The sequence below is a fragment of the Melitaea cinxia genome, chromosome 12 (genome assembly GCF_905220565.1).
Source record: "Melitaea cinxia chromosome 12, ilMelCinx1.1, whole genome shotgun sequence".
NCBI classification, from domain to species: Eukaryota; Metazoa; Arthropoda; class Insecta; order Lepidoptera; family Nymphalidae; genus Melitaea; species Melitaea cinxia.
The window spans coordinates 12355720-12640067 of NC_059405.1; the positions used below are offsets into that span (position 1 = coordinate 12355720).

The 284348-nt window shown below is 32.2% G+C and overlaps 5 protein-coding genes and 1 non-coding gene across 7 annotated transcripts; 4 read left to right on the forward strand and 2 right to left on the reverse strand.

Moving 5' to 3' along the window:
- Positions 1–58683: 58683 nt before the first annotated feature.
- On the forward strand, positions 58684–58756 carry Trnav-aac. The gene has a single exon. It is a non-coding gene; the product is annotated as a tRNA-Val (tRNA).
- Positions 58757–135726: 76970 nt separating this feature from the next.
- LOC123658384 (Kv channel-interacting protein 4-like) lies at positions 135727–243375 on the forward strand. The gene is made up of 5 exons (XM_045593814.1): positions 135727–136248; positions 227607–227801; positions 241170–241243; positions 241572–241784; positions 242774–243375. Exons 1-5 carry the CDS (start codon positions 135948–135950, stop codon positions 242882–242884), a joined length of 894 nt encoding a protein of 297 aa, XP_045449770.1. The 5' UTR covers positions 135727–135947; the 3' UTR covers positions 242885–243375.
- LOC123658382 (small ubiquitin-related modifier 3) lies at positions 237328–239573 on the forward strand. Its single transcript, XM_045593813.1, has 3 exons — positions 237328–237555; positions 237702–237818; positions 239021–239573. Exons 1-3 carry the CDS (start codon positions 237538–237540, stop codon positions 239156–239158), a joined length of 273 nt encoding a protein of 90 aa, XP_045449769.1. The 5' UTR covers positions 237328–237537; the 3' UTR covers positions 239159–239573.
- A 7727-nt stretch (positions 243376–251102) lies between the features above and the next one.
- Positions 251103–254491, reverse strand: LOC123658453 (delta(14)-sterol reductase TM7SF2). Its single transcript, XM_045593874.1, has 3 exons — positions 253199–254491; positions 252628–253048; positions 251103–251827 (listed from the first exon to the last, which is right to left on the reverse strand). Exons 1-3 carry the CDS (start codon positions 254489–254491, stop codon positions 251541–251543), a joined length of 2001 nt encoding a protein of 666 aa, XP_045449830.1. The 3' UTR covers positions 251103–251540.
- Positions 254492–258827: 4336 nt separating this feature from the next.
- LOC123658177 (probable phospholipid hydroperoxide glutathione peroxidase) lies at positions 258828–260297 on the reverse strand. 2 transcript variants are annotated; one of them, XM_045593617.1, is made up of 4 exons: positions 260109–260297; positions 259712–259914; positions 259413–259576; positions 258828–259129 (listed from the first exon to the last, which is right to left on the reverse strand). In XM_045593617.1, exons 1-4 carry the CDS (start codon positions 260195–260197, stop codon positions 258986–258988), a joined length of 600 nt encoding a protein of 199 aa, XP_045449573.1. In that variant the 5' UTR covers positions 260198–260297; the 3' UTR covers positions 258828–258985. The 2 variants fall into 2 exon arrangements, with proteins under 2 accessions (XP_045449573.1, XP_045449574.1); XM_045593618.1 differs by having other exon boundaries at positions 259712–259928; positions 260109–260173.
- A 3862-nt stretch (positions 260298–264159) lies between these two features.
- LOC123658558 (iron-sulfur cluster assembly scaffold protein IscU) lies at positions 264160–265251 on the forward strand. Its single transcript, XM_045593937.1, has 3 exons — positions 264160–264431; positions 264574–264877; positions 264960–265251. The coding sequence occupies exons 1-3, from the start codon at positions 264339–264341 to the stop codon at positions 265031–265033; spliced, it is 471 nt and encodes a 156-aa protein (XP_045449893.1). The 5' UTR covers positions 264160–264338; the 3' UTR covers positions 265034–265251.
- Positions 265252–284348: the final 19097 nt, after the last annotated feature.

The window sequence follows — 284348 nt, forward strand, 5'->3', positions numbered from 1 at the left end:
TGAAAATGAACAAGGCTTATTCTATTGATAACAATTTAAAAATATAACTTAAATTATATTTTCAAGGTCATGTCATTATTTTTCTTTTCAATTTTTATTTGTTTTAACTATTTTTTTGGTTATTTTCTATGTCTCCCAATTTTTTGTATACGTTAGAACACTTGATTAAACAGATATAAAAGGCCGCTATCGTATGCGCCAGAAATGTCTTGTTTAAATTTTTGTATAAATATATTTCTGTTTTACAATATTATTTTTGTTTTGCGGTTTTTCATTTTCAAATATTACTATTAAAAATATTACTAATGTTTCAAAATGAAAATTAATAATATTAAAACGAATAACCTAATTTTCTTTTGCGCATTTAATCTTTCTTCTACACGGAGAAAAGGCTTTTGCCCAGCTGTGGGATGTTACACGTTGAATTGTATCGTTTTGAATCGTTTTATTTAAATAGTTTTGATAATGAAACCACTTTTTCAGATTTTATCGCGGTTTATTAAGTTTTTAGGTTCTCGATATTTTCGATACTTTACAGCAATCATGGTCACGGGAGGAAGACTTTTTTCAATTGCTACTCTAGATATCTAACCTAAAACCTTTTGTGAGTTTCTATCCCTATACGGTTTCTATTGTGGTAATGAAATTTTAACGAAGTCGCTATGTACACAAATATAGTAAGCAATGTAGACTCAAGAGTTAGCTTGTTCATTTAATATCTAAAAATGACAGAATATAATTGATTCTACATTGTACATTTGAAAATGGCGAGGGCTAGTATCTTACCGTAATGAAATGTAATGTTTTATTCGTTTTTAACCATATGTTGTTTAATAAAGCTTGGGTTTATTAAAACTTTAGTCACGTATGTCGAAATCTCAGCATTAAGTTTGTACCCCATACATCTGTAGTCAAGTGAGCGTGTGAATAAAGAATCCCGTAGCGAATTCCGGCCGAAACGGCAAGGGACCGCTATAAATGCCTTCAAAGAACGCGGAAATGTCCGTAGAACTTACTGTAATGTATGAGTAAATATATATTCATGTAAATAAATGTAGGTTACGTACTGTTATACGGCTTTCTATTTGAGCCTTTTTAAAAAAAGAATAAAAGGAAATATGAACTTGATTTGGAAAAAGGGTCACTTTATTATTTTGAAACAGTGGAAATAGAAAAGGCAAGTGGTCTGACCCGATGTTGACTGGAGACTGAGCCCTGAAGACTCGAGATTAATAAGCTTGTAATTCAAAGTGCTTACGAGGCACCAGTGTAAGGGTTATTACATACATAACACGTATATAACAGCCCCCCGGTTAAGAGGGAAACTTACGGAAAATGTAAGTTTCCGGTAGTAATTATTCAGTACGTAAACGCGGAATAGTTGAAACTGGTCTAAGTTCAATATCAGGATTATCGTTATCTGTAATATTCTCTGTTATAGGATTAACCACGAGCTTTTTAGAACACTTGCCCCTTTTACAAAAATAGCTTAAAACTAAGGAGATACATAAAATTAAAGATAATATACTAATAATAGGAAAACTTACATGATTATTAAAGTTGCTAGGTTTTTCAACAATTTTCAAGTTATTGATTATTTCATCGGATACAATTTTAAAAGTTTTTAAATTATCTAGGCTAACACTTTTAATTTTAGGAGTTGGTATATCAATATTTATTTTCTTAAGCCGATTAAAACTACAACAACTATCATTAATTATATTAAAGTCTGAGGATATAGAGGGAACATTAATTTTTGGATATGTTTTTGCAACTAATTTTAGATTCTTAAAGAAGGCTGTACATTGAGAAGGAATATTAAGGATACCTGTACCGGATATTACAAATTCAAAGATATTGTGATCACATTCTATAGATAGTTTTGAGGGTTTTGTTTGGACAAATACCCATTTATTATTGTTTAATCTGTGCCAAATATCTACATCTCCAAAGATAAAATTATAAGGGCAATTTTCAGGAATTGATGACAAGGCTTGGGTGATAATTTCTACTTCACAGGAGGGATTATTAAGTACAGCGTAGACATCTGTGATTTCACAAAGGTAAGTTTCGGTAAGTATCTTTTTACAAGTATGTAGATTACTAAGGTAAGTATATGATAATCTATCTATACTAAGAGCCAGGAACTGTTCTGAAGGAAGAATCATAGCAAACGAGTTCAACTTGTCGCTGTCGTGTGGGGTTGGTAAAGGTATGTTTTTATATACATTAAATTGCTGTAGGTCTACTAAAGGAAGCTTAACTATAAACATTATTCTATTATTTAGGTAATAACATGTTAAATCGGCTATATTAATAAAAGTATGTATATTGCTTATATCTAAACTTACAGGAAAATCTCTATACTTAGGAATTAACTTAAGATTATTAACAATATCATTATACAATTGATTCGGTGTCAGAATTGATGGGTGTAGAATATTGCTTTTTACAAATAAAATGGAATTTAGTAAATCTTCGACTCTAAAGGACAACGTAAATAAACTTGATTGTAATGCATTTAGAATACCATTAAACATATTTTCTACAGTAACAGTATTAAATTTATGGGTTACATTAATGATTGACATTTTTAATTGGTCAACGACGTCATTTAACTTTGCTTGGTTCAGGTTAATTTCATGCAAAGAGTTATTAACATTACTGATCGCGGATTGAGAAACTGTAATTATCTTTGTTAATGAATCGGTAATCTTTTTGTCATTGCTATACAGAGCTTGAATAGCTTTATCGTAATTTTCAGCATCATCTTCATTTAATGTGCCAAATATGTGTTTAAAGACTACACCTATACCGGAAAACCATGCGGATCTTTTTGTTATACTATTAGAAATTATATGAGAAATTGACATAAAATCGCGTTGAATGTCGTTGTAAAGAGCTTCTAAAGGTTGTAACATATTATGACATCGTGGTATACTTATTTCGTCATTTTCCCTGCAGTAAAATCTAATTGTGTTAAACACTTCATGAATATTGTCAAGATGGTGTTGAATTGGGATTATTTCTGAAGGAATAACAATGTGGAATTGGTCATTAATGATTCTTAATGTGCCCACAGGATCAAATAAAATACCTGGGCTTCTGTCGATGTTTGTTATATACTTATTTTGAGCTTCTGCAAAGGCGATATTGTTACAAGTTGTAGAGATTCTGAAAAATAGTGAAACAGAAAATGATATTGTATGTTTTGTAAACTTATGACTAATAAGGATAAAAGAGAAAATATAAACTAATTACAATTTAACTACTAATTTTGATTTAATTAACTGCTAATTTTAATTTAATCTACGTCATGTGCAGGTTTTATTTCATCATAATGATGTTTGACATGACGTCGGTTAATTAGGAGGGAAAGAGTGTTGTTGCCGTGGATTTTGACAATTTTATAAGGACCTTTCCAAAGTGGTGAAAGGGCTTTACGTAGTCTCACGTGGTTTTTTAAATAAACGTAATCGCCTACTTTGTATTGGATTGGGCGAGAGTGTTTATCATAATAAGTTTTTGATCTTTCTTTGGAAGCGTTAATGTTCTGAAGCGCCTTTTCACGAGATACTTTTAAACGATGGTGTAGCATTTTTGTATATTCGGGGTATGTAACGTCGGGACGAGAATCGAATATTGAATCTGGAATAAATGGTTTATGACCGAAGAGAAGTTCGTAAGGAGTGAATTTAGTAGTTGTGTGGACACTGCTGTTATATGTCAACATTGCGGTATATACATATTTATGCCAATTAGTTTGGTTTTCATTTACGTAAGATTTAAGATATTCTTTTAGGGTCGAGTGACTCCTTTCTAGAGCACCTTGGGTCTGCGGGTGATAAGGTGAGGACCATATTTGCTTAATTTTTAGGAATTCGCAAGTGCGCTTAAACAGTTCGGCGGTGAAATTAGTTCCTTGATCGGTCAGAATAGTTTTTGGAATTCCAAATAGGGAAATGAAGTGAACTAAACATTCGCAGGTCTCTTCAGCCGTGGCGTTAGTGATAGGGTATGCTGTAGAAAATTTTGTCAAATCGTCCTGGAGGGTTAGTATAAATTTAAGTTTTGTTAGCCCAGCCTCAGGTAAAGGACCAACTAAGTCAAGGCTTATTCTTTCAAAAGGACGTGTAGAGGTTGTTGTTATCTGCATTGGAGCTTGATTTATCTTCCGCAAGGCTTTATTTGATTGACATAGCTTACAACTTTTCACATAATTCTCAATGTCTGCACGCATATTTTTCCAATAGTAACGTTCTTTAATTCTGTTGTACATTCTGTTGGAGCCTAAATGCCCAGCGATTGGGATATCGTGATTTTCTTTCAAGATTTTTACGATCTCGGTTGGAACTGGATATATAATGGTATTGTGATGTATATTTACTGTAATATTCGTATGATTGAATAGGTACATTAACATACCGTATATTTTTACAAAAGAATGTTGCTCAAATGAGTTTTTAAAATCAGATATAGCTATTTCATTAATATCACCGGTCAAAACAATATCATCTCTAGTGGACTTAAGTGCTTTAAATATGTCTGGATACGTGCAGTCATCGAAATAGTAGACTTTAGTAAAAAGAAGATAAAATATTTTTCCTTTAATTTCTATTTTCTTAAACGAATGAAGTTCTCTTTCGGAGTTAAGTATGTCAGAGGAGTCTTCCACTGTAGAAAGGATATCTTGTAGATAAGGGTTTGAGTCGTCAAAGTCTATTGATGTTGGGACTAGAATAACTTTGGAATTGCTTTTGAGAAGGCTTTCGTTATGTTCATTTATTATCGTGTTAAATGTTTCGTCTTTATTCGAAAATGCTTTTAGGAATGCGTTATAGTCATCGTTGAGAATAAGTGGGGATTTAGGATTCGCTTCGTCTGTAGATTGTGATTGGTTAGGTGACTTTTCTTGGATTGCTGGTTTAGATGAAGAAGGCATAGGATGTTGTAAATTTAATGAGGGTAAGTTATTTTCATTTTCTAAGTCGTGAATATTAGAAAATAGATCGTCATCGTCAAGGAGGTCTATGGGAGGTAAGTTGCTGTTCTCTCCATCAGAGTTAGTAGGGAGTTCAATATTTAAGTCTTCTAAAGTGAGGGGACTGAACGGGAGAGAGGGGTTAACATCCATTGAGGATCTTGGATCAGCATCGTTAGGAGTTGGAATTTCGTTTTGGCCTGATGTATTTTCGGGATTAGACTTTTCAATGAGAGGATGGACCGGGAATCGGGATAAAGCGTCGGCGTTGCTGTTAATTTTACCTTTTTTATATTCGATGTTGTAGTCAAATTCCTCCAGTTTTAACCGCCATCTGACTAATTTAGAGCTGGGGTCTTTGCAATTAAATAGCCACTTTAAGGGCCTGTGGTCGGTTAAGATGTTAAATTTATTGCCGTACAAATATGGCCTAAACGTTTTAGTGCCCCAGATGATTGCTAAGCACTCTTTCTCAGTGACACTATAATTGCATTCGGCTTTGTTGAGTGTTCTCGATGCATAAGCAATGGGACGGTCTTTTCCTATTGGGCCCTGTGATAAAATAGCTGAAATAGCGTGATTTGAGGCATCGCATGTAAGGTTGAATGGTTGAGTGAAGTCTGGATAAGCTAAAATGGGAGCGGTGGTAAGACAATTTTTTAATTTTTCAAAAGCTAATTGTTGTTCATTTTGCCAGATAAATTCGATGTCTTTTCGTAGTAAATTTGTAAGCGGTTTAGCAATTTTTGATAGGTTTGGGATGAAACGGCGATAATACGAAACTAATCCCATAAAAGATCGAATATCATTTCGGCATTTGGGTCTGGGAAAATTTTGGACTGCTTTGGTCTTTTCGGGATTTGGTTTTACACCCTCGTCAGTAATGATATGGCCTAGATAAGATACTTCCTTCCGGAAAAATTCGCATTTTTCCGGCTGGAGTTTAAGGTTAAAGTGACGGAGTCTATCGAAAACGTTAGTGAGGGCTTTAGTGTGAGTTTCAAGATCAAAAGAATAGATGACTATGTCGTCTAAATACACAAAGCATTGAATACCCGACAGTCCGGATAAAGCGGTGTTCATTAATCTTTGAAAAGTAGAGGGGGCGTTTTTAAGCCCGAACGGCATTCGAGTAAATTCGAAGTGTCCTTGAGGAACGGTGAAGGCAGTTTTTGGAGCGTCGGCTTCAGCTAGTTTTATTTGATGAAAGCCGGATGATAGATCTAAGGTACTAAAATATTTGCACTTACCCAACTGGTCTAGAATTTCGGAAATATTGGGAATCGGGTAAGAGTCACCAATTGTAATATCATTTAAACGACGGTAGTCGATAACTACACGCCATTTACGTTGACCAGAGGCATCCATTTTTTTTGGAACTATCCAAATTGGAGACGACCATGGTGATGTTGATGGTTTGATGATTCCGTCATTAAGCATTTTATTAATCTGGGATTCGACTTCTGGTTTGTGTACAGCAGGAAATCGGTATGATTTTGTGTTGATGGGTATCGAGGAAGTGGTAGGAATTTCGTGTGTTATAGCGTTAGTACATGTTAGTTTATCATCAGGAAGGTGAAAAATGTCAGAGAAATTGGCACAGAGATCGAACAGACAATCTCGTTCTTCATTATTAAGGTGTGATATTCTTAGGAGATCTAGTACTTTGTCAGTTCGATTAGTTGCGTTGATTTCGGTGTTATCCGAATGGGACGTGTGAAATATTTGGTGAGTGTTTTGTGTTTCCATAGGTGTGAGTTTTAATTTTAAATCTGAGTTAAGAGTAATGGGGGATTCAGAGATATTTACAACAGAAATATTGATTCTTGAATTAGGTTTAACTTTCACAATGGAATTAGCGATAAGGATAGATTCAACAGGGTTTTGGTCTAGTACAAGTCCTTCTTTTATTTCTGGATTGGACACAGAACATTCTATAATGGTTTCAGTACGGGGTATAATTACATAAATCGGTTCGGTAAATTTTAGATTAATCTCAACTGTTCCTATTGTAAGTATTTCGTTTTTGTAATCGATTTTGGATTTATTTTTAGATAAAAGGTCATTTCCCACGATACCATCGTAAGGAAAATCTATATCGGGAATAATATGGAAATCGTGACTCAGTGAGTTAAATTGTATTGGTATACGACCTAATGATTTCATAGGATTGTTTATCGAATTTATTCCAGTGAAAGTGACAATGTCCTTCTCTACTACAGGTGAATTTTCTACCGACGATTTTTTTATAAGGCTTATGGATGCGCCACTGTCGACGAGTAGCATTAATGGTTTAGTGGATATGGATGTTTGGACTTCGATATAAGGTAAAGATTTTCTTAGTACATTTGATGAAATATTATGAATTTTTATATCATTATTTGTCTTACAATTAGATTTTATAGAATTTCTAGGCTGGGTAGACGCAGAGGATGTATTAAGAGTTTTGAGAGAAGTATGATCTTTGGATATGGTAGATGCAAGTGATTTAGTATTTATAGGATTTCTTACAGGATTTGGCTTGGAATGGTGTATAGATACAGAGGATACAGTGGGACACAATCTGTCGGTTTGGGGCTGGTTACCCTGTCGGTTAGATTGGTCGGATACAGTGGAACACAATCTGTCAGTTTGGGGCTGGTTACCCTGTCGGTTAGATTGGTTGGATACAGTGGAATACAATCTGTCAGTTTGGGGCTGGTTACCCTGTCGGTTAGATTGGTCAGATACAGTGGATACAGCGGATACAGCGGATACAGTGGATACAGCGGATACAGTAGATACAGTGGATGCAGTGGATACAGCGGATACAGTAGATACAGTGGATGCAGTGGATACAGCGGATACAGTGGATACAGTGGTGTCGTTTGGATTTAGAAGCAATGGTCGGAACTTCGGGCTCGGGAGACACCGTCGAGAGCCCTTCAGTCGTTTAAAGATGCGTCTCCTTCATCAACGCCATAGTCTTCGGGTGAGGAGATCGCGTGAATCGGTTGGTTTCGAAAAGGAGCCGAAGGAACCGATGGTAAGTTGGGTTGATGATTATTGTTTTTGAATCTGGAATTATTATATTCACGTTTTCGGCACGATTCAATTGAGTGGCCCGGAGATTTGCAATATCGACATACTATTGGATTAACAGCCCTGGGTGGAAATGTTGTCATATTGTTATTATTATACGACCTACTTTGTGTAACATGCGTTTTAAATTGAGGTTGACGGAAGCGATGATGATTAGAGTTACTGCTGGGAAAATTCGTGTTCTTCCCTAAAGAAGCTAGATATATTTTCTCTTCGGATACGGCAAAGTTAATTGCGTCGTTTAGTGTATCGGGATCGCGACACCTGACCACCGTAGACAGTCGCGGATTAAGGCCAATGACAAAAGTATGTAGAGCTAGGTCCTGCATTGCAGCGACGCGGCCAGCCAGTTCGCCTTTTCTTCGTGTTGGTATTGATATGTTTATTTCGGTTAGTAATTTAGATAGACAGGTTTCAACTTTAAGAGCAAACTGGTTGACTGTTTCGCCATTTAGCTGACGACATCCTTGAAGATCGGAGAGCAGTGCAGCATAGTGCTTTTTATTGCCGAATTGTGCCTTTAAGAAGTCCTCTAACTGTTGCCAACTATCGAACTCTTTAATAGAGCATGCTATTTCCGCACGCCCTTCTAATTGACTTATAATGTATTTTAATAAAATGTCTTGCTGGTTTGGTGATGACAATTTAATTGCATTGCTGCAGTTATTTAAAAATGAGTTTAGTTTTTCGCGGTTACCATCAAATCTATTTATAAACTTGATTAAAATATTTATGTCGACTTCTTGCATTAAACTTTGTTCGTCTTTAGGCATTATGACTTATGAAATCGGATACGTGTTAGTCTAAACAAAGAGATAAGAATGTCTCGACGTTAATACGGAGATAGCAAGCTTGCACTGGTCTCTGATTACAATGTGGGAGTTAATTATAATATTATTAAAATTATTTATTTTAGCACGTCACTTTTAATATATTTTATATATTGTTCACTTTATGCACTGAAGTAAATTGTTCAAAGACTTACAGGATCACGGCGAATATGTTGTAGACCATCTTCAGATGTGGTATGTATGATAGTCTCGATCGGAAGTAGCAGGTAGTGATGTAGCAGGAACCAGGAGGTATATTTTCTTCTAGCAGGATACAGAGTTCTTATGGTGAGCTTACACAAAAGTTGGTTTTGTTATATAGAGCTCACGTAACAAGGTTGATTTGCGATATAGAATTCACGACACAGGGTTCTTTATGACTTTAAGTTCACGACACAGGGTTTAGTTCTTGATATACAGAGAGAAAGTTCACAATATTCACTTCACTATATAGATACTTTGAGACGTACCGGGGATCCTATATTTTCTGATCCCACCGCTGCCACCAATGTTATACGGCTTTCTATTTGAGCCTTTTTAAAAAAAGAATAAAAGGAAATATGAACTTGATTTGGAAAAAGGGTCACTTTATTATTTTGAAACAGTGGAAATAGAAAAGGCAAGTGGTCTGACCCGATGTTGACTGGAGACTGAGCCCTGAAGACTCGAGATTAATAAGCTTGTAATTCAAAGTGCTTACGAGGCACCAGTGTAAGGGTTATTACATACATAACACGTATATAACAGTACGTACATTGTATACAAATAAAATACAAAATTAATGCCCATGTCATATCAATCTAAGTCTTGTCACTTTGTCTGCGAGCGGATAAATTGGGACAAATCACCAATCGAACATATTTTATCGTAAGCAATCATGAATTCCCCTAACTTCCCTACTTTACCTTTTCGACGATATTAACGTAAGTAATATTGATATGATATTTATTTACAATATTACGCCCACTAAATTTCTTTCACTGCGTAGTTTTTCAACGACGAATTTTCATTATTATGTCACCAAGAAGTTTCAGTTCAGCCAGGGATGTTTATATTGTTAACCTTAATTTAATCTAAAACAAACAGAAACTTCTGAATCCGCAAGTTTCAAAGTGACACCATCTTCACTTTCTGTTAAATACTAGTCTTAATTAAAAGTTGAAAAAGTAAGGATACGTATACTTTTATTTTTATGGGACTTTCTACGATCGTTATTTTAAAACTACCGATGTTTCGCTGAGGTTGCCTAGCATATTGCAACGTCGTTAATGTCAAGTTTATATTAAGTATATTTATGATTAAATTAGACAAAACTGCAAAATCGAAACAATAACTTCTATCACCATCCCACCGTCCCATAATAAAGAAACACCGTGTTGATAAATTTCATTAAATTTATCAGTTTCAATATGTAAAGCGTATTTGATACGTAAAAAAATAATCTATACCGAAAACTTTGGATAATACACGTAACAGCATCAGCCCAAAAATATATTTTCAGTCTCTAAATAGTATTATTTTATTCGTAGTACTGAGAATGTATGTTTTTTATTATTTTTAATAATATAAAAAAGTAATAGTGTTTAAAAAAATTCGATACCTAGTTTTTTTCATACTGAAAAGTGACGTAAAATGCAGTTAGCGAAGATATAAAATATGGAATTTAATACGCGTCGATCGAGTAACCTCTCATATGATACGAACTAGGCAATAACTCAAGTTTACGTGGGCTAAGATGGGCGGGAGGCAGCGAGGGGGCCACCTGTTGCTATGGTTACGAATTTACAAACTTAAAATTTCAATTGAGTTAAACCTTAACCCCTTATAATAAGAACGTTTATTTAAAGTCCGAGTTATGTAAAAATCATATTTGCTTAAGCGATTAACATCTCAAATTATGACGCACATTGTCATGTACTCGCATACGTTCGTGGTAAATAAGTTTTATGTCGTTGTAACATTTTTTTCAACGTGTACTTGTAAATATGTTATGACCTTATTATATATACCGGCTACATTGCATACTTGTTTAGCAAGAATAACGTCGTCAAACAAAATTTTCATTATATATCGCACTTTTAATCATCACGAGTTGAGAATGTACCTGTTGATTTCTTGAGCTTTGATTTTGATATACACCGCTTATAGACAATATTACATACACAATATGATATTTAGCAAATTAAATTTAACAATGATTTTAAACACTGAATAAATAGTTTTATAACTGTTGTTTCATGGTACCACACCAGGGATATCTCCTTTCTAACAAAAAAAGAATTATCAAAATCAGTTCATAAACGACGAAGTCATCCCCGAACATACATAAATATATATATCTTGATAATTTTCATTACAACGTTGCTCCTACGAATCATATAACTTGATGACTTATAACCTATCTCTTTATTTTTAAAACTTAAAAATAGTAAATAATATAGTCCAGAAACTAAGCTTTATTATAATAAAAAATGTATGAAGGTCAAAACCGACTATTATTAAGAAAATGTCGCCTTTAATGAGGGCTTTAAGTAAAACTAAAGTAATATAATATAAATTTTACATTTTATCAATTTATAAAAAAGAGAATACATTAGTAAATGTATATAAACATCTTAATAGTGCGTATAAGGAACTGAACGCAATTAATATTTTATAAGAAGGGCTTTATTTTTAACCGACTTCAAAAAAGGAGGAGGTTACTAAATTCGACCGTATATATATATATATATTCTTACTTTTTTAATTGATTTCATCCTGCTCTAACTATTTTTTACTTTTTACCCTTTTCAAAGGCTTCGGCACTGGTATGTGATACTATTGTAGTTCGCATTTTCTATCGTCAAAATGTAACCTGTCACTCAGTATTAACGTAGCAGCTCCTGGTGAAAGAATTTTTTATATCAGCTTAGTACTTTATGAGTTTATCTATTGTGACAATTCATAAATACTATATAGTAGCCTTATTTTGCCTAGTATGATATAAAAGCCTATCCGTTTTTTGAATATTTGTTTTCTTACTCAACGTTAAAAAATTAAAGTTTTAGTAGTCCCCCTCAGCCCTTTGTTAAAATAGGAGATTAAAACTCCTGTCATATTAATTTGAAACATTAGCATTATGACCATCCGTTAACCCGCAGTGGATCAGCGTGGTGGATTGATTTCCAATCGTGCTCCTCCACGGAGAAAGAGGCCTATTCCCAGCAGTGGGATGTTACAGGCTAAATCGTCGAATCGTCGTAACATTATGCTGCCGAATAAATATGGCGCTAGTTACAGGAATATTGTAAGTTTTTAATTACACCTTTTAAAAATATTACACAGGTCTCGCAATCTTGACCTCATTCAAGCACGCTACCCGAATGAAATATAATACAAGATATTCCAAGGATTATTATATAATATAAAATAGTACCCTGAAATCCTTTTCCAAAAACGACGTTTGTGTTACGGTGAATATGTTTGTAATAACACTGCCTGAATAAGGTCAAATATGTTGTTATTTTTCTTTAAAACTTCTGGACATACTTGTACGCAATCTTTAATCCCAGTAAAATGCTAATATAAGTGATTTTTGATATGCGGCTCGATATTTTTATACATTGTTTATTTATATAGTTTATATTTATTAAGTTATTATCATTTGTGTAATCTGTAGGCCATATTTTTGGTTCACAAATACTCTGTTATATCATTGTATCGTAACGCTGTTGGAGTGGCTACTAAAATGAAAAATACGAGAAACTGATAAGTATCGATTATTATTACAGACGACTTAATGTTTTAAGTTTCCCCCACGAAGGATAGGTGTGAAAATGGAACATCGTCTTCAGCGAGTAAACTCAGATAACGGCTATACCACTTCGGCGACACTTCAGAAACTTCACGTTAATCTATCCGATCCTAATTACGATTCTCGAGCTTTAGACACATCGAGTTTTGAAAACAAACTTCGAAAATTGTTCCCTTGTTGTGTTGAAAAGCAATTTTATATTGTACCTTCTTGGCAAAACTTCAATATTATTGCTCAAGATCTTGGTCGGAATTTAAATGTTTAATTTTTTTTTTCATTCTTTCATAGGATTTCGCTTTCTTTTCACGTAGTCCTTAATGTGTTTAATACTAGATCGTTCAATAAGTCCCGAGACTAACCTGGAAATGGCGCATATATTAAAAACTCTTTTGATTTTTAAAAAGTACTGGCTATCAATACAAGAATATGTGTCAAATTTTTAAAAATGGAACAATAAAATTATTGATTTTGAAACATTTAAGTGACGCTACGGTTGTAATTTCGATACAATGGAAAAAAACGAGTTTCGCGTGTTGATAAAACATTGTTTTTTAATGGGAAAAAATACCGTTGAAGCACAGCAATGGCTTATAAAATGTTATGCAGGATCAGCTCCCTCTAAAGCAACCATTTGTCGGTGGTATGTCGACTTCAAACGCGGTCGCATGGACACCAATGATGGGGAACGCTCAGGTCGTCCAAATGAAGCAGTGACTCAACAAAATATTAACCAAGTCCTCAAAATCGTATTGGAAGATCGGAAGGTAAAAGCGCGAGAGATAGCCGAGATAGTGAAGATTTCAGCTGGTAGTGTTTTCACTATTTTACATAAAAATTTGGCCATGAAAAAGCTTTTTTCTTAGTGGGTGCCGCGTTTGCTTACAACTAATCAAAAGGAACAACGTATCAATGATTCAGAGCGATGTTTGGCGCTGATGAATCATAATAAAAAGGATTTTTTACGTCAGTATGTAGCAATAGATGAAACCTGGATATACCATTTCACTCCGGAATCCAATCGGCAGGCAGCGGAGTGGAGAGCGGCTGGTGAAAGCTGCCCGAAGCGTCCAAAGACTCAGAAATCGGCCGGTAAGGTTATGGCGTCTATATTTTGGGATGCGCATGGAATACTTTTCATCGACTACCTTGAAAAGGGGCAAAATATAAATAGTGACTATTACATGTGCTTATTGGAGCGATTGAAGTACGAAATTGCGGATAAACGGTCTCACATGAACAAAAAGAAAGTGGTGTTTCACCAGGACAACGCGCCTTGTCACAAGTCCGTGAGAACGATGGCCAAAATTAACGAATTGGGCTTCGAATTGCTTCCTCATCCCCCTTATTCGCCAGACTTGGCCCCCAGCGATTACTGGCTGTTTGCAGACCTCAAAAAAATGCTTCAGGGTAACAAATTTGATTCAAATAGTGAAGTTATCGCAGCAACGGAGGCTTATTTTGAAGCCAAAGACAAATCGTTCTACACACATGGGATAGAAAAGTTAGAAAAGCGTTGGAGGGACTGTATCGCTCTTGGAGGAGACTATGTTGATGAATAAAAATTAATTTTATAAAAAAGACCTTTTTTTAGTACTTAGTCTCGGGACTTATTGAACCACGTGTTATGTACAGTCGAATATGAATTAAGTAAAATATTCCTGTTTAGGTTGTTTTTTGTCTGACGTCCTTTTAAATTTCTTATAGCAAATAAAAGTAAAACGTGTTTTATGTTTTAAAGAAATAAATTATAAATTTCGATTTAAAAAATGCTATCAAAATATATTATTTCATTCAAAATAATACGATGAAAGTTTTAGACAAAATTTTCACAGTTCTTTTTGTTTCGCTTCAGCCTGTAATATCTACCTGCTAGGCATCTCTTACCCCATGTAGGAGAAGGATCAGCAGAGCTTAATCTAGCACGCTGGTCCAATGCGGGTTGGCGGATATATTCCCTACTATGAGTAACGATCGCTATCAGGTGTACATGATAACAACCGGGACCGATGGCTTAATGTGCTCTCCGAGGCACGGTGGGGAGACCCACAAGGACTGCAGAAGCACCCAGACCACGGCAAACACCTGTATGGCCAATACCAATGTTTGTCATGTGCGGGGATCGAACCAGTAACCGCCAGCGCAACAGATACAATCCATGGCTGTAACTGTTGCGCCAACGCGGCATGGTGTATAAATTGGAATTAGGTATATTATTTTTTACTTTATTTTAATAATAGCTTTCGAATTCTATTATATCTGAAAAATTTTCGGTCCGTTATTCAAACTAGAAAGAACTAAAGCGCGTTTGATTACAGCTTCTAATTCTGGTTACAATTTAGGCTAAAAAATATTACACAGTTATTCATGTAAAGGAAACTATTAAACGTTAACAACAACGTCCATGAACTAATACTGGTCTTACCCAACAAACATTTTTGTCATATAATCAAACAATTATATGACTTTGAGTCTTATTAAAGTTATATTACAGTATTTTTTTAACTCTACGTCATGTTATGGTGCATTATGTGTCCAAATAGACGTATAGATTTTTTGTCGTATAACATTGTCGTATAGACGTTATTTCGACATTTCTTTACAATCGTCATATAATAGCGTCTATGAAGACATCTATAAAACTTACATATACAACTTTTCGTCGTGTAAACGTTTTCGTAGTGTAAACGTCATAATACTATTAATTTTGTCATATTATCATAGTCATATTACCTTTTAAACATCTGCTAAACGAATAGTAATTGTTTACACGTAGTACTTGTAACCATTATATATAAGTCGAATAAGTGTACTAGTGTAACTTGTATACATCCTAAAGTATTACAAAAATGATAATGACCACGGCCATTTCAAATGTGCGCATATCATTTCGATGAAGTCCATCTTCGATAAAAACTTATCAACATCCACATAAATATGGATCATAATTGTGGGGTATATCTAAAAAAAAAGTATTATTCAGACTTAACTAAGTTATATGTCTCGTAAATTCTTCTGTTCTGAAAATATAAATTATTTGAAATAAGTTAGCTAGGCGTTTATTATTTTATTATTGATCCCTAAATCAACTGTCATGGCGTACACATTTACAATATGTACGCAGTATATACGTCGGGAAGTTATATAGTTGTCGTATAACGCAGTCACTTAATAAATTATTAATAAAAATATACGAAAACATTAAAATTTTAAAAGCGCATGAAAAATTTGTTACAAAGTTACCTCACATTAATCAGTAAATTTGATTGCACAATGGTTTGTAACTGATGAAATGGTTTTATCACCTCAACAAAGTAAAAAATACAATATTTTAACTCAGCTGTCAAAAAAACTGCCATATTCAATTAATGTGTGTTATGTTTATAATCTGTTACAATTTTTCATTCGTTCAATATAAAAGTATCATCTTTAAATGACAATAATACAACGAATACGTTAGATAAACGTCATATTGTGTGCCATTACTCGACACGAAGTCGAATACACGCCGCGACAGCTATCATTACATGACATGTAGTCAAATCGCCAACGTGTATATGACTCCTATGCGACTATATAGGTATTTATATGACTGTTACACGAAACTCTTAGCGCCTTAAGTTGAATAAAATGGGCCCTAATGCCGTCGAGTAAACGTTCTAATGTCGTTTATACGATTATACTAAATAACATTAAGTTGTCACCAAAACGTCTACTCAACGTCGTAAATGTTTGTTGGGTACTTTTTCATATTCTATAGTTCTACTATTTAACGTCTCTCCAAAAATTAGGCTTTAGCCTGTAGTATCGCACTGCTAGGCGTAGGCCTCTTTCCCCATGTCGGAGAAGGATCAGAGCTTAATACACCTCGCTGCTCCAATGCAGGTTGGTAGATATATTCCCTACTATGAGTAATGATCGCTAACAGGTGTACATATCAGGTGTACGTGCTCTCCGAGGCAAGTTGGAGACCCACAAGGACTGCACAAACACCCAGACCATGGCAAACATCATCAACAATTTCATATAATAGAATTCGAAAGCTATTATTAAAATAAAGTAAAAAATAATATACCTAATTCCAATTTATACACCATGCCGCGTTGGCGCAACAGTTACAGCCATGGATTGTATCTGTTGCGCTGGCGGTTACTGGTTCGATCCCCGCACATGACAAACATTGGTATTGGCCATACAGGTGTTTGCCGTGGTCTGGGTGCTTCTGCAGTCCTTGTGGGTCTCCCCACCGTGCCTCGGAGAGCACATTAAGCCGTCGGTCCCGGTTGTTATCATGTACACCTGATAGCGATCGTTACTCATAGTAGGGAATATATCCGCCAACCCGCATTGGAGCAGCGTTGTGGATTAAGCTCTGATCCTTCTCCTACATGGGGAAAGAGGCCTATGCCCAGTAGTGGGATATTACAGGTTGAAGAGTACCAATTTATTTGTGACAATGTCATTCAGGTAGGTAATTGATATATATATATATATATATATATATATATATATGTAAATACCACTGTCATATATAGGATCGTGGTAAGTACCAACTAGTGGAGGTATTACGTAATATTATTGTAATAAAATATTATGGATAATGAGGCTCCTATTTTGATGTTTCATAATATTTAAATATCTATCAGTAATCGTCACCAAATTTTTGAAAAGGATTGTTTACTGAAACAACTCTAGCAAACTTATAATTACAAATAATGATAACAATATTTAGTCGGGATTTTTAATTAAGTCATCCAATGAGATTTGTGCGCCGTTATTTACTTATCAAAGTAAATATCCAGCAACAGGAGACCCTTTGGTCGCTAAGAAATTTAATTAGACCAGGTAAAGGGTTCTGGTTTCACTTCGAATATACTTAAATTGTGTAAGCGATCATTTCGTAGATTAATATTGGAAAAGTTATCAAAAGTAGCAATTTTTATAATACGTAAAACTTCCATATAATAATATTTGTGTTGTATAAATGTTATGTTTTTCAAGATACATATATTATGTTAGGGATATGTATTTCAGACAGCCGCTCCCTAAAATACCGGCTGACCGTGCGTTAATACCAAATGTTTCCGTTATTATAAATAATGTTATGAGTTGGTGATATATTATTATTTATGTAAAATCCTTTTGCGTAATAAAAAAACAAATGGTCAAATAAAAATAAATGAGTTGTTTATTATATAAAAAATAGTATTTTCTTGACAAAACATTCTTTTATCAAGTTTAGTGCTCATCTGATGGTAAGTGATTACCGTAGCTTATAGACTTCTGCAGCACCAGAAGCATTGTAAGCGCATTGCCCTATCCCCAATTTTCCCCAAGAGCTCTGGTCACCTTACTCACCAAAAGGAACACAACACTGCTTGAAAGCAGTATTATTTATCTGTGATTTTATGTAAGGTCGATGTACTACCCCAGTTGGACTACTCCATACTTTGAGCAGGAAATTTCCTGCTGTGCCTAACATCTATGTCTTATAATCAGAATTTTACTATAAACGACATAGTGAACTTACCGCGTAGCATTGTAGCGCATCTACGACTCATTCACGATCGTGTCACATCGTTTACCATAGTTATGAAAATTCTAACGAGGCAAGCATCAAATGTGTGAACGTGTTTAGCATGAAAAAGTGTACTTTAATGCATAGTGAGGTGACAATTCTACGTTCTTTGTTTAGACAAGTAGTGGTATTATTGAAAAACTACGAAGTATTTTAGCAACATGATCTCTCACGTTATTATTATTATTATTTTTTAGTGCACTGTCAACTATGCTATATTATATGACTATTCTACTATTCATGACATCGCCGTCTATTTCATTCAAGAAATAAAAGAATAGTAAATTCAATACATTCCAAAAAGCGGTACTATGTCCTTGGTTCAAGTTCTAATATGCCACATTCTAACATTTCAATATAAAGGTTAAAAGTCAGGGGTCGAGCATCAGAAATGACATAATTATAAGCAGGACCGACTCTAAGGTTAGAGACAAAAGTGTTTTTTTTTTATATTTTTGTGTTAAATATCATCGAATAACATACTGAACTAAATAATTAGTGTTTAATATAAAACTATCTCTAGATTAGCAATTTTTTATACCGAAATATTCCTATCATCATATAACTATGGAAACATAGATAGTTGAGGATTGAATTCTACAGAAAGATCTTTTTTTTTATTTTTTTATTTAAAATACTAAGAATCTTAACTAAAAACATCATTTAATGGTGTGACAAAAATCATCGTTGATTTATCCGCATACCGGCATTCGACATCGTACGCTCACAATATCGAAAATAAGTCAATAGCATAATTATAACAACTTAATAGAAACAATATGATCAACCTTTTTACACAACTACCCTCCAAGCTTTACAAATCAATCAATCACAAAATAATACAGTCGCAGTAGCTTGTGGCTACACACGGGTGATTTACATTGAACGATATTATTTAATGTTTATTTTTATTAACGATAAGAAATATTTTTTAATTTATATTTTATGTTTGCTTTTGTAATTTGATTTTTTAGTGAAGCTAATAAGTCGTTTTTTTAATTTTGGTATTTGATATTGTAGTAGTTGTTTGCCATATCATCATTATCATCATTACAGCCTATACAGTCCACTGCTAGACATAGGCCTCCACAAATTCACGCCAAAAATAACGTGAACTCATGTGTTTTGCCCATAGTCACCACGCTGGGCTGGTGACCGCAGTACTGGCTTTGTCGCACTGAAGACACCATATAGATTATTGTAACTCGGTACTTTTAATTCAACTTGAGACACACTACGTGTTTGGTAGGTACGCCTGATGACATGTTGTAGTAATATGTATTTAACCTGATCATGTATTGGTATTATGTTACAATAATAAAAGAGCTCGTAATAATCATTTTCGTAATAGGTTTTTTTTTATAGGTATTATAGCTTTCATAATTCTTATTTGCTATTATATATTGTATCAAGGTTTGATTTACATGTTCTAACATAGCTACTTAGACGATTTATATAGGTTTAACAGAGTTGTATATGGGGTTTTTATTTTAATTTAAGTTATTTTAGCCAATATAGTACGCAGATTATCGCGCATTAATATATTCAGTCCATTTTAGTCAATCGTCAAGAGATATTTTTGTTTATGTAGTGTATTTTTAATTTACTCTATTAGGATGTCCTTAGACTAATATTGTCACTGATGAAGTGACTTTTTTGACAGACTCCAATCCCAGCTCTACGCAAATATCAGTCTTAAATCAAAACGCCCTTGGTGATCAATCAAAAACTCATCTCTAAGTCTCTTGTCATAATACTCGCCGACATTACGATGTCTTGAGAATTTAAATTTGAAACATTTAATACTAATTGTGTATAGTTATTACAGCCGAATATCTATGCTACTAGCTGTGCTAGGTTTTACCCACTTTAATTTGAGGACAAAACAGCCTACAACCTTCCTCGGTAAATGGGCTTTTGGTAATGGACAAAACAAACTTTTATGATTATAAAATTAGTATAAATATATAGATTTAGTTGCAAAAATTACAGTCGTATTTAATAGAAAAAAATCGTTATTTCATATCTATCAGAATGGTAGACACTCAGGCACGGTAAACATGATTTTCTTGCATAAATATTTTTTTAAGATTTTGCGGGAATTTCGGAACAAAAATATTGCTCCACAGCCTCTCCTATCTTCCAGTGAAAGTCCCTTAAGTATCAGTTCAGCTGTTCCGAAGATTAGCCCGGAAAAACTGAAAGCCAGACAAAAATTTTAAAATCGTTTGTTTGTGTTTTAGTACCATGCAATATTTAGGTATACACTTGAAAAAACACAGTTAAAACACTGACAAACACTTTAATCTCATTAATATATCTATGTATAGATTGGTTACTTGTGAGTCGTGACACAAAAGATTTAAAAAAAATAAAAATTGATTTTATAAGCGAATCCAAAAAAAAAAAAATTCAAACTCTGATTTCAGAAAAATATTTTCAAGTATCTAAGATATTTCGAAAAAGAAAGAATAACCAGTAAGAATGATTTATTACGCTTGCTGAAAGAATGAAAAAGCTATAAAGAAAAAGTTGTAACAAACTGCTGCTGACAAGAGTTTTGTTTCTTCAAGAGCACACGCTCATAAGTGAAGTTAAGTTGCCTTTAATGAAACGGAATACGAATTCCTGGAATTTTTATTCTGAAGAAATTTGACCTACTGACTTCAACCTTTCTGCAGACTTGTGTAATATGTTGAAAAGGTTAAAAGCAAGGTTAGTGTTGAAGACTATCAATATACTTCCAACAAAATACTTTTTTTTTTTCAAAAAATAAAGAAGTGTTTAGTGCATATACTTAATAGGATAGTATTTTTATAAGGCATATTATTTTAATTTAAAAACTTTTGTTTTCTTATCTTTAAGTTGACATCACAAAACTCGGTGACGTCTTTTACTTTCGAAAGTTAAATAAAATTTCAACAATATTTCAATATAACAATACTTGTAATTTTATTTGTAATGCTTTATATTCCTGCACTATGGTTACTAGTAACAGAAAAAACTCTATGAGTAGATTTAGATAAACTTAGTCTTTTCAAGTAAAACCTAAGTAAAACTACTTTTAGCCCTCCATTTTCCTCTCCGCATGATATTAATTACATTCAAAGGAACGAAGAGGATACGAAATTTAATATGACCTAATTTCAAATAGGTTAAATTATTTATAGATAGTATTATAATAGCGACCGAAGGACATAATATAGACAAGATAACCGTAACAATGGTGAATGACATCTATTGTTTCAAGTACTACGTAATATCCTTGAAACAAAGTAATAATGGATGATGTTCCAAAACTTATGGCTTTGAATACTAAAATGTAGAATAAACGTAAAATTATTGCTATAGTAATAATAGATAGTATCGGGATACAATAAATTTTAAAATGTTGAAAAATACTGCTAGTAGGTGACACCAAAATGAAAACATTTTTAATACAAGTTCGAAGTGGTGTGCGCGCAATGCCGCTGCGAGAGTAGTTATTTGCCAGTGAATGCCATTTACACGCAAACTCATTTTGAGGCGTGTTCGCTATTCAATGTTTGCATCAGAAGTGCTGCGTGCGGTTCGTTGCTCGTTTTCGAAAACACGGGAAGGATGTACTTAGCACAGAAAAAAAACTCGAGTAGTAAAAAAATACAAATGATGTATTTTAAGTTGACTCGTTAAAATTGCTCCTGTATTAAAATATGCAGCATGTAAATGGACACTGTGAATCCTATTTGTCAGAAAAAAAGAAATGTTTGAAAACCTAATATCTTCATACACATAACTGAGGTAGGGCACAGCAGGAATTTCCTGCTCAAAATGTGGAGCAGCCCGACTGGGGTAGTACCTCGATCTTACAGAAGGCCACTGCTAAATAATACTGTTTTCAAGCAGTATTGTGTTCCTGTTGGTGAGTAAGGTGACCAGAGCTCCTGGGGGGGATTGGATATAGGGTTGGCAACGCGCTTGCGATGCTTCTGGTGTTGCAGGCGTCTATAAGCTACGGTAATCTCTTACCATCAGGTGAGCCGTACGCTTGTTTGCCGTACTAGTGACATAAAAAAAATCTTCCTCCTACAGAATACCTTTGGAAAAGAACTAAGTTTTTCAAGATATTTATTTTTGACGCCGAGTAAGAGATGAATTTATAAATTACTACTTGAAAAGTCAATTACCGATTCTCGTCCTCTGAGTCACTAAGACATTGCCTAAAAGAACTACTGTAGTACATCATTTTAATGACAAAACGTTTGTCACGTAGTCAATAATTAAATTATATCAGTATATTCTTTTTACCTTAATATATTGATATACTATTGAAACAGGGAATTACAGGAAATATCTTGCTCATAATCTGGAGCATCAAAACCGGGAAAATACTTCAACTTTCTCTGAAATAGCATTATATTCCTGTGCTGAATAAGGTTACCAAAGCTCCTGGGGATGCGTTGTTTTGACAGCAGTAGGGTCAGCAAAAGAGCTTGAATTGCCACTGTTACAAATGTCTTTAGGCTACTATAAACGCTTACCTTTAGATGGACATTAAACTTGTTTACCATCCCAATAGTACAATAAAAGTTACTCTATAATACATAGACAAATACTAGAGGGCTACTCATTGACAATACATACGTCAATATTTTAAAATATTTACTAATTGCTTTTAATTAATAAATTAAATAATATAAAGAGCCTAAAATTAAATAAACTGAAAAGGAGTTACTTTTAGTTAGTAAAAGTTCTTTACATACATTTACTTCTAAGTTAATATTTACAGTTTTTATTTTATTTTATTGGAATGTATTTTATAATTTCTAGTAGATTGTAAGTCTACTAAAGTAGAAGCAAGGACCTCAGAGTATAATATAAATAATTGTGTTTGCTCGAAAATAAACCGACTTTAATTACATCGACAAGTAATACAGCGTAAGTAGACGAAAAAAATTAACAAACGCACTAGTCGTCACTAGGATTTTCGAGGGTTTCCCTCGATTTCTCTGGGATTCCATCATCAGATCTGGGTTTTCTTTATTGAGTAACCTCCTGCTTTTTTGAAGTCGGTTGAATAAATATAAAATTACAAATAATGTAAAAATTCTTTATTTTTATATGTAGTTAATATTTTTCATATAATAACAAAAATACAAAATTGTTTTAAATTATTTTCAAAAAACTATTACCATACTAGTAACAAACATAAAAAATAAGAAGAAAAATAATTACATTTTACGTTCACATTGTACGTTTCTGTAAGCTAAAACTGTGTCACACACCTCCACAATATAAGGAAATAACAAAGGTCCTATGGTAAACAGTATCTATAGGTAGGTTCTTGGCTGCGCTCGTCTAGGGCGGCGGCCCAATCTGCAGGGGTGGAAGACGGGTGTATCGTAGCAACGAACAGCATCCCTTTCAGTATAGTTCCGACTGCCAACCGCGACACACGTCACTCTCCCCCGTATCAACCTTTGTGATATACGAACTCGCTTCAACTTGTGTTCTGTGAGACTTAACATGTTCATCCTATTTATTTTAATAACTGTGTACTTAATCATGCTCTGCCATGGCTAATAGTGACATAATTAATTTGTTAGTACAGTGATAACCCGCATATGCAAAACCGTATTAATGGAGTCATATCACCGGTAAGTTTTCCTATGAGGTATTAACTACGATGTTGTTCGAAAACAATATTAAGTTAAACCAGTTTAATTATAATTTCAGGATATATTAATTCAAGTTATAAATACATTGTTTTGTTATTTTTTTTTTATATTTTACTTTAATTTTTAAAACGACGATTAGGTACAATAATTAAATGTACTTTGTTTCTCTTTAAGAAAGAAAGGTTTTATTTGTTAGAAATAAGGTACTCTACTCGATTTTTTTTTTATATTTCAAATATCCATTCAAATTATCACTAAAGTAAATTAACTAATCTTGTTATAGCAAATAGCAATTTACATTTTAAATTTTATCTAATCTATGAATGCCGATTTATTCTAACCATATGAAAACATTGTAATATATTATCTGTAGTACCTGCTATTTGTTTATGTATCAATATTTTATGACTTCATAATGACACGGCTCATAAAATCAATCTAGCGTTGTCCGATCCTATGAATAATTTATACGTATTGTGGAAGAATATCCTATTGATCTCTCGCATTCATGTTTATTGCGGAACTATACAATATTTTTCGATTTTTAGACAAAAACATTTGTCGACCCTCTGTATTTATAATATTGCAAAATTTGTTTATTTAGAAAAAAAATGTGTCGGCTACTAGCTCTTGTTGACGATATACATGAAATTATCGCGACTTCTGCAACGCATGGGGTATCGCCCACCAGAAAAGCGTTGAACATACAGGAGACACTCATCTCAGCAAGCCGTGGTGCTAAAAACAATTCAATTGAAAAAGAATTTTCAAATTTTTTGCTTGTATTGTGCCAGAATTACAACTTTTGAAACACTGCATCTTAACAACCGTATGGTTCAACCGATTTATCAATATTGAATATTTCTTGCTTAGTTTACTTTACGTTACGTATTTATCAAAGCAATTATTGTGTAAATAACCAATATTGCTCGAGTACTTTTTAACATACAAGAGCTATATCGTAAAAGCCATCAAGAAAATAAATATAGTATTTTACAAAAGCATTTTTTTTAAGAGTATATTGCACGTCTCTAAGAAGTCTGTGCTTTACTCTCACAGAATGAAAAATATGGGAAGCGCTTACAATGAACCCTCTATATTTTTATAATACTCAATTTAATATAAAAGACACACTTTTCTACAGAATACACATCAAACTATAAATTAAATATCATTTGAACTCTTTTTTTAATACTATTATAGTAAAAAGAATCGATTAAATAAATAGTATTTTGGACGTCAACATTTTAGACACGCGAGATAGCAAATTAACGGGAGAACCAATTGACGAAATAAACTGGGTAATTTTTATTATGTCAGGAAACTATTTACTAATATACATATTGAATATGAATGCTGAAAAATTGTTAAATCTTTACAATAAGTATTTCTAGTTTCTTCAATAATAAAATATCATGTGATGTCAATGAATCAGAGCCGTTTGTGATTATCTGCAAGAATCAAATCAACTTATTGAAATTATAATCGTGGTGTTGTCGAAAATTAGTACCTAAACAAGCTCCTAGAGGTCGCTGTTAGGTACAAGCTGCAAACAATACTTTTAAGACTGCGTGGAGATGTGTAAATTTGAATTTTCCTAATATTTATTAAAACTAAAGTCACATAAATTTGAGAAAAAAAAAATCAAATCATTAAAGCAAGAAAAGTAGTTCCACTCATTAAATCGATACCTGTCAAGTGAAGATCGTTCTACTAAAACTACTACGCATAACATTGTGTTAGGTTATCCAATAAGGATGATTATTTTTTATTGAATAGAGTCACCCCTAAAGAAAGCTAAATTTGAATAATAACAGCTGTCCTTAAGGCAACAAAAGGAGATGGTAGTTGGTTTTTCATTTAAGAATTTTAGATTACAAAAAATTTACTTAAGTTTTTACTAGATTATTCAACTTAGGCAATTCTCTTCATGTAAAATTAAATATTACACTTAGCTCCAATTAAATAAATACACCTAATCTTAATAATAAATTTAAAGGAGGACTGAATTTTCATTTTGTTTTCGGGTGTATGAAAGTTAACGTATAAGTAAATTGGAAAAAAGTTCTAGAAAAGTCTAGTATCAGATAATAGGACTTACTAATAACAACAAACAGATTCGACATTAGTAAAGAAATTGACCCATTGAATAGGTTATAAATTTAATTTATTTAAATAAACAAACGATACACATACGTTTAAAAAACATCCGTTCTGGTGTAGTGGTGCGAGTAGTCGCCTAAAACACCGATTTCTTTTTGGTTTGGATGTCTGTCCTTGTGGGTCTCCCCACCGTGCCTCGGAGAACATGTTAAGGTGTCTGTCCCGGTTCTTATCATAAATACTGGTTAGAGATCGTTACTCATAGTACGGAACATATCCGCCAACCCGCAGTGGAGTATCGTGGTGGATTAAGCTCCAATCCTTCTCCTACATGGAGAAAGAGGCCTATGCCTAGCAGTGAGTTGTTACAGGCTGAATGCTATACGTTTAAAAAACAAAAGGTTATTAGATAACAAAAAAAAAATGAAAAAAATAAATAGCATATGATCCATTATAAAGCTACTTATAGTAGAATAGAGTTCTTCAGTAAATAGTATATTTATTATACGCTTTTATAGTTACACTTAAATTTAAAATTTATGTGTTCTTGAATATGTACACATATATCCTATCTATAAAAAGAATAATGAAAATGGAAGGACGGTAAAATTTTTACGTCACCGTACATAAAAAGGCACTTTTAGGTAGGTATTTGATATTTATGTACAAGTTAGTCAAAAACGACAGCAATACATACGTATATACAAACTATAAGACACACACAAAAGTATACAGCACATAACAGCCTTTTTTCATCCTTTTTTATTCAAACCTTTTTTTTTAAATAATATAGAGTACAGATATTAAAATTATATCTAAATATTCTAACAACGAAACTAAGTCTAACATTTCAGTGTAATATGGTGTCGTTAAAAAACTGACGATAAAAGAAACATTAAAACAAATGAAGCAAGTATTGAAGAAACTTATTTAAATCTGGAATTTTTTAAGAAATCACTACGCTTTGAATCACATTGACAGGCAATAAGGGATCTTATTACGGCTTAAAACTTTTCACATTGAAATTACAAAGTTTTCTATTGTTGAGATTCCCGTCTTACGGACCATTTATTATTTAAGTTTTGACTTGAAATGTTAGGATTAGGTTGAGAGCTTTTATGTCCGCGTTGTCGTTCTGACGTTTTCTTCCTGATTCTGATTTTCATTGTCCATCGATATATAATTCAAAATATTATATAACTTATATTAGTAACTATTTTATTGGTAATATATTAATCAAGCTACACACTATAACAAACGTAGTTTTATGATGATACAAGTGTGTGAAATGAGCGAATTTATAGTTACTATAAGTATAATTGTATTCAAAATTAACATCATAGAGAATATTTTATGTTTAGTAAGTAACTTAAAAAAGAGGATAATAACATTACATAAACAAAAAATAAAACTATATAAAAAGAAAATACTGAGTAAAAATTGTCGATTGAGAAACTACATTTACTTTAATAGCTTTTATAATACTAAAAATATAAAAATTCTAATATATAAAATTCTCGTGTCATGGTGTTAAACATTGAACTCCTCCGAAACGCCTCGACCGATTTTAATAAAATTTTGTGGGCATATCGGGTAGGTCTGAGAATCGGCCAACATCTATTTTTCATACCCCTAAGTTAGGGGGGGGGGGAGGGATTAAGCGCGTTAATAATATATATGGCAAAGAAACGTTTGCGGGGTCAGCTAGTAAGCTTATAAAATAAATTAGATACGTGAATTTGATAACCTCATTTTTGTTATTTATTTGCGGTGTAGTGGTAATTGTGGAACATATTAGACAAGAAAATCCAAAAATTTTGATGAATTTTGTGAAATGCTGGAACAGATAATCATTTCTTTTTATTAAAAATAAATTGCGCTAAAAATCAAATGAATAGTTAATAATTTTTTGCTCTCTATATCATATCCCTTACAGTGCCTTCAAAATTCACAAGTGTTATTCAGCACCTTAACATTGTATAAAACGGTCTTATTTTTTCAAATTTCTTATTCCAGTGGTTTTGACCTGTAGCGATAAATCAATCTAAGAACATAATTATGCATAATTTATTAAAATACTTCTAATAAAAAATATGAATTATACAATACTCGTCTACTATTCAAATGAATAGTCATAAAAATATTACACACACTTTTTCAGTTAGATTCGTCCTAATTTCTCTTTATTTGTGTAAGGTTTATAGCGGTCATTTTATGTTTAATCCTGATGGTCCATACTCGACTGCTAATTGCAAAAAATAATATATAAATGGTTTTAATTTCATCGTCGGGTACGAAATCTAATTTGGAAGTTATTATTACCATTTATATAAATCAATTAAAGCTTTTGAATATGCCATAAATGTTTGAAACAGCAATTAAGTGATAGTAATGTAATTTTTATTCTAAAATATTAGACACAATATTAAAAATATATATTATAATATATAATAATATTATGATTTCTGGCATTTATGTCGAATTTGAACTTGATGCTCATACTATTAAGGTTAATAACCTTTTTTTATCTTTTTAAAATAAATAATTAAATAACACTCACTGGGGTAGACCTTATTGGAGTTACGACTGCACTCCTTAAGATCGCAGAGCTGTCCTCTATCCACTGGGGTACCATGCCGGAGGCGTGACCCATGAGTGGTGGTGCTGTTCTACAAGAGAGGCAATAAATCTCTGTTATAGAATTACAGACCAGTCTCAGTTCTGAGCCATATCTATAAGCAGCTTCAAGGGTCCTTACAAATCATCTTGTCACAAGACTCGACGAATTTCAACCACCATAGTTTTAAAATGGCTACAGCACCGTAGACCACATCCATATTATTCAACAGATTACACAAAAAACGAAAGATTATCAGCCGCTGTGTATGGAGTTTGTAAACTACGATAAAGCCTTTGACTCTTTCGAGGCCTGAGCTGTCATAGGTACTTTGCAGAGATGTCAATATCGACTGTTGATATATCGAGGTCTTAAGATGTATGTACGACGCGGCGACGATGACCGTCCATATGTAAGACCAGCGAACAAGACCCACTTTTATCTATATTGTCTTATCGAGGATGGCTTAAGACCTAGAATTGAGCAGACGAGACATCAACGTAAACGGCGAATACATCTCACACCTTCGTTTCGCCGAAGATATCGTCAACTTTTCGGAGACGTTGGAGATAGGCCAAATTCTGGGCGGCCTAAAACAGTTCTTCCGACGAGTTGGTCTTGGTATAAATTTAGACAAAAGGAAAGTTATATTTAACAACCGAGTAATACTGAGACTGGTATTGGTCGATAGTATCCTTCTCGAAATCATTAAGGATTATATCTACCTAGGCCATATCATCCAACTAGGCCACAACGACTCCGAAAAGGAAGCCGATAGGAGGGTTCGGTTGGACTGGGCGGCATTTGGCAGGCTTCGTCAAGTTTTCACTTTAAAGATTCCGCAATGCTTATCATGCGGTTCCGAGACGTGGACACTGACAAAAAGAGTAGACCACTAATTTAAAGTCACTTAATATGCTATGCACCGGGCTATGCTTGGGGTTTTCAAAGATATGATTAAAAATTACAATGAAATGATAGTCACCCACGAGAGAACGAAAGTAACGGCCAAGTACACAGAATTAGCAAGTTAAAGTAGCAGTGGGCTGGTCACCTGTGGTGCCTGGACTGATGGCCACTGGGGCAGATGTGTTCTAAAGTGGAAGCCGTGAGTGGGCAAACGCAGTGTGGCACATCTTCTGACCCGCTGGACCAACGATCTACGTAAGGCGGTGGAGGCTGGATGAGGATTGCGGAAAACCGGGATTTCCGGCGCGAACTTGAAAAGCCTATGTCCAGCAGTGGACTACCATAAGCTGAACTGACTGAGACAGATCTGCAAGTAGAAATCGTAAAAATAACTAGTTTTTTCTTATATCTACTTCAATTCAATTTAATAATAATCCATTATAAACAATGCACCATACAAAACAAATTCATTCGACACCAAAAGGTTATATGTACTCGTGCACACTCAGATAAGACTTTTTTGGAAGTAATCTATTGATTTCAGAAATATAAATTTTCATTAATTATTATACAGCTATAATTAATAAAAGGAAGTAAAAGTATACGTTACATCATTAAACCGAAAAGAAAATCTTACTAATTAATAAAAAAAATTTTTTCAAGAATTGAAATAAATGTTTTAAGAATTATTAAATAAAACGTATCCCGTTTAAACCTATTGAATATTCACTTATTATTAATTTTATCATAAAATCCACACACAATTTTCTTAGAGCGCTACCGGATCTAACGTAGGTACTTTACGCTAGGATGGACCCACGTAACCCTTACGAAGCTTTATAAGAATTACAAATATACCCACTTCACGGTTTATGCACGCAGCGTTGTTCCATTAGTGTTGACTACTGTATTATATGCATATTCATAATTATATATATGCATATATATATATATGTTACATTTGTATGAATAAAATAATCATAATAGTTTTTTTTTTTGCTTCCAATAAAATCTCATTTTAAAAGTTGGTTCCTCTTGCATCGTTTCTCATGCTTATCTGTTTCATTTTATATGCTTTAATAAGTTAGAAATAACGGCAAATAAAAAATAAATTATATGCTTTATGTATAGTATTCATCAGTGTAGGCGTTACGCAATTTGGGACTCGCCTGCGTTTATTTATTCTTATTATTCACTAAAAGCCCTAACTGTGGTTTGGTACGATTCTTTGTATTTTTACGGTTGTTCATATTGTTATTGCTTCTTAATAACGTGAGCTATCCTCAATAATGTGGACTTGTAGACAAGATTATATTAGTTTATAAGAATTATCATTACATACAAATCTTTAGTACCTTCAACGTTTAATCGAGTGAAGAACGATTTTTTTTTACATATATGAAATAAGTATTTATTAAAATCATCATAAAGATATATATATAAAATATTAAATAAAATATTTTTTTGGAGAAAAATAAATAATGGAAAATCATTAAATGCTCATATGACTGTGATATGATTATGTAGCAATATGTAATAATATACGTGGGTTGACTGGTAGAAATCTTTTTTAGAGATAAGTTTGCCCTAGCAAACTTCCTATGTAATGGCAATTTGTATGATTATTTAGTGCAATATAGAATTAAATACATGTTGTATCTTCGGCAAAATATCGTTTCTCTACTAGACGCTAGACTACTAATTTATTTATTCAATTTAGGCTCTCTATTCTATTCTCTCTACATATCGTCTCTCTCTATCAATTTCTGGCACTATCTGGACCCTACAATATTGCCTGATAAAAGCAATATCTTCAACATAGGCCCCGAAACCGCCATACGCAAAAGCGTTGACTTGCCTTCTTGCCACATTTTCTTGAATACTGTGAACGATCTTGTTCTAAATGTTAATTATAATTATGACTTTGGTATAACCACAAGACCTTGTTCCTAAAGACCTGACACAAATATATCTAGTCCCGTCAAAATTATAAAACTCACTTATTTGGTTGCCATGTGAGCTGATATTTTTTGTTGCAATTCAAACTACTTTCAAGTCTCCTATTGCTGCTATGGCAAAAATCCAAAAAAACACCAAGCAGCAAAAAATTAAAACATCAAAAGAAGTTTTCGCTACGACTATGTGATGGGCGGTAGAAATATTCCTTTGTAAGAATGACACAAACGAGCAGTTATTGATATTAAATATCCTTATGAGGAAAATAAATTATATGTGCTAGAAATTGGCGCTGTCCGCGTATAATTTGATCTGCTTTATTCTCATTAAGGTTATCGTGAGACTACATAACCTTCTTAAAGATCAAGGCGGAGGTTCTTTAAGCTAGAATACGAGCACATATAGGGGTGCCGTGATCTTTAACACGATTTAATTAAACTATTAATTCACATTAGGTCACTCCCCTCGATTTTATTACAATTTATTGTTATATCAATCAAATAAATGTAATATGATTATCCCTTCCGGCTATCTTTGTAAATTAAGCCTTTCGAATAATAAGTCTTTAAAGTAATGGAAACACGTCGAAGACCACTTATACTAACAGGCATTTTTTTTAGCACGCGTAAGATGTATACTACAATAATCATCGTTATAAATAAGAAATATTTAATTGTAATGCGAAGCTTGATTTATATCACACTTCAAAAGTAAATCGTCGTGTAAGTAAGTATCTACTATGGCTGCGTTTTGTAGGATAAGTGAAAGAACAGGAAGTCCATTCATCACCGTTCTCTTGTCTTTAGCGTCTCCTTTTATCCTTTTATTCATTTAGGCTGTTATAGCTTTACAATGGTATGTACATGTAGCATACAGCTTACATCTTTATCATTAATTCTCCTAAATTCTTACTTTCTGCCTATTAAAAAAGTATTTTGATGATATACTCAATTTAAAAAATCACTATTACTCGTATAGTACGTAAGAAAGATAGAGTAATCCATCGGTGGTATTCAAGGCGTTTGACAGCAATCTTTACTCATTATCTCTACCAAGGTAAAAAATTATCGGTTAAATCACGGACAGATTAAGTTTTAATTAAATTTCTATGAAATGCAGGTCTTGAAGACAGATAGACGGTTCTTATAGGAACAGGTCTTATTTATCAGTTGGACTTTCACTGCCAATCCCAGTTATATATTTATAAGCACAAGCTATTGCTCGTTCATAGCAAAACAAATAGTAGATGTAAAACTTATACCTCAAACAATCTTTTGAGGTGTCATAAACATCGTTCCAAAGTCCTCAATCGCTTTCACGAAATAAAGAGGGGTGCAGAAGGCGAAAGCAATCTGTGGACAGTTTGCAAGATACGCTTTTTCTAATCCATCACTAAGGGATAAATGAAATATTTCGTTAAAAAGTCTCCCAATCTTTCAGGATATTGTAAATTATTACAGCAACGTCAGCTTATGTCTGCGCAATATTTATTACTTTACGGATAAAATTTTGCCAACGTCGTTTTAAGTTAAATTTTGAAATTTATGAAGTCGTAACAAGAAGATCTGAAGCTTATAAGTAAACTATTCGAGTTTTAAAGTTATATTAAAAATGTCTAAATCGTCGTAAAGAAAATATATTATGATATTATACTTGAATGTAAGGAGGTAATAACTTACTAATTATAAGCAAACAAATAAGGCATTCTTATGTAAGATAATCTGTTCTCCTTCTTATATAATACTAGCTGACCTGGCGAACTTCGTATCACCTAATTTTTTCTGAAATATAATAATAACATAATATATCAAAATAAAATATAGCCTATCTTTTAAGTTGGATCAAACTGCACACGGTGTGCAAATTTGACTAAAATCGGTTAAGTAGTTTAGGAGTCCATTGAGGACAAACATTGTGACACGAGATTTATATATATTAAGATAGGCAGTCGACCTACGACTAAAATAATGTTATTGCTTCGGTTAATAGAAATATAAAAAAACTTGCTAACGAATCTTTCACAACATGGAGTCAATAAACTAATTATTTTCTAGTTCATTCCATCGATATTTTAAACACAAAAATAAAAGTTTAAATAGTGAGATATTATAATTATGATTTTATATCACAGAAAAAAATTGTAGTCAGAATATAAAAGCCACGATAACACGCAATCCACACCCTAAAGTCTAGAATATTAAATAAAATTTTTAAACTGAGAAACAAAGATTTAGTTTGTGTTAATTTTATAATTTAGTTTTTTATTCAAACATTTTAATCGTGTCCGTTTTGATAATTACGTATAATTATATTTTGTTCAAGTTGCAAAAACGTTTGTGACACCTCTAATCTATATAACTAATACGTGAAGCAAAAACTTTGTAGCTCTTTTTACGAAAATTTCGCGGACAATGGAGTATGAAATTTTCATAAATTTCATACACTTATAGTTTAAGAAGGAGTGGAGAATGCTAATATTTTTTTAAATTATGCATAAAAAATACATTAAAATCATTAAAAAAAAACATAACACACACTACCATGTATTTGACACACAAATATTTACATTTTTGTTTAATGTTCAAACTTATAATTGAAATTAATTATCGTCGAATTTATCTACTACTAATCTATACAATTATATAAAATCGTTAAGCCTTTGACTCATCACAAAATCTCAAAAACTGCTGGACGCAGATGTAAATTTGCCAGGGAGGTAGTTTATAGTTAGTAAACATCCGTAAAGAACGGATTTTTTGATAGGGCCAGGTTAAAGAGGTCATAGCTCTTACGGAAGTTCTATATGCTAAAATAGAGGACTAATTCGTAATTGCCTAAAAATGACTTGAGAAACCTAATGGAAGACCGATTTTAGCATTCGTGTAGCAACTATAAATGTGGTACAAAAAGGTCATGAATCGTTGTAATATAGTGATTGTACACTACTTTCTATATAAATATTATTAATTTCTACACGAGGGAAAAGCCATAGAAGTGTAAATAGAAGTGTAGTAGTTATTAGTCGTCGATATTCAGTCCAGTATTACTGTCGACGCACTTAATCGGTATTCCATTAATACTTGTATCCGTGACATGTATTTGTAAATTTCAAAGTGCAATTATATTGTGCACTATACATTTATAGCGTAATATACAAAACAATACCAAAACCTGTACTGACTTGTACTGAAAAAATCGTTAAAAATGTATTACGGAACTGCTCCTATATAATAGCGGAGTTAATAAAATTAATATTTCCTTACCTTGACTAAGGTTCATTTTCAAGCGTATATGGTACTAACAAGGATAACATAAACTCAGATATACATACATATTTGCACAAGTACAAATATTCGCTTCAAGAGAAACGAATCCATAATTCTCATATAACATAATATAATGTAAGGTCGCCACAGCTGCACGAGATTGGTTTATTATGGATGTTTTCTGCAAGTTATTTCTAAAACCAACATATATTAATGTTTATATATGTTTTGCAAAAAAATATACAAAGTACAATATATAAAAAATATATAAAAACTTAGCCGTAATAAACATAGTCAAAATATAGTAAAAACTTAGCTATACATAAATACAGCAGACTGTTCTCTATACCTATCTATATATGTTTTCATGCGAATGCTCATTGCGTTACGTTTCTGCGTCGTTTCCTGTCATATCTTGTCGCGTCTCATAGCTTACGTAGCGCTGCGACTGACATTGACTAAAAGCAGTAGTGTGACTGTGACATTTTCACAGGAATATAAATAAACCTAGTTTAGAAATAATGCTATACAGGAACATAATTAAACATCTCAGAAATTATAAATAATTCATAAACATTTCTCACTTAACGGATCTAACTGTTATTTTAATCCTGGGTTGGGGATCCAAAAAACACACAATACACAAGTATAAATTGTTTCAAAACATTGTATGACCTACACAAATATTTGTCGTGAGCTGGTTAGAGTCCACAAACGCTATCAGCATCATCGACGCTTTGGACAGTTGCTATGACCGCTTCGCCAACGTGTCGTCAAGTAAAAAAATATATTTAATAATCAGTTTAATTTTCATATTATAAAATAAAACGTTAAGAAAAATAATAAAACGTTCAGAAATTATGAATGAATGAATGATGAATAATCAAAGAGTACTTATAAGGGGAAAAAACAAAACCGTCAGGGTCGGAACACGTCCTAGTTTTACTATGCAGACACAGGACTGTCGATTTGTAGCTGTACTGAAAAATCGCCTGAGGCATGTAATGCATGTATGTTTAACAAAAGGTATGAGCATTTTGAGCCCGTCGATGTTAATTTATAAATAAAAAAATAATGAATAAATAAATAAAACATTAATTGACAAATTGTGAGAAAAATTGAATTATTGACTTAAATATATATATAAACAAAAGCAAGTGTTTAATCTATCTTTTGTTTTTACATTTTTTTTTAAAGATATAATTATAAAAATCTCAAAGGTAACCTTAATTGACAAATTGTCAGAAAAATTGAATTATTGACTTAAATATATATTTTGCAAAAAAATATACAAACGCAAGTGTTTAATCTGTCTTTTGTTTTTACAATTTTTTTTTAAAGATATAATTATAAAAATCTCAAAGGTATACATGTAATTGCCATCTATTGCTATATAAGTTGACTGTGCAGCTTATTCAGATGCATGGCACATATATCATTTCTGTGTCGTGTCGGTATAAATCGTGACACTAAATATGTTTTCGTGCCTTATTGATCGGGTCAATATCTGAAATTGTTATAGAAAAGCCACTAGAGTTTATGCGAGTTAAAGAAAGAAACGTTTGCCGATATTTTTAATATACTTAAATTTATTTTTACGTATTTTTTATGTAAGTCATAGTCACTAGTCACTACAATCATTAAAAAATGTATTGTAATAGGCATTGTTCTGACTCTGAGACTATCTTGCTGGCTGTTTTTATGTGAGAAATTATTTGCAGCAATAATTATTAATTAGATCCTCTCCCGATCCCTCCTCTATCAATAAATCAAGTGCATGACCATACCTGCTCTAGGTGATTTTAACATCATGCTGTAAACGTTGTTGCTATTTGAAAAATAAATTTAAATTTCACCATGAATTCTTATACTATTATTGATTAACCATGGTAATATTTATTTTCTCAATCAAAAAGAATTAGGACAGACAATTAGTTATGTTACTTTTAGTTATGAATTTGTTGCGATTTTTTTAATTCAATTTGTAATGTTCATCTTCCCATATCTCTTAAAATATGTGATTAAATTAAGTACCGTTGTGTAAGTAGTGTTGTGTACTGAAGGCAAAGTTTATTATCGCAGATTGTTCTTCGATTGGGAATATTTTATTTACAAATTATTTTATTAATTGCTCATAAATGACTATCCAACTACTATTAAATGTATGACACAAAATGCTATACTCGTATTATGACTTACTTACAAAAGTTAGATACACATATGATTGAAAGGGTTTTTTTTTGTTCTAACAAAGAATAACATTTTAGCAGAACATTGTATTAGCATATCACTTACCATTACGTTAATGTGAGCGGATAAAAAGCCATCATTTTCCCAACTATTTTACAAAAGTAAAATTTTTGGCTGAATACTATGTCATTAGTTCATCAGCCTATTGCAGTGCACTACTGGACATAGACCTCCCAAAGTTCGCGCTATACATCTCGGTTTTCCGCAATAATAATAATAAATACTATGTAGTACAAAAATAAAATATCTCATCTGCACTTAATAATATACAGCTACAGAAATCAGCACCTACAAACTATACAAACAAATCCTTTTCTTCGTTCGCTTAAACTGAATATAAAAATCATCATATCAAAAATTTCGATCTAGCCGGTACATCGTTCCATAGCTTAATTGGCTAGAACGCCGACACGGTCAATCGGAGACGCGGGTTCGATCCCCGCTGGAGCGGTCAATTTTTGATATGATATTCAAAAATGTTTAGAATACGTAATGTGTGGGTAACACAAAAATAAAATCGTACATATACAAACAAATTAACAAACTTTACCTATTTACAATATTAGTTTAGATGTAGATATGTCTAATATCATAAGTTACAAAACGTTAAAGTTAATCGATGGTAAATTATACGATGCTAGAGATAATGATTTCACCTATTCTAACGTGCTCTGCATTATATAAGCCTTATGGACAAGAAGCACCACTTAACTCAAACCCGAAGTACGTGACTGATTTTAATCACTTCTCTCGCTAACGTTATGAACATATCTACATAAATTATTGATACTTAACAAATGATATGCAGTTCAGCAGTTCAGTATTCTCATGATTTTAGTCTCTACTCATTTTATAGAACTAGAGATCTTTTTTTTTGTGTATCTAATAGATTGGTTTATTTAACATATTTTACTCGAGAGTTTGGTTAGTGACAAAAGTTTCAGACGCTATGCATCTACTTGTACAAGTTTTTTGTTTCAAGTGTCAAGTGTTTTTTTAAGTTGTACAAATTAATGGATAAAGAAAAAAATCGTCATCCTTATAAATAATTGTTTTATTAAAACCATAAAACATCACTACAGAATATTTCAATAACGTTTGAAACGATGTAATTTTCACTGAAATATTCAGCCTGTACTAAAAATCGGATTCAGCTTTTAACGTCCCACTGCTAGGCATCCACAAAGCTGTTCCACTGCGGGTTCGCGGATATATTGCCTACTGTAACGATCGCTATCAGGTATTCAGCTTAACGTACTCTCCGAAGCACGATGAAAAGACAAGGACAGATATCTAAATTGGAAAGAAATGTTTGTACAAATACAAATAGCCATCCCACGCTGGAATCGAACCTGCAGGCCGTTGTTGTTTTAGGCGATTATACGCACCACTACACCAGAGCAGTTGTTCCTATACTAAAAGCAACTAATTAATAACTCACTGAAACCCCAAGTCGTAGAATACAATGAACGCATGACATATGTGTATAATCAATCAATATTAACAAAATGAGCTGTCGTTAGATTTGCTGAAGTGCGAGTGTCATTGGCAGCTTGACGTCAATCTAGGCATGTAGTATATTAAAATTAAAAAAAGATAGTGCTGTACATTTTGACATTATCCACAATAGTCATATTATTTTGATTTAAAAGATACAAACTTAAGAGTTTGGTCTTAATATAAATAACACAGAATCTATTTTAGATATTATTTACAATAAAATATACCAAAAATCAATAAAATAGAAGTTTAAAACGCTTTTAATCTTCAAAAAATTACAATTATTGCTCTATCGATCTTAAACGAAAACTATTTTATCAAAGACACGGTAATAACAAGCTATCTGCTCTTTTTATGCCATATATAATCGAATAAATTATACGAAAGAAGTGCTATATCGAAATCGCCCTTTTGATACAGCATGTCACTGAAATTCATAATCGATTGATTGGATAGACGTCGTCCTTCACTTAACACCCCCACGAGACTGTCTCAGGGTTATGTTATATAGAAATACATGAACAAGATAACATATAGTTATTGATAATAACCAGTCTCGATTGATTGTATCAATCGAATCAGAACCAATAACGGTTTTGATTGTATTTTTTTTTATCTGTCTCGTTTGTCTATTGTAGAAAAAAGCTATACAGTATACTATTAGGTATTTTTTTAGCTTGCTAAATAAATGAATTATAAAACTCAAAGTTGTCGGGCTTGTCGATTTATATTATGATTAATTATATTTCAACATAGCACAATATTTGATACAATCGACCGAACGATAACAGTTCATAAAGTAATTATTTCCGTAAATGAAGTAATTAACGATGTTTCGTCAAGTACAACAATCAACGCGAGCGTGGGTGAATCCGACGATTTGCATATCATCCCCATTTCACCACCCCCATTTGAATAATTGTTTAATTCCATTTGTTGTGGTGATGCATTCACGCAGATATTTTCTGATTTATCGTTTTAGGTGTGAGTAATTGTGAGTGAGCATATTGCATTAAATTGTTGTGTGTAGTATATCACAACGTTACATAAGAAAAGATCATTACGTAAAATATAAGCGGTTGACTTGTGTTGAACGCATTACTTTGGAAAAAAATGATTTGTAGATTGATAATTCTAACGATATTTTTGACGAAATATTTTTATGTTGCAATTTTTATTTTGCAATTATTTAGATACTCCATATATATATTTATACTAGCTGTGCCCGCGGCTTCACCCGCGTTGAAATCAGTGTGTCACAAAGTTTTCCCGGCAAACCTCTTGTGAAACTCTCATCGAAATCGGCTTAGCCGCTCCGTAAACCTTCCTCTTGAAGCTCTCTCTCCATTGGTGAAACCGCATGAAAATCCGTCTAATAGATTTTGAGGGAATCGATCACATACATTTTTGGGGACTTTGTTTTATAATACACTAACTGTTGCCCGCGACTACGTCCGCGTGGTTATGAAGATATGTATTGCTATTAAGATGCTTAATGCAATTTTTTTTTCAGTCACTTGAAATACTTATATCACACTGAGTAACTTTTTTATAAAACCTCTCTATATACCACATTTTTAGATTTATTTTCAGGATGCAATATAAATAACCTTGCAGGCGAACTTACAGCTGCTGTGTATGTTTCATACAAACTATCAACCCCAATCAAAACCCCTTAGCGGTGGAATATCGCAAAATCCGTTCTTAGCGGACTTAGTCTACTAACTATAATCTAATTTCAAATTTAATCTTTGTCCATCCTGGATGGATTGACCATCCAGCGGTTTTTGAGTTCTTGTGATGAGTGAGTTAGTGACCTTACTTTTTTATATATATAGATTACGATGCATTATTTGGACCCCTCCTCACCATCTATAGAGCATACATTTTAAATTTCAAGTCTGTTACTTCAAAACATAGGACTTTGATACTAACTTCGAACCCCCGTTTTATCCCTTTAAGGGTCGAGTTTCGTAAAATCCGTTCTCAGCGGATGTTCAAGCCCTATAAGGAACCTACCTGCCAAATTTCTAGTTTATAGCTGTTATAATTTCGGAGATTTCCTGATGACTGAGTCAACCTACCATCCCCCGTTTTAACCCCAAAAGGGAGTTAATTTCTTAAGATGCATTATTTGGACACCTTCTCACCATCTATAGAGCATACATTTTAAATTTCAAGTCTCTTACTTCAAAAACATGGGACTTTCACACAAACTTCCAACCCCCGTTTTACCCCCCTTAGGGGTCGAATTTCGTAAAATCCGTTCTCAGAGGATGTCTGCGCCCTATAAGGAGCCCTCCTGCCAAATTTCAAGTTTGTAGGTGTTATAGTTTCGGAGATTTCGTGATGAGTGAGTCAACCTACCATCCCCCGTTTTAACCCCAAAAGGGAATTGATTTCTAAAGATACATTATTTGGACACCTTCTCACTATTTATTGAGCATACATTTCAAATTTCAAGTCTCTTACTTCAAAAACATAGGACTTTCATATAAACTTGCAACCCCCGTTTTACCCCCTTAGGGGTCGAGTTTCGAAAAATCCGTTCTTAGCGGATGTCTACGTCCTATAAAGAGTCTACCTGCCAAATTTGCCAAATTTCAAGTTTGTAGGTGTTATAGTTTCGGAGATTTCGTGATGAGTGACCTTTCGCTTTTATATATACTAGCTGACCCCGCAAACGTTGTTTTGCCGTATATTTTATTAACCCCCTTAATCCGCCCCCCCTTTAACTTAGTGGTATGGAAAATAGATGTTGTTCGATTCTCAGACCTACCAGTGTTGGCGTGTTGGCGTGTTGGTGTGTTGGCGTATTGGCGTGTTGGCGTGTTGGCGTTTTGACGCTTTGACGTGTTGGCGTGTTGGTGTATTGGCGTGTTGGCGTATTGGCGTGTTGGCATGTTGGCGTGTTGGACTGTTGGCGTGTTGTCATATTGGCACATTGTTGGCGCATTGGCGTATTGGCGTGTTGGCGTGTTGGCGTATTGGCACATTGGCGTTTTCGCATGTTGGGGTGTTGGGGTGTTGGCGTATTGGCGTATTGGCGTGTTGGCGTATTGGCGTGTTGGCGTATTGGCATGTTGACGTGTTGGCGTGTTGGCGTATTGGCGTGTTGGCGTATTGGCGTGTTGGCTTGTTGGCGTATTGGCATATTGGCGTGTTGGCGTGTTGGCGCATTGGCGTATTGGCGTGTTGGCGTATTGGCGCATTGGCGTGTTGGCGTATTGGCGTGTTGGCACATTGGCGTGTTGGCGTGTTGGCGTGTTGGCGTATTGGCACATTGGCGTGTTGGCGCATTGGCGTGTTGGCGTGTTGGCGTGTTGGACTGTTGGCGTGTTGGCGTATTGGCACATTGGCGTGTTGGACTGTTGGCGTATTGGCGTATTGGCGTATTGGCACATTGGCGTGTTGGCGTGATGGCGCATTGGCGTGTTGGCGTGTTGGCGTGTTGGCGTATTGGCACATTGACGTGTTGGCGTGTTGGCGCATTGGCGTGTTGGCGTGTTGGTGTATTGGCGTGTTAGCGTATTTGCGTGTTGGCGTGTTGGCGTATTGGCACATTGGCGTGTTGGCGTGTTGGCGCATTGGCGTTTCGGCGTGTTGGCGTATTGGCATATTGGCGTATTGGCGTGTTGGCGTGTTGGCGTATTGGCACATTGGCGTGTTGGCGTGTTGGCGCATTGGCGTTTTGGCTTGTTGGCGTATTGGCATGTTGGCGTATTGGCACATTGGCGTGTTGGCATGTTGGCGCATTGGCGTGTTGGAGTGTTGGCGTATTGGCGTGTTGGCACATTGACGTGTTGGCGTGTTGGCGCATTGGCGTGTTGGCATGTTGGCTTATTGGCATATTGGCTCGTTGGCGTGTTGGCGTGTTGGCGTATTGACGTGTTGGCGTATTGGCGTGTTGGCACATTGGCGTATTGGCGTGTTGGCGCATTGACGTATTGGCGTGTTGACGTGTTGGCATGTTGGAGTGTTGGCGTGTTGGCGTGTTTAAGTTAAGATGACAATAAAAAAAATGTCGATGTTTCCGATTTTAGTAATTTTCCAATATGCAATGAAACAAAACTAATGAATGAAAACTATTGCTAACGGGCGTCAGATGTAGCCCGGACGACGACCACTGACTACTGCGCTCAGTCAGGCGTTATACACATTATATAATTTATATGTAGAAAGCCGGTAGAGAAGTCTCTTCCAGCTAACCTGCGGTAGTTGTTTTATTTATTTTTTATTTTTTATTTTATTACTGGACTTTCATTTGGACAAAATCTCTGTGTTGTTACGGCAATAAAATATAGGTAGGGGGCGGCTATACCGCCCCCTATCTTCCCGTGGGTGTCGTAAGAGGCGACTAAGAGATAACACAGTTCCACTACCACCTTGGAACTTAATAATTGTGTTTGTTCGCAAACGAAAAAAAACCGACTTCATTCACATCGACGAGTAATACGTTATCAAAGATTACTCAAAAAGTAGTTATCAGATCTCAATAAAATTTATATGTGACCACATGACAAACATCAGCTTTCGATTAAATTAAAAATTATTAAAATCGGTACACCCAGTAAAAAGTTATTGCGGATTTTCAAGAAGTTCCCTCGATTTCTCTGGGATCCCATCATTAGATCCTGATTTCCTTATCATGGTACTAAACTTGGGATATCTCCTTTCCAATAAAAAAAGAATTATCAAAATCGATACATCCAGTAGAAAGTTATGCGGTATAATACAACGTAGGTTGACGAAAAAAGCGTCAAGTAAAAACGCATTATTAGATATAGCTCGAAAAGTAGTTGTTAGATCTCAAATAATTTTAAATGGGACCAATTGGCACACACCACCTTTCGATTAAAAGAAAATTTGTCGAAATCGCTCCACCCAGTCAAAAGTTCTGATGTAACATACATAAAAAAAATACAGTTGAATTGAGAACCTCCTCCTTTTTTGGAAGTCGGTTAAAAAACCGACTGGTGGCGGGATAACCATCCAACTGCTGGATTTGAAATACACAGGCTGAAGACAGTCAGCAGCGTCTTCGGTGCGACAAAGCCAGCCCTGCGGTCACCAATCCGCCTGCTCACCGTGGTGACTATGGCAAACACACATGAGGAGCTTGAACTTGCGGAGGCCTATGTCCAGCAGTAGACTGTATCAAGCTAAAGTGAAGATGATGATGATGATGAACACGGAATCGACTATCTGTTTAAGCGTTATATCAAGTTAGTCAGTCAGTCCACTGCTGGACAAAAGCCTCACTGATTTCGCGCAAGACATCCCGGTTTTCCGCAATATATTTATATATAATTACTAGCTGTGCCGTCAGTGAGTCACAAAGTTTTCCCGGCAAACTTCCAGTGAAACTCAAAATCTCATCAAAATCGGCTTAGTCGTTCCGTAAACCTTCCTCTTGAAGCCCTCTTTCCATTGGTAAAACCGCATGAAAAGTTTGCGTGGTTATGAAGATATGCATTACTATCAAGATGTTTAAGCAAATTATTTTTTTATTTCAGTCACTTGAAATGCTTATCACGCTGAGTAATTTTTTAAAAGGCACAATTTAGTATAATTTATTAGTTATTTTTATAAAACCTCTCTATATACACCACATTTTTAGTTTTATTTTCAGACTGCAATATAAATAACCTTGCAGGCGAACTTATAACTGCTGTATATGTTTCATACAAGCTATCAACCCCGATCAAACGCCCTTAGCAGTGGAATATCAAAAAATCCGTTCTTAGCGGACGTTTACTAACTATAATCTACCTCCCTGCTAGATTTCATCTTTGTCCATCCTGGATGGATGGACCATCCAGCGGTTTTTGAGTCAGTTCAGGTCAGTGACCTTTCTCTTTTATATATATAGATTACGATGCATTATTTAGACTCCTTTTCACCATCTATAGAGCATACATTTTAAATTTCGTCTCTTACTTTAAAAACATAGGCCTTTCATACAAACTTCCGACCCCCGTTTTATCCTCTTAGGTGTCGAGTTTCGTAAAATTCGTTCTTAGCGGATGTTTACGTCCTATACAAAACCTACTTGCCAAATTTCAAGTATGTAGGTGTTATAGTTTCGGAGATTTCGTGATGAGTGACCTTTCGCTTTTATATATATTATAGATTGATATATATAGTTCCCACTAAATATAAAATGGTATTCATAATCAGAATCGGCTCGTGATATTTTTTGATGGAATTTTAAAAAAGTAAACGAAAAACTAGAGCTTACTATTTATTTTATTTGTAATCCATTCCGTCCATGCAGATTCACCACCACTACCAGCGCCAGTTCCTAACACCAGACACGGAAAACAAAATAATTTATTGCTTTCATCACATCCCCATCCAAGGCATTTTGAAATATTCTTTAGATTTAAAAACACGCGTAAAAGATTCAGTTTTTGCTTGCCGCATAAATACTCCTATCTACTGCGTCTCAAAGCACTACTAAAATGCTGTAAAGGAGTACAAGTCGCACCGTGAAATTTTACAAATCGTTTGTAATACAGCCCCATCTCACACCCTTCTGGTGTATGACGAAATTTACGTTAACTACGATCGATTTGATTTTTGCTCGGAGCGAATATTTAATGTATTTGGGTAAAAATAAACATTTCCATATGATATGAGTATTTATACATCCAAGTCTGCGCATTTTAACACGGAAGACTAAATATGATAAATGTTGTAATTATACTCATAAATACTATGTTGTGTCATTAAGTATCGTACTCGTAGGTTAATTTAATTCTAAATTAAATTAAAAAAATTATGACTATGAGAGTGTTAGTAGTGAAAAAAATGATAACAAAATATACGTAAAAAACCGTGTACATCAACTGTTTGACTGCAGCTCTATTCAAAAATGATTGAAAAATGTATTAATAAAAATCTTCTACACATTACTAAAAGCGCCCAGTTATAGAACTACATATGCGTAACAATATCAAAAGCAGAAGATCAAATGAGAAAGTTTGACGTAACAAAATCAAAAGCAGACATAAACTTCGATAACTCAGAAACTTTGTTTTTAAGACAACTAATACTAATATATTAATTATAACTTGAAAATTACAGTGTCTGAATTGCAGCTAGGTTACTTAAGTTCTAGGTTGTTTACATTACAACTAGTATTAAAGTATTTAATACGACTGATGAGAATTACTTAAAATAATTTCTGTTGTCATAGCATGTTACGAGTATATAGTTCCATTCCTAAAATAATATCGATTATCATATACATATATATCATAATTTTAAAATAAGTAACATAAATAGTATCATAATCGTATTCAGTCTAGTTCACTGAGTAAAATTTTAATAATAATATCCAAGTAATTATATCTAGTACCTACTTTGCTTCAAATACTTTTGTAGATTTTTCAAACTTGTTAAATTATTTTAGTATAAAAATTATCTTAGTTTTTTTTTCGTATACTATTTTCAAATACTAATTAGTTAAACATTTTATTTTATCATTATTTTAATACGGTTACACACGTATTTCAAGTATGTATTTCGTAGCGTGCATTCCATATAGGCAGAAAGGCACTGCCTACCTTGTCATGTTACTAAAAATGATATATAAAACATGAAAATTACATATTTTTGAAAAAGACATAAGCCGTAATTCAATTTAAATCCGCTTCAACTAAAAAACCCACTGTCATAAATGCGATATCAGCGCTTCGGGCGAATCGACGACGGGCCTTTTAAACTTCTGCCTACAATCGCTAACAAAATGTTAGCAATGACAGTAGGACATTATATGTATAATCCTACAATTTTATAATTTCGCGCGTCATATGGAATACGAACAAAGTGTGTTTTTAACATTTTTTTTTTTTATTTAATTCATATATCCAGAGGCTTATTATGCCCGTACTTTTGTTATTCAATTTTTTTTTTTTGTTTAAGCATGTATCAGTATTTCGCTGCAACTTTAGAATCCCAGAAACCTTAATAACTAGTCTTAAAATTTCTAAAAGTCGACGCGTGTTTTTAACATTGGTCGGTTTAACAATGAGAGTAGGCACAGCCTAACAATAACCTGCCAAATCAAAATGTCTTGAATTAAATACCGTTTTTACTAATAATTATGATTTTTGACACGATTGATTTTCATGTACACCTGATAGCGATCGTTACTCATAGTAGGGAATATATCCGCCAACCCGCATTGAAGCAGCGTGGTGGATTAAGCTCTGATCCTTCTCCTACATCGGAAAGAGGCCTATGCCCAGTAGTGGGATATTACAGGCTGAAGCGTAAGCGTATGATTTTTGACAGATTTTCGACACGGTCGCATAATCGCAACATTCCACAGAGTAATTTCGTAATAGTAGTAATTCGCTTTGAATTTTTCGTTTGTGCGTTCTTGTTATTAGTGAAAATATTAATATGTTAGTGATGAATAAGTTTACTTGTGAAATATGTAACGGAGATGTGTGTTTGATGAAAGTAAATATTGCATCCAAATTCAACACGTTCGATTTTACAGATACCGGAGTAGTGGAATAATTTACTTGACTGTTCTTGAAATTATCTGTAAGCCTCTATTCCCAACAAAATTGAAATAAATTAGGAAAAAATTGCGAGAAAGTAGGTGCAATGTGGTTGTTCATATTTTTTTTGACTGCCTAGCCTGTCTTAAAACTTTATTCAAGCCACTGTATGTATTATCTAATACATAAAATTCTCGTGAAACGGCTTGACCGATCCTCATGAAATTTTGTATGCATATTGGGTAGGTCTAAGAATCGAACAACAACTATTTTTTTTTAATTTTTAGATGAATTATTTATTTTCTATTTTATTATGATTTGGCGTTGAAAAATACATACAACCCAAAATTTTCACCCTACTACCACCAACCCCTATTTTTAAATAGCGTTTAGCGGCAAGACAACGTTTGCCGAGTCAGCTAGTAGTTTTATAAAATTTGCAATGTGACACCAAGATATAAAAAATCCTTTCCTTAGACCCTAGATTTTCATTGGCAGTACTGTTAACGCTTAATAACGCTTACACGCCACGATCCCCAAGAGGAGACGCTGAGTCGGGGATCTAAAAACAAGGTTAACGAAACAACCCAATCAACTACGTACAATTGTAAAAACTATACAAATATTTATCACGTGAGAGAGTGGAGGCTTAGCTTTAGTTTAAACTTAAACTAGAACCGCTGAGAATTTTGTGCCAAGTTTGTCTTTAAAACTTCTGCAAAAATGAAATTAGTAGGAGACCAAATCGTGACTAAATAAAATTCGAAAGAAATTTAAATATCGGGTAGAATTGATATAAAGCCCTTTGCAATGGATCATCTATCACATCAGCCTACCGCAAACCTCAGTTGGACGTAGGCCTCCCCAAGTTTGCGCTAAGCATCCCGGTTTTCCGCAATCCTCATCCAACCCCCACCGATAATAGCCGCGAAAAGTAGCTGCTATAGCTATATAAAGTTTTATCCTCTTTGTTTTGTTAATTTTTTGTCAAATTGTGCCAAATTCCTAAAAAAGAGGTTTAAAATATTTTTCTATAATATATCACGACCTTTAATATAAATATTATAAATTGAAATATATAATTACTCTGTATAAAACAGAAATAATTAAGTTCATCTATAAATCCAATTAATGAAGACAAAGAAATATAAATATTAACTTCAAAGCTATAAAAGCATCTTGGCACTGCTGAGAAAAACGTTAAGTAGCAACAAAAGATAAAAGAATCTTCAATAGGACTCAGTACCTGCTGAGATCTCGGGATAAAATGAAACTAAATAAATTTTAATAATATACTATCATTATCTCAGATAGCTTATAACGTTGGTCTGTATAAGTGCTTTTAATTAGGACCGAGCCACTTAAACTGAATGTACCCAGTCACTTGATAATATACAGGGTTTGTTTAGTTAGAATTCTACAAGCTCAATTTATTATACTGTATAAACCTAGATATCCATACTCTTTGTCGTATCTCTCCGTCTTTTTTTTTAATAAATAAAAAAACATTTTAACAATGCAGGCACTTTTATAATGTTTTCCGTCGAGTAGGAGATGCTAGTTGTAATTATGCTTTCTATTGATACAGATGTGCATGTGCTCGATCCATTTTGCACGTTACTTCATCTAGATTACGTTAATGAATGAATTACTGAGTTATATAATCGATAATATGTAAATGTTAATCGTATTTATATATTTTTTACTTAATATCACGCTAGAAACTAAAACCGTACGCCAACACGTACATGATAAAATATCTATTATGAGAAGTGGAAAAATCTAATTTTTATTGCTTTGTTTGAAAAGATAAGTAATTGAATCCATAGTTTAATACTAATAATATAAAATAATATATAATAATATAAAATTAGTAATAATAGACTTGGGCAAACATTACTTATTAATTAAATGTGATACTTTTAATAACCCACCGTCGCTTGTTAACGTGTAACACTATAATTACCCATTTTCAAGCAATAACTACGCTCATATATAAGGCGCCTCTAATGTGACTTGTTTATTTTAATTAAGCCTTATTCCTTGCGCAAGAGCTCGGTCGTAATGAAATTACCGCATCCAATGCTATTTACTCGAAATATTTATTGGAATTGAATAGTAGAGGGAATACAAAACGGGTATTGTTCGCATAGTTTATAGATGTTATTAATATTGTCGAGCGGAACGCTTGAAAACAATATATTTACGGTCCTTTATCAAAACATAGGCTTTTCTATTAAAGATTTTATTTTACCTATATCTCCTTGCTACTTTATTTCTTTAGTCGCGTATGCAAATTGAAATAATAAAACCGACAAAACGTGAGTGAAACTTGTGATCTTACATTTTTAATGTAACTTACCCGACTTTCACTCCTAATCGATTTTATCAATCGTTATTGTTAGGTTTTAACCGACTTCAAAGAAGAAGATTACTCAATTCGACAGTATATATATATATATAAATGTGTGTGTGTGTGTGTGTGTGTGTGTGTGTGTGTGTGTGTGTGTGTGTGTGTGTGTGTGTGTGTGTGCATGTTCGGGGATAACTTCGTCGTTTATGAACCGATTTTGATAATTTTTTGTTATTGGAAAGCTGATATCCCAAGTGTGGTACCATGATAAGGAAACAAGGTAAAAAGAAAACTAAAATCTGATGATGGAATCCCAGAAAAATCGAGGGCACCCTCGAAAATCGTAGTGACGACTAGTGCGTTTGTTATTTTTCTTCGTCTACTTCCGCTGTATAACTTGTCGATGTAACTGAAGTCAGTTTTTTCATTTGCGAGCAAATACAATTATTAAGGTTGTATGTGTTAATTCCACGACGAAAACAAAATAAATAAAAACGTGATGTTAAAATTATTGTTTTCCCCATTTTGTTTTGATATTCGTGATATCACACATCCACAAGGTTGAACTAGTGAACTTAGTTCAAGCAGCTGAGTACGTGATGGCTTAGGTTTAAAAAAAGTTCCGTCGCCAATTTTTTTCTTTATCCATAACTAAAATCGTAAAAAAAATATTAATTTCATCAAAATCCACTGCGTTTCTAAAATGAAAACCAAACTAATAGCATATAGTCATATAACATAGATAAAAATAATGAGACTATATTACGTTTCAAACAAAGGAAGAAATAATTTTGTTTGCTCGCAAATGAATAAAAAAACCGACTTCAATGACATCGACAACGTAGGTAGACGAAAAAATAATCAAGTAAATATAATATTAAATAGTATAATATACATAAAGTATATATAACCAAAAAGTACTTTTCAGATCTCAATAAAATTAAGAAATTCCTCCAATTAAAGTATTCCTTTAAAAATTAAAAAAATAACAAATTTATAAAACTGAAAAGACTTATTTTATACAAACTTTTTTCGCGCAATTTTTGTTACAAATTATAAAGTCCGTTCACACCACTTTTATAAAACCAGTACACATCAAGAACTTGAACTATAAAAGGAAAAAATTCTCTAGGAAAAGTTTTGACGTACAGTAAAAAAATAATATCAATAAACTTTCACGCTAGCACTTCTTATGTAAATGATTTTTTTACTACTATTCCTACCTATCCATTGACCTATCACGGGCAAAACAGTATTTACCACAAATTTACTGGACATACCTAGCTATTATTTTGTAAATTAGGACGTAAACATTGTCCGTGTGTAACCTTCGTGTGTTTAAAACCGACAAGCCATTTTCTGCTGACAGTTACGAGTACATATTTTATGCTCAGTTCACTAACCAACGTGATTAAAAGAATATAGGTAACACATCTCTTTTGTTTGTAAGTAATTGCTTCAAGGAAATCATGACAGAGGTTCCATTCTCGTTCAGTTATACCAAAATTCAACTATCGGTAAAGCACCTAACTGCGTAGTTTTCACGATTTCGTGGAGTTTACTTGATTGATTAATAAGGAAATCTCAAGAGATTGACTATCTTAATATTATTTGATATTACATTATAGAATCATCGGTAATATTATTAAGTAACAAAGAGTATGATTAAATTAATTTTAGTACAATATTTTTATAAATTATTGTAATTTTTTTCGTGAAAAAGTCATATTTTTTGTTTAAATTTTTATATAATATTATTCTATGTAATGCTCTAGATTTGTTATTAACTAATTCATTTCAGTATATTTATCATGAAAGATAGTAGTCGTGGTGTATTAAGCTCCAACACATCTACACCGAAGAATAAGCCTATGCCCAGTAGAGGGGATAGGAGGGATGTTACAGCCTAAATAAATATCAAATTACAAAAAATATGTTCCTCAAACTAAACTATCATAAAAGATTACTTTAAGCTATACAGTTATAGTAATAAATAAATTTAACAACTCCGAAATTATAATAATCAGAAATTACGAATGATTTGAAGAGTTTAAATACCACTAAGATTTCCTATTTTTGTAGAAAATTAGCTATACAAAATAATCATCATATTATCGTGTATAATTTTATATAATTTAACATATAATTAAATCTATTATTGCAATTTTACTATTATTATTATTATCAAAGTTTTAGTGCTTGTATAAATGCTCATACCTCAATTGTGTTTTAATGAGTAAGGGGGATTTAAAACATAAGACAAATAAAGGAATTATTTAATTCTTAAGTCTAAAAAACACATTTTCATTTTACCTTTACTAAATTTACGAAACAGTTCACAGAAGAGACAGGCTTTTTTAATTATCTTAGTTATAAGAAAGATTATTTCGGTAAAAATATTTTTTAAGTAATTCATTTATTTCCGTTTGACATTTTGTGGTAATTTGTTACTGAAACTGTGCATGGGACGTCTGCCTGACCTTTTATAATTTAGTACCCTACGCAAGTAAGCATAATTGAAAGAAATTCCTTCTTATACTTTTTCCCTGTGGGCTATAAAATTCTTGAACACATTCGCAATTTCTGTACCTGACATTCGAAGCCAATGGTCTACTGAACTTCGTATTAAACAAATCGTGTGCATCTCATTGTTTCGAGACTTGTTCTCGACCGTAATGGAGGTTCAGTTTGAAAACGACTCTGATTACGAATGCATTCGACAATTGGGGTGCGGAATACGCAAACAGTTGACATCGATGCTCTGTGATAGTTTTGTTTTTTATTTATAAAAATATTTAATTTGTTTTATATAAGACAAATTTTGGTAAATATTTGTGATAGTACTTTAATCTAATTACAAATATTTTTTTATATTTATATGAGAAAGATCATTTGTTTAATATTTCATTTCATTTTTCTTGTTGCTGACTTCGTGTTGGTCGACTAACATAAAAACTATTCCGATCTTAACAAATAAGGTGTCTGTTGTTAAAAGTAAAGAATTGGCAAATAACTGTGCGTAGTAGTGTGATCAGTCTAAGGGTCCGACGTGTAATGTCCGCCATAATTCCTGCAATTTATACTATTTTTCACATATTCCAAAACAGTTAAACAAATATTTCAAATTAACATTGACATTTTTGCACTATTACAAAGAGTACATTATTATACGAGACCTCAAATACGAATCGCAAAATATCATATAATTTGAATGCATCAATCTAAATCTATTAAATTTCTGTACATCAGATTTAAGCATTTTAAAATATATTAATCAAACTAAATTAAAGAAAATTAAATTTTATTTTACAATTTACATTTGAAATATATATATACCATCAAAAGACACTAGTTTTCTTAAATAATTTTATTATAATGTGGCACCTATAAAAATAAAGAAAAAAAAATCACATCAAAATTATAACAAAATGCAGATATGAAGCGAATGTGTATAGTAATAAAGTCCAAGTAATGTATATTTTCTCTAATTAAAGAATGAATCAAAAATACTGGCACAATATGAACGTAAAGATCGAATACAATTAAAATTTTAAAGGCAAAATTTAACTCTCTTTATTGGAAAATATTCCAATTTTACTACACCTTAAAACGAAAATGTTACATTTATACTTCTTATACGGTGACATAAAGTGTGCCTCACAGTAATGTGTATATTATGTATATTAATACGTGAAGCAAAAACTTTTTATACCTTTTTACGATAATATATATAGAGAAGAAGTGCAGAATGCTATTTATTCTGAAATTATGCATTAAAAATACATTAAATAGATTTAAAAAAAAAAAAACATTACACACACTACCATGTATTTCAAACACACACGCGCATATATACTTTTTTTTTTAATAAAAAAATTCTACTTTTTAGGGTTTCGTACCCAAAGGGTAAAAACGGACCCCTATTACTGAGACTTCGCTGTTTGTCCGTCCGTCCATCCGTCCGTCACCAAGCTGTATCTCAAGAACGCTAGCGATAGCTAGACAGTTGAAATTTTCACAAATTATGTATTTCTGTTGCCACTATAACAACAAATACTAAAAACCAAATAAAAAAAATATTTAAGGAGGGCTCCTATACAACACTTTTTTAATTGATATCAATAATGGCAACAGGCAGGCACTTGAAATATTCACAAAATACTCAGTTGTATTTTAAATAAATATTAAAATTAAAGTAAAATGCATATTGAAGGGCGGCCTATTGCCTATTTCTGCTCGATATCCATAAATGGTACTGTTGTTTACCTAGTCAATGGAACGGAGCCCTTTCGATTGTTTGTTTATTATTATAGAAGTAGTCTTTGACAACAGAACCTTAAAATGTTCAAACTTATAATTTAAATTAATTTTGGTCGAATCTCGACCACTGGGCAACCACTAGTTTTAAAAGGTTTTCGTTATTAAAACGTATGTATGTATATCAAACTTCAAATTAGTTATAGCCGAAATTTCAAATATTGCAAAATAGCATTACAATGCAGTTACCATATCCAATTTACTAAAAGCATCAAAAAATGGTGTCTCTGCATGTCTGTAATATAAAAGAAAACCAACTGCATTGTACATTTTACATTAAAATTCAACATTGTTGAAGTTATATTACAAAAACAGGAACTTACTATTCTTTAGCAAATTCATTGCTAAATACATACATACATACATACAAACATACGCTGTTAAATAAGATTTTCATCTCAAACATAAGCTAGGTGTTTGTTTTAAGGTAAAATGTTGCACCATGTTGTATTTCCGCGCTAAATACGAGTAATGATTGCACGAGTAAACCTGCGCGCTAACATGAGGGATCGGCGCTAACGACAAAGACCAAAATCGGATATTATGTTTACGAAGCCCGGTTTCCTCTACGTTGCCTCTCGAATAGGGTCACCACAAGTTGCTTCGTATTAGTACTTCTAACGAAAATATTTAAATCGTCAAAAGTATATGAAACTAATAAAATATGACCTAAAATCTACAAATATCTAAAAACTATTTTTTTTTATGATTCAATCTTCAGTAAATTTCTATTAATGTTAACTAAGTATAATTAGCAATATGAGGCACACTTTTGTAAGCACTAGTGTGGAAGAAAGCTTCATCTTATACAAAGATATATTTTTTCCGAATTAGTTTTTTTTAAAAGTTAATATAACTTTATTTTTTATCTGAAAATATGTTATTATCGTTTGAATAGTTTGAATAAATCTATTCATAAAGAGCAATATCCAGGACACATTGTATGGTAAGCCTATCCTCAACAAGGCGATATTGGCTCGCTGCCATCATACCACGCGATTCAGTTTCGCACATATTTATCCTCAATTACCTGCCTATTGAGTTGATACTTTGCTTTTTTCCAAGTTCCGGTGACTAACTTCGCTTAAAATAATGTCGTGCCAAAATTTCCTTCAGTTATATAAAGTTCGATTGTATTTCTGTTACTCTTGAAACTTGAATTTACCTTTACAACTTACTTTTTAAGTATTTTCTGAGTTTTCTTTTTATTAAATTAATTTCTACGTGTAGCTTACTCCTTTTTATCGATATATATGTTTTTCTTGTTTTAACGTAGGTACGAGTACAGTCTCGAACATATAGTATTTCAAGCAACATACGACGAGATATTTACTCAAACGAGAGAGTTTGCTATAACTATTTTAAGCATAATATGCTTACATTTTTTATGGAACTATTCGCTTTTGCATAAAATATTAATGTTAAAAATACGATACATATATTTCCTTAAAAATATATTTTGTGTTATTGTTACGTTTGTTCTTTTACTCTTTACATGATTTCATTCTTTTCTTTACCTTATTAATTCGAGAGCGTTACGCAAAGTGTGATCCGGCGAGGCGGATGGAGTGAAGTGAGAAATGCGTGCACACATTTTCTTTCTCTCTTTCTTTCATAACGAGATATCTAAGACACAGTACAGGTCTATTGTTTAGAAGTTTTACTTCATTCTTGTGGTCTAAAACACACATGTTTTTTCTTAGTATTAATTGAATTTTGTTTATTCAACTTTCTCATTTACCCGACGTACTGTTTATAGGGAGGAAACCATATGGGGGGATTTTATGACTGATTTTTAAATGATTGACATAATATATTTTATACACCTATGGATATATTACATATTACACCAAAATTCGAGGGTCTAATGGTATGATTTTAAAAATTCTCTTTGTAAAGCTAGCCTTCACGGCGGAAAGCTATAAAGCGTTAAGCTACGGCTCACAGAAGCAGAGAAATAACTATAAACGCGGATGAAATCGTACAGGGTGCCAAGTAATGCTTACAAAATACCGTTTTATTGAATTTTAAGTACTGTAAACAGAAGTAAAAAATTTTATTTCCATTCCCAAACAACCTGAATTTACAGTTCATAAGTCTTTAGGTAAGCTCAAAGCACGAAGCAATTTAGTTTTCCATTCCCTTTGCGTCAGGTGAATGTAAGTATTAGCGGACGTTATCTGACTGCTCTTGACACAACCATTTGTCTCTTAGTGTTTTCTTGGAAGTTCCGCTTAACGATCCATATGTTCAAAGTTTTCAGTAAATTTATCAAAAATGTACGCATTTCAATTGTTTTCAAATGAACTAACTTTTTAAAATCAATAACTTACGTTATTATAAAAATTAATAACGCACTTAATTACAGTTTCCGATCAAAAATAACGCACATCGCTCTACGAAGTTAAAATTAGATATGAAAGAAAGGAATATAAATTAGTATGTGAATTATATTACTTTGATGTATTTAATTATATCTTAAATCACATTACTTTTACACTCTGAAATTATATTCAACATAAATTTACCCAAAGGTTGAAAATTTTTATTCTGAAGGTTATGAAAAATAATTCAACATTATAACGCTTAAGCTGACAAAAGTAATAATTCAGCAAAATAACTGTTATTAACGCTATCTGTAAACGCAGACGTATACTTCTCTAGGTTTTTAGCTTAAATGTGTTAAAATCATGACCTTGTTTGTAGCAACGAGTCGTCATTACATATTTGTGATTCATTTTATAATTACGAAGTAATGGTACATCTGACTATTAATATACCTTTATTCATTTTGTAATTACGAAGTAATTGTACATCTGACTATTATATAATTACAAATTATTGACTAAAATAGATTGGAATATCCATTTATTTGCTCAGAATAGTTTCTAGAAGTCAAAAAAAAAATAGTCGTCAATTTGAAATATATAATAAATCTGTTGTATATTTTACATTGTGATAAATAGAATGTTAAAGACTAATAGTGTCGCTGCTTTTAGTATGGGTACTGACACACCATTGCATTAAGACCATTCATAACTTTAGTGACTAAGGCTATATATATATTTTTTCTGAATAAATAAAATATTAAGAAAATCCTTTGTGTAACTAGAAATAATTTAAGTATCAAAATTATTCAATAAACTATTTAAAATTAAAATAAAAAAACAAGTGAGACTGCGTTTTTTTTTAATTTAGTACAGTGACAGTTTAAATGGTAAAGATATGTTGTCATAGCTTAAAACATGTCCTTGACATTTATTTTATTACAATCCAACCTTTTTTTTTGGATGGAGAAATGGATTTACGCACTAACCCCACCACGCGAGGGTGACGGGAGTGTGGAACTCCTGGCGTGAGATGTAATGCCAGACTATCCACTAAAATCCACATCTTTTTCCCGCCGGCACCTTAAGGGGAATGCCACGGGATCGCTTTCGCACACTACCACGACGCCTCCCGGTGATGGCCTTTCGGCCCCGTCGGAAGGGACGCTCAACCTTTCCAAGTCGATCCTGCCGCCGTCTGCAGGAGGGAGACGAGGTCTAGGAGCTGCCCCACCGCCTGAGTCCGGGCGACCGTGAAGTCCAGCCCTTCCTCGGCCACCGGGCCACACCTAGCAGCTCCGCAGAAACTGCAGGACGCCCAGCGCTACCCGGCGGCATGCGCTTAGAACGGGCGAGCGAACCCGCCCACCCTGTCCGCCGCGTGGGGGAAGGAAAACTCGACCGCGCTTCCGTGCCAACACACCTGCGCTCACAAGTCAACTCTGAGAACCAGAGCGCAGAGGTTTTGGTCCGCGAGGGTCCAAAGACCCCTACCACCCTTGGCGGTTAAATCGCGAGCGGCCTCCCCTATCCATCACCCGGGGGACGCGCCCAGTACAAGACCAGTAATTCCTCCCCTTGGGGCTTAGGCTCTAGACCTAAGTCTGGGCTTAGGCTCCAAGGGCCTAGGATTACGATTCAACCTGTAGCTTCTAGGCATATGCCACTTTTTCCATGTAGGAGAAGGATTGGAGCTTAATCCACCACGCTGTTCCATTGCGAGTTGGCGGATAAATTCCCTACTATGAGTATCGATCACTATTGGGTATTTATGATAACAACCGGAATCAAGAGCTTAACGTGCTCTCGGAGGCACGATGGTGAGACCCACAAGGACAGACGTCCAAACCGGAAAGAAATATTTGTATAGTGTTAAGACGCCTTTACGCCCCACTATACCAGAGCGTCATAATACGAATTTCAGCACAATATTAACATATTTAATTGTTCGCCTTTACAAAAGCTACGTCCGTCGACCAGACTGACATATGTCAGAAATTCCTTAGGTCGAAATATATATTTTTTAGCTGTCTGGTACACAACTGGTACCATCAGGCCAGCGTCTTATAAACTATTCATGTCAAATTATTCTTTACCATAAAATGTTATACTGTGTATTACACTTTATTCTTATGTGAAAAAATATAAAAAATACATATTTTGGTCTTTAGATGGACATTTCAAAATCTTATATATTTTTACTTTATTATATTTTAAATTAGCTATTATAAAAATCGCTATTGTAACATGAAAGAAAATAATGTGTTGCGAAAGTTGTTAAGAATAAAAATTACTCAGTAACTTTTATCTAAATTTTTATTGAAAAAAATATATTCATTTTTCTTTTTCAAAAATAGCACGACTATTTATTCAAAACCTTATCTCAAAAATATTAGTAAAAATATATTCTCTTGATACATTATGCTTGTGTTTACAAAAAAAATATATAGGTATATCAAAAATATATTTAATTTTTATCTTCCACGTCATGTTCGTGATTATGTTAACAGGTCATAAATATTTATAGCGTATGTGCGGACTTGATAAACCGGACACTTTAATCCGTTTTTCGTAATCTACGCAATGAAAGTGACCGACATACGCTCTTAATAAATACGCTACTAGTTTGTAATTATACGATCTCACAGTGTAGTTTCCGTGGTGTAGCGGTTATCACATCTGCCTAACACGCAGAAGGCCCCCGGTTCGATCCCGGGCGGAAACATACTTTTTTTTACTTGTAAAGTACTTTTTGATCGATATATTTTCTTGCAATTATGTGCTATGTTATAAAACGGTTCAATTTATAATTTTTTTTCTTGATTTGTGATTATGTTTGCAAAAACCTTTGGACCTTTGTAAAAAAATTTAGGAATTATTTGCGATTAAGATCTTAATTGGGTCCAAACATACATACAAATAAATGATTAATCGCAAGTTGTTTGCTTCTGCTGGATATCTTCGCAGGTTGCATAATTTATTTATTTATTTTATTTATTTATTTATTTATTACTTACTTAGTAAACTAAACTAAGTAGTTACTTACGTAGTAAAAAAAAGGAAAAAACCAGCAGTACAGAAATAAAATTAAACAGAAATTAGATACAATGACAGCATGCAAAGGCGCTCTTATTGCTTTAAGCAATCTCTTCCAGACAACCCAGATAAAAGGAGATTATTAGTAATTTACTTCCTATTATCCTTCCTATTCCACTAAAATTACTATAGCATATACTAATCTCTAACTAATTCTTGATTATGCTGGTTTTATTATGCCCTTTTAAAATTAAGTATACGTTTTAAATTTGGACAATATATAAAAGTCAATTCTTATCCATCTTTACTTAATTTTGAAATATTTTGATACCGCTCCCCTGCCTCCTATCTGAATGAACGATTTAGTTTCCTTGAGTCCTTAATGATTCCCTGTCTTCATCCTGACAGTAATTTAGTTCTTGAAATTTTTTCTCATCCCTCTTTCTTTTATAGCAGAACCTTTACATTCCAACCTTTGTAACTAATCTCAAAGGATCTTTTTCTCAGAATCATACTTTAAATAAACAATTTCGTTAATATACCTATAACCAACAAAAGACAATTTCCTCTGCCCAAAATTGTATGGAATAGATCGCTTTTCAGCGATAAAACCGCCCTTTGTACCTGATGACTTTGCTATGTTCTTGTTCTATGTGATGTTTTCAGTTTGACGTACAATAAAATAAATTATTGTTATTAGATTGTTTTTGTTACGTATTCTTACTATACTAAATTATATCCTTACTTTACCAAAAATATCACGAAGAAAGTCACAAAGTTCAACAATATATCTGGTACTGACGTCCCCTTATTTGAAAACAATGGTCGTTGATTTAAAAACAATGGTATAAATTCCAGCCATATTGCTTGGTAAAAAATTGTAAATTTAACCAAAAACTATTCCCACGACGCAACTTGCAAAAAAAATCTTCCAATAAGAATTGATAAAAGACTTTCTTATACTTTAGCTTATTCCGAGATACGAAACAACCGCTATGGCGTGTGTTGAGCGCGCCGTATCGCCGCCTAGAAACGGCGGTTTACGGGTTCGATTCTCGCTTGGGATTTATATTAGTATTTGCAAATATTCCGATCCGGTTTTAATGTTTATCCTTGTAGGTCTCCCCATGGTGCCTCGGAGAACACGTGAAGCTGTTTGTCCCGGTTGGTATCATAAATACCTGATAGCGATCGTTACTCATGCTGTGTGGTTACGGCATTAAAGAATATAGCCACACTCTTCCAAAGCTAGCCCTGCGGTCACCAAGCCGTCAGCCTAGCATGGTGACTATGGGCAAAACACATGAGTCCACTCCATTTTTGTGCGAACTTGTGGAGGCCTATGTCCAGCAGTGGACTGTATTAGACTGAATCAATCCACCAACAAAAAAAACCTAGTATATTCAATTCTTGTTTCAGGTATATTCTTTTTTTTTTTTGTTTAAGTGTAATTTTCACCAATAAAAACATATTTCTACAAATACATTTAACATAAATAACAAACAAAAATAACCTAATAGAGATATCCTACGAACATCCCATTTTTATCGCAGAAGTGAAGTAAAAAATACTTTATTCTATGTCTATAACGAAATATGTTTATTTATACTCGTATCATTGGTCAATCACATCACAGCAGCCTTTCGCAGTATCATTGGTACCTTTGATTATTATATTCAAAAATCCATAGTACCAGAAGTTTTTTTTTTATTACGTAATATAAAACAAATGATATTATCTACTGTGATATCTATAAATGTCACATCATTTGACATTTACCAACTCTAATAATAATAGCAATTTCCTCATAAAAACTAGATTTAATTTAAAACTTAAGAACTAACCGCGATCAAATTCATAATGTTATTTTTTTATAGGTATATTCATATCATATCTCTCACTACAACAGATGTAAGGAATTCGTGATCTGAATAGTACTTGTAAGTGAAACCTTTCTAATTGCCTCTATAAATGTAACGTTTGTGTACGCTATGGTCATTTGTCTTACATTTATATAAGTCAGATTCAAGAGTAGTAATTAATTAAAAAAAATATTCAATGCTGTAAATAAAAGTTACCTTTTATATTTACAACTCAGTAGAAATATAAGAGTTAACTGAGGAACGGAATAAAAGTGTTTTTTCATTGAGCGATAACGACAACAGTTTTCTTTTTCGCCTCTGATTTACTAGAGCGATATTGTGACATTAATGGGATCTAAAGGTATTTTTAATTCAACGCCACGACTGATTCTGGGGATGTGATAAGTGAAGTGATATATAATAGGGATTATTTTTACATTTATATATTTCATCATATTAATTAAGTTGGGTAAAATTAATTGTTTTTGGCCTATGTCCAGCAGTGGACTGCAATAGGCTGAACTGACTGACTGACTGACTGACTGAGTAAAATTAGACGTAGAAATGTAGTGTACAAAAATAATGAGGATATTTTTTGTTGTTCATAATAATCATTGCTGTTACAAATAAAAGAAATATGACTTTTGAATTTGGAAATATTACTAATAAAGTATCTAAGATAAAAAGTTAGTTTATTATATTTAAGTCATTTATATTATGTTAAAATAATAGTGCTTAGTTCTGAAAATTAAAAATGTAAATCTGTTACATTTAAAAACTATTTTACTTAAATGATTTTATCACAAGTGACAATTAATTCATACGAATATTGCTATAACTATCTTCACTATTACAGTCTACATCCAAGCCAACATAAAATGAAAATCGATATGAGATTCATTAGAGCGCCCGTTAACTTACCTGATTCGTATTAAAATATCTTCGTGACATTTTAAGCCTTTGATAACGTTCAAACAATGCCTAAATTTTCTACTTGTATTATCATGGTTTATATAAATATAAATTCCTTTATAAATCAGAACGGCAATATTGTTTTGATACTATAAGTCGAGAGAGACGATTATACAGACGGGTTTCTTGTCAAAATCAGTAAATTAAAATCTGTATATAACGGTGATTAAACAAAAGTATTAGGTAACTTGCTGTCGCAAAATAAGCATATAAAACGAAATTTGCTTAGTAATCTTTTTCATATATTAACATTTTATAAATTACCACAAACAAAAAATTGTGAATTTCAATTTATTTTTTCATTTTTAATTTTCAATTCATTTTAGAAATAATTAATATACTATTTCCCTATTACTCGTTTTTTGCTTCAAATAAACCTTTAGACTCATTATTTGTCAATTTATAAAAATCTATACAAAAAACATTTAAAAAATTACTATTAAGTTTACTACTTTTTATTAAAATTTATTATGGAGCGTGAAACTATGAACGCTTGAAACATTACACAGTAATAGCAAAAATCTTAAGATATTACGCGGAACAAAATATGTCATATAATATATAGGAGTAAGCGTCATATAATTTTCTCAGGTGGTATTAAGTAGATAGGAGCTGGTGTGCGTATATACAACATAAATACCATTATAATAGCGATTAGTCGGTATAAAGCGTCAGTGCCGCATCTTGTAACCTAGTAGTGTCGCTTACATCTAGCCACTGAATACTAATGTGTTACAGCTGTTGCTAATAACTGAGCATATAATAATGGTCTGACGCATTCGATTCGCTACGAATTAAATATTAAACTCAACAAAGTAAGAGAACCAACTAAATAATGAAAAAAATGAATTTTTAACTAAATACTTGCGGAAGTATGATTCAGCACGTACGCAACATTGTGTAATTAAAAGTCTACTTAATTTTTTTTCCACTGATACTACTTTTTTTAATTTTTAATAGAGTTTAGTCCTTAAGAAACGATTTTCAAATAAAGTATGAAAAAAATATGAGGAGGAAAATTTACTGAACGAATAACCTCGTTACGTTTCTCGTAACCCTGACATAAATAAATAATTATTTACTATTTGATATGGTTATGTTATTAATATTTTACTTAGACTAGTAAGCCTTTATGTGTTAGACAGTTGATTTGAAGGAGTAAACTCCAGTCGTGCGGCGGAGCTGACACTTTTTATCTTACTTATGTGCTTTAAGCTAGTGTATCACTAAAAGTATACTAATAATACTTACTTGCAATACGGCTACATCACCAAAAAGGCCCCGTTTTCAGTAAAGGTTCAGTAAAGCTTCGAGGTTCATACTCTAGGTATCTCCATTGCAAGCTGTCAGCTTAATTTTTCTGGCATATATGATCCTTATCACTACAAATACGTGTGAATAAATTCTTCATCATTTCAGCCTATCGCAGTCCACTGCTGGACATAGGTCTCCACAAGTTCGCGCCAAAAATGGCTGGCTTTGTCGCACCCAAGACGCTGCTGCCCGTCTTCGGCCTGTGTATTTCAAAGCCAGCAGTTGAATGGCTATCCCGCCATCGGTCGGCTTTTTAAGTTCCAAGGTAATAGTGGAACTGTGTTATCCCTTAGTCGCCTCTTACGACACCCACGGGAAGAGAGGGGGTGGCTATATTCTTTAATGCCGTAACCTATTACTATTAGCTAAATATTACACAGTTGAATAAATTCTTAGTAGATCCTTATTTCCTCTTCTTAATCCTAACGTTTACCGATCTATTATTTATATTATAGTCATAAATTTAAATTTTTCAACATGATCTATTATAGTCATAAATTTAAATTTTTTATTGGCATTTACTCGATTTATATTAGATTTCGCCTTTAAAGAAGGTAATAATAAAGTATTAACGTCACCTGGTACTTTCAGTCACATTATGAGAGTGTTTTATTTTATGAATGCGAAAGTGTGGAAGGTCCAACGTGGGAAAGGTATGGATAGTCTATCTGCCTTGGGGTTGCTATACTTTTTCGGTAACAAGTTACTGTATATTACAAGTGGTAAAATGACCGTGTTTTGCTACTGGCAAAAAGACTCAAAATATCACCACAAAACGTGATGACTTTAAAAATCTATTAGGAATCATTTTCAAGCATAAAGTGTCGTAACCATGATAACATAATATCCATTAATACTAGTAACATGATATCCAATCATTAAAGCATTCATTTAATCATTGTTTTTTTTAACCGACTTCCAAAAAAGGAGGAGGTTCTCAATTCGACTGTATTTTTTTTTTTTTTTTTATGTATGTTACATCAGAACTTTTGACCGGGTAGACCGATGTCGACAAATTTTGTTTTAATCGAAAGGTGGTATGTGCCAATTGGTCCCATTTAAATTTATTTGAGATCTAACAACTACTTTTCGAGTTATATCTAATAATGCGTTTTTACTTGACGCTCTTTTCGTCGACCTACGTTGTATTATACCGCATAACTTTCTACTGGATGTACCGATTTTGATAACTCTTGTTTTGTTAGAAAGGGAACATCCCTAGTTTGGTACCATGATAAGGAAACCAGGATCTGATGATGGGATCCTAGAGAAATCGAGGGAAACTCTCGATAATCCGCAATAACTTTTTACTGGGTGTACCGATTTTGATAATTTTTGATTTAATCGAAAGCTGATGTTTATCATGTAGTCACATATAAATTTTATCGAGATCTGATAACTAATTTTTGAGTAATCTTTGATAACGCGTAGTTGCTTGACTATTTTTTCGTCGATCTACGTTGTATTACTTGTCGATGTAATTGAAGTCGGTTTTTTTTTTCGTTTGCGAGCAAACACAATTATTTATAATTGTAAACTTAGATGTAAGTTTTCAAAGTTTGAAAATGAAACGAACATAAATAAATAAAATAAAATATATATAAAGTGTAGCCGTCGATGGTAAATTATCTTAAGTGAACCGATGTGTAAAAATAAAACCTCAGAAAATCATCCACTATTAGGAAGTCCTGATACGTAATAACTCACTAACTACACATGGCACAGTTCTTAATAAATTTTATTTCTTTCATTCGTTTCAATATTCTTTAAATATTTTATTCAACAAAAATCTCCACTTATGTAGAATAATTTACCGCAGCCTTAGAATTTTCAAGAATGCAGTTATCTCCACAGATTCTTCTCCAGTTTTAAAGCAAACGATAAAAATTTATTGCCTATATGAGACTAAAATTCTTCACAAGTGCACACTAGAGCTAACATATTTCGAAAGCACTGTAAACGCATACAGCAACCAATTTAGTACTTTATACCTCCTTTGGGAACGAAACGAGTCTTTCCTTTATCGTTTTCTTAGTACAAGGTTTCTCTGTCTTAAGTAGAAAAAGCTTATCTACGGCTAGGAAATATTCTGTGGGTATTATGACGTCGGATTTTTTGTGAATCGCGTTTATCACAAACGGTTTTACATTAAGTGCTGGGTTTGTTTTGCGGTAGTATAAAAATTAGTCGTATTCGTAATTTTTTTTTAAATTAATCAGTTTTAGGACTTTATTTACGGTACAGTAACAAGAAAAGCTACTTTTTCCTTTTTTAAACTCGTGTGTTTTGCCTATTATTTCTTTACAAAATAACATATATTTAATCAAATCTTCCTCTTTTAAAACATGTCATTAATTTATTTGATTACAATATAATATATTTACAGAAGTCTTACAATTCTAATTAAGGCACTACTAAGTTTTTTTTTTATTTACCTTTTCGAAAAAGCAGCGTTGTATTTTTAAAAGAGAAATGTAATGAAATCTTAGAAATCAAAATATATTTGTAGTACATCAAGGTTGTCGAAAATAAAATGAACGAAATTAACTATTACGTAAGTGACCTTAGTATGATAGAATGGTCTAACAAGCATCATATATTAATAACATGTGAGGTGTCCCAAGGTTTAGGAACGATGAAAACACCCATATACTCGTTATTCGCCTTCTTTTCCACTTAATACTTCTGCCCTATTAATTAATATGACGCATTAATTGGATTCCTAGAACTAGTATTATTTCGGAAAATGAAATATACACCTATTTTATGTTGACAATAAATTAATGACTAATAATTGTTTCTACCATATGATGAAACAAGTTGCAATAAAATTTTATTGAAATCCATCTGATTGCATTTGCTTATTATTCACGTATCCATAATGGTATAGTAAAATGAAATGGTTTTAATTTATTCACATGCATATAAATTGTAAATTCGGTAGTTATTGAAATAATTTTCATCTGTTCCGTTTAAAGCAGGTTATAGCGTAAGTTGTTGTACGTTTTTTTCATAAAGAATAATAAAGCTGAATAACATTAATTTATGCCTCGAATTATCCTAGCGAAAAATTTCGCATAGGTCCTTGTTTTTTTATGTTTACAATGTTAAGTTATGCTTATTTCAGAAAAAAATGGACGTTAGGCGTAAGAATTTGAAGAGAACCATAAAATTTGAAAACAATAGATTCCGCGTGATTTAATATATTACGTAAGTGGCAACAATATAAACGAAAGTCTGTAATAAGATACTAGCTGAGAATAGACACTAAGTTGCAAAGAGAATCATTAAAAGTTTCGAACTGAGCTGCAAGCCCCAAGCGCTACAATACAAAATTATTATGAAAATTGGATTGCGTGCTAAACATAAAATTATTTTTAACGGCAAAATAATTAATTTATAACGATATAATTTGATTGAACTAAACAAGATCATATAAAAGTGATAATCTATACATATAATAAATGGTAGGAAAGTCAAAACTGTACATAGAATATTTTTTTAAAAGAATACTTGGGGTGTGATCTACAATCGATACCGAAGCCAAAAATATAGTTTTTAGAATTTTTGTCTGTTTGTCTGTTTGTCTGTTTGTCTGTATGTATGTCCGGGATAAACTCAAAAGGTACCGCATGGATTACTTAAATTTGGCACGAATATTATTAAGAAGTCGGGCCAACATCATGCTATCACCTACCGAGAACGAGCAGTGAACCTTTATTTCCTCAACGCATTCTGTAACAACGTGTAATCTAACGACGCATATTTGAATGTTGTTGTTATTATGTTAATAACCATGCTATATAAGCTAGCTTCACACTATAAAAATCAAGCAATATAAGTAACTAAGACGATAAACATAATTAAATGAATATAAGTAGACAAGACAATTTTAAAGCAGCGCCATCTATGAGACTTTTCTGTTGATATGAAATGTAAAGAAGAAACGGGAAAATGAATGTTATTTTAAAAGGTATAATCGTAGGTATTTTTGGTGCTGTATGGCGTTCACGCAGACGACGTCGCGGGCAGCAGCTAGTTATCTATATTATTTAAGTTTTATTGTTCACCGTTATCGATCACAGTAATGTATAATCTGTAAATTTTTAAGAATTTATTGATTATGGTTGCAAAAACACAGTTTACAGAAACCCGTAACTATTCAAAGTTTCATATTACTAACAATATAATTAACATGATTACGTTTAAAAGAGATAGAACAATTTTTGACAACCAAGTTTTAGAATTCGTAGTTGCAAGGTCAAATTAATTTGTTGTTATTTAAGTGACTATGGGGCGTTTATATTAAAGACTAGCTGTGCCCGCGACTTCGTTCACGTGGAATTTAACACAAAAGGTGTTCATTTTGCAGAGTGATAAAATAAATAAATTTCTAAAATAAATGTAGCTTAAGTTACTCCTGACTACATCAGCTATCTGCCAGTGAAAGTCCTGTCAAAATTGGTCGAGCCGTTTCAAAGATTAGCCGGAACAAACAGACAGACAGACAAAAATTGTAAAAAATATTATTTTAATAATACAAACAGACACTACAATTTTATTTATTTGTATAAATTAGTTAACATATTGTTATTACTGACTGTCACAGTGACACTTTAATGTGTAATTGAATCAGTGTCTCAATCTACAATTATAACTAATTATCTTATAACATAAAAAGATAACACGAAAAATTGTTTTTTTAATCGGTGATTTTACAATTGAATTAAAAACAGAACAAAAATAAAACTTAGTTTTAATCTTTTTGCCATATGACGTAGATGACTAGCATTATAATATAGGCATATAATAATGACCGGTATATTTGATTATTTCTGAAGTTGATATCATATTGTCCTCTCATATTAGGCATTTTTCATACGCAAATTGTGTTAACCACTTGGTGCATGCATATATATAACTAGCTGTGCCCGCGGCTTCGCCCGCGTTGAAATCAGTTTGTCACAAAGTTTTCCCGGCAAACTCCCAGTGAAACTCTCATCAAAATCGGCTTAGCCGTTCCGTAAACCTTCCTCTTGAACCGCATGAAAATCCATTCAGTAGATTTTGAGAGAATTGATCACATACACTTTTAGAGACTTTGTTTTATAATACTCTAACTGTTGCCCGCGACTACGTCCGCGTGGTTATGAAGATATGCATTACTATTAAAATATTTAACGCAAATTATTGTTTTATTTCAGTCACTTGAAAGGCTTATCACAGTGAGCAACTTTTTAAATGGCACAATTTAGTATAATTTAATAGTTATTTTTACAAAACCTCTATACACCATATTCTTAGTTTTATTTTCAGGCTGCAATATAAATAACCTATCAGGCAAACTTATAGCTGCTGTATATATGTTTCATACAAACTATCAACCCCAATTAAACCCCCTTAGCAGTGGAATATCGCAAAATCCGTTCTTAGTCAGTGACCTTTCTCTTTTATATATATAGATTACGATGCATTATTTGGACACCTCCTCACCATCTACAGAGCATACATTTTAAATTTCAAGCCTCTTACTTCAAAAACATAGGACTTTCATACAAACTTCCTACCCCCGTTTTATCCCCTTAGGGGTAGTTTCATAAAATCCGTTCTTAGCGAATGTCTACGCCCTATAAGGAACCTACCTGCCAAATTTCAAGTTTTTAGCTGTTATAGTTTCGGAAATTTTGTGATGAGTGAGTCAACCTACGTTCCCCCGTTTTAACCCCAAAAGAAAATTGATTTCTAAAGATATATTATTTAGACACCTTCTTACCATCTGTAGAGCATACATTTTAAATTTCAAGTATCTTATTTCAAAAACATAGGACTTTCATACAAACTACCAAGCCCTGTTTTACCCCCTTAGGGGTCGAGTTTCGTGAAATCCATTCTTAACAAATGTTTACACCCTATAAGGAGCTTACCTGCTAAATTTCAAGTTTTTAGGTGTTATAGTTTCGGAGATTGCGTAATCAGTGTATCAACCTACCATCCCCCGTTTTAACCCCAAAAGGGAGTTGATTTCTAAAGATACATTATTCGTACACCTTCTCATCATCTATAGAGCATACATTTTAAATTTCAAGTCTCTTATTTCAAAAACATAGGACTCATACAAACTTGCAACCCCCGTTTTACCCCTTTAGGGGTCGAATTTCGTAAAATCCGTTCTTAGCGGATGCCTACGTCTTATAAGGAGCCTACCTGCCAAATTTCAAGTTTGTAGGTGTTATAGTTTCGGAGATTTCGTGATGAGTGAGTGACCTTTCGCTTTTATATATATTATAGATATATTATTGTACTTAAGTAACAGTCACTAATACTAGCTTTTAAATTTTTTTTCTATAATTCTTGCGTTTAATCTTTTTTACAATACTATACAACATAAGCAGTTTTCACGCGTTATCAATAGAAATCCTAAAATATTTGCACAAATTTTAAAAATTCTGTATTCGACCATTCACAGTTTTAAAATAGCCTTCACGTTAAAACCGTGAACATTGCACGGTAATACAAAAAAATTTAAAACACTTTCACGAATATAAATTTTCATTGAGGCTTGCGTGCACTCTGGTAAATTGCTTTTATTCTAAAAGGTATTTTTATGAAGCACCGTTTAGTGGCCTATTTACCCAATGGGAGCAAGCAACCAGACGTTGTTTCGTTCATTCCGAATTTCGGTATTCGTTAATCTTCATTATGCTTACTGATTAATGTACGTAATCTTATATTCAATATCCTACCTTTAATATAATTGTCTTCGATTTTAATAATGTGCTTTCGGAAATAATTTGAACAGAACAGAAATTAATTTGTTTCGTGTTCTACGTTATGCCGATTACCGTTGTTTTGCCGTGATAAATTGACTAACATTTCCTATCAATATATACGTCATGATAGAAGTGAAACATTATCTTCTTCGTAATTAGATTTAAATATAAGTCTAATTACGACGGGTTGGCGCAACGGTCACAGCACTGGTTTGTGGCTGTTACGCTGGTGGTTGTGGTTCGATCCCCGGAAATGACAAACATTTGTATTGGCCATACAGATGTTTGCCGTGGTCTGGGTGTTTGTGCAATCATTGTGGGTCTTCCCACCGTGCCTCGGAGAGCACGTTAAGCCAATTCTGGTTATTATCATGTACACCTAATAGCGATCGTTACTCATAATAAGGAATATATACGCCAACCCGCATTGGAGCAGCGTGGTGGATTAAGCTCTGATACTTCTCCTACATGGGGAAAAAGACTTATAGGGCAGCAGTGGGATATTACAGGCTGAAGCTAATTATACTAAAGATACCTTAGAGATACTTTAAAAATAGCCTTTTAAAAAAAAATTCGTCCTCATCAAAATATATCAAAACAAATTACTCACATAAAAGTTTTGTATACTGTTACCAAAACTATGATAATAGTTTCTATATAATTTCTATAGTTTCTATGATAAAAGTTATATTTATATATAATAGTTTCTGTCTCACTTTATACCATATAAGGTGTGACTCGTGTCGATGAAATGGCGTCCGGAACTATTTTAAGCGTTATAGGAGGATCTCATAAACAAAACAAACTTTGCCACTTTAAGCTGTTAAGTGCCCGCGGTCAGTACATGGGTACGTTAGAGCAGTCTCTAGTTACTTCTAGCCTGAATCCTATTGAGGTAAGCTCAGCATTCGTGATTGACTGTATATTTTGGGTTATATAGTTTCGGTATTAATATTAAAAAGCTTTTCTTGTCGCTATTTCTTTAGTGTGAGAACTTTGTTTTGAAGAGCTTAATCGGTTTATTTGAAAACTTTGAAAGTTACAATGTAATTCATCATTACAGCCTATACAGTCCACTGCTGGACATAGGCCTCCACAAGTTTACGCCAAAAATAACGTGAACTCATTGTTTTGCCCATAGTCACCACGCTGGGCAGGCGGGTTGGTGACCGCAGTACTGGCTTTGTCGCACCGAAGACGCTGCTGCCCGTCTTCGGCCTGTGTATTTTAAAGCCAGCAGTTGGATGGTTATCCCGCCATCGGTCGGCTTCTTAAGTTCCAAGGTGGTTGTGGAACCTTGTTATCCCTTAGTCGCCTCTTACGACACCCACGGGAAGAGAGGGGGCGGCTAAATTCTTTAGTGCCGTAGCCACACAGCACAGTTACAATGTAATTACTACCTAAATAATATATAAAAAAAAAAACTAAAACATCAGTAACTGAATACTCCTATTCATTAATTATTGTAGCCCCTTCGCCTTCCAAGCGAGAATTGAATTAATTTAAAAGACAACTTTGTACTTTGAAATTAATAAAACACAATTTTCAGATTACTTTAAGCTGTTATAATTTATTCGATTTTCGAGACCTACGTCATACTTAAAACGACCCGCCTTCCTTTTCGGGCGACACTGGGAGTGGCATTATTTAATACACCGTAAATGGACTCTCGCATTTCGTTCACAATAAATTACGAATATGCCTCTGGGGAATATTCAAATTCTCTGGAGAGCTTCCAAAATAATCAATAGCTTAAAGATGATATTTAAGGTATTAATTTTAATGCATATCAAGTTCAATCATATTTATATTGTAAGTATGTTACATGGTGACAAACTATTTGTAATATAATTTTTATTTTATTTTAATTTAAAACGTTTGAGAAACTACCTACATTACTACAATTTACTATTTTATTTTACGTTAAATTTAAACTATCTTTTGATGTGTATTCATATAAATTTCACTGTGACAATAACATATTTTTACCTATAAACAAATGTGTTCATAATATCATTTATTTAAATTTGTAGAAACTATAAGATTAATTGATTCCACTCGAGTATACAAATGCATTTAATTAATACAAATAGCGGTGAATACAAAGCAGTACTTTTCTGTGTTTTTCTCACAATAATTTATGCCTGTTTACTGTTCTTGGTGCCGCTCTGATTTACGAGGTAGATTTTCTTAACAAATGCACGCGAAAGCAAAAAGTATGATGTGTTATAAGTCTTATACTTTATTCTTGAGATTTACTAAATGCAAAACATTACTTCAAATAAAAAATAACAGCATTATTCATCTCACAATTATAATTGTGGTATCACGTCCACATTTCCCCGTTGAATCGCATTTTCGTTTCTGTAGCAAAAACGGACTTCCTGTCATCAGTGAGGGCTGTTAACAGACACGTATGCGTATATTAATTTACGTACGTACATTAATTTTCATGAATAGAATAAAGGAAGACAAATATACAGATTTCTAGAAGTATAATGGAAATGCCATTGTTGTCATTTCTGAGAAGAATATTTCAACCAACCATTTGAACGTGTAATTTTGTCGACAATACGTACCTGATATTTGAAATACTACTATCGTACATGTCACAGCTAAACGTTGCAATTAACATTAAATGAAGTAAACTGTGAAAATTAATAAATCTGCTCATTTGGTAATACTCCTTCATCAATTTTTATTTTTAGATATTAATAACAAAATTAGAATGCTTACAGAAAATACTTGCTGTGTGCAAGTAACAACGCTAGTTATAGGATACGTACATAAATACAATACCTCCTAAGTAAGCTAGAAAACTTAACACTTCTTCAATAGCCGGATTAAAAGATAAAAGAACGCATAAATTCAATTAATCATTCTGACGCGCATGTCATACGAAAAATTATTTATCATCTAAAATTGCTTTCACTAAATATATTTTGTACTATCATAAATAAGGTTATTTAGGGTAAGGGGTGAAGATGAAAAGGCATTGACAACTTTAAACTCTAAAAGGAAGAAATTAATTAGTACGAAAAAGATGCAAACAAATTTTTCATCTTATCCAAACACGGTGTGATTAATATCGAAGGTAATTTAAAATGTTTTCAGAAATACGTAACTTTAGACATAAAACTTTTGTATATTCTATCGGTAATTTTTTTTAAATATTTATACTAAAAGACACAAATACAATTTAATTACCTGTTTTCATCAGTTTCCGTAAAAAGTAATTATAAATAATTTTTTCGTCATAATCAATTAAAACATCAACAAAAAAAAAACAGATCGCATGTATATACGTACATGTTGATGTTACTTCTTGATATTAATAAATAATAATTTTAAATTTCAGTGAGGCATGTTTGAGAGGTTGCGATTACAATTTACGAAAATATATTTCTCTGCTGTGTGGTTGCGGCAGTAAATAATATAGCCCTATCTCATCCCGTGGGTGTCTTAAATGCGACTAAGGGATAACACTGTTCCACTACCACCTTGGAACTTAAAAAGCCGACCGATGGCGGGGTAATCATCCAACGGCTGACTTTGAAATACACAGGCCAAATACGGGCAGTCTTCGGTGTGACAAAGCCAGCTCTGCGGTCATCAACCCGCCTGCCAAGTGTGGTGACTATGGGCAACACATATGAATTCACGCCACTTTTGGCGCGAACTTGTGAAGGCCTATTTCCAGCAGTGGACTGCGATACGCTAAAGTGATGATGATGATGATGTGATGATACCATTAAGCATTATTCGAAATAAAATGAAATGTTAATACAGCAACTTAAAAGAAGTACGCCAATACGTAGAAGAGGATCATCCCTATAAAACTTTAACGATTGCTGGCCCACAAAGAAAACCGTAAATTTAAGACGCACATAAAACGTAACTATATAAAGAATAATTCAACATAATATAAACTTTTATTCAATAAAAACAAATCGTCGAGAAACTAATAAAAAGGAATAAGTGTTGCTAACGAACGTATTGGGGAAAGTAACGAGGAAATATTGAATGATTCATCTCACGTGCAAATAAAATTTACTTGGATATAAAACACTTTTTTGTTCAAAAGAGTGTTCAAAGTATATTTTTATATGTTGTAGTTTTTTTTTTTGTAAAATAACTTAATTATCATACGTGAATTACATTTGAATAGATTAATAGTGGCGGCTATTATCAACGACAGTACAAATATATTATTTTTATTATTATGCTTTTTAAGACGGTCCATTACGTGGAAACATCGCTACAAAGACACTGAAATAAATGTTACTAAATATATATATATATATATATATATATATATATATATATATATATATATATATATATATATATATATATATATATATATATATATATATATATATACATATATTAGCATGTGTGTGTGTTTGTGTGTGTGTGTATTTATAACATATCGATATATATATATATATATATATATATATATATATATATATATATTACACCCATATTAAACTATATAAATTGTAAACAGTTTAACCTTCGTTCTTTTTCGATATTTGAAATATATAAGTCTTGGCTAGATATAATTTTAGCATATACAGTTATATATTTCTATATTATTAATAAAAATAAAACGATGTATTACAACTAAAATTTATTCAAGGTCTCTAATTTTTATAATAGATTTAAAAAAATACTAAAAAGCATGTCAGTTCCCAACGGAAATTTATAAAGTATGCATGCAATTTTTAAGCATACAAATTTCATCTATGCACACGACAAATTCATGAAAGTATTTTTTCAAAGACAATATTTACACGGATATATTTAAAATAGTTTTTATAAAGAGCCTAAAAAGCTACACTAAAACGTGAAGAATGGAAAATGTGACACATTTGCTTTAAACCCGTATACGTACTTATTTCATACATTTCTAATTAGAAGTTTATATTTTTATATTATTTTGAATGCCGAAAGCATTTCTTTTAAGTCGTGCATACTAGTTAATTTTAGAGCTGGATTTATATTTAAAATTCACTTCAGGACTCTATCTAGGATTTCCTTTACTAAACAAAGCAAATTGAAATAAATAATAAGATGAAATCAAATTGAAATGAATAATAAGATGTGATTTAACATTACTGGACTCTCTACAGAGATGTCATATCGACTGGCGATATATCGAGATACTGAGATGTATGTACGACGCGGCGACGATGACCGTTCATGTCCAGGACCAGAGAACAAGACTCATTTCTTTCCAGCGTGGAGTAATATAAGGAGATGTAATATCACCGAAACTGTTTAGCACTGCGCTAGAGGATGACTTTGAGACCTTGGATTAGAGGAACGAGGCATCAACGTCTCTTCCCTTCATTTCGCTGACGATATCGTCATCTTTACGGAGACGTTGGATGAGTTAAGCCAAATGCTGGCCGGCCTCAACGAGTCCTACCGACGTGTCAGTCTCTGTATGAACTTGGACAAGACGAAAATTATGTTTAACAACCAAGTCATACCGAGACCGGTATCGGTCGATGGTACCCTTCTCGGAGTTGTTCATGATTATATTTACCTAGGCCATACTATCCAACTAGGCCGCAACAACTTCCGCAATGCTTGAAGACAAAAGTCTTCGAGCAATGCGTACTGCCTGTGTTAACAAATGGAGCCGCGACGTGGACACTGACGAAGGGACTGGTCCACAATTTTAAAATCGCTCAACGTGCAATGGAACGAGTAAGATTTATTTAAGATTAGAAATGAGACTATCAGCGAGAGAACGAAAGTAACCTACATAGCCCACAGAATTAGCAAGTTAAGTGCCAGTGGGCTTTGTCGCAGGACCGATGGCCGTTGGAGCAGACGGGTTATGGAGTGGAGACTGCGTCTTGGCAAACGCAGTGTGGGACGTCCTCCAGCCCGTTGGACCGACGATCTACGTAAGATTGCCGGTGAAGGCTGGATGAGGATTGCGGAAAACCGAAATGTCTGGCGCGAACTTGGGGAGGCCAATGTCCAGCAGTGGACTGCAACCGGCTGAACTGACTGTCTGACTGATTTAACATTGAATAAAATGAAAACTAATTTAGATATTTATACTTTATTGTAAATATGACGACATTAAAAATTACGTAGCATTCAGAATTAAACCTTAATAGAGGTCAAAAATTATTACAGTAGTTTGGTGAGTTAAACTTTCATCAAAATCCCTCCTTTTTAATGTTTAATCTACACCAAAATATACCGGGTGATTTTGAAAGCGTTTTGGAAACGAAAAATTTGAATTATTTATCAATAACAGAAGCTATATATAACGTTAATTTAATAATATATGTAATTTTTTTTTCATCAAAGTCGATATTCATATCGTTTACAGACAAAAAGTGAGAACCAGTAGTAGCGCTACACGGTAGGTACATTCTAAAAATAGAAATACTATACGTTTTAATATCGAGTCACAAAATCGTATTAGCCAATAAAAACAAAGCTACCGAATTGCGCCGGAGTCGACCAATGACGGCATGGCATTGAACATGCGAGTGGGCGGGGCTCACTTTTAATCGTCGGCGTCACGCGTCCTTGACTTTCAGTTTCAGTCGGTCAGTAATACCATAGCGGTACATGCGTAAACAAGGTCAAGGACATTTAAATTATTATTCGCCGGAGTTTGAAGATGTTCTTGAGTACTTCGAGCGCGATCCCCGGCGGAGGACAAAGATGGCAGCAAGAGAACTCGATGTTAGCCAAAACTTCGTATGGAAGATATTACGTACACAAGGATTACACCCGTATCATTTTCGTAAGGCTCACGTAATAAACAACGCACCGGCAAGAATCACCTTTTGCCAGTGGTTGTTAAATAATACAAACGACAACATACTCTGGATGGACGAGTCACTGTTTACTCAAGTGGGACTATACAATGTGCACAATGAGCATTACTGGGCTCTAATTAACCCCCACTTGATTCGAGAAAACTATCACCAGGTTCGTTTCAGTGTGAACGTGTAGGCCGGTATTATTAACGACCAATTAATAGGACCTATTTTTATTGAAGGTCATCTAACCGGCAACTCGTACTTAGAGATGTTAAGGAGAGTAATATCGGAGTTAGTAGACGACGTGCCGTTAGCTTACTCGAGAGGTATGTACTACCAAGACGACGCCGACGGCTGTCCCCCTCATTACGCGAGTGTAGTACGTACGTACCTGGACAATGAGTTTAGTGATCGGTGCATAGGTCGAGGAGGGCCTGTGTCTTGGCCACCTGGAAGTCCGGACTTAACGCCCCTGGATTTTTTCTTGTGGTCGGAAATAAAAAGTTATACACGTCAATATGAAAGCTGTGATGATTTACGCATTGCGATAGTGGACGCTTTTGATAAAGTGAAAAGTGATAAAGACACATTAAGAAAATTAAAAGAATTGTATTAAACGTGTACGTTTGTGTACTGAACGCAGCGGACTCCATTTTGAGCAGTTGCTTCGATACAGAGAAGTGTAAATAAACTGTTAATACGTATGTAAGTTAATTATTCTGTAGATAGCTCCGATTTTTTAAATACGCCAGAAATTTATACCTACAGTCCGTTTATAAATTGATTTGGTAAAGCTTTAGATTAGGTAAAATCGAATTTCGGGATCGTGGGGGGAAGGGGGGGGGGGGAGGGTGGGGAACACTACCCCTGGTACCACTATCACACCTCGGAACCCCATAGTTATGGAGATATCGATGGTTAAAGTTTTGAGGTTAGAAGAAGAATTTCGTACCTTTCACACGTTATTTTCACATTTCACACGCGTTTTTTCACAGTTCACACATTATTTTCACATTTCACACATTATTTTCACATTTTATAAGCTATTTTAAAAATAAAAACGATTTCGACTCCAAAATCAACAAACAATACAACTTCGATACTCATGCTCCATTCTATAGTTTTCACATCTTATTTTCACATTTCGCACTTAATTATAACATTCCACACGTTAATTTAACGTTTTCACACGGTTTCACACGGTTTTCACACTTCAAAACCCCATAGTTATAGAGATATCCATGGTTAAAGTTTTGAGGTTGATTGATCAACAAACGATACAACTTACGGTAACTATGCTTCGATCCGTAGCTTTAAGATGTTATATTCACATTTCGCACTTGATATTAGCATTTTAAACGTTAAGTTATTGTTTTTACACGATTTTTTTTAACAACTGAGAAATAGATGTTTTAATAAAAAATGACAGGCCACTTATCGTTTCGTTCTAAAACAATATACATTGTTTTTGTTTAAATAACTGTAAAGGCAAAAGTCTTACATCATACAGCCTTGTTTCATATTATATTTTTTAATTAAATAAATAAAATATAATGAAGTAAAAAACATGACATGAATAATTTTTTTTTTACAATAATCTGACTTCAGAAAAAGACCGAAAGAAACCCATACCTATCTAATTTAAAAATTACACCGTTTGTAGACATAGTTTTGTTACAAAAAAAAAAACCCTAACCTATCTAATTTAAAAATTATATCGTTTATAAACATAGTTTTGTTACAAAAAAAAAAAAAAAAATAACCCTAACCTATCTAATTTAAAAATTATATCGTTTATAAACATAGTTTTGTTACAAAAAAAAAAAAAAAAATAACCCTAACCTATCTAATTTAAAAGTTACACCGTTTATCGACAATTTTGTTACAAAAAAAAAAAAAAAATAACCCTAACCTATCTAATTTAAAAATTATATCGTTTATAAACATAGTTTTGTTACAAAAAAAAAAAAAATAACCCTAACCTATCTAATTTAAAAGTTACACCGTTTATCGACAATTTTGTTACTAAAAAAAAAAAAAAATAACCCTAACCTATCTAATTTAAAAATTATATCGTTTATAGACAGTTTTGTTACAAAAAAAAATAATCTACCACCTTTAAAGTTAGAGGAACGCTTGGCTCCGGCGCTGCGGGAAGTGCAGCCCTTCCGCCCTTGCGTGCGAAAGCACGCTCACTCATGCTCCGTTCCGCAGCGGAGGCTGGTCGCCTTCGGCGACCAGCCTCAGCCGCTCCTCTACGCATTCGTTCGCGCGCTTTCGCACGGCGGGCGAGGGCTGCCCTCCCTCCGCGCCTCCGCGACACAAAAAAAACACTCTAGGGGTAGGACAGACCAAGACCACGTGGACAGTGGGATGCTCCGATTCGGTTTTGGGTATTTTTCGAATTTCTAAACCTATATTCTAGCACGCAATGTTACTAAATATAAATTAATTTTGATACTATAATTTAAAATTATAGACCATAAATTTTGAAAATTAACTACATAGGTATTTATAAATTTATTTTAGTTCTATAGAATATTTTACACAATTGTTTGTTGAGATTGTATATTTCAAAAGAATGATAACTTAAAGAGTAAAAGTATGTATTTAAATAATAAAAAAAAATTTTACCACACACACACCACCACACACCTATATTCAACATATTTTTATATTTATTTATTGTCATATAAAATGAACTAAAATATTGAGTATTTTTCGTTTATAACAGTAAATAATTAAAAATAAAATATATTTAATTAAAAAATATAATATGAAACAAGGCTGTATGGTGTAAGACTTTTGCCTTTACAGTTATTTAAACAAAAACAATGTATATTGTTTTAGAACGAAACGATAAGTGGCCTGTCATTTTTTATTAAAACATCTATTTCTCAGTTGTTAAAAAAAATCGTGTAAAAACAATAACTTAACGTTTAAAATGCTAATATCAAGTGCGAAATGTGAATATAACATCTTAAAGCTACGGATCGAAGCATAGTTACCGCAAGTTGTATCGTTTGTTGATCTTGAAATCGAGATTATTTTTACGTACTTCTGTTCGAAAATAACTTATAAAGTTGCAAAACGGCGCATGAATTGCACTGCCCGCAGCGTTGGAGCTAAGGTGAAGTCAGACGCGGAGCTCAAAGGTATAATAATAGCTTTAAATTCTTCTTCTAACCTCAAAACTTTAACCATCGATATCTCCATAACCATGGGGTTCCGAGGTGGGATAGTGGTACCAGGGGTAGTGTTCCCCACCCACCCACCCCCCATCCCCCCACGGTCCCGAAATTCGATTTTACCTAATCTAAATCTTAGCCATTGATTTGTTGTGAAAAGAACAATCGTGGTTAATAATCGAAAAGAAGTTTAAATAAAATAGGTATTTCTGACGGTCCTAAGCCCGTGTAAAGTATGAAGGACAAACGAGTCTATCTACGTAAGTACTCGCTAGCTCGCGCCTATAGGTATACTTTTATCAACCGAAACGCGCACGGACGTGTTTCATTCATATAAAATAATGAATGAATGATCAGTGCCTTACTACTTTCCAAGTCGATCGAATAAAAATGAATATTAAAATTGAAACTTTTTTTTAGTCAACATTACAATTGATTTATCAATTTTTATAGGTACTATAGATGATTCCAAAGTAAAATATTTCGTTTCCAAAACGGTTATAAAATCACCGTGTATATGTTGTTTCATTTTTACATGCACGATACTACAGTTCAACGACTAAAAGGTCAAAATGTGTTTAAAACTAGCTGTACCCGTGACTTCGTTCACGTGGAATTTTAGAAAAAAGTTATTCTATAGTTTGCAGAGTTATTAAATAAATCCTAAAATAAAAGCAACCTAATTTACTCCTTATTACATCAGCTATCTGCTAATGAAATTCCCGTTAATATCGGCCCAGCCATTTCAGAGTTTAGCCGTAACAAATAGACAGGCAGACAGACAGACAGACAGACAAAAATTATAAGAAATGTTATTTCTGTATATGTACCATGTATACATTCATTTGCATTTAGTAAAAAGCGGCTATTTTAATATTACAAACAGACACTCCAATTTTATTTATTTGTATAGATTCTAAAAAATAAAATAAAATGAAAACACGCTCAGCTAGATGGACTAAAACGAATTTACCCTCATCAAAAAAAACTTTTGCATACATAGAATATATTAATCAATTTATCTAATCAAATGTAAAATTGCTGTTTAACAAGGTTGAAAGTACCTCAAAATTTATATTAAAACTAAGGATAACCAACCCTTTAAAGGAAATTATCAGATAAGATTAAATATAAATCTACGTAATATTTCACACGAGCCTAAAGAAAATGAAGGTCGAATAAGTAATTACTCGATCTTTGATAAGGGATAATAAATGGGTAGCATTTAAAGAATGTGCAAATTCGTCCGTCACTTCTTTTAGGACTGAAGATTCATTATCAAAGGTTCTTCATTATCTGAGGGCGCATTTAAATTTATTTCACTTGAGATTTATAATACCAACTAAATCTTTTTTCACAATCTGAATTTTACAATCTTTCATAATATTAGTACATTATTAAAGAATAAATTTATCTTTTGCTTAAAGATAACCATTAAAGAAGACTTTATTTAAATTTTTAGCCATTGAATTTTCTCCAGTATAATAGCAATAATAAGATAAAAAGTTCTTAAAATTATCCATATAAGAATGCATAATCGTAAACAATTCACAGTATTAATGATTGAAAAAAATTAAAAATTTTAAATAATAAAACGAGCGTGCTTTAGACCACACGACTGAAGTAAAACTTCCTTAGTTGCCCTGACAGTATTTTATTTATTTATTTATCGCTCTCGTCACGCATTCATCAGCTTACTCGCTAAGTCAAGCGTGCGTAAAAAAGTTTTACTTCAAAAACTGCATAATAATATTTCGTTTTAAATGAGCACGAATGCAGTGAATGATGTCGCATTAAAATTCTGTTTGTCGACTACACTTCATGGCAATGTGCCGTCCGCGGTCTGTTTATCAACAGAGCGTTCGCACAATTTATATAAATTACGTACGCTCGGTTTAACAGCATTGTCAAAAAGCTTAACTTACGAGTCACGGTTGAGCAAAAAATATTAAAGTTATGGTGAAATATTATAAAGAAATTTTATTTTGTTAACATTAACATTTTCATTTTTTTATGAGATATTATGACAAAACCTTCTCAGCGAACCGTAAACTTTTCGTTTATTACACAACAATAGTATTAATATTTGTAATAAACGTATTTAATAAAAATAATACACGATATTTTTATTTTATTTCTGAAGGAATCTTGTTTTCAACATTAATACAGCTATTACAACTGATGTAAGTTATAAATTCCATATTTGTATTTTGCTTCTATTTTCCATTGGTTCGCTAGACATAATAATAAAAATAATGTTGCTAAAATATTTCCATAGCGGTTTTTGATTAAGTATTTATACCTTACACGAAACCTTTTGTTTTTTTTTTGTTGCTTTTTATAGAACACACCCTTTTTATAAATTACACCTTTAGAGAGAGTCGTGTATTTTAACTGTCAATTGTAACCTTGTACCTTACAACTGTAAATAAAATTAGAAAATAAAAAATAATTTAACAGATATAATTGTGTTTGCTCGCAAACGAAAAAAAAACCGACTTCAAGTACATCGACAAGTACTACAACGTAGATCGACGAAAAAATAGTCAAGCAACTACGCGTTATCAAAGATTACTCAAAAAGTAGTTATCAGATCTCAATAAAATTTATATGTGACCACATGACAAACATCAGCTTTCGATTAAAAATTATCAAAATCGGTATACCCAGTAAAAAGTTATTACGGATTTTCGAGAGTTTCCCTCGATTTCTCTGAGATCTCATCATCAGATCCTAGTTTCCTTATCACGGTACGAAACTAGGGATATCCCCTTTCTAACAAAAAAAGAATTATCAAAATCGGTACATCCAGTAGAAAGTTATGCGGTATAATACAACGTAGGTCGACGAAAAAAGCGTCAAGTAAAAACGCATTATTAGATATATCTCGAAAAGTATTTGTTAAATCTCAAATAAATTTAAATGGGACCAATTGGCACACACCACCTTTCGATTAAAACAAAATTTGTCGAAATCGGTCTACCCGGTCAAAAGTTCTGATGTAACATACATAAAAAAAAAAAAAAATTACAGTCGAATTGAGAACCTCCTCCTTTTTTGGAAGTCGGTTAAAAACATAAAACTACAAACTACAGTAAACAGATACAAAGTTATGCATATTATAAGTCAAAAATTATTTTTAAAGTTGCTAAAGAACATTTATTACAGATCATTTCCTTAAAATGATAATATTATAAACCCTTTATACTCTTGCATCATAATATTACGAAAACTTTATGTGATCATTCGCCTTGAATGGATAATAGAAAAACTTTTAGTATAAGAGGTAGTCGTAAAAGCAGATTCATTCGTTCTTTTACATCAAGATTAATGAAGGGTTAGGCGTTGTGGCACACTACGTATATATTATACCTATATATTTGTTACATAGCTTTAACCTTTCAATCCAAACTATTAATTTACTAAATATTTTATAGACTTTTTTACTAACAATAATGTGCTACTTAAAAGATTATAATTAAGCGACAGCAAAGCTGCTTCCCAAGACTATTTAGAATTGTTGTTTCCACCAGTTTTAATATTCGCTAAATAGTAATAAAATATTTAGTTACAAAAAAAACTCGTGTACGTACGTAGAAGATGCACAATAGCTTTCAGAGAGAAATAAGAAAAATATACAGTTATTGATTAGAGATATTTGTCTCAGAATTGAGTCCTAAGACTATGTATACGTATTTCTAATACTTATAGATAAATAAATGAATATTAAGCCTATAGCAATTGATATATTTAAGTATGAACTTGTACGAGACATTATATATAAAAAACTAGAACTTAATTATAGGATATAATACAGATATTATATTTAATTATAGAATATTTATTTCACTCGAGATTTATAATACCGACTAAATCTTTTTTGTTTAATCTGAATTTTAAAATTTTTCATAATATTAGTACCATACTAAAGAATAATATTATATATATGTCGGCACTAGCACTGTCGTACGAATTAGCAAGGAATTTATAAACAACAGATGCACATCGTTCGATAGTCAACTACCCTCACTCATTATATTACTCGAGTTATTCTGACGTGTAAAAACGAACGGTGCAGCCGCGGCTAAGGCAGTCTTGGATCTAGCTTGGCACGGTGCACTTGTTGTATCCTGCTAGTAACTTAACCTAGACTCTTTTAATAATTAATTTGTGCAAACGAATTAATTGTTACATAGCGTTCTATAACTTGGCTGGGCGGACAACTCGAGCAGTGAAGGTGAGCGTTGATACGTATCTCAAAGGGGGCCTCCTTAAACCTACACCTAGGTCGCAAGTCCTAGGCACTGCTCTGAGTTACTCCCTCTGCCACACAATGGACTCGACACCCGCACGGTGAATTCATCGAATCCTAAGAAGTTCGGCCCCCTCTCCGTTAACTTATAAGTATCTTTTGTTACCTCATATTGAAATTAACCAGTCTGACCTCCTACTTCCGACATACATATATATATATATATATATATATATATATATCCTATTAATTTCTATCCTCAAAAAGAAACAGTTTTCAGCAATTTTTACAAATATGAATATCTATAATATAAAAATGAGTCGCTGAATGTGTTGCTAAGCGCAAAACTCGAAAACGGGGTTCTTACGGAGAGAAAAATTCTAAAAAAAAAAATTTAAATTTCCTGAAAAAGTCTAAAAACAACACTTTTCTATACTCCCATATAAAAGATTTGTGATAATACTTAAAAGTCAATTTGAACTTTAATACCATACGATAAAGTTTGTGTTAGGCGATACGAAGTTCGCCGGGCCAACTAGTTTACTATAAAATATTAAGTTTAAATTTCATTTGTCATTCATTTCTTTCAGTATATGAATTATTTGTATCAATTGAATATATTTTGTAATCCGCAATAAAAACACAACTCAAGGACAACAACATAAATCTTTTTCAATTGTAATCCGCTTTAGATTGAGGCACACATGCCCCATAATTTCTACTTAGAAGAAAAGATCTAGTTTATCTTTAAGATTTTATTTATATTCAAATGTGTTTTAAATTACAAAATCATATTAAATATATTATAAATTTACTATATGTTTGATATAAGAATAAAAAAGGACTTAGAACAGTTAGATACCAACATTGACATAAGAATTCTTCAGACACAAGTTCTCTTCCCGTGGGTGTCGTAAGAGGCGGCAATGGGATAACACAGTTAATACACCTTGGAACTTAAAAAGCCGACCGATGACGGGATAACCATCTAACTACTGGCTTTGAAATACACAAGTCGAAGACGGGCAGCCGCGTCTTCGGTGCGACAAAGCCAGCCCTGCGGTCACCAACTCACCTGCCCAGCGTGGTGACTATGGGCAACACAATAAAAAATATATATATTAATTTAATTTTATACTGTCGACAAAAATAAATAAAGACACATTTTTTTTTTTATTTCACTTAATAGTTTGAATTATTATTACAATTATAATTATTTTGTTTGATTTATTTTATTTTACGGTATTTGTTATGTTCTAAAACACTAAATTTCCTAAATATTTTTATGTATTTAATTAAAAACCAATCAACAATATTAAAAAAATAATAATCAAGAACTAGAAAATATATATAAAATTCAACATATTTTTTTACAAATTGTGTTGCTTTTATACTATCCGAAGGATCTTCGTTCCTACCTGGTGTCCCATGACACCACATAATTTTTATATATATTTAGATAGCTTTGTTTTTGTTATATTTTTTTTATGAGAATGCTCTTTAACCGACTTCCAAAAAAAGAAGAGGTTCTCAATTCGAATATAATTTTTAAATATGATTGTGTTTACCCGCAAATGAAAAAAAAAACGACTTCATTTACATTAACAAGTAATACAACGTAAGTAGACGCAACATACAAGCATCAACTTTTGATTAAAACTACTACTTTCTAATGGATAATATAGCTTACTACGCTATAGTAGATTTGGCCGCGTAACATCATTTGATCGATAGACGCGTGACCGTCACATATAACGATTAATATATATATTACATATAAATAATATAACGAAAAAATAGTCAAGCAAATACGCATTTAGCATATATATGCATTACATATAACTCGAAAAGTACTTGTTACTATCAACTAAATTCAAATGGAAACGCATGACACGCAATACCTTTCGATTAAAAAATTAAAAAATAATCATCGAAATCGGTCCGGTCCATCCAGTAAAAAGTTTTCAGGTAACCTACATAAAAAAAAAAACAAATAAAATACACACGTATTGAGAGACTCCTAATTTTTTGGAAGTCCGTTAAAAAGAACTGCTAGCTAGCTATGGTTACGAATTCCATGGGAATCGTGTACAATAAAACTTAGTTAACTTAAAAAATTAGTTGATTCTTACGGTATAAGTTTAAAATCCGCTCAAAATTTTAAACTTCCATCTTCAGTCTCATCATCATCATCTCTTACATTGATTTTTATATGTAGGTACAAATATCGGTAGATTTTTAATTCTAATGATAACTTTATACTCGTGGTAAAATGTATGTTCTAGTTTTAAATAAAACTTTGTAAATATAGTAATTTATAGTTTTATTAAATTCTAAATAAATTTACGTATGTTTTAATATACTTGGAAAAATGTTGATGCATAGAGTGGATGTTATAGTAGCATTTTATATTTTATTAGAGGACATGCGCAGTTGTATCAAGGCTATTGTTCCGCTCCTATGAATTGTAACGTGATATTTTACATATACCGCATAATCCCACTCAAGTAAAAATGATGATCAGGTTTGAATTAAGATCAGGTTCTTAGCCTATTGCATTAATTTATATAACTTACAAAACGAAATTTTGCAATCGATTTCAACACATTTTACTATAATGTAATAATATATTAAACATATTTTCCAGTACAAAAAACGAAAAGAAGAAAAACACACGAAAAACATCTAAAAATACAATTTTTCGATAGTTTGCTCAAGGTAAGAGTAACAACAGTTCGATATCAATCATGGAACTTAACTAAATCCTTTAATTCTTCCGAGTTTCGATAGCTTTTTCCGAGGACGTTTCATACCAATAAATTCGGATTAGACTATTATTTTCAGATTTACTGAATAAGTTTTCTATCTGTACAAATTTATTGATGTCACTGACATACTCTGACTTTAAAGTTTACGATTTATTGCGGTCAGGCTCTGGTACATAATTCCCATCTGATGTACACAACTGTTAACATTTATATTTGTACTTTTATTGATATTACTCTTATTGTTATTTGTTTAATACTGGAACAGTACAAATATGGCGACACCGTTTTACGAATAGTCAATATTAATTTCTAATTAGTCAGTCGCCATTTTTATTATCTGTTTTGCAGGATCGTTGCCCTATAAATATTGTTGTAATTTAAATTTATGCTTCTAGTAACTATTAAAATATTTAATTTTTTAAGATTGTATTGATATTACTGTTATTATAATTTGGTTTAAGTATCGGAAGAGCACAAAGATGGCGACACCATCTTCCGAATAGTTAATACTAATTTCTGATTGGTCAGTCGCCATCTTTGTACTCTAATGGCGGGATAGTTATCTCATAAACATGTATATTTGTAAGTGAAGAATTAGTTATTATTTTAATTAAGTTTGACTAACGTGGTTATTTGATAAATGGTGTATAAATGCTATAATTTAAAGTGAGAAATAACTGTTTTATTGAGTGTTTCAGTCGCATTTTACACAATGTTATAAATAAATGAAATATACGATAACATAGTCAATTATTATCGCAAAATCAATATTTTGGTGTCAACCATTGGATTAACATTTTGATATTTTGATCGTTAATTAAATATTATAATTATATTTCAGTACAATAAACTTTAGCATTGCGTTTAAAGTGTTTTCGTATCATCAACATTTTCAGAATTCGACTTTTTTCAGTAGAGTAGACATACTTTTGGCAGACACGTCGGGGCGTCTTATATATCTAACTATCCCTTGAGACTTAGAATGTAAGCCGCTTTCATTCTTCAAAATGCTTTCAGTGTATCATAATATTCAGAGTCAAAGCATTTTTTAAAAACTTGTACCTACGATTGCAATATTTTCGTTGGTAGGTTTCAACATTCACATATCACTTATAACATACAGATACTTATACAATAGATACTTATTTATATTATTTAATAGGATTGAAACTAAGCATTTTGCTAATTATATTTAGGGTAAATTAGGTTGGGATTGTAATTGAATGTTATTAGCAAATATTTCATGTCCGCCAGTGTATGTTAAACGTCAGTATTTATAATACCGTTTGTGCCAAAGGTAATAAACATTGGCTTGGAAGCGTTACGTCGAGATTTTTATTTCGATTCGTCCGGTAAGTTGGACATTCATCAGTACGGTACATATCGATCCGGGGATTGGATTGAATTCGGGTCAACGAATTTTGTATCACCGTAATATAATTGGAGTTCAACGACTTCCGTATTTGGACTATTTACATTTGCACCGGTACGTATAACGTTGGTATCTATTAAATTAAAGTTATGCAAGGAATTTAAAAAATTAAACCATGTAGAACTTCTTTTTAGTAATTATTTTAACTTAAAATAACATCCAAATTAAAGTAACAATCGTTTCAAATAGCTAACAATCTCACACTCATAGTGTAAATATTTTCTAAACCTTGCAGTAAGTCTAGCATACTGAATAATATGCAAAATATGCAATCACCTGCCTATAGCTCTGAGCAAAATTATATTATTTAAGAAAATATTAGACATCATTTGTTTATACATATATGTATAACAACATTCATCGTCCGCTCTTATGTCAAGATGATATCGTCAAGATATTTTAGTAACGTAATAATGTTCGTAAAATTTTATACGGAACATAGACAAAAACGATAAAAATCCTCTTTTAACTCATTATGGTTTACGTTATATTGTTTTTTTTTTTTTAATATTAGTTGTAACCTGTATCATATTTTCATTACATATCTGAAAGGACATGTATAGAATTACTATCAGCATTGCTAAACGCTGTCCTATTTGAAATAACATTATTCTCTAATTGTAGCGCCTTCAGTCCCAAAACCGGGATAAAACATTAAAAAATTAACTGAAACCGACGTAAAAATTTAGCTATGCGAAAGAATTGGTATTATATTTTTGTTTTTGATTGTTGTTTTTATACTAATTTTGATGAAAATAACTTTTTTATATTTTAGAAATTTCGATAAAAATTGTTGATTATGAACTCGTTTTTATGACTGTTATTTCGCTATTGCTTGATTTAGACAAGGAAGATGCAAAAAATATTCGTAATATACTTTCACGATCTTTTTTCCTGTTTTGTGAGACATGTTTCATCAATCAACCGTGGTCCCACTGACGACCTACATTACCTTCGTACAACTAAATAACGCTATTTTCGTGCCTTTAAAAAATCACTCGACCGTGATTAGGGAGACTGCGTACCACTGTCAGTTACGGTGCATTTTTAAAATAAACTTTTTAAAAAAAGATACGTATTATATTGTTATTGTCTTGGACGTTAGTATTCTCAGCAAAAATATATATTTTTTCCTTTTTTTCCCTATCACATTCCGTATAACTTTTTATTGGCTTTTAATAGACGACATCTGTCATTTTTTGTTTCTTTTTTTCTTAATGTACTCGTATTATGCGTTAATATTACGTTTCTACGCTCAAGAAAACTATGTTTATCTTTTAAAAATATATATTCATATACAGATTAAAACGACTATTACAGTAGCAATTTTAAATAATATTCGTAGCCCTAATATTACTTAGAATATAACATAACCTTCATTACAAAATATACTGAAAATCAATTATCTTTACATAACAGACTGCTAAATTGTGTGTATAAGAAATGTAAATAAAGGAAGACAAGGATTATAAACAAACCGGTGCTTCTTCATAACCGTGGGTGGAACGAGTCTGTTAAAGCTACGCTTTATTGAAATTTCAATCTCATCTCCATTACATAATCTTAAATACGTTAAAAATTAATATCACTATTGAACCATAATTTTATTTAATGGAATATGTATATCGGTAGGTGGGTCACCCTACCTTTTAGGGACATTTTCTGGGCGTATTGATAGAAATTTAATTATTCATTTCAATTAAAAGCTTCAATTTCAGTTGTCCCAGCGATTCAGCCTAGCAGCGTAGAGTAAAAACATTTCAATGAATAGACTATATATACATTTTTGAAAATATTTCTTAAAGGTTGTTCATATCGCAATATCCCCCTGAACATGATTTGTGCAGAGTTACCTTTTCAATTACACATAGTTGTTAAAGATGTCACTTTACTAAAAAAAGCAATTTGAATATCGTCTGCCATAAGTATCCTATTCGATCCATTCGTATTTTATTATCAGCAATATTGCATATTTATTGTAAGTACTAATATAAAAATGTTTCGTAAGAAATTCAGAAACATTTAATTACTATCTCTATTTCAATTTCAATTAAGATATAAAATAATAACAGTAATCTAATTAAACTATACATCAATAAATTTATATCATATAAAATAAGTACATTTTGCTCACCGACACAAAACGATATTTAGATTGATCCCTAGATCCGAAAAATTAACGTACAGGCTTAAAACTTAATTAGAATTCGGTAAAGGTATGGGTGAACCAATTTACGAGACCTGTCTAGCTAAGTCTGTCAGACCAATGTCACTGTCTAAATAACTATCCACGTTCCGAAAATACAAACGACTGGTATACGCCATTAATTAGTAAAGAATAACGCAAATATTTATATCAATATATCTTCTATCTTTACTTCTGATCTCTAGGTCAGCCATATACTTAACTGATGTTTAATAAGTGTTAGTTAGTTAGTTTTTATATGTTTAGTTAGTTTTTATATGTTTTTAGTATATATTAGTATATTAAATTCTATTACATTTTTATGAAATATAAATTACAGCTACTATCTTACTACAAAACGTATTGACCGTAATAGTTTTGTATTAACTTCCTTCGTTTTATTATTCACAAAGTAATGACTAAATATTTAATTAGTAATGATTTTTAATTTTTATGTCTTTGATTGTAAGTGCTATAAAATACTGTTGTTATATTATTTTATCAGTTTATTATATTATATTATTCTAATGTATATATGTATTGCTTGTAAGTATTAATGTGTAGATATTTGTATGTAAGTTTATTATAATATAACTGTACCACCTACCCGATTTTCAAATAAATAATACTCAATCCTATTTCGGGTTGTCTGGAAGAAATGGCTAACTAGCCATAAGACCGCCTCTTGTACTACACATTCTTAAGTTGTCTGTATTATTATTATTTTGTATTTGCATATTGTGGTGTACAATAAAGAGTAAATAAATAAATAATATTTGTATATAATATGAAGTATCATATTAATCTAAATGTGAATATATATATATGAACATAATATATATATGAACAGATAGTCCTATCTGTATCCCTCGGTAAAGTCATCTTTAAAAAAATCACAAACGTCTATTGTCATTCTCGCCAAATTCGTTCTTTTGAGGTGCACAATTCAACTAAATTGTTACTTGGGCGAGCGTGCTTCGCTCATCCATTAGATAACTTAGTTCGATTAGATAGCGACCCTCTTGTGCTTGACCGCTCGAGATGATACCACCTTTGCCCCCTTCTTGTCATTGTGTAGTGATTATAGGCCGTTACCACCACGCTAATATTTGGTTTAATCGTTGAGTATTATTATAAAAGAAGAGGATTAAATCATTGACATATCAGACGTAGTAGATATTTTATTATTATTATTATACTGTACGTAGTACTGTGCGTAGTACTACTATACGTAGTAGATAAATTTTATTATATTATACTGTAACCTAACCTTTATAACCATATTTATTTTTATTAAAAATATTTATAATGTTTTTATAGATTATTCTAGATGGTGCTTGTATCTTTGGCTACGTAGAAAAACTTGAGTGAATTTTGGTAGCTTTACTTGTTTCTTTCCCGGTTATCCGATTTTTTTTTTAAGTAAAAGTAGCCTATGTTTCTTATGATGTAGGTCATCGGAAGATAAATGAATTGAATTTTTATAAAATGATTCTTCTTTTTGCTATAAAAATTTTGTATAAATTTTATGAATTGATTAAAAAAGTGGAATATAAAAAAGTTACATTGGACTGAATTGTTTTTCTTGAGAGCTCGCGAGGAAATCTTCAGGGAAGGTTTCTTAAGTATAACGCAAACGCAAAACAGAAAATAAAAATAACAGAAATATAAAAAAAATGTATTTTATAGTATACAATCGATTCATATAAACACATTAAAATGTTTTGAAACTCTCAACGGATTGAGAAATCCTTTAGGGAAACACAAACAAGTGAATTTTAATTAGGTTTTAGAAATAAACGTTTAATTAATTATTTTAACTCTTTTTTATGTATGTTCTCTCTTAGACCCTTTCATGAGATACGTGTTATTCAGAACAAATTATTTCTTTGCCCCTAAAAATTACACAGCAAATCACGGGAAGTAAATTAGTATTAAAACAGAAAATGTTTATTTTATATCAACTTTAAGAAAACAAAAAAGAAAACATCAGCGTGGTGGATTAAGCCTTGACCCTTCTCCTACATGGGGAAAGAGGCCTATGCCCAGTAGTGGGATATTACAGGCTGAAGCATAAGAAAACATAAACGTCATTGTTAAACAGTAATAAAACATTTTTGATAATAAATCTAGAAACTAATTATACATCGTATATTATTTTATATTGTTATTCCATAACGTTACTGGCTAACCTTCCAAGATATTACATGTTACAGATTTGTTATAAATTTTAGAGCACAATTTACTATCACACAAACAATATAAGAGAAGAACAATCACTCTAAGCTAAATAAATTTAGATAGCTAGCGTAGCTCCATGCGCCAATAATTATTGCAACATTGTTTCATGCTGGTGCAATAAATGTTGATATTGTTTGCTATTTTTGGCCTTTACACTGCTTCGATTACAAATACTGTCTGTAACATATTTTTAGAATTACGTACATGAAGTGAATATACATTTGATTGAGCTCCCATTACTATAATATAACATAACAATACACTTTATTGTACACCAATACAGAAATAATACATATCAGATTTATTTTAACAGAGTATCATAAGGTACAAAGGGCGGTCTTATCGCTGAAAAGCGATCTCTTCCAGGCAACCTAGGAGCACAGGAGGTGGTATTGTGTCGGTGTAGGTGTACAAATTGAGACATAAATGTTTGAATATATTTACTTAAACACATATACATATAGGTACATACATACATACATACATACATACATACATACACACACATACATACATACATACATACATACATACACACATACATACATACTATTAAAATAAAATGGAGCAGTTTTATCATTTTCTTAATATTTGTTTACTTTCGCTTTTGACAGCCTATGTATAGGCGAAGGCTATAAAATATGGCTTTAGTACGTGAGTAGTACCTATTCTGTCAAGTACGTGGAAACTCTTTAGAAAGACGAATATAAACATCTTTCCAATAAGTAAAGTATCAATGCTTCTATGCTATAAAACAGTCTTTGACATGTAAATAATTGCTACGATTATTTGCACTGGTAATAAAAACTAACGGTATTCGAACACTAATATATATAATAATATATAATAATATATATAATCTACATACTAAAATTAATGTTTTTGGTGTGTGATAGTGAAACGCGTAGGTATTTCAATAAATAAAATGTCTTCTAAAAAAAATACAGTCGAATTGAGAACCTCCTCCTTTTTTGGAAGTCGGTTAAAAAGCCAGAGGGAGGTACAGTGCAGTTTCATCAATGAAAATGTTATAATATATCATAAGGCGGACTTCTTTTGAAAATATTATCACTTTGTGAAATTTTCGTTAAAAATAGATAAAAACAAGATAAAAAAATAAATTTTTTGAAATTTTTGTTTTGATGAAGTTATCAAAGACACAGTATATTATGCATATACAAATAAACTGTGATGTTTTTTTACGTATGGCGCTGTGCCAAGGATACCTGTCGTCAACACCGATGATCGAGGATCCTGAGGAACTTAATTCGATAATAATTATTTTACTTGTCATAACAAATTTCCTTTTAATTTTATAATAATTTAAAATGGTCAAAGATTTTATGAATAATTATTACAATCAAAATATCAAAAGGAGTTGTTTTCATTTATACGTATACCTATATTTTTTAACTAATACAATTATTTACAATTCGACTAATTGGTAATTTTTAATGGCCTTCAGTTGTGCCCGCGGATATTTACGATTTATTAAATTCAGTAAAATGCAATGAAAAATTGTGGGATATTTTTTTTATAACACTTATATTTCAGATGGTAAAAGTGAACTAAAAAGTACACAAGACACTTCCCATATTTACAATTTATGCGATACATTATTCAGTTGTACAGCGTTGTAGCAGTGGCGTGCACTTTGCTGTTCAAAAATGCTACCTGTCACGGATAGCCAGTGCAATCGCAAATCATGCTAAAAGACTTGGTTGAATGGAAGAATGAATGTAACGATAATGGAATGAACGTTAAACACAATGACCACCGATTTTCCTGACCGGGTTTTGGTCAGCAATTTATTGTTTGCCCGATAAAGTCCGCTTGACATCTCATTCATTCATCGGGTCATTAGATTATTTGGGTTGATTTATTCGATGTCGCCGATATTCAAACCGATAATGACTTTTGATTTAACTGAAAACTCAGTTTGAAGTAAAAGTTTCGGATGATAAGATTGTTTGAAATTTCTTGTTAAGATTTATGTACGAGATATTATCGACTTAAAAGTAAATATATTTAGAAATAACAGCATCCTTGCTGTTTATATTGACTTTATCGATATTTCATTGTTAGTTAAATATGTTATATTCCGCTGAATATTATATTAACAACCGCTCTTGTGCGATGAGTGTAGTCGCCTAAAACACGGGCGGTTTGCGGGTTCGATTCCCGCTCATAATGGATATTTGTATTTGAACAAATATTAGTTTCCGGTTTTAATGTCTGTCCTTGTGGATCTATGCCTCACGCTCTACTCTGCGCTCTCACGTGATAATGCTAAGCCGTCGGTCCCGATTGTTATCATAGATACCTGATAGCAACCGTTATTCCATAATAGGGAACATATCCGCCAACCCGCAGTGGAGCAGTGTGGCGGATTGAGCACCAAACTTTCTCCTACATGGAGAAAAAGGTCTATGCCAAACAGAGGGCTGTTACAGATACCGATCGATCAGCTAATATTAAATTTTCATTGAGCTTGGCTTCATAACAAAACTAATTGTCTTATACCGAATCTTGCGTCTACTATGGAAAACCGAAAAGCGGTAATTTATAGAAAAGAGCTTTCTTACTTATGATATTTGGCCAGCTTTGGAAAAGGGAATTTTCGCATTAAGAAAAAATATTGAGTTACTAAAGACACTGTCGACTAAACATGTTTGACAAGTTATTTCCTTCATTTATCATGAACTTTTAAGAGAGTAGAGAACATACACACAACACTTACACAACAAACAGAACCAAGATAGTTTCTACAGACCAAAGAATACCTAAATTTATAAACCTGACTGCTCAAGCTTTATTTTTTTTTCCTTGGCGGAATCAGAACGAAGATTTAAACTTGTAGATTCGAAAGACCTTGACAGTTCAACTGACTATGCTTCTACTGATTGTTTAAATATGGAACGTGACCGACTAAATACGAAAAACAATTAACACCGACAAAAGGCAGTGAGTGAAACCACATGTGATAGAAGAACATATAATATAACAATATAACATATATAGTATCTTGGAGGCACATGAGGCTTATTTCTCGTAACCTATAAAAAAATGGTCGTTAGAGACGGAAGTCTTAAATTATCAACCCATTCAGAAGTGTGGTCAAGTACCGAAATAATCATGGACTTAAGTTTCTCAATGATGTCGAGGACGGCTGCCAAAACCATGTCGTCCGCAAACATTTGGACGTGGATCTGAGACTGGAATTTCGAGTAGCGAGTCAACATATTGTTAATAGTGTATTTGTATTATGAGAAAATAAATTGTCTGAATTTCAATATTTGCGAATATTCGACTATTAAAATAATATATACCTTTCCCTAACTTCTAAAACGAAAGATTCGAATATTTTCTGCTAAAAAATATTTGTTGACGTGAGCAACATTTAAACCGATTTATAGTTCATTAATTCTGTTCATAGACTGTGAAAGTATGCCATCATTATAACAAAGAACTGTTACAATGTATCTGAAAAATGAAAAAAACGGTGAAAAATCTTTTTGTTAATATTGTCTGTGAAGTGTTGCGATTTTCAGTATTTATATGTCTAGTTAACAAGTAGTTAATATTGAAGGTGACTTATTATAATAACTACTTATTTATTATAGTTTTTGTATTACAAATGAACAAAGTATAGGTATAGTGGAAAAAAATGCAGAATTTCAATTCACTATTTCTTTTACTGTGTCATTTAAAATCACCACAAACATTCTTTTAAACAGAAGTTTTTTATTGTACACATAAATTAGGACCCATAAGATCAATTTTAGAAGTAAATATGTATTATACTCGTACAATCTATACATTAATGAAAGAATTGTATAAATTAAAAATATCTTGATATAACTATCGTGGTATGAACCGAGACCAAAAAATTCAAGCGCACTAAAGTAAATGTCGCGGTCGCGTAGTTAATGCAGGTCGCGTTGGATTTTTAATACTGTATCTACCATACATACATGTAAATAACTGATTATTGGATCCAAGTTGTATTCGCGTTTCACTGCCTAGATACGCTCCACTCTTTCTCCAAGTAATGCAAGGTTTTATCTTGCTGCTTATCTTAATTAAGGCCTTAGATTAATTTTTACGAGTAATAAACAAAAGCATTGGCAGTTCAACGTTCTTTGTCATGTTTACATGTTACATCTACTGTTTTCAAATGTCTTGCCAAGCTTAATAACCCTCAAAAATACAGTTGATATAATATAATTTATCTATCATGTTTATGCTAACTTAACAACTCGTTGACTTAATCGGGAACAAATTAAGTTAAAATATTCGAACACAGCTGATGACTGTCTAGGAGTTATTTCTTCGAAAAAAAAATTAAATTTCTCGCTAACAAAGTATTTCATGAGTTTCTATAAATTATAATGAAACCAGAATTCTTTAAGTGATTGAGTAGAAAATGTCCAGCTTAAAATCTAGACAGACCGACTGGGAAAGTACCTCGACCTTACAGAAGATTAGAGCTTAATAATAATGCTCTCAAACAGTATAGAGTTCCTATGGTGAGAAAGGAGACCAGAGCTCCTGGGGAGGATTCGAGATAGGGTAGCCAACGCACTTACGATGCTTCTGGTGCTACAGGCTATAAACTACGGTAATTCCTATTTGATGAGCCGTACGCTTGTTTGCCGACCCAGTTGTTTTTATTTATACAACTTATATTTATATAAGTTTATGTAGTAAAATAAGATTAAAAATTAACAGTAGTGAATAACGACTGCATAGAGTTAAAATAATGGTGTATAGATACTGTCTGAATTTGAATTTTATCATTTGTAACATCCGTATTCCTTCTTTTCTTCAGGTTTTTTGTTTGTGTTTTTCTCTTGAGGAATTGGATTGTTTAATTAATCCAACACAGCTCTGACGACCAAGCACTTATCTGGGAGATATATAGCTATAGCATCTTGAACTGAGTCGCCACGTTTGCTTATAGTTATTTAAGGTTAAAAATCTTCTAAATATCCCTTTTTCCCTTGTATGCTTACCTTCACCGCTGACTTTTTGATGAAATTTTAAACAAACTTAGCAGAAAATTCATCCAAGCCAGACTGTTTTAATGGATGGACTAAAAGTTTGAGGTTTATTTGTGTAGCAACCATTTAATCTCGCATATATATCTTTTTTAGTATATTAATAAAACTGCAAGACGACGTATTTGTAGTCTATGAATACGAATAACGACAAAAAAGTCATTTCCAAATTTAATAAATAATATTGGGTCTTTTCTAAATAAAAATACCTTGGCTTTTGATCCAAAGTTGAGATGAAAGAAAAGGATTTTCTCGAGTATTTTAAAAGTAAGAAAATAAAACAGAAACAGATTCAATACAGTATCTGAGACAAAACAATGAATAATACGACAAAGGAAACGTTTTAAGGCAGTTATCTTTGAAAGCTCGTCAAATACACTAAGTGTAAATACTGCTGAGAAACCTCTAATAGCTAATTTCAATTCTATGTTAATATAATAAAGAACACAATTGCGTGGTACATCAGTTTAATAAATTTACAGTTGAGTCAAAATTAAACTACGATTGGTAGTAAAATGTTATAATACAAAGCAAATACTTTGCCTTTTCACTTATATGTTATTGTTAACTAAAATTAAAAACGAACACGAGTACAATGCGTTAATCAAAAGTAAAATAATTGTATTTTTTTTAAATTTGTACCCATAAATATGAAACAAACTTTCATTATAGTAATTTAATAAAGTAAAAATTTTATTATTCCATTACCAGTTTAAATGTAATCGGTAACATTATTTTTTTACTTAGATTTTTATTTATTAGTTCACTGCGCTTAAACATCAGATATAATAATAATACTGGTATTGAAGTTAAGTATTTTATCAACTCTTTGTAAATATAGTTAGTAACAAAGTGTCACATAAGTGTGAGTGACAGTGACAGCGTTCTGTGAAATCGACGCTTGCCGATTTTATCTTTCTATTTCTGTATGTAATACGTGTACTATTCTCAGTTGTGAAAAACATTGTATTTATCAAAATAGACCATTTCAAGGAAACAAAAACACGTTTGTGTTTTTGTTATCTTGCTTGTGTATCTCGAGGAAGCCAAAAATTCAATTACATTAATTACGTTTTCTTTTCCTCTATAATAAAGTAATAAAATTATTGTTCGAGTTATATACGGTGCATTATAATGAAATAAACATTTGTAGATATAAACTATAATTATGTGTATTTTCAATTATTTTTCCTACAAATATATCTATGTTTCAATAATAATTAATTTACAGAATATTTATATGTTGTAATATGATGAATATCATAGTTCTTTATTTGTTGTGATATGACATAAATACCAACAACTTATTTACGTTATAACTTAACATTGTAATAAATGACTAAGCAGTATGAATATAATTACTCAAACAGGCTTCGCTAATTTTCAAGAGATACTTGGCGTCATTCATCAATGTTACTCTTTTATGTATTTTGTATATTACTACAAAGGATTGTAAGCTTCAGAAGGATTATTTAAAGTAGTAACTCTGATAGTCACAACACAGCACTCCGAATAATCTCTTCTCATGAATATGCATGTTTCCAATAATCCGTTTTATTCATCCATCTCCGGATTCAATACTTTCGAATACAAATAGCTTGAAATGGATTTGTATAAATATAACTTATTGTTGGCATTATTCGAGTAAGACTAACCACAATGTTCTTTAATTACAATTTACCTGTGTTTACGCGTTATATTAACTGGAATATTTATTGACATTTGAAAAAAAATACTGTAATAGAATACTACAATATTCAAATGCGTGTACACATTCAGTTGTATTTTTAAAATAAAAATTCGGGAGTCTTTTCGCATTTTTAACCGACTTCCAAAAAAGGGGGAGGTTCTCAATTCGATTGTATTTTTTTTTTTCTATATATGTATGTTACATCAGAACTTTTGACTGGGTGGACCGGTTTCAATGAATTTTGTTTTAATTGAAAGGTGTTGCGTGTCATATGCTCCCATTTAAATTTAATTAAGATCTGACAAATACTTTTGAGTTATATCTAATAATGCGTATTTACTTGACTGCTTTTTCGTCACCCGACGTTGTATTAAGCCGCATAACTTTTCACTGGGCTTATCGATTTTGATAATTCTTACTTAACGTTGATCGAGATCTGATGACTGCTTTTTGAGTAATCTTTGATAGCGCATATTTACTTGAATATTTTTTCGTCTACTTACGTAGTATTACTTGTCGATTTAATTGAAGTCGTTTTTTTTTTGTTTAATCTTTTTGGTTGTATTGTTTGTAACTGGCTAGTTTTAAAACCACGAAAATGTGAGATTTTAAAATAAAATTAAAAATTAAAAAACAATTTAACGCCACTTTTTATTTGTTTTTCTATCCGCCAAATTGGACGAATTCTTCAGAACTATAACTAAAAATTTAATATAAATATATAATGAATGAATTTTTTTTATAATATACTTGCTTATTTTTCTCTGGGATCAAATGATTTCACCCAATACTTTGATTCAAAGATTAAAGAGCCAACATATCTGCACTGGATGACTAGGGACTACTGTAGCATTATCCTCGTAAGTAATTAGGTACATACCGCAATTCCGAGAGATGTAACTTCAATAGCGTGAATTGATTATTGTTATTGAAGCATTAATTAAGTTCTCTTTTATATATATATTTTTTTTCATTTTACAAACAAAAGGTTTTTTGAGCATCAAAAAATCATAAAATATGGCGCTTTTATTAAATTACAAATTTATATATAAAAAATATTTGATTTAATTATCTTAAGAATAATTGTTCAGAATGTTTGCTATAATATAATGAAAAAATTGGACACTTAACGGCGACAGTTACCAAATATATCAAAAATGTAGTCACGCAATGATAAAACGGTGACATTATTTTCAGCTGAAAAAGTTTTTTTCGTTTATACAAATGTGGTAAACATTTTACATTTTTGTATATTTTGACGTGACAACGTCTAATAAATCAATGGATGCCGGCTGCATGCAAGAAAAAGGATGACTCATTGTCCCGTTACACTCATTTTACGCTTGCGCCGCATCTATCTCTCTTCCATTCGATTAGCCTATGCGTCCGAGGAGATGTTTTGTTATGACGTTGTCACGTTAAAATATCTTCCGTAAGCCAACTTTATTTATTTAACTTCATTTGAACCAGTGAAAGAAAGATTTTATACTAGAAATTTTTGATAAGTATGGTAAGAACCGCTGTGGTGTAGTGGTATGTGCGCCAAGTAGGTTCCTAAACACCGACAGCTTGCAGATTCGATTCCCGCTCGGGAATTATATTTTTGTCTCTTGGCAAAATATATAAGCGATTGAATCAAATGTAAAATATAATTTATAAAGAAGGTTATTGATATCTATCAAAAAAATATAAAAACATAAAATTAAGTTTGATTATTATTCTGTAGTGCGGATACACAACAAAAGAGAAGTTATTATCATTTATAAATTTTTATCTGTTCAATTAAAAATGAACAGATAAAAAATCATAAATAAAACAGGTGTAGAAATTCCAATTTAATTTCTGTTCTCATAAAAAGTAACTTAATTCCGTAGATTTTAAGTCTAAATGCAGTCTAACGTAAGTAATCCTACGAAGTATTTTAAATAAAAAAACAAATAGAATTTGATAACTTTGACTCGAAGAATTATTGTTTATTGCTGAAACAACAGAAACAGTTCAGTTGATATCGTGAAATCAACCGGTAAGTCTGAATCACGAAATAAAACGATTCGTTTATCACGAACAAAAACTGCTGTTACAAGACAAAAAGGTGCCAAGTGCACGCTAAGCTCTTACAAAAACTTGCAGTTAAAGAACTTTTGTATTTTTCAAAAAAAAAAATTTGAGGTTTAACTACCATGTTTATGTAATATCTTTGTTTGTTTTATTGAAGAAATTTTGTTTTACATACCTATTTATTACCTATATACAATTAATTTTGTACAATGTCACCTATTACTATCATAAAAACAAATATCGATTGCCCGCTAGTCGACATTAGCCTACTTACGCCACACAAAAGCTTAATTCACGTTCGATTCGTTTATCGTAATAGCCATCTATCGATAAATTCGATTCGTTAAGTCCCATTCATATTTCACTGCAGCGTTAACACGGTACAATCCGCAATTCTATTGAAACGACACTATTTGGCGTTATCTGCCCACTCCCGATGAAAAATACTTCACGCTTCCACACTCTTTTTTTGTTAGAATGAAATATTAGTGTATTCTCTTAGGTACCGCATCATTCATCTTGGTTATACTGCTATAGTGTGGTGACGTAATAATATATTCTGTGGATGTGGATGTGGATGTAGAATATGGATTATTATATTGTTACAAAAATAAGCTGGGACGAGCTTTATATAGTATACGTAGCAGATATTAGTTTATTAATTATGAATTATTTGTCGTGATAGGAAAGATATTGCGAATACTAACTAGCTTTGCCCGCGATTTCGTCCGCATGGAATTAAACAAAAAAAATATTGTTTACTTCGCAGAGTTATAAAATAAATAAATTTCTAAAATAAATATAGCCTAAGTTATTCCTTATTACATCAGCTATCTACCAGTGAAAGTCCCGTCAAAATTGGTCTAGCCGTTTAAGAGATTAGCCGGAACAAACAGACAGACAAACAGACAAACAGACAGATACAAAAATTGTAAAAAGTTATTTTGGTATATGAACCGCGTAGGTATACATCCACATGCATTTATTAAAAAGCGTTTATTTTAATATTACAAACAGACACTTCAATTTTATTTATTTGTATAGATAATTTATGCTCTATATATAAATTACTTTTGCGATATTTGTTCATTCTATAATTGATACCGGCTTTGATACCGGTATCAATTTCTTAATTGAATTCATATATTGCAATCTGCTCCAGAGTTTACGAGTTACGTGAATAATTTTTACGAGTTACTAACTAGATTTACCGCGCAAACAATTACACAAATTATATATATTAACCAGAAAGATGAGCTTATACATCTACAACAACGTTGACCAGGCAATTTATGAATTTGTAGAAAGAGAAAAAATATGATAATTAAAATATAAGTCGTGGATATAAAACTACTTTTTTCAGTGTGAGAATCGGCTTTAACAATTTCCTTTTCCCCATTTAAAAACAAAAATTCTTAACGACATTTATTTGCGAATACTCATAAAATTATGATCTCATGTACAAGTTAAAAAATAATAAATACTTAGGTACACAAAACAAGTCATATATAAATAATAAAATCAAAAGAGCAGTGAAAGACTCGTAGTTTATAATATTTTACAGCCAAACCTGTAAACCAAATTACAAACATCATTTACTACAAATATCAGTATATTTTTTTGTCCATATATACAGAAAAATAAAATAAATATAAAAGCTTCATCTTTTATTTTCTATTTTAAAATTAAAATCTTCGAGCAGATATCCTACATGTTCTTGAAAAGCTTTACCGAGACTTCGTTTTCTCGGAGATTTTCACGAAAACCAAAGCTCTAATTTTTCTATGTTTAAAAGATTCGTCGTGTGTGCAGTATTAACTGCATATTAACTTGTTTGTGATCTAAGAAAAGTATCGTACAAATCAAGGTCCTATTTATAAGAGATATATATATAAGGTTTAGTGCGAAAAATTTTTATTAATGAAACTTTACTGTGGCTTTGTAAATGTAAAAGCAACTGCAACACCAGAAGACCCTAGAGACCCTAAAACTATATCCCGAATCCCCTAGGAGCTCTAGTCACTGTTCTGGCTGTTCTATATTTTGAGCGGGAATGATCTTGCTGTGCCCTACCTCAGTTAAAATAATGTCAAATGACCATGACACTATTTTATAGATAAAATATTTGTATCATATAATTCTTTTTAACCGAACGCTTCGATAAAATGTTAAAAATTTGTGTTTTATTCGTACATTTATTATTTTCATGTAAAAGAGACGCGTCGCTGAGTTATTTCATCATATTATTTCCATGACAGCTTTGAGACGCAGCGGGGCGGAATTGCAGCCGACATATTCTTTGTAAACATGTTGCGTCGATTTTTCGAAAATTTCCCACAGATTTATGACGTCACGCATCGCAATCACTGTCACCACAGAATTTATTAAGCGAATATATCACTAGGAAACCAATTTTCATACTTTACGCAAAAATCGTAGGTACACTATATATGGTATATATATATATATATATATATATATATATATATATATATGTGTCTTATTCATTGTGTTTTTACTGCTATAAGCAAATTGGGTAATACCGTATTCTCAGAGAAAACCGATATAAAATGTAAATTACAACTACGTGTCTTAAGCCGGAAGCCATCATTCCTTCTTCCGCTCCATACTCGAAACCCTTCTATAACATTTTACTCCAGGCACCCATTTGTGACTCCATGGGGACTTCGAGTGCTTAGGTATGTTCAGTAGCGATCGGTAATCACTAAACAGCGAATAAATTACTCCTTTATTGACTATATCAGTTTTTTAATATAAATATAGCATTTTCGGAGTTTACTCTTTAAGAAACGATATAATGTTCGTGATATGAAAGAAATATAATATAAGAACTATAAGTTTTGTGAAACAAAATCTTGTCAAAACTAACCCTTAGTGACGCTGAGTCAATTTATGTTTTGATTTTCAATAGTTTCATTAAGAGTTTTATTCGTTTAATTAATTAAAATTTTATTTATTTAATAGAATTTTAATTTTTAAATGTCATCGTCTACAATCAACAATATAATACAATTTGTTGGTAGCTTCTGTTTTTCTTAGGCACATATACATATTATACTACCCCGCACTTAAACATACGCTATGTTTTAAAGTTGAAAATAAATTCTACGCGATTTTCATCCGTTTTGGAGATACGGATTTCAAATTTGTATTAGAACATAGCTGATAAAATAAATTGATTTAAAATTATTCTAAATATAAAGCGAACGAAAGCACCTAACGACATAATATAATAAATGGTTCCATTACTCTAAAAGTGTAATACACTCAACACAATGTTATTGCTTCTCGCAGATTTTATACCCGGGCCGCAACTCGGTATACACTCTCGCTCATATATTATGCGTGCTCATGAGAGGTAAGTGTATGATAATGCGATGACCTGCGCCTCATCAACTCTGATTTGTTCACGTGAATTTTTGATTAAAGTTGAGTTTTCCCCTGTTTGATTTCTGCTCGTTGCTTTACTTTAAGATAAAATCTTTCTTAGCTTTTGTTTTTCTTAGGTCTGTGGCTTCGCTATCTTTAAAAAATCTGTGTGGCTCACGAAAAATACGTAATAAATTACGTAATATTCATTAAGGATTTTTGGATTTCATTTTGTTTAAGCACCACTGCGAGACTTCTCATTTCTAGTTAAGGCGACGGGTTGGCGCGGTGCTTCCGGTATTTGGGTTTTAAAATATTTGAAAAACGAATTTTTGATACACAGATCATTTCTATTAATGTTTCTTTTATATTTTATTATTGACTTATGTTTTGTTCGCGTAGAATTAACTTCGATGGACCGATGGTCATTCTGATACAGTAGTAATCGAAGTTCTATTACCACAACAAGTCACGGATTCAATTCTATCTCGGAAGCAAGTAATAGTATGAATATGTATTTTTATCATTTTTATTTTATCTTTATCGATATTTTCTCTCTAAACAACTTCTCTCTATCTATCTAACAATAAAAGTCAAAGCAATTTTCTACCAACTTATTATGTATCGATGTGGAAGATCAAACTCCTTTGTATCATAAAAGAGAAGAGATGTTTGCCTCGCTGTGAGCAATTTCATGTTGTTCCAGTTTATTTCATACTTGAATTTATGTTCTAGTTACGTGTTTCAGAACAGTTACAGAGAATAAAGTCTTAACATCCTATCCTTTTATTACTTCAAACTATCTGTGAACCTTTCATAATAATTACTGTAGACGCCATTTCGCTCGATATAACATCGAAGTTCAAAATAACGTAATATTAAGCTCTTTATAAAAAGGATCAATTGTGTTGCTCAACGTGAACTATTCAATGCCTTCATTTTTATCTTACTAAGCTTTATTTATATATCTTCAAACTCAGTCTTATAAGGCTGTTTAACGTAAGCGGTACTCAAACATTCAAATTATACGTAACAAATATCGTTGATATTTTTGATTATTTTTAAAAACATGTTTCAAAGATATAATTAATGTACCTATTTCGTATTAATATTAAGATAGATAGAACAGTTAATGTTCTTGATAATATTGTTTTAATAGTATAGTTAAAGCCGTAGATATATGTATTTGTTAAGAAAATATCTTAGTAATAACTTTACATTAAAATCAAATATAATACTTAAATTAGTTATGTAACGTTTATCGAATTTATTTAAATAAAACTTATTTTAATTGTAGTTACAATTATTTTAAATTCTTTAGATGCTTATAATTTTTGAACCGCATTACATTTTTCAAACTTATTTTTAATAAAATTAAAACAGTATAAGACTTCATTTAGAGATTACAAGAGAATTCAATTTCGGTTATTTATATTCTATCTATTTATTTATAACACAGTTCTAGTAAGTGTGATAATAGCGATCGTTAATGTGGAACATGGACTTGAGGGTCCTATTGAGAGCCATATTGCTTTGCACTTTGATGTGCTCCCAAATGGCGGACGTAGCTAATTTCGAAGCAGAGTGCGGACTCACTTGGGTCCAGTTACTTACACTTATCGTGTACCTCTTTTCACCCCATACTTTCTACTCGATAATTTTATGTCAAATAGTGAGAATAAGACCTTAATGTATACTTTGCTTTTTTTTAATTTTCTCTAAAAAAGTCAGGTTTATAAAACAAAACTTACTCTTTTTGAAAAAATCCTTTATTTTTCTTTAAAACAAATTAAGTTGGTCGACAAATTGAGCCATAGCCGTAATATTTTCTTTTCATTATTAATAAAAACTAGCTGTGCCCAGCGGTTTTGCACGCGATAATTTGAGGAAAAGAATAGCCGATATAGCCTCCTTCCTTCCTCGGTAAATGCTATCTAGTAATTTCTGGGATTAGCGAGTTTAAAGAAACCAATAAAGCTTCATCGCTATTCCTTTAGCCTGTAATATCCCACTGCTGGGCATAGGCCTGTTTACCCATGTAGGGCAAGGATCAGAGCTTAATCCACCACGTTGCTCCAATGCGGGCTGGCAGATATATTCCCTACTATGAGTAACGATCGCTATCAGGTGTACATGATAGCAACTGGGACCGACGGCTTAACGTGCTCATCGATTCTCGGTGGGGAAACTCACAAGGACTTCACAAACACTCAGACCACGGCAAACATTTGTATGGCAATACAAAAGTTTGTCAAGTAGTGGAATCGAACCCGCAATCGCCTTCGCAACAACCACAAACCAATCTTGTGAGTGTTGCGCCAACGCGTCGTTTTATATTTACTTGTCAGCTTTATATCTTAAGTATAGACACTACGTTTCAAGTTGACATTTCCAACGCCATTTATGGCTAATGTTTTTTATTAAATAAAATAAAAACCAAATTATTACAATTACATGTGTCAATTAATATCTAGTATTTGTACTTCGACTTAATCTTAATAACTTCTTTGTCTTGCTAAGCTTTTCTAATAAAAACTGATATATATTTTCAAAACACCATCTATATTTGAAGATACGTAGAAAATACAGAAAAGGGCCAGAGAGGGTAAAAGAAAAACAAAACAGCAAACTTTTAGGGTTATCAGTTCTTAGAAGTTCATTCCCGTAGGATTGCGCTAAGAAACAATATTATAAATTTTATAAAAGAATTATACCATTTATATAAAAGAACTGCTATTTTTCATTTATTATGACCGTACTTTATCTGAGATAATATACAGTATTCCTACTTTAACTTATCAAGCAGACGTTCGAGTTTGCATGACTTATGTAAGCTCGAAAGTCGAAAGCTGTATTATTATAAAAAAGTGTGCTAATAAAACGCACTATAATCTAATATATAAAATTCTCGTGTTGCGGTGTTTGTAATTAAACTCCTCCGAAACGGCTTGACCGATTCTCATGAAATTTTGTGTGCATATTGGGTAGGCCTGAGAATCGAACAACATCTATTTTTTTTTTAAATAAATTATTTATTATTTATTTTTTATAATACAACATTTAAAAACCCTCTGCGATCAACCCCTATATTTTATTTGTTAATTATACACTTTGAATTTATTTTTGGCTAGATTGTTATTTTTATTTTGTCATTACTCAGAATAAAAAAAATTATATTACTCTTAATTTTTCACCTCTCTACGATCAAACCCTATTTTTCCATCGCAATTTTTATTTTTTATTATTTCTAATAATTTCCTTTAATTATGATTTTTTTCTCAATTCAATTTGATCTCCTGCCTTCGCCGGTCGATAACTGATCAAACTATCAATCGATCAGTTATCCCCGCTAGATGTCTACCGTTGTCACCTCTCATCCAGAAATGTTTAGATAGATATCGAGAATTGTAATTTAAGATATATTTGTTACTTTAATAAAGATTATTTATTAAACTAAAAAAAGCATACTTTCATTGTCTGCAATGCTTTCCATTATAAGTAAATCCCCGCACACTTATAGTAGATACTTTATTGGCAAAACAACGTTTGCCGGGTCAGCTAGTATTCAATATAAATAATTAAGATGACGCGCAATTAAATAATTTTATTTATTTTTTTATGACTGGGAAACAATGAAATCGTTACGGATACAACAAAGTCTTGCAGGTATCTCGTAATTTATACTTAAATACACTTTTATCAGTCTCCTGTCGGATTTCCTTGGGTAGGTTGTTCACTGTGTATGGAACTCGTTTCCTTAAAGTTCTAACACCTAAGGAGTTATTTATCTTGAGTATTTCGTATTAGATTTATGTATTTTGTTGCTGGTTATAAATACGAAAACCGTCAGGATCTAGGAACGTGACAGGTGAAATCACGGGTACTTGCATGCTTTTAAATGTTTAGTAATGGACCCAAAAATAATATTTCTGTTGTAAAGAAAATTTATGTCAGGTAATATTATAGTTAGATAGAAGGCGGTTAGGCGGAAGGCCGTCTTCACGGGTTGCAAAACCCACGATAGCACCTGGTTCGAAGATCTGGCTCAAAAGCGTGCCAAGAGACACAATCGCGAGGGGGCTCCTCCACCGATGAATCCCCAATATGCGTGTCCAAAGTGTGGACGAATGTGTCGTTCACGGATTGGCTTATTCAGCCACGAACGGCGTTGTCGCAAAAATAGCACAGACAATGTTTAAATCATCTGTCAAGCTATTACAGGCCTTATGATGACGTTACACAGTCGACTTGTTTACAATTACAGTTAATTAGATTGTTTATGGAGGCAACAATGTATAGGTACATAAAAGTGGGAGAAATAAATTGGTTAAAGTCCGGTGATTTTACAATATGAATTTAGTTTTTTCAGAATTTAAAACGATTATCATGAGACTACCAAAGTACCGCATATTTATGGCATTGTACAAATCGGCACGTTTCAGCAATATCAGATAAACATGAAGGCCGAACAGTTGCAGCGCACACTACATAAAGCAGAGTGTACGAGTCTCAGATTCTTTTCGAACACCGCATCTAGCCGCGGTTTCCTAGCTGAGCGTGTCGCCTACCCCCGCATGCGCAAAAGTGCGTTCCGTTTGGAAATCACGGAACCATTGTTAGTTTAATGTTTCTAAAGTATCAAACACTTTTTTAAAATTATAAGATACCGCTAAAAAATTAAAGAAATAAAAAAAAAGATACCGCTTACAATTTTTTATTTTCTAAATGTGAATTGACTTCTTTAGTAAATTTTGATAACAATGTACCTATTTACTTTTAGCATTCTGGAAGCCATGCTACTATTTGTTCGATATTTTATTATTTTGTGAGAGTATATTAATTTTACTTAGGTCAATAACTTTCATCAAAAAAATAAACCCGTGAAATTTTGTTTGGTTTGAACTCGATAATCTTAACAGTGGTCTATCCAATCATATAAACGTACATTGTGTAACAACTCATAGGAGTGAAACAGGAACCGTAGAAAACAAACAAGTCCAAAACAAACATCAACACAATGCGGTTGTAACAGTAAGGGACGTCTAGTCTATATTTTTATTAAAATGCGGAAAACTTTGCGTGTTTATTTTGAGTGTTTATTTTGAGCGCTCTAGTGTCCCGATGTATAAGCAATTATGATTTGTGACGCAAAAATTATTTTTGTTGAAATTAAGATTGACAGCTGATAGTATTTTCACCATCTTAATATATATAAATCTCGTGTCACAATGTTTGTCCTCAATGGACTCCTAAACCACTTAACCGATTATAATAAAATTCGCACACCATGTGCAGTTCGATCCAACTTGAAAGATAGGCTATATTTTATTTTGATATATTAATTATTATATTTAAGAAAAAAATTAAGAAGGCGGTACAAAGTTCGTCAGGTCAGCTAGTAAAATCATAAGAATATACGTCAATCTTTATTTTTAATGAATCAGGTATTATGCTTTATAGTGATCACATTAATCGATTAATGTAATATTAGACAGCATATTTTTAAATTAATATTTGCACAAATCACACCACATTGGAAAGCACTTCTCATTTGCATTCTGAAACCAATTACTCCTTAATAAATGGACTCTTAGTTGTAAATTAGCCCCGGCCGACGATCTAATTGTGTGCTGGGAGCTTCCTAATAACTATGCAGTATTAACATGTAGTATGACACGGGTGTGAGTTCTCTGTAGCTATAATATTACCTGACCTAAATTTCCTTTACTACAAAAATATTATATATATATATTCACAAAAGGTCAAGTCACGAAAGGTTAGACAAATAAAAAAAAGAAACATTAAAAACAGTAATTACTTTTTCTATACAATGGGAAAACTAGATTAAGTTTGTCCTTTTTGTATTCACCACAGACAAGAATTTTCCCGATTGAAGTCTAGTACACGTTGGGTTTTGTTTTGCACTTTCCTTACTTTGAAATTCAATTAGGCAAGACGTATATCATAGTTAATTTACTTACGTATTGGTTGTAAATAAAATTAAAAATTATTTAGCTACTTAGAACAGGTACTTTTCAAACGGTAGATTATTAAAAGCAAATAAGTATTGTAGATTGTACAAAACTTTCAAAGTAATTGACAATAATAATCTAATTATATAAAAGAATACAGATATTATCTACAAAATGGATTTCGTTCAAAAATCCAATTTCGGAAACAGTAGACAGAGTATATAACAACAATATACTTCTTGACCTTTTAAAAAATATTATCTAAAGCCTAAGAATGTCGTAAAAAAGGCAACAGTAAATATTTATTTCTCAACGAGGTAGAGCATCGAGATGTATAAAGTTTGTTCTTATTGAGAAGAGTACTTTGCCAAGCGATGTGGCATTAATTACTTGCTGAGCATAAATTTATATAAATACATTTAATTTTTGATTTGTACCATAGTAATTTTATTTATTTATAAATAAAGATTTAATTTCTGAACAAACGTTATTCATATTTTTGCTCGCCTGATGCAAATAAGATATAAGTTTAGTACATTACGCGATATATTAGTAAAATCTTATATCAATAGATAGGTGACATATATATTTTTTGCCTATGTTGATAGAGTGAGATAAAATTCTAATTTTGTAATTGGAGTTCAAAATCAAAGAGAGAAATTAAGGCTATAATGATTGAGGAATAAAATTTAGTTCGTAGATTTATGCCTTTGTTTTTTTGGATACGCGATGTCCATAATTTTATGATATTTTATAAAAATTATAACGTAAAACTAAATGTAATCTGTACATCTTTAATTTAATAAAAAATCTTCCATAGCTATAAATTATAAGAGATTAAAACATTCAAGCATGAGAAGCGAATAACTTGTGAGTGCGAGGAATAATTGGCGACTCGACGTTGCCTCGGCGCCTCGAGTACTTCTAAAGTCCCTTGACATACATCCTTGTGACGCCCGTGGTTCTCTGTATATTTTGAAGTATAAAAGTTTTAAAATATTCTGGTTAGAGAGAAGGATTTTTTATGATATAAATTTTCACGGTATAATCTTTATATTGTTGCAAAATATTTGTTTGCAATATGATGTAAACTCTCTATGTAAATTACAATTTCTAGTTACTGATGAGCCTCATAAAAAATTTAAACATAGTTTTAAAAAAATGTTTGCTAGGTTGAAAGAGGATATCAATAAAAGCAAAACTTGCATAAACATTTTGGTTAAAAAACTTGATATTATTTTTGCGCATTCATCATCATCATTATCATCATCATCATCATCATTTCAGCCTATTGCAGTCCACTGCTGGACATAGGCCTCCACAAGTTCACGCAAAAAATGGCGTGAGCTCATGTGTTTTACCCATAGTCACCACGCTGGACAGGCGGGTTGGTGACCGCAGGGCTGGCTTTGTCGCACCCAAGACGCTGCTGCCCGTCTTCGGCCTGTGTATTTAAAAGCAGTTGGGTGGTTATCCCGCCATCGGTCAGCATTTTAAGTTTCAAGGTGGTCGTGGAACTGTGTTATCCCTTAGTCGCCTCTTACGACACCCACGGGAAGAGAGGAGTTGGCTATATTCTTTAATGCCGTAACCATTATTAAAACAGTTATTAGACAGTTGATATAAATTAAAAAAAATACAGCGATATTTTTACCAAATAGTCTTACTAAAAAAAATCCACACACAAAGGTCTCTACAAGATTTAAGAGTTTTTTTTAATTGTAAAATTTTATCACTGATACGTTTACAATAGAATTTATTGTACTATATTTTTAATGTAGAATTAACTATCTATATAGAGTTATCAATTCCGTTAAAAATAAAATTGTTCTCTTGACGATGACGGGTGATGTTTGTTGTACCTGTAAATTTTTCTTTCGTGTTTAACATTCTAATAATAATGACTTTCTTTTTCTCTCAATCGCCTAGCGAAAATATCATTTTATGCATCTTTTAATAAGCCATAACACATATAAAAAATTAATCACTAAATATTTACATTTATTTTTAATTTTTCAGATAGAGATACCGGTTAAAATGAGTTACAAGTATTTGGAATGTGAGTGCATATTTTCTTTAGTTTATTCAGTAGCATGTTTAACCCGCTACAGATTTACGATCTAATATAAGTTAATACAGGGTGTATATTTATGTTGTTTCATTGACAGCTCAAATGCGTTAGCTCGAGGAGTGAATAATGATATCAATATAGTCTAAACGGGTTTAGGTAATGATTAATATATATCTACATGAAGTGTTTTCCTTCAAACCAGGTTCACTTAATGTGTTTTATAAATCTTCTTACAATAATATCGGAAATATATTTGCAGCTCATTAATCTACCGCTACTAAAATTGTGAAGTTAAATATTTTATCTTGCAAGCGAAACTGTTCGTACGCGAAAAAAAAATAACGTAACGCGTAAAAATGCTTACAAAATGTTAGCCTAGAATCGTATGCCTAAATGTCGTAGTGATGAATTTTTAAAGCAAATGGAACTAAGCGCCGTGCTGTAATCTTATAATGGTAATGTGTGATTTATCTAAATAGACAAATATATTATCTGAGCTGCATAAACTATGCCCTAATTAAAATACTAAAATAGAACTAAAAAGTGTGTAAAAATGACAGTGTAGTCAGGCAATTAGTCAAATTAAAAAATTTAACACGAAAATACCTCGCGGGTCGTCTGTCTTCTCTAAAAACGTTAACAAAAAAAAAACTAATTTGTATAAAGAACCTCGACAGTTGTTGGCGAATAAACTTTTTTGTTTCTGTAAAGTATCATTATGAAAAGTCCGAAATCAAAAATTACTGAATCCGCACGAACTACAGGTACTCGTTTTTATCATGACATCAAATCTAAAACTTTTTGTTTTTCTGCTTAATGTTGGACGACACGGCTCGGTTTGTCACAAGTTGCGAAACAAAACAAAAGTTTGTGACAAGTTGGTCATTGCTCTTTATTTCGCAACAAATGAGATTGTAGTCCAATGTTTTGACGTTGGTTATTAGTGTATAATTTAGGATTATTTAAGGTAATTGGTTTTCTTTATTTTCTTCTAGATTATCAATGATGTCATGTTTTATAATGAAATAACATTGTTTAGGATTTAATCGCGGCTTATTAGTTTTTCTACACGCCCGACGTTTTGGATACTTTACAGCAACCATGGTAACGGGAGATTTCAAATGTCAGGCGTCCTAACGTTACAAATTTATTCGAAAGTACCATATATACATAAAAATTTTAATTAGTCCTCTCTACGCAGAAAGTGCTAACTGAGTCCTACTGAAGTGAGTAAAACCTAACAAACCGCAATAAAATCCATAAAAGTTATTTCATTATAATGAGTGGAATTCGCGTAAACATTAGAAAACAATATTTTTTTATATTTTGAAGTAAAAAAATCAGTTTATACTAATTATTTGTAGGGACATTTAAGTTAAAGGAAACTATATTTTTACAGAGACATGTTTAAAAGTAGTTTAATTTTATTAATTTATAATCAAGAAAAAAATTAACACAATCTATAAAAAAATTCTTTATCAGCAAATTACTAGGTATAATGATCTAATTTAATAATAAGAAAATGTATTGATAATGCAAAATAAATGTATGAAAAAACAAGCTGCAGTGGAGCAGCGTGGTGAATTAAGTTCCTATCCTTCTCCTACATGGATAAAGAGGGCAGTGACTGCAGTGGAATGTTACAGGCTGAATCGAATTAAAAAAAAATAACATAACCTTGATTCGATAAAAACAAATGGGAATTTCTGTAATTAACCTCTCAAAAATAAAAAGGGAGTATAAAAATTCTATAAACATCAATACTCCTATTCTCTAAGAGAACATTACTATCTGGTTATTAAAATGTTAGGTGTACGAGTGTTGTGGCTTAGATTTAATTTAAGTAGTTCAATTTAGTATATCGTAAAACTATTATGCTAACTAACAATATTGTAATTTAAAACTTATAAAGTTCCTATTCATCACCAACAGTCTTTAATATTACCTAGAAAAACCAGATTCTATCTGAATTTGCGACACAATTTAAGAGAATATTTGTCAAGGCAAAACATATAAATAGGATTGAAAATTTTTGCCGAAATTTATATAGATATATGAATCGATTGCTGTTGGTTCTTCTCGCTAAAACTCGTGAATGGCCAATGTTGATCTTGAAATGTTTGTGGATGTTCAAGGAAGATTTAAACGGAGAGAAACTTAAATAATAAGGAAGGGAAAATACTAAAAACGACAAATTAATTTTCCAATACATAATATTCTTAGCTGTGAAATATTTAATTTCTTTTGGCTTTTTATTATAATAATAAAAAATTGCCACTTGGTTGTCAAATATTTATCGGTGCGTTCAAAAGTGTGTCTTTGTTGCATTTAATATAGATAAAAATTTGATATTAACTTTTCACCATATTTTTCACTAATATATGTAGGTAAATTTTCTCAAATTTATGTAATTAAGCGTTAACAAGACAGATTTTTATTGAATGATTGCGTATTTGGTTAGGATTCATCGAGCTGAAAATAAGAATACATTACGATAATATAGGAAATGAAGACCCATTTTCCCGTATTAATCAATATCATTAATTACGTATTAAATAATGATTACAAAAAGTCATGTAAAAAAGTAGTCCTATTTTTTTAATGTGTGTTCGTTTTATTTAGTTTTTGTTTTCATGTGGTTTTTTTTACTGTTAGTGTGTATTTTCTAGACTTTATGTTACCAAAAGGCGTGCAATACTTTCAGCGTATGCCTCGAAATCACGCTATGAATATTTCACCGTAAATTGTACTCTTTGTGAATTCCTGTGATATACATATAGCAGACTGAAGCTCGTTGATATAAAAATAGTTATACAAAAAAAGTGAATAAGTGAAATACGACGTTATATACATTTAGTGTTATGGATTAAAATAAAGAAGGAGAAAAAAATATTTCCAGCTTTAAATTTTTTGAGTGTTTGTTATTTTTTCTTGTATAAAAAATAAAAAAAAAATCTTAAATCCATTTACCTTTATGCACTACAACAAGGGGTAACCACTTTACCGTGTTATAAAAAAATCTGGTACTTAGTGGTATAAAAAAATCGAAGAAATTTGCTATTTTTAATATTGAAAATGTAGTTCTTTTAAAAATCTACGGTTACTATAGGATACCATAACATATGATATTTTTACATTTATATGACACATATGAACAAAGGACGTGACCACGGAAGTATTTCAGTGGTCTGTGGTCGTAACCTAGTTAAACTACTGAAAAAAAACGAATTCAAAAACTTAAAAAAAAACTAATTCAAGACCAAAATCAAATAAAATTAATACTTCTTTAAGTTTATTTTAATATCGATTCACATAAACGAAACGGAATCACTGAACAAAAGACATTATCTCAACACGGATCATTAACCATTACCTATATAACCCTGTAAAACTTAGACGTTGTGAAAATTCATTGAATATCTCTACGCGAACATCGGCTACGTAGTCGATGTACAAGGCATTATATACCCCGTTAAATAATTCAAATATAACTTTAAATTTATTATTATTTTATAAAAATTGTATATTTGGACAGTTTTCTATGAAATTCAACTGCTTAGATATTGTATTTTTAAATCAATATATTTCCAACCCAACCCCCACCACCCAATCCCCAATTCCCCTAGGAGCTCTGGTCACCTTACTCACCAACAGGAACACAATACTGCTTGAAAACAGTATAATTTTGCTGTGATCTTCTGTAAGGTCGAGGTACTACCCCAGTCGGGCTGCTCCATATTTTGAGCAGGAAATTCCTGCTGTGCCCTACCTCAGTTACGTTGACGTTAATAATACAAATATATCGATAACAAATAGAGAAATTTGTATGATATCTGTAAATTATCTATTAAAAAATATCCAGATTAGAAATGGCTGTAAAAATCAAATTTGTAAATCAGACTAGATCCAGAGATGAACACGTTCAAACCAACAAGGAAACGCCTTAATATAATATATAACTGTACAAATATTGTATTAAAATAGTATATGTAAGTATAAATTTAAACTGAAATTTAAAACCTTTTAATAAAGTTTTTTAAGTACAATTTTCAATATGTACTCGTATGTATGAAATTTAAAATCAGAGAGATTTTTCTGATGTTCCTTTTTATCTTAATATTGTGTTTAACACAAATTATCCATACAAATATATAAAATTGGAGTGTCTGTTTCTAATATTAAAATAACCGCTTTTACTAAATGAATATGGATGTAAACACGGTACATATACCAAAATAACATTTTTTTACGATTTTTGTTTGTATGTCTCCCTGTCTGTTTGTTCCGACTAATCTCTGAAAGAGCTGAACCATTTATAACGGGACTTTCACTGGCAGATAGTTGATGTAATAAGGAGTTACTAAGGCTACTTTTATTTTAGAAATGTATTTATTTTTTAACTCTGCGAACTGAAAAATAATTTCTTTTTTAAATTATTTCTGTGTGGTTACGGCAGTAAGAATTTAGCCACCCTCTCTCTTCCCGTGGGTGTCGTGAGGCGAATAAGGGATAACACAGTTCCATTACCACTTTGGAACTTAAAAAGCCGACCGATGGCGCGATATCCATCCGACTGCTGGCTTTGAAATACATAGGCCAAAGACGGGCAGCAGCGTCATCGAAGCTACAAAGCCAGCCCGATCAACCCGCCTGCCCAGCGTGGTGACTATGAGCAAAACACATGATTTCACGCCATTTTTGGCGTGAACTTGTGGAGACCTATGTCCAGCGGTGGACTGTATTAGGCTTAAGTGATGATGATGATGGCGAGGACAAATTCAATATATACTTATAATATCGATTACGATAATTTTATTAAATCGAAAGGTGGTAAGGTCGAAAGTCATGTGGTCCCATTTCAATTTAATTGAGAACTGACAAGTACTTTTCACGTTCTATCTTATAATGCGTATTTACTTGACAATTTTTCGTCGACCTCCGTTTTATACCGTATAAATGTTCTTTGGCTGTACTGATTTTAATGATTCTTATTTTAATCGAAAGCTTGTCTCGCAATGTCATGTAAATTTGATCGAGATCTGATAACAAATTTTTGAGTAATATTTGATAACGCATATTTACTTGACTATTTTTTCGTCTACCTACGTTGTATTACTAGTCTATGTAATAAATTGAAGTCGGTTATTTTTTATATATATGTTAATATGTTAATTTCTTTTATATTCGCAATTCAACTATTCAGGAATTCGAAGCGTTATTGGAATCCTTCTAACCCACTGTGAGACATTAACGAGGTATCCCCTTTGTTTTCTTTTATTTAAATCCTGGATTTTCAACTAATCCGTAAAGTGCTTCCCTGATTCTTTTCGTATCTTAATCACGTATTTAACTCATCGGCTATCTTATACGTGATAAGTGAATTGATATGCCATTTTGTAGCCATGTCTAGCCATTTCTTCCGGACAGCCCAAGTAAAGTGCGGTTAATAAACTTATATGAAAATGTGTACATACTTATATACATAAAATACATATACATATCAATGCATATATGTTGCAGTCAAAACTCTTAACCAGTCAAAAGCACTATTGACTAGCAAAATCAGTCAGAAGTACTTTTGACCGTTTGCTTTAGTCAATAATACTTTTGACTAAAATAACAGTTAAAAGTACTTTTGCCCAATGGAGCTGGTTAAAAGTACTTTTGACTAAATGATTCCGTCAAAAGTGGTTTTGACTGGTTGTATCAGTCAAAACTCTTAAAAAGTTAAGGTGGTCGATAAAAATAACGACAAACGCACTTATAAACTTTTATATTACTCATTATTAGTGGAGAACGTGCTGATTAGAATTAGAACAAAAATGAGTGACTACGAAAAGAAAGAAGGCTTTTTGCAAAGAATTTTAGCGATGGAAGATATGAAAAATAGTCATTTCAATGTGATGACAAAAGAAAAATTTAAAAAGTTTGCAATGGATGTGGAAGACGCGAAACTTAATGAAAAGGAAATACCATTACAGTACAGTAGACTACAACGCTTTAACACATTGAAGTTTGTGGTATGAAAAAAATTAGTTACAAACACAGAACCTGTCAAATATTTTTGCCGGCTGAGGAAATCTACGACATTATTGATGCTGCTCATATTTCTATAGGGCATGGTGGTCGCGATAGACTTAAGAATGAAACGACAATAATTGTGTTTGCTCGCAAACGAAAAAAAAACCGACTTCAATTACATCGACGAGTAATACAACGTAGATCGACGAAAAAATACTCAAGTAACTGCGCGTTATCAAAGATTACTCAAAAAGTAGTTATCAGATCTCGATGAAATTTATATGTGACCTCATGACAAACATCAGCTTTCGATTAAATTAAAAATTATTAAAATCGGTACACCCAGTAAAAAGTTATTGCGGATTTTCAAGAAGATCCCTCGATTTCTCTAGGATTCCATTGTCAGATCCTGGTTACCTTATCATGATACCAAACTAGGGATATCTCCTTTTCAACAAAAAAAGAATTATCAAAATCGGTTCATCCAGTAGAACGTTATGTGGTATAATACAACGTAGGTCGACGAAAAAAGCGTCAAGTAAAAACGCATTATTAGATATAGCTCGAAAAGTAGTTAAGTAAAGTAGTTGTTAGATCTCAAACAAATTTACATGGAACCAATTGGCACACACCACCTTTCGATTAAAAAAAAAATTGTCGAAATCGCTCCACCCAGTCAAAAGTTCTGATGTAACATACTGTTGTAATATGCAAATATTATAATCTTTTAAATAAGAATACTTGTGGCGCCATCTAGTAACTATTTTAGTAAAACAAGGTTTGTCAATTGTCTTTGTTCGATTGTCCTCCTCCTGTCTATTCTCTCTGTGTCCTAAAAATGTAATGGTTAAAATGGTGTGCATTAATATAGAAATATAAAAAGTTTACAAGTCTTTAATTATTTAACTTTTCCAACATGGTAGCAGAGCGTGGTTAACAAGTAAAACTCATTGTGATATGTGGATTATTCAGATACGATTAAAAAATAATAATACGATTGAGGTAAAAACGCAACGCAACGCAAGGCGCATACGCATCAAAGAAAAATTATCTTGAAAATAATTATCAACAAAATGGCTAAGCAGGCAAGAGTAGAAGATATAACAATACCTATTTTTGACGGTGCAAATTATTCAAATTGGAAGTTAAGGTTGCTAACCTTATTGGAATATAAAGAGTGTAACGAGCCCGCCATTACGATGACCTTCATTCCGGGCAAGGACGAAAAGGCTGAGGCGGAGTGGAAAAAAAGGGATTTAAAAGCAAGAACCATAATAATGAGTACAATTTCAGATAAACAACTAGAATATATTAGTGAATGTAAAACAGCTTATGAAATGATTAGAAAGTTTGACAAAATGTATTTAACACAGTCTACTGCTATGCAAATTATATGTAGGGGAAAAATTGAAGAAATTAAATTAAATAATTATAGTACATTGGAAGATTTTTTTGTTGATTTTGAGAAAACAATAAATGCCTTTAAAGTTGCTGGAGGAAAGATTGATGAATCTGAGAAGTTGAGATACCTTCTCAGAGCGCTTCCACCAAGTTATAGTTATATTGGAGATTTTCTTGATGTAATTCCAGAAGAACAAAGAACAGTAGATTATGTATGGTCTAAAATAAAAGAAAAAAACATTACTACAAGCGACTCTGATGAGAAAAACAATGTGAGTACATTTACAGCCAAAACTAAACCCCAATGCTTTGTCTGCGGGAAGACTGGCCATCTCAAGAAGGACTGCTGGCACAGACAGAGAAGTAATCAAGGACCGGAAAATTATCAAGGCAAATATCAACCCAGTCATGGTCATCGAGGACTACAGAGAGGATTCTACAGAGGTCGTAGCCGAGGCAGAGGTCAAGATCGTTCCAGAGGTGAAACGTCAAAGAATTTTCCAGTGGAGTCGTGGACAACTCAAGTATGTAATCCAGTAGTCAATCAGGTATTCGGGTGTACTGAAAATGAAGAATGTATTAATAACAATAAAATTAACTTACTTTTAGATAGTGGGTGTACACACCACATAATAAATAATGATACCCACTTTTATAATTATGTAGATTTAAAAATACCCGTAAATGTAAAATTACCCGACGACAAAATATTAAAAGCTACCAAAGTAGGCAATGTTAAAATTTGTTTCAAAAACTATTATAGTCATAAACATGTAGATTTAAAAAATGTTTATTTTGTGAAAGGTATCAAGCAAAATTTGTTGAGTTTTTCAAAGATAACTAAAAATTGCACAATAGTAGCTAAAGATGCGAATGCGAAAATATATAACCAGTCTAGAGAACTGATAGCTGTTGCAGATAAAATAAATGATTTGTATCATATGAAAGGTTTTGTATTGAATGACTATAAAAATGAAATGTATGCACACTCTGTAAAATTAACTCATAAAGAAAAATGGCATAGGGCACTCGGTCATGTAAATTTTCAATATCTAAATAAGTTAATTAACAATAAATTAGTAGATGGTTTGCCAGATAAGATTGAAAGCATAGAAATGAAATGTTCAAATTGTATTAAAAGTAAAATGGCTAATGTACCTTTTGAAAATAGTAGAACAAAGACAAAAGAAATTTTAGAATTAATTCATACCGATTTGAACGGTCCACATTATACAACTGGTTATGGTGGAGAAAAATATTTTCTGACATTTATTGATGATTATAGCAAGTGTACTAGGATTTTTTGTATTAAAAGTAAAGCTGAAACCGCTAGTTGTTTTATAGAATTTGTAAATCTAGTAGAAAATAAATTTAACAAAAGAATTAAGAAATTACAGTGTGATAATGGAAAAGAATATTTAAATAAGGATATTTATAATTTTATAAAGCAAAAAGGTATACAGTTATTAACATGTCCACCCTACGTCCACGAATTAAATGGAGTAGCGGAAAGATATAACAGATCTGCTATGGATATAGGTAGGTGTTTAATGAGAGAAGCTAAAATTCATAGAAAATATTGGCCAGAAGTAATAAAAACAGTAGCTTATTTAAAAAATCGAACAATTGCAAATACAGTAGAAAATAAAACTCCTTATGAAATATTTTTTGGGATAAAACCAAATGTAAAGCATTTAAAAATATATGGAAGTAGAGTCTTCGTCAGGGTTCCTGAAGTTTTAAGAAACAGTAAATGGGATGATAAAGCCCAACTAGGAATTTTAGTGGGGTATAATGAAAATAGTTACAGAGTTCTATTAAATAATAAGATAGTTAGTGCTAGGCATGTACAGATAGTCGAAGAAAATACTGATTTGATTTGTTTAGAAAGACTTGATGATCAAAGAGTAAAGGATAATGATTCGGAAACTGATTTCACTTTAAATATCCCTAATAAAGTATGTCAAACTGAATACAAAAGTCATGAAAATTATGTAAATGTAGGTGAGAATGAAAATTGTAATAATACTATGAAAGATCTTGTAAACAATGATAATCTAAATAATGATGATGAGAATGATATGCATGTAGGATTAGAAAAATCAAAAAGAAAGAGAACTCCAGTTTCTAGATATGGTAATCCAGTTTCTCATTTTATATATGTAAACTATGTTGATGCGAGTGTACCAAATACATTTGAGGAGGCGATGAACTCCCATGATCATGAACTATGGAAAAGAGCAATGGACTCTGAAATGAATAGCTTAAATAAAAATAATACTTGGCAAATTGTTGAAAGGCCAAAAGATAAAAAGACTATTGATGTTAAATGGGTTTTTAAAAAGAAAAGTAGTAATGTTTATAAAGCTAGATTAGTTGTAAGAGGTTTCCAGCAAACGGAATATATTGAAAATGTTTATTCACCAGTAGGAAAAATGCAAACATTGAAAATTTTATTGTCATATAGTTGTAAAAATAATTTATTTATTGAACAAATGGATGTCGAGACAGCATTTTTAAATGGTTATGTAAAGTCAGAAGTATATATAAATCAACCGAAAGGTTATGAAACTGGAGACAATAAAGTTTATAAATTGCAAAAGGCTCTCTACGGTCTCAAAGAAAGTCCTAGAGTATGGTATGATTGTTTCGATAAGTTTATCAAAAAGTTAAATTTTATTAGAAGTAACTATGATTACTGTTTATATGTAAACAGAGCAAGCAAAGATCCAATATATATATTGATATTTGTTGATGATCTCTTAATTTGTTGTAAAAATAAAGATAAAATTGAAGAGATAAAAACTAACTTGATGAAAAGATTTGCAATGAAAGACCTCGGGAAAATTAAAAGCTATATTGGCATAAATATTGATTATAGTAATGATAAAAATATATTAACTCTAAATCAAACAAAATATATTGAATCTTTGGCTGCAAAATATAATCTGGAAAATACTAAGTTATATGATACTCCAATGGAAACTAATTTAAGATTAGAACAAGCTAAGGAAATTGATGAAAGTATAAAGTACAGAAATATAATAGGTGAATTATTGTATATTAGTACAGGCACGAGGCCAGATGTAGCTTATAGTGTTAATTATTTGAGTAGGTATCAAAATTGTTACAGTCGAACACATTACAAATATGCAATGAGAGTCTTAAAATATCTGTATAAAACAAAGGATTTAAAGTTAACATACTATGCTAATGTAGATACTGAAATTTTAGATTGTATGGTAGATTCTGACTATGCAGGAGATAATGTAGATCGAAAATCCACGTCAGGTTTTGTAATTAGATTGTTTGGAAACTTAATTTTTTGGAAAACACATAAACAAAGTACGGTTACTAAATGTTCAACTTTTGCAGAGTATATTGCTATGTCAGAGGCAGTGACAGAGATACTTTTTATTAGAAACTTGTTGAGTGAGTCATTTAATTTAAGTTTTTCTGAACCGATTAAATTGTATGAAGATAATTCTGGTGCGATTGCAATAGCTAAATACGGTAACTTTACAAAAAATTCAAAACACATTGAAGTGCAGTATCATTATATAAACGAGAACTATGAAAAGGGAATAATTGATATTTTAAAAATTGATTCAAAATTTAACTTAGCAGACATGTTAACTAAAAGTTTAGATAAAACAAAATTTTTGAAAAACAGGTTAGAGTTAAGATTAATTTAGTATATCTAAGTTCAGATTAAAATATTGTGTAAGATTATAAATTTGAGGAGGCGTGTTGTAATATGCAAATATTATAATCTTTTAAATAAGAATACTTGTGGCGCCATCTAGTAACTATTTTAGTAAAACAAGGTTTGTCAATTGTCTTTGTTCGATTGTCCTCCTCCTGTCTATTCTCTCTGTGTCCTAAAAATGTAATGGTTAAAATGGTGTGCATTAATATAGAAATATAAAAAGTTTACAAGTCTTTAATTATTTAACTTTTCCAACACATACATTAAAAAAAAAATACAGTCGAATTGAGAACCTCCTCCTTTTTTGGAAGTCCGTTAAAAAAGTACGATAATGTTATAAAAGAAATGATTAATATATATTTATCAATGTGCGAAGTATGCCAAAGGAAGAAAAGCAAGAAAAGGATGGGTCAGGTTTAGAAACCGATCCTGCACACTGAAATGAACAGCCGCTGCCAAGTCGATCTGATTGACATGCAGTCGCAAGGTCGCGGGCATAAATTTATTATGGTTTATCAGGATCATTTGACTAAATTTATTCACATCTAACGAGTTAATAGTGCTTTTGACTGACGCTTTTTGCAGTTAAAAATACTTTTGACGGAGAGCGTCAGTCAAAAGTATTTTTAACCGTGAATTTGCAGTCAAAAGTACTAATAACCAATAATTTTCAGTCAAAACCACTTTTGACCAACTTGTCCAGTCAAAAGTACTTTTGACTGATTTCGCTAGTCAATAGTACTTTTGACTGGTTAAGAGTTCTGACTGTAACATATATAATACATAACCTTGTTATAAACTAAAAAATATATTATTATTGTGATAAATTGTGAGAGAAAAAGATATTACCACAAAAACTCCTTCATGTCATCTCCAGATTAAAAACATTTACATTCTTAAATGCCAGTATTGACTTAGCGCGATATCGGAGCCTTTAGAAGTTTAAATAAAATAACACACATTAACGTAGAAAAAGAATAAGCAGGTTCCGGCGAAAGGGTATAGAGAGCCACTAGAGTTTCAAGCTAAATTCGGAAACATGTTCGAATTTACGAAAGCAAAATATTACCGGATAGCAAGATTTTGTAGACGCTCAAGTATATTAAGTTGTTCCTTAGTCATATTAGGATAGTTTACATTTGCATAATCTAGAATAGATAGGAGAAGAGAGTTTGCCAACATAATTTTGATAGGGATTGGTAGAATAGAACTAAGACACCGTAATAAACTTAGTGCAGTAAAAGTTTTCCGGCTAACTTCCTTCATTTGTACCGACCAAGATAATGTCTCATCTACATGTACACCTAGGTCTTTAACTGTAACACAATATGCCAATTTAATATCGTTATACATGAAGGCAGGTATATTCAAACTGCTATTAGCTCTTGAATTTATTTACAATATTATAATATCCTAGGGCTGCCAATAACTATGACTATGAGATTTACCAGGGTGCACATTTAGTCCATACTGCTTGCTCCTTTTTAGAATGTTTGCTAGATCGAAGTTAATAACATCGATTGCACTCACAATATCTTTCGACGCAAAATGACGATATATCTGGACATAATCTGCATATACATATGAAAAAATTCAGGAGAGCAAAGGAAACAACACGCCGCTTTTATCCTACCTTGAACATGAAGCCACGAAGAGAAAGGCTCCTCGAGCTGTATACCTTATTGTTGTACTTTGAGGTAACTCAGAAACCAGTTCTTCACCGTGGCGTGTTGTGACCGACACAACTGAATGCCTTACTAAAATCTAAAAAAGTCGGACTAGTGAATTGTTTATTGTCCATAGCTAAACAAATGTCGTCAGTAACTTTTACAAGGTCAGACACCGTTCTATAACCACTACAGAAGCCAGATTGGAGTGGACTGAAATGTAATTTTTAGTTAAGTAAAAAGTTTAAATGATGGAACTTTTCGAAGGTTTAAGTGAAAGTGAGGTATGGTGAAGTTTTTTCCTTCGAAAGGGAGAATAGAAATGGGTTGGAAATCAGACAAGTTAGTAGTAGTACTCTTAAAGACTGAAGAGAAACTTAAACTGATGTGATTAATATTGAAATGTGACCTTTAATCTTTTTAATTTAGTGGTGAGAAATAAAATTTTCTTACCATACCTTTAATTTGGTTACAACCAACCAAGAACGACAATAATTTCATACGGTTCTTTTTTTATACGACTAGGTCAACAAACAAGCGTGCTCACCAGATGGTAAGCGATTACCGTAGCCTATGGACACCTGCCACACCAAAGACATTGCAAACGCATTGCCGAGCCTGTCCCTAATCCCCTTCCCACGAGCTCTGGTCACCTTACTCACGCAGGAACACAGCACTGCTTGAGAGCAGTATTATTTAGCTGTAATCTTCTGTAAGGTCGAGATACTTCCCCAGTCATCGAAGTTTAATCATTATCCAGGTTTTGAGAAGGATATATCCTGCTTGTGCCCCTTGTTTGCTGACCTACATGTATAAAAAGAAAAAAATTATCATTTAGTTTTCACTGTGAATAATGCTATAACTAGTTAAAACGGTGTATTAGTATGTATATATTATAAGTAATATAATATAAACAAACATACTTCCTTTCTTATATTAATGTGAATATGTAGATAATAATTTAAGTAATTTTCTCTGTAACGAAAGTGATATTTAATTATGTTGACCAGCCTATTGATGCTGTTTGTAATTCCCCCTGCTTTTAGCTCCAGGGATTTGTAAGGAAATGAAATGAAATGAAAACATTTATTTCGCCATACACACACTTAACGAAAGTAAAACATAATATTATTTAAAGTAGCAAAAATATGAAGCAATAAAATAAAAATTTACATCTTAACATTAGGTACATTACAAACTTAGGTAATGTACCCAACCTTAATTTAGTCAAAATCGTCAAAAATATTAAGTTACTCAAAATTTTTGTCTTAGTAGACATTACCTTCCTATTATATCCTCGGCTTTATTAAATATTACAACAAATATGATAAAGTAATGTCCCTAGTGTAGGCCGAGAGAAAAAGCCGGACGACCAAGCTCTCGGTTCTTTTTTAAAAACTTAAAGTCATATACAGGACAAAAACGCAACAGTATGACCACGAAACTATCAGGACAAACACGAGTCAGCCAATCGCGTGTGCCGAAACCACCACATGCGACCTGCTCATAATATTTGTAGCTGTATCTATATACAGAGCAGATCGTAGATATAGCCTGGTCGTGCTTTATTCAATCCGATGCCTTTTCATCATTAAGGCATTCATTGATGTTATAAAAGGCATACTACATAAAAGCTCAAAAAAGGGTAAGGTTAATACATTTATGCATGTTATTTCCATTTACATTAATTACAAAAATAAAATACGTAACTCTATCAACCGACAATTACCTTAAATACAGACGAAACCTTATAAATACGTGCGTATATATATATATATATATATATATATGCACACATAAAAAAGCGTTGCAACACGCGCAGGGTAGAGCTAGTCAAATATAAAAAATATATAAAAAAATTATTTCGGAGAAAAACATATTTTAATGTAGAAACCACTTTTAAGTTTTTGCTTTAAGAGCGATGTTTACAGATTGATTCAATTTATTTTATAAAATATGTTTTTTATTTATTTTGCAATAAGGCACAAATAAATAAATAAAAATTATGGCAAATTTCAAATTTCTACTTATGTTGGTTAAAAAGCCTTGTGGTAGACAGACGGTAGAATCAACAGCGGAATTCTTCAATATAGGATAATCCCTTTTGGGTTCGGAAAGATCGATTTGCGGAAGTCGCCTGCTTCAAACTTTTCTTACGCTTATCCGTTTGTTTTTCAACTTTTTAATAAGTAAAAGAAGTGAATACTGTCAACAACATTGGAATTTTAACTTTTTCATGTTCTTTTTTTTTTTTTTTTTTTTTTTTTTTTTTTTTTTTTTTTTTTTTTTTTTTTTTTTTTTTTTTATTCAAATTGACTGGTTTATTGGAGTTTACTTTAAAAAATCAAAATATTATTTCACAGAACCTGTTAAAGTATGTTATTATGTGTTGTAGTATGTTATTATCATTTGTCCATCTGAACCGTTTTTAAATTCGTTTGTAAATATTAGATCCTTTTTAAATATCCGTTAAAATTTATCAAACGATTTAAGTGTGGGTTAAATCAAAGAAATAATATATCGCAACTAGGACGCCCGCTATTTCTTTTATTAAATAGAAACAACAACATTGTTCAGACACATACACACACACACACACAAATCGAATACATATTAAATCGTTTTTGGCTCCATTGCAATTGGGGAAAAATAGATATTATCAAACTCAATGCTTTCAACTGATTGATTCGATGTATTAGATCTGAAACTTCGATTGGATATTGTTTACTAACTTAATAACGATGATTCAGTATACTAGACAAGGATTCTTTTTTTTCTGTTATATCAGCTGTTATACAAACATTCTGATTTTAATGTTAATTTTATTATTGTTTTACCACGTTGTCAATACGGCGCTACCATGTTCTGGTAAATTAAAATTGAGTTAAAATTTTCCTTAATTAAGTTGTTGAATTTTATGTCTTACATAACTTTCTGTTCTAATTTATTCTGGTATAATATTATTATTATATATTTTAATTATTAAATAAAATTAAACGCAACTTTGAAACCTTATTTTAAAAAATCTGTGGGACAAAAATGTTCCACTTCAATTACATTTACAGCTTTTAAAATCAATAAAATATCTGTAATAATAATAATTCCTTTTATTTCCGAGAGTCACAAAATAGTAACGAAGCATTTTTTTTATATAATGTCAATAATCTCGGTGTGCCTCTTAGCGGAGCCATATGCCTATTCCAGTGATTTCCATTGAGCTCTGTCCTGTGTTGCCTGAGAGCTATCATTCTGATATCATCCTTACATCAGTTGTTCGTGCTTCTTATTTCCACCTCTTGGATATCATCATTCTGTCACTGCCTTACTTCATTTTCCCTTTGTGTCACGCATCAAATGGCCTGTCTACCTTCATTTCTGCCTATTTTGCTTAGGTAATAATAATAATAATAACACTTTATCGTAAACCAAACAAGAAATGAAATAAATAAGCAACATTAACAATAATTAGTAGAAAAATGGACAAAATGCGGGCTTATTGCTAAAAAGCAATCTCTTCCAGGCAACTTTAGGGCAAAGGAGATGATATATTGAATGTGTAGCTGTACAGTTTTATCTTATAGAAAATAATGTGAAACAAATCAATAAATAGACATAATATACATACATATATAGATAGATTATTTACATATACATGCATACACACACACACACACACACACACATGGACATATATGCACACGCACGCTTTACTTAGTTTTTGAGCTTCATTTACTCCTCGTGTTCTTTATATATAACAATAGTTTCGAGCCTTTTAATTATTCTGTCCCTTCTCTTGCTTTCTTTTATAATATTTGTTTTTTTTTTCGTTCCATTCGATATGAGGTATCTCTTGTTGCTTATGAGTTGTAAGGTTTGGTCACTAAATTAGTATTTATAAACATTTCGATTGGAAGTGTACTGACTTTTTTATAAATGTTTTTCTATGGTTCGACATTTTTGTAAAACATCAGGCATTGGAGTCATTTATCAGTTTGTTGTCGAGTTCAAAAGTTTTGGTTTCGTTTTCTATATATAGTTTTCTTGATTGATTACGTGAGGCGCGTATTGTCTTGGTAGTTTGGTACGGATTTTTTTTTGAACGAGCTGCGTACCATGCGCTGATTTATATTTAAATTTAATTTCGTTATTACAGCTCTATTAGTTATAAAGTCCTTTGGTTTGATTTCTTAATATATAATCTTTTTCGTTCTTATATTAAAAATGCCTTTACTAAAGAAAACTAAATATAGTTAAATATTTAAATTTACTACCAAGGGTTTCTTTTACCTAAAAAAATCATAACGCAAACTACCAGTGTACGTAACGTAAATACTAAAAATACTCTACTCGTTTACTAAGACTAATAATATATTTTAGATAAACAAAAAATAAATGATAGCCTGAAGGTGTCACAAATACATAATTATATTAATAATTCCGTCACACCCACGAGCCAGCCAAACAAGATTTCCTGTGGGAGGTTTATTATGCGGTAAAATTTATATATTGTGACAGTGTCAATATAGTAAGTTAACATAACAGTCTTCATAAACATTTGCTATTTTATTTTATTTTATTTTATTTTATTTATTAGGTTAGCCAACAGTTGTTTACACTGATTCACAGACATTTAACATTTAAATATAATTAATACATAGCACAAGTGCAACAACCACTTATAGGCTAACACCACATGCAAAAATCACCGTTGCACTTAGTGAAAGATAGATTATTGATACAAAAAAGATAAATTTGCTTAATTTCATTCTAAAAAGTTGCTATAGCTATTACACAACAAAAAAATCGATGCAATTAATGAAAGAATGAACAACTTGTAACAATTTACAAAATAGAAAAAAAAATGTAATTTTGTTATAAACAAAAGAAAAATATTGTCAACGATATAATATGTCGATTTGTGATAATAAGCAATGTAGGATTTCACAAGAAAGAAAATTTTCACCAGCAATATTAATTAGGGAGCTCTCACTGCTTTAAAATTTTATAAACGACTCGTAAAATTAGGAAAACTTCGTTCAAGTTTCATCACAAAGTTTAATCACGCCAATCTACTCCAAACGCGTCATTATTCCCTGCCATTCAACTCGGCAACTTCTATATATTTTCCAAAGCAAGTGGTCGTCAAACGTTCATTTCACAGGTTATTACGAAGCATCCTTTCGTTTCTACCACGCCACGGTGACAGTGATGCATGGTCTAATTTATGGACCTACAAACCGATTTGTGCTTGCCGATGTACTGTTTCACATGCGACTTTAAGGATAAAAATCCCTTGAAGATACCGTAAATGTAGAATTGTACAAGTTTGTACGGCGCTCTCGACGGGACTATTGTCCCTTAGAAATAAAGCTAGGAGGCTCGGTTAGTCAAGTGTTTTCGTAATACATTCTAGTGATTTCATAAAGCTACGCTGAAAAATAAATTATTTTTTGCTCTAGTAAAGATTAATATACATAAAAACTTCTTTTAACTTACATATTTCACGGACAAGCAGCGCATCTTGCTCTTACATCAAAAGTTTATTTCATTTCATAAAACTAATAATTCCTTTTTATTTTCTGAAGTAAAAATTAATAAATAATCGTAGTCAAAACTTCAACTTTTCACTCGTTAAATACAAATTAAATTAAAAAAAAAGTTAATATACATTCGTCTGACATCTTGTTTACAAAAATACTTCTCGCTCAAAAGTATTTTAGGATGATACGCAAACATCTTTATTTGTTATTATTAGGTACACAGTGTCTTGATACAGAATATGAAACACGCATATTTTATTTGTTCAATTCCTCAGCAAACACGCCAATAATTACTATCGTCGAAACGGTCGCTTTCCATAAGTGAATTTCGTACGTGCTCTTTCATTTGCATTTACATACGCTACACTAAAATCCAATTCTAATGCAAATCTAAAACAAACAGGCAGTCTCAGCCCCGCAGGTTTATCCATAACTAAGGTAACAAGTATATTGAAAAGTTTGATTCAAATACCTCAACTCAAACTGCTTTAATATGTATGTTTCTTTTGTTTTTATTTACACCAGTTAGTTTGCGAGTACGTCAATATGATTGTGTAAATAATGTCTCTTGTTTGAATGTAAAAGATATAACTTTTTTGTTTTAATAATGTTATTTCAAAAATGAAAGGCTTAGAATTAACATTTATTATTTTATATACTTATATATGCCATAACTATTTCTAAGTTTTAAGTATATGTATTGTTTGTGTTATAAAAATCTCATATATGTTGCTTACAAAAAAAAAATATACTAACAAAAAATTTCTTTGTTCACAGATTTACGGCTGCATATTTTTCAGACGCTTGCTGCATGCTTAATTAAAAATTTTGTATTTTCTAGACTTTTAACTAACGAACTAACTTTTTACTAGCTTTGAATTACAACATTTTGATCAAGTGATCGATATTTGTGTGATAGTAGTAACTGTGTCCAAATCTTAACAAGTGCAAAATCCAAACATTTTTCAAACGAACGATTTATATAAAAGTGTATGAAAACAAATATAAATGGAAATAGTGGGAGTGTGAAACAATCAGCAAAAAAAAAACAAGTGTAACGCCAATGAATAGTTTCTACGCTCGAACGATGCGTCCGTGTGGGGTGCGGTTATAATGGTGCGGTCACATTAGTGAACGGATCACAAAGCTGGGTCCGCAACACGGCGTCGTCGGTGGACGGCCGAGCGGGTGCGGGCGAGACGGAGCCGCCGCCCGCACCCGATGCGGAGGCGCCCGCGCGCCGCCGGCGACACCGCCCGCTATATCGCCGCCTGTTCCACTATGTCCGCACTGCGTGGACCGGCGTCAAGTTTGCTCTAGGTAATTTTTCAACAATTTGTCTATCTTCATCGCTTTTTAGAGACTCCTAGACATTATCATGTTTATGAGATATATTTTTATATTATAAATTTCTTTTTTAAATGAAATGACAATATTTATTTCGCCATAGGGGTATCTATTTTACACATACTTAATGAACGTGAAAAAAACGACTTAAAAATTAAGGCAAGACATCAATCAATTTTAAAAAAATTACATCTAATCATTATCCAGCAACCTAAAATTACGTTAATCACAATATTTTATTGAACATTACATCCTAGTATCTACATAGACATTACTTTCGTATTATATCCTCGGCTTTATTAAATATTACAAAAATAAATTATAAAAATAACCCTAGAGTAAACCGAGAGAGAAAAAAAAACCGGAGGAAAAAAATTCTTGCTACTGTTTTAAAATTTAAAATCATATAAAAGACAAAAATCGCAACAGTATGGCCACGAAATAATCAGAACAAACACAATACAGCCAATCGTGTTCCCAAATCACCACATGCACCTCCTCACAATATTTGTAACTATATAATTTAACAGAGCGGTTCATAGACGTAGCCTGGTCGAACTTTGTACATGCCTTATCGTCATTAATGTTTTTAAATTAAAATACGTGACTCTCTGCAAACAAATAAATCCGCGTAATTTTATGATAGGTACTTAGATGATAAAACTACTATATATTTGTACTGTATTGGCCAATAAAGTAAAAAAATATGGGACTTATAAAACTTACTTTTTTCTTTATAGCAGCAAAGAAAAGAATAATTTACGTCCGAATATAAAGTAACATGGTAAGCTGATATTTTTTACTAATAATTTAGAATTGTGTCAACGTATCTGTCCTAAATTTTGGTTGGTTTACTTCGCACAAATGTGACTAAAATGTTTAATTTCGTTACGTATTCCTGGGATATGTACAATACTTGTACAATATTCACGCAATTATCTGTATTAGTATATGTCCTATACTCCTAAAAAAACATAAATATTTTTACATTTACATTTAATCAGTAAATTTCGGTAAACCGAAAAAAGCTTAAATTAAAACTGAGCCTGAATATTTAAGAACTATAATTTGTAATTACTTCTTAAATCGTAATATTTTATTGTCATATTACGTACCAAACGTAAATGAATTCTTATTTTTTTATGAAATAAATTTACTTTTAACACTTGAATGGAGTTTTATAGTAATGGTATGAAAATGTTGTAGACAGACTTTCTTTATCTAATACAGAATCTTTCCATTAAACAAATTTTATCAGTGTCAAAAGTTCATTGAATTTTATCACAACATTTGATGAAAGATATAAAATGTTTGTATATAAACTTCACCCGTTTGTTACGAGATGTTCTGTCTTCAGAGTCTATATATGTTAAAACCACCATGAACCTCAACGTGCGTAAAAATAATAAACGGGGTGTGTGCTGAAGTCCCGCCCATTATACGACCTCATAATTTTAAGCGTTATTGCTATTTTATTAAGGAACCAAAAGCGAGAAAATCTTTATTATTATTAAACAATATAAAGATAATTTATTTATGTAATAACTTATCCGTCTTTATTTTTCAGATCAGCTCGGCTTATTTTACTTAACAGGAGCTTGAAACTATACAGTTTCAAAGTATTTTGAAAGAAAACAAGATATTGAATGTAGTTTTTAATTATCTTTAGTAATTCAGTAATAAATTAGCATAAATTTATAGTTACTAAAGTAAGTTACGAAGCTATTTACACAGTAGTACCACTTTGTATATGAAAAGACTATTACTTTTCATATAAATGAAGAAGACTCTTTATATTAGATTAAATAAAATGATATTACAAAGATTCTTTGAAACTAAATTGCTGTTGCTTTTTGTCTCATTATAAAAATAATATACTATACGTACATTTTCATTTATATCACTAGATCGGCAAACAAGCGTACGGCTCACCTGATGGTAAGAGATTACCGTATCCTATAGACGCCTGCAACACCAGAAGCAGCTCAAGCGCGTTGCCGACCCAATCCCCAATCCCCCCAGAAGAAGCTCTGGTCACCTTACTCACCAACAGAAACACAATACTGCTTATAAGCAGTATTATTCAGCTGTGATCTCCTGTAAGGTCGAGGTACTACCCCAGTCGGGCTGCTCCATATTTTGAGCAGGAAATTCCTGCTGTGCCCTACCTCAGTTAAACATTATTCAGATCAATATTTATTGAAAATAAGTGAGTTAAAATAGAATTCGATAATAGTGGTAAACGAGATTTTAATTAAACCATGACATTACCGAGGTGAGTATTCAGATTGTTGTTTTATGCAAACATCTTCAAACAAGCCGCTCTTTGAAATAATAATAAACAAAGTATTACTGTAACATCCTGTTTACCAAAAAAATACCTAACAAAAATTTGCAACAAAAAAGCAACAAAAATATTAATTTATGAATACGTTGATAACCACAGATTTATTTACTTCATATTAAAAACAGTTTTGTATTTTTTCTTGAAGTAAGACTTCTTTACATATTTTTGAATTGAGGAGTAAGCTGGTGAATACGTTACGAGAGCTTTACGAAAAGTGTGATCGGACGAGGTGAACGGAGCAAGAGAGAGAAGGAGCGAACACACAATGTATTTCTCTCTTTCTCTCATAGCCAGTTACATTTCGTATATCTATGACACAGTGCAGGCCTATTGCTAAGGAAGTTTTATTCCAGTCGTGTGGTAAAGCACACTTGTTTTTTTTTACTATTTTGGATATATATATGAAATTCATTATAGATGCCGTGTTAAAAAATTAGCCCTCTTTATGGTATCTACCTTACGGTCCCTATGGTAAATATTACGTATACAATTTATTTTGTGATATCGGACTTATCATATTACGTACTTACTAATCAATTATGAATATCTTCATTTGGTTCATATGTAAGTGCGCCCTAGAAGTCAACAGTTGAAACAAAGCCAAAAACCGTCTAGACGCTTCGTCGTGTTGCAAATTATTGGCGTCATAGCAGAAAACCACTCAGTATCACATTGTGTTGTGTACACAAGAAGACATATTTACCGTTTTATGGTAGTTATAAATCCATCTTAACGCGTAACTAATATAAACACGGCGTTCGAAAAATATAAACGTAACCAAAGTGTTCAAGCGAGGCCGTTAAATGTCGAAGAAAAGCAAATGGTTGAAAATGTAACAAATACAAATCACAGGTTAATAGACAGTGTTACAAAGTTAAATGTACTGAATGATAATATTTATAAACCTTCTTTAGAAATATTAAACGAAGTGAAAATACAAAAATCTAGTTTAGTTAATACCAACAAGTTAAAAAAGCAGAACAAAGGAAAGTATGTAAAGAAGAAAGTGAGGTTTGAGGACTCTGAATCGGTTCCTAAAAGAATATCGATCAGAGAACGTGTAGTTCAGTTCTTTTATTACATTTGGACATGTACGAGAACGACGGTTGAAATTGTTTTGCGTAAGTGCTAACTATTTATGTATTTTTAAGAATAATTAGTTAATTTCATTTCACTTAATATTATTATTTAAATAAAGCGAATAATTTGTTTACCCTAAATCGCATTATTTAAGAATTTAAATAAAATCGTAATATCAAAGAGATGAAAAAAAACTTTAGCGTACAACTGCCAATCGAACAATAGTTTTCAATAACTACAGATTTATATTTAAATTGGCTCCGTGACACCTGTTGATGCATAATACGCTATTATAATTCATACGCAATATTCTATAGTTATATGTAATTACGATGCTCGTTGAGTATTAGTAAATACAGATAGAGAATCGTAATATAAACGTGGCCTCAATTAAATAATTAATTAATGTCATTGATTAATGAAATAACTAATATTTACAATTTATTATTTTAAAATAATCGAATAAACATGTGGGTGTATATTGCTTTATAATTTTATCAATGACAATGGACCCCAGAACCCCAACAGAGTATTTACCCCCACGATATTTTTTTAAGAGACGTATAAAAATTTGTTTATGTCTCTGAATTACGGTTAGAGTTAACCGTTATGGCTTTTTAATATTCATTATTTAATTCACTTAAAATTTGATACAGTAATTTGTGTTAAAAAAAACTGCTTCCACTCAAACTGTGGTAGTGATAACTAAAAATCAGGTTTAAAATATGTAGTGTGTATGCTGGATAGTTTATATGTGAGGGGAGGTCATGAGGTAAACCAAACCAGATGAAAGTCGATCTAATACTAAGTTTATTTAGATAATTGTAAGTCTATATAGGCAGAAGTATAAACGTCATACGAGCAGTAATGAAATCTTAGTTATATGCAAAACACCAATTTCATAAGAACCAAGCTAAATAAAGAAGGTTATTAGATCGCAAAGATAATCACATTGCTGAGTGTGCGATAAACGGTACGTAGTGAATATAGATAATAGATACTTGAAAATAAGAGAGATAATTTATAATTGTTTATAACGTCAAACAATACGAACTAAGTACATTAAAGGGAAGATACAAATGTCAAACACAAGTTACTTCTTGAATATTCGAATGAAGGGTTACCCAATTACTTAATTAGATCAATGGAACACAGGTAGAACAACATAGTACGATTTGATGCAATATTAGAAGACTAGCTGTGCACCGCGGTTTCACACGCGTTAATTTGAAAAAAAAGCCTATAGCCTTCCTCGATAAATAGGCTATCTAACACTGAAAGAATTTTTCAAATTAAACCAATATTTCCTTTGATTAGCGCGTTTAAAGAAACAAACAAACTCTTCAACTTTATAATATTAGTATAGATATACACGTTAATCTTGTGTTTTCTGGTTTACAGTCCATCACGATAACGGTCCTCTTAAGTAAACAAATGACATAAAAGCGGTTAAACAATAAAGGTCTAAGACGAAGTCAAATGTCCAATAAAAGCTGATGTCTTAGGTCACGTCGCCTGACGCACTCCTAAAACCATAAAGTTCCCACAAGAGACGAGATAGTTGAATGATATTGCGTGTAGATGCCATTATTTGCCTTTTCAATTATAATATTACTAGATGAATTGCGTGGTATTACCTACTTTGACATTTTAAGGTTCTTCGCTCCTTCATGTATAAGATTTAAAGCCCACCTCGATAAATGTTTTAATTATTAAAAAAAAAATCACACACCCATATCTGTCATTAACGCTTTTGAAGAAAGAAAACCAAGCGTTGTTTCACCCGTTTTTACTTTTGCCACTTTTCTTTTATACATTACAACGCAAGGTTGTAAAGACAGGCTTTCTTTCATTGTTGGTCAGATGAGTAACTAGATTGTTTGTGTTTGTGCCTTTTCAGTCAGACAAATCAAACGAAATTATAGTTTATCCTTACATTAACATAGACACAAACATATGTATCTACATTTATATACATTACCAACTAGAGTATAATCGTAGATTTATGTATAGAGATAGACTGCTAGTATAATGTGTCTGAATTATATATCCTATCTAAATTACATCCATGTTATGTATTCTCTTTAATGATTATATACGTAATAGTTACTTTAATTGTTGTTAATATAACAATTTCCATATTCATATATTCCCGTAATAAAAATGAACGACAAACAAAATATAAACTACACAAATATGTTTTATATAATAACAATGAATAAATTTAGTTATTACTATTTTCGACTCAATGTTCGATGAAAGTAACAATTATTAGTTGTTTTTAACCGCACCTGACGCAGTTCGAGAAACTTTATTGGAAAACTGTTTTAAAATAAACGAGTAAAAGCTGAAACAGCGCTTTTTCTATACAAGAATAATTAATAATGCCGCTTACTCCTGAGACAGTCACAGGTGGTTCAGTGACTTCCAACGATTTAATTACAGTTTATCACAAATTGTTTTCACAATGGCAATATAGTACAAAATGATATTCACTTCCAGAATTACATAAAATTTATTATGACATAACATAAATAATTATTACATAGTAAAATAATTTTAATATTCAAATAAAAATAACTATGTTGATGACAATATGTACTCGTTCCCGTAGAATTATAGTAGTAGTCCCATAGAATATTTATGAGGGTTTTGTTTTTATATTAAAATATAAACTAATCTCAACTTAAAATATACCTTGTTCATTGAGGTAGGGGCACAGCAGGATCCTGCTCAAAATCAAGATCACCTTACATAAGATCAAAGCTAAATAACACTGTTTGCAAGCAGTTGTGTTCCTTTTAGTGAGTAAGGTGATCAGAGCTCCTGGGGAAATTAAGGATATGGTTGGAAACGCGCATACAATGCTTCTGGTGTTGCAGACTGTAAGCCACGGTAATCGCTTTCCATCAGGTGAGCCAGTGACCAGAGCCCTTGGGATGGGGCGGGGTTGGATTTATCGACCTAGACATATAAAAAAAAGAATTGAGTGGTTTTATGAAACCACGACACAAGTAAAAATTTAGTAAATAAAAACATTTACATTAAGACAAAGATCAAAACACACAAATAACGCGGAACACTTGCACGAATAAGTGAGAATATAATTGATACACGGTCAGCTGATGCGAGCTATGGGCGCTGTCATATAGGCCTTGGCTGCTCTGCTTATTGTTTATATGTTTACATTAAATCAAAAATTATTAAGAACGTATAGAAATAAAATTAAAGAGTCGTTTCGTATTTTTTACTGAATTTCTTAATATGTTATAAATAATGCCTGCATAATGGAGCCTATTTAAATAAAGCTGTTTTTGATTTTGATTTTGATAAAAATATATACAAATACAAGTAACATACTCATATATACAGCTACATTCACAAATATCACTAGACACGCATGTTATTTTTTATTGTACTCGCATTATACTATTTTCACGTCTATCATCGATAAATATAGAAACGGTAGAAATTAACTTAATGGACTTGGACCGTAAGTGTTATTAATTTTAAAGTCATGTAGTGAATATGTATTAATTGTTATATATATATATATATATATATATATATATATATATATATACAGGGTGTCCCAAAAAGTAGTGATAAGCGGAATTCCAGAGATAGGGCACCCCTTGGGGTATCCGAATCACCCCTATGTATGTTGAGCGATTTTGCATAGTTTTCGAGTTATGAATTTTTTTATATGTTTTTGAGAATTTTCCACCTGAACAACTTTAAAAATTTCTAAAAAAAAAATTTAAAGACTTTTTAGAATTTTTGTTTTTGTATCTAAATAGTCATGAACTGTAGCTTCCCGCTTAAAAGATTCAGCTTCTTAACTTTAATGGAAATTGTGAAAATCTAAGTGTAAAGTGAAAATTTTACGTTTTGAGAACTATGACTTCAATTTTTAACTTAGAATTAAAAATCTAAACAGGCGATTTTATGGTTTCTAATTAGGCTTAAAAACTTTTCCAGAGTCTCAGCTTTCATAATCACAAATAAAAAGTTGTACTTAATGGGGCTACTTTTGCTAAAATTTGCCTTCAAAGACATCAAGGTGGAAAATTCTTAAAATTACCAATTTGAATAAAAAAATTTTTTTGTTCAATTTATTATTCCTTTAAGGTTAAATAGTTTTGTCGGCGCCCTAGCTGGGTCATACGTATAGGATTCGTGCGGAGGAAAATGATAAATCCGTAGACTGAGTGATATGGTTCCAAAACGATGGTGCTCCATGCCACTTTGCAAGAATAGTCCAGACAACATTTAACAGAAAGATTTAGAGACAGATGGATCGGCCGTGGAGGGCCCATTGCATGGCCGCGCGGTCCCCAGACTTGAATCCAATCGATTTCTTTGTCTGGGGATATTATAAAGAAATAGTTTACGCTAAAAACATTAGCAACGTAGCGGAGTTACGACGAAAATTGAGACAGGCAGAAGAAACAATTAAAAACAACAGAATAGCATTCGTAAGACTCAAAGAAAACTTTTTAAGACGATGTAGAACATGTATCGAGCACGAAGGTCGACATATTGGAAACTTTTTATAATAAATAATTTTAAGACGATTACTTTTCGTTTTATTAATTAAACCTAAATAACCTCCAAATGTTTATTAAATCTTCGATCTTAGTTTTCTTACAATCTTTTGGTTGGTTAACAGACCAATTAACTCTTACGAATGCTATTCTGTTGTTTTTGTTTCTTCTGCCTGTCTCAATTTTCGTCTTAACTCCGCTACGTTGCTAATGTTTTTAGCGTAAACTATTTCTTTATAATATCCCCAGACAAAGAAATCGATTGGATTCAAGTCTGGGGACCGCGCGGCCATGCAATGGGCCCTCCACGGCCGATCCATCTGTCTCTAAATCTTTCTGTTAAATGTTGTCTGGACTATTCTTGCAAAGTGGCATGGAGCACCATCGTTTTGGAACCATATCACTCAGTCTACGGATTTATCATTTTCCTCCGCACGAATCCTATACGTATGACCCAGCTAGGGCGCCGACAAAACTATTTAACCTTAAAGGAATAATAAATTGAACAAAAAATTTTTTTTATTCAAATTGGTAATTTTAAGAATTTTCCACCTTGATGTCTTTGAAGGCAAATTTTAGCAAAAGTAGCCCCATTAAGTACAACTTTTTATTTGTGATTATGAAAGCTGAGACTCTGGAAAAGTTTTTAAGCCTAATTAGAAACCATAAAATCGCCTGTTTAGATTTTTAATTCTAAGTTAAAAATTGAAGTCATAGTTCTCAAAACGTAAAATTTTCACTTTACACTTAGATTTTCACAATTTCCATTAAAGTTAAGAAGCTGAATCTTTTAAGCGGGAAGCTACAGTTCATGACTATTTAGATACAAAAACAAAAATTCTAAAAAGTCTTTAAATTTTTTTTTTAGAAATTTTTAAAGTTGTTCAGGTGGAAAATTCTCAAAAACATATAAAAAAATTCATAACTCGAAAACTATGCAAAATCGCTCAACATACATAGGGGTGATTCGGATACCCCAAGGGGTGCCCTATCTCTGGAATTCCGCTTATCACTACTTTTTGGGACACCCTGTATATATTACATACTATATACTTACATTGTTACATATACTAGTTGTACTTATATTTATCAAATAAATCTGTATTATGAGGAATGAATAAATTTTTGTAACAAAAACAATACAGGGTAACTTTGGGTACGCATATTTACTTCAAATATCCGATATTCTTTAGCTCTAAGGTTGAAAATAGCTGAAAAAGATATTTTAAGATTATGAAACGTATGTTAACGATATTATTCCAGAGAATGTACCAGTTATAATATGCTTATTAAAATAAACGACTATTTATATTGAACAAACGCATAATATACGTATTAAAATACACAATGCAAAGCAGAACTTTCAAAAGAAAATATAACATGCGATTAATATCATTGCTCGGAACGTTTTATACGGAACAGCGCTACACTTAAATAAGCAAAAGCCCTTATTGCTTAAATTAAGTACTGTCATAAGCATACTAATCAACCTAAGTAAATCAAGCTGAACCAGTAGATCTTCCGCTAACCCGCATTGGAGCAACGTGGTGAATTAAGCTCTGATCCTTCTCCTACATGGGGAAAGAGGCTTTTGGCCAGCAGTGGGATTTTACAGGCTGCAGCGTATAGTAGATCTTCTAGAAATAAATACTAGAAAAATAGAAATGTCTTTTTTATGCCTTACAAACTCTCATATCCCTTGAAGTGATTTTTTTTTTATATTAGAATTAAAACCTTTTTATTAAGAAATTTCTTGTAAAGATTAAGAAATTTGTGTTTAACACTTGACATTAATCATTATTTGTTATAGTTTAGTACCTACTTTCTACCTTCGTTTCCTCTTCAAATTATGAAATGTCTTCTTAAGAATCACTTTCTCATTCTAATTTGCAAGTCCTGTCTTTAAAGTATTTACATCTTTTTTTAAAGCTTCAACCAAACTTGAATTTATTAGCGTTTTGTGGATGATCAAATCTCTTATTACTTAGGAGGATTTTATCGCATTCGGCGCGAATTTGAACTTTATTTACATTCATTTGTACGATTATTAATCTAAGCCACAATATTCAAAGAAAAGAATTTTTCATTAGCGCGTGTCATGAAATCTTTTTATTTTCGTATATAAAGGCTCTTTTCGAATATGATGGAATCTCATTATTCATAGTGTATGTTTGGAGTCTTAATCTTGAAAACAATATTCGACTAGTAGAGTATTTTTAAGAATTCGAACTTTATTTTTACAATACGTTTTCTTTTTTCTTAAATGCAATTTCCGGTGCGATAATCGCCTCAGTGCAAAATATTTGCTTACTTTAACTGTTAATCAGCTCAAATCGATAATAAATATTTGACGTAATTCTGAAACGATGCCTTTTTGCTAAACAGTTTACTTGACTGATGAAAACTTTTTAGAAACAATATGTATGTGCGATTCAGTGTCATAATATTATTAGCTATATTCAGAAAGAATGTCCTTAAAAGTATTATTATATCAGAAAAGAAACATAAGACATAAATTAGTTAATTCACAGATTCAATATTTCATTTAAAAAAAAAAACGCCTTGAAAGTCAAGGTTTTTTTACAATTTCAGAGACAATAAGCTATATAACAAAATTAGAACCGGCATTGTTTTATTCTGAGGCTAGTTGAGTTCGCTCTCTGTTAATGAACCTGAATCTAATAGTTGTTTGAAAATAGCCCTGTGTTTACTGTACGCTCGCTAGTATATACAATGCGCATCATACTCGACCCGGTGTAAATAGGCCTTAAATTCATTACATGCTAATTTGTTATCAGAATTTAGTGGAAAAGATTCGACTTCATATTTTTACTAATACGCTTAAAAACCTTTTACTGACTTTTGTTTTGTTTTTTTTTGGTGGTGTTAATTGTAATTTTAACAAATAATATTTGTACTCGTAGACATATATAATTATATTGCATTAAAATTATTTATCATAATATATATTTTAATAAAATTAGGGAGGTATACCTGAAAATAAAATGCGTGTTTTATTTCTCACCTTGTTTAGCTGAATGATAAAATTACAAAATTAGAACTAAGCACTTCATCGTTATAAATGAAAATGGCTATTCGATATAAAATTAATTGTATCTTTAAAAACAAATATTTAAAAACACAGTAACACCACAAAATAAAACACTATTGAAATTAGACGACTAACTCTACACATTTCCCTGTGTGATGTGATTACTCCTAATTCTCGTATGTGGACGGGCTGATAATAATATGCATTCACCAGTATAACCGCGGCATCGCGTACAAAAGGTATTCAGGAACATAACAGAGACGTATATAACAAAATGTCGGCAAACATTGACATGGAAAACTTTTCGTTTAAGAAGAATCTCAGACGTCGTACTCTCAACACTATACGATCGGCTGTGACGGCGCTCAGGCAAATCGCGAGTAAGTGCTTTTAAATTGAGTTTAGCGAGGAACAAGTTGCGTTTGTTTATTTCGCTACATCGAAAACGCTTTCAAACTCACATGAAACACTATTAGGCTTTTGTTGTTACTGTAAAGAACTGCTGCCGAAAACGGTACCTACATACAATACATTTCAACAAAACGTAGGGTACGTTTACCCTACTGTTTTATTTATTTATGTAAAAAATGTTATTTGGTGTGTTTTAATGTGTTTTGTTTCTAAGAATTCAATTAACACCTGATCCAATACGTACCGTTTTTGTACGTACGCGTATCGCAATTTCTTCAAGGTTTCTGAGCTGATTTGCGTAGTTAATTTTGAAAATTATACTAGTTAGGTGGTATCTATAAAATAATGGTGACACGACCTAATCATGATTTATTGTGATATTCGATTCTTCGTATATAAAAAGTAATAATATTTTTAAGATTGTTTCTGATGCCAGTTGTTGTCAACAAAGATATCATTTAAGTAAAATTTAAGACCAAATCATATATTTTATACTGTCTATAAACTTGCAAGTACTATTTATAAAGTAGAACTGTGTATCTACAATATATATTCATCATAACGCACAATTAACTAATTTCAAGATTAAAAAACAATTCAAAGCCAAATCCAAAAAGTCCTTATTTTCCTTTTGCGTCAGCATTGCCGCTTCATCGAATATGCGACAGTAACGTGTTTTGTTCACGCCCTGCTTTTACAGTAATTATTACCAACCCATCCGCTACCACCCTACTCCTATCATTATTATTACTTTTTGAACTACATCTATATAAGTAGCATTAATCTTTCCCTATACTGGTTGTGAGCAAGTTTATATCGCAACAACGTGTTTTGCTATCACGTACGTAGTTTCACGAGCAATAACCGTCGGCTGTAAGTTGTAACGGGCGAACAGGAACACTCAGCAGCCAGTAAACAGACGCTCGTTCTGATATACGTCACTTATAAATTCTTATACGAGTATGATGCACTATACCCCACTTCATACACTTTAGAAAAATTCTAAACATGTTAATATTAATTCCAGTGTATGTGAATTCAAAAAGACCTAATAAAATCAATGAACTTAGTCATAAAAGACTAGACACACCTTGGTTTTGTGATGAGTCATGTTGATATTTTTATGGTTAACGTTCCGCTACTGTGAAACGTAGCGAGCCATTGTATAGTTCGTCGTTCTGCTGGACAATGTTGCTTTCTAATGGCGTTAGAATGATGAAAATCGATTAATTAGTAACAGTTGGTTGGCATTTTTGTGAAAATGTATTAAATACTTGCACTGTCATCAGTTAAACTTTATAAAGAATTTTAGGCTATTCAGGGCCTGAAATAAAACTTAGGTCGTCCGGGCTTAAATATCATTACATAGTATAAAACAAAGTCGCTTCGCGCTGTCTGTATGCTTAGATCTTTAAAAATACGCAACGGATTTTGATGCGATTTTCTTTGGTAAATAGAGTGATTACAGAGAAAGGTTTATATGTATAATATATGTAACATAATATAGTAAAGGAACATTGACAGTTTTTGCAACCGTGCGAAAACGGGGTGGGTCGCTAGTTTTTTTTTTTTATATTTTATTGAATATTCGCCAAAGCTGATCCTCAATATCTTATTTCATAATGAAAAATAAAATCGACACCACGTCTCAAAAGCAATTATAAAGACCGTCATTGGTTGTCCTTGTACACGCCTACACTTACAATGTAACATCAAACTTTGTTATTCTAAATGTAAAGAACATCCAACGCTGCTTGTGCCGTAATAGTTGATTACAATAGTAGCGATATCTCGCAGCTGAGCAAGTGTTTACACATCTGTTCAATAAAAGGACTGTTACGTTTTCAGCGGTCATTAATGTGCGAACATACAAGACGTATGTGAGCTTATTTTTTTTTTTTTAATTTTACTACACCAATTTTCTTACGTTTTAAATTTTAACCTTTATTTGAGTGATAAAGACTACCAGAAAACTTTGGTATCACGTTAATTATTATGCTTCTCGTAATAATATATTATTGTCAATTTTTATATTATCTATTTTATAGCGTAACTAATACCTTAACTGTATAAAGACCCTTATCCCTGTAACTTGAATACCGAAATTCACCGAGTATTTGTGAAATATCAGCGACGTAATGAAGGCATCATTCAGATATTTTGGAACAGCCTTTGTACTCGCCCTACCTTAAAAAGCCCTGTCATCGCCCCACGTCTTGATGGCGGATCTACCGGAAATATAATTACTTGCGCTACCATTAAAGTGACAATTGTATTACGCAAGCTTTAACAACGATAAGGATAATTTAATAAGAAAGGACTTAAGTGGAAAAAAGTAAGGAAGATTTATTAAAAAATAAGGTACAAATAACTTTTACTACATTTATTTTTCGACCGTTGTCTATACTTAATATTATAAAGAGGAAAGATTTGATTGTTTGTTTACATTTAATAGACTACAAAACTACTGAACTGATTTTAAAAAATTCTTTAATTGTTGGGAAACTACACTATCCGCGGGTGACATAAAAAAATATTTTGAAATATTTGATAAATACCCGTGCGAAGCTGGAGCGGGGTGCTAGTTAATTATATGTACGAGTATATAGGGAATTTTGAATATAGATACTAGTATGTATATTCGTATTAAAACATTCAATTGATCTTATATTCTCAGTTACGCATTGCGCTCTCTTGCATTTATAAAAGATACTACTTTAATTACGATCTAATAAATAAAATTAAAGAAACTGTTATAGTTTGACTGAATTAAATCTAGCGTCTGAATAAATATGCATAGCACATTCGCTATTATATACCATAATGAAGACTTTTTTACCTACGCCGACACTTGTACACAATACGTGAAAATTTTTTAATAAGACAAAATTATCGTAGCATATTTGACACAATTTCTAAAACTATACACTATATAATCTATTATCATTGTAATATATATTACTAGTAATCCCGTTAGTCGCAAATTATTTATTAGACTCGCAAAAACTAATTATTTATTCGACACACAATTGAATAGGTATTAATTTGTCCAAATTTCCGCGTGAACAACCTACACAAACTAGTAAACTTCCTAATATTAATTGAGCTTGAATTAAATTAAATTGTTAATTTAAAGTGGCGTTCATACTACCTGTTTAGAAATATGCCCGGGTAGTACCCGGAATTTTCACTTTTCTTACAAATTACATATTATACCATTTTTATTAGGCTTTCTTGGATAAAACGAAACCGAAGTTCCACCACAAACATTAAAAAAATTAATTGTAGACTAATAACAATTTACGTTAAATAGTTATTGAATTTTATTTAAGCCCTAAATATAAATGACCTTACAATTTGATCAACAATTTTGTCGATTTTGAGTTAGTTCTTACGTTCTTAATTTAAAGTAGGTAAAAAATTCAAACTATTTATTGATTTTTTTACGCAATAGTTTTACAATTCTTAAGGAAAGCGAGGCCCTGAGTCAACAAAACACCACATCTTTGTTTATAAAGTACAATTTAATAGGTTATAAAAAGATATATAAAAGATATTTAACGTCTTTAAAATGGTTTGAGAACTTTTCATCTTGCCTTAATTATCTTCGTCAGTTCCTTCCCTTAACTTAATTGAAAAACTAACCGAGAAACGTTTTAAACAAGAATTTCTTAAGTAGATATAACTCCCAAACTTACTAAGTAACACAGCGTAGAAGTTATAACTTTTTGTCTTTATTTAAAACTCTATTTAAACAAAAAACAATGTATAACCAAATAAAAAAAAGATGTGACTAATATTTACGAAGTAATTTTTCATAACTATATTCTTAAAGACGATTATCATATTGATTTTTACGAACAAGGAAAAAAAATCTTACAATTCATTTCATTCAATCGCAAATCGTAAAACACAAGAATTCGGATGTTTGTTTCGCTTCATGTCACAAAATTCAAGTCCCTCTTATCCATAGCATATTCACTCCACTACTCCAGAAACAAAGCAACTTATGGAATATTAGGAATAAATTCTTACCAATTGAAACAGTGAGCCAATTTACTTTGAGAAAAATCACTTTCTCAGACTGCGTACATCGTTTCTTCGAGAACTTTGTTTTTTTCGTTTTGTTAAAGGCGAAAGCGCGTTTTAAGACGATTTAAGTAACTTTTTTATATTAAGGGTAAAAAAGATTGAATTTTAGATATCTCTACAGCAACGAAGCTCATCATTGTTATAAAACTAATTAATTATCGAATTTATTAAATATTTTAATGTTTCGCTTCCAACTATTACTGTGGAAGTAATAATTAAAAATTTAAAATTAAACATCGTGGCCACTTAATTGTCATTCTTAAGTTAGGCATATAATATATGACTTCACAAATAAAAGATGCAATATTACGTGAAAAAATAATTTTTAAGGACATTGGTAACATATGCCCTAGATTATCACGTCAATATGAACTGTCATTCAGGTAATTAAAAATGTTTACCATATTTTAATTACTATAAATTCTTGATTTTATTGTGAAAAACGTGATAGGTAAACAAATGTGTCACCAGTTTAAACACACACATGTACAATTTGGCGCACTAATATATAATAATGAAATAAATATGCGCTTCAGCCTGTAATATCCCACTGCTGGGCGTAGGCCTCTTTCGCTATGTAGGACAAGGATCAGAGCTTAATCCACCACGTTGCTCCAATGCGGGTTGGCGGATATATACCCTACTATGACTAACGATCGCTATCAGGTGTACATTATAGCAACCGAGACTGACAGATTAACGTTCTCTCCAAGGTACGTTGGGTAGACCCAGAAGAACTAACAAGCATACCGGAAATAAATCTTAATATATATAAATCTCGTGTCACAATATTTGTCCTCAATGGACTCCTAAACTACTTAACCGATTTTAGTCAAATTTGCACACCGTGTGCAGTTTGATCCAACTTAAAAGATAGGCTATATTTTATTTTGATATATTATGTTATTATTATATTTCAGAAAAAAATAAGGTGATACGAAGTTCGCCAGGTCAGCTAGTATTTTTATAAACATAAATATCCACTCCGAGCGGGAATCGATTTAGCGACCGTCAGTGTTTAGGCGCCGCCGACAAGGCACACGCACTATTACACCAGAGCCATCTTCAAGAAAATAAATATTTATATTAAATAATAAAGAAATACTTCAAAACATCAATAATAATTATATTTTGTAGAAATATCATTTAGCATCTCTTACGTCACCATAATTTTTAACAAATTGTGTGAGAGATTTAAAAAGTTTCATCATCAGGAAAGAAAATTTAAAAACAGATATTTTGTTATACTTTCGTTAAAGTGTCCTTATACTGGCATCAGAAAGTTTCATATAGAAAAGAATAATAATGACAGTATTAAAAAATAAATTTATAGCGTATGTGATGCATTGTACATATACGTCTAAAATCTTCTAAAGCCAAGGCAATTAAAATCAGGGCGGTGCTCGTATTGGTCACTTGAGACCGATTTTCCAACTCTTATTACACATTTTATTTTTTCCTTTACAACCCTACTTCAATTACATTCGAACAAATTTGACTTCTGAATGGTTTTCAACGTATTTAAACACTGAACGTTCGGACAATCTTAACGGACCATTGCTTCTGATCGTTGAAATTGATGATGATTGGAACTACGAAAAAATGAAAATTTTGTAAAATACATTTGTTTATTAGAAATCTATCTTCAATATGTACGATTTTATTTTTGTGTACCCACACATTAGGAATTCTAAACATTATTGAATATCATATCAAAAATTGACCGCTCCAGCGGGATTCGAACCCGCGTCTCCGACTGACCGTGTCGGCACTCTAGCCAATTAAGCTATGGAACGATGTACCCGCCAGAGCGATATTCTTGATATGATGATTTCTATTTTCGGTTTAAGCGAACCGTGGCGCCGTCTATAGTGAGTTCTTTACAGAGACCCGTAACTATTCATAGTTTCATATTACAATGAAAATCTTTGACAGGAGACGACACCATGCTATTTTTAATATGTACGATTTTATTTTTGTGTACCCACACATTAGGAATTCTAAACATTATTGAATATCATATCAAAAATTGACCGCTCCAGCGGGATTCGAACCCGCGTCTCCGACTGACCGTATCGGCGCTCTAGCCAATTAAGCTATGGAACGATGTACCCGCCAGAGCGAAATTCTTGATATGATGATTTCTATTTTCGGTTTAAGCGAACCGTGGCGCCGTCTATAGTGAGTTCTTTACAGAGACCCGTAACTATTCAAAGTTGAATAGCTGGAGCGGTCAATTTTTGATATGATATTCAATAATGTTTAGAATTCCTAATGTGTGGGTACACAAAAATAAAATCGTACATATTAAAAATAGCATCGTGTCGTCTCCTGTCAAAGATTTTCATTGTAATATGAAACTTTGAATAGTTACGGGTCTCTGTAAAGAATTCACTATAGACGGCGCCACGGTTCGCTTAAACCGAAAATAGAAATCATCATATCAAGAATTTCGCTCTGGCGGGTACATCGTTCCATAGCTTAATTGGCTAGAGCGCCGACACGGTCAGTCGGAGACGCGGGTTCGAATCCCGCTGGAGCGGTCAATTTTTGATATGATATTCAATAATGTTTAGAATTCCTAATGTGTGGGTACACAAAAATAAAATCGTACATATTAAAAATAGCATGGTGTCGTCTCCTGTCAAAGATTTTCATTGTAATATGAAACTTTGAATAGTTACGGGTCTCTGCAAAGAACTCACTATAGACGGCGCCACGGTTCGCTTAAACCGAAAATAGAAATCATCATATCAAGAATTTCGCTCTGGCGGGTACATCGTTCCATAGCTTAATTGGCTAGAGCGCCGACACGGTCAGTCGGAGACGCGGGTTCGAATCCCGCTGGAGCGGTCAATTTTTGATATGATATTCAATAATGTTTAGAATCTATCTTCAATAAAATAATATCAAATTATTTTTACTTTCAGTATTACCTTTACGTTTTTGTGAAATCGCTACACAGCGAAAACGAGCGAAGATTTTCAACAAGCAATTTGAAACAACATCACGTATCTTAACAACTATAAGAGAGCGTTATATTAAAGGTGTGAGGTTGGTGAATAATAAATATCTTTAACCCACTTTCGACTGATAAATTATGCGAAACGGTGCTAAATGTAGCGATGCCTTTAAACCTGACCAAACTAATTTTGTATTGATTTTCAATTTATATGAGGTTATATTTATTATATTTAATAAAAAAAGGTGGTCTGTTTTTTTTTATTAATAAATGATTGGCATATTTGAAATTATACTTGTATAAAAAATTAAAAAGAAGTATCAAAAAGAACTCAAACTATGGAGTGTAGTCTATACTCTACGGGTTTAGCCATACTTTTACAATAAATGACTATAGAGTATCAAACAGTTCAGTATTTATATCAAGTCGTGTATTTTTTTTTTTTAATTTTTGCGAATTTAATATTTATGTTACAAAAGTAAAAATCGTTTGAGTATTTACATAATACAAATAATGAAAATATGCAAATTATAAAGACGAAGTGATGAAGTAGAACTAATTTAAATAATTAATAATTCACAAATATTCCAGTGATTCGGAGAATCGTAAACTTTATCAGCAAACAGAAGGCAGCACGAGCGAATGAATGATTTAATATAATGTGTGTACAAAAACTTTCTTCTACGCTGAGAAATGTTATACTTTACTGAATAAGTATAATATTATCATCGATTTTATATTTCTGATCTGATTTCTGATTGATTTTGATTTAATATTTCTGCATTGATTTGATCATCTGTTACTGCTAAAACACCTTATCTGAAAATGGTGAAACCACACAGAAAAAGAAATGACTATACATAATACAAAAAAAAATTATAACGAACATTAAATAAAATTTATAAAAAAAAATGCTAACGATTAATAATAACAATTACAAATAGTGTTTATATACAATTTGGTTTACGGTGGACATAGCAAAGCCCTGATGCTGTGACGATGATCGAGATAGATTTCATCATAGCGGATAAAAGGCATATGTTTAAAGATGTCTCAGTGGTTAATAGGTTTAAGACCGGCAGCGACCACCGACTATTGCGGGGCACTCTGAACATATGCCTTCAAAATGAGCAGGCCCGTTTGATGAAATCTACTCTCCGACCTACGTTGCCAAATACTATGTGGCTTCGAGCAGTTTCAACTGGAACTTCAAAACCTATTCGGTAGTGGACTAAGCTCTGATCTCCTACATGGTGAAAGAGGCCCAGCAGTGCATATTACAGGCAGTACGCCAAATTATACATGTGTGTATTTAAATTGATGACATCTTTGTTTACCTATCACATTATTCACAATAAAATGAAGACGATTTTAGACAAGATGTCCGACAACGTGGTAAAGACGGTCTCCAACGAAGTCAACGGACCAGTCTAATTTTTTTTCCCAAAGCCTTGGATCTGATGCGGTGGAGGCGACGATTGCGGTAGACTACGATGCTTGGCGTGACTTGGGGATGCCTATGTCAGGGGACTACGATAAGCTGAAGTGATGATGATGATTTAATCTATTCAAAATGTACGGTTATGAAAAAATTGGATTTTGTTTTCTTTATTTCATAAACAATATAGTAATAGAGTGTATAACAATAAGATATATTAATTGTCTTCCACTTAAACTACGATTACAACCGCAAATTCTAACGCGCCTAACAAACTAATTATACAGACAAAAGTGAACTGACATGTGGTTAACCACAATTTTAACGTAAATTACGGAGGTTTTGTCCTAAAACGCTACATCTATCTGCCTCACGCTACCGAACAAGGACAGACATTACATAAAATATAACTAATATCTAAATACACAATCCAATTCTACTTTTTATTAGAGATTCTTCAACAAAATGACATTCGAACATTCAATTTAATATAATCCTTATAAATCTCTTATAAATTCAAAATATAAATATGTCTTAAACATACATATTTATTACTGAACTAAGGAATTATAAAATATGTTTAGTACCTAGATAGTATAGTATATTTGTATTAAACATTTCAATTACAATATGCTTAATCGAGAGATTTTTTTTAATTTATACAAATTGATTATTATAAAGAAGAAACGTTGCCTTCAGCGACTATTTCAGTTTTGAACTTTCTTAGTAAAGCTTAAAGGATTCACTAAATACACACCGTCTCGTTAATTTAAGTGAATAAAGTCATAGACTAAAAATGCTTATAAATTTTGTTTTAACTTTACTTCAACTTTATGCTTGCTTGCAAAACTTTACCTAACTTCACGTAAATTCATCCACTGTACCGGAAAGTGAATTAAGAAATATTCTCTAGATGAGGGTAGGATACCAAGTAATTTATAAAAGCGCCTTATCATGTACCGTAATCATGTTTTATTCATTACATAAAAGTCATACTTTGTTTTAATTTCTTTTTACATAATTACTACAATAAGGTAACGTTCATCTAACCGAGATAATTCGCTTCGAAGTAACACCAAATTTTTTCTTAGAAGTAACAAAACTTATTCTAAATAAAGTTTCTTTTAATAATTTCTTCATCTCCACTCCATGATGTTATCTCATCAATATACTGGTATTATTTGAATATCCCTAAAATATTAATATGTTACAAATTTAATTAGAGTTTTCATTTATAAACTGAAGTATTTATTTAATCTGAAATTACTAACTGTAATTAAACTTTTACATTTACAACACGAAGGACACAAGGAACACAAGGAGTCTAAACGGTACTTTTCCGTTGTACACAATAATAAAACCAGATCTTAGTTCTCTTTTGCCTGGCTGCGCTAGAATTTAGGACGTACCGACAATGTTTCCACAATGAGGGGAAATTAGGATCCAGAGGGGAAGAAAAAAGGGAAAGACACGAAAAGGGGAAATCGATGGAAATCATAAGTAAATTTAGTGTTACTGTCTAAAAAAATAGTGGTGACACCTGCAGGTTTTATATATTTTTTGTCAGGCTATAAGTAAGAATACAAAATGTTGAATTATACTTTCATGCTTTATTCATACTTCAACAATCGTCAATTTTTTTTTAGATTCGCTTGCAGTTGCATTGGACTGTACAAACTTATAGTGTGGTATTTCAAACAGATTTTTCATTCGTTGTACAAGGATTGTTGCCGTTCTTTTCAAGCTAGATTTAACGCGTAGGATCGATCCAACTGTTTCATTATCGAGCTTAAAATGATTATCTGTTTTAATATTTTTTCTCTTCTCAACTGAGGCGGGGGGAAAGGAAATTATTAAAGTGGAAACATGATAAGGATTTAAACGAGTACTTCTTGAAAAACGGCGCGCTCTACCGACAAAAATTAGAATTAAGATTCTGTCTCCTATATTGAGACCATTCGCTCAATATTACGTTCGGACTAATTGTCTTACTTCGTGATTTACAAGCAAACTTTAAAAAATGTAGGTAGTAATGTTTTTATATTTTTAGCAACGACACATGAAAAGTAGAAATTTTCAATAAAAAAAAACTGTAGTCAATTTACACTCGGGCGATATAAATATTAGATATAAGTAAAGCAACGACAATCATTTATTTTGTTTTATATTAACGCACATTTTTTTAGGAATCTATATCAAAAAATGTTAAAAAAACACTTTAACTGTCTATCTAATAATCTTTTGATGAATGAAATTTACATTACTATTTAAAAATCTAGGTATATATAAACAAGTACATACATTCGTGTGTGTCTTATACGTCAGTTAAACATAAAGAACAATTCAACATGCGTGTTATTTTTCAACTAAATTTTAAAATAAAAGTTAATTAACTGTACTCTGAGATGTGACAGATAAAAGAACTAGTTATCACATATTATTGAAACAAATTTTAATGGAAAGAAGAAATTATATAAATCGCTTTCCTTCTCCATTATATTCGACACTATTATTTAATATAAATACAGGAAATCACTCTTAGCTAGCTTATAGAAAAATATATAAAAAGAAAATAGTTCTAAAATAACATGATAAATCCATTAGAGTTCAAACAACCACTTCCTCCTTGAACAAATAAAAGGTTATTGTTGTGTAAACACATTAAGCAAATATAACGTAGGTACGTAAATTACTACCAGAAATTAGATATAATATATTCGGTTTTTTACTAATAATTAGTCTCGATCGATTAAATTAGTACCTGTAGCACTAATCCTATTCAATTTTTCCTAAATTAAGTGATTATTGTTGAACCTTGATAAATTTTTATAACAAAATCTTAGACGGTAAAAATTAAAGGTACATGTAACGCGTGTACGTTATTACATGTGTTTTATTTTCATATAATTTTAACTTAAGTAGTCGATAGTTTAACTAACCAAAAGCTATAAAACGGGAATGCAACAATGATGCTGACTACAAACGGAAAATAACCCCTGTAACTTTGATATTTTAAAAGATAGTTTTTGTGGACTGTTACAAATGTAGTTCGTATTCCTTTAGTATTCTGAGCGATACTAAGACAAGATATACATTGTACTTCTACGTCTTCGAAGTTACAAGCGTTATATAAACGCTATATTTTGACAAAATGTATACATTTCAATTTCATGTATAGTAAAATGATAATGACATAAATTTGGTAGGTATATCAAACACCTATTGTTATTTTATTTATTTTTTTGATAATAAGCAAATTTCAGTGATAATCGAGTAAAAAGATTTAATTGAAACTTCTAGGCTTTATCTATACGTGGCATATATTCATTTGTTGTCATAAAATACACAAAACCACACGGAACGGTTAATACTAAAAAAAGTTTGAGAAATACGTATTTTAGTGATGTTTGCAAACTTAATTTATGTAAAAGACATCATAAAAGAGTTTTGTATTCATATAACTATCTGATTTTTTTGTCTGACATAAATTCGTCTTAGACAGTAAACATTTTTGTAGTAGAGTTCCTAGATGACTTACTGTCAATTACCGCCTGTAAAAAACTTTTTTTGTTCAATAACATAAAAAGCTGATATAGAATTTCAAATACATGCAGTATTGGATAACAGCAACAATAAAAGAAAACATCCTTCTATGCTCTTTTACGGCCCGAATTCAGATAAATATGTACATAATAATTAAGTGATTAAGTAACAAAAATAGAACGACAGCTTTAGGAGCAGTGACAACAAATCGATTTTATTAAGCCCTTACAAACAAGGCAAACGTGAAAATGTATTTATTATATGTCAGGACGAAATTAACAATTAGATGTACAAGACTGGTGATACGATTAAATAATAGATACAAGGACACAAAGGACGTTATCAATCTCATCTTTGAAATATAAATTATGAAAGATGAAATGCTGAAAATGTCCATTCTTTCGTTTTATTAAGAGAACTCCGAAATCGAACCCCTAATTGACGTCAATTTTGTAACGGAAATAACAAATTACAGAGAGGTTTTGAATTTGGAACAAAATATGTTGTCAAAGCGTAACATTATATAGGTACCTATGTATTTCGAAAGGGTGTTATTTCTATTCTGAATTTTTTTCTTGTAGATTTTTTTACGTAATTATTACTAAGTTAATAAGAATATGTTGGTTGAGAACATAAAGTGTTAGACTAGTCTCGTGCTTTCTTAACATCTCTGATAGATTACTGTTTATGCTCACTTCCTCTATGAGTCATTATGTGACGTCTTATAACCTCCTCACTAAGCAGACCCATTAAAACAAAATAGCATTTGGAATAAAACATGTAGACATTAAAGTATGGTCAAACAATCAAAGTTGAATAATTAGCTGGAAAGCTAGACAATAAAATAAATTAAAATTCGCTAACACATCGCTAACATGTTACGTCTGAATAATTTAATTTTAAAATGATAATGTAATATTTAAATTCGGCTTATAATTTACTAGCTGCCCGGACAAACTTCGTTCTGTCAAAATTTAATAGTAAAAATTATTTTATTTTTTATTTATTAATTTTTTGTATTAAAAACCTTCCTTGGGACTTAAGCAACATACAAAAAAATAGATTAGCCAAATTGGTCGATCCATTCTCAAGTTATGCGCTTAGCAACATTCATTTTTATTTATATAGATAAATTAAAGATGGTACACACAACAATAATGAAATATAATAATTAAGATAATTTTAAATATAATATCAAATTTTAATAAACAAATTTTTCAAGTGTTCGTAACACAAACATATCTTTTATCTGTACAACAGTATGTAAATTACGCAAACTGAGTTCCTCTAAATTGCGCTCAATGCATCACAGAACGTACGAGCATGTGGCAAATGTCATGTACTCATACATTTCAGAGGCACAAGTTTGTCTCGCATGTTAAACTCGCTACAGTAAGGCAACATTTAATTAAAATCGAATAATTGATCCTGAAGCTTAATTGAAAAATATTGTTTTACCAAATATTAGGGCTGAATTTCATGATGACGAAGTTGCACTTTTTACTCATTGTAAAGAGTACTTTCAGAACATAAAAAGTTTCAGTATAGTATTCTCAAAGAAAATTTGTGGAATAGTAAGATGAGGCAGCGTGTTGAACATCTTACATTTACATGGGCCATAGCAAGAAATCAGTTCAACACAGCTCGTGCCAACAATGTATATATTGATAAAACGGCTGCTTACATAGTCCCTCGATTAATAAATATACTACCATCACATTTGCTTGGATGTATCAAAAACAATAATAAACAAAAACTTAAAAAGTTATATCTTTCAACAAAACCTTATGAGAAATCATAATATTATTAAAATACTTTGTAAAAATAAATAAATGTAAACTGTAGAATAAATGTAATATAATGCATAAATAAATGTAAACTGTAGCTTTTTTTAACCTTAGTTGTTTTCTTTTGCTACCTATAATTGTAAATTTGTGCATATTATTTCTTTATTTGATAATGAGATGCATGAATGCTAATGAATGAATTGCTAAAATTATAAAGTAATTATTTCTTTTTCTGAGATGAAATTGTTATAAAGCTTATTTTATAATACCATAATGATGAAAACTGCGTTATTTAAAACTAAAAAGTTGTTGTTATTATAAACTACTTGATTTGTATGTTGATACGAATGAATCAAATGCTATGGCATTTATACATTTGTTTATAAATGTAATTCAATATAGACTATTCCTTAGAATTTTTAAAAAGTTACAACTGCAGACAAAGACAGTGATTTGTTTTTATATCATGAACAAAAAAATATATGATAAAAGAACATCGATTAATAAACCACAATTTATCAATCTATTTTACGACACAGCGGCGCAGGGGTCACAACAACTAACCGATACGCTAGAGGTCGAGCTGATTTTACGCACATTACAATTATTAGTACCCCCTACATTACATACATACCCGCACATTACCTATGAAAACATAAATATTTTTAGTGGTCTGGGCGTTTTGTTCATGACAGTTATATTTTTCTAGATCTTCAACACAAGACTCCGCTAAGCATAAATAAATCATTTATCATTAGTTTTGTAATCATATAATTACGAAACCTCAGGACGATTTAATATATATTATGATTAGATAAAATGATTGTATATATGATCATATTAAATAAAATCGTTATGGTAAAATCTCGATTTATATTTGCATCAATACCTAGAATACAGCAAAAGCTGTCTCAAAGGAATACAAACTACGTTTTACTGAATGGTAAATATTTATTACGGACTCATTCAACGACTACGCAAATAATAATATCGATGTTTGCTATAATTTCAACATATTATTATTAATTCGACCACTCTGATGTGATGCTGCTTGTGCCGTGTCGGCGGCGCCTAAACACAGACGGTCGCGGGTTCGATTCCCGCTAGGAGTGTAATTTGTGTTTATACAAATATTTATTTCCCGTCTGGTTATTAATCCTAGTAGGTCTCCCCACCGTGCCTGAGCACGTTAAGCCGTCGGTCCCGGTTGTTATCATGTACACCTGATAGCGATCGTTACTCATAGTAGGGAATACATCCGCTAACCCGCATTGGAGCAACGTGGTGAATTAAGCTCTGATCCTTCTCCTGCATGGAGAAAGAGGCCTATGTCCAGCAGTGGAATATTACAGGCTGAAGCGTTAATTCACTTGAAACGTTTAATATAAACTAATAATAAATGCTAAAAATACATCTATGCTAAAGAAAATATCATAATATATGTAAAAGGTTAAAACATCTGGTCAATAGAAAACAATTACTCAATCTCGTATTGCACATATTAAAAAAGTTACCCTAATAATTAAATTTAAACAGAAATGTCTGCATCTAATCGCCTACTACTAATTAAAATTTTATCCAGTAAACCCTATTATCCCTCGAATGTATAATGACTCGATAAGTGTTTACGAGATCAAGTGATAAGATTATTAATATCCCAACAGCCAATTTCCATGGCGCTTAAAAATATGTCAAAGCTAAGAGGGCGCTAGGAGAGCCCGCGACATGAAAATGAGGCCCGCTGATGGCCCTATCCGCTTACAGCGTCATCAGTTTTAGAGCGCTCTTCATTCCCTTTAAATGGAAATTTTAACATCGAGCACATTTCGCTTCTAGACATAGAATTCGTGCTGATATTGCGTTTGGCATTTATTATTTCATGCTGAATAGTTAATCGCTATCTTACAGGATTTCATCGTTTCAAAAATATATATTTTCTTTACATTTCTTCCTTTTTTAAAATCCCGTATGTTTACAAGTTTTACAAGTAATTTTTCTTGATATAAAATTCAAATCCTGTTTAAAATTAAATAAAACAATAGTAGTGTGTAAGCTGGGAAACAACTTGTATCCAACTTGATAATGAATCTTTACTTGTTTGAAAGCTATATTTCAAATAATCAAGTACAAGGGAAATGCTACAAATAGCATTAATCTTATATTTATTTGAAAGACTTAAAACACGAAGTGGAAGCAAACAAATAAAAATGCAGTGGTTCCATATACAAAATAAAGTATGGAGACATAGCGTCTCGATAATTATTTCATTTATTAATTTAAAATAAATATGAAATGTACAAAGCTAAAAGTGGGAACAGGTTTTTAGTATTTCGTTATACTCGTAGAAATGATTCGTCACAAACCTTTAATGTTAAAGCAGAAGTTTTCATGCTGTTTGCGAGCGAGTTCATATTTGCGTAGTAGAATTGAAGTTAAAGTAGCGTATAGGAAAATAGCTCACATTTTCATACATATTAAATTGCCGTATAAGCGATCGCCGCGTGCAAAGTAATGACTATGGGGGGGATTGAAGCTTTCACGCCTCTTGCATCATTTTGTACGAAAATAGTTTTGTTAAAAATAAAGCTTTTATAACCATTTTAAGCATTTTCTGAGAAATAGTAAATATTTTTCAGACTATTTAAGCGTTTGCTTATGTTTGTACAATGATTAAAATTCTGAGATTTAAACTGAAAAGCTTTTTAGCATTTCGTTATGTCATGATTCGCATACATAATTTCATTATAATGATGCACATATCTTATTATATAAATGTAGTAAAACTAAAATAAAAATTTATTGATTAATGTTACATATTTTTAATACGCACCATTCCTTGAACTTTTATGCTTATGAAATAAAATAAACAATCAAAAGACAGACGAGCCTTTAAAAGACAAGTTTTACTAACTTAACATTTCCCTATATTGCTAAGCTACAAAGGTTTCCATATTTTGAATGGTTGAACGTTACATTTTTATAATAAAATACTACATAAATTGCACATGCGGCACTTACACACGTAAAATCAGGTGTTTTGTATGTATTATACTTATATATATACTGTGTGGTCACAGCATCAAAGAATATAGGCACCCCCTTTCTTCCCGTGGGTGTCGTAAAAGGCGACTAAGGGATAACACAGTTCCACTACTATCTTGGAACTTAAAAAGCCGACCGATGGCGGGATAACCATCCAACTGCTGGCTTTGAAATACACAGGCCGAAGACGAAGTAGCGTCTTCGGTGCGACAATGCCAGCTGTGTGGTCACCAACCCGCCTTCCCAACGCGATGACTATGGGCAAAACACATGAGTTCACGTCATTTTTGGCGTGAACTTGTGGAGGCCTATATCCAGTAGTGGACTGCGAAAGGCTGCTGTGATGATGATACTTATATAACGAAAACAATTTACTTAATATTATTAAGTCTTTGAACAATTATTTGCTTTCTATTTCTTGACAAAACGCATTATTTTTTTTATTCGAAATTACGGTATAAAAAAAAGGTACGAAAAAAGCGACTATCAAAGGAATACAATTTCAAGAACGCTATTCCCACATCATAAATATTTTATAAGAACCTTTTATGTAACCTTAGAATTCACATAGGTCATATATAAAATAAGCAATTTATTTTATTTCACACACATAAATTGTACTGCGATGTAACTTTGAACTGACAGACTGTGAAAGTCTGAATATCCCACTATCGGGCTAAATCTCTTATCTTAAAATATAAAACAGTTGCATTAGTTCTTCACGGTTCACGCTATGAAAAAATTGTTAAATGTTATGCATTAGGAACTATTCAGTAAAAATCGGGCCAGACGTATATAATATTCATAACAACAAATTTATTTTTTTAAAATAAACATTCATAAATTCAACTTTATTGACAAGAAATGAATGTCAAAGTATATTAGGACATCAATTAATTATGATGTTTGTGAAAATTGTCGACAACACTTTACTAGGATTTTACGAAGATTAGACGTATGTTATGATTTTGTTGAATGATACTCACGTGAGCATATCAATTTTATTTATCAAAATTGAATTTTATAAAACAAGCTGAAATTTTTAGCAAATAATCTCACAATACTAATGACAATGAGACGTTTTCTTTTGTACAAAAATGTAATTTTCGTTGTTATGCCGCTGGTCATATTTGAAAAACGAAGTCACCAAATTTATAATATTTATTTTAAGATGTACTTTGTGATTAGTTTCCAATCAATTATTTGTCAAACCTATTGTATTACATAGTCTTGTCCATTTATCATTCTTATACATAGTAGAAGGTAGGGTGTAGTAGGAAATTTCCTGCTCAAAATATGGAGCAGCCCGACTGGGGTAGTACCTCGACCTTACAGAAGATCACAGCTAAATAACACTGTTTTAAATCAGTTTTGTGTTCCTGTTGGTGAGTAAGGTGACCAGAGCTCCTGGGAGGAATTGGGGATGGGGTCACGCTTGCAACGCTTTTGATGTTGCAGACGTCCATAAGCTACGGTAATTGCTTACTATTAGGTGACCCGTACGCTTGTTAGCCGATCTAGTTATATAAAAGATTCTTATGATACATCTCGTATATAAAATTTTTTCATTTATTTATTTTACTCGTTATAAACATTCTATAAGACCTTTCTTTGTAGAACAAGTAGCTGGTCGACAGCTGAAGACAATGTGTCTACAATTATACTCGATCGATTATATTAAAATATATTAATTATTAATTATATTTAAGACTTAACTAAAAATATTCGACGCATATCTATCCGACATCGAAAGTCAACTTTAAATTGTGGTGACGTGAAATTCATTACGTTCTAACTCTATCGAATTGAAAACTAACTACTACGCAAAACTTACACTGGTTGACGAAACTTTCAAGCTTTGATCATGTTTGAATAGAATCTATTTCGATTGTATACTCATTCTAATCAAGTGATTTATATGTGCATACATTTTTATTTCATTTTTACAAAAAATAAAATACCAGCCATTGTTTACAGTCACGCGTCGACAGATGCGTTTAATGGCTCTCCAAAGAGATCAGAGGCCCTCGTGTGGTCACCGCGCAATGATTAACGATGTAAAAGTACTTTCTATATTGATGAAACACGATATGGTCCTCAACAGTGATTGATTGCACTTGTAATCATCAATATTTCTTTCATTGTGTTAGGCAATATTTCATTTCGATTGTAACGGGAGGCTGACTGATGTGACTAATAAATTCATGTACGAATATACCGCCCGTTTTGAATATGCTGAGAAAAATACGGGAACGTGAAAATAAGTTGAATGTTTTACGCTGTTTGGCTACGGTACTAAAGAATTTAGCCACCCCCTCTCTTCCCGTGGGTGTCGTAAGAGGCGACTAAGGGATATCACAGTTTCACTACCACCTTGGAACTTAAAAAGCCGACCGGTGGCGGGATAACCATCCAACTGCTGGCTTTGAAATACACAGGCCGAAAACGGGCAGCAGCGTCTTCGGTGCGACAAAGCCAGTACTGCGGTCACCAACCCGCCTGCCCAGCGTGGTGACTATGGGCAAAACACATGAGTTCACGTTATTTTTGGCGTAAACTTGTGGAGGCCTGTGTCCAGCAGTGGACTGTATAGGCTGTAATGATGAAATACGTTCTATTAAACCGAATAACTTACTCTTCTAAGCATTTACACAAACTTAATTAAAAACAGTATACGGCAATTTATGAAAATATTTTTATTATAATCAAGCGATTCAAGAGAATTCATTTTTATGATCAAATAAAGTTTATAACGGTGAAATTAATTCTCTTGAGAATGTAGGTAGCACTCTCGTTATGAACTAATATTTGCGTAAGACGGATTTTATAGGCTATTACACAAGTTATCGTCTATCATAAATGAACGTCATTCGTTATTGAATACACAAAGTTTATTGTAGATTATTCTTAGTTATGAAAGAATAACACTTCGACTAACATTAACAACAGATATAATAAGAAAATGTAAAAGTTTTAATTGTCCTTCCAGTTTATGGACTGTCATAAAGTATACAAAATATGCAGTATTAATTCTTTTGTGTTTTAAAGTCGTTATAACAAATCAAAACAATAAACTTATTCCTTCATAAAATAAATGTCTGTTCGTAAACCCCTTTTAAATGAATTAATTTTATAAACGTTGTATAGTTATTATAATTATGTTGAGACGATAAGAAAAAAACAACTGAAGTTTTATCTTATTAATTTTATTATAATATAACGATATTCGTCTGTAATAATAGCATTTTCTAATAAAATTTCAAGTAATAGAATATGTAAATTTCTTTCAAAATTCTATACTACTTATAAAAATAACAACCAATTGCCTATCCTATAAAGAATGGCCGATTAAAAAATACCTAATAACATTGTGGTACCTCGCTTGATTGATGATGAATATTCCTGTTGAATTTTCAGTACAAACTTATATTTTATTCAACATCAATTTACTTGTCTTCAAAATTGAATAGAAAAACGGTCTTTCGAAAAATTGTAGCTCGTTTGATAAAATTCATTTCCATGTTTTACTATTACCAATTGATTGATTCGGTAAAATTGATACAGTTATTTAAATACATTTTAAATGATTGATTAATTACATAACTCGAATGAATATTTATTACACGAAATAGTTAGTTACACAATTGAGAACTCTAGACTGTGAGAAACATTGCGTAGAGTAATTACGTTGTGTAATTACGTTAAGATCTATTAAATCAAAATAATTTGAAGTAAAATGTATAAATATAATTAAAACTATTTAAAACAAATTACCAAATGGACTATACCAAGTGGGATATAATATAAAGTATAATAAGAAATAATAATTGGTTTTTATTAATACAAGCAATGTATTTATACATTACTACATATCAATTGTTAAATATTTTGCAGTTCATCACATCATAACTTAAGTACACTCCTGCTATCAGGTAAATTATGTTTTCCAAATAAAATAAAGACAATTTTTTCAATTTAGTAGTTATATTTTATAATATTTAAGTTCCATTTTTATTGTAAACTAGCTGTAACCAGCACGCGTTGCTACGCTTCTTTTGTTATTAATATTTATTTATTTTTTGGTTGTACCAACTCAAAAACCTTTGTGGGCTTATGGATAACACTTTGCTGAAGATCGCGACATGATCAAATGCATAGTTTACGATTCCATAAAAGACATACAGACAAACATTCATTTTTATATTATTGTAAATTATTCAATTTTTTAAACTAATTACTATTAGAATTAGAGAAAAATATGATGCATATAAAATTAATTAAATAAAAAAAATAGTTTTTATTTTGCTCAAATTATGTGGTTTACATTATCCAGAAGCCCTGCGACCCGTGCTAGCTTAAAAAAAGCTGTATTACAGGCCACAGAAGCCAGAGAATAGTATAGTATTAGTTTAAAATATTTTAATTAATCCTTTAAAATATCCTTGTAAAACTTTATTAATCTATAAGTCAATTCGTAAATTTTTCCTTGCATTTTCCGTTTCATTATATATTTCTGTAAAAAGACTTTATAAAAATGATGAACTTTAATAAAACCATTTACTAACGTCTCCTTTACTCACAGTATCCTATATACTAACAAGTTACTGTATTACAGGTCTCACAGCGCAGTCCGAAAGTAAGAGAATAACCACACAGCATGTTAGATTCACTCAGATCCATACATATTTCATACATCTCTGCATTCACTTAGTTCTGTTACGGGAAGTTTTAACACATCTCTATTCACCTGGTGTGATCTGTTTATATTCTCAGTTGCAAGTCTATTGACTAACTATTACTGAATAGATCTGCCTATTGGAGATAGTTACTGAATAAATGGTTTAAGTTTTAAAGTTACTATTTTAATTCTGATCGTACTTTTTCAAACATAAATCACTGATTAATTTTATTAAATGCTACAAATAAGTAAGTCATAGTTTAAGAAAACCTAATTGTTCTTCTTTAAGCAATGAATTATACTTAAAATATTTTCACGTATTTTTTTTTTTGAAAAAAACATTTTTTTACGAAACTTTACCTTGAATTTTTTTTACCATTTTAAAAGTATTTTATACTCGAGTGTATCTTTAATAAACTCAAAATAAAGTTTAGAACTTCACAGTGAGACACTCCCTGTTTGGAAGCTATATTAACTTTTTGAATTATTTCTTCTTTTCTCTCGAGCACTTTAAATAAAATATTATTTGCATATTTGATATTAAACATTATAATAAATAGAAAAAAACTTCGGTTTAATCAAAAACGCATGATATACTTTACCGTGCTAAGCTCTGTGGCGGTATCAAAATTGTTCATTAATTTTATATGAAAGTAATAATCGTTTCAAAGCTAAAAGGGTCTTTAAGCTCGCACTCGGAAATGAATAATTTATTATATTAATATTTGACAATTAGGTAATTGTACTAGATGCAAGTAAAATAGTAATGTATAGTAAATATTAGTTACATTACATTAAAAAAACTGTTGTTAAATTGTTAGCTTGCAACTAAGGATATACAAACATCAATTTCCTTAGAACTTAACATTTCATAGTAATGAGTATGAATAGCCTTACTACATACTGATAGAACTTTCGCATGATGTAGTATTATAAAAGTGATTCTTAGATTTTCCTTATACACCATATACCTAGAAACGAGTGATTTTCTATAACTTTAGATTTTTAATATTTAATTTCAGCTAAATATATTAGTAATGCGACAATCTGCGAGATTCTCAGGTAAGTTTACTCTAAATACACCTTCGTTTAACTATCCTGCTGTTGCTAAGTTGTATTCTCAAAAACAGGAATCAAACGAAAATAAATAATTTTAAGCAAATAAAAACTAGTATAAAATAATTAGAACTAAAATATCCACCTTATAATATATACTTAACATTGATCACTAAATAGTAATACTTCAGTTTTATTCACCATCTTATCTACCTTACCTTCTTTAAAACTTAACACTAATTGCATATGATCGAGAAAAAATATTGAACATTGACATTTCGTCAAAATATGTATGCGTAATTAGAGATTAATACTGTTATTTTAATCAAAGTAACTTGCGAATACATAACACGTACATGTATTACTACTGGAATTACGATTCTTATGTTTTTGTATGACATATTTTAAAATTACAATCTTAACAACAAAAGTCCCCGAACAGCTATTTCTAAAATTACGCGTGAACGCAAAATATATGAAGTTTGAATGATATTCACAAGACATCATATCCCATTGGCGTAGTAGACGACATTTTATGTTATTGTTACTACATATTTTGCTTTCTTTTATATATAAATATAATATAACTTAATTTATTACAAAAAGTGTGATAAGTTAGGGGAACAATTTTTAAACACATTATAAAAGTATAAACTTTAAATTCAACACAACGGGATTTTCTCAACACGTTCATAATAGAGCCATATTCCATCTTAAAAATATTTTATTTCGCAAACTTTGTTATTCGTGAAAATATAAGTTTTACTTTTTTAACGTTTCCCATTTGCCTTTGTTATGGAAAAACTCTCTGTACTATCTTTCTCTTCATTGAAATCTCCGAGCGAAGCGGTGACGGAAATTTTCATGGATAAGGTTTATTATTTTTTTTTTAATAACGCTGAAGATAGCTCAACCCCACAAAACTTGATAATTGCAGGAAAAATTTAGAATACGATTGGTAAAATGTGTATAAACAAAGTAATTACCTTTAAAATAGGCTAAGTGTGTCTTATAGTTTGGAGCAAATACAAATCCTGTAATATCTTTTACAGTATGTTTTTAAAAGAACCTGGAATAAGAATATGCCAAGTCAAACCTTAATGCTTTATTAACCAAGCTTAATGGAATTATTATAGTAAAAATTTAAGACTTTAAGTTAGATATACACTTTTGATCGCATCGTCCATCAAAGTCATAAGCGCATCCTCTGTAGATTTGTCAGCTCTAACGCCATATTGGTTACAAGCAAGCAAGCATCCTTGACCTTACTGAAGATCACAGCTAAATTATACATATTGCTTTCAAGTAGTGTTGTGTTCCTGTGGTGAGCAAGGTGACCAGACCTCATGGGTGGATTGGGGGTAAGGTTAGCAACGCGCTTGCGATGCTTCTGATGTTGCAGGTGTCTACAAGCTACGGTGATCGCCTACGATCAAGTGGGCCATACGCTTGTTTGCTAATCTAATTGCACATAAGAAAAAAAACTCATTTACTAAACTGTTATTAGAATAATATGATAATATTAGATATACTATAATTAGATATAATCTAAAAACAAATAAAATACTACAATTTATACACTTAAGATCTCTCGCGTATATTTTATATAACGTCAAAGAAGAAAATTCAGTGTTATTTCATTGGCTCTATAAGTTGCCAAGCCTAGTAATGTAATTCAAAACTATCTTCTTCTTAGTATAAGTTAATGCAACACAAAGCTCTCACAAACTGAATAGTTTGTGAAGCGAACTTGAAAATTCTTTGCTCTTTCATTTAAAAACTTTACTTGCCTGCCTTTGTTAATCCTTTGATAGTTCAAGCAAGAAGTGAAATGCGTCTTAAAGGTAAGATTCATTCATTTCAATTGTAATCTTAGGCTTTAAGGAACTTCTAATTTAGTTGAAGAGAGACAATTTATTTAAAAGTTAAATATTTTTCATTCATTATTATTACTCAAGGATAATGTGTACATTAAAATATTATCACAAAGTAATGAATTTATTATTTTTTCTAAACAATAACTTTTTTGTTTAATTTCACGCGTACGAAGTTACGGACACAGCTAGTTTATAAATAAAACATTAAAATGTATATTACAGTAAAATAAATACATTAATACACATTTATATGTCTGTTTACTAATTACATTACAAGGCTTGGCATCTTATAGAGCCAATTTATATATTCATAATGTATATATATTTCAATTTTTGAATTAAATAGAGCCTGGTCAGGATTTTCACATACTAAAAATTTTTTTTATTTTTTCTATTCAGCCCATGAGTGACGATCATGTCTAGTTCGTATCCTTAGACTATAACGGGTCGAATTTAACAGTTTTGCACACACTATACACACTATGTGTAATTAATTCACTGCAAATTTAAATCGTAAATTAATAGCTAAATACTTATTGTAATTTAATCGAATTTTTATATAAGAAACATAAAAACTATTAGCTAATTTTCTTATACGGTTAATAACTCTTTTAAACATTAGTCGGCGCGACGATTTTAAAACCCGTTAAAGTAGTGGATAGCTAAAGTTTTAATGAGACCTCTAACAAAATCCATAGAGAAAGCTATTTCATAATGCGGCGACTCACAACAAGATTTAAATACGAAATATTTTTTTGCCCTTAATGTTTTTTTTTTTATTAAATAATATCATACATATATTTGAGTTGAAATCTAGAAATGGACCGATTACGAGTTTCGGTGAGTAACTGAATGGGCAAACAGAAAATCGAATCTTATTCAATCTCATGTCCTTTACCTAATGGTTCTGGGAGATATCGCTCTTTCAGAGAAAGACCACCTTTTGTTTATTATTTTCTTCTTTCGCAATTTTTTATTAATCCATTATTTATAAGTGAAACACAAAAAAAATCAGGATATCCAAAGTCATGTAAAAATAAACAATCCCTACTAATATTATAAATGTAAATGTAAGTTTGTTTGTTACGCTTTCACGCGAAAACTACTTAACCGATCATCATGAAACTTTTTTTTATTTTTTTTTTATTTTAGTAATATATCCACAGGCTTATTATGCCCGTGCTTTTGTTATTTCATATATATAGGTATATCTTTTTTTTAACATGCATCGCTATAATCACCGCAACTCTAGAATCCTAGAAGCCTTAATAACTAGTCTTAAAATTTCTAAAAGTCAACATGAAACATTTCATCATGAAACTTTGTGCACATATACTTGGAGGTATTAGAAGTAACATAGGATACTTTTTATTACAAAAAAAAATCAGTGCGAGTGAAGCTACGGGTAAAAAGCTAGTAATAAATAAATGTGTTACTAATGATTTAAAATACTACATGAACAACTGAATTCAATAATGTATCAAAATAATTTAACGTATAACATTCTCTAATGATAATCTATCCTGACTACATTGCTTGTAAAGGCTATAAAACAGACCTTAAAGCCCATTACAGACCCAACGTTTAGAACAAATTTAATAAAACAAACAATGTTGTTGCTGCAAACATACATTTTGTAGCACAGTTTACAATAGGGAACAAAGTAATTCTAAAACTATATAAAGTTATTTTAACTTTGATACGAAAGTTTTTATTATTATTTTATATTGTACTTTACCAAAATCATTAAATCATTCAAGCGAACTCTAAAAACTGTCGTATATATAAAATTCTTATATCTGCAACGGTATAAAATTTTGTTTAAATGTATATCTGTCCACATTTGTCTGTAGCTAACCAGTTTGAGTTAAAAATCATCATGCAATCAATATGCATGTACCTATGCATATTGTTGTATCAGTAGATGTTTATCTTCAGTTTTGGTGGACTGGTATATATATAATATAAAATAATTATATCGCTTCAGCCTTGTAATATCCCACCACTGGGCATAGGTCTCTTTCCCCATATAGGAGAAGGATCAGAGCTCAATCCACCACGCTGCTCCACTGCGGGTTGGCGGATGTATCCTCTATTATGAGTAACGATCGCTATCAGGTGTACATGATAATCCATGTGCTTGGGCACGCTCTAAAGGTCTACACAATTTAAAACCTCAGTTATGATTTAACGATTTGCAATACTTGGCTTATTTATTTACTAAGGTTACCGACAGAAATTACAACAATAACACAAACAAAAACAAACATATAATTTTTTATTTCATAGATTAAAAATTTAATAATTGTAATAAAAAATTTAAAAAGCTGAATTACATAACTGGTTAAACTGACATAGATTTTTAAATAGTAATATAATTATTTGACATTATTATAAATAAATGAATTTACAAGTACATAACACTAACATTATGAAAATTAAAAATTCAAGTAAAACAATATCAATGGCTCAATAATTAATAAAAAATTAACAATAAAGAATGTCAATATAAAGACAAGTAAGCTATCGAAAAAAATGTCGAGGCCAGAAATCTTTGACGGCAAATCGTTATAAGTACCTACGTGCCAGTCGGGCCAAAGGGTAATGCTTGCCCGAGTTGGATCTGTATAAAGATACATTTAATAAGTCGTATTGTTTTCTAGAGAATCCGCATGGTACGTTATATTTTTTTTTTTTTTTTTTTTTTTAATTTCCCTACGCCTCCGAGTTTTATGTTTCGGAGTCCTTATTTACAATACGTATAATTTACCTCTAGGTCTCTTTTATCATACTTCTCGCTTTTAATCCATTGCACTGTCATTCCGCAGTTTCTTCTTTTATCCATCCGCATTCATTCATTGTGGGGTATTTCCCCTCATCAAATTAAATTATCATTTCTACTTAGTTTATTCTATTTCAGTTTTGTAAAAAAAGAAATATTAAACTTTAAATCTAGTCCTCTTTTACCATACATCACGCTTTTAGTCCGTTACACTATCATTCCAATTTCGTCTTTCATCCATTCACATTCATTCATTTTGGGTTATTACCCACAAGAACAAAAAGCAAGCCTATTTACAGTGTGTAGCGCTAAGCTAAGTGGAGCGGGGAGGGAGCTAATATTATTATATTTTATTTTATTATTTAATCTTTTACATTTTCTAATTACATTTCTAACTAGTCTACATTTCTAATTACAGTTAATTACCTCGCTTACACTTATGACTATAAAACTAAATCTAAATTTACAAAATTAACACTTTCACGCGAACAAGTCAATATTGTAGCTCTATGCGATATTGCACATCATTTTTTCATATAAATTCGAGCGGCGTCTAATGACGTTGTGCAAATAGCTGATGATATTAGTATTTAATTATATTGCGCTGACGTTCCTAGACGTCGACGTTAATATACGCCACGCTTCAAATAATTTATAAAAATCTACGCAGTAGCGCATGAGATGTCGATTTGCGATATGCACTTTTAAAATTTGGTAAAGTAGATGATGGCTGACCAAGAGGTCATTGGCCCTCTGTAGAAAGGTTCTGCAAGAGTAGCTGTGACTGATCTTCTAAGTCTCTAAAACCGCTAAGTAGAAACGTATCCTCCAAAAGGCTATCTCCTACATTTTTTCGCAATACTTCAGAGTCTATTTGACATATTTGCAGTGCTATCTGGACTGGGTCGTAACCAGCATCCGATCCAAATTCTAACATATCTAAAAGAAACAAAAAATACTAAAGATGTATTGTGAACATATTCAGAATAATTAAAATAAAGTAAAATAAATTATTATAATATATATAATGTAGTAAGATAGTAAAAATACTTACATTTTACGTCAATATTCTACGCGAACACAATCGGCGCACGCACTACCCCCGCGAGGCGCACAAGTCGAGTGAAGTAATAAAACTTCTTAGGCAAAACGACGTATATAGTGACGTTGTGCGCTTAAAAAGTAGGTAATGAGTATCAGGACAGAATGCCATCAAAGAAGGCAAAATTAAATCGGTGCGGCGTAGCACTACAATTTTTAGAATTCGATATGTTGTGGCACACCAACCAAACTTTTAAACATTAGTATGGCCAGGCACCGAACCATTACGTTGTGCTCAATAAATCGGGGTTTTGCTGAACGTTATAGTACGTTGTGCCATATCATATCTATCAATATGTGACGTACATATACGTTGTTCGCATGAAAGTGTTAACTTACGAACTATTCCTTATATAATGTATCCTTCGCTATTATGTTGTCTTAAATATTATATACAATATTTACACAACATAATTTTCTAATTTTTGTTCCTATTGTTTACTTTTATTGCAGCATTTTTACAAAACTGCAGGAACAGCTCTCTAGCATTTGTGTTTTCTAGCAGTTTTGGCAAGGTATTTTTAGTCAATTTTGCTCCCAACCGACTTTCAAGACGCAGTCTCTCGTATTCTATGGTTGGGCAGTCCAGGAGGACGTGGAGGACAGATTCCGAACACTCAGGGTCGCAGACGCACGACGGACTCTCCTTGCACTTGAAGCGGTACAAGTACTCGGAGAATCCGCCATGCCCCGTCAACACCTGAGTGACAAACCTGTCCACCTTTATTTTACCTATGATCCTGTGTGCGGCCGTCGCGTCAGGGAAGAAGACCCTGGTGACGCCAGCCGTTTCGCCGGCCCGATACCGCTGGTTCCATTCATCAAGTGATTGCATGCGAATGCTCCGCTTGATGAACGAAACCGGGCAGCTGTCGTAGTCAAACGTGCGTTTGGACTTCAGCGCAGCCTCCTTGGCCAGATGGTCGGCACGCTCGTTCCCCTCTAGCCCTGCGTGGGCTTTGATCCAGAACAATTCTATATGTTTGTCCCGGAGCAGAGCCCTTCGCAGGTGTTCCCTCGCCTCTACGGCCAGGGGATGGAGGGCTTTTAGATTCTTGAGTGTGAGCAGTGTCGACAGGGAGTCAGAGTATATCCCGACTGATCCGGCCAAGTTATCTGCGGCCATCCGCGCCGCCCGGCATATCGCCAAGAGTTCCGCCTGGTACACCGTGCAATAGGACGGCAAAGCAAGCTTGAGGGTTCTAGCTTCGGCGGCGCCAGTCCATACGGACAGGGCCGCCCCCACCTTGCCCTCAATCTTGCTGCCGTCCGTAAAGATGTTGACTTCGTGTTCGCTATGTGCGGTAAGCTGTTCTTGGTCGACCAGGCACTTGAACTCGAGGTCGACATGACTGGCGGGATGCGGAGACCGCGGAGCCGAGGACATCCGCTCCACCTCCCGATCCCCTATCACCCGCTGGGGCACCCCCCTCCGCGCCTCGTATAAAGTCGCCGCTTCGCGAACACGGAGGTCGAGGGGGAGTATCCCAGCGAGCAGCAATACCGAGTTCAGGGAGGTGGTTCGGTATGCCCTACACGGTACGTTATATTGGATATCGGTGACTAATCGATGTTGTTATTGAGCGTTTTGTTACGTACGTACGTTTTAACTACGATAATGTTTGTATTACATACAAACATTATCTAAAGGAAACAGTAGTACATCTAAAGGAAATTTAATTTTTTTGTAATATTTAAATATTCCTACTAATAATTGTGTTTGCTAGCAAACGAAAAAAAAAACCGACTTTAATTACATCTACAAGTAATACTACGTAAATAGACGAAAAAAAATCAACAAACGCACTAGTCGTCACTACGGTTTTCGAGGGTTTCCCTCGATTTCTCTGGGATTCCATCATCAGATCCTGGTTTTCTTATCATGGTACCACCCTTTCAATATTTCCTTTCCAACAAAAAAAGATAGCGAGGCATATATATATATATATATATATATATATATATGCCTCGAACTGAGAAACCTCCTCCATTTTGAAGTCGGTTAAAAAATAGCCTGATTAGAAGTGGCTGTAAAAATCAAATTTTTTAATCAGATCCAGAGATTAACACGTTCAAACAACAACAAGGAATCGCTTTAATATTAACCATCGAATTGAGTAAGCTCCTCCTTTTTTAAAGTCGGTTAAAAAGAGAATGAAGAAAGCTTCACTGTCATGCGATAGTCGTAAATAGCTAATACTAATGCTATACTTACAAACAATTTTATATAAATGAACCTTCGTACATTATTCACTAACAATGATTGCTATTCATCACTATTTTATTGCTGTTACTAATTGTATGTTGATGAGCACTACGATCGTTGTTTTTTTTACTTTTTTTACCTTTAAATTAAGCCTTTGTACTTTGTCTTAACCGTTTAACGTTTTTCTAAGGCTTTGTATCTTTTAATTAAAAGCTAATATAAGTGGAAATAAAACTTAAATACTCTGTTGATGATACCCGATATCAGTGAAATAATTGTGTATGTTTTCAAACAAAAAAACAGTTTCAATTCACACCCACAAGTAATAAAATAACATCAACTCATCAGAGAGTCATCAACCGTAGAAAAAATAGTCAATTAAATATGTATTATTATGTATAGCTCAAGATAAACACCAGCTTTAAAAACCAGTATTAAATTACACTCATAAAAAATAGAGTCGGTTGTCGAGCTTCCTCCTTTTTTTGAGTTCTGTTAAAAATGGAGTATCGTGCAATGGTACTCTGGGGTTACGGATAATGTACAAAGAATAATATCAATATTAAGTATTTATGACTGCGACAGACTGCTTTACGTTCTCATCTGCGATGGATATATCGTAATTTTAAAGCAACTCTCGACAACGGTTGTTACCACAACGAAACTGTTTCGTATTTATATATGTATAAACTATTTATTTTGCAAGAAAGAAAAATAAGGATATTTAAAGTAAATAAAGAACATAATTGGAAATATAAATTACTGTTCACTTTCCTGAATAAATTCACGATGCATTCAAAAGTTTTCTGCATACGTTTTTGTTGTAATTAAAAATCGCATCGCTTCATACGTCATATTGTAGTGGAGATTAATCAACTTTATTCAATTTGTGAAAATATTGTGTATATTTAATTACATAAGAAAATGAGTATAATTAGAGCTTTTTTAAATAAGTTTTATTTAAAACTTTCACGTTATATAATAGTAGTTAATGTACGACGTGAAAGTATCAAACTAGGTATTCAAATTAAAAGTAAATATGCAGAGTAATAAAGAACAGGAACCGACGAATACCCAAATTATTGTGGTACAATTTTTTCTCGACTACGGTCAGAGTGATTCAACGAATTCGTTGGCGGAAAACGCAATCCACTTTCCATTTAATATTATCATCCAATATCATTTTTAAAATGAAAATGAAACTCAGATTAGGTTGATTTAATTTCAGATGACCGTTCTATTTTAATGTAATATTCTAAGTTTAAACTAAATTCATACATTGATAATATACCCATATTACTTTAGCGTTAGCCAATATTCTCATTAAAAATTTATTAATAAACTAGATGATCCTTGCGATTTAGACTGTGTTTATGTTTATTACTTTGCGCTACCTATAATAGGCGGCAACTGTAAATCAGCGTTGTTTGGGGATAATATTATGTTTCTTGTTTTTCAACAGATGCCGTGTGATCTTCCTTTTTGTGTTGGTACACTGCTTTGCAGACACATTTTATTTAACGTTGTTATAATTAGTCAATACGTTTTTGAGTTTGAGTGTAATTTTTAATGTAATGATTACATAGTATAAAATAAAGTCGCTTGCCGCTATCTGTATGCTTAGATCTTTAAAACTACGCAACGGGTTTTGATGTGGTTTTTCTTTAGTAAATAGAGTGATTCCAGGGGAAGGTTTATAAGTATAAGACGTGCTTATGCACGTGTTATACTTATCCCCTTATTACTTTATTACTTATTAAATTACTTCTCCCATTATAGTAGAGGAACATTGATAGTTTTTGCAACCATGTAAAACCGGGGCTAGTATTATTATACTTTAGTTTTTTATCTTTTCTGCCCTGCAATATCTATAACAAAGACCATTTCATAACGTAACCTATCCTTATAATCACGTTTGCCACAAAGTATATTACTCACCCTAATCTCGAGATTGAAGCATTTAAACAAAGATAGTCTTTCTTTTTAATTATTGTATGTACTTACGAAGTTAATTGTAAACATGCAATGTAACTATCTGTTCGTGATTTGACCGTCAAATAACCTTTGTCTCGTATTCCGAACAAGTAGAACCATTACTCCGAAATCGTCAAGCTTCCGTCGATCCGCCATTTCTATCTGTAGCATTCTAGTTACAACTTCGGGAGACTATTGTTCATCTCTAATTATGAAACCAAAACTTTGATTAAGGAACTAAGTTACTATAATATATATAAAATAAATAATAAAATATATATAAGTTATGAATAAAACATAACATAACAATGTGTTTCTTCCTGAAGCAAACCAACAAATAAGTATATTAATGCTGCGGTTAGCAGATGTAGAAACTAATGCATCTAACGCTGAGTATACATACAGAGCACGAATGTTTTATTCATTAACCCAAGAACGTGTGACAGGAGCTTAAAATTCACCGCGCTGCATAACCGTCTGTGACATCGAATGGACCACACGAAAGATTATCTGTTTGATCTAGAATGCATTTTCGTGTTAGGTCTACACGATTCTATATTTTTTTATTTGCTTGACAATATTGTCGTACAAAAGAGTCTTTGGTCCTTGATGCTTTTTTTTAATTTTTTTAAGAAGGGATGCATTTTTCTTTCAATACCTCACGAATCAAATGACTCGGACAGTGGAATATTTCTTTTGTTCCTAGTTGATGTTCTACAAATTTAATTATAAAGTTGAAATTGTTCGATTTAATATTTACTCTACAAAAGTTTTTGTCTCGAAAGTATTGAACTATCTTCGAAGAAAAGATTTGTTTTAGTCGAACTAGTATAAGTTACCTTTGTAACTCTTTTATAAAATCTATCAGACAAAATCTATATTTTTATTTATTTTATACTTTTTGCACACCAATACATAATTGAGAAAACACTGAATTACATTTGTAAGTAACATAGTTGCATACAGTAACAAGCGGTATTACTATAGTAGTGATTGGCAGATGATTTTATACCTAGTGGAAAATAATTGCAATAAAATTGAAGTAAAACTTTTTTGCGCACGCTTGACTTGGGAAGTTAGCTAGTAATTGCGTAACTAGAGTATTACGAAAAGTAATCGGGTGACGCGAACGGAAGTTGAGAGGGAGATGTACGTTAGTGAAGATAGAAAGTTTTACTTTAGCCGAGTGGTCTAAAACACACTCGTTTTTTATTTGATGAGATTTTGACGATAAATATAAATCGCTTAGCAAAATCTCAAAAAAATGCCTGCCCAGCGTGGTGACTATGGGCAACACACATGAGTTCACGCATTTTTGGCGCGAACTTGTGGAGGCCTATGTCCAGCAGTGGACTGCAATAGGCTGGAATGATGATGATGATGATGATGACTACAAACGTTATGAAAATATACATACTTATGATTACCATTAATTTATATTTGCACAAAATTATAACAACAAAAGTGTAATTATTAATAAAATATTTTATTTATATTTAACATTTATCATTAATTAACCGAACTTATTTGATACAGCGAAATCATGTTTAAAAAATAATAATCACAGATATTTCCATACAAATTAAATCCAAAATTAGCTTTAAAATCTGCATAGACTGCAACATTCAAAAAGCCCATTAAACTGAAACACGCATTAACTGCAGCAGCGTAAGTGCATGCAAATGATCAACTGGAAAACAGTGTCCAGTTACCTCATTACGGCTGGACTAATGTTTTATTCACGAGTGACAAAGCCACTGGCTAACTGAAATCAGAGGCAAAAGGCGACTTCGGCTACAGAATTTCCCAACAGTACTACAACAGAGCTACAAATGAGAAGATCTAATCCTCAGTAAATAATTAATACAATATTATAGAAGATTAAATATGACGTTTTACTTTTATAAAATAGAGTATATTTAATTTCCTCGTTATTTAATTTATTTTTTATTATTAATGTTCTTTAAGGTTGACATTACAAAAATCAAATAAGTTTAAACATTATTGCCTTCATCATCAGTCAGTTCCGTCTGATCAGCCTATTAAAAAATAAAGAAACATAAGAAAGAAAAGAACGAAAAAACTAAGAAACATACTTATAAAATAATAAATTAATTTTAATATTTTTTTATTAAATAGTATTACACTATAATTGAGTGTACAGTAGGTCTTGTGAGAACGCAACTAAAAAAGTTGGCCAGTTTCATTTTTATTTCAATATAAAGTCTTGGTATATCTATTATAGTTTTGGCAACGTTCGCTACTAAAACTCACCAACCAACAATTCTCACATTAGCGACGTTGACATAATCGCTAAGGTGTATCTCATAAAATATACGATATTCGTTCGAACATAATAATGCTGCTTTACGTATGAGTAAGAGATTGTGTAAATGATGAAAAACAAACAGGAAATTTTCCTTTTAAAATGATTTAATATCACTCCATTTTTTCACATAAACTTGGTTACGACCAAAATTAATATCTTCGACAATATGAAAAATAATATAATCTGAACAATACCATACATGTTAGACTTCTAAATATCCATTTGAAAACTCTTATCTATTCTTAGGTTAGAAAAAACGAATAAGTTCTCAGAAGGTCGAAGTTCTAACATCTTCTACACAACTAGTTTAAAAGGATTAAGCCGACATAGAACTTAATTAAAAAATTTAAATAGTTAAATCCTGTGCCCTGCTATTCCGATTTATCCTACTACTATGAGGTTACTGTAATTGTCGGTACAGAAGAATGATATATCTATACATATAATAAAATGGTAGGAAAGTCAAAACTGTACATTGAATATTTTTTTTAAAAGAATACTTGGGGTGTAATCTACAGCCGAAACCGAAGCCAAAAATATAGTTTTTAGAATTTTTGTCTGTTTGTCTGTTTGCCTGTTTGCCTGTATGTATGTCCGGGATAAACTCAAAAAGTACTGCATGCTTACTTTACTTCAAATTTGGCACAAATATTATTAAGAAGTCGGGTCAACATATAGGCTACATATTATCACCCTATCACCTACCAGGAACGAGTAGTGAACCTTTATTTCCTTAATGCATTCTTCTACAACGTGTAATCTAACGACGCTTATTTGAATGTTGTTGTTATTATGTTAACCATGCTATATAAGCTAGCTTCACACTATAAATAAAGACATTCTGTAGTATATTTAGTATCAGCATTGCACCCGTGCGAAACCGGGGCGGGTGCAATGCTAGGCTAGTTTTTAATTATTTCCTAACATGACATAAATTAAACACGATTTAATACTAATTACTACGGTTTGATTTTTTTTCAATCATCATCAATCATTACAGCCTATACAGTCCACTGCTGGACATAGGCCTCCACAAGTTTACGCCAAAAATAACGTGAACTCATGTGTTTTGCCCATAGTCACCACGCTGGGCAGGCGGGTTGGTGACCGCAGTACTGGTTTTGTCGCACCGAAGACGCTGCTGCCCGTCTTCGGCCTATGTATTTCAAAGCCAGCAGTTGGATGGTTATCCCGCCATCGGTCGGCTTCTTAAGTTCCAAGGTGGTTGTGGAACCTTGTTATCCCTTAGTCGCCTCTTACGACACCCACGGGAAGAGAGGGGTGGCTAAATTCTTTAGTGCCGTAGCCACACAGCACACGGCTTCTTAATACGTATAAAATACGTATAAAATTGTATTTCCATGATATATTTATTCCTTTAGATGGTTTCTTCATTTAGTCGAAAATACAAACGTATTAAATTATTTGCAACTGGTGCCGAACAAAAAACGTAGTTTTTTAAGATAGTGATAGAAATCTTTTATTTTTTGTATTTAATTATATGTTTATATTATTTCAAAAAAATCATACCAATTCACGAAATATACATAATATTGACATTATAGCAATAAGGATTTTAAATGCAATGCATTAACAACAACCGGCATAACATAAAAACTGTAATCAAAGCAAAAGGCTCTGTGTTTTACCCTGTGTACCGAGGGTTTTTTTTTGGGCTTATTTACAAATTAGTGTACGTGACTCAATTCAGTTGGTTCGTGACCACGGGAGTTGAAACATCACGTAAAAAAGGTAATGCGACATCTGAACATTAAGACTATTCTAAATTGTTGAGTATGTACTATTTTATATAAATGGTATACTCTTATATACTGCTATCTATACGAATAAGACTTTAAAAATTCATACTAAATAATTTAACATGTATAGTTTTCTGAATTTGCCTGTTTACTGCCCAATAATGGACAAGTCTTCTGTATATATAGAAAAATAATTATTGAACTAGAGCTTCATTAGACACCCTATCAATAATTATGATCTTTGTCATGTATTATGAAAACGCGCAAACAAGATCGGTGTTAAGGGAAGTTTCAGCACTGTATTAGAGAATTGACAGTCAAAGCTGCTTTAGCTTTTTTTAGCTACGTGAATACTGTAGAAGAATGAAAAAGATTTTTTTCAACATATTTGTCGGAATTTCTAAATTTCGAGCGACTAAAGGCCTTGGGTTTAGTTCGAGCAATGGGTATAGGAAACGTTAGCTGCGGTCGAGTGAATTCGAGTGAATTTGTGTTAAAATACAATACCGCATCATATCGCCGTGTTTGATTTACTGCCAAAAATTGAAGCGTGACGATGTATTGGAGTACACGGATATATTTTGCACCCAGAGCTCCCGTAACGTCTTGTGTGTCCAATATTTTGTGACAAACTTTAAAATTACTAAAATTTTGTAAGTTGCAACATTTTTTTTTTTTCGTATAGTATAAATATTATAATTTAATAAAAAAAAAATCCCTATAATTCACATTATAAGTTTTTAAACAAAGCGCTACTTTTTGATCCAGTTCCATAAAAGTTGATATAAATTCTTTTAAGATTTCTTTTATAATTTTGAATAAACGTTCAAAACATTAATATTTTTATTAAATGTAATAATTTATTATAATTTATTTATGTTCAATTATTATTAATTTGTTTATATTTCAAAAATAAATACTATAATCATTTAATAGAAAAAAATTCTCTACAATTTACGCAAAACCAAAATATATGTACCAAAAATACGAACTGCGTACACAAAAACACGGCATAGAATGCGTCTATCAGTTAAATTGATTGTCTGTGCGGACCTATGTGCAGAGTCGATTACTCGCTACTATTTGTCGTGTTTCCTAAATTGCTTCACATGTGTAAATATGTACGACTGTACACAACGTGCAAATGTATGTATATGCAAATAACCCTCTGTGGTTTAGTCTTCCTGTCGCTGACATTTCATAGGACTTGATAGTGAAATTTTTGTGTCACATAAATACGTCAATGCAAATAAATGGGAATGGAATGGTGTTAGTTTTCAGTTACGAAATTTCAGTACAAAAATATTGAATCGATTGAATGATATATTACTACGACGCTTTTGTTTCGGTGATTTATTTTAGTTGTGTTTCAGTTTATTTTGCTTACGAACATTCTAGTACATAGTAATTATTTAGTTCAATTAGTCGTAGTTTATCTAGATGAGAGCTTTGTTTGTAAATGCATCAACAAATAGTTTAATTACTGCGGTCTGTCAAATAACAATATGCTTGTATGTGAGTGTTTATAAGCTGTGAATTGTGATACTCCAAATAATTTGAAATACCTAAAACAAATTAGGAATTATTATTAATTTAGGAAATTTATTGTAGAAAATGTAATTATATATCGTTTCACCAATTACCATTGGATCGTGAACTAGCATTTTCCCAATTTATATTTTTTGACATTGATGTGACTGCGGACAAAACTCATGAGTACTCGCCAAAAATTTCGCCCTTACTTCCCGGCAGCCCCACTATTCCCGGCTGTTTTAGGATCGGAATATTTGGCGCGATCTTCTGGAGGCCTACGTCCATCAGTAGACTTCAATAGGCTGATGTGTGTGTGTGTGTGTAACATAAAAACTACATCATCATGACGGTAATAAATTATAGAGCACATTGATATCGGATCAGTCATAAATTTTAATAATTAAAATAAATAGAAGTTATATCAATATAATATAAAAAAAAAAATATTTAAGCCAAAAACTATTTAAATAAGAATCAATGCTAAAAATACAATAATAAAATTATAACAACCAATGAGATAAATCATAGACTTGTTAAAAGTCGCTAATAAGAGCAACACTGCGTCTTAATGTTAAAATAATATGTAATTAAAGCGGGCGACGATAGTAACAAAGTCAGCTAACAGTAATTAACGGCAACAGGCGGCTACAGTCGAGGGATTTGACGCCGGTTGCACACAGAAATTAAATAAATTTTCACACAAACATAGTCGCAGTTCTGCCATTTCAATTGTATTCCAAAGATGTTTCAGTTAGTTACATTATTCGTTTTTTTGTAACTTTTTTTACTATTAACCGCTCGGAAAATGTCGAAATATAATCAAAAGTAAGCAAATAAAATCTATTGAAACTAATCATTATAAAGTTCTTAATCAACTACTACTTTACAGTTTGGTTTGGTGACACACCTCTTTTTCGTTTTTCTTCTCGTATTTCGTTTCGAAATCCCAAGCTCCAAGTTCTTAACATAAATATTAAATTATATAAAGTAGGAAAACGTAATCAAAGTTGAGTCAAGTCAAATAATATTCTACTTTACCTTTTCAAAAATAAAAAGTTAGTACTCTTTTGATTAAAAATACATTATAGTATTTTTGAAATGGCTCTTATTGAAAATAACTGAAAGGACATTTAATTGAGTCCTCATATTATTTAATTCCTAACATTTTGTTTTTCGTCATATACATTAGTTTATAAAATATCAATAAACAGAATTAATTAACATATAATAAAGAAGTACTTTTCTACTTTAGAGACAAAAATCTAAAAGAAATAAATAAAAATCTGAAACGTACACACACAGTCTGATCCTAAGGTAATTAGGTAAAGGCAATGAGAACTTGATGCTTGTGTATAGATAATAGCTGTTATAGCTACATTTTTTTTATTAATACAAACTCAAGCTGCTGGCTGGTACCAAACCGAAGACCCCCGGAGCAAAAAGCAGGACCACTACAAACCGTGCCAACAGGCTAATCAAATGTTATCTAGTGTTTAACAAAACTAAGTATTATCATACTGGTATTTTTTTATCGTTCATATACCCAGAAACTGCAAAACTGAATAACTATTTCGGAGTAAAAATTTAAACGAATGTTGCCTTTTAGTTCAGATAAATTGTGTTTTAACTAGGAAAGTTTCGGAGTAATTCTGATTTCTTTCATTCTAAATGTATTTTGGGGTTCTGAATCCGAATCTGAGATTTGCGGACAAAATTTCGTGAGGCTACATTAAAAAAAATCGCAAAAAAAACAAACAAAAAAACCTCTTTTTTCGGTTTTTTGCTAAAACTATTATATTTTAGTAAATGGTTTGTTTACAAAAATCAAATTACTTAAAATTCTCTCAAATATTACTATTTAGTTTTTTTTTTTCTCAGACCAACCGTTCGGTCTCAAATGCGAATTGAAAGTTGGCAATTTTCAGCAGTCTCCGCAAAACCCACTTTTTACATTCCAAAACTTTAAATCAGAACTACCCCAAAACTTTCCAACTAGCGGCCCTATAAAGTATAAATTGACTGTATTATTTATCTAGAAGCACAACAGGCCAGCAAACTTTGGAATACGTTCCCCAGTTACGGAACAGTATTTGTGAAATTATTTTGTTTATTTTTAGGTTTTAAATAACTAATCTTATTCGACAAAGAAAACCTTGCGCAATCTAGACGTGAATAAAGTGACCCTGACGGAATACCAGCCATAGTACTCAAAACTTGTGCACCTGGTGTAGCCTGTGCCCAAAAAGGACACTGCTGGACATAGGCCTGCCCAAGTTCGCGCCAGACATCCCTGTTTTCCGTAATCCTCATCCAGCCTACACCGGCAATCTTACGTAGATCGTCGGGCCAACGGGCCGAAGGTCATCCCACACTGCGTTTGCCAAAACGCGGTCTCTGCTCCAACACACAGATGACCAGCCCACTGCCATTTCAACTTGCTGATTCTAATAAATAAAAAATCTATCACGGTTATTTTATTCAAAGGTAACTAACTTATTCTAACATTGTGGGAAGTCTTATTTTATTTGGGGATAAAGCCTATGTAATAAAACGAACCTTTGGCTGTTTTTATTACAAATTGTGTTTTAGTAACGTAAGTTTTGGTTTATTTCAAGTGACATTAATTTCTATTCAAAAAAAATCTTAAACGTTTATTTTGTCCATTATATTCGATATCGCGTAGTAATAACATAACGTACATAGCTGTACGTTTTGTACTGGTTCCAAGAAAAAGGTTGAAAATTTCGAGTGTTTTGTAAAAAATATTATGACGCCTTATTTGATTGTAAATAAGATATGAAAATAATAAGAATTTCCATCTGGATACGTTAAGAAATAATTAATTACTATGCTACAATTGCTGTACATATATTAATAATTGTTAATCTGGAATGTTCCAACGTAGGCTACGTCTATCTAAATTAAGTCCTAACAACATTCCTGGCTACATACCCTGCGGTACTAATTACGTGGATATACTGAGCAGAATGATTATGAAAATATTCTCGAGCTTGAAGTATAACTATTTATACAAAAATTAATTCTACTATGAAAATATTTATTCTAGATTTTAAATCATTTTATGTAGAACATTTTACATAAAATTACAAGAAGAAACAAGTTGATAATTAGTGGCATACAATTTTATTCCAGACATTGAATAATTTTATGTAAAATCATTACATAATGGTATTTTAACCAAGTTCCAATAAAGGAGGAGGTTCTCAATTCGATTGTGTTTTTTTTTATGTATCCTTCCAGAACTTCTGACTGGTGGACCGATTTCGATGAAAAAAAAATTAATTAAAAGGTGGTGCGTATCATTTGGTCCCATTTAAATTTATTTGAGATCTAACAAGCACTTTTTAATTTATATCTAATAATGCGTTTTTACTTCACTATTTTTTGTCAATCTGCATTGTATTATACCACATAACTTTTTACTGGGTGTACCGATTTGATGATTTTTAAATTAATCGATAACAACTTTTGGAGTAATCTTTGATAACGCATATTTACTTGACTATTTTTCGTTCACCTACGTTGTATTACTTGTCGATGTAATTGAAGTCGGTTTTTTTTTTCGTTTGCGAGCAAACATAATTATATTAACTTGTACCTAAGAAAAACGAATTATTTTTATTTATTATAATTATTTTTTCTTGAAGTTTTCATCGGTCTGTTTATCTAAATCCTTAGTCCGGTAATATACAAAATTTGAAATTGTGGTCTTCACAATTTTCCTGTATTTCTTACCTTAAAACTGGTGTAGGTTTCATTTTGATGCAACGTCTAAGACAAAGTTATTACTTTGTGAAAAATTCTTTACATTATGTAAAAAATTGTGTAGTAAAATCGTGACTACGTTACTTGGTACAAATATCTACCGCAGGTGAATCCGCTGAGCACAACTAGTTGAATAATAATCGTATAATACACAGACTAGTAAAACACACAAACTAGAAAAATACTTCAAAATTGACAGAACAAATGAATTTAAAGTTTATAAAGTTAAAGAGACGACACTGAACTATTTGCTTAATTACTAAGTCAGTTAAGCAGAGCTCAATAGCTTTCTCCATTACACTAACATAACTATTTAAAAGTTTAGAAGGATAAATAGTTCTAGAAATTCTGCCAACTTTACAATATTTCCTTTTAAAAACAGGTTTATTCGCTAAAATAATAAGTAAGAGGGGACGATAGCGAAACTATTCGTTGCTTGGCACTTTTTTTTTACAAATATTAAAATACAATTTTGTATATCTGGCTCAATTTACCCGAAGCTAATAAAGCGTACTGTATTTTACCGTTATTACACCCTCTGTATATTAACGATAGTTTGATAGATAAATACGTCAAGTTTTTTCTGCTCACAGACGACTCGGTACTTTTTTCGTCCACCTCCTTTTCTGATACTTTCACTAGCCGCCTGCAAGCAATGATAGAATGATTAAAAATGAGAAATCGGTATCAATACTAAAACAAAAATTGCTATGAACTACATCAAAAATCCAATTATATTAAGATTCACAACTCACTCCATCTTAACTACTATCTCTTCTTTTTATTTTCTATAATGGTTTAAAAGTCCTTTGCACGTTCTACTAGACTCTAACAGTAGAATCACTGTAGCCAAAGTTTAACTGAGGTAGGACACAGCAGGAAATATCCTGCAAAAAATCTGGAGCAGCCCGATAGAGAAAGTACCTCGACCTTGCAGAAGATTACGCGGTATACCTTCGACAGTAATCTCAAAACATACTCATACAGTATTTTTTACGACGTGGTATTTTTATGTTAATAGCTTTTTTATATTATAAGAACAAAACAAGTTTTGTATTTTCGAAATAAATCGCTTGAAAAGCAAAGTCTATTTCTGAAAACTTTAGGTTTCAATCGTGATTAAGCATCCATCTGCCACCACTTGACCCATCTTTTCTAACGGAGTTGAGTGTTTCAGATACAAAATCAATAAAAGTAACAAGATAACAACATAATTCTGAAAATCATAACTGGAATATCTACAACCTTTTTAATTTGACTCGTTGCCGCAGCAGTCACAACACGGGCTTATTTCTGTTGCGCTGGTGGTTGTGGGTTCGATCCCCGCACATAGCATACTTTTATATTGGCCATGCAGATGTTTGCCGTGGTCTGGGCGATTGTGCGTGTGTATTGTGTGTGATTCCGGACTCCCAACAAAGACTTTAATCCTAATGGAGGCCGTAGCTGAGCCCGCAAACGTTGTTTTGCCATATGTGTTATTAACCCCCTTAATCCCTCCTCCTAAAACTTAGGGGAATAAAAAAAATGTTGGCCAATTTTCAGACCTACCTGATATGCACACAAGATTTCATAAAAATCGGTCCAGCCGTTTCGGAAGAGTATTTTAACTAACATTGTCACATGACAATTTTATATATAATACTAGCTGATCCCGCAAACGATGTTTTGCCATATAAGTAATGAACCCCCTTAATCCCCCCCCCCTTTTTAACTTAAGGGTATGAAAAATAAATGTTGGCTGATTCTCAGACCTACCCGATATGGACACAAAATTTCATAAAAATCTGTCCAGCCATTTCGGAGGAGTTTGTTAACTAACATTGTGACAAGACAATTTTATTATATAACATTTATTAACTTATCGAATTCAAAGCATTAATGTTTAGAAAATTTTTTTACTTTTTCATGAGTCAAATTGTAACTTTTCCGCAGTGTTTCATCTCAAATACATATTTCAATAAAAACCTTAGTAAATGGATCCAATTTAATATATTCTGGAAATAGGAATTCGATCAAAAAACGGATTCAATATTGTAATATAAATCAGACAAATTTATGTGTTTTTGTTATTTTTATTTTTATTTGCCCTTTTTGATAGACCTTGGTAAGAAAACAAACGAATATTATGAAAAATAATTTAGTCATAAGAGTGAGGTTGTTCAAATACTGAGTTCGATTCTCCTTTGAAAATATTTATCAAAAATGTAAATTTAATATGAATAATAAAGTAACAAAAAGTTTATGATGAGTATAGAGTTATAAAATTTATTTAAAAACATACCTTTAAAACAAAAAAGTTTTAAAAAAGAAAATGTATATCTATGATTCCTTCGTAAATATGCAGGTTCTGTAGTTTATAATATACAGTATATCCGTAAATTCCTGTTAAGCAGCTGGATGGATTAAGCTCAGTCCACTTTTTCTCAATTCGACTGTATTGTTTGTGTTACCTCATTAAATTTAATTTAAATTTAATTGAGATCTGACAAGTACTTTTTGAGCGATCGCTAATAATGCAAGTATTTACTTGACTACTTTTTCGTCGATTAACGTTAATTATAATATATTCTTTATTGTACACCAAAATATAAACAAACAGTAGTAATTAAAAAAAAAAAAGATGTGCGAAGGCGATCTTATCGCTGAAGAGCGATTTCTTCCAGATAACCTTTGGGCACAGAACACGATATAGTAGTGACGGATAGGAAGTGTACAATATTCTTAAGGATGAATAAAAATAGTGTATGATAGATTCATTAATTCATACACATACAAATATAAGTACAAATATCCATACATAAATAATCAAGATAGTATTAATAATTAAGTTGTATTATACCTCATACTTTTTACTGGGTGGATCGATAACGATAATTCTTTTTTTAATCGAAATTTGATGCGTGTCTTCATTTCGTCCCATTCGATCGAGATCTGCCGAGTACTTTTTGAGTTATATCTTATGATGCTTATTTACTTGACATTTCTTCGACTACCTACGTTGTATTACTGGTCGATATAATTGAAGTCGGTTTTTAGGGTTCCCTAGACAAATGGCAAAAATGGAACTCTTATAGATGCGTCTTGTCTGTATGTCTGTCTGTCCGTCCGTATATCACAGTCACTATTTTCCGAAACTATAAGAACTATACTGTTGAAACTTGGTAAATAGATGTATTCTGTGAACCGCATTAAGATTTTCACACAAAAATAGAAAAAAACAATAAATTTTGGGGGTTCACCATACTTAGAACTGAAAATTATTTTTTTTTCAAACTCATAAGGATCTATGGATAGGTATTTAAAACTAATCTTGAGGTTTCTAATATAATTTTTTTCTGATCTGAATAGTTTGCGCGAGAGGTTACTTCCAAAGTGGTAAAATGTGTGCCTCCCCCTGTGACTTCTAAAATAATATAATGATAAAACTAAAAAAAAATATATATGATGTACAATTACTATGCATACTTCTACCGAAAATTGGATTGCCGGAACCGTTCATGGGCGAATCCCGAGCAAGCAGCCGAGTTGACTATAACAATTTAGAGAGCCTTGTTCTATGTTTGTATTTCTTAATGGGTTTTTGCAAAATGTATTTAAATATCAGCATGACGCAAGGAAAAGTCAACCTTTTCGTTTACCTACATAAAACAGAGAATTGAAATTCATCACTTCAGCCTATCGCAGTCTACTGCTGGACATAGGCCTCCTTAAATCCGCCTCAAGGCTGGTGACCGCAGAGCTGGCATTGTCGCAACGAAGACGCTGCTACCAGTCTTTGACCTGTGTATTTCAAAGTCAGTAGTAGGATGATTATCCCACTATCGGTCGGGTTTTTAAGTTCCAAGGTGGTAGTGGAAGTGTATTATTCCTTAGTCGCCTCTTACGACACCTACGGGAAGAAAGGGGGTGGCTGAATTCTATACTACCGTAACTACAACTTATGGAAATTCATCAACCATTTAATACACCTGATCTTTTTTATAATTATACGGGAAAAGTAAAGAAAGACAATAGCACGTCTTCCTCATTAAACGGTTTAATGTTTTATTCACGCCACTGGTCGTAATCAAACCAGCTAATAGAAATCAAAGGAAATAGACGGCTGCGATTTAAGATTTGACGTCGACTTGGTCTTTATCAAACAAAGCACTTCGTTTTATGAAAGACTTTTCTTATTGCAAACTTTAATGACTTTTTTATGTATTTTTGTGGCGAAAGTTATCTCATTGATTGACAAAGGTTTCATTAATGAAGAGATTTATCGGTAATAGCACACTGTAAGGATAAAAATCAATGATTTCGCATTACTTTTAGGTATTTTTATTTATTAAATTTTGATTAATTTTCAGTGTTTCCGGTGAATATGATACATGATATTATTAATAATATTATATATATTTAGGTGAACTTGTAACTTATATCTATTACGATAAAATATTTGTTCAATATAGAAGAGACAATGTTGTTCTATAATTATAATATACTGATGCACCATTCACCATGCATTAACTGTGTGTCACGTCATAAATTGGCTGCACAAATATATTCAAATATACATGCAAATGTACATACGTACGTGTGTGGTTTAGATTTCCTGCTGTTGACGCAATTTAACGGAACTGTAGAGACGAATACGAATTTCAATAAAGTCAAACAAACATATCAGTATTGATGAACGATGCCACAAAATGGATTTCCCAGCTTGTCATTGACTTTTCAGCAAACGAGTGTACTTTAGTCCACACGACTGAAGTAAAACTTCTTTAGCAATAGGCCCGCACTGTCTTAGATATACGAAACTGGCTATGAGAGAAAGAGAGAAAGAAAATGTGTGCTTACACCTCTCTCTCTTGCTCCATTTGCCTCACCTGATCACACTTTTCGTAAAGTTTAAGTCAAGCGTGCGGTAAGAGGTTTTGCATCAATAAATTTCCATGTATTCATTTAATCCTGTTAGTCTGAAATACGAACTAGACGTGATCTTCACCCATCTGCGTAATGGATAAAAATTAAATAATTATCTTCTTTAGTATCTCAAAGCTAAATCGTGTAAAAGTTGTCTTGGAAATAAATTCCTGGCCAGGCTATATTATCAAATCAAATGTCACGGAATAATTTAAAAGTAAAATTAATGGTTTTGTATCATGTCATTATGAAAAAAAAAAAAATCTCGACACTATTTATTGTATATGGAAATTTATTTACAGTGTTTGTTACAGAACATTTTTTACTAAAATAGTAGGTATAATATAATGGTTACTATTTTTTGACACAAAAATATATATATTTTTAGTAAAATTCGCTTAATTAATTAAATAAAAATGTAATAAGGAAAACTGACACTCGATGAGAAATGAGCTAAATGCTAGAAACTAGCTAAAAGTAGAAAAATAATAAGTAATAATGAAAGCCTACACAGCTATTTAGCTACGTGCTAACATCGATATCTAAAATTACGTAAGAGACTATTTTTTAGAAATGCGTATAAAAATCCGGCTGTCAGAACCTCGATCGCATTTACAGATCTTTCTAGATTGTTCCTTTATAATGACAAAATTAATGTCACCATAAACATTGCCACAGAAAGAACAAATGACAAATCTACCGTATACTACGGGTAATACGTATGGTACTAGCTGAACCCCAAACGTTGTTTTGCCACTGCTACTTAGCTTATTATTTAACTTATTTAACCCTTAACCGCTCCCCCCACCTTATAACTTAGTGGTATGTAAAATAGATGTTGGCCGATTCTCAGACCTACCCGATAAGCACACAAAATTTCATTAAAAATAGTTCAGCCGTTTCGGAGGAGTATTGTAACTAAAATTGTGAAACGAGAATTTTATATATATAAGATTATAATATTTTATAAATTAAATATTAATAGTTAATATATATGTAATATCTGAGTGCTATATATAATATTATAATATACTTAAATAAATTAATTGTGAGTCGCATACAGTTAATTGAGACAATAAAGAAAAAATAATTCAAGTTATAAAGGTTCATTAAAGACTAAAGTTCATAATTAACATAACAAATAGGGGTACTTAGTTATATAATAAACTTAAAATCCAAGTACGCAATTAGTTTCAGAAACATTTGTCTAAAGAACAGAAATGATTAACAGCTTAACCTGGCAAGTTACCGGATTTGCTTAATAACACTCGGTTGAGTTAAACTTCCCATTAGTAACTTTCACACTAGCGAACTAACTTTTAGATTTCAACTGTTTCCTCTTTAGTCTCGGATGCGGATTAAATATAAGCCGAATAATTTTACTTAATGTTAGTCGAGTCGGCAACGCGTTTGCGATCCTTCTGGTGTTGCAGGCGTCTATAGACTATGGTAAACACTTACCATAGTTGTATTTTAAAAAAACGATAAAGAAAAAACGAAGAATTATTTCTATTAAAGACAAAGTAGTTATTTTTTAATTATCTTGAGAGCACAAGTATTTGTAATAACTTCAATCATAAGTTTAAAAATACTATTCATGTATATTAATTAATATGGCATATAATCTACAACATATATATATATATATTTATATATATATATATATATATATTGTAATAAATAGGGTCCATTGTCGAACATATTGAATTGACGTTATATTTATCTTATTCTGTCAAGCGTGTACCATCTGGCATATGTGAGAAATTGGAGAGAACCCTAATTAAATGGATGAAACACAAGAAGTCTACGTAAAGGTAAACGCATACAGGGGTTTACTTTTCTATGCTTATTTGTAACAAATATTTATCTTCAATATGAAATTGACGACGTTTTGGCGTAACGGTCACAGCACTGGTTTGTGGCTGTTGCGCTGGCGGTTGAGAATTCGATCCCCGCACATGACAAACATTTGTATTGGCCATGCAGATATTTGCCGTGGTCTGGTTGTTTATACAGTCCTGGTAGGTCTCCCTACCATGCCTCGGAGAGCACGTTAAACCATCGGCCCTGATTATTATCATGTACAACTGATAGTGATCGTGACTCATAGTAGTTACTAATATATATCCAATCCGAATCGGAGCAGCGTGGTGGATTAAGCTCTGATACTTCTCCTACATTAAAGTGAGCGAGCGATGAATATTAAATTTAGTATCTTAAATATATTAGCAGTCCTAAACATTCTGATTAATATCACTAACAATGTTTGACAATGTTTAAATAAAATGTTCAAAAAAGAACAATAAACTAATTAAATATAATTTAACTCTAATTATTTTCTTACATTTTCAACGCATAAATAAAATAATACTACTTGGAACAAAATAAATTTGCGTATTGTTAATTTCCTGTAGTTTCATAAAGACATTATAATATAACACATCTGTATCTCTCGTGTGTTATATATTATATATTTAATAAGTGTATCTACGAGTACGTTGAGGAAAAGATAAAACAATAATTTTCCTCGCAAACATCCTGAGGTGATCTGTGCGATTGCTGAGATCATTTTTATAAGAAAAGAGTGTTATCCTAACAAAATATTGAAGTAACAGTTTTTGTTTATATATAAAGGTGTGCGTAAATATCGGAACACCTGGAGGTATAAGTGCTGTTCATAACTTGAGTCTCTTATCCATTTTCATTTCTTAATTTAAAACCCATCACTGCTCTACGCATTTTCCAATATGTTATTAACGTATTAATTTACTTCTTGCTTAGTCGGTTGATTCAGCCTATAACATCTCACCTTATTCTGCTGGGCATAGGCCACTTTCTCAATACACGAGACGGGCCGAAGCTGAATGCACGTCGCCGCTTCTCTGCATGTTACTTACTATGAGACGATCGATATCGAATGTCTATGATAAGAGCCGGGCGGGACCGATAGCTTAACGTTATCCCCGAGGCATGGTGGAAAAACCCACAAGGATAGACAATTAATATTTTTTTTTTTTATGTTCATTTAGTAATTATTGGGTACTTTGTATTATTTATGGCGACAAAATAGTCACAAATTGATCTGATTCCAGTTTAAAATTTTTAAGATAAATTTCATATACTCTTCTTTATGGTATTTATGTCGATTTTAGAAAGTAAACAACTTTGATTTAATAGATATTTTTTCGACGTTAATGTTATTTTTTAATTAAATAATTTTAATATTTCTTCAATGTCTATTACATTCAGTACCGTCTGTAAAAAAGAACCCTTATAATACTTAATATTAACCAATATAGCGCTAAAAATATTAAACCAGCATTCTATGTAATAAATTTACTCGTCGGTAATATCCTGGATCACTAGGAGTGATTGAATGTTTAAGTGAGTGATGGATAAAACCGAGACCCTCGTCACGCTTGCTTCAGCAGAGGCCACGTATCGTCACGTCAGCGCATCTTGTAGAGGCAAATGCATAGCTAGTTTTTTTTTACCAAGCTTTTAACTAATTTGAAAAGTTCTAATCGAAATTTATGATCTTCAGTCACGTAAGTTTTAGGAATTTCTCTTCCTCATTGAAATAAATGATCGTGTAATTCTTAAGATTAATTAATAAAACCTGGTGTAAAGCCAAGCACAAAATTTGAGTAGTCTCAGTATCTTCATAGTCCAAAAAACTGACACACCCCAGATTTATTCGAATATTTAACGGGTGTAAGAATAAAATAAAGAACTAGTTAATTTTTTCATTATTTCCATATTCTATAGCTAAACAAAAAGTTAAATAAGAAACGCGAGTGAAGAGTAGGCCAATAATAATTATAACGTGGAACCGAAGTTTTTAGACACTACATCTTAGAAAGACAAAAGCTAGTTTAAGTGCCTTTTATAAAATGTCAATGTATGGTTTACTGAAATATTGGTTTTTTTTTTAAATATATATAATAGTCATCATAGATAGATCATGAGAAAATATTTATAAAAAATATTACTGTACCTTAAATACTTCTGTATATTATGTACCAACCTCAAAGAATATCGTAGAACATTTTTCATTTATTATTTCACTATCATATCAAAGAACAATAGTCCAATCAATAATGACAATAATAATAATTTAATAGAGTTGTTTTCATTTAAATAACTCATATTTAGACATGAAGTACCTCACTCGTGATTTGTTCTTTTCGATAGATTTCCAATATGCAGATTATTTTGGTAACTGCTCACTATATATATGCATTTTTACTTTGTTAATTGTTTTTCATTTAGTTCCACAAAACTTAGAAACTGTTCCTTTTTTACGCATGTACACTTAAAAATAAGAATTATAACACAATATTAAATGAAATGAAATCAAATTTAAAAATGTGTTTAAATGTAATCAAATCAAATTAAATTATTAAATTAAATAAAACCTAACATCAAAGTATTATGAAATTGAAATAATGTTAATACGATTCAAAAGGTTTCACAAAATTTAGTAAAAAAATAAGTAATATATAATAATTATTATTGATAAAATTCATCTTTCATTTGTAATATGACTCAAATATGATTAATACACAATGTATTAATTAACAATTAAATTTATGAACTAAAATAAAAACTAAAAAATAAAATTTACTAAATTTATAATTTAAAGAATTCCTTGTAATAATAATCTTTTAAAAATAAAAATTTCTATATTTACCCAATTTATATCTCAATAAACAGACTTGTTCAAATAAAATTGCTAACTCCTTTAGGATTTCAGGAACCCTATTATCAACACTCCACTGTCCGTCCTAATATCCAGCTGTTACAGGGATAAACATATATATTTTGAACCGTAAAGGATTTTCAGTTGAAATTATCACAGAATATAAATGTATATGTTTTGACTGCTATAATAAAACATAATTATTATAATCTATACTAATATTATAAAGAGGTAAAGTTTCTAACTTTATTTGTTTGTAGGGGTAATCTTCGCAAATACTCATCACGATCACGAAAATTATTTCACTAACAGAAAGCTACACTACTCAGGAATGATATCGGCTATATTTTATTGTGATTTAACAAAAAATTCAGTGAAAAATCTTATATATATAATTCTCGTGTCACAATGTTAGTTACAATACTCCTCCGAAACGGCTGGACTGATTTTTAACCGACTTCCAAAAAAGGAGGAGGTTCTCAATTCGACTGTATTTTTTTTAATGTATGTTACATCAGAACTTTTGACCGGGTGGACCGATTTCGACAATTTTTTTTTTTTGATCGAAACGTGGTGTGTGTCAATTGGTCCCATTTAAATTTATTTGAGATCTAACGACTACTTTTCGAGTTATATCTAATAATGCGTTTTTACTTGACACTTTTTTCGTCGACCTACGTTGTATTATACCGCATAACTTTCTACTGGATGTACCGATTTTGATATTTTTTTTATTGTTGGAAAGGGGATATCCCTAGTTTAGTACCATGATAAGGAAACCAGGATCTGGTGATGGGATCCCAGAGAAATCGAGGGAAACTCTCGAAAATCCACAATAACTTTTTACTGTGTGTACCGATTTTGATAATTCTTTTTTTGTTCGAAAGGGGATATCCCTAGTTTGGTACCATGATAAGGAAACTAGGATCTGATGATGGGATCCCAGAGAAATCGAGGGAAACTCTTGAAAATCCGCAATAACTTTTTACTGGGTATATCGATTTTGATAATTTTTAATTCAATCGAAAGCTGATGTTTATCATGTGGTCACATATAAATTTTATCGAGATTTGATTACTACTTTTTGAGTAATCTTTGATAACGCGTAGTTACTTGACTATTTTTTCGTCGATCTACGTTGTATTACTCGTTGATGTAATTCAATTACGATAAATAATCGTCGGTTTTTTTTTCGTTTGCGAGCAAACATAATTATTATGCAATCTTGTCTTGAATATCGGGTAGGTCTGAGAATCAGCCAACTGAGGGGATTAAAGGGGTTTAGTAACATATATGGCAAAACAACGTTTGAGGATTAAACTAGTAAAAATAAAGTACAAGCCAGTAATAACTACGCTTTTATAGCTCGATCTCAATGAATATATACTCATAATATAAATTAGTACGATATTGCATTTAAGATTAATTAAAATAACTTAAATTTTATTTTTGTTTACTTTCTGTCTTAAATTTAAAGTCGAATAAATATTAATTAATTTTAATTAATTCATTTCATTGAGTTTCCGTTGAAAATAAATTGATAATTACAAAGCAAATAGATTTAAAATCATCTAAATATTCTCAACTTAACTGTCCCATTTTTTATCGATGTCACAATTAATTACTTAACACAATATCCTATCATTTTAATCTTATTACTCTTGTTTATATACTTGAAGGGCGTGAAAATATTTTAGTCATAATAAAGGCTGTATAAAATACTATTAAGTTTATTAGATTTTAGTCCTTATATCCTTAGCAACAGAGACTTGTATTGCAATTTTGTTACGGTTACTTTTCGGAATGAATACATTGCCATGGCAATTTACTTAGCACCTTTTAATGACGTTGCTTAAACCGTCGTTAAGAGTCTTTGTTAATCATTTGTTCAGTACATTTTGTAGTTATGTAAAAGCTTAAATGCCAAGAGCGCTCGGTTCTTAACCTTAGTAAATAAAAAAAGGATTTGAATATCAATAAAATAAAAAACCACGTACAAGATGGATTTTGATAAAAACAATCTATGAATATAATAAACTTAATAATTCAGTATTATTAATTGTTTTGAAACGATTACTATGATTAATTGGATTAAGAGTCGTGGCTAAGCCGAGTTACAACGATGTTTTACTTTTTTTTAATGAAAGCAGACTATTATCATCTCAAGTAATAATAAAAATAGAATGTTATATTTAAAAAAAAAAAAAATTGTTTTAGTCAGAATGTACCAACATAATATACAGTTAATGTAATTATAAAATGTCTTTACGCTTAAGATAAGAGACATAGATGTATGTGTAATTTCAGATAAATGGGTGGCAATTACGAACGTTCCAGAAACAATTCAGATTAATTTATGTATAAGGCGGTGAAAGCCCTCTAGAGAGTTACCATTCGATGAACAAGTCCAATTGGAGAACATCTATTTCCAATATTTCAAAGTAAATACAAAAAGGGTTTCTCGCGTGAGACTTATTTCGAGGTTTTAATTTTTTTATTATTATTACTTTAACGTTGAGATATTCAGTATTAGAGACAATGTGTTTATATACTTTATTAAAAAACAAAACGTATATGATTAAAAAAATAGGAACTTAATTACTAGTCGTATTTATAACTAAAAATATATCAACCGATTCAAGAATTTTCAATTTATTTTAAAAAAAGAAACTCCTTGTAGTACTTGTCTAAATATTAATAAAATTTAAAAGTATACATATACGCGAATATTCCATTACTACCTTTGAAAATCTTAAGTTGAAATACAAAATACATAAGCAAAAAGTTTGTCTTTGTTCGGAAAATAGAGAATTTCCGTAAATAGATATCTATTTAAAGATACCTTTTCACGACAACACGTCTTAATTTAGTTGCTGAATCATTCATTCAATACATTCCGCATTTTCAGAACATCAATAGCTATTTACGTGTCCTTCGAAAAAATAAGTTTGCTGTTTAGAATTTTGGTTTCTACATTTCACAAGGTATTTCAAAATGAATGAAATACCCAACGTTTCACGAACTCAAAAGGAATGAGTAATTGAGTCGATTTCTGCGTTTTTAAAGTATTACTTATCTTTTTTTTCTCTCCAACATACACACACGGTCGTCTGTCCCTAAAGTAAGTAACTTAATGCTTGTGTAACAGTCGACTGTTATAACTACTTTTTTTCGATAAAAATACATATAAATAATACATGTATACATACATATTACACCCAGACTCCGTGTGGGAATCGAACTCCTGGAGCAGAAAGCAGGGTCACTACAAATTGCGTCAACGGGCTAGTATTTTTTATTTTCATAACCTATGGTGCTATAGTAAGACTATATCAAAACACATAGTAACACCATAAATCGTTTTAAAATAATCTGTTAGATTAAAGTTGTCTTAAAATAAATACAGGTATTAACAATATTGTTTATATAACAGGAATACTAATACTAATCAAATTACTAACTTCTAAATAAGAATACTCAATACTTTCACGAAAATTGAATACTGAATGCAGTCTGAGATCTATTGTGGATTTGAATGAAATATAGTCCATTCAAGAGAACAAATTGTTTTCTCAATCTTATTGTGTTGGACCAAATACTGTTCCTAACATAAATTCTAATACACTTTACTATCATGTAACTTAAAACAAATGCCTCAGAGCTGGGAAAGCGTTTTCTTTTTTTAAATTAACGGACAAACTTTTAGATATCACATTATTTATTAATGATCATAAGTATTTTTGACTATTTAAATAAAATTCCTTAACAAATAAAATAATAATATTTTGCCCTTTAAAATATACATTTATCGCAGGGTTATACATTTATAGCTTATACGTATAAAACGATTCGTTAACATAAATCAACCTGACTGACAAAACCAATAATGAGTTCTACCAAAACCCTAACGAGGAAATTCGTTTTTATTAATGTTCATCCAAGTGGTCTTCCGTAATTTACTTTGGAAAGGGCGTACATTACTTACGATGTATGTATAACAAGTTCCTTTTTTCCTTTCAACGATGTTTGATTTTTTTCTTTGGTTGTCAGAATACAGAGATTTGGTACATGTATTAAAAATTTGAAATTGAGATATACAAAAACTTTTATATTTTAAATAGCTTCAAAATATGTTAAGTGGTTTCAAATCTTTTGAAAAAGTGTTTACTAAAATAGGTTTCAATTTATCCATAGAATGTTAATAAAAGAATTGGAAAGACAACGTCGATATGACTCTGTAAATAAAATACATAAAGCACTAACAGTCTTGTTGTTATTTCAAATCCAAGTTAATGTCACATTTACAACATACAAGTTTTACACTTGTTCGATTAGTCTTTAGCCATTTTTCTCTAGTGATGGTGTCATTCTCTTTTCATTTCATTGCTAATTAACACTAAACTTTGCTATAAAGTCTGTGTGTATGTGTGTATGTGTGTGCTTTTTTTGTGTTTAAGCTTTTGACCTGCTGTGCAACCATTATAGTCTGTTTGAGTTCAGTAAAATAATACTTTCAAATACTCAATGTTCCATGTAACAATTAACTTTTTAATTAATAAAATTTTTAAAAAATTTGAGTTTTGATAAGTGACATTGCACATAAATTCGCTGACAGTAATAGAAATTGGAACCCTTCTTAGCTAGCTTCTGGCTTTCTCCAGCGGCTTCTCCTCGCCTTATGCCTAGCAATGGATTTTACAGGCTGAATCATTAATCATCCGTATGAAAGTTATCTGCGCAAAATTTTACAACTAGGAGTTGTTGCTATATTTTATGTGTTGGTGTATTTGCTTTTTTTTAAAGTTAAAACTACTAAACCATTTGCAATGAAACATACCTATAATTTAATGCACAGTTTACTTAAAGACTTCGTACTGAAATTCCTACAGGATTGAGACTTAAACAGGTAAAAACCGCAGAGCTCCGCTTGTGTGGTATGAGTAGGTATAAAAGAATAATAAAGAATACTTGTACCAATTCAAAAGGTAAATCGCGTTATTTCCAAAACGTTGAACAAAAATTGCCCACGATAATCAGCCACGATAAAGCATAAATAATTCAATGATGAACGCGACACACTTGTTGCTCAAAGCGCGTGTTATATCGGTAATATTATCGCTGATTTACATTTCACAATAGCTTTGAATTTGCATAATAGATTGCTAACGCTGATTGATAACTATAAGGCGTATAAAACTATTTAAATTGTACGAAAATAAAGCATTAATAATGAGAAATTTGCTACAAAACAAGGTCAATACTAATACTATTATAGTGAGGATTACTTTCTAGTCTATGACAAAATACTTTAACGTTCCATACAAATTATTATTTACATATGACCCCGTAAATTTAAAAATAACTTTTAAAGTACAAATTCAATTAACTTTTTAGATCACCTACTCCTACTAATAAAGTATTATTTAGTGTTTTAATCGCTAAAATAAGTTAAAATTTATAGCGCTATAAGCTTTTTAACACAACTTAAATCTTTCGATCTTTCTTTATAATTTGATTTTACCATATTCGCTGAATTATTCTAGCAAAGATAGTTCCAAAGTAATATAATATTACGGTAAAACTTGGTCAAGTCTTATAACCATTATGAAGATAATATACGAACCTTAACAAAGAATCTTTTTTACATTTCTGAGTTTTGCAATTTAACTCTGTCACATATTAAGGTAACATAAATGCATTTTCTATTGATTTTATAATCAAGGTACGGCCGGCAACAGACCAATTTGTTATCACTAATATCTTTTAACCCTTTGGCGACAAGTGGACCTGAGTTTTCATTGTAATTTATAAGTCTATAAATTGCACTTTAAAATAATACCTTATAAGTAAATGTAGCTACCATAAAACATTATATCGATTGGTTCCTAGTAACGTTATTATTCACCCATTATTAATTGCTTAATTTACATATTGAAACGTTGAAATTGCTTCGTTATAATATCGTCAATAATTCGTTCGCTAATCTGCTAAAGCTAATACGAAATTTTCGAATTTCCTTATATTGTAAATAATCAAACTCAACAACACACCAATTAAAATCTATTCTGTATGAACGTACTTAAGATATTAAGGTTAAAGCAAAAATAATGTACAATCTAAATTAACCAATAACATATTATCGTTAAAAAATTAAAATAGGGGCATGGAGTAAACGTTAAAGTAATATTAAACTTTACTACTGAGACTGACGTCCAAAATGGTATATATTGTTTTGTATTCTGTAACTTTTATTGAAGTAGGTTTTTTAAAAAATATATTTTTAATATACACTTTTTAAAGTAACTACTGTTTTCGCATTATAAATCTTGAATTAATTATCATTTACTAACAGCCATTGCAAAAATTCTTTCAAATATTTCCACAACTCATCATTAAATCAGTTTGTTAAATTATTACAAAATTATTGCTCAGCTAAACAGTAAAATAAAAACGAAGCAAAACATGGTCAAAGTTTTGATTTCATAAACTATTTATTCCACGTAAGTTAGGTAATATTAAAAATATAAGCTAATGGCGGTCTAAAATACCTCCGTATACTTTCCGTATACTTTTTATATCAGAGCTTAACAGTAACAATGAAATCCGCTCAGCCCATTAACTGCCGACGTGTCAACACGTCGCCAGCTGTCGCCACGCAGGTGCTACACTGAAGCTACGGGAAATTAAAGACTGTTAGTAGTATTGAATACAAAGCGTTTTTTTTTTAACATTAAATCGTATGTAGAGTAAGTACTTGTTATACATTACCAAAAACATACAAAAACCTTGTTACATAAAGTTTCTATTTTATTGATAAAATAACTTTGCATAAGAGTGAATTTGTCGTCAAAACGCCAGTGACTTGAGATTATAAAGTTGCTGAAATATTTGAACTATAATTACATGCTTTAGGTTTAAACAAAATCACTTGTTTTTATAGATTTTATAGTTTTATAAAATAATTTTTTGAAATAAGTTTGTATAATATTGTTTAACAGAGCAATTAAGCATTAATAAAACATTTCTAAATCACAATTTTTACCTTATTACGCAAATTTAGCATTAAAATTATTTATTTCTTCTTTTAAATATAAAAAAAAAATTACATGCCATTTTACAGATTATTATTTAATGAATAATAGCTTTGAACACAGCACTATTTCGATTACTTATAACAAACAGCATCGTATTATGTCTGTATATCAAAACTGCATAAAATATTAAAAATAATAATAATAATACTGAATAGTGGCACATGACAAACTTTGATTTTTAACCGACTTTAAAAAAAGGAGGAGGTTACTCAATTCGACCGTATATATATATATTTTTTAATGTATGTTCGGGGTTAACTCCGTCGTTTATGAACCGATTTTGATAATTTTTGTTTCGTTGGAAAGGAGATATCCCTAGTTTGGTACCATGATAAGGAAACTAGGATCTGATGATGAGATGCCAGAGAAATCGAGGGAAACTCTCGAAAATCCGCATAACATTTTACTAGGTGTACCGATTTTGATGATTTTTAATTTAATCGGAAGCCGATGCTTATCATGTGGTCACATTTAAATTTCATTGAGATCTGATTACAAATTTTGGAGTAATCCTTGATAATGCGTATTTACTTGACTATTTTTTCGTCTACCTACGTTGTATTACTTGTCAATATAACTGAAGTCGGTTTTTCTTCGTTTGCCTGCAAACACAATTATTTGATTTGATTTGTACAAATATTAGTGCTAGTTAAATCTACTGTCTACTTCCCCAATTTGTCGCTAAGCATTTAATTAAGTAAACACAAAACTTTAAACGAAAATACACAATTAAATGCTTTGTGCATTGAGACTAATTATATTATTTTATTAAAAACATCATAAAATTGTAGCCCATTCGTTATTAGCTTTTCTTCCTATTTTATAAAATGGATATAAACCGCAGCCATCAATTTCTGGCAATTGGCTGATATAGATAGATTTTGTACATAGAACGAATATTATTCTAAAATTGGCTCAACAATAATAGTATCACAACTTGCATACTTAACATTGTAAAATTTACAAAGAACAGCGTACTTTATAAGAAAACTTTTCCAATAAAATTTCAAGCAACATTTTAATAGTTTCCTCACACTTTTGTTCTACTTTGTAAATGATATACGGAAGGATAAAGTTAGCATATGAGACTATATTGATATCACGCCACATGCCACTTCCAGTGAATATCTGCATTAAAGTTGGCCCAGTTTCAATGTAATAAATTTATCGTTTACGATGAAAACGAAAGGTGAATTAGAATGTATGATGCGATAAAAAGTTCAAAGCAACAAATTCGAATACATAAATGTGAACAATTTTATGAGCATTTTTATTTCTTTTGGTAGTACTATTTCCCACATAAACAATATAATTATAAAACTGTAATTACGCATCCAAGTAGGTATAAGATATAACTGTATACTATATATTTTATAATTTTCAGTAAATAAATTAAAAGCAGGTATATTTAAAAAATATTTAATAACAACATTTTATTTTATTTCAGGTAAGACATTAACGTGTAATGATTGTCAGCTTTTTGCAAGAGTAACTATTGAGTTTTTCTAGATTTTTCTCAGCAGAAGCTACATTCTAAATCAAGGCTAGCCTTACATTAAATGTACTAATTAATTTACTACCCACTAAAATAATTATAATTTTTAAAGAAGGAGGAAATACTCGATTCGTTTTATAAATGTAACCTCATAATTTTTTAAGTCGGTAGACTTAGATGATATTTTTTTAGTCGAAAACTGATGCTTGTTATGTGATCCCGTGTAAATTTGGTTGAGACTTATTTTTGTTAGACTTACGCTTAAAAATGTATATTTAATAATTAATATTAAATCGTAAATTTTAATATATCCATGCTTGTAAATTAAAAATAAATAAATAAGAGTATCCCTTGCCAGAAGTGTTTCTGGTTTGTTCTATTGTATATTGCTTGTCTATTATCGTGTGGTCTTGTAGTTCTCCTATATTAATAAAAAATAATTTAATATATAAAAAATCTTTAAATTAATTATTATTATTTATTTATTTATTTGACTAACTACGTCGTATTACTTGTTGATGTACATTTAAGTCAGGTTTTTTTCGTTTTCGTGAAAAGTCGGTTTTTTTTATCCACTGCTGGACAACAAATTTATTTGAGTTTCTATTACAATATCTGTATAGAGTTTAGTCTTAAGATTGATATCAATAATTAATCAGTAAAATTATCTTACGCTATTAGGGTCTAAGGAAATCTATCAAGTTTCAACGCAAACGTTTCCGTAAATAGGTACATCGGAAAAGAATTTATTAGAAACGTCCATAAATCCATCCATTCGTCCACCTGTCCGTTCGTCCATTCATCCCTTATCCATACAATAGTCTAAAACTTTTCCGCTTAAAATATTTATGCGGTTTAGCTATTTATGCCGCCAAAACTAGATAATCCTTTTGGAAGATGGAAATATTTAACATTACATTATTATATATTTTATGCTCGTTTAACATTTTGTATAATATTTTATATACGAGTATATATTACATTTTATATAATATTTTATATATTATACAAAATGTTATATTACATGCTATTTTAACTTTTTTTCTTTTTATTGAAATAACAATCGCATTAAGTCTTGAAATAATAAAATACTCAATATACAAATTATTTTAAAACCCCCGAACTAGTAGTTAAATAGGTCATTAATAAAAACACTCCTTTGACTTAGATTGTACATCGCGTAATGCCAAAACACAGATTAAAAATTACAATTTAAAATTTTATCTTAAAAGCCTTCTTAAATAAATTATGTTTAGCAGATTTAATAAGCTTACATTAAATGTAGTACATTTGTAGAACTAAAACAACAGTTGTACTTAGGACGGGGGTGTAAAACATAAAGCTATTTTTATACTCTACACATAGAATACAAAAACTATCTGATTGTTTTCCTTGTTATTTCAAAGGTAGGATTCTATTAATTTGCATTTTATTATATTTGGGTACAATAGCGATAACCATTAACTCGACAGTGACTTAACTACTCTTAATTAAAAGCCGAAGGCCCTAGTAAGAACGTCGTAAAGAAACCTTTGTAGGCAACTCACTCGTGTAATGTAAGACGTAAACGTTTTCACATATAAACTCCCTTTTATATCTCTTCATGAACACGTTTTATTATTATAGAAACCTAAACATTAATCAAATATTTTCTACTATCTTAGTTGAAACATAGGAGCATATTGCGTGTCCACTTACTAGAATTACAGATAAGTATTTGAATGTTTTTAATGGATACTCTAACTAAAGCAATTTAGGTATTTAAGTAGATCAGTGGGACTACGCCGTGAAACTTGTATTCTTCACATTTTTCATTGTAATTATAACTTTTGTCCATAATATAACATATACAATTATACATACATTAGTAAATTCAATAAAAACTTTTAAAATAAGTATATTTTATACATAATTATATGTATGATTCCAAATCCGATCATTTTCACTTTTTCATGAATCTTACTGAATAGTTACTATCCACATCCACATTGACATATAAAACAATTTGCGAACTATAACATCAGCATTACATTTTAATTTGTAATACAGATTTATTGTGTGAAATGACAATTTAATGGATGTAAATTTTATATATTTTGATAGTGAAATAATACATTTACTTAATAGTTAGAGACCTTCGATCCAGTAGGTTAAGTTTAATTTTTACAAAGAAATAGTACCAAAAAAATTTGCTCATATTTTTGTAAAGGAGACATAATTAATACTTCACTTAATAAGTTTTCTAAGTTCCTTTATGTTAACATTTCATCTAGTAAAAACACCTTTATAAACAGTTTAAAGTTTATATTTTATTTTCTTTTAATTAAACCTGAGAAGCATCTTATTGCAGAGTTATTTTCGATCAAAAGTCGTGTTTATGTATTTTTTTTAGACGAGACATAAATTTCAGTCCTAATAACAACTTTATATCCCACTTTTTATATAGAATATAAATGTGATAAGCCTAGTATCTATGAACATTAGATATTATCGTACTTTATATGTAGTATTATGTGACGTAATTTTAGAGACTAGAACATAAACCTAAATAAACACTGATACCAACGTTTTACTCACACTTACTTCATTAATGCCAACAAAAAGGAAAGTTCTATATTATATCTAGCTTTCTATACTCATACGGTAGTATCTTGAGGACTAAAAAAGTCCTCAAAATTAATATTAAATATAAATGTCATGAGTAATTTCCTTAACAATTATAATTTTGTAGCTTAATACAATCAAATCAGCCTGTATACATGCCGATACTAACTACAAAAGCCTTTTATCCATACTGGAAAAGAGTCAGAGCTTAAACAACCGCGCTACACCGGCGGATTCCAAGAGTGACGAAATATCAGGGTTATGACATGACGCAGTAAGGAGACCAACAAGGACACATCCAGACCAGAAAAATATATTTGTGCAAATATAAATATCTACTCCGATAGATGGTAATACCAAAATCATTACACTAGAATGGTTGTAGTATTCTTAGATAAAAACACAATAAAATAACACAGTGAACTAAGCTTATAGCCGTATTTTCTGTGGCGCTTTGTTCTTCAGTTTCAGAATATATATATTATCCAAGCCCATATGTTTCGTACGAGTCAGCAATAAACTAGCTGAAGTATTTGCCTTTATTTAGTGGGTCATAACCTTTCAAGTTGTGTGGAGAGCTGACACAGACACGCGATTGCGTGAACCGTAGGGAAAACCTAATATACACAATATTACTTTAGATAAGACTACACTGTCACTTACCGTCTCCTATAAGACGTTATTTCACGAAAATAGCACGTTCAAGCGAACGAATATTTTAATCGAAATTTGGATAAAATGTCGGTTTAAATTTTTTTTTTTACCGTTGGTTAAACTCAATTTACTAAAACCTCTACCAAAACAGAAAAAAGCAAGTATATTACAAAGAAAACTTTATTTAAAGTTTATTTTAAGTTTTTAAAAACCATTTTGTTTAAACCAATATATTTTCCAAGAAATATTTTTGTCTTGATTATGATTCAGTGCATATTTAAATTATTATTTCAATAACACCTATAATTTTAAAACAAATTAAAGAAGTAGGATGCTTAGCAATAATAAGTGAGATAAGATTGTCATAAAGAAATTAACGACCCAAATATATGCGAGAAAAAAAGAAAAGTGTCGATAATTTACTTGATAAGCAAGCTTTGTTCTAAATGTCAAGCCCATACGAAAACGCGATTCATGACTAAATACGCAGGAAAATTCAGCGGTTTTCATTTATTTATTTATTAATACTTTATTGCACAATACATTAAAGAATTGTACAAAAGGCGGTTCATTATTAAATCCGTAAATAAATCATTTCAGACTGTCAATTTAAAATATATTGTGTATAACTAACGTCGTTTCAAAAGGTGAAATTCGCGTTAAATTTTAAAAAAATTACCAGTTCATCAAGATATTATTTTGTACGTTCATTGAAAGTGTATACTTAAAATAATCTACAAAATATTTATTATCATTAAATTAATTATATATCTACCACAGTAAAAATAGTATTCGATTTTCAACTGAGGAAAGTATTAAAATAACAAAATTTAACTAACTTTAAATTATTCATTGACATTTATCTACATATAGAACTTTTTCATTCCTTTTATCAAGAAAAATATTTGCCTGTATATTGAAAAAAACGAACCTAGTTTTAGTGGTTACCACTCGTAAAAAAGCAAACTAATATTGTTTTTAGAACAGCCATATACTGACAAACATCCGTGCACTCTTATTATATTTATTAAAATTAATTTGAGCCGACAATTTTATTAAACAATGCGCATTTTATAACGCTTTAAAGATTCTGAGAATATAACTGGTAAAATACAATTTAAATTTTTTAGTTTATTCTGCACATTCGCCAATTTTTAATAAGTCAGTTTTTTTTTTTTTTCGTTTTTATAATAATAAAAAAGGGATGCAATATAAAACGACGGTGGATCCACAGATCGTTTACAAGATATATGGAAGGATATCTCACGGAAATAATTTCCCTTTCACACCTCAAAAGGGCTCAATAACGTCATAACTCTTCACGGAATCTTCGGGATGGGGCGAAATGAATAGTTCGGGGATCACTGTAATATTTGAGTTCGCCTTTATCTGTACCTAAAAATAATGGGTTAACGTGAATTTAATTTAATAAGTATATTTTTGTAGAAATAACAAAATATCTTACACTTTATATATCTTATTTTTATATTATATATTCTTCAGCTACAGAAAAAAATAACTATATTATCTATATTAAGTGTACTGGTTGTTGCGCTGGGGTCGCGGGTTCGATTCCCGCTCACGACAGATATTTGTATTAGCCATATAGATGTTTGTCGTGGTCTAGGCATTTGTGCTTGTGTATTGTGTGTGTTTCCGGAACACCGACACAGGAGTAAATCCTAATGGAGGCCGTTGAGTGTAAAGCCTTTATTTATTTATTTTAAATATGAATTTACAATGTTTTCTTGTAATTTGAGGGTCATACAAAAATTGCTACATTAATTGTTTGAGTCATTTACTATAAACTGATGGATTCAATAAAGAAATACGTAATTTTTAAAAATTAATTACTATAACTGTTTAACCCAGAACTTGTCCATCTATATAAATAGATGTTTTTATTATTATATGTTAACCCAAAATGAAAGAGGTTTCTATGCTGTAAATGTATCTGTGTATGTGTAAAGTTAAGCGCGTTACTCCAATATCTTGCTTTTACCATTAGTACTTTCTACAAAAACCCTTTTTTTTCATTTTCGTTCCTTTTCTGTGCGAAGGAGGTACCTACCTCGCTATCATTATTATCATTAGTACACGTTGTGTACAATTCTAAAAAAATAACAGCTATGTTTTTATAGTAATAATGATAACGTGTTTGTTATAATCTATACATAGGTATAATAAGATGGTAGGAAAGTCAAAACTGAATATTGAATATTTTTTTTTAAGGAATACTTGGGGTGTGATCTACAATCGATACCGAAGCCAAAAATATAGTTTTTAGAATTTTTGTCTGTTTTTCTGTTTGTCTGTATGTATGTCCGGGATAAACTCAAAAAGTACTGCATGGATTTACTTCAAATTTGGCACGATTATTATTAAGGTATCGGGTCAACATATAGGCTACATATTATCACGTTATCACCTACAGGGAACGAGCAGTGAACCTTTATTTCTTCAATGCACTCTGTAACAACGTGTAATCTAACGACGCATATTTGAATGTTGTTGTTATTATTAATAATAACCATGCTATAAGCTAACTTCACACTATAAATAAAGACATTCTGTAGTATATTTAGTAAAAGCATTGCGTGCAAACCGAGGCGGGTCGCTAGTATTAATATATTATCGTAGGGCACGCTTAAATATATGTAATATATTAACTTTAAAAAGTTTTTAGTCACCATATTACATTATTATTACACGTTTCATAGAACTTCACATAATACTATTTTTTTTTTTTTTTTTTTATGTCACTAGGTCGGCAAACAAGCGTACGGCTCACCTGATGGTAAGCGATTACTGTAGCTTATAGACACCCGAAACACCAGAAGCATCGCAAGCGCGTTGCCGACCCAATCCCCAAGCCCCCCAGGAGCTCTGGTCACCTTACTCACCAACAGGAACACAATACTGCTTGAAAACAGTATTATTTTGCTGGGCTCCTCCATACTTTGAGCAGGAAATTCCTACTGTGCCCTACCTCAGTTAAACTAAAACTAAAGGTACATATAGTTATTTACAGTAAAAAGTTGCCTATATTAACTATTTACGCGTATCGCGTTGTGTGAAACCATTACGAGTATTACGATATGATTGCAATTTTTTGTGATCTCCATTTCGTTTGAATTTAAAATTTAGTATTCACTAAGAATTTATTTGCTGTCTACAGCCGATATTCGAATATGGTCCTGGAAATGTTTAAAATAGTTCATTCTTTCCAAGCTTCACTTGAATAAATAATGATAACATGGTACCATTTTTCCTTGCACCATTTTATACTTCCAGTTTAATAAACCACACAAAAGACTGAAAGAATAACTTTCTCCCAAAACTGCACTGAAGTGGACAATGAAGTTGAAAATTTTATAAGCCAATGCTATATTTTCTTTATTACATTCCAAAAAGAAGCTTAAAGTAGTAGCGTAATAAAATATCCTGTTATAAAATGAAATTTATAAAATTTTCTTATAACTCTACTAGTGGTCGCCCAGAGGTCAAAATTCGACATAATTAATTTAAATTATAAGTATGAACATTATTAAGGTTCTGTGGTTAAAAACTTATACTTCTACTAGCTGACTCGGCAAACGTTGTCTTGCCGCTAAACGCTATTTAAAAATAGGGGTTGGTGGTAGAAGGGTGAAAATTTAGGATTGTATGTATTTTTCAACGCCTACTCATAATAAAATAAAAATCTAAAAATTAAAAAAAAATTAGGAGTGGACTACCCTTAACATTTAGGGAAATGAAAAATAAATGTTGTTCGATTTTCAAACCTACCCAATATGCACACAAAATTTCATGAGAATCGGTCAAGCCGTTTCGGAGGAGTTTAACTACACACACCGCGACACGAGAATTTTATATATTAGATAATAATAAACGAAAGAGTATATACATGCGTGTATGTGTCAAAAACGAAAGAGTATATTTGGTAGTGTGTGTAATGTTTTTTTTAATAATTTAACGTATTTTTATGCATAATCATAAAAAAATATTAGCATTCTGTACTCCTTCCCTATATAAACTATAAATGTGCGAAATTTCATACTCCTCCGTTCGCGTAATTTTCGTAAAAAGGGCTACAAAGTTCTTGCTTCACGTCTTAATATACGAGTATAGAAGAAGATGATGATAATAATGAGCAAATATAACTTATGGCCAGTTTCAATCTGAATTTGCTTACTAGAGATAGAATTTTGGCGTAAGCAAATTGTGTCAAAAACCTTTCACTAGTAGGCAAAACCAGAGATAGATAGACTATTGATAACGACTGTTAATCATGGCAGTTTAAAAGACGAAAAACATATCAAATGCAGACTAAAAAAGCGGCTCTGAATATCTTTCGTAGGGAACCTTTAAAATTAGGATATGTGCAACCAAACGAAAAGTGTGCTGAAGCAGAGGGAAGATTAATCGCGAAACACTGCTTCCGAAATTCAATTTCGCCCCATATCGGATTATCGTCTCAATCGCACCGACATACAACCGTGTGTCCAAGGCCTAGGTTTTCCAATGTTTCCCAGACACCGAATAGAATTGAGTTTATATCTAAGAAAATCAAATTTAGAGTTCCTCGGATTGATATAAGATAATTTTATCAAGAAAAATCCTTTTATAAAGGTAAACCGTTCTATTCTATGTCCTTGTAATATTTTTAGGTAGAAACAAGTAAGTATTTTTTTATTTGGTTGTTTTGTTACAAAGTTAGTGTGAAACATAGATATTGGAATCTAGTGAAACGTTCAGAGTTTAATAGATATAGTTTTTATCTATTTGTTTTAAAATTTTGTTAAATTGATGTGCCGTGCCCTGTACGATGTACGTCAAACTTGTGTAAATGCATTGTCGAAACGACTTTTTAAATGATTTCAAAAAAGGAAAAGTTTTTACGTTATCTAAATGAATTTCATTTTCTAATTAATACTAATTTTAAAAACTAATTTTAAAAATTCTGGTTTTTTTTTTTGTTTTTGTTGAAAGGACAAGTAGCGCGTTATTAGGAAACTAATAATAGTGTTTGCTCGCAAACAAAAAAAAAACCGACTTCAATTACATCGATCAATAATTATTAGAAATAACTCAAATAGTACTCCTCAGTTCTCAACCAAATTTAAATGGGTCTACGTGACAAGAATCATCTTTCAATAAAAAAAAGAATCATCGAAATCGGTTCTCTAAGTAAAAAGTTCTCATGTAACATACATAAAAAATACAGTCGAATTGAGAACCTCCTCTTTTTTAAGTCGGTTAAAAAGCTGAAAGTCGATATCCAAGTTCCATTGTATTCACATCGCTCATTTCTCGCGCGCTGCGTAACTCGGGAGACACCGACTTCAAAAATGTTTTTCTTTTTTACTTACATACGGTACTATTAACAAAATATATTAAAATAATGTACATAAACTAACACTTTTCATTAATAATAAGCTTTGTTTATATTTCTATACAAATCAACAGAATATAATAAATAAGACAACTGGCGAATTTCCGAATCACTTATATGGTATATACCACATGCCGTATATATCCAATACTGCGCCACGCGGTCTGTATTTCCGTTCGTAGAGCAGCAGAACGTAATTTCCTGGATTTCAACGCCGTGCCCACTCACACCGCTTGGCTTACTATGTTGTTTCTCGGACTTCGGGTTAATATCGTTTGTTATTAATGTTTCCATATGTAATATGTACCGAAATAGTTTTATTAAAGTATCTTAAAAATGGTACCTATTGGACAAAACTATTTGCACGTCGAATTGCCCAAATATAGTTTTATTTTAATTCTTAAAAACTTTATGATAATCCTATAAAGATTTTTAGTTGTGTTTATATTAATTTTCTGTGCTTAAATCTTTAAATGGCTAATTACCAATATATGTCATTAGTTAGAATATAAAGCATCAGCTATCTTCCGTAATAGTGTAGATATAAATCGTCTGTCGAGGTTTTTGCATAAAAAGCTATCCGCCATTAAATTTAACCGCTTGAAAGAAATGACGATGATCTTTACAAATGACACTTATTTAATGAAAATCAAGGAAAGGAGGCCAATATTTAAAAAAAAAACTAAAATGAATGAAGATTGTTAGAATTTATTGATATGATAATCTTAAGTTAAAATTCCGTATCAGAAAGAACTTTTATTTCAAGTACTTACCACCTATTAAACTCTACTACTATACTATTATTGATCGATTGAAGTAAACTAAATACTAAAAAAGGTTCATTAAATTAAGTAGATCTATATCCCAAGTAGCTAACATTAACACCAATTGCCATTTTTTCTTTAGAAATGGAAACACTTGAGTTTGTAATTTTGATCAGCCTTTTAATATATAAGTCTAGCTTTGCAATTTATTTGCAAGCGAAAACCTACTTTTTGTTTTACGAAAATTTATGTTTCTAATATGTGTATTAGACTCTTTTCTTTGTTGATATTAAACCAACTCAATTTTTTCTTATTTTTGAACAACTGCGTTTTATTATTTTGATTGTGACGTCTATTGCAATAAGTTTGTAGTAGTTTTACCACGAAAAATTAAAAACCTTCATACAAACTTGTTCGCTTAGACCATCTTAATCAAGTCCTATCACAAAATCCGTCTTTAGCGCACGCTTACTATCAACTATCTCCCTGCCAAACTTCATTTTTATGCATCCAGCAGTTTTTAATCTTTGGTGATAAATCAATAAGCTATGAATTTAATTAAAGTAAATACATTGTATAAAATCTCGCCTTAAATTTCTATATAAAATACGAAGAAACTATTTCTCCGACCCAACCGACCGAATATATAGAAGAAATCGTTCTTCAACGATAATATCGCCTTTGTACATATTTGTTTTTTATTCAACAGTAGTATACTACTGTGTTTATTTTTATTTTGGTATACAATGAAGAATATATAAATAAATAAATTAAGTATTTGAAAGAAAGGCCAGTCGTAACGCAGAATTCTTGTTACTAAAGTCACTTATATTACAACAATTTAATTTCAAATTCTCACTAGCTAAAGTTGGCAGCGGATACGAGCATCTACTTGCGGATTTACATATCTGTTTTATTTGTTACAAATGAGATTATTTTTCGACTATTCAAACAACCTCGATCCAATAATGAGACGCAGTGCGGTAGACCTTAAGAATATTCGTCCTGAATATTATAATTTACTTCACCGGTTTTCGGTTTGTGAATCTTTAAATATGCTTCAGAGAAACAAAAATAAAAGAAATTTAATGATTTGATAAAAACGTTGTGTGTAAACTCAACACTTTCAGTAGGATCAGAATCGTGCATACGTGATCCAAAAGTGCTTTTGGATCACCGACACATGAAACAACGGCAAACGCATAGATGCCTGCCGGAAGGATCGAACCCGAGACTACTCGCGCATCAGTCAGTTGCTGCGACTGCATTTGTTTTCAAAACCTTAAATTATAACGTATTCAATTTTTTTATCTATAAAGAGTCAATGACGGTGTACATTACGGTAGTTTAAAAAAATCTTTTTTTTTTGTTTTTTTTTTTAGTAGCGAACATACACTAAAAAATCATAAACATATTAGTACATTTTCTGAATTTTTTGTATTTTTATTTTTTATTTTTTCGTTCTATTATTTAAGGAGCGCGTTTCTCATCGCTAAGATCACGAGAAACTAGAAAATTTCATCTTAGTTTATTCATTTATGCGTCTCCACAGTTAGCGCGTAATCCATCTTCGAGCCTGTAAATCAGTTAGGCTGACGTTCAGAGCATGAAGTATGTACCGGTTGATATTCATGAGCGCGCCGCACTCCACGCACGTGCCAAGCTTCAACTGGAAACTGTCTCGATATCTCCGGCCACATAAATAAACGATTCAGAATGTTTAATTTGACACCATTGCCTTGTAATGTAATGTCAAATATATTCTACGACAATCGAATAAATGGAAAGTAAGGATGTAGGGTTTCTTCGTTTCTTCATTACATTTTTATTTATTTTTATTTTTTTATTTTTTATTATACTTTAAATACATAGGTAATATGTGAGATTTTAAATTAACGTGGTTATTTTTATTACTAATATCATGTTCACGAGAATAACTCGTGAACGTGATATTCTTAGATAATGTAAAAATATATATTCCGTTTTAAATAATTATAGTAATATAATATGAACTTTAAAAATATATAATGTGTAATTAAAATTATATTAAATTTCGAAGAAAAACGACAACATATATTAATACCGAACTTAAGAGAAACTCTTTCCCTTCAACAGCATACTTTCCTGCTAATGTCCTACGGTCTAATAAAAAGATGAAGATATTATTTTTATACATAATTTTTTTCGTACGAAAATTGTGACGGAAATGTATGAACATGAATGTGAGATTTTGGTAACGAAACACTTTGTCGTAGCACATCATTACGCCTGCTTTTACTGGAACTCATTAAAAAACATGAATCATAATAATTTTAACATGTCGTTGGAGATAAGTAACTTTTTTTAGAATATATAACTTAATACTGTATGTTCATTCCTATATATGTGTATGCTATATACTTATTTACCAACGGAACTAATTATCATCTGTGTACGTATGTTATTAAAAAATCAGCTACATAATAATTTAATATTATAACTGTTTAAAATCTTTAATAGATAACTAACTACAGAAAAAGCTGTCCCGCATGAGATATGATTTGGTTTTATCTACTAGGTTTTCGCAATATCAAAACTTTTGATTCAAATAATATCTTTCTAACAAGTTGAAATCTGAAAGAATAGTCGAAAATAAAGATTAAATTAATTTCGATGTAGACTGTTAGATCAAAGGATAGCCAGCCAGATTGTTGCCATTCAGACTGGGATTAGTACCGATGAGTTATCAAGAGATTTTATTTTAAATATACGTCTCGTGTTCGGTGTTAAAACAAAACACCGTAAAGAAAATAGTATATCACGTTGGTTATACCTTAGTTTGGCACCGGTTTGACACCAGTCTCACACTCCAGTTTTTTTGGAGTTGGTTTGAGTTCCTAGGTGTAAAAACGGTCGGACTGCTATTGAATTCATAAAAATATGTTAATAAAATTTTTACTTCATTCCAAACTGAATATTTTTACTTCCTCTTTCCTTTCAGGCAAAATCTAATTCCAACATCTGCTTCTGCTTCTAGTTCTGATGTTCTATTAACACGTGCTTAATAAGATAATATTATAAATAAAAATACAATTGTTAATACATATTTATTATCATGAAGGTCCAAAAAATACAATTGTAATCACATATTTAACATCATAAAGGTCCAAAATAATGTGGCCCAAAATTTCCAGGAATTTGGTAATCAATACCAGTATCCCTTAATAACTAATGGAATAATTTTACGCAAATAACATAATCGCATTCATTAATCACAGCACCGGTTATTCGCGACTATTGTGCATATGTGTATCAAAAGAAATAAGCCTGACATTTGCACAATGATGGCGAGTCACGTTCCTCCCTTCTAATTAAAAGAGAACTCATGTGTCGCAAGAGCAGAAATAAGAGCTCTTGAATTTTTGCTTTCTAACTAGCTTCCCAGTCACCACAGTTAGCTTATAAAACGAATATGCATTATACGGAATTGGAAATATATTTTTTAAATAAGGATTCATATTTATTACAGATATAAAAAATCAGTTTCAGCTAGTTTCAAGTAAGAAATCTAGTTTTGCCTAAAGGTAAAAATTTCGTCCACGTTGAAACTCAGTTTTCATGAACTGTTGACTGTCATTGTCTAAATTTCAGACTAATCAGTCTAATTTTATAAACAATATTCCGTTAGATATTATTTGAATTTATAGCCTTTTTTTTAAATACAGAAACATATAATTATGTTTTATTATAGATAAATCTCGTTTCGGTTTCGGCTAAAACTGAAACCGAAATTGAAAGTTCGACTTTTGTCGAAGAAATTTTAGTTCGGATTAGCAAAATATTAATTTAAACGTACACAATAAATAAACTTGCGTCCCCACTTAATTGAAACAAAATATTTAAGAACTGATAAAATTATGCCTCACAAAGGCGTATGATATAATATGATTGAAAACCAAGCAAGTCTCTAAAAGTGGGTGTGACTACAAAGAATTAAGAGAATGTAATTAATATATCGTGCCACATAATTAATTACAGTTTATTATGAGGCTTTCGACATAATGCACACATTTCTAGAGTAAAGCCTCCTTTGTGTTTCATTATAATACGATCATTTCTCTTTCCCTTTGTTACATTCATGTTCAGTTATTGATTAATTTCAAATCAAATGTATCTGATCATTTGTTGATTCCAATATTACATCTACTTCATCATTATTAATATTCTTTAACTCAATTAATACAATATGTATACGTGGTAAGTTTCAAATGTAAAGTGTAATAATAATAATAATTCTTTATTTATTTGACCAAAAATTACTGTACAATTTTATAATCCGCCAAACTGCGTGACAGTTTATCGGCGTTTATGTGTTTTATTTATATCAAATTAAATTTGTAAGAAGTTATATGTCTTAAATACTTTAGTGATAACCTTTCAAGCAAAATGAATTTATAGGACCTTATACAAGTAACGACGTTGCGGATACGACAAATTATCCAATTTCAAATCAGTGTCCTGTGTACACTCATTTAATATTCTAATCAGGGTCATGAGCCCAAGCCTAGTTTAAATGTCTTGCTCTGGATAGTTCAATGCCTTACTACTAATTTATCTTTTGTTTAATAAAACATTTCTGGTTCAACAATTTACAATTACAAATAAACTTTAAATGTTATTACTGGCATTTGAATAAATTAAATTCTACCTTTTGTAGCATAACCAAGGAATCAAAATATTTTGCATTTTATCATTCTTATTTTACTGTACCTTTAAAGGAACTTTATAAATAAGTAATGATAATGTTACTAATATTTGTAATAGATTAAAAAATTCTTGAAAATTTAAATTCATTTTTTATTATGCTGCATAAAATTGTTTACCATTTAGTTCATATTTTCTGTTTCTGTTCTTGTTAACCATTTTTGATATGATAAAATCCTGCACGATTTAAATATCTAAACCACCAGACGCTGTTGTAAGAGTTTTTTTTTTATATTCATAACAGTACTATTATTAAAATTTTTTATAGAATTACGAAATTAAATATCTGAAAAAAAAATAGTTTTTGGAAAATCTAACTGCTGTAAGAAATTTAAAATATGTGTATTAAGAAAGAAGCCTAGAAACAAACGCTCATTGTTTTGGCTTTAAAAATTATCCAAAGAATCAGTCTCTAGTTTAATTTCTTAACTGACAAGAAGTTTAAGTCAAAAAATCCTTTCTTATTTAATGTTATCAAAAGTGATTTCAGACAATATTTAATGTAAAAAACTTCAGTAGTGAACAATAGTCTATAGTTAATCAGCTAGACATGTCTATGCTTTATTTGTGAAATTGTAACATACCTACAAAGACTACATGACATTTAAAAATTCGAAATCAAAAGAGAAATTTAATTGTTCTCAGTGTAATTTGGCAGGCAGCTCAAACGTTCTAAAAGCTCGCGAACAATTTTAATTTCGTACCTCTAGGTGCCATTAAACAGGTGGTTTCCCTGCCTCGAGAAAGCAGTAAATTTTCCCTTATCGACTTAATTATTTCGAAGAGAGAATGCCAGACTTATTCGGAAATAAACTATTAAAAACATTTGTTTAGAACAGCTGTTGCCGTTAAGTACTAAATTATTGTTTTCTAATTTCATGTCCCTGGAAAGCTAAAAGTTTTACAACTTAATTGTAACTGTATATCTACATATACAATGTGTATAATTTGGTTGTATTTAATTAAATTTGTTTTACTTTACACACATTTTTTTAAATATAGAACCTTATTAAATTGCAAATATAAATAGTAGTTACTGGTTTCATTCAAAAATAATATTAGTATACGTAAGACAACAAAAAATATACTACGAATTATGTACGTATTTGATAAAGAAACATTTTAATGTTACCGTAGACGTTTTATCATTCTCGCCAACAAAAGAATAAATTACTCGTTATCAACTTAACTGATGGGGATGTAGTATACAAGATTGTTAACAATTTGTCGAGATGAAGATATTTCACTGTAACGATTTCACGATACAGATATTGTTAACACAACACAATTTTTCTGAATGATATTTATGAAACATCTGCCACCTTTTTGTACTCTATCTTAAAAAAAATGTATCAAATCATAATGAACTGTTTATTAAACGTGGACAAAATCAGTGCTATTAAAAATCATTAAATTAAATTCTAGTTTTAAAGTTACCAAAAAAATATTAAATACAACCAAAGAAAACTTAGTGTATCAAAAACAAATATAAATATTCTTGATATTTTAAAATAAACACAAATAATGTTTTTTTTTTTTATATATGAACTAAAATACAAAGTCTAGTAAATTTTACTAAACGTTTCCCTTGGGATTATAGTCATAACAAGCGGTTGCCTGAATCGAAGATAAACCCTTCTTCGTTACGGCTCAAACCGTCTTCTGTGGCCTTGACTACAAGATGATCAATATAGATATTGTTTCGAAAGGAAATTCAATAATATCCAAATATATCTTCTTATGTACAGAGGAAGTAAAAATTAAAATACTTTTACAATAAAAGTTAAAATATTTTCTTGTTACGTTTCTCTTGATAATAATATAAAACCAAGTTGGAAGTCACAACTATTCAACGTCAAGAACAGAGTGTGCTAAGCAATCATCTGCTGCAAAAACGCTCCACTTGCGAGGTCGAAAATTAATCTTGCTAATCTAACTCAGTGCATCGGACTCTAAATGCGTTTTAATATTTAATTGTAGTTTTATAACTGTTACTTATACTTAATACAGTTTTAAATGAAAGCATTAAGCTAGACATATTCACTTCAGCCTACCGTAGTCCACTGCTGGACATAGGCCTTCATAAGTTCGCGCCAAAAAGGGCATGAACTCATTTGTGTTGCCCATAGTCACCACGCAGGGCAGGCGGGCTGGTGACCGCAGGGCTGACTTTATCGCACCGAAGACGCTGCTGCCCGTTTTCGGTCTGTGTATTTCAAAGCCAGCAGTTGGATGGTTATCCTGCCATTGGTTGGCTTTTTAAGTTCCAAGGTGGTAATGGAACTGTGCTATCTCTTAGCCTCTTGCGATACACTAGGAGAGGAGGGAGTGGCTATATTCTTACTGCCCTAAACACGCAGCAGACATATTATCTATTAATTTTAAATGAATAATGAGTGGCGCTTCAATATGTAACCATTACAACGAAAATCTTTGTCACGGTTTCTCAGAAATAGTAAAGTAATACGAAAAGTTCGAGTTCAAAGTTGATTTGTAAAGTCGTTTGTAATAACTTGCTTTCCAATGCCGCAGTTGTTTTCCATTATTCTCGCTGTCTTACATTTCTATCCATGTTTATAGTAACAAAAGTATGTTTTTATAACGTTTTAGGTATGAAATTGCTAGTGTGATTCAACTATATAGTTGAATATTGTAAGTGCATAAGTATTTTTTTACTGTCTAGATCATTTTTCTCCCACTTGGGAGGCAAACAACCGCATGGTGGATCCTAATGGTAGGCAGTTACAGTATACTATATACAACACAATACAATACAAATATACTTTATTGTACAACCAAAAACAATACAAGTAACATAAAAGAAAAAGAAACAAGCTAGAAAAAATAATAATAATAATAACCAAAAAAAAGGAATGTACAAAGGCGGTCTTATCGCTAAAGAGCGATCTCTTCCTGACAACCTTTAGAAAAAGGACATGAATAAGAATAAAGCGACATAGAGGTGTGCTTTAAAAATAATATATGTAAACACAACTACTATAACTAGTAGTATAGACTAGTATAATTATATAACTATAGATACGTTCCTAAACCTAAAAGCATCGCAACCGCATTACCGACCCGGCTGTCAACACAGCACATCACCAGAAACTCTGGTTACCTTACATAACATAACATAACATAACATAACAAAACACTTTATTGTACTCCAAAACAGAAATAATATATATCAGAAGGATTTTAACGAACTTACATATACATACATACTTACACACTACAGAATTACTATGTTTGAATATAATTTTCTTTGAGATTGGATATTTCCTACTGTGTCCTACGTAATAAAACTACGAATGACACCTGTTTGTAGAACATGCTAAATCAAAATCAAAATCAAAAAAAATCAAAAATAGTTTATTTAACTGTAAAGATGCACATTACACGAAAAGAACAGTGAATCCCACACTAGGCAATGCCTGTGTCGTAGGATTCAAAAACTCGAATAAATAATTACCAGGCGTAGTGCGGCTTAAGAAGATAATAGGTATATTTAGAACTAACTATTGATAACTGAATTACAATAGAATATATTTAATTTGCGCGTGAATTGGTAAAACATACGAGTATCTATAATGAGCCAGAACTAGAACTATATTGGTAGGAATGAGATTGACAGTTAAATTACAGAAATCTCAACCCAAAAGTTACAAGTAAAAATAATTTGCAATGTTACTAACTTGTCACTAACTTTAAACTGAATGTTGTCAGTCAGTATGTACGATATATCTTGAAGTGTGTACGTTACGTGTATCGTTAGTATGTGTGTATTTGAGTGTGTTTGTGTGTGTTTGTGTGTGTGTGTGTGCGTGCGCGCGCGCGTGTGTGTGTGCGTGTGTGCGCGTGTGTGTATGTATGTGTGTGTTTGTGTGTGTGTGTTTGTGTGTGTGTTAGTGTGTGCGTGTGTTTGTGTGTGTGTGTTTGTGTGTGTGTTTGGGTGTTTGTGTGTGTGTGTGTGTGTGTATGTGTGTATGTGTGTGTGAAAAGTGAGCTCGAGCAGAAGAGTCAGAGGGATCAGTAGTCCTACGAATAGTTAGTCTCTTGGGGTCGGACGGCAAGCAAAATTACAGTCCACTACAATTACCTAAACACGAAGTATTTCTTCCGACTTGTCGTAATCCCAGGATAACAAGAGCCTATGAACCTGAGATTTAGCTTCTTTAATAGAGCTGTGCCTCAAATCACAGAGTCCCGATAATCTATTATATATGTGCGGTAGAAGAAATCTGGCAAATCTCTTTGCAAACGCCGTGTTGACGCGAGGTTTAGACATTTTATAAATTCGCTTTTGAATCATATCATCGCGATCTAAAGATCTCAAATTCTGCATGTGGACATATGTGACAGCACGCATTAGAAAAAGCCTCCGGACACTCGGAACTTGAGCTTCCCGGAAGAGTTCAGAAGTAGGGTACCGTCGAGACCTTCGCAATGACACTTTCAAAACAGCTCTTTGCGCCCTTTCCAACAGTATTAAGTTAGACTTAGCAGAGCCACCCCACGCAAGTATACAATAGCTCAATACGGACTGACAAAGTGCTAAATACACCATTCTAAGTAGCTGAGTATCGGCGGACTCCCTCAGCAGCTTCATCGTGTATACAAGCTTACGAACTCGGCCTGCTGTCATTGAAATGTGATTTTTGAAGTTAAGCTTTTCGTCTAATATGACGCCTAGATATCTAAGTGAACATGCATTGGTTATGCATTCACATGCGCAGTCCGAGATTTCCGAGTTCCCTTGAGTCATGCACGATATTCTATGAACTTTAAGCTGCTTAAGGAATCCGGGGGGCTGGGATGCAGCCGTTTTATAAAAATTAATGAATTTTGTTTTGATAAATATATAATTAATTATTTCTTATTTATATTGTAAATAGTAAAAACATTATTAAATTATTTTATATTTTAATCACTACGCTTCAGCCTGTTATATCCCTCCACTGGGCATAGACCTCTTTCCCGCGAATATATTCCCTAATATGAGTAACGATTGCTACATTAGAACAACCGTGACCGACAGTTTAAAGTGCTTTCCGTGGCACAGTGGGGAGACCCACAAGAACTAACATAACAACTAGACCAGAAATAAATATTTGCATAAACACTAATAATATCGACTCCGAGCGGGAACCAAACCCGCGACCGTCGGTGTTTAAGCGCCGTCGACTTGGCACACGCACCATTACACCAGAGCGGTCGTAATAACTTTAGTAAAATTATTTGATATTTTAATCACTAAATATCTAACAATTCATAATTACAGTTTAACTGAGATTCTCTATAGAGTGAGATAAGCACGTCTAAGCCGCCTAAAGATCACGATCTTAGGTTATTGTTCAGCTTTCATTGTGAACAAAGCCTCAGCTCTTTGTCGATAAAGCACGAATCTCAAAAGGATACAAGAAAGGCTTTCTATCCACTTCTTAGTAGAGTAGACACTTCCTTAGCACGGCTACTAATGGTACAGACCATTAACCTCAAATCGCCTAATATGAAAGTAAGCGTATATGTTGAGGGGGAATTAAATTACATTTCTACTAATACGTCGTAAAGATAATGGAAAGATCATTCCCTCGATGATATTTGCTGTATAATCAATAGCAGTGTTTACTGCACTTCAATCAAACATTTATGATGATTGCTTTTAGTATATTATTGGTATTAACCAACTTTGGGATGATAAAGATATAACAAAATATACAAGATAGATACGTCTCTCTGGAGTGTAATATGTATAAATACGTAGAAAAGTAAAACAGCACTTCTTCCTTGATGGCCCCCAGTGGGAGGATGAAAACAATTTTTATTCTGAGGCTTTAAAACACACACAACACAACCCAAAAGCACTGATCTCGATAAAAAATTTGTGACCTGTACAACCATTTGATAAGATCGGAGGTTCAACGCTTTTCTGACGCCAAGATGGCGCTGCAGTCTCAGCACTGGCTGTTGCGTGGTTCGCGTAGTTGTGATCGCGGGTTCGATCTCGCGCTCATGACGTACGTGACATATAAGCAAAACAGATTTTTTCCTTCGTCTGGGCTTTTGTTCTTATGCTTGTTTCCAGAAACTAGATACAAGAGCTTTTTTACTGATGTATCCGTAGGTGCAAATATTTATCGTCTTATGTATAATGAACGCCTCGATGACTCTCGGTACTCTGCAATCTGGACTGATCATTATTTTAAATTATATTTGCCATACCATTCAGCCTGTAACATTACACTTCTGGGCATAGATCTCTTTCTCCATGTAAAAGAAGGATCAGAACTTAATCCACCACGCTATTTTACTGCAAGTTTGCGAATATTGGGATATTGGATATTAGAATGGCATTATGGCATATTAAATATATGCTTAAAAGCTATTTAAAGACATTAGAGGTACTTTTTAATACCCTATAATCAAATAATAACGAACAAGTCACGTAGTTTAAAAAAAGTTATGTTTTAAATTGACTTAAAATTTTCGATAATAAATTATTCTCTCACGGTCAATATTCTGGCTAATCAAAAATGAATACCTATTGTACTAATATTGACCTAACATGAATGAATTCGAAGATGTCTCGTTTACTTTTATAAATAGTACAATCTTACATACGCTTCAGCCTGTAATATCCTACTACTGGGCATAGGCCTCTTTCCCCATGTAGGGAAAGGATCTATACATAATATGTATATAATAAAATGGTAGGAAAGTCAAAACTGTACATTGAATTTTTTTTTTAAGAATACTTGGGGTGTGATCTACAATCGATACCGAAGCCAAAAATATAGTTTTTAGAATTTTTGTCTGTTTGTCTGTATCCGGGATAAACTCAAAAAATACTGCATGGATTTACTTCAAATTTGGCACGAATATTATTAAGAAGTCGGGTCAACATATAGGCTACATATTATCACGCTATCACCTACGGGGAACGAGCAGTGAACCTTTATTTCTTCAACGCATTCTGTAACAACGCGTAATCTAACGACGCATATTTGAATATTGTTATTATGTTAATAATAACCATGCTATAAGCTAGTTTCACAATATAAATAAAAACAATCTGTAGTATATTTAGTATTAGCATTGCACCCGTGCGAAGCCGGGGCGGGTCGCTAGTAATTGTATAAGACTAAGATTCTAGTTTCATTATTTGAAATTTCCGATATTTCAGTCTCGAGAGTTTTAAAATGACAATCGCGGTAAGTCCTGTAAAAAGCATAAGCGTTTGTAGTGACCGTTGTGACTAGATTCTAGTCATACTCATTGGAATCGAAATAAACATAGAACGACTTACCAGATTGCTGCGTTGAGTAATATATTTATTGAAAAATAATAATTAATCGTTTAATACAAAATATTTTTCTTTTCAGTCTACGTCTTTCTTCCTCGGTGCTATCTTTTCCAGTCCCTTAAGCGTTGGGATATGAAAAATTAATCGATATTTTTACTGAGTGATTATTTTTCCTTATAATGGACTTTAAATAATCGTTTATCGATGTATGAAAAATCGATTTCTAAATTATTTTTTGAACCTGTAAATAAATAACAACTGCTCTGTGTAGAGGTTGCGTGTCCCACGTATGTGTCCCGGTAGTTTGTAGGTTCGATTCCCGCTCGGGATGGAGAAAGAGGATTATGCCCAGTAGTAGGGTGATGTTATTATTTATTAAGAAATCTATCTCTCAGTAATCTATTTATTTTAAAAAGATCTAAAATTATCTATTAATTATTAATTATTTTTATTTTTAAATATCACTTTCCTGACCTAGTACGACACAAGTCTTATTGACAAGCTTAGACATAATTATCGTACCTAATAACACTATTGCTATAACCGTATCATCAAAGAATTGGGTGTAAATTTGTTGTTTTTGAGCCTCACCAGAGGTAAAGCTTTACAAAAATATGGGTAGACTCATTTGAGTGTTTCCTAAGGATGTGAAAAAATAATTAATTATTATAAGAAATGACTATCTTATAATCGATTTTGGATAATCGATTATCGAAATATGAATAACGATTTTTAATTAATCGAGCTTTTAGAATGAAAAAAAATGATGAGGTAAATAATAAATGGAAAAATGATGAGAGTAAATTTTTAAGACGCGCGCTCACACCGTCACAAAAAAAATCCGACATCCTGAAGCTGGCTGGTCAACGAAGAAAAAGTTAGCAACGTGAAGTTAGCTAGCCAATGAAGTATAACTTCTTCCGTGCATTCATAAGTACACACACACTATTTTTTGTTGTACATGACATATCCCACCTATTTACTAATCAATTGTTTTATTGGTAGGTGACCCAAAAAAAAGAAAAGAAAAAAATCCATCGATTTCCAGCGAGTGTGATATTGATGTATATCACACTACTTCTGCTAAATTAAAGCAATTACTAAATAAACGCTTTTTCTGTCAAAGCTTTGTTAGCTAAAAGTTTAAAATTAACCGAACAATACAACTTACAAACACAGAACTTTGTCTGCTCACATTTTTTTTCCTTTCTTTATGAACAATTTTATGAATACTGTTTAATATTTTAATTTCCTACTTGTCCAACACAACACTATTGTTAAGTTATTGCTACACATGGAAACTTGTCAATGGCCTTCTGTTGTTATAATTTATATTATTGTTAATGTTAGCTGTAAGTTTCCCAAATAAAATAAAATAAAATAAAATGATTCGATTATTTTATGTTTATTTCTTAGTAAAATCGATTTCTTAGTTATCGTTTATTTTAAAATGAAAATAATCAATTATTTATTAATCGATTGTTTTATGTCACATCCCTACCTAACCATCCTTTTTCCCTTTTCTTTTTCAATAAAAAAATGACGGTCGTATAAATAATTTTAAGCACACGTAAAATTATTTATTTTAGCAAAATAACGTTTTAACTATTTCTATATAATTGTAATGTAAATTGTAACTATTGGCGCAATAATAAGTACCTATCCTATAATAAGCTTTTTTTATAATTTGCTAACAACCGCAACATTTTTATACATATGTATCTCTCTCACAGCGTGAAAATTTTAAAACTTATATTAACAGTACCATTCTATTTCAGATTCCGAACTCGAGGAGTTGGGTGAACAACTACCACGGTACCGGCCTGACTCGATCGCGGCGCTGCGTCGAGCCACGCGTTTCACAGAACCTGAGTTGAAAAGGCTGTATCGAGGATTCAAGGCAGAATGTCCAACGGGCGTAGTACGGGAAGATACCTTCAAACTTATCTACTCACAGTTCTTTCCACAAGGAGGTAAGTACAAAAAATCGGGAAGCATCTTAGTGGTCATTAATTTCTTAACAGTGTATGCAATATGCGTTGACGTAAAAGTGCATTTAATTATTATCCTCCAAATCAATAAATAAAACTACTTATGAAAATTTTTAAGATGAAAAGTGCCGTATTAATGTTTAGAGAAAGCCGCACATTTTATTGATTAGTTAACTTAATTCGCCGTAAATTCGTTACGCAATAATACGCGAAACAAAAACAAAAATCATCTTTTCTATTTTTTAAAACACTTAAAATAAAATCAAATGTAGTACATTTATGTGGTACATTTATAGTACATTTTTAAAAATAAAATTAAGTGGCACACTTTTTGTATTACCACATTTTGTATACCACATGCCGAATACGTCGATTGTTAAAATTATCAAAACTCAACTTCATTTTTTATTCAGTAAAATAGATAAAGTAAGAGATCTGACATTCTGCATTTTTCATCCGTTAATGATAAAAATTATTTTATATTTATTTTAGTACATAAGAAAAGTAAACGCGAAAGGGTTGACTGAAAAATCCTGGCCAGGCTATATTGAATTCAAAATTGAAAGTTTATTTTTATATAAAAATGCACCTACGAGTTTTCAAAATATATTTAAAACCTACCGACAGTATAAAACCTGTAAAAAATGCAAACCTTAAGTTGTCTGTTATTTTCCTGGCATAACTACAAATAAATCTTAAATCAAAATGAGCGTTATTTCATTGCGAATAAGATGACAAAGGATGGCTAGGATGACGATTGCCGAATTTAATATAACGTAGCTAGAAATTTCCTAGCCAACTTTGTCGCGATTTATCTGTAACATACAGATCCTATCTAATGGATATCTAATCCATTAAACAGATCTGAGAAGATCACGTCTACTTCGTATTTAAACTGTAAAGAAATATAAAGCTTTACATCGTAGTAACGTTCCTAAATATTTATTATAGATTCAATATACTTTACGTGGTTGACGCTGAGCAAGAACAAAACTAAAGAATTATTTATAAAATTCACTTCGTTCATACATTACGGATTCTTTTTTTTCAATAAAATATGTATGTGCATTTATAGTTGTATTTTATTTTCCCTTAACGAGTGCAAAGATCAAAAACGAAGATAACCTCACTAGGGGTACGAATTTTCTATTCCTTGTTGATTGTGTTATAGTGGTTGATTTTGGTATCTCTAACTTCTAAACATTCCACGGGCTAAAAATTTTTGCACTGAATAGAAGTTAGCTGACTCCTTCACAATCCTCTCTGAATCCTCGTAAATATATTATAAGGGTAATAGTGCCTACGATTATAGTTTTCAGTTGATACCGACCATATACATACTTGCATTTGAATACACTAAATAGTGCCAAAACTAGCCATTATGACATAACACCATTGCAATAGTAGGCTCAAGCCCCAGATAACTTGGGTAAGTTAATTTTTTTTAATTTATTGTAAATATTTTATGACAAGGCTCCGTTCACACAGAACGTTGTTGTCACAAGCACCGGCGATTCCGGATTCGATTCCCACTCGGGTTGGATGTTTAGTTATATTTTTTATTGCACTTTGAAAAAACATAATTACAAATCACTTCTACAAAGGTGGTTGGCAAGGGCGAACTTATCTCTAATAAGTGACAACAATTATAAACGAATTGATCAATGAACCTAAGAAAAAACGTAACATTTTAGTTAATTGCAATACTCAATAAATTTAAGACAACCCACAAACGAGTTCATTAAAAATAATATATATGGTTAAGAAAAAGCGGTAAAAACAAAACAAACATTGCTGAAAATATAATTTTGACGTTAACGTATAATACTTTGAACACGAAAAACGCATCACATAATGTAGGTAATCCTATCAAGTTGAGTGTTTGGGTGTGGACGCTTTGCATCGGCCAATATGTATGCCACTTGTGTATTTAGGACGCGAATATTATGAAATAAAGTTCCATGATACTTTATAAATCCAATATTTACAAAATTCGATTAATTTATTTATTAACGTCAATACTAAACACAAGCAACATGTAAAAATTTCACTTAATGTAAAAAAAAAATAAGTGAGAACAATCTATTGTACTTGCACTATGATTATTTTGTAAGGTACATTTTTTCCTAAAAAACTATAGTTTCTGCTTGTGTGTCTTTCTTTCTGTCTATCTATGTCTATTGCGTGGCTTTGCTTGTATCACACAGTCTTTATTTGCTACAAAGTATTGTTTTTTTTAATTCAATTTAATTGTTAATGCTTTTAAGTAAATAAAATGACGACTATTATAAAAATTTAATAATTAAACATACAATATTTTCAAACTTACTCCTACTTTAATAGAAAGTTTTAATCAACGTAAAAATTATTTGCTTTATTTAAATTATACTCTCTAGAAAATACTTCTAGCAATTTAAGAAGTAAATATCTTAAAGGAGGTTTTATGAAAAAGAAAATACATTTTACGAAATAGGTGGACCAAGATCGGAGCGTGGTACTTAGGAGTTGTGCTCAAATGACTCAAGTATCTGTTACTCCAACCGCTTTAAAATGTAGCTTGACTGCGATATTGCCAAGCGTGTGCGTTTGGATAGAGGAATAATTCTGCAAAACATTGTAGTGTTCAAAGAATTTTATCGTCACTTTACTGAAGTAAAACTTCTTTATGCACGGCTTGACTTGGGGAGTAAGCTGGTGAATGCGTGACGAGAGCGTTACGAAAGATGTGAGCGGGTGAGGGAGATTTACGTTAGTGAAGATGGACGGTTTTACTTAAGTCATGTAGTCTAAAGCACACTTGTTTTTTTTTTAAGTGAATATATCGATTTTGTTACAATTTTTTAATGGACACTTGGCAATATTGAACAAAAATAAAAATATTTATGATCATTATTTTTACCACGAAAGTTGTTTTTTTTTTAATTATTAATAAACTATTATTTAGAAAAAAAAGATATGTGCAAACATACATTTCGGCACTTCTATTGATATCGATATAGAGTTACAGATTTCTTATCGTCTATAGTAAATTACTTAACACTTGCGTACCTACGTTCGCATAATGATATAGGTAATATTTGATTTTTTCTGATGGAAAGAACAGCTTAACTCAAAGGCAAAAAACCGTAATTATAAAAATTACTAATTTATAAAAATAGATTTTTTTTTACAAATAACAAGCTTTATAACTTGAAAATATTTTTATTTTGATTGAAAATAAGCCGCTTTACATACCTTAACCTTTAAACAAGATCCATTATGAGCCCCTTCGTCTACGTCAAAATCATCCCACATAAAACCTTGGAACTTCAGACTGTCTTATCAAAGTTTCAAGTTTTCCAACAAACGTGTTACACCTTCTTCTCTAGTATATTAAAATGTTATCTGATGACGTAGTTATTATTATAATAATCTTGCAATTTTTAATTGCAGACAGACAATGAGCCATATAAAACTAAATATGATTTTGTAATACATATTATTTATTAACTAGTTCTTAATAATTAATCTTTCTCTGAATTAGTTACTAGATATAGAATTTTGATATAATCCATACAAATCGTAAGAAAACTAACACCTCCAAGCAGATTCAGAGACAGATATAATTTAAATAAAATCGGTCATATCAAGTTAGCTTTTCTGCATGCATTGTAGCAACAATAGAACTCGCTCTTATTATTTACAAATCTGGTAATGCAGGTTCTTACTGACACGCGGCTGGTAAAAGCCTCTGAATGTAATGATCAAGGATCTTATTACATATTATTTCAAATAAAAAAAAAGTCACATAAAGAACCTTTCGAATACCAGGTACCAAGGTTCTAAAGGTTTGAATCCGAAAATCAAATCACGTAACCCGTTTCAATTCGAACAATAAATGTGGGACGGTTGTGATAATTCCTGGCATCGTTGTTATCGGTTACAGCTGGCCACAAATTCACGATTCACGACATACGGCCTCCGTTGCAAAATTCAGGGGATATAACAATCACATGCTATAAAGTACTCCAGAAAAAATACGTTTTTATGTTTCAACGTTTTATAAAAAACAGATAAATTTCAGATGTTTCTATTTACTCAGTTTGATATGTCGTTTATTGAAAAAAAATTTATTGAACTGAATGTATATTATGCTAAAAGAACGTTACACGACACATAATTTAGATCAATCACAACAAATAATTTAATTTAAATTGAATTTAAATCAAATAATAAAATTTTATAATAATATCTAACGTCTAGAATAATCCGGTATGTTACAAACCATAATTTAGTAGTCAAAACATAATTTAATAGTCTCATAATTCCATGATAATCACCACTGAACAAAGCACTAGCTTGTTCTTAACTAATGTATTTTGTATCTGCAATATAGTTTGTAAGTTTAAGTTTTTTTAATTTATTCTATACATGTAAAAATAAACACGGAATTTATGAAAAAAATGTTTTAAATCACTTCAGTTCTATTATGAGAAAATAACAAAACATAATAAAAAATAAAATCCCACGATGAATTTTATATTCTGATTATATGTATAGTCATCGACTCCTAAATGCGTTCCTCAAAATGCTAAAAAAAATTAAAAAGTAATTTTCTTTAAAATATTAGTTACACTAATAAATTATGAAATCTTTGATGGTTACTAAATTTTACTACTTATAATTAACTAGCGACCCAACCCAGGTTCGCACGGGGTCCTTTGAACAATTTGTTGGTGCTTCGTCAGTGATAGTACGTCGTTACAAAATGTTATTTAGGCTATCATTTAATTTTAATTATTTTCATACAAAAGTTTCATCTTAGCACTGAAAGCCACGTTCATATAATAATTAATTGGATAGCTCCGAAATACGTGCGATCACTTCTAAAGCTGGTTACAGACCAAGAGCTAAGTTAAGTTAGTTTAGTTTAGCTCGCATAGCTTACGCAGTTTTGCTTACTTGTGTGCAGAATGCAAACTATGCAAAGTAAGCTAAGTGAGCTAACTAAAATATGCGAAGCTAAGTTAGTTGTGTATGCCGATGCGCAGCTACACGAGCTAAGCTAAGCCCCTTCCGCCTACCCCGCACCCCTTCTTGTGTACTGAGGTTGACTGTGTTGACATATCCAAAGCTTAAAATGTTTTTTATTTAAGTAATAATATATCATTAATCTTCTTTTTCTATTATACGTATAAAGTATTCATTATCAGTCTTCATTTCTGCTGTGCGGCCTTAAGCACACACTCTATTATTTATTTATTTATTTTTTTGGTTTCGTGTAATTTTAGATCAGTGAATACTTCTAAAATATTCATTCAAATGAAATAAGGTATATGACCACAATTTTGATCTACATTAAATGGCCAAGGTAATTAATATACTTATCTAGATATTGATTAATACTGATACAAATTAGCTATACAAATAAAGAAATTTTTTGAATAAATTACTTCCCGATAAAAAAAAATTACTCTGAGATTCAACCTTAGGAAAGAGATATATACCATTGCAGACTTTTTGTAGGCCCTTTTTATGATATACAATTCCGTATATCATATAAGGGCAAAAAAATCTGTTTATTATTTACGAACTCACATTAGAAACCTCTAAAATTATCAGTGCTTCTATACTATATTATCATGTGCTATACATATAAATCTTCTTCTTGAATCATTTTACCTTTTTAAAAAAACGGTATTAAAATTCGTTGCGTAGTTTTAAAGATTTAAGCATACATAGGGACAGACAGACAGCGAGAAGCGACTTTGTTTTACGCTATGTCAATGAGCAACACGGAGTGGAGTAGCCATGTACAGGCGTTCCCCTCTGTCAAGGTATAAGGCCAAATGGCCATATGCATACAATAAAACTAGTTGCAGCCGCACTGATTACTAGACTAAATCTAGTTGCGCGATTGAATCAACGTCCTTCAAAAAATGCCAAATTGTTCTGTTTTTTTGCTGCAAAAAAAGATCTGCCACGTCAAATTTACTGAAACATGGCGTTACCTTTCATACGTAAGTATTTTTTAATCACATTATTACTTGTATACTTCTTTTAAACCTTTTTTAAACTTAAAAATTACAAATATTATCGGTCGTGTTGACTCGATTTGTTTACCAACACAGGTTGCTCGCCCTCATACAATATGCGGATCGGTCGAGCGACTGATCGGAGTCTATTTCCAAGAAGTCACTATCGCCGAGCGATAGTGTTGTTACCGGTTTGTTTGTAGATGGTTATCGATAAAAACGGCAAAGGCAAAAGAGGAGACAGACATTTTTGAGATTTTGATTTATTTAAAATATTATATTGCTAGCTTTTTTTAATAAACATAGTTATATAATAAAATTGCATTAAATTAAATATAATACACGTATTATGAGTATTAATACATTTTACTAGAATTACTTAATGTGAACTTCAACCATAATGTTTTATATAAAAATTTGGCAGGTTTTCTAAAAATCCAAATTTAAGCGATACATGGAAAAAATTTGTAATAACAGATTAACCATGACGCACACAAAAAATAATGTGATTTGTTCAGATCATATCAATACCACTAACTTTCAAGTGTTGGCGAACAATAGAAGGATTAGTTGAGGGCACCAAACCAACACTAACGCCACACTGTTTTTGTCCCGTAAGTTTTTTTTTTGTCTCATGTACAAGGTAATCAAGATATGGTTCACCTTGGTCATAGTAGTGAAATGAAGCTTAGATTTATCAACTTTGAAAATTAACAATGTCCATCCTTTCAGAGTCATCAACAAATCATTCAATCTAGCAGATGACTCAAAATGTATGTTAACTTTAAATTGTTTATTGTAGACTGGCATTGTTTGGCACAACAACGTTGCACCAAACGTATTGTAACATAATTATAGTAGTTAGACCAAAAAGGGAGGAGGTTCTCAATTCGACTGTGTTTTTTATGTATATTACTTCAGAACTTTTGACTGGGTGGACCGATTTTGATGATTTTTAATTTAATAGAAAGCTGGTGTTTATCATGTGGTCGTGTTTAAATTTCATCGAGATCTGATTACAACTTTTTGAGTAACCTTTGATAACGCGTATATATTACGTATATTGTATTACTTGTCGATGTAATTGAAGTCAGTTTTTTTTTCGTTTGTGACCAATACAATTATTGTAGATAATGATGTGTTCTACAAAGTCTTACTACATTATATATTTCTATTATCATTAGTTTTTGCAGCGCACGCAATGTAAGGAATTTTTTAGGTTATTTTTTTATCCCTTGGGTTACATTATTGGAGTTTTAGTAAGGATCCCTAATATTTTTGAAAATATAGTATAACCTATGTCACTCAAGGATAGTGTAGCTTCTCAACGGTGAAATAATTTTTTGAATCGGTCCAGTAGTTTCGGAGCCTATTCAATGCTAGCAAACAAACAATCAAATCTTTACTCTTTATAATCGTTTATTTTACATGAAGATGTTTGATTTGTAGTATATAATAAATTAAGTCTATTTTTATAATAACATCTTGCATTTGTATCACTTTAAAAACCTTATTTCCCTAACCGAGTACTTGAATTTATCGATAATGCATATCGACAGTTGTTACAACCATGGCTGTAAGCAACTTGTTAGTGTAGTTGCGGCGTGTCATTATACTGTAATGACACAGAGTAGTATGTGTGTTTCGTAGTGACAGACGATTATTTTTGTGTGGGAATTAGATAAAGTCAGCAATAATAATAGTAAGCAGTAATTTCCTACCGCAAAAAATGCCAGACAGTTTTGTATCGGTAAAAAACACCAGCCGGCCTAGCATGCATACAACGAGATATCTCTTGACGAGAGAGAAAGATAATGTCTACATCGAGTATTTTCTCGATTACCCTAACATGCGCACTACGAGAGACAAAATTCTCTTCCGAAGACTTCGCCTTGTCGAGTAGAGAAACATTATCAACCATAATCACAACTGAATATCATTCTTATTTCTTATGTCGTAAAGTTGAATTTACAAGGTTATTGACCAATTTCAAACGAGTGACACATGTTTTATTTAAAAATGTTCTCGGCCTTTTGGCTAAGATAAAAAGTGTATATCTAATTTAAAAAACTCTAATATGGAAAATAAAACGGCATAAGTAAATGAATTTAATTATATATGTAAAACAATATGCTCGTGTTGTGCTTTATATCTTGTCGCACATTAGATAATTGTAATTCTATCACGCATCGTTTGTTTGTTTTTTTTTTTTTTTTTTTTAAATTTTTTGAATTTTTGAATTTTTTTTTTTTTGATTATTGATTTTACTTTTATTCTATTTAATTTTATTTTTAGTTATTGATTTTTTAAATATAATTTTGTTTTGTTTTTTATTCTGAATGTTGTCTTGTCTTGTTGTACTAACCCAATATGGACTTATACTTTGGTCTAAAATAAAGTATTATTATTATTATTATTATTATTATTATTATTTAGAATAAGAAGCAACAGGGCGCAAATACGTTTTTTGTGTCATTATATGGCACACTTCACTCGACTTTTCGCATTTCCCGCTCTTCGTATACCGAAATTATATAATTAAAATAGGGAAACGCCATGGTATACAAAAAATAGGCACCCGGTTTTATTTATTTTTTATTTATCGTCTTTCTCGTCGATAATATTGAAGACGAGAAGTTTCTCTTCCTAAAACGACAAAATTCGACAAAATTACGATGTCATGTTAGCTTCCGTAGAGATAAATATCACAGATCACTAAAATTTAATGATTATCTCTTCTTGACGTAACGAGAAGAGTATCGCGTGCACGCATGTTAGCTACTGTAGACATAGAGAGATAATACGAGAAAAGGGGTCGACAAAATTTTGTCGTGGCGTGCATGCTAGGCCTGCAGGGCTACTCTCCTCCGTGTTGCTCTATGTCCGTCGTTAAAAAAAAACTTAATGAAAAACATCTATTTTGGTGAACTAGAAACAAGCTAGAAAAATTGTCTAAATGATAAAAATAAACATTATCCAATTATTATTTATAATTATTTGTCTATATAGGCCTCTTTGTATCAAAACTCAAAAACTTATAACAATATTTAAAATATATTACTTCAATCGCGTGAGATTTTTAAAATACGATAAACAATAAAAAACGGATTTCAGTAATGGAACAGCCCTACTCATTTCCGATAAAATTTAACAATATGTGACAACCCTATTCTTGTATTCAAATTTAATATTGGCAGTATCATTCCAAACGGAAGTCAAAAAACTATTAAAAAATCATTTTTAATTGATAAAGGTTCGGTTACATATCATTTTCATGTAATACAAAAACTAAAATGATGACTCTTTGATGAACATCATTCAAAGTTCAAAAGTATTCGATTAAACACTCCAAAAAATGTAATTGTTGTTACAAATATACGCAATAATAAATGCAACTCCCATAATTTATGTCAATTGTTTAAATAAATAATTTATTTTATGTAATGGAAGTGATTTGTGTGGAATCTGTGATATTTTATTGAGTCGAAGTCGAATGTCACTCATTGCGCAGAAGCGCGCCATTACTACCATACTGCGCATATGTTGGTAGCATTGACTGTTTCCTCCAAGCCACTCGAACGGACGCCATTACCACGCCACCGGACCACTAAACTGTCACTGTGTAATTTAAGTGATTTTCTGATAATTCATTTGAATTATATATTGTTTGTGTTAATAGAAAACAATAAATATAAAATTTCAAGATGTCTGATGAGAAAAAGGTACAATCTTTAACGTATTATCAGTTGTATATCATGATTGAGCTTACAGACATGGCGTTCCTGGTTCAATGTGGTTATTTGTTCTTTATTGAATGTTGAATATTATGGGTAGCGTCGTAAGTGATTTGTAATTATTTTATTTTCAGGGAGAAAGCGAACACATCAACTTAAAAGTACTAGGACAGGATAATGCTATTGTCCAATTCAAAATAAAGAAACACACACCTCTAAGAAAGTTGATGAATGCGTACTGTGATAGAGCGGTTAGTATCTTAGTGATATATTCTTTGTTCTATTTTATATATTTATACATAGAATGTGTAGTAATTTGTCTTGTTTCTAAAGTTATTACCGGCGTATTTAGCTTACAATTCCGCTTGTTACACTAATGTGAAGGAAGTTCTCATGATGTATTATAAAATTCAACCCTGAACATAATTAATTTCTATTTTGATCAACACTGGTTAGAAAATTATATTAAATATTGCCAATGCAAATAATAATGCTCTTCAGCCCTTATAATTTTATATCCAACTTATAGTCTTCCATTTTGTGAGTGCTATCATAGTACATTTTTTAGTAACCTTTTACACTTAATAATTGCAATGACTAAAGTCACTCAATTGTTTTTGTTGCATTGTTTATCACATTTTTTTTTCTGTAAATACATAAATCCAATTTTTTTATAACAGATTTACAATATCTAATTATTATAAAATGCTCTCACTCACTAAAATGTCTAATATGTTATTCTATGAAAGCTACATTCATTAATAATCTCGAAATAAGTAATTAAATGTCATGAAAAGTTATTTGGTAAAATATCACACCATCTGATGAATGAATGAAATAAACAAAAACCTATGCCTACATTTTTTTATAAATAATACGCATTATCGTTTTTGTTGTTTCATGATGATACGACGAGAGCAGCTAATCCTTATGTATAAAATGCTTGTGAAATTTATAACAAAATTTCAAAACAGCCTATTTTTTTATTTATTTAATAGGTGTATTCACTTCAGTAAATTAATGAATAGATAATATATATATAATATAATAGACTGTGTGTACTACTACTGTTATATGCAGCAATTCTACAAATAAAAGTATTTCTTTATAGACCCTTATTTTTTGGGTTCATGTGTAACTTACAATAAAAAGTTAACTTGACATTTATAAATTACAATTAACAAAGAGAAAAATCTTTGACCAGCTTTTTTTACTTACCTTCATTTCAAATGTCAACATAAACATAATAGAAATGAGCTAAAAATAACGAATTACCTGCTAAGTAAAATAAAGAAAATAAATTTACACGGTTTTGTAATATAATATATTGACATCAAAAGTTGACTTAATTAAAATTTAAAAATAAATCTTCAGTGTAAATAAAAATAAATGTTCTATGAAGAAAAAAAACTTCAATGTAATTATTAATTAATGAAATTTTACATTCTTCTAGGGTCTATCAATGCAAGTTGTCAGATTCCGATTTGACGGACAACCTATCAACGAAAATGACACGCCCACATCACTGGAAATGGAAGAGGGTGACACAATAGAAGTGTACCAACAGCAGACGGGAGGGGCTCTAGTGTAAATTATAACTTAAGAACTGTCCATGTGCGAAGATCGCCAGTGTGCCCATCTCAAACGTTTAACATTAAGTTAATTTTAATACCAACATACATTATTATCTTTATAAAAAATTTACAAATTTCTGAGACATAATTTTCTTTAATTCCTTTTTCCTTTGTATTATGTCTCGGAAATTTTAATGTAATTAAGATGGATATTTGAGGTAAACCAAATGATCTAGGTAACTTCAACAATTATTCCATTGTGATAATTTTTAGTTGACATTTCTACAATCAGCCAGTATTTTAAATGCTGAAGCACTAAGGCATTTCCATATTTCTATGTGGTTAACTGTAATTTATTGGACTTATGTCCATTCCAAATGTCAGGTTTATAACTGCTGATGTACCTATCTGAAATAAAGTAAATGTAATAAATGTGTATTTTTATTTACTATTTGTTTATTTTAGTTATGTTTATCCTATCTCATTAGTGATAAAATTAGTTATCGTTTTTGCGTCGTGATAGAAATATCTAATTACGTCATAACTATAAATAAGTATTTCACAACAATGAGAAATAAAAAGTTTATAAATTAAATATACACCATATTCTACCAATATTGTGTACATATAATTATTATACAAATTCAGGAATAAAAGTATGAATCTAAATATATAGTTTGTTTGACTCGTAATTGCATTAAAGTGGCATACAACTAAAGAACCGCATATAGAAACGAATTATTTTTCTCGTAGAAACTTTTTTATTGTTTACTAGCTGTGCTCGCGACGTCGTCGGCGTGGAATTAGAAAAAATATATTGTTCAGTTCGCAATTACATCAGCTATCTGCCAGTAACAGTCCCGTCGAAATCGGTCGTGCCGTTTCAGACATTAGCCGAAACAGACAGACAAAAATTGTGAAAAATCTTATTTTGGTACAAGTATCGTGTATACATCCATATGCATTTAGTAAAAAGCGGCTATTTTAATATTACAAAAAGATACTCTAATTTTATTTATTTGCATATATTATAGCCGTGCTTAAGCGCTCACGAAAGGTATCATGCGAAAAGAGTTTATCAAATTAGCTCGTCTATTTAAACAAAATCAAATTTAAAAATGGTCTTTCACGTGGAACGTGATCTATTACACATACACACACATTTGAAGGAAGGCAGTTAGGAGTCGAACATTCTGTTTAACCAAATTGAGAGCGACTTCAAAAAAGGTGGAGGTTCTCAATTCGACTAAGTTTACAAACCAAGTATAAAAGATGAACTTATAAGTTATAAATTAAAATCCCAGTCGTTTGTTTCTGATCCATTTCTATGAGTTATAACAAGGTCTATAAGTATTTTGTAATAATACCTACTAAATAATATATAAAAGCTTTCTAACACAAAAATATTTTTAAATCGATATTGTGGGAAGCGAACGAAATAAAAAAGAATATGGCGATATATTCTCTAAAAGTATAGGCATACCGCATAATTAATATACTGAAAACATTGGTTCTATGCGTCATAGTGTAATAATTCATCTTTCTTAACTACCAGGCTTTGAAAACGCCAGACCGAATTTTTCCAACCCAATAATGTTTTGGATGCTGTGTGGTTACGGCATTAAAGAATGTAGCCACCCCCTCTCTTCCCGTAGGTGTCATAAAAGGCGACTAAGGGATAACACAGTTCCACTGCCACCCTAGAACTAAAAAAGCCGACCGATGGCAGGATAACCATCCAACTACTGGCTTTGAAATATACAGACCGAAGACGGGCAGCAGCGTCTTCAGTGCGACAAAGCCAGCCCTGCGGTCACCAACCCGCCTTGCCCAGCGTGGTGACTATGGGCAAAACACATGAGTTCACGCCATTTTTGACTCGAACTTGTGGAGGCCTATGTCCAGTAGTGGACTGCGATAGGTTGATGTGATGTGATGATGATGAATAATGTTTTCAAACGAACACTCATTTATAGTAGAAACTGTAAGAATTATTTTTGTAATAAACGTGAAAATATTATTTTTCAGCCAATACAGCCCAGTACGCTCACTACGTTTTCAATACACTGGACCAAGATCGAAGTGGATTGCTGAGTTTTGAGGTACAAATAATGCTTTATCTAAAATTTACGAACTTATACCTACATAAAAAATATAAACATTTGAATATTTAATATGGTCTTTAGTTCGCGTGTTAAGCTTTGTATATTTTAACGACTTAAGATTTGTAAAAACGAAGCATTTTACAACTAAACAAATTATCCAAATATCATATGTAATTTTATAAATACAAATCGTTGAAAGTTAATATGTAAATGAGTTATAGAAGAGTTATAAGTAGAAGGACTAAATTAACAAAGGAATCGTACATCAAAAAATCATTACATAGTTCGAAGTAGTTTTTGCAATAATGTAAACAACTTTTTACAGGAGTTCGTCACTGGCCTGTCTGTATTATCAAGAGGAACTTTAGAAGAGAAATTAAGATGGACATTCTCACTGTACGATATTAACGGTGATGGATATATAACTAAAGAGGAAATGACTGAGATTGTAACGGCAATTTATGATCTAATGGGTAAAATTGTAGAACCAATGATTGACGACGAAGCTGTACGAGAAAAAGTCGAAAGATTATTTCAGGTACGTGTAAAAAAGTAATAAGTAATAAATAAATATACATAATTATAACTAATGTATTAATTTGCAAAAAAATATTTTTAACAGACTTCCAAAAAAGGAGGTTGTATTTTTTTATGTATATTCAGATTCAGAACTTTCGTCTTCAGAACTTTTGACTGGGTGGACCGATTTCGAGAATTTTGTTTAACCGAAAGGTTATGTATGTCATTTGGTCCCATTTCAATTTATTTGAGATCTAACAACTACTTTTTGAGTTATATCTAATAATTTTTACTTATTTTTATTTTTACTTGACTATTTACTGGTTGTACCGATTTTGATGATTTTTAATTTAATCGAAAGCTGATGTTTATCATGTGGTCACATTTAAATTTCATTGAGATCTGATAACAACTTTTTGAGTAATCTTTGATAAACCGTATGTACTTGACTATTTTTTCGTCTACCTACGTTGTATTACTGACTTGTCGATGTAATTGAAGTCGGTTTTTTTTTCGTTTGCGACCAATACAATTATATTATAACCTATTACAATGCGAACGGCAACACAATTAGGTACTAATAAAATGCAAATTATTTTTAAAAGGCGTTACCGGTAATGTGTCGGTGATGTCTGTCTTGTGCTGTACTGTAACTTGTCCAACTGCAGAGCATAAATCTCTTCTATTGGGGAGAAGGGTTATGGCTTAATCCGCAACGTTGGTCCATTTCAAGTTTGCGGATATATAGATCTTAGAATTTAATCTAATCTTAATATTTCGAAGGTGCAATTTAATCTCAATATTTTACATCACCAATGCCACAGTAAAAACGTGCGGCTCCTTGATTGTGCCACCTTGACTTTTTTTGCACCTATTCTATAGATTGAAGGATGAAAACTTAATGAAATTTTTAAAAAATAGAGACATTGAATTAAAACTTTTTAACTTTTTAGTATGTGTTATTGGTACCTAACCTAATACTAGTTCTTTTGTCATGTATTTTTTTAGAAAATGGATTTAAACCGCGACGGCGTGCTGACTCTGGACGAGTTCCTAGACTGCTGCCTGCGAGACGAGGAAATCACTCGCTCTATGGGAGTGTTCGACAGCAACTTCTGACGCCCCGCAGCAGCGCGCGCGCGACGCCGCGCTTCGTAGGGCGCCGCGATCAGGATACAGCGAGCAAGCTTAGGGGCCATCCATAAATTACGTCACACCTAGAGGTAGGGGGTCCACAAAGTGACATTATGTGACAAAGGGTGGGTATACAAAATTTTGTCACATCACATTTCAAAATATAATATACATATATATAATTGTTAGTATTAAAATAATTTTATATTTCATGAGTATGGTGGATTATGCATGACGTAACACTAGGGGGGGGGTCTCATAAATGTGACCATCTGTGACAAAGACGGGAAAGGTTAAAAAAGTCGTGGAATTCGTGTGACATTATTTATGGATGACCCCTTATATGTTACCGTTTTATTGTGAACATTAACATTATAATCTGTACAGTAAGAACGCCAAATTGTGATCTTAAATTTTACATCAGTGATTTTAAATTGTCTTTTGACTTAAAAAGTTTTACAAATAATCTAATACAATCTGTCTTTTCTTCGTCAATTTCTGATGGTATAAATTTTTAAGGATGTACACAACAATACAGTGACATTTATACTGCTCAACGTACGTGAGGTCAAAAGCAAACGAGTCATCAAACTTGAATTAATACTTGCTAATAACTGCTTCTATGACCACTACCCTCTTTTTCGCTTACACTCATATCATTTATCAAACTCTAATGAAATATAATATATATGATCGTAACCTTCGATTAAACGTGAAAAAATTATTTCTGATATAGATAGTACTTTTGAACTTTCGACGTCACCTACAATAAAAAATTATAAAATTCTATTGATGACACTGTAATATATATATATGACACGATTATCGAAGTAAAGGAAAGTATTCAACAAAAAAGTGAGCAAGACTTCGAAAATGTAAATGGGAAATAATCGATATTTTAAAAACTAAAATTTTTCTAAAATCGTAGTTTAATGTTATAAATGTTCTTCTTCTATAGAAATCTATTTTCACTAGAGCCCTATTACAATATAATAATTAAATAAATAATTTAAAATCAAAGAAGTGTTAAATATGAGCCTGTCTAGTGATTACGAGTACAGTCAATCGGGGTAACTTTAGCAGCCATTAGCAGATCATTACTATATTTTTTTAACTAACTTTGACAATGTTAAAATAAATAAGAGATACATGAGTTAATTTAATATGTGCTCTCAGGTTGGTTTTCATACTCTCAAGTTATTTAACGCCTATAAAAATCATAATATGTATCAAAAACTGGCAATTTTGTTGTTTGTCAAAGTTACCCAAAAAGGGGCTATAACTGATGAGATGAGATTTTAAGATAGACATAATAAAGGTTCTTCTTCTTCTTCTTAAGAGTTAATGGCTTTCATTAGTGCCAAATGAGCACGTATGATTTCGCTAATGTCACGTAGAAAATAAAAATTAAAATATCGTGTCATGTAATACCAGGTAGGAACGAAGTTCCTTCGGATAGTATAGAAGCAACACAATTTGAAAAAAAAAATGTTGAATTTTATATAAATTTTCTAGTTCCTAATATTTTTTTTACTTTGTTGATTGTTTTTTAATTAAATACATAAAAGTATTTAGGAAATTTAGTATTTTAGAAAATAACAAATACCGTAAAATAAAATAAATCAAACAAAATAATAATAATAATTCAAACTATTAAGTGAAATAAAAAAACATGTCTTTATTTATTTTTGTCGACAGTATAAAATTACATAAATAATTTAAAAAAGCTTACTAGTAAATAGTAATATTTTAGTTTTACAAACGTCATATTATACAGTCGTGTGACTGATATTACGTCACTTCCGTTATATATTTTTCTTACGGTTTTAGTATTGCATTTTTTTCAGTTCACTCGCCCAGCCAAATGTCAAGCCTGCCGTAAGGAACTTCGTTCCAATAAAGGTTGTATTATGTTTTTACATACCTTGATAGTAGCAAAATTTTCGAGTTATCTAAAAAGTTTACCACTAAAAAAAATACGACGAAAAGTTTTTGACATTAACTTTGTTTGAAAGCTTCTTTTTTTCAGAGAGTTGATTTACGAAGTATATAAAGTAAACAAATTTTATAAATTACCACGTAAAAAAAAAATTATTTTGCGATTTGACTGTCAAATTTACCCTTGTTAATTAAAGTTGCCCCGAGTGACCGTACGTTTCCTATATCTCATTTAAGTGGAGCAAATATAAGAACCGAGTGATACTTTTAATTCAGTTAAGTTGTATACATATAGGTGTCCATAACTAATGCGTAGAAATGCCATCAACCAAGACAATGGCTGTGTAAATCGTAGATATGTTTGTATTAAATTTTGTAGATAGATAACCGAGTGTACATCTCTTTTTATTAATTTAAATTACCTACTATTCTTAAAGAAACAATTACTAACTTGAAATGTTAATATTAATTTGTGCAAGTTGGTCCCATTCGTCGGCTTCTTACTCTTCTTTTTAATTATTCCGGCCATTTTTATTAGAATTTTAGAATAATAGTAATATTCTATTACAAGTAATAAGAATAAATCGATTGTTCAATTTCGTAAGTATGTATGTCTACTTAAAATATAACGATTTTATTTTTACTATCAAGTAACAAGATTTTTTCAGTATCAAAACCGTACAAAAACTTAATTCGCCACGTGTTTTTTTTTTTTTTTTTTTTAATCTTTATTTATAAAGCCATACACCTATATAAGGTTAAGTCGGCTATCGCCACGTGTGTTTAAATACAAAAAAATAGTATGAGTTTCTTCCATTTGAATATAATTATAAAACTTCATAATCCCAACCTATTAAAAAACATACTTGAAAACGAAAAATTTGCGTGTCAGTTGACAGTGCGTACCTAAAAAGTTAAAATAAAGTTGAAATCAGGAGGATAATTCCCTAAAATTCCCTTAAATTTGAACAACAAGAGAAATATTTATGATTAGTGTAACCGAAACAAATCTTGTATTCTCAATTCTTAATTTTAATTGTATGTTGAAAGGTACAATTAAAAATAAATCTTATCGTTACCAAATTTTAACCTTTTCGTTGAAAATACTGCCACTATATTTTAAAGGGAAAAAATTGTGTAATTACTAGGCCTGGACTAATTTGGCTCTCAACTGGATAGCCGAAAAAAATATGAAGAAATAATGTTAAAATAGGAATAATTAAAGTTACTTGCCTTCTAGGGTACCTATTTATATAACTAGGTACTTAATATTGTAATAGAAAAACCTAAAAACTTTTTTGAAACTTAAATTAAATATTTCAATTTATCTAATCGAACGACAATATTTTTCACATGTAATCCAGATATTATCAAATCCCTTAAAGACGTTATTATACTTGTTGTGCTAGGTAAGTATATAAAATAAAAAAACTAAATAGTAAAAAATATTAAAATGTTGTTAATTTTTCAGTCATTAAAACGCCATAGATATTTATTATTTATAACTATTTGTAATCTATTATTAACATCACTTTTAAAGCTGATGTCTCCCGTTTTAGTTTAAGTAATTTGAAGTAAAAAAATGGGTAAACGAGATTTCTCATCACCGTAGGTACATTTAATACTACATAATTATGTTTTAAGATCAAATCATTAGTATTCTATGAACACGATTTTCCAACAAGTAAAGAATCCGTAGGCGAAAAGTTGCACCGATAACCAGCTGATGGGCCGCCCACTAACCAGGTGGACTCAGAGGGCGCAGGACCGAACGGAGAGGCGAACATAAGGGGAGGCCTATGTCTAGCAGTAGACTACTAAAAGGCTGATAGATGAAGTAGAGCTTTCTCGCAAGTTTGGTTAAGTTAAGGACTGTGAAGTCTTAATGAAAGAAAAATCTTATAAAAATAAATTTATATTTATATTTTTCTTATAAATAAAACTCGTCTAAAACATTACTATTGTGAATATTCTTTTTAACACTTAATTTATTAAAAGATTTCACATTTATATTTACCTAAATGTTAACTGTCACTCAATTTATTATTAGATAAATTCGTAAATTAAAACTATAAGTAAGAACTATATATTCAACCCGTAAAAAATACTTTCTAAGAAACTGTCATCTGATTTGTAAATATTTAACTGTACATAAAGCGATTAAATAGAATTAAATGTATATTTTCATAGTGAATGTTAAATGGAACCAAATAACTAGTTGGCTTAAAATATGTTTATAAAAATAATAATATAAACGAATGTCATGTTAGTTGTTAAAATTATATTTTCAAACAAATAATCCTAAAATATTTACTATAAATGTCATTCAACGTTTCATTTGGTGATAACCATTTATATTATTCTATTGCAATTGTACTTACTTTTCTGTATACTTTGTCCTGATAACATTAAATTATGGATCGAGCTTACATAGATAAGATATTTGTCTTCCTGAAGTTTACTTTTTGTTAAAATAGAATTGAGCCCTTTAATCTAAACCTGTCGCTTTTAATTATCCGAATACAATAATTAGTACTTGATTATCTTCATCATAACCATTATTTATCATTATTCTTTTATTTAAACGTAATGACCAAACTTAGTACATAACTTAAAAAGTTTTGTCAAGTGTATACAACACGATTGTGGTGATTTCTTATCAAAGTAAACAAAATTTCAAAAAATAAGGCCTGATCCACATTAAAGGGCTGATTTCAGGTTCGTTCTCGGTCCGATCTCGATTTTGTAAAATATTGTTAAACGAGAAACAATGAGTGTGTTCACGCTATCAATAACAATCAAGTTCCGATCAAATCACACTTGAGCAACGATTCGTCTACTGTTTCTTGTTTATCGAATCGAGATCGGACCGAAAACGAACTGAGATCAACACTATCATGTGGATCGGGCCTAGTTTCCCATGGATTCTAACTTCTGAGAATAGTAACAAAACTTCATAAGAGATAAAACTTACCTGTTTGCTATAAGTTAATACCAACCATATTCTTGTTTGTGCCAAAATTTAAATTAAAAGTGTGTATGGATTTTAAATTGTAACATAAAGCCTAATAAATGACAGATAAATTAACAGTAATAATTATTATTATCCAAACACCTGATTATAAAAGAAATAATAAAGTTTAAGATTGTTTTGCAATCAATATAATATTATCATAGATACTTAATTTCTTGTTACGTTTACTTATCACATTGAATAGATGACATTGTGTGGGTGATTTCAATCTTTAACTGGCATTTTGGCCTACTAGACCTAAATATAATTATAAATTGATGTTAAATTGAAGAGTCCATGTACTAGAATAAAATGAGCAGGTACTTCGTGTTAGTTTATTTAGTAGTCGTAATTGCTGTTACCTTTGCATGGATCATTGTAGTTAGGCAGCGTAAACAAAGCACTAATCATGCTACACGATTTACATATCAATAAACTTTCAACTTTAAAAATTTTTGTGGTATTTTGCATTAAAAATTTTACGTATGTAATACTGCTTTGTCGTAAAATGTTATTAAAGAAATAGATAGTTTTGTATTTCAATGACTACACTCGTAATAATCCCATTTGAATTTATTAAACCAACGACGTGAATTAAATATGCTTAAAAAAATGATTTTCATACGGAAGCATTTTATCGCTGCCAGCGTTTATTCAGACATCGTAATCAGTATCCATGAGTATTAAGTACCGTCGTATTAAGTGGAAATGAATGAATACTTTGTTAGAAGATATTGTAATTAGATATGTATTTGAATAATAAATTGTTTATTTACAAATTGTATGTGTATTTTTTAGAAAAATAAATAAATTCAAATAAATTTGTCTTTATTTTCCTTCCTGGCTAAAATATAAATGTTTTTTATAATTAATTTTAATCTGCTCTTTGTGTTTTTAACCGACTTCCAAAAAAGGAGGAGGTTCTCAATTCGACTGTATTTTTTTTATGTATGTTACATCAGAACTTTTGACCGGGTGGACCGATTTCGACAATTTTTTTTTAAACGAAAGTTGGTGTGTGTCATTTGGTCCCATTTAAATTTATTTGAGATCTAACAACTAATTCTCGATTTATATCTAATAATGCGTTTTTACTTGACGCTTTTTTCGTCGCCCTACGTTGTATTATACCACATAACTTTTTTCTGGATGTACCTATTTAAATAATTCTTTTTTTGTTCGAAAGGAGATATCCCTTCCTTTACCATGATAAGGAAACCAGGATTCGATGATGGTATCCCAGAGAAATCGAGGGAAACTCGAAAATCCGCATAACTTTTTACTGGGTGTACCGATTTTGATAATTTTTAATTTAATCAAAAGCTGATGTTTATCATGTGGTCACATTTAAATTTTATCGAGATCTGATAACTACTTTTTAAGTAATCTTTGATAACGCGTAGTTACTTGACTATTTTTCGTCGATCTACGTTGTATTACTTGTCGATATAATTGAAGTCGGTTTTTTTTCGTTTGTCTGCAAACACAATTATATTTCTACTTTGTACATACCTAAAGCCTCTCTGATTGATCTTCATAGATTTATATTCAACTCCTAATTTTTTTAGACGGAAAGAAAAACTAAACAAGCCAACTAAGTTTCTATAAATAAAACTAGGTACCATGGTTTTGTACAAAATATTATTTTCAAACAAATATGAAAAATATTGACAATTCAAAAATTAGACACTATAACTATACGAATTTTACAAAAAAAAAGGATATGCTAAAATTTTGAGCTAGTGCCTTTCGTTTATTTAAAAATATTAATATATCCAATAATAGGCACATATTATTGTTTCTTTTTCATCCACGATATTATACCTACTAGTCTATACACTATAATTATGTAACACAACTAACTTAGAATTTCTTTCTCGTTCGCAAACGTATAGAAAATGATATAAAATTTACCAAAATTTGTTCGCTAAAGTCCGTTACACCTACGTACAATAAGTACGTTTAAGGGGTAAAATCCGAAAAAGTTGTTTCATTATAATAAGAAAATTCGCGTAAACAGAAAACAATACTTTTAAAGGCGTACACGACGTCCACAACGGTCACGGTCTTCCTCTTTTCATGCTCGGTGTGGGTGATGGCATCACGAATGACGTTCTCGAGGAACAGTTTGAGCATGCCGCGGATCTCTCCGTATATCAGACCGGTGATAAGTTTCACTACTCCTCCTCTGTGCGCCAGACAACGGCTGGCGAGCTTCGAGATACCTTCGCGCATCTTTTTCCCAGACTCTTTTCCACCTTTACCGCAACCGGTCATTTTCGATTACAACTACTAAAATTCAGCTCGAAACGTCCACTGAGTCTTGAAGACGATCACAGCGTTTTGTGAGCGCCCCGTTGCGGGATATTTATCGACATCGCTCTCTCAGCGTCGGAGGGCGATAGTTGCCGTAGCTCGGGGTGTGCAATTAGTACATACGTAGGTGCAACGGAATATCTATACTATGCTAATGTTTGTTATTAAAAACCCATGTACCTCCTAGTCAATCCTAGGTATTAGTTGTTATTCTTAAAATTAACTTTAAAGATTTTTACAATGTGACATTATTTTCCGCACTTACATTCGTTTCATAATTACTTATAATTGCAGTTTTGTTTTTTCTTATCCTTTGTCTCATTTTCGGTATAAAAACTTGTTTTTTTTTTCAATATATCATATATTTTTGTTTTTTCTTATCCTTTGTCTCATTTTCGGTATAAAAACTTATTTTTTTTTAATATATCATATAGGTAATGTTAATGGTTAGGTTAATGTTAATTTAAAATCGCAAACATCTTGAGTCGCCTGTTTCCTCTAGAGCTCTTTAGAGATGTATCAGATAAAATCGGAACTTATCAGTTGTACCAGGTTGTACACTTGTGTAAAATCTAAAATACCGATTCTTGTAAAATCGCGAAATGACAAAAACTATTTGGGGCTTTTCTAAAGTAAATTTAAAGTAATATTAGAAGTTTTAAAAGTAATACCTAGGACTTAACAATATATATATTGATATGGGTTTTTTACAACAGCATGAATACTTTCACAACTTCTTCTTCTGTTCTACTACTTCTGTTTTCCACACAAGTCATCGATAAAAATATATACGAACTCAGTTGCGCAGTATTTGCTTATTTGTAAAAAATAATTGATTAAATTGTCACATCATCGCAAGCATTTTTCGTCCCGTTTGTTTGGTATTTTAAAAATGTTTTAATACATAAGTAACTATTTGTAGCACAAAAGTTAATCTATAATAACTTATGATAATTTTACCATATTGAATTATAAGAAAAATTAAGACATATTTGATAATTATTAATTAATAAAATAGAGAGCTAATCAAACTTTATATTTGTACGGTGGTAATAATTATGGCAAAGATTTAATGTCTAATCTATTCAAAATAATGGCTAAAATACATAATAGATATTCCAATTGATTAAGAATTTCATTAGTTTGAAATATATCAATACTTTATAAATACATCGTAAGACTAATAAAAGTAAATTTAATACATAATGTAAAGTATAAAAAAAAATCTCTTCAACACAAATTAGTATATAATGAAAACTATTACTATAAAAGTAAATATCTATCTTAAAATATAAGAGATTTTTGTGAATATTGCTGATTCATTTCATCTTTTATATAAATCATGCATTCTCAAGCCTCAACAGACCAGAGACATTATAATATTTTTGGTATGATAACTGATGGCACTCTCTTGCAATACCTTTGCCACGCGGACCCGTAACGCCGCCGACATCTATTATGGTCCCGCCATGCGCGATGTATGAACATAAATATTGTTATTAGAGCCGGAGCTGCGGCTACAATATTGCGAGTGAAGACACCTGGCAGAGCTAGTGCGACGTGAATCATAATATCTCCAGTGTAGTTCGGATGGCGCAATATACCCCACAAGTTGGACACCAGAAGTTTCTTTCCCAGAAAAGTTGGCATTGAATCTATGTCTGAAAAAAGAAAGTGGTTTTTACAATAAAAAATCCCAAAATTAATTTATAGTGGAGCAGTGTGGCAGGACTATGCTTCAAACTTTTTCCTATGTAAGAGAAATGACCTCAGCCGAGCAGCATTTACAGGTTATTTCAACTCTGTTAAATATAACAGTTGAAAATAATTTATCTGAAGACAAAATTAAATGATTAATTTCTTCTAGAAAGAGTAAATTGGCTGACATAAGATGATTTTAGTCTACTGTTGTGCTATCGATTAAGTTCTTTCAAAATACATTAAATGAAAACTAAGTAGTCAATAATCAAATATATCAATAATTTTTTTTTACTTCTGTCTAATCGTAAAGGCTTTGGCATTTGATCTGAGCCAATTTGATTGTATTATCACTACATAGTATAAAACAAAGTCGTGTCCCACTGTCTCTCTCTATGTATGCTTAGATCTTTAAAACTCCGCAATGGAGGTTGATACAATTTTTTTAATAGATAGTGATTTATATGCCTAATATAATAGAGAAACACTGATAATTTAAGAGGTTTCTAAAGTTTCTTTTGTTATAGATAGTATTGCACCCGTGCAAAGCCGGAGCGGGTCGCTACTTATATTAAAAATTAAGCAATTACAATATCAAAATTACTAAATCAACTGTGTTTTTAAAACTACTAGACTATATAATTATTCAAGAGTTTGTTAACTATACATATATATAAATGACTAAAAGGTCGAATTGAAGCCATTAATAGGAAAAATATTTATAAAACCAGTAAACAATAAATAATTATCTAGTTCTACTTACGTGTCAAGCTAGGCTGTAGTGGATTTTTCCTGAATTCATATTTAATATTGTTACTGATAAGCATTATGGTTAACCCCAGCGAGTACAGAACAGAAGCGGCAATTAATATATTACTTGATAGTTTTAAATCTGTATCTGCTACATATTTCGATATTGTGGTGAAATAATAAGGGTAAAGAGTACTCGATATAATTTGAAGGTACCCTAATCCCTCAGACTGCCAATAAAATGTTGACACAATTTTTTTCTCTCCGATTATAAAGTACAGTGAATAGACAATTTGCATCATACTGTACACCAAAATAGTTGGTTTTAGTTGTATTTTGCTAATAATCTCATCGAATTTGTTGAGGGCTAAGTTATCGATATCCGCCAGTTGGATAGAAAAGCCATTTTTGAAGATTAAAATTGCAAGAATTAGCTGAAATAATAATTAAAAGCATTATTTTATATAAATAATAGTATTATTAATAAAAGATGTTAGAATAATTAAATATATTTCATAGTTAGGCTTAAGAACTATTAATTTCAACATAGTTAAATATCATATATCACACAACTTTATACTTACAGTTGTTATATTTGAGACTCTTGCTAGCCATAGTTTAACTTTGACCTTCAATAAGTTGCAATGAATTTGTCGTCCCATAAACAAGTCATACAAAACATTTCCCGAAGTACCATATGGATTTAAATTATTGGCGCCAACTTTCAAACTTTTTACATGTAATACAATTACTAGCATTAATGCTATCAAATAAGAAGTTATAGCCATTTTCAGATATGAGCTCAAGAGTAAATCAATGTTCAAAACTTTATAATAGTCCAGAGCAAATAGTGTATTTAAAGTACAAAATGATGAAAAAAATGCATTGAAACAGTATTTCTTTCCCTGTTCATCAACATCTTTAGTTCCAAAAGTTGGTAATAATATAAAAATAGCTTGCATAATAAAATTACTGATGACGAGAAGCAATATTTGAGCATTGATCCAATTTGATATTGATTTATACGCGGAAAGATCTCCAAGGGATGTTAGCGAGCAAGATTTTGAGCATGATATTACGATATAAAATACCGTTAATGGTATTAACAAGTATAAAACTGCAGACCCTATCCTCCCACCAAACTCGTAGCGACTACTATTTTGAGATAAAACAACACTGCTTGGCATAGGAGTGGCAAGTTTTCTTGTCACAGACTGTGATTTCTCTCTTTGTAATAGCTCATCATGATTTTCATCATCTGAAAAAGTATCGATAGACTTACTAATCGACTCGCTCACTGATTTACTTAGCGATTTACTGAAGCTTCGTCTTATATCTGGCACACTATCAACGATGTCTTTCAACCTGGATGATCTACGTGGAATAAGATCGTCCATATTTCTTCTATTTCTTAGACCGTAAATATCAGTTACTGAATGTACATTTTCAAGCCCGTTAACTTTTTCGTCAAGTGTTGATGGTTCTACAAGTTGTATAGTTGATGGCATATCTTTGATAGAGTACTCATAACGTCTAGTTCTGGTGGATCGAAAAGATTCTATTTTCGAAGATACATCTTCTAATCGGACTTCAGGTCCTTTTTTAATTGCAGGTCGTTTTGCAGGCGATTTTGGAACAGACGCTTCCTTTTCCTCAACAACTTCTTTCACAACTCTCGAAGGGGACTTACGAGCTGGGAATTTAGATGACGACTTTCGACTTGGTGACTTGCGGGAGGGTGATTTTTGAGCCGAACGACCAGTCGGCGAACTTTTACGGTTTCTGGCGGGAGAACGCGTCGGTGATACTCCTTTACGAGTGCGCGGAGGACTTGACTCAATAAGACTCTGTCTTATGCGTCCGCTTCTTGTAGACATTTTTGTTTACTAATTTAAAAACAATTCATTAAATAAGTTTCAATAACTAATTTTAAAATATCACATGACCACACGCAAAGATTTCCACTTTCACCAAACAACCAATACCATTAAAAAGTTCTAAAAACAGTTACTAATATTTATGTAATGGTCCTTCCCAAAGCACACGCAATATATTTTATTGAATAAAAGTATTTTTAATATAAATAATTTGTAAATTACTATTTCATATACAACAAGCTTTACGTTTACAAATTACAATGCCAAGCGTCAACGACGCTCGAATAATTTTGAAAAAAAAGTGCTGTGATTGGTTTAATGCATTTGGCGCTATCGCAACGGACACGGAAAAGTGTAACTTGCTATCTCTTTTAAGCACTATAGAGAAAAACGAAGACAGGCTATATATTAGATGTGGCAACTTTGTCATCGTAATTTTAAATAAAGATTCCGTCTTTCGAGCCTGCATTCACACTAAAACTAAATGAGTTATTTATGTATTTATAATTTATTTATATATTCAAGAATTGTATATTTGGAAACGTAGTACTTTTTAATACTTGAAGTAAAAACATTAATAAATCAAAAAAGTTAGTAAACTATCTGTTCTTAAAAACTAATTAATCTGAAAAACGAGTAGATTGAAAGATTGGATTAACATAAAATTGTCTTAAATCTCTGTAGATCTGATTCTAAAAATAATCAGAAAGAAGCATGTGAAACAAAGCTAGCTTTTTGCAAAAATGACCTAGTCGATTCTTGTGTTGTAAATATATTATAGGTACTGATGTAGTATTAACGTTCATCTGTGCGTCATGCGTCTTTTTTATACACTACTTACAGCTACTTGCTCGGCAACTGCAATACTATTATACTTAATACTACTTAGACGTAGACGTGGGTTATAACAGGAGAAACATGTTATATCAATACCTGTTATAAAATAACAGCCTGTTATTTAAGTTTATGCGGATAACGAATTTTGTTCTTATAAATTGTAAACTGAACAATTTCCTTCATCAACCGACTTCCAAAAAAGGAGGAGGTTTTCACTGGGTAGACCGATTTCGATGATTCACTCACTTTTTTATTGAAAGACATTTTTATACCTAAATAGTTAAAAAATTTACACCTACACCTAAGTCCTAACAAATAATAAGAAAGCAAACTATACAGTATTTTCAATCGAAATCTAAACTATATATACAATGAATATAAACACTAACTAAATATTACTAACTAACAACACTAACTAATTAGATAACTATTAAACTAATTTAAAAAACCAGAAATACAAGAAAAAGATAAAACGATCGTTACTCATAGTAGAGAATATATGTTTAATTGGAGCAGTGTGGTGGGTTAAGCTCTGATCCTTCTCCTACACGGGAAAAGAGATCTATGCCCAGCAGTGGGATAATACAGGTTGAAGCGTCAGCAAACAAGTGTTCGGCTCACTTGACGGTAAGCGATTACCGTAGTTTAGACACGCCTGCAACACCAAAAGCATCGCAAGTGCATTGCCGACCCTATCCCCAATCTCTCCCAGGAGCTCTGATCACCACGGGAACGCAACACTGTTTACAAGCAGTATTATTTAGCTGTGATCTTCTGTAAAATCGAGGTACATCCTAACCAATTCTTTTATTATTTGAGATAAAACACGAGACCACAAAGAAAATAATTTAGCATTTAGCATTCAAAAATCCGTGTTTAATAAGACAAGACTTAAAAATTAGCAATTTACAAACAAAAAAGTGTATCCATTTGACGTGACTTCAAAAAAAGGAGAAAGGAGTAAGATGGAAAAAAGGAGTTTCTCATGTTGACTGTACTCCCATTTTTCATTTTGATCTGTCGAGTTCTTTTTGAGTTATGCCTAATAATGCGTATTTAATTACATATTATTTACGCTTCAGCCTGTAATATCTCTCTCTCTTTCCCCATGTAGGAGAAGGATCAGAGCTTAATCCACCACGCTGCTCCAATGCGGTTGGGCAGATACATATTATTTATTTGACTATATACCTACGCTTTTTTTCTCTTCTATAATAAATGTAGTTTTTTTTTTTTTTTTAATTTCCGAGCAAATATCTATACATATAATAAAATGGTAGGAAAGTCAATACTATAGACTGAATATTTTTTTAAAAGAATACTTGGGGTGTGATCCACAATCGATACCGAAGCCAAAAATATAGTTTTTAGAATTTTTGTCTGTTTGTCTGTATGTATGTCCGGGATAAACTCAAAAAATACCGCATGGATTTACTTCAAATTTGACACAAATATTATTAAGAAGTCGGGTCAACATATAGGCTACATATTATCATGCTATCACCTACCGGGAACAAGCAGTGGACCTTTATTTCCTCAACGTATTCTGTTACAACGTGTAATCTAACGACGCATATTTGAATGTTGTTGTTATAATGTTAATAACCATGCTATATAAGCTAGCTTCACAATATAAAAATCACGCAATTTATGTAACTAAGCCGATAACCATAATTAAATGAATATAAGTAGACAAGACAATTTTAAAGCAGCGCCATCTATGAGATTTTTCTGTAAATGCTGGACGTGCCGCTGGCCCTGTATGCGGAAGACAGCGCGTTCTTTGCATCGTCGTATCACCAGATCGTCGCCACCAACAGAATGCAGCGTTTGCTGGACTTACTACCAGGTGGCTTGACAAGTGGAGAATAGCCGTCAACGTTGGGAAGACGGCCGCTCTACTCACCGGCGACTCCAGGGCGCTGCGTCAGCTCAAGCTCTGAGGCCCGGACGTAGAGTGGAAGACCTCAGTTAGGTATCTGGGGTGCCACATCAACCGGACGCTGCGCATGGTTCCCACCGTAAATCGTGCGATGAACCACGCAGCGGCGGCCCGGTCGAAACTCCACTCCGTCTGGACATCAAGACTGCTTCTCAGAACCAAGCTGATGGTCTACGGTGCCTACGTCCGCTCGCGCCTGACGTATGCGGCCCCGGCCTGATACGCTTTCTGCTCGGGGCACCAGGCCAGAAGATTGCAAGTCCAGCAGAACCGCTGCCTGCGCCTGATTGCAGGAGATCCGTGGTCAAGAATGACGTACTTCATCGAGACACCGGGACGCCCACCGTGGAGGAGTACGTCCGCAACATTGCGCGCGCCATGTTCGCCCGCGCGGACAGAGGTGCGTGCGTACACCTCCACGGGATTGCCCCACTACATGCGAGATCGCCGGAAGGGCGTCCTCTACCTCGCGAGCTCCTGCAACTACCGCCGAGCTGACCCAGCGCGGATAGCGGTGGCGACGATTTGGACGACGCGGGGGAGGACATCCCGTCGTATACCTAAACAAAGGAGACACCTACAAAATGGACCAACCGACGGTGTAGGTAGCGTCATAGATATAGTAAAAAAAAGCTTTTCGCGTCAAAAAGCGTCATAGATATAGTAAAAAAAACCTTTTTTTACTTGATCTATGGGTAGCGTATAAAAATAAGGCAAAGACCCCAAGGGCAATGAGACCCTGGCCCAATAGGGCCAAAATGATGTGATCCCGGAGGCTAAGCCCCGGTGAAGATAGCCCAGGTAAAGAGGGCAACCTCGAGGTCTGTACCCAGACAGACCCTCGGGCCTGACAGGAAGACCCACACACACGGGTAAATGAATGTTATTTTAAAAGGTATAATCGTAGGTATTTTTTGTTTATATAATCGTTGGTGCCTTATAGCGTTCACGCAGACGACGTCACGGGCAGCAGCTAGTAATTACCTATAAATAAAACCACATTATTACAAGAACTACAATACAATTTTTTATTGCCCTGTCAAAGTTCATTGTAAATTGTCAAGTACATAGGTATTCATATACCTAACAAATTTGCATTATAATGTATCTTTTTATACTTTCTTTGATATGTACATAAAAATAAAAAATTTACTATCATAAGTTGTAATATTATAAATTATATAATTATAGAACAAAAATATCTAAAAATTTATTTCAAAAACGGCAAAATGGTAATTTTTAGGACAAAATTAGCTGACTATGGTATCAGGTGTAAATAAATAAATAAATATTTACACGAGTGCTGTAACGATTGCGCCAACATATCGTCGCGTCAGTAGAGTATGAATTTAATTCGTGAATTTACAATATTTTCTAATGTTTCATTGTATGTAGTTTTATGGTGATAATAATTTATCTTATCATTAATCAATGTTGGTTGTTAGGAAACAATGTTAAAGAATTGTGAAGAAATAAATATTTTATATACTTACATGATTGCTTGAAATGGCACATAAATTTTTTATCATAATTGTTACAATAATAAAAAAAATGGCATTAAGTTGTTAAAAATATATTTATTGCATAAATTAACAAAAATCTTACATATGATATAGTGGATAAACTTTGATTGTACATATGAATTTTTGATGTTACATTTCTTTATTTTATAAATAAATAAATATGATTTTAATATTTTTATTAGGAAATTTTATTCACCAATATTTTTCAAGGGACTTGACAAGATCCAAGGGATCAGTGTTTGGACCGTGCCTTTCAACCGGAACTCCATTTTTATCAATGATGAACTTTGTGAAATTCCACTTAATAAAACTGCCCAAAGTACCTCCTTGCTTGTGCTGCATAAAAAAAATGTCATTAAGCACTACATAATGTTCTTATTGATTTGTATATAATTATGTAAAACACGTAAAATACGTTAATTGCATTAAAACACTGTTACCAAGATACAAATTACAGTCAACAAACAAAAAAACCAGTCAAGGCTATTGAAAATGAGTCATGTGAGAATTATCCATGAATTGTTAATGTATTAATGGAACAACCTAGAATCAATAAGGTCAGTATTTTATTTATCAATCGTCTTAAATTTTAGATAAGAACACAAAAACAAAATGTCACCTTCAAAAATTTCCACAACGGGTTTGCCGAGTCTCCATTGACATCAATCTTTTCGAACAAATCAAATTTGACTTTTCTCTCGCTTGCAAAACACACTATATCTTCAGGATTACCTGGTTCCTGACCAGCAAATTGATTGCACGGGAATGCCAAGATGCGTAAACCTAAAAAATTGTTTTTATTACCTTGCACTTAAATATTTTTATTCAAAATATAGTTCTACTAACTAGCTATAGCATTTTTGTTTAACTTAAGCATTTAATTGATAACTTTACCAAACAAATTATAATAAGACTGACCTTTGCTTTCAGCATATTGGTCATACAATTCATTGAGCTGCTTGTAATTGTTTGCTGTGAGACCACACTGAGAAGCAACATTTACAATTATACAAACATGCCCTTTGTACACATCAAGTTTCACATCTTCTCCTTTGATGTTTTTCACTGTAAACTCATGAATACTTTCAGCAGCTTTGTAGTCCGGATTACTTGCCATGGTGCTGTCGATTAAAAACTATTAGATAATATTTATTCATTTTAATTTTTAAATAAATGGCGTGTCAAAGAAAATGTAAGTACGATATATTTGAGACGCAATATAAACAAAACAAACCGGTTGCCGGTTAGAGATTATATAATAATAAAGGTTAAGGAACTTCTTTATTTATTAAAAAAATCCATAAATAATACATACACAGTACTAAGTTGAACTCTTGTTAAACAGAATAGATTACTGACTGCGGGCACAACAAGTTTCGAAATCGTTCTAAATCCGATTGTCATGTTATTGATTAAAATTTAAAAACTTCTTTACGTGCTGATTATGCTGTGCATTTACGTAGACAGTTTGAATAGAAAGATAATAATTGTTAGGTACTACTTACTAGTTTACGATAAATGATTAAATGACAATGTAGTGTAGTAACCAAGAAGCGTAGTAACTTAGTATGTATAATTTTCCACTGAGGGTATAAAGTTACTTGAAATGATTATTTAAATACAATATTTTAAATATGTTAACATATAAAAAGTTTCCATTTATTTTGGAGTTTACTCCTTGAGAATCGATTTTCATATAAGAATATGGCCCCCAAAAAAAATATGAGTACCTAGTAAAATCTACTAAACGAATGACCTCGTTACGTTTCTTGTAACGCCATCTATCGCGTAAAGTCTAAAGGCGTAACGACGTTTTATAATAACACCATATATATAAAACCCTATTTGGTTCCGATAGATTGCGTTATTTGACTCCTTTATTTACCATTTGATATGGTATTAATCTTAATCGATTTCTTAGACTAATAAGAGGTACTTTAAAATTGAGTTTCTTCTAATTATTTTTTACTTTTTAAAGGCAACTTAGGTTATTGTGTCGGGGTTTTTTTTTTAATTTTTAATTTAATTTTTATTTTATACTTTTTATAGGTACAATTATTATAATGTAGATTTTGTATCTTTTGCAGACTTACAAAGACTGAGATGTAGTAATTGGTACTTATACTTGACAGTTGTATTTCCATGTCCCAATTTTCTGACACCATAACCATAACTTTAAAACAGCTTTTCACCAATTTTCTCATCAAACGAAACTAAGAACACTTTCGATTAAGTCATTAATATTCTTTTTCAGTGCTCTTTCATTTGATACAACATTAGAATACATTCACAGGCATTCTGTTTTCCATCCCCACTTTTAGCCCCATTAACTTCAAACGGCTCAACCGATTTTTTTTTTTTGATATTTTTCATTTATTTTTATTATTAATTTTGTAAAGTGCATATGATGCTATTTTACTTGGTACTTGGGTAAATTTACTGACATTCGGATTTCCATCCTCATTTTCTTCCCACCACATATATTTTCAGATATTGGATATTTTCCCCACTTTTATCCCCAGAGTTTTTTCAGGGCTCAACCGATTTTCATTGAACACATTATTTTGTTATGTGCACGTGATGCGCTTTCATTTGAGGACCCACTAGATTATATTTGCAGACATTCGGTTATTCTTCCCCACTTTCTAGCCCCACAACTTTTAAACGACTCAACCGATTTTCATTAAACATATCTAAAAACACTCGACGGTACGCACCTTTCATACAAAAAAAAAAAACAATTAAATTGAAATCGCTTCATCCGTTCGCGAGCTACGGAGCTACAGACAGACAGACACGTCAAACTTATAACACCCCTCTTTTTGCGGCGGTGGTTAAAAATAATAGCTACCAGGTCAGTTAAGTTTGCAGATCGAAACAAGAGCATCTCAAGCGTCCTGAACTGACTTATTGAGAATAATAACAGCTTCTCTACCTTTCCTATTGTTATTTAAATATATCAACGTTAGTTACAATCAGGGCTGCCAGGTGCAAAAAAAGTGTGATCGTACGCCAACTACAAAAAAAAAATCGTATGCCAAGGAAATTTTGAAATAAAAATATCGTATAGCCTTTTGAGACTAAGTACTAATTTTTTATTATAAATTTTCCATGTTCGTTTACTTTTAGAAAATAAATGCAATAAAACTATTTGTTACATCATTACAGCCTATACAGTCCACTGCTGGACATAGGCCTCAACAAGTTTACGCCAAAAATAACGTGAACTCATGTGTTTTGCCCATAGTCACCACGCTGGGCAGGCGGGTTGGTGACCGCAGTACTGGCTTTGTCGCACCGAAGACGCTGCTGCCCGTCTTCGGCCTGTGTATTTCAAAGCCAGCAGTTGGATGGTTATCCCGCCATCGGTCGGCTTCTTAAGTTCCAAGGTGGTTGTGGAACCTTGTTATCCCTTAGTCGCCTCTTACGACACCCACGGGAAGAGAGGGGGTGGCTAAATTCTTTAGTGCCGTAGCCACACAGCACATGCACAGCATTTGTTACACTCATACAAAAAATTTTGTGGTCATATTTTTTAACAAAATAATTTGTTGGCTTAAGCTTCGTAAAATTGTCGTTTCTTCTTATTATTTGCTTGGCTAATAATGAAAAAATGCCCTTAAGTGTATCATTGGATAAACTGTTTCTAAGTTTTTTTCAAGTCGCAATTATTACCGAAAGAGAAATTATAAGTTTCGTTAGAAAACAAACAAATACAGCAAAATTATAATATTAAATTTTCTTGGATTCCTGGTCATTCTGGAATCCAAGAAAATTTTATTACAGACGCTCTTGCGAATGAAGCGATTTCATGTGGTGACCTTATTTTTTTTTTTATGTCACTAGGTCGGCAAACAAGCGTACGGCTCACCTGATGGTAAGCGATCACATTAAATTATCACATTAAATATGTATCTGGCATTATCTGGTTTAGTTTTTATATTATGTATGTCATATATACATAATATAAGCATAGATCAAGTAAAAAAAGGTAGATAATGCACCTAGAACAGAAAACTGAAGCCACTTTTTTAAAGATGTGTGAGTGAGTGAAGTGTTGACACCTTTTAAAAAAAGTCCCTAAAATTTTTATTAAACAATTAATTTAATATAGGTAAAATGGGTATGTGAAAATAAAAACCTGTTTATAGTTTTAAATAAATTTACTAAAAATAAAACAAAAAATCGGTAGAATAATAAAAAAATATATTCGTAAGATAATCGTATGAATGGACACTTCCTATCTCCTCTGTTTATCTCTTTTCAGTTTGCAGTCGGTTTTTTTTAACTATTTTTCTTAAACCTAGAATCCTTTATGTTGTATAAGTTTTTTAAATTTTTGTCGCTTAGTACTCAGAGTCATCGTCATTGTTTGCATTTTACTAATATGATGTAGTCTTATGTTCAAATATTTTTCAATCACTAATCGTATTAAATTGACTTTATGCGCATGGCCAGCATAATCGTGGTCATTTTCTCAGTCTTACAGCCGCTACCTATTCACTTCTTATTAAAATATTCGTTGGAAACCTAATACCATGAAATTTGATAGTAAAATATGGGTACCTAGTTTACTCATAAATTGTAAAAAGTTAAAACATAAAACAAACGAGTTAATAATTCATAAATATATTTTGATTTTTTTATTTTCAATTTATGTAACATAAAATAACACGAGAAAAAAAAAAACAATAACTATGTCTACTTTTTACTTAATTATTTTTCTGATTGCGTACAATTTACTTACCCACATTTTGGGGTATTGAAAAAAAGAGCTACTGGCAACACTCCCGTGGTACGTCATTTCGTGACATTGAAATTATATGTTCCGAATAACCTCAATATTATTTTGGAATAACAATAAATTTAAAGTTTTATATGTACTTACGTGTGAAACGATATTCCTTCAGATTTTTTGTTTACTTTGGTATTGTTTTTGCACCATTTAATCACACAAGACGGCATTTTATAAGCAAAGTTACTGTATGAAGCCTCGTGACATACTAACGAAAATGAGCGTAGTTTGATGCATATGTGTGCGTGAGCGCGTGTATTTACTTGAAGGAGCCGAGTTTTGTGGCTTCACTAACAACAAAGGCCGCGCATTATCTATTTTTTTTTACTATATCTATGAATATAAGTAATATATTTGTATGTATATTTTATTATTTTATATATTTATTATCTATATGTCATAAATATCCCATATCTAACCGTGCCCTGAATGATTCCTAAATTTAGCTTCTCCAGTTCCTTTAAATACATGAAAAAATTTCTCCCGTTTGATAATGGCAAATGTACTGTGTACGAGAATTGCCAGATCAAAAAAAAACATTCATCCTTAGTCATGTGGTCCTGACAGATATCAACGTCATATAGGCAACTGTCACCCGTACCATACTACAGCGCAAATAGTATATTATAGACAGATGTGGTTTTACAAATAGAAGTCTTTCGAACTTGCTTCCACTTGCTTCGACCGATTGTATACAAATTAAAGTATAGAAGCCTCAACACTTATAAATACTATTCGGTTATCTTAAAGATGGCTCTCTTACTCGCAAATATATGGAGATGTCTATGCACAAGAAATCGCACCGGTCTCAACGTTATTCAAACTGCGTCATATCATGCAAATGTAAATATTTCCCGTGCAATGCCAAGATTTATCGATCAATACAATACAATACAATACAAATATACTTTATTGTACAACCAAAAACATCGATCGATCTTGGAATTATTGTATTATGACCTAAAGTGCGTTGTTATACTTGCAGGTAATCGAACATTACGAAAACCCCCGAAACGTTGGTTCACTGGACAAAAAAGATAAAAATGTAGGAACAGGTCTAGTGGGTGCTCCAGCTTGTGGAGATGTAATGAAGTTGCAGATTAAAGTTGATGACGACGGAAAAATTATTGATGCTAAATTTAAAACATTTGGTTGTGGTTCCGCAATCGCTTCGAGTTCCCTTGCTACCGAGTGGGTTAAAGGGAAAACAGTAGATGAAGCTTTGAAACTAAAGAATACTGACATCGCTAAGGAACTTTCTTTGCCTCCTGTCAAGCTACACTGTTCTAGTAAGTAACCATTTATATTTGTTATTGTTTAAATTGATAATTTTTGTTTGATTTTGTCAATTATTTATTTTTTTAAATTTAGTGCTTGCAGAAGATGCAATTAAGGCTGCACTCTCAGACTACAGAATTAAGCAACAAGAGGCTAATAAAAAGTAAACTCATCAACTATTTTAGACTTTTAGAAAGTATTTGGAACAGATCTGTGATTGTACGGGAAGTATAAAATTATGAGAAGTTGGAAAAAGTCTAAACATATTCCTAACTTGGAATTATTAATCAATTGTTTTCAAATATGTTATTGCTATGCTATGCTATTTAGATTTCACTTAGTAAATGTAACAATTATTATGTTAGATAATAAATTGTGTCAGTAAGATATTTGTTTTATTTAATGTCAAATCGCTGTGCGGCTACAGTAAAGAATATAGTCACCCCCTCTCTTCCTGTGGGTGTCGTAAGAGGCGACTAAGGGATAACACAGTTCCACTATCACCTTGGAACTTATAAAGCCAGCCGATGGCGAGATTACCATCCAACTGCTGGCTTTGAAATACACAGGCCAAAGACGAGTAGCAGCGTCTTTGGTGCAACAAAGTCCGCCCTGCAGTCACCAACGCGCCTGTCCAACATGGTGACTATGGGCAACACATGAGTTCACGACATTTTTGGCGCGAACTTGTGGAGGCCTATGTCCAGCAGTGGACTGCAATACGCTGAAGAGAGTGTATGTGAGTGAGCTGTGCGGCCAATTAAAGTTCGCGCCAAACATCCCGGTTTTTTACAATCCTCATCCCGTCTTTAACGGCAGTCTTACGTTTCGTTTGTCCAGCGTGCTGGAGGACATCCCATACTGCGTTCGCCAACACGGTCTGCACCCCAAGACACGCGTGCTCCGAGCAGGCGTGTCTTGGGGTGCCATCGGTGGCCATCGGTCATGCGACACAGGTGACCAGCCCACTTCCACTTCAAAATAGCAAGTTTCTATAAAACCATTTAAGCAGTTTTTTTAGCAGAATTGTTTATATCTACAACATTAGTTCCATTCCTAGATGTATTAAGATAAAATTTATATCCGATTTTATGTTAAACTTTCAGGATTATAACTAAAAAACTCATGTAGCATATTTTAAGAGACGCTTTAACCAATAATTATGTTTGCTCGCAAACGAAAAAAAAAACCGACTTCAATTATATCGACGAGTAATACAACGTAGATCGACGAAAAAATAGTCAAGTAACTACACGTTATCAAGGATTACTCAAAAAGTAGTTATCAGATCTCAATAAAATTTATATGTGACCACATGACAAACATCAGCTTTCGAATAAATTAAAAATTATTAAAATCGGTACACCCAGTAATAAGTTATTGCGGATTTTCAAGAGTTTCCCTCGATTTTTCTGGGATCCCATCATCAGATGCTGGTTTTCTTATCATGGTACTAAACTAGGGATATCTTCTTTCCAACAAAAAAAGAATTATCAAAATCGGTACACCCAGTAAAAAGTTATTGTGGATTTTTAAGAGTTTCCCTCGATTTCTCTAGGATCCCATCATCAGATCCTGGTTTCGTTATCATGGTACTAAACTAGGGATATCTCCTTTTCAACAAAAAAAGAATTATCAAAATCGGTACATCCAAGAGAAAGTTATGCGGTATAATACAACGTAGGTCGACGAAAAAAGCGTCAAGTAAAAACGCATTATTAGATATAACTCGAAAAGTAGTTGTTAGATCTCAAATAAATTTAAATGGGACCAATTGACACACACCACCTTTCGATTAAAATTTTTTTTGTCGAAATCAGTCCACACGGTCAAAAGTTCTGATGTAACATACATAAAAAATAAATAAAAATAAAATACAGTCGAATTGAGAACCTCCTCCTTTTTTGGAAGTCGGTTAAAAAAGTAAGTCAAGACCGTGCGTCGGAGAGCACGTAATTCTATCCTTGATTGATATATATATATATATATATATATATATATATATATATATATATATATGTTGCAGTCAGAACTCTTAACCAGTCAAAAGCACTATTGACTAGCAAAATCAGTCAGAAGTACTTTTGACTGGATAAGTTGGTCAAAAGTGGTTTTGACTGAAAATTATTGGTTATTAGTACTTTTGACTGCAAATTCGCGGTTAAAAATACTTTTGACTGACGCTCTCCGTCAAAAGTAGTTTTAACTGCAAAAAAGCGTCAATCAAAAGCACTATTAACTCGTTAGATGTGAATAAATTTAGTCAAATGATCCTGATAAACCATAATAAATTTACGCCCGTAATTTTCTTGCGACTGCATGTCAATCAGATCGACTTGGCAGCGGCTGTTCATTTCAGTGTGCAGGATCAGTTTCTAAACCTGATCCATCCTTTTCTTGCTTTTCTTCCTTTGGCATACTTCGCACATTGATAAATATATATTAATCATTTCTTTTGTAACATTAGCGTACTTTTTTGCCGTTTCATTCTTAAGTCTTTCGCGACCAACATGCCATGCAACATGTATAGAAATATGAGCAGCATCAATAATGTCGTAGATTTCCTCAGCCGGCAAAAATATTTGACAGGTTCTGTGTTTGTAACTAATTTTTTTATACCACAAACTTCAATGTGTTAAAGCGTTGTAGTCAACTGTACTGTAATGGTGTTTCCTTTTCATTAAATTTCGCGTCTTCCACATCCATTGCAAACTTTTCAAATTTTTCTTTTGTCATCACATTGAAATGACTATCTTTCATATCTTCCATCGCTAAAATTCTTTGCAAAAAGCCTTCTTTCTTTTCGTAGTCACTCATTTTTGTTCTAATATCAGCACGTTCTCCACTAATAATGAGTAATATAAAAGTTTATATGTGCGTTTGTCGTTATTTTTATCGACCACCTTAACTTTTTAAGAGTTTTGACTGATACAACCAGTCAAAACCACTTTTGACGGAATCATTTAGTCAAAAGTACTTTTAACCAGCTCCATTGGGCAAAAGTACTTTTAACTGTTATTTTAGTCAAAAGTATTATTGACTAAAGCAAACGGTCAAAAGTACTCCTGGCTGATTTTGCTAGTCAACAGTGCTTTTGACTGGTTAAGAGTTTTGACTGCAACATATATATATATTTTCAGCAGAGCGTTAATTTCAACGACAACACATCAGATTGAATAGAACTTACTGATGGTGTTCCACAAGGTGGCGTCTTTTTCTGTGTTCATTTACAATGTTTCTAGTGTTATCACTTCTCCTTTCCATTTGTATTCAGATGACTTACAAATATACAGACACTTCCAGTTGACTGAGTTGCATGAGGCTGTTGAAAATTTAAATAGTGACCTTGTCGCAGTTCAGGACTGGGCTAGGTGTTTTGGTCTGGTAGTCAATCCTGCTAAATCACAAGCTATCATTATTGGAAGTAGTCGATTGAGAAGCAGACTTGACTGGGAATTGGTTCCTAAAATCTTGAACTCTGGGGTCCAAATTCCTTACTGTAATAAAGTTAGGAATTTAGGGCTCATTATGGATTGCAATTTGTCATGGGCAGCTCATGTCAGCGAAGTCAGCAGAATAATACACTACACATTTCACTCTCCCAAGCGTCTACAATATTTTCTTCCTTTCCAAACCAAAATTATGCTTGCGCAAACCCTTCTACTGCCTATCCTTGATTATGCTGATGTATGTTATCTGGATGTGACTGAACTGACTTGAATGTTAAAATGGCTCCCTATTCGTCTTCGGCGTGATATGCACATCCTTTCCACTCTCCTTAATATCCTTCATGATCCAAATGCTCCATCGTATCTTCGATCCCGATTTCACCTACTGCCCTCCTACTCGTTCCAGGCATTACAGCTAAGCTAGACACACCGAAATGCAATACAAAGTATATTTGTATTTTGGTATGTATCTTTATATGTATTTGTTGATATGTAGTATGTTATATTTTTGTATATATATAAATTTTATTATCTTTTATTTATTTATTTTTTATTTTTCTGTTGAATGAATACTTCTTGCACTGTTTGCCTTGCGATATGAAACACTTAGTCACGATCATGGGTTGACTGGAAGAAATCTCTTTCAGAGATAAGTCCACCTTTGCCATAAACCTTACTATTATTTTATGTTTCTATATGTATTTTTGAGTGCAATAAAGTAAATAATATATTACATAGTTTTAGGGAATATTTACGTCAACCTGCAGTGGAGCAGCGTGGTGGATTAACCACCGACCCTTCTCCAAGATCGAGAAATGCCTCTGCTTATATATTTTATAGCAATCATTAATCATTAAGTTTTTGTACTAAAATACAAAGTATTGTTACGAACACACAAAGAAACTAGCGCCATCTAGCGGCAACCATTGAAACCACACAAAGACAGCGATAGCCTGAAACTCTCTACTCAATACTAGATGGCGCTAGGGGAACTATTGTGGAACTATATAGAAGTACTAGCTGACCTGGCGAACTTTGTACCGCCTTCTTTATTTTTTTCTTAAATATAATAATTAATATATCAAAATAAAATATAGCCTATCTTTCAAGTTGGATCGAACTGCACATGGTGTGCGAATTTTATTATAATCGGTTAAGTGGTTTAGGAGTCCATTGAGGACAAACATTGTGATACGAGATTTATATATATTAAGATAGTCTCGAAAACCGCGTACATGCGCGAACTTTCCAGAATGGTCTGGGCCTCGTGTCGGCCGATATAAATAGCCGCAGGTAGGCGAGCGAGTTGATTCAGTCTGCCGCCACATCCCGACCTAGTCGGACGTCAAGCAGGCACAGTTCGTCGCGCGCTCTCTAGCGCCCCCCCGGTCCCCGCCGACCGCCCGCTGTGCGATCACACGCACGCCCCCGGTCCCCGCTGACCGCCCGCTGCGCGTTCACACGCGCGCCCCCGGTCCCCGCCGACCGCCCGCTGTGCGATTCACACGCACCCTCTCGGCTCCAGCCGACCGCTCGCGTCCGCTCCAAGCGTGACCGCGAGCCCACCCGGCGACTTCCCAGTCGCCCCCGCTTCGCTCTTGGAGAGAGCAACTCGCCGAGCTACAGTGCAGTGCTACGGACTATTGGACTTTCACCAGTGCAGTGCTACGGACATTGGACTTTCGAACTATCGTTAGGTCAGTGTAGAGCAGTGTTCGTGTGATAGGTCAAAAGACTGTCGGACTTGCAGTGTAGTGTACTCGGACAATATAAGTGCAAAGGACTATAATAGTATCTTCGCGCGCGCGGATCTGCTTCTCCCGGAGCCGATCAACACACTCGGAGGTACAGGTTAGTCTTAGGCACACATCTCGGCCACCTAAGGGCAGAGACATTAGGGTACACAAGTAGGTACTCACTCGCCCCTGCCTCACGGCAGGGGAGATACAAAATTATATTTTTCTTTACTAGTAATTCCCCGCGTCCACTATGGACGCCTTAAACAAAACAATGGAGAAGCTCCTGTGCCTTCTCCAACGCAAATACCCCGACGTTTATGAGGACCTCACAAACGAAATGGAGAGAGATGTATCGGGTTCGATTCCTGATGGCCCGGCTTCTCCCGAAAGGGACGAAGACCGCCGAGGCAACTACGAAATGGAGTTAGCATGTGATTCCGATTGTAGCATCTCGTCCCAGGAGTCGAGGCCGGCTTCTCCGGCCTCCTCCGACTCAGACGGGTTCGAGCCCGTCTTAAAGAGTAGAAAGCGTAAGAAGGTCAAGGCCTCTATTACGCCGCTGCCATCCAAACGCTGCGCGAACACAACACGCAGCGAAGCCCCCGCACACCCCACACCCGCCGCTCCCGCGGCTCCCCCCGCAACACGCCCCATCACTTCAGCGAGTGATTCGCTCTCCGCGCCTTCAGCGCCCTCGTCCGCTCGAGCTCCGAAAAAACCACCGCCAGTCTATATCCAAGACAAAGCGGCATGGAGCTCCATCTCCAAAAAAATGGAGATCAAAAACATCTGCCCAGAGTCGGCAAAATCGACGTACCAGGGAATCCGAGTCACAGTCAAGGACTCGGAAACCCACCGTCGCCTCACGTCTCTCCTTAGACAGGAGAAAATCTCATTCCACACATACGCGCTAGATGACGAACGTCAACTACGCGTAGTCATCCGCGGTTTACCTTCTGAACTGAGCACGGAGGACATAAAGACGGACCTCCTGTGCCAGAAATACCCCGTCAAACAAGTTTCGCGCATGTACCATCCACGTACGAAAGCGCCGTATCCAATGGTACTAGTCGTCCTCGAACTCTCCCCTGAGGGGAAAACCATCTTCAATGTTAAAACGGTCTGCCACCTCTCCGGGCTTACCGTAGAGGCCCCCAAGAACCGCGGAGAACCCGGCCAGTGTCACCGCTGCCAATTCTACGGGCACTCCGCCCGTAACTGTTACGCTAATCCGAGGTGCGTTAAGTGCCTAGGTGACCATGGCACCACTGACTGTCCCCGTAAGGTCCCCGACCCCGAAGTCCCACCCAGTTGCGTGTTGTGTAAGCAAGACGGACACCCCGCAAACTACCGCGGTTGCCCGCGGGCACCGCGCAAGCGTCGCCCGAGGGAAACGCGCGGTAGAGCGACCTCTCAAAAGAGGAAGCCGACCCAGGAAACCACCTCAGAGGTAACGCCTGCCCCACAGGAGGCTCCTAAGCCCCAACAGTCAGGCATCAAAACCCAGCAGGTGGTTTCGAAAGCCCGAAAAAGTTGTACTTTATTTATTAGGTACTACAATAATTAACATCCCAAAAATAAACTAAATATTTAATCATTTTAAAAACCAGTGACAGTTGTATCTATTTATTCTTATTATTTTTAAAATGGATTAGTTTTCTATAAATATGACGAATACATTTTTGTGGGTTTTCTTTTTTCATTAAGAAAGAAATGCCCATGCCGGTATATTTTTTATTATTAATCTTGCCAGTTCCACACTTGAAAGTCAGAGGTATTGAAATGATTTGAGCAAATGACACTATTTCTTGTGGGAGTCCAGGTTAGTTTGTTATTGCAATTTTTTTTCCATGTATGCCTTAAGTTTGGATCTTTAGGAAACTTGCAAAAATTAGTATAAAACGATTATCGAAAAAATTAATATAAACGATATATATTTATCGATAACTATCTACAAACAAACCGGTAACAACATTATCTCGCTCGGCGACAGCAACTTCTCGGAAATAGACGTATGAGGGCGAGCGGCCAGTGTTGGTAAACAAATCCGAAACAACACAACCGATAACATTTGTACATTAAGTTTATAAAAGGTTTAAAAGAAGTATACAATAATAATGTAATTAAAAAATACTTATATATGAAAGGTAACGACATCTTTTAGTAAGTTTGACGTGGCAGATCTCTTTGCAGCAATTTTTTGAAATTTAATTTTTTGAAATGCGGCATTTTTTGAAGGACGTTGATTCAATCGTGCATCTAGATTTAGTCTAGTGATCAGTGCGGCGGCAACTAGTTTTATTGTACGCGTAGGACCATTTGGACTTATACCTTGACAGAGGGGAACGCCTGTACATGGCTACTCCCCTCCGTTTTGCTCTATGGTTTCATCCATTATTATGAGCCAAAAAATGCTCAGGATCTTGTTGAAACAATTTTAAGGAGACATTTTTTTTTAAATATCATATGAAAAATCCGTTCCAACGGGGATCGAACCTGAATTTCCGACTGACCATGTCGATGCTTTAGCCAATTAAACTATGGAACTATATACGAGGGAGCGTTTTTATGTTCGCAGAATGAAGGGTAAGGGGTTGAAATAAAACAACCAAATTATTTTTCCTTTTCAATATATTCACCTGCAAGACGGACACATTTTTCAGATCTTTCAATTAATTTATTTATACCCTCATAGAAAAATGTTTTGTCTTTGTCCTCAAAATACGCTGAAACTGCCTCCTTAACTTCATCATCGGTGGTAAATTTTTTACCCTTCCAGCTCTTTTTTCATTTTTGGAAAGAGGTAATAATCACTCAGGGCCAGGTCTGGGCTGTAGTGTGGGTGGTTCAAAATATCGAAGCCCACTTTAAGCAGGGCAGCCAACGCAACGCGGCTCTTGTGGACGCGCGCATTGTCGTGCAAAAGCAGCACACCTTTCGTCAATTTTCCCCGTCTTTTCTGTTTAATGGCTTCTTTTAATCGCTCTTAATATTGAAGCGTAGTATTCTCCGGTTATAGGAACATACACAACATAACCTTTATCTTTATAATCGATCAATTATATTCCTTCTGAGTCCCAAAAGACCGTTACCATGAGTTTCCCAGCTGACTGTGACACCTTAAACTTCTTGGGGGGTGCTGTGCCCTTTTTATGCCACTGCATAGTCTTGTTTCGACTCAGGTTCATAACGATGAACCCAAGTTTCGTCAGTCGTCGTCGTACAGTTTCGTCTCCAGTAACAATTCGACTCAATAGTCGAATTGTTACTGGAGACGAAACTTGGGTTCACCAATCACACCATCCTTGTCTTCATTGCAGAGGTCCCAAATTGCACGTGAACACTCTACGCGTTGTTGTTTTTGCGGCGGCGTGAGCATTCTCGGTACCCATCTTGCGCTGACCTAAGTCATGCCAAATTGATCGTGCAGGATTTTAAAAATGGTTGTATCGGATACGCCAACCATTTCTGCGAGTTGTTTCTTCTTTAGTCGAGCATCGTTGAGTACAAGTTTTTCGACTTTTTGGATAAGTTCTGGCGTGGTCACCTCGATGCTCCTGCCCGGCCTCGGATCGTCTTCAAGGGATTCCCTTCCTTTTTTAAATAAACTGTGCCACTTGTACACCATGGTTTTTCCTGGACAAGAGTCACCGTAAACCGATGACATCTCATCCATTATGGTCGCAACTGATTTTCCTTGCTTGGTAAGGAACTTTATAACGGCACGATATTCGATTTTTTCCATATTTCACTTTTCACTCCTGATTATGTTGCTTGGTTGGCGATAGCTCGAAGACTAATAGTTTAATAACAATGAAATCTCGTATTCATACTAATTATGAGTCACTAAACACGTTACGATCCTAATGAGCCTAATCACCCCCCTCCAACCCTCTCATTCCGCGAACTTAAAAACGCACCCTCGTATATACCCGCTAGGTCGAAATTTTTTGATATGATGATTTTATATTCGGTTCAAAGCGACCGCGGCGCCGTATTTAGTGAGTCCTTTACAGCACTCGTAACTATTCAGTTTCATATTAAATTTAATTTTCTTTTCTGACAGCTATGGAAGTCCTAAAATGGCTATTACAAGTATATTATTATTAACTAGTAATCTAATTAAGTTATTAATGAGTTGTAACTAAATTTAAAATTTTATGTTTAATTACAGGTAAAAGTTGCAGGTGTAGAGTATCAGCCAGCCGTGGCTAGTGCTAACAAAAAGCAAGCTAAAGCTGACGCAGCACAACTTGCTCTACAGAAGTTAGGAATTGTAACATAATTAGTTCATATTTTATATTAATATTGTAATAAATTTTTCATAAAAATGCATGTTTTTTTATTTGAGTAAAAATAAATTTTGAATTACATAATAAACTTGAAAATCATAAACAGTTATATATATATATATATATGTAATATGTTATTTTATATGTTGATTCTTGAAGCAAAAAAACTAATAATTGTTGCTCTGTAAAGAGAATTTTATTTTTTATAGAACATAACAAATTATTTTTTTAAACAACTTAATTCTACATTCTTATTTATAAATTATAATAAATTACCTGTAAAGAGAAACAACATTAAAAGCTATTGCTTCGGATACTGTTTCTTTCACAATTTCTTTTATTTAATTTTAACAAAATTTAACTTTAAACGTTTTAAGCCAGAGAATTTTTATTGTAGGTTCTAGAATTAATTTAGTGCAATGTGTTGCCATTATAGATAAATTTTGAAAAATTCCTAAGATAATGCGCGGGTAATTTAAATTAAATGAAGAGTGCAACAGCTTCATTTACATCTCCCCCCCTTCAGGTTAAATTAATTCTTCGGGTACTGGTATGAGTTTTGTAATGTGAAACAAGTTTGATTCTAACTTTTTGTATCCTGTATTAATTTTATAAATTGAGTTTGATAATTTTTCTAAAATTTTATAAGGTCCAATTTTTAGTTCGTCTAGTTTTTTTCTGTTTAGTCGGTTACCATTTTCCACATATACAAAGTCTCCTACTTTTAGTTGGTAATTTTTCCTGTTTTTATCAAATTGTTGCTTATTATAATTGTGTGAATTTATGGTTCTTTCTAAAGCTATTTTCCTATCTTGTAAAAAGTCCTTTTGTGTTTTATATTCTTTAAACTCATCTGGTAAGATATTAATAACTTTTCCTTCCATTAAATATTTTGGGGAAAATCCCGTCACAGTGTGTTCAGTTTCATTATATCTCTGGGTACATTTATGAGCGATAGTTGTCCAGGCTATTTTACCATTTTTTTCATTAATTGTACATCTAATCTTGTTTACTAGAGTCTGGTTTAACCGTTCATTTAAACCGTTTGAAAAAGGTGCATTTACTGCAGTGAAAATGATAGGTATGTTCTCTTTTTTCAAAAAACTTCTAAATTCTTTCGAGTTAATACCTGGGTATTGGTCAGATAGAATCATTCCAATTTTATTTTCTGGAATGACTTTTTTTATGAGCTTTATAAAATCATCTGCGTTTTGGGTTTTTGAAGTCAATATGTAGGCATATCTGGTGAAATGGTCTACCAAAAGGTGTAAATATGTTTTTGTAGAGCGGGAGCCACCAAATCCACCAATGGTATCTATAGAGACAATTTCAAAAGGATAAGTAGCAGGACCCAGATGAGACATCAATCCATAATTAAATTTAGTTCTAGATTTATTTTTAATGCATATTTCACAATTATCACAAATTTTTTTAATGTTATTTATTAAATTCTTTGCTGTATAGAATGGTTTGATTTTATTTTCTGTTTGTTTCACTCCTATATGGCAGTATGTATTATGTATTTTTTTTATTATTTCTTTACTAAATTGCTCAGTAAGTAAAATTTTTTCTTTTTTTCCTATCCTTTTGAAGTATATTTTATCTTTTAATATTAGTTTATTTTTATACAGTTTTATGTCTTCATTTTTCTCTTGATCGTTTTGAATGTCTTCTAGTTTAATAAAGTTTACAATTTTTAAAGCTTCATCCTGGTTTACATGTGATTCTAATACTGGGTTCCTACTCAAACTGTCTGCTTCTAAATTGTCCTTTCCAGGTGAATATATCACTTCAAAATTAAATTGTGATAAGTAATATGTGAGGTCTCCTAATTCTTCATCTGTTCTTGCCTTAATATTTAGTTTTTCTAGAGGTTTATGGTCTGAAAACACTTTAAATTTTTTTCCTATAAGCCAATGCTGCCAATATTTTACTGCTTCCTTTATTGCTAGACATTCTAAATAAATAGCTTTTTTCCGTTTTTGGCTGTCATTTAATTTCCTCGAAAAATACGCACATGGTTTTTCTTCTCCGTTTTTTTGTGGTTGTTTCAAAATAGCTCCTATACCCTGTATACTGGCATCTGTATAAATATGTATAGGTAGATCAGGATCAAAGATTTCTAAGATAGGTTTTAAACAAAGCAGTCTCTTTATTGTATCAAAGGATAATTGGCATTTTTCTGTCCAGGTAAATTTTTGGTCTTTTCTTAACAAATTGTGTAGAGGATCTAATATGATTGATATATTTGGTATATATTTTCCATAGAAATTTATTTTACCTAAAAACTGTCTTATATTTTTCTTCGTTTGAGGAACAGGAAAATCTTTTATGGCTATTAAATTATCTTTTAGTGGAGTTACTGTGTTATTTTTTATTATGTGGCCCAAGTATTTCACAGAGTCCTGTGCAAAATTACATTTAGAGAATTTCAATCTAAAGCCCTCCTTTGAAATTGCTTCCAACAGCAATGATAAGTGTTTAATGTGTTCAGTGAATGTCTGGGAAAATACTAGAATGTCATCTATGAAATTTACAGTAAAATTTGATAATTTGTGTTTTCTAATAATGCTAGTTAAGATTCTTTGAAAAATCGCCGGTGAAGTTTTTAAACCAAATGGTAGACAAGTCCACTGAAAATGATTTTCTTGAGTAACAAATGCTGTTTTCTTCCTATCTTCCAATTTTAAAGGTATAGACCAGAAAGCGGAATTAATGTCCAATGTTGAGAAAAATCTGCAATTTCTTGTTTTTACCATTAAATCCTCTATAAGTGGAAATGGTTGCGACTGCGGAACCACTATTTTATTCAAATCCCGAAAATCTATGCATAGTCGAGATTTTCTTCCTTCTTCTTTTTTAAAGGCTAATGTTACAGGAGCTGCAAAAGGACTATAAGACTCCTCAATCAATTTATTTTGTAATAATTTTGAAACTTGATGTTCTATTTCCTTTCTGTCCTCAAAAGTGCATCTATATGGTCTTTTGCTACAATACGTATCTACTAATAAATCTATATGTGCCTCATAGCCTTTCACTGAGCCTACATCATATTTATCTTTTGCAAATATTGACTTATATTTGCTAATTAATTCATCTATTTTAGATTGTTGTTGAGCGTCTAAATGATTTACTGAAATTTTGAAATTTTTTACTTCTATGTGCTCATTAAAGTTAACCTTACACCTATTATTCATATAGAAATTATCTTTCACTGTTACTTCCTTAACGTTATTTTCATCAATGAAATATTTTTTGTTTTCAACTTTGTCACCTGTAAAGCCAGGAATATTTTCAATATTTTGTTTCATTTCTTTGTTTACTTTTTGTGTGATTTCTAAGTTTTCATTTTGAATCAGATGAAAAGATTTTATGCAATCCAATCCAATTAAAAAATCATATTCAAAATTCTGTTCATCTATGACAAAAACATTCATATTTTTTTCTATTTGAAAAATCTTAATCTTTAACGTTACTATTCCTATAGACTTTTTTACACCATTAATTGTTTTTAAATTTGCTCGATTATTGTTTTTATTGTTTGGGTTGTTTTTTAAGGATAATAATCTTGAATTAATTAAACTTACATTTGATCCTGAATCATAAACTCCGAACGTTTCTATAGAATCATTTATTATTATTTTAGTTTTAATTAATGGTGGAATTAAAAGTTTTTTGGATCTATTTCATTTAAACTCATTTCTAATTCAGAATTATTAACACTTCTAATTGGCTCTTTTTTGGAGTGATCTATATTTTTATTTTTGAACCAACATATAGACTCTGAATGATACCGAGTTCCTTTCTTTTCTTTTTCACAGATTCTGCATGGTCGGTCTTTTAAACTTTTTTCTTTTATTTTACTTTCCGAAACTATTACTTGTTTATCCACAATCCTTTTATTAATTAAATGTTCTAAGCCCCGAATACTACTAAATAAATCCTCAGCATCTTTCAATTTATTTCTATCAATTTCATCTGCTATAAAGTTAGGTAGCCCGGTTACAATTAAATCAATCAAAGTAGGTATATCAATTAATTTGTTTATCTCTAATAAAAGCCTCTCTTTCTTTAGAGCATATTCTAATAATGAACCCTGTCTATATTTAAATAAAATAGCATACCTTATTGGTGACCAGCCTTTGTTCACATACGTTTCACAAAATTTTTTTTTCCAAATACCCCATTCTGAGTTTATTGTGTATTTTATAAGCATAGAGTTATACCAATCTTGACAAGAATCCTCCAAAAATAACCGAAACACTTGTATCTTTTGAATATCTTCATTTATACCTATACGAATACATTCAGCTTCAAAAATATTCATCCACTGCGTTACACTTGATGTTTTTTTTGTGAATTTTTCTATTACGAACTTCTCAGATAAGTTTTTCAAACTAGACTGTTTAGATTCCTTTTTCAATTCAGCGAAATTTTCCAGGATTTTTGTAAGAGTTTCTGTTGACGTGTCATTCGTAAAAACCGGTTGTGTTTTTGTTGTAATCTCCTCTAGTAAATATCCCTTGAACTGCATATTTCCGTCTTCATCCATATAAGTATCCCGTAATTCTGGTGTTAATGAAATCCATACTTGTCTTTTTTCATGTCTTTTTTGTAGCGTAGCTTTAACTTTTTGAAAGGTTTGAGTTTTCATTAACTCGTTATGTTGTTTTACAGGCTGTAATTGTTCCGGAAATAAGAATATATTTTTATCTGCGTCCATAATAGAGGTTAAGCAGATTACATTTGTTTTCGGGTCTTCATTCGATTTTACAACGAATTCAAATTTCAACCTTTCCATTGTTGACAACAGCTACAATTAATGTTGTTTTGTAATATGTTATTTTATATGTTGATTCTTGAAGCAAAAAAACTAATAATTGTTGCTCTGTAAAGAGAATTTTATTTTTTATAGAACATAACAAATTATTTTTTTAAACAACTTAATTCTACATTCTTATTTATAAATTATAATAAATTACCTGTAAAGAGAAACAACATTAAAAGCTATTGCTTCGGATACTGTTTCTTTCACAATTTCTTTTATTTAATTTTAACAAAATTTAACTTTAAACGTTTTAAGCCAGAGAATTTTTATTGTAGGTTCTAGAATTAATTTAGTGCAATGTGTTGCCATTATAGATAAATTTTGAAAAATTCCTAAGATAATGCGCGGGTAATTTAAATTAAATGAAGAGTGCAACAGCTTCATTTACATATATATATATATATATACCTATATTATTATATTATTATACTAGCGACCCGCTCCGGCTTCGCACGGGTATAAAATATACTTATAGCCTATGTCATTCATTTCACTTAATTTTCAACGTGTACAATACTTAGTACATTATTTTGATAAATCTCGTAGGGTTCAGGCTGCGTTTGCAATGTAAGCGGAAAAAATGTAATTATTTACGACACACATTAGATACCTCAAAAATAGCAGTATTTCTCCACTATTTAATGAATGTTATTATACATATAAACCTTCCTCTTTAATTACTCTATCTATTAAAAAAAAACCGCATCAAAATCCGTTGGGTAGTTTTAAAGATTTAAGCATACATAGGGACATAGGGAAATAGGGACAGAAAAAGCGACTTTGTTTTATACTATGTAGTGATATGAGGTTAAGATGTTTGCCTCACATATAAACCTTCCTCTTTAATTACTCTATCTATTAAACAAACCGCATCAAAATCCGTTGGGTAGTTTTAAAGATTTAAGCATACATAGGGAAATAGGGACAGAAAAAGCGACTTTGTTTTATACTATGTAGTGATATGAGGTTAAGATGTTTGCCTCCCTTATTAGAAAAAAACTTGACAATTACTCCAAATAAATTATATATTATTTTATAGATAATTGCTTAAAGCTTTAAGTGCGAATTATTCGCACAGGTACATATTGCTAGTTAATTAATATTTATTGTAACTATAATAAAAAAGTTTATCTACACTAATGTTGTAACATTCTACTTATGTTTCCAATACTTGACTTATAATTACTACTGTTATACCGCAGACAACAAAACAATCAATTTAAGCAATTTCACATGATGGTATAATATCCACATCGATATCGTAAAATCTCATTATAACATCGCACGCATGCGCGCAGCTGCGCTCTCATTGGTTAGATTTTAATGGCGGCAAAATCACTGACAATACACGTACGCGTGAATTTAATTTAATAAATTAAAAGTTAAAAATGGATAGCGACGATGATATTTGTACGCCTCCGGATATTCTAGAATTGGCAACAAAATTAACTCACAATCTTTTGCCAGAAAAATCTAGAAAATTATATGAAAATTAACATTAACTTTCAGAATTGTACCATCCAAAATTTGAACAATTATTATAAATAAACTATTGTCAGCTTTTACTCTTGTTGTTTGATTAATTGCATTAGTGAAAATAAAGTAGTGTATGCAACTGCATATAACACGGGTATTAAAACACTCGTTACTATTATGAAACTCGCTGCGCTCGTTTCATAAACTCACACTCGTGTTTTAATACCCTTCATTATATGACAGTTGCATAAACTACTATTGTTTATTTTTCACATAATTTATCTTAACAAGAAATGTTTATTAAAATATACATGTAATATATGTATATCTATACAAAGAGAAAGACCTGCTGACTCTTTTCAAGAGTTTATTCACAAGCACTAGGTCCAACACAAAGCACTAGGTTCAAACACTAAGCACTAACAATGTCCTATGTCGTAGCCAATGTCGTAGGTTTCGCTAGTACCACTCTTGATCACTAGTTTTCAATCTTGAAGTCGCCTCGAAGATCACTCAAACTGAACTGAACTCGCTCGCTTTTTTTTTTTTTTTTTTTCGAATTGAAGAGTGCTGTTGGCCCTAGCGGCCTTTACAGCGTCACCGGTGAGAGGGGCCGGGCACTTAGGCAAGCCGGCCGCGAAGGAAGAATGGGAGCCCTCTGGGAGGGCTCGGAGGGGAAAGACGCCCGCCCTAAGGGTGTCTCCTAGCGAGATCGCACCTCGGCTTAGAGCGTCGTCGGAGTGGAGGAGGCGCTATGCGGAGCGCTGAGACGGCTTACGGACGGTCAGCTACGCGCCTAGGCGCGTGCGAGCCGTCAGAACGCGGGGACCTCGCCCTCGCCGGCGGGGGCGGTGTGTGTGTGTCCTGTGTGTGGTGGTGTATATGGCGTTAAGCGCCGTGATCCTATCGTCAGGGTCGGTTAAGACGTGCATGGGACGCCTTTGTACGGTCTGTAAGTTACCTCTACCTACGTATTTGCAAGCCTCTGCTACAAGAGGATTTGGGTGACTGCGCGCTCTCTCAAAATACGCTGTAGCGAGTATTTTGAGGTGCTTCGCGATTGAATCGATCTTAAGGTCGCGATGTAAGTCGACATTACGCACGTACCACGGCGAGTACGTGGCAGTGCGCAGAAACTTGTTCTGAATGATTTGGAGCCTATGGATGAGGGTTGGCGCCACATGAGCGAAGACGGGGCACGCGTAGGTCATAATAGGTCGTATGCAGGCCTTGTATAATGTCGTCTTATTTCTAAGAGACATTTTACTCCTCCCGCATAGCAGCGTGTGCAATCGACCTAGTACGAACGCTGCCCTGTTTTGGACCCGGTTGATGTGGGCTTTGAACGAAAGTTTACTGTCGAGAATGACGCCTAGGTACTTTGTTTCCTTTAGCCAAGGAATCGGAGTGCCGAACAGGGTAATGGTCCCGGGTCGACCTTTCGTCCAGAAGACGCGTCTGGTGTGCTTAACAAAGTGCACTGCTGCACTCTTTTCGGGGTTTACTTCGATTCTCCATTTCCTAAACCACACACCGAGGGCGGTGGCCGCGGATTGGAGTCGAGAAGTTATAGCCTCGACGGAGGTGCCGGTCGTGAAAATGGCCGTGTCATCGGCGAATAGGGCCAGCTTGGTGGCTTTATTTTTGGGAATCGGGATGTTATTCGTGTACAACGAATACAGAAGCGGTGAAAGCACCGAGCCCTGAGGGACTCCGGCGCGGATAGGACGGGGCGAAGACAGAGTGCCGTCAACCCGATATCTGAAGGTACGATTTGACAAGAAGTCTCGTATGATGCGCACGAGATTATCTGGCAGCTCTAGTTGATAGAGCTTGTATATCAAGCCGTTATGCCAGACTTTGTCGAATGCCTTAGCGACATCGAAGAATAGAGCCCCCGTAGTGTGAGTACGGGATGTGGCGAAACCTTTTAGGATGTGCTCCGTTAAGCGGTGCACCTGGTGGACTGAGGAGTGATGGGCTCGAAACCCGAATTGCTCGTCAATGAGCGGAGTACGCATTTGTTGCGTGGCGGCCTTAAGGCGGGTGTGAATGATTTTCTCGTACACCTTACCGAGGGTGTTGAGAAGACTAATGGGTCGATAGCTCGAAGGGAGGTTCCTGGGTTTTCCAGGTTTGGGAATTCCTATCACGGTCGCCTCTTTCCACTGATCGGGGAAAGAGCAACCGGCCAGAAGGGCGTTATAAATCATGACGAGCAGCATGATAAGCTGCTGAGGAAGGCGTTTGAGCGTCTTGTTGGTGATTCGGTCGGGACCCGGGGCTTTTTTCGCGTGGAGTTCCTTAATGATCGATTCAACTTCTTCCACCGTCGTCGGTGGAAGCGTTTCGTTGGATGGCGGTGAAGCCGCCCTACGTTCGACGAACCCGTCCACCGTCGAGAGGTGTATGGGATCGCACGGCTCAGTGCTTGGGGAGCATTGGCTCTCCAGACTACTCGCAAGGCACTCGGCCTTGTCCAGGTCGTCGAGGGCTGGTGGGAGATTCGGCCTAATGAGGGGAGGTGTAGAGGCTACGGTGACGCCACGGAGTCTCTTCGCCCACGACCAGTAAGCGGTGTGCGACGGGGTGAGTTCTCCTAGACGTCTACTGTAGTAGTCATCCCTGAGGTCGGCGAAGCGAGCTTTCACCTCCCTCTGTAAGGAACGGAGTTTCCTCCGATTGTCGTCAGTCGGGTAAGAGTCATGGGCTCTGGTTTGTGCGTTTTTACGCCTAATGAGGTCTCTTAACTCCTCTGGGAGCTGCCAACGCTCGCCCGGGCGGATTGGCATCTCCCGAGAGCAGTCATCGATCTTATTTTTAATAAAGGAAGTTAATTTTGACGCGGCCGCTTTAGCTACGTCTACCGAATCGATTGTGTCGGGTATGCCTTCAAGGTGGCCTGAATCTAGGGAGCTAAGCTCTGATTCGAGCTTTTTCCAGTCTATGACTGTTTTGACGGGTTGGTGGAGATCCGTATCTGGTCCTAGCTGGATTAGGACGGGGCGATGGTCTGAGTCTAGCTCTGATAGTGTCTCGATAGAGCGTAACTGGAGTGTTACGCCCTTGACGATAGCTATGTCGAGCACGTCTGGTGAGTCATTTGTTCCCCTAACTGGATAGCGAGTGGGTGTCATGGGCGCTAGGACATCTATGTCTAGAGTGGGGAGTGACGTCAGTCTGTCTAGTTCTGTTCCTCTGCTATTTCTCGTGCGGGAGTTCCAGCGGGGGTGTTTACTATTTAGGTCGCCGGCCAGAAGGACCGCGCTACCTGTTGAGAGTAGCGACCTAATGTCGCTCTCGAGCAATCTCTTAGAGGGAGATAAATAAACTGACGCGATGGTGATGGCCTGGTGGCCCGTCATACTGAGTCGACACAATGATGCTTCGATTTCGCTAAGCGGCGGAGGGTCTAACGGCACGCAGTGCAACGACTTTTTGTAATAGATAAGAGTGCCGCCGAGTGCGGTGACTCTGTCGTTTCGAACAAAATTATAGTTAGGCACATAAGGTGCTCTATGACCCGGTTTGAGAAAAGTCTCTTGCACTAGCATGACGTCGACCGGGTGTTCCCTCAAAAATTGACACACTAAGTCGAGTTGTGGTCCAAGGCCGTTTGCATTGAAAGTAATGACACTGAGCGAACGTGGTTTTACCCTAGCTTTATCCGTCATATTAATTTTAAACGTCGAAGGTCT

Excerpts from the sequence above, each read along its gene's own strand:
- LOC123658558 (XM_045593937.1), top strand. The coding sequence starts at position 264,339 with ATGGCTCTCTTACTCGCAAATATATGGAGATGTCTATGCACAAGAAAT. Across the intron at positions 264,432-264,573 it reads CTGCGTCATATCATGCAAAT|GTAATCGAACATTACGAAAA; the intron begins GTAAATATTTCC and ends TTATACTTGCAG. Across the intron at positions 264,878-264,959 it reads TGTCAAGCTACACTGTTCTA|TGCTTGCAGAAGATGCAATT; the intron begins GTAAGTAACCAT and ends TTTTAAATTTAG.
- LOC123658177 (XM_045593617.1), bottom strand. The coding sequence starts at position 260,197 with ATGACAATCGGATTTAGAACGATTTCGAAACTTGTTGTGCCCGCAGTC. Across the intron at positions 259,577-259,711 it reads CCAATATGCTGAAAGCAAAG|GTTTACGCATCTTGGCATTC; the intron begins GTCAGTCTTATT and ends ACAATTTTTTAG. Across the intron at positions 259,130-259,412 it reads CGTTGTGGAAATTTTTGAAG|CACAAGCAAGGAGGTACTTT; the intron begins GTGACATTTTGT and ends TTTTTTATGCAG.
- LOC123658453 (XM_045593874.1), bottom strand. The coding sequence starts at position 254,491 with ATGTCTACAAGAAGCGGACGCATAAGACAGAGTCTTATTGAGTCAAGT. Across the intron at positions 253,049-253,198 it reads GAGTCTCAAATATAACAACT|CTAATTCTTGCAATTTTAAT; the intron begins GTAAGTATAAAG and ends TTATTATTTCAG. Across the intron at positions 251,828-252,627 it reads ACTACAGCCTAGCTTGACAC|ACATAGATTCAATGCCAACT; the intron begins GTAAGTAGAACT and ends TTCTTTTTTCAG.
- LOC123658382 (XM_045593813.1), top strand. Across the intron at positions 237,819-239,020 it reads ATGCGTACTGTGATAGAGCG|GGTCTATCAATGCAAGTTGT; the intron begins GTTAGTATCTTA and ends ACATTCTTCTAG.
- LOC123658384 (XM_045593814.1), top strand. The coding sequence starts at position 135,948 with ATGGTTGAAAATGTAACAAATACAAATCACAGGTTAATAGACAGTGTT. Across the intron at positions 241,244-241,571 it reads GTGGATTGCTGAGTTTTGAG|GAGTTCGTCACTGGCCTGTC; the intron begins GTACAAATAATG and ends AACTTTTTACAG. Across the intron at positions 241,785-242,773 it reads AAGTCGAAAGATTATTTCAG|AAAATGGATTTAAACCGCGA; the intron begins GTACGTGTAAAA and ends GTATTTTTTTAG.